Source organism: Panthera pardus, unplaced genomic scaffold (assembly GCF_024362965.1).
Source record: "Panthera pardus isolate Hobbes unplaced genomic scaffold, ASM2436296v1 HiC_scaffold_17, whole genome shotgun sequence".
In the NCBI taxonomy this organism is placed as follows: domain Eukaryota; kingdom Metazoa; phylum Chordata; class Mammalia; order Carnivora; family Felidae; genus Panthera; species Panthera pardus.
This window is the reverse complement of record NW_026526732.1, coordinates 97,983,401-98,257,566: the sequence shown is the minus strand read 5'-3', so window position 1 is coordinate 98,257,566 and position 274,166 is coordinate 97,983,401. Positions and strand designations below refer to the sequence as shown.

The 274,166-nt window shown below is 35.3% G+C and overlaps 1 protein-coding gene across 1 annotated transcript; it reads right to left on the bottom strand.

The window, feature by feature from the left end:
* Positions 1-115,568: 115,568 nt before the first annotated feature.
* On the bottom strand, positions 115,569-231,631 carry BMP5 (bone morphogenetic protein 5). Its single transcript, XM_019457461.2, has 7 exons — positions 230,405-231,631; positions 173,781-173,973; positions 154,234-154,382; positions 134,265-134,459; positions 122,974-123,050; positions 121,018-121,128; positions 115,569-117,566 (listed from the first exon to the last, which is right to left on the bottom strand). Exons 1-7 carry the CDS (start codon positions 230,892-230,894, stop codon positions 117,417-117,419), a joined length of 1,365 nt encoding a protein of 454 aa, XP_019313006.1. The 5' UTR covers positions 230,895-231,631; the 3' UTR covers positions 115,569-117,416.
* Positions 231,632-274,166: the final 42,535 nt, after the last annotated feature.

The following is a 274,166-nucleotide window of genomic DNA, read 5'->3' as shown; positions in this document are numbered from 1 at the left end:
AGACATATATATGAAGAGAAATTCATATAAATAAAACAAGTTGAAATGGTCTTCTGCACTGAAGATTTTCTTCAAATGACTGAACATACTCATACCAGAAGTATATTCTGATTTCAAAATTGCAAGCAAATCTTCAAGTGCCAGAACAAATCTATTACAATAATTTTTAAAAAGTGCGAACTCCATTTACTAACACAGAGATTATAAAAATATAAATGTCTCACTTTGTAAATCGTAACTTGTGGTTTATACAAACCACAGGTAAGAAATCACGTTGCAGAAAAAAAAAAAATTCCCTTAGTTTATGTAATACTTTTTGGGGAAAATGTCTTCTTATAAAATGAGATTTGAGAAACAATAGAAAAATTTGCAGAGATTCCCTTACTTATTAATGTATTATCAACATTCTTGTCAACAAGAATTTGGGGGGAACTTTTCTTTAGAATTAAAACAGATTTCAGAGCTTGACATAAATTGAGGATTCTCTTATCTGCATTTGTTAAAGAGAGATACCAGGTTTTGAATGTGAAGAAAATGAAAGAATGCTGAATGCCAAAAGAATCACAAAAATTCTTTAATCTTTCAGTTTGAACAGAACAAATGCTGAAGTAAAAGAATAATTGTATAATATTTACTTCAATAGAACAGACAACCAATGATGCTTGAGGAGCGTTATTAGAATATGGGCAAGACCGCCACACCTTCTACAAGACCACTCATGTTTTGTTTTGTTTTAATGCTTATTTATTTATTTATTTATTTATTTTGAGAGACGAAAGAGAGAGAGAGAGAAAGAATGAGCAGGGGAAGGGCAGAGAGAGAAGACGGAGAGAGAATGCTCAGCAGGGTCCTTGCTGTCAGCACCAGCCTGACACCAGGCTCTATCTCAGGACTGCTGGATCCTAACTTCGAGATTATAAACTGAGCAATCTTTCTATATAAAAACAAGTAAAAAAAAAATCAATTGACCAGGCAAATCCTTCTATGCAGTTTAGGAACTGATCCTGAAGAAGGTGAACTGTTGGCATCACCATGTGATGAAACCAGTTGGTAATGAGTCAGCTAATATCTAAAGTACATTTTATCTGAAAAACAAACAAGAAAATTGAGATATACAAGTAATTTATTAGAGTAACATTTCTTTAAAAAGGCATGTAATTTCCTCTAAAACAATGTTTCTCAATCTTTACCTTGAATTAGAAGCACCTGAAGGGCCTGTTAAACCCCTGTTTTTCATACTATTGGTAAGTCTGGGATGTGCTTAAGAATTTGGATTTTTAACAAATTTCCAGGTAATGTTGATACTGTTGGTCCAAAAGCCAAACTTTGAAAATTACTGATTTCAGAGGGACTGAAGAAACAGTTTAAAAATTAATCATTATTCTTGGGTCTCTAATCTACTGCTCTCTTCTCTAGGCATCTTAATAAAACTGGTTATCAACTGGTGCTAATCTAAAGGCAAATCCTGCGACTAAAAATTATATAACTGGACACCTGGGTGGCTCTATCAGTTAAGTGTCCAACTCTTGATTCCGGCTCAGGTCATGATCTTACAGTTCATGAATTCAGGCCCCACGTCAGGTTCCGTGCTGACAGTGTGGAGCCTACTTGGGATTCTCTCTCTCTCTCTCTCTCTCTCTCTCTCTCTCTCTCTCTCTCTCTGTCCCTCCCCTGCTCATACTCTGTCTCCCTCAAAATAAATAAACTTAAGAGAATTATATAACTAAGAAAAGTTTTAAATTTTCTCTCTATGGAGTGTTGAAATCATATCCTAACTCATTCCTACTTGACGGTTTCACACACTTAGACTGCCCTTTGAACTGCTTTAAAGTTTAGGTTGGTTATACTTTATTTTAGGTTTTATTTCTAATTTGCAAACTCTATTTCTTTTTTTAAAAGTTTATTTATTTTGAGAGAGAGAGAAAGAGGGTGGGAGGGTCAGAGAGAGAAGGAGAGAGAGAACCCAAGCAGACTCCACCGTGTCCGTGCAGAGTGCAATTCGGGGCTCAAGCACACAAACCACGAGATAATGACCTGAGTAGAAACCAAGAGTCAGACGCTTAACTGACTGACCCACCCAGACACCCCAACAAATCCTATTTCTAAATACAGTACAGAGAGATATTTGTGAGTTCTCTTGCTACCTGTGCATATCTATTCATCTCAGAGGTTTTCATTGCTCAATTTGGGACAAGTTTGACTATTTGCTATTTTAGCTGATATAATATCTTGTGATTATTCAACACAGAAATGTGCAGTTTCTAAATACTAAACTCTTCTCAGTGGTCTCAGTATTTGCCTCATTCACTTCATGATTTGGGGGACAGAAAGTGCCCGTGCCACCAGCTTAGTCTAATTTGTGTCACCATGAAAGTTCTTCTTGCATAAAAATTGGTGGTGTCCTTCCTAAGGCCCCTCATTAACTTTTGACTTTTATTACATCTCACTAGTCTGAAAGCTCTTAGGACACTGTGCTTGCTTAACTTCAAAAAATCAGAAGTTATATAGCATGTTATGTTTCTCTGAAATTTATTTTTTTAAATCAGTAATTTCTTTTGTAGTTTATGATTTCTCCAACAAGAATGTTCTTTTTTTTTTTTTTTCTTAATAGGAGCAAACTAAAGAGCTGAAGCATAAGAAACCCCTTGGTCCTATCATATATCAAAGTCAGATTGTTTTCTCAGTGAAAACACTCAATAAAAAAAAAGTAAGTTGCTTTTATTCCATAAGTGCATACAGAAGTTACATTGATTCAATATCTGTTTCCATAGAGAAGTAGTTTGTTGGGTGTCTAGAGAGTTTGATGAGGAGAAGGTCATTCATAAAAATGTCTCATCCGAAATTTTCCTTCTGCCTCCCCCCCCCCCCCCCTTTTTGTAAGGAGAACAAAAGTCAAGGGTAGCAAGGAGCTGACCCAGCTGTCAGGCTCCACCACCAGCAAATGTTTTATCTGCACAGCTCTTTGCCAAGTTTTCTACTGACAAAGAAGCCCTGAAATGTGAAACTTTAAGTCAGTTCATCAGAAAACAAATATTACATATAAATTAGTTTGAGGAAAAGAAAATCATACACATTCTTTAACTTCTGTAGTTGTTTTGAAACCAAACAAACCCCTCTTACCTCTGCCAAAGAATGTGGCAAACCCGTGTAACCAGTTACATTTTTATCCTTAGGATTGAGTTTATGTTTGTAGAGTAGTTTCACTTAACTTTTGTGTTGCTCAAGTTTTCTAGGCTTATATTTTGTAATTTTAAAATTATATTTTCAAAGATTGTACATTTGGTTTCCTAAAGCTTTTTATTAAGACAAAGGAAATTTTAAAAATGTTAGTGTAGAAATAGTGATACTTGTACCAGAGGGACACATTAAAAACATAATGAAAAACCAATGAAGTTTTCAAGGGCTACTGGCATATAAAGCTTGCAGCTTTAAGGTTTTCTTTTCAGCTTTTAAATTAATACTAAATGAAGTATTTTCCTTGAAAACATCCCACGTGGCAGAAATACAACCTGAATGTACAGAACAATTATTAGGATGATACAAGCTATGAAGATTTTACCCTCTCTGAATGCAGGGGTTACTTCTATTACTGTTTTATAATCATGAATATTCATGCAGTGGGCACCATAATACAGTGAGTATTCAAGCACTTTTACATGTATTAATTTTCAACAATCCTGTATTGATGTGACCATCTTAAAAAATGAAGAAACCGAAGTACATGGGGATCAACTGGCCAAAGATCATACACTATTGTTTATATTATTTAGTGTGTTGATATTTAAATTCATAACATGCTATGTATGTGGTAGTCAAGGAGATGTGCCATCCAAATTCTCCCAAATGAAGAGTTTATAGCCTCAGCTGCTAGAAATGCTGATGGCAGAAAGTCTTCAGCTGGCAGTGCTTGTAAAGACTGCCTCAGATGCAGAGAGCTGACATCCACTCTCATCCCCACCCCCTCCAATGGTCTCCAATGGCCAAATGGAGATGGCATTAAAAGACTTCGCCATTGTAACCAAGATGGATCATTTCTGGCTGGCCATGTTGGCTCCAGAGGCTATTGTCAGGCTTACTTTGTGCCTTGGCTACCCTTTCTCCCCAAACCTGCTTCTCTTCCTTTCCTTCCACAGACAGTGATCACAAGGACACTTACTAAAAAATACCTAGTGCACTAAACTTCATCTCAGGATCCACTTCTCAGAGAGCCTAACATGGAATACTTTATCTGCATAATAATAAAATACATTTGTGGGGTGCCTGGGTGCCTAAATAGGTTAAGCATCTGACTCTTGATTTCGGCTCCGGTTATGATCTCGCAGTTCTTGAGTTCAAGCTCCACATCAGGATCTGTGCTGGCAGTGCAGAGCCTGCTTGGGATTCTCTCTCTCCCTCTCTCTCAAAATAAATAAATGGGCTTTAAAAAATAATAATAACAAAACACATTTGTGTCTATGATACCTACATCTAAATATTCAACATACTATTTCATAAAGCATCCTTGTAAGCTTATTTGTATTGGCAAAAATTCATATTCAAATGGATATGATTTTTTTTATCTTATCACTAATTTTGCTTCAGTTTAGTATTCCATATTCTATCCTAAACAGTTATTATACTATCTTGATTTGGAAAAGTCATAATCACTCTCTAATTGTAAGTCTTCCCACCTACTCTAACGGTAAATCTTTTAAGATAGTGCCAGTTTCTGCAGTATGAGTGATCCTTGCCATCACTATGACAATCCTCTGAATCAGATTCCCAAACCCTTGATTTAAAACCATTCCAAACATTACACTATTGGGGTTTTTTTTCCCATAAATCATTCCTGTTATATAAACCTTGGAATTACGTTTTCATCTATGTCATAGGTACTTTGCCATTTTCCTCTAGCAAAATGACAATACAGCACCACTTTTACTGCTTACGTTTTTGAAATAGATGAAATTATATAGTCTTAATTTTATAATTTTCCCATTGGGTAGATTGAAAAGGTACATGTTATTGAAGGGCTAATCATCCAGTACAAAAGTCATCTCTTTATGTACTTTTATTGCTGGTTTTTGAATATTTCATTTCTGTCTAAAGCCTAGATTTCATGGTAAGTGAAGAGAGGGGTAAGGAAAATAAGAAACTAGAATTCAAGCTACTGAATGAAGTTTATCTCTCTGACTAAAACTTTGGTTGAAGGATATTACAATTAGAAAAATATGAGATATCCAGGTGATCTTTTCATACATATATCTCCCTAATTGTGACGAGTAACCCATTAACGTTATTTTTACATTTTATATCTCTAATGGACCATCTCACATTTAGAAAAAGAAACTAAGGGTCACGGCAGAGGCAAGATGTGACCCTAGGTATCTTGAATTTCTGGTCCAATATTCTTCCACTGCCCAATCAGTGTTTCATGGACTACCTAACCATAGTCCTTCATTTAATCTTCTGTACAGTACAAACTAATTGCTACACAATTTTGTCCACGATTTTTTTTCACAAGTGTCCTAAAAAAAAGGATGATCTATATTTCTATGTCAAAATACGAGTATAAAGGCCTCTCATCTCAGCCCATTTTGGGGCAATGTCAAAGGACATTCTAACACCAGAAAGCTTCCTGTGAGGTTAGCTGCGACTGTCACCATTGCTGATCTTTCCCTCTACTCACTCTTGCTTTCTCCCCCTTTCTTTCTCAGGTATTGATCCCAAGAACATTTCTTAAAAAATGCGTTGCATGCTCAACTCCACTTCGAAAATCTGCTTTTTTTCAGTACCTAACCTGCAGAGATAAGATTCTTTGAAATCTAGTTCTATCTCTGCCATTAAATATTTGGAAGATGAAGATGAAGTAAGTCTTCCTGCCCCTCTAACTCAGACTTCTACTTTCATATGAAAAATAATATTTAAAAAAATACTTTTTTGCTTTTCTTTCATTGCAGTTAATACCAGTCCCTCTTCCTGCTAGGCTAAGACAATTTTCTATCTTCCTAGTACACATTAATTTACTTTTATTTTAGTAAACATCTGAGGATATAAGTCTTGGCATTCTCCCTAGTTTTGTCAATTACTGTGCTGAGTTGGTTCCACTCTGCACCATTTCCTGGGTCCACTAGGATCTACTGCTACCACTTCTCATCTTCCTTCAAAAGACTTACAGCATATCTTGTAATATTTCTTTCATGGGACACCATTATATGTACAGTTACATATGTCATCCTTAAGGAAAGCCAACAGCCTGCACTTGTCTCTGTCAGAAGTAAATTCTAAATTTACTAATGAATAAGTCAGAGAAGTTTGTGGATGTTTAGTTTGTCCCTTGTCCTATTCCACACTGAAAGGAAACCCTACTGACTCACGTATTTCTGCTAGAGATTCAAACATTCTTTAGATAAAGGTACTGACAATGAAAAAAAAATTAAAGAGAACACCAAGCTATCTTAGATCCAAAGAAAGTTTATTTTAGGACAGCCAAGAAGACCAGTCAGAGTCATTGCACTGAAATAAAGAAGAAAAAGAAAAAGCCCAATTCATTATGGTAAGATAATGCCTCTTTTTCTATTTTTTTAAAATATTCAATGCATGTGTATAAATAAAGGAAAAATAACTGTCTTCTTTCCAGTCTCACCTAAAATAATTTCTAAAACTTACACTGTGGAAACCCTAGAAGTTAAAAATCTGCTTCTTAAACTTGTATTTAAGCATTTCAAAAAGTACTAATATTTCTGTTTTAGCAAGTAAAAAGATACTCTATTCTGACAAATAGCAAGTATTGATAAATACTGATATGACTTCAATAAGTCACCATTTTTCAAATATCCAAATATTCTCCATGCTATTTTTAAATTATATATGTGATGATATTGGTGCCCTTATAAGAAGAGACAAGATATCTTCTCCCCTCTCTGCCTCTCTCTCCCCCTCTTTATGATATTCATAGGGTCTAGTAAGAGGCAGCTGTGTGCAAACCAGGTAAATGGTCTTCACCAGATACCAGATCTGCTGGCACCTTGATCTTGGACTTACCAGCCTCCAGAACTATGAAAATAACTGCCTGTTGCTGAAGCCTAAGTTATTTTATTATAGCAGCCCAAGCTAAGATACCATAATTTTAAAATATTTTATTATATGAGCTAATTCTAATCATATGCAATCCAATAATCTTTCTAGTTTGTTAAAGTTCTTTCTTCTGATTAGTTTGAGATTTGGAGAGATCTATGGGTTTTTTATTTTTGTGTTGTTAAACCATCTTTGACTAAAGACAGTTTGGGTTTTCATTACTTTCAGGTTCTATAGAGTACTTAGTATATAACTTTCTAACATTTAATCTTAAAATTATAATTATGAAACTTCAAGAATTTTTATAATAAAAAACATATCCTTCAGTCTAAGCAGTAGCAAAAACTATCCCCACATATGGTCATTTTCTCTATTAAATGTTAGATGGAAAAATTTATTCCATATTCTAATGAATAAACTTACCAATAGAAATAATCATCATGAACTGTATTTTGTTGCCATTTGCCAAGACCCCATTTCATCTTTGATTGGCTTTTGGTGTGAACAGATGGTGATTTTCGAACATCAAGTTATATGTAAATGTTTGGTTTTATATACATGTTTGGTTATTGCATGATTATAAAACCAAAAAAGAAAAAGAGAACCATGTCTACCTTCTCCACTTCCTCCTAAAAGAGTACAGTACAGTTAATTAAAACCCTCAAAAACCAAACAGGAAAGGAGATGATAACAACAAAGCATTGAAATCTGGAAAGCATACAGGTGAAGGATAATGGCCTCACCACACCAGTGAAAAGCAAATCCAAAACTAGCAGTGGGAGCAGCCTTGCCAAAACTAGTAAGGGTCAATCAAGGATTGCAGGCATCTGGCTCCTCTAGAAAGTGTGCATACAGTTGGAGATGAGGGGAGGTTTAGGAAGAAATCTTTTTAAGATTCCCCAACTCAATTACCTGATCTAGTGTACTAATGATGGCAAGACTTTTGTGGAATGTCTTAGATTTATTAAGATGTATTAACTTCAAAATTTGGTAAATGAAATGTACAACATTTGAAATATGTCATTGGGGGAAGATTTATCCACAGACTATTTCCAGATAATACCACCAGGTAAGTCCTGCTTAAAAGCCACTTTGTGGGGCGCCTGGGTGGCGCAGTCGGTTAAGCGTCTGACTTCAGCCAGGTCATGATCTCGCGGTCCGTGAGTTCGAGCCCCGCGTCAGGCTCTGGGCTGATGGCTCGGAGCCTGGAGCCTGTTTCCGATTCTGTGTCTCCCTCTCTCTCTGCCCCTCCCCCGTTCATGCTCTGTCTCTCTCTGTCCCAAAAATAAAATAAAAAAAAAAAAAAAAGCCACTTTGTTGCTGACCATAACTACAGCATCATAGGTACATTTTTTTTCCCATTTAAATATTTGTCTACAGACTCTACCGCCAGACAACTCCTTCCCCAACACACAAACAAAGAGTGAAAGCTTACTTTCTTAGGAGGATTTCTTGATCCAGGGCCAATAGGCAAAAATGAGTGTGGGGTATTAAAGTGACAGGAAATTTAAGACAAAATTGGCATTGCGACTGTGAAGACACTTTTGGCACATCCCCCTACTTGAAACAGCAGCAGTTAGACTGTATTCCCTTGAAAATCTTTCTGGGTAAAATTTTAAGAGAAAAGATTTATAGAACTCGAGATTTGAAAATACCCAATAAAACAGCTGAGAAGCATTCCGTTGTAGATTATCAAAGTGTCCACTTATTATTTTTATTTTTGCATTGAGCATGCTCTCACGATGTACTGAGAATCCTGAGATCACCTGTCAACCCACTCATTCCAGCCTGTTGGAAGATGAGAGGAAGAGAGCAAACATTACCCAGCCAACAGTCCACCAACCATCACATGTGAGATCCTAGATCATTCAGGTGCCAGTCAACATAGCACTTAACCAAAAAGTGTGAGCTTGCCAAGAAAGGTCAATGAGCCAGTCCAGACTCCACCTGAACCACAGAATCACGAGCTAAATAAATGGTTATCAGTTTAAGTTGTCCATTTTGAGGTTGCTTTGTTTCACAGCAAAAACTAACTGGTACAACTAGCCAACCAAGCTATTATAATTCCTACTATAGAATAAGACCCATTTTTGAATGTGGAACTTCCTAGTAGCTTTACAAGACTAATTGTTAGCTAGGAAAAAGAAAGTCAAGTACAGTCCTAACCCACACATGGAGAAAACACTTCATCAGAAAACTGAGGCCAAAACAGAAACAATGTTAATTTTTAAGAACTATGAGAAAACATAACCAGTAAAAATAAAAGAATAAAGCATCACAAAAAACTTATTTAATGTCTTTGGAGAGATGAACAATGACATTTCACCATGTAATAAGAAGCTAAGTTTATAAAAGCAGCTCTTTGGGGCGCCTGGGTGGCGCAGTCGGTTAAGCGTCCGACTTCAGCCAGGTCACGATCTCGCGGTCCGTGAGTTCGAGCCCCGCGTCAGGCTCTGGGCTGATGGCTCGGAGCCTGGAGCCTGTTTCCGATTCTGTGTCTCCCTCTCTCTCTGCCCCTCCCCCGTTCATGCTCTGTCTCTCTCTGTCCCAAAAATAAATAAAAAACGTTGAAAAAAAAAATTAAAAAAAAAAAAATAAAAGCAGCTCTTTAAGAACAAAAAGGTGCTTTTGGAAATTTAAAATATGAGAGCAGAAATAGAGAACTGAATAGAAATGCTGGACAATAAATTGAGAAAATCTGCCAGAATAAAAGACAGTAAGATAAATAAAGAAAATAGGAGGAAAAGATAACAAAATGTGAATGTTTCAGAATTTTAATATGAATAATAGACACTTAAGAGAGAGTAGAAAAAATAGAGAATAAATTATAAAAGAAATAATTTAAGTTTTGTTTTTACAAGTTAAGAACATTAATATTCCAGATTACTGTATAATAAATTTTAAAAAGACAGACATAGGGCATATAATTTGAAACCTTACAACTCTAGAAATAAAGACTGTGCAGAAATACACATGAGAGAAAAGGAAAAGTTCATAAGCAAAGGATTTGAAGTAAGAATGTTACAGGATTGCTAAATCAGTAAGTTTTTAGTTGCCATTTTACCATTTTAGTAACTAAAGGAGCTTTTTAACTAGAGACTAAAAAACTAAAGATCACTGGAAGTTAAAATGCACTGAAGTCCAAACCCCTTAAAAATGCTGAAAGGGACTTAATTCTTAACTAGAATGATACACCCAACAAATTTATGTCCAGTGTGAGAAGAAGCTAATGACATTATCAGGCATGCAAGGTTTTAAAGTTTCTGCTGCCCATGCAACTTTGCTCAGGAAATTACCAGAGGAGGTGTTTCCTCCAAAGAGAAGATAAAGCAAAAAATGGGAAAATATGGATTCCAGGCTCGAATGCAAACTGGCAGAACTGTAGCAGGACGATGGAGAACGTGAAGAGGGATGTGACAAGAAGAGAGAACTGGCAGAACACTGGATGTATTTAGAAGGCGTGGAAGGTCATGATAAAGACCTTTCATGCCTGCTACTGCAGTCATGTTTTATGAGGTTGAATATACATAAGTGTTCATAATGAAAAATGTTTTCGTATAGAAGGATGATGCTCCAATGCATTAAATTCATACTTCCTGTAAAATGGTTATCTCTAAAAATATGACTTGGTGTCCAACATTAAATGCAAATTATATTTCTGACAAGTTCATTCAAGGTTACTGATGTTAATGGCTTTTCATATATTTCAAGTTCAAAACAGAATTAAAAGAGTGGGGGTTTCTGTAAGCTACCAGTGTTCAAATCTGGTAAATTACAGGCACTTGATTCCTCCCCAAATCATAGACTTAATAATTTATAGTGAATTATTCATACCAGTAAAACCATGAGCATTTTCCCCAGGAAAATATAATGCTATAAGGACATTAAGATCATACTTTTCTGCCCAAAGCGAAGATATTGGGGCAGACTTTCAGAAGCGGTGCTTTTCCAGGGACAGCCGGCACCCTGCTTGGGTGACCACCCCTTTCCAACTCCTCAGCGTAGTGCATTGCCCATGAAGTCCCTGATTTAAAGTAGAAGTTAAGGATACAGTTGTCAGAACAACTTTTAACATGTAACAATTTACTGATTTCCAGTTACTGGGCACCATCTCCCAATTTCCTCTGGGATTGATTCATGTGGTCTAAGTATAACATGATACACAAACATGATACACAAATACATTTAAAAATATATATAAATTACATTGGATATAACAATGTTTATTTGCCCCACACTTCTATGTCAGGTCTGATCCTGACTGTGTAATTTAGAAACTCTGAAAGAGTAGCAAAAGAAGAAGGCAGGACACTTTAAAGACAGATATTCTGCTGGCCTTACCTATTTTCTCATACTCCAGAAGGTACACTGAGATTAGCCTGTATGAACACTTCTGTTTCCAACGCTTTGAGGTTTTGTTTGTTTTTCAAACTTATAACCAAAGCCATGACTAAAATAGATCAATACCTCAAAGAGACCTTCAGATAAAGAAGCAGTGAAAGCCTAACAACATTTGAGCCAAAATGAAGATTAAAGCATGCATTTTAAATAAAACAGTATTTTTCTAAAAGCCTAGAGGACCATTTCTACTTGCCTCAAATTTCACCTTAGTAAAAACATACAATATATTGCAAATTCAAAACAGACTAAATAAAGTTCTAGTCAGTCATTTCTAAGAATTCCGATAATGAGAGAAAATGGAGAATAATATGACTAATCAAAATAATGATACAAAATAATCTAGGCATGGTCATGGCATCTTTATTAATTGAATGAACACATTTTAATAGGTGATTGTTATAATATAGTTGATTATTAATTAATGTTAATAAGTATATTTAAATTTCATATAAACTTATATGTAATTTATTATATATACTTTATAGTTGAAAATTTATCATTCTTGTACGTGAAAGTATGAAAAATGAGCAAGGCTAGCATTTTGACTCAACCTGAATTTCTTTTTCTTTAGATTTTTATAATAAAATTTCCATATTAGTTCAACTTTTTTGGAAATACATAGATTTTTAAGGAACCCCTTCATCACATCAGTTGAGAGGCAGTGAATTTTGCATATATTTATATTATAGCATATATCATATTATAATGAAGAATGAGCTCCTAAGAGGGAGTAAGAAATTCACAATAACAGATAGTACACCTGATTGACAATCAACATACAGTACTTTGATTCAGTAATGGCATAACGTTCTCTTCCTTGGACTGTGCTAGGAAATTTCTAGGATAGAGAATTTCAGTGCACAGTTCTCCTGTGAATTTTAATGACTGGCTGGAAAGACCACATAGCAATACATAAAGTACAGAGGCTCTTGACATCTCTGAGAGTCATCTAGAGTCCTGTGTGATGTTTCATATTGGCAAGGATTTGCATGTGTGGTGAGTGTTATTTTTCACACGAAATACAAATTGTACTACTTTACAAAAGACTGCAAGAGTAAAATGTAAAGTAGGGGACCACAGTGTTGGCCAGTGTACTTACTGTTATGTGACTCACTAGCCCAAGTCAGCCTCAAGGAATGTGGGATTCAAATTTATGCCTCACCAAATTACATGGAGTTTTGTGATCTTGCAAAGGTCAAAACCACAAATGTAAATATGAAAATGCCTATGGTCTAATATATGGTCAAGGGTGTCCTTTAGTTACAGGAATCATAAAAAGGAGTAAGCCAATATTGGTTGGTCTAGTCATTAATTGCTCATGGAAGAGATATATGTTGAATATCCTCAGAAAAAGAGTGTGTTTGAATAGGAAAAGAGAGTATTTCAAATAAACAAAGTAGCATAATTTGGGAATAAAGACTGAGGGGAGAATGCTGTATTCATGGAACGATGGAGAAATGGATTTAATGCAAGTAGGAAGTAGATGTATGAAAAAATGGAAAATAAGGTCAGAAAGTTTTAAAGGAACTATATTGTTCAAAAACAAAAACAGAAACCAATAAAGTTCATGCGAGAAATTCAACCTTGATACAGCAGGCATCAGGGAGCAACTGGTAGTTTTCCAGCAGGATAAAGTGATTTAAGCAAATATTTCCAAAACGAGTAAGTCAATGTTGGTGGGCAGCACAGACTAACCATTAAAAATGTACAGCAACAATAATCTTAAAAAGCTCAGAAGTGACTAATTAAACAGTGGAGAGTAACAAGCGAAGAGGAGTGCACAAATCTAAATGATACTGGAATTATATTAGTGCCAAAACTTGGTGACCGAATATGGAGAAGGATAGATCAAAGTGCCAAAAACAATGTTTTGTTTTTGAGCTAGTTTCCTCAGGTGTTAGAAATATCTTCTGAATAAGTTTGCACATATCAACACATCTCACTTTAAGAACTGCGTCACCCTTGTGTTTTAGCAACTCAATTATATATTCACATATCTTATTACTGTCAACCCTTTCACGCTTATTAAAAAAATTATATTTGAAATTTTTCGGTCCTACTTTCGCCATCTTTGTTTTTTTTTAGCTGAAAGGCGAAATCGTTGTTGAAAATAACACCAAAGCCCCATCTCAGGATAGAAAGCAAAGTAAACTTATCAGGAATAGGAGTGATACAACATGGCACCATTGATTTAACGTGACATCTAGCAGTTGAGATTAGGGAGACAGATTTTAACAAAATTGATAGATTTAGACCGTTACTGGAAATGTGTGTGTTTGTGTGCATGTGCATGTGTGTGTAATGTTTGCTAAAACATCTGCTCAGCTACCTCTAGCAAGGGTAACAGGAATAATGAAAAGGAAAGGGACATAGAAGAGAAACTGTGTGTCTGAAACCTCAGAACGTTTGAGTAAGCTTTTGCTACTTGACTTTAGCACTCTGCCTTTAAGATTACTACTGTGAACCCAGCAGGAATGTAAGACAAAGAGGAACTGGAGAAATGACTTGGAACATCTCAATTCGTGTAGCCAGAAGTAATAAATGACATTTCTAAAGTAACTAAAATGCTTCTTCCCAGCATTCCTGCAGTTGAATGCCCATGATGATGAATGTAAACATGTCACATCTCTTTTCCAGGTAGATCAATCTGTTGATACCTTTCCCAAATTCTAAAACCTTACTTGGTTGAAATAATGAGAACCCTCATGGCACATTGAGTAAATTACTCATCCATATGTGGTACATTATTCATATCCTGGAAAGGGAAGAGTCCTCAGAGGAGAATTTTAGTCCCTGGAATATGTTTTACTTCCCTTGCTCACCACCTAATTGGGCCTTTTGTGAATAAAATCAAACACTGCTTAATGTGAGGGTGGAAAAACGCATTCTGCATAGGCAAATTGAAGATGAGGATTTCTAAATATGCTAAAAACAATGGAGACAGTTTATTATCTGTTAAAGCACACACATCCTGAGTCTCCAAGTAAACAAACCTCTGAATATAAAAACTCAAAACTTCCCCAAGGGAGAGTTGGATGTGCCCACAAACTGGAAATAAAGTGGCCTAGACAAAACACTTAAACCTGTATTGTCTGGATAGACAAAATAATCTGATTCTAATAGATGTGTCTCCACGTCATACTCAAGACCTATGAGTCACTTACAGAAAAAAAAAGTCATATGCCTATGACAACAAAAATAGAAAAATTGAAATACCTATGGATTTTTTTCTTGTAAAGTTTATCTCTCTGTCCACGTCTAATAGTAAAGTAAATAGACAACAGAGACCTAGCTTTGAATCACACGTAATTATATAGCTAAGGAAAATGTTGACTAGGTAAAGCCAACCTGTAACTTAGCCTGAAACATCACAGAACGAGAGACTGTCAAGTTAGACAAGTTAGACAAAGACCTGACTGTTATGAGGCCCAGCCAAGAGTCCTGGATGAGAAAAAAAATCTCTTAATTTTAGTGAAATATACAGCTGAAAATAAAGAATTAAATTTTATATATTATATTATGTTTAATTTTCTGTGGTTGAATTGGTTACTGTGTCAAGTTACTAACACTATGTACCTTCTCCCCCCCCCCCCCCCCCCGCTAAAATGCATGCTAGTTGTCACTTAGATGTCATCCCTACAGAGGGTCAGTTTTCACTTCTGCTTAAGTTCATGGAGAAGGCACATCATTTCAAATTTTTTTGCCAGGCATCTACAGCAGGATTTCTTCTTTATGACATCAGTAGAGGAATGGAACAGTGAAGAGTAAAGGGAGCTCAAGAGCTAGGAAACAAACTCTGAAAAAAATTCTTTGCCCTAGCGTTATTGACCCTGCCCGTTGCTGAACACAAAGAATGGCGATGTTTAGTAAAAACCAGAGAAGTCAAGTTAAAGGTCTGGGGAATTGCTAACAGTCAAGAGAAGTGATCACAGGAGCTGCTGTAGGAACTCTGCTTGTTTGCTAGCACTGTCCACATCTAACCCAAACACTGGTCTGATAGGAAGCAATCAGAAGTCCCCCAACAGTGAATTGAACTCCCAGACAGAACACGACTCCATTCTGAGACACTGAAACTATAAATCTCATGGTCCTGTACAGCACTAGCCTTTAGGACACTTGTTTCTTTTTCACACCTGATCAGTTATGTGACTCAGGATATCACACAGAGCCTACTCACACACACATTGACAAAACCTAGATCATCTCAAAGGGGACTATAAGTGAAGAATGAGCGAAAACGTTTTAAATTAAAAACAATTTTAAGCATTTTAAAAGTGGATGAGTCAATAATTCTATAAATATTGTACATAGGATATACATAAGCATCCAGATAGAAACCATGATAGAATTTAGTGCAACTTTGAGGGATAATAATACAACTAATGAGTAAAATGCACAGTAACGTGTTCTCACTAAGAACAAAAGGTCTCAGTTTCCTGGCTGTGCCAGTGATAGCTCATTCATATTTCCACATGTCCTTATTACTGTAAATGCTTTCTTTCCAGTGTTACAGCTGTACTCACAACCTAAATCTTTTAAATTCAATTGCTGGTAAGCTAAATAGCTTATGGCTTTGTGCAAGGATTCATATTTCTTAACTTTAAGCAATGAGTTGTTGCCTGTGGGGATGTGTTAAACTAACATGTGAGTAATATATGTCTAGAGAGTCCAAACAAAGGAGGTGTCTTGCTTTCACACCAGGTCCCCCATATATTTTTGTCATTACAATTACAGACAGAACAGTCTCATTTTTAAATCTGGACAATAATAAGGAAAAGAAGTTTCGAGACCAAAGTAATGAGGTATTTAACAAATTTAATAAAAGGAAGCAAGCCCTGCAAAAGAAGTGGATTGGACCAGTGGTTCCTGGTATCATGATTTATTTCTGACAGATCCACGAGGGGTGAAGGACAATGGAAGGAGTTTCCTGCAGTGATACAAACTTAAAAACCCTGAGTCAATTGTTCCTCAAAAGTTGAAACAAGTGTGATAATAAAATGACTTCCACAGAAACACATTTGAAAATTGCCTTTAAAAAAGTCCATTGAGAAATTTAAAAAAGATAATTCTTTTTAAAATATGCATATTTAAGGAATTTCTTCTATTCTCTGAACATCCTTGGTAGTATTCATTTACATGTTTCAGCCAAAGAACTAGTATACATCCCTCTGAATAGAGACCACATATGAACATACAGCCCTCCTGTACTCTTCCTAGAATAAAGAGTGGATGGGATGAGTATCAAAAAGACACATATGTCCCCTTCTCTTTCTTCTACAATTTGATGTGCACGTATGTGTGTGTGCACTCACACATACATATGCATACAGCATGATCAACGTCATTGTCTAGTAGAGAACTGAGACTAAACCACTTGTCACAATAGTGGCTTTGTGAATCCAAGGCAAAGGGCAGACAAAAGGCACAAAGGGAAGAGTACACAGTGGTTTATGTCTGCAAGGCATGATTTGTTTTATGCATACTACTGCCAAATGTTGAAACTATAAAATTCCCCTTAAACACGCTCTAACTTTGACCCTAGAATTCAATGCTTAAAACTGACACAATTCTGTCACTACTGCTATCTTGATAACTTTACTACATTTTTGCTAGGACTGTGGACAAAAACATCAGAGTAGGGCAAAGTGATATTAGAAATTAGAAATAAAATGTAATTTAGAATTAGGGATTTTTCCACAGTGAAAAATAGTGCATCAATATTTTGTTTCCCAAACTCCCTTAAATGACAAAAAGCAGTTCAATACTAGAAGAGTGAACCCCAAAACAAAACAACAAAGTAAAAAAAATTGATCTTCATGGTTCATGGGTTCAAGCTCTGTATCAGACTCTGTGCTGACAGCTCAGAGCCTGGAGCCTGCTTCGGATTCTGTGTCTCCCTCTCTCTGCTCCTCCCCTGCTCACGTTCTGTCTGTCTCCCTCTGTCAAAAATAAATAAACATTAAAAAAATTTAAAAGAAAATTGATCTGAATAGAGTTCTGGATTTTTCGTTTCCACTCTTTATTATCTTGTAAAAGTCACATTAACTTCTTGAAATCTCAATTCCTTCATTTGTAAAATGTAGATGATAAGCCTGCCTAATCTGCAGGGTTCTTGTACAAATCCCAGGAAATAGTACAAGAGAAAAATTAATTTTGATGTGTTCCTGACTTTGTTCTGTTTTAGGTAGCTTGGTGGCTTTCAAAAATACATACAATAAAAGAGATAAAGCAAATAGCTTAGAGAATTAGGATAAATGGAAAGTAGGAACAGAGAAATAAAGCCAGGAGAATAATAAACACTAAATTTATACCATATGGTCCTAAATATTGTTAAGGTAAGTTGTGATGTTAAACCTATGTTTTCCAGCAGCCCAAGCAAAATGACAATATGTACGACACCTGAAAGACCCATTTTTTAAGTTTATATGTAAATATTTATATTTGTAAATTCTAATTTGAATTAGTGACCATTATTTGAGCTTTCTTTGCTTCAGTTTTCTTATGTGTGAAAAGATAATTACATCTATGGCAAAAATGGTCCAGTGATAGAATTAAATAATCCATGTGTGTGAATATAGTACAGTTTCGATAAGTGTTAGCTACGTTATTCCTAATAGCAACATCGCCATCATTAACACAAGCACTACCACCACCGCCACTTTTACTGATGATATGATTTTTAATGGTTTTTTTTTTTTTTTTTTTTGAGAGAGAGAGAGAGAGAGAGAGAGAGAGTCAGAGAGAGGGAGGCACAGAATCCGAAGCAGGCTCCAGGCTCCGAGCTGTCAGCACAGAGCACGACTCCGGGCTCGAACTCAACCAACCACCAATCACGTCCTGAGCCAGAGTCACACGCTTAACTGGCTGAGCCAGCCAGGTACCCCGATCATATTTTTACTGCTACTGCTGCCTCTACTGCTAATAGCAGCAGCGGGACAATGACTTACTAGCAAACATTTAATAGGCATTTACTTTGTGCCAGGCACCCTGTTTAGATCTTTCCAGTTGCTATAATGTTTAATTATTTAATTCATTCAGTAAATATTTATTAACTACTAGATGACAGCACTCTTCTAGATATGAAAAATATAGTGGTGAACCAACACACATATTCTGGGTTTTGTTTTGTTTTGTTTGTGTTTGCGTTTTTTGTGTGTTTTTTGTTTTGTTTTGTTTTGGTTTGGTTTGGTTTGGTTTGGGTTTTTTTGAGCTAAAATTCTACTGGAGCAGATAGGCATAATTCTATTTTCCTAATTTACTGATACAGAAATGGAGATCAATAACCCATGCAAGAACACACAGCAAGAACTGGCAGAGCCTAACTCAAGCTCACATCTATTGCTTTCCACACATAAGGCCATAGAATTCACAGTCTCTATTTTTTTAATTTTAGAGAGAAAGAGAGAGAGCATACAAGTAGGGGAGAGGGACAGAGGTAAAGAGAGCAACTCCCAAGCAGCCTCCATGCTCTGTGAGGAGCCTGAAGTAGGGTTCGATCCCACAGCCCTGGGATCTTAATCTGAAATCAAGAGTTGGTCACTCAACAGATTAAGCCATCCAGGTGCCCTCACACTCATTTTAAGAATGGTTTTAAATGTCTTAAGATTAAGACCTCAAAGGAATTGTGAAGTACAAATTCAGTGGAGCTAAGTATTATGACGAAATCTTTCCCTGCTCTATATTTTCTTCCAGTTTTCCTTGACCAGTTGTATAAGCCAGGTTAAAGGAAAATGATGACAACGTTCATGACTATGGAGAAGGAAGAGGAAGAGAAGGAGAGGAAGGAAGGAAGAGAAGTTGCACAATATCTCACAAAGCTAAAGATGCTCACACCATATATTCTGGCAATTTCACTCTTTGCTACATATATATAGTGAAGAATATAAATTTGCATCATTAGGAGAGTGAGTCAATTTATCACACTTTATTACTCAAAGGAACACTATGCCAAAAAAACACAAAAATTAATAAACTAAAGACTTGCCTATCAACATGAATTGTATAAATGCAATGCATAATAAAAAGGCAAGGTGTAGGGGTGCCTGGGTGGCTCAGTTGGTTAAGCACCTGAATTTGGCTCAGGTCATGATCTCCTGTTTCGTGAGTTCACGCCCCACGTAGGGCTCTGTGCTGATAGTTCAGAACCTGGAGCCTGCTTTGGATTCTGTGTCTCCCTCTCTCTCTGCCCCTACCCAGCTCATGCTCTGTTTCTCTAAAAGTAAATAAACATTAAAAAAAAGAAGGTATAGAATAGTACATAGAGCACTATTATATAAAGCTGTAAATCTTGTGTTATTTAAACATATACGTTAATTGATTAATTAAAATGAAAAACTTATATTCAAGATTATATCTATCACTGGAACCATAAGGAGGTGGAAGAAAGAAAGGCATAAACTGCAATCAAGAATAGGGAAGAGCTTTTTCCATTGGTGATTTGTATCACTACAGTAGACACATGACTACTCTTTATATCTTAATCACATCATATGTGTATATTATATATACATTATGTGTTATATATTTCATAATATGTTATATGCCATATCACATAATTTACATTTCCTATGTTGTACACACTGTAATAAAATATTTTTATATTTTACTTCCATGAAACAAACTTTGTTTACCTTTTAGCAGTATAATAGGAATTCTAATCCAAAGTTATGACTAAGCGAAAAAACATGTTTTTAAAAGCACAGTTAACTAATGTTAACAAAGTCCGTTATACTATAGTTTATAAAGCAGAACTTAAGAATAAATGAATTTTCACTAGTGGAGGAATGGTTGGAAGAATTAAAGAATATTTACATCATGAAATATCATAAAGCCATTAAAAATAAATTAGAGTCATACCAATTTATTTGGAGGGCTTTTCATGAGATATTATTGAGCAAGAAAATAAGATAGAAGGAAAACATGAGAGTCTTTGGTTAGCAAACAGTGCAGCATCTATACATTTATAGTGGTATATATTTTAAGTTACTGAGAAGGATAGGAAGGAAGAGAGGAGAAGCAAACAATAAAGCAAAAGACTGAACATGTTTTTAAAGCCAGCATGCATGGTATAACCCCTTAAGTATAATGATTTTGTATATTTATATGCATTAATAAATTAGAGCATCAAAACAATAAAGTTAGATCTATTTATACACCAGAAGGACCAATATACTGAGTGAAAAGCAAGTGGCAAAGTAATAGGTATATTAAAGGTAAATATATAACAAATAATAACAAATGCTGTAAATAATAACAAATGATGAAAATGCTTTGTATATGTGCATAATACACCATATATATGTGTGTATATATATGTATATATATATGTGTATATATATATGTATATATATGTGTGTATATATATGTATATATGTGTGTGTATGTATATATATATATATGTATATATATATATACATATATATATATACATATATATACATAATTTGCACACTCATAGTGCATATTCTTTTGGTCCAGGAGAATGTAACTTCTGTGGTTAATCTTGGTTACCTAAGAAAAACAGAAAAATGGGGTAGAGATTAGAGAGGAAGAGGGGAGATGGCTAAATGCATTTTTGTACATCTTTGAATAATTTAACCTATTATAATAAATATGCACAATTCTATAACTTCAAAGCAACCAAATGGAAAAAAAATATGATTTTTCTAAGAAAATTTGTTTCACTTGCTAATACATTTCTGTTATGATGACTAAAAGAATCCATTGTAATTGTAATAAAAATAAATTACTTTCAAATTCTACTATCATTTTCTTTTTTTTATTAAAAAATTTTTTCAATGTTTATTTATTTTTGAGTGAGACAGGGACAGAGTGTGAGTGGGGCGGAGTGAGACAGAGACAGAGTGTGAGTGGGGCGGGGGTGGGGGGCAGAGAGAAAGAGAGACAGAATCCAGAGCAGGCTCCAGGCTCTGAGCTGTCAGCACAGAGACCAACGCGAGACTCGAACTCACAAACCGCGAGGTCATGACCTGAGCTGACGTCGGGCGCTTAACTGATTGAGCCACCCAGGTGCCCGTCTAGTATCATTTTCTTGAGAAAAGGAAATGATATGATAACAAGGAAAAGAGGCAGCTTTCTTAATGAATTGGTTAACAATAGGTAATATAAAATTATGGATCAATGAATAAATTTTTGATCAGCCAGGTTTCTGTTGCTTCCAACAGAACATCTATTTTGTGTGACATTTGACTTTCTTCCACCTATCTATTTTAGAAAAGAAGCCCTCCATGTTCTTATACCAGTATTGGGACATCATTGTCAAAACTCAGTGGAGAACTAGTAGGCATTTGAAGGTAAGTAAAAACTGATTTTGAATTTATCATGCCTTGACACTGAAGATTCTGGATTTACACAAAATTTAGACACTTCAGTTAATTATGCAGAAAAAAATTTAAGAAAAGATAATTTAAGAGAATAAGCTGTTATAAGAATAAAGAATACAATGCTCTTCACCAGACAGAAAACAGATATAAGTGTTTATAATAAGGGATTCTTGAATGTTTCTGCAGGTGTTTCTGCAATTAGGTTTGTCAAGGATGACCACGGTCTGCAGTTTGTCACTTTTTTTGTCTTACAAAGCTTGAACTCACAGAGCTGATGGTCAGGGGAATTTTTTAGCCTTCAGAAATTGTATTCAAATCAGTCTTTTCTGCAAACCCTGTCTACTTGGGGAAACACAGAATGCCCCTTTCTTTCTAAACATTCTATAACTATCCTAAACACAAGGAAATACCTATGAGCAAATGATTACAGGGGCAAAAATGAAGAGTAGATCTTGGAGTGTGACATTATAGGACAGATTTTACACATATCTTCTTAAATAGCTTCTTTCATTTACCTGCATGAAAATTTGTTATTGCTGTCCATCTAATAAAACAACTAGCTCATTCCTTATTTTTTTTAACTTACTTGCTTTAAGTAATTATGGGCTTATTATGGAATTTCCATTTTCTCAACAAGTCTCTTGTGGAGGAAATCTCATGATTCTAGGGGAAAGAACTAAATTCATATCCAATTTGGTTTCTGAAGTTCATTCTATACCATCATTCTTCCATCCCTGTCTTAGAAGGAAAGGAAAGGAAAGGAAAGGAAAGGAAAGGAAAGGAAAGGAAAGGAAAGGAAAGGAAAGGAAAGGAAAGGAAAGGAAAGGAAAGGAAAGGAAAGGAAGAAAGCAAGAAAGGAGAGAAGGAGGGAGAAAGGGAAGGAAGGAAGGAGGGGAGAGGAGAGGAGAGTACAGGAAAGGAAGAGAAGAGAAGAGAAGAGAAGAGAAGAGAAGAGAAGAGAAGAGAAGAGAAGAGAAGAGGAAAAGAAAGGAAAGCAAAAAGAAAAATCTGTCTTTCTCAAGTTCACAGCATTTAGCTTTTTCATTTCTATTATGGAAAAATAAATTTCTTAGCTAATAAAGATTTTTCTCCCCTGAATTTTTCTTGTTAAATAGGAATATCTACCCCCGAGCTAAAGGTCTTCATTACTCTAGGGTAAGAACAAACAAAGGAATGCAAAGAATTTTAATAAACCAACTGAATTTTTAAATACACTTTATTACATCCAGAGAAGAAACAATCTTTTTGATATCCACAAGATTTGGACTTTTAAGAGCCAGATCTTGGAGAGGAAATGATTTTTTCTTATTACCAAAAAAATATATCTTAAAATAATGATGAAAAGCTCAGAGAGGTCTCTCTCTATAGGTGGGATTTAGATTATGAAAAAAGAACTGCAAAAACAAACATGTGACATTCAAGGTATAAACAGTAGGAATCAGGATAGGCTGAAGGAAACTCAGAGCATAGTGAACCTTCCCAGTGTGTATTCTGGGACGCCCATTAGGAAGACTTGACCTCTTAGAGGAGCTCCATTTCCCACATGGCACAAAAGTTTATGATTAGAAATTAAATACGACATATTTAGGCAAAGAGACATGTATCAACTGAGTCCCCTGGGGACTTATTATAAAGGAACATTTGAGATTTTTTTCATATCTCAAAATAAATATGTCAAGTTTGACAGAGATGGCCAGCAGGCATGGAGATTCTTCATAGGAAGAAGAAGGAGGTCAGTATCTTAATGGTGAGCATGGCAGGCCTAAGGCCAGTTATTTGAGTATAAACTAGAGAGGACAAATGCCAAGAACACAACAACTTAAAGCTACTCACTCAGGTTGTACATTTCAACAAAACCCTGCATGAAAAAGACCTAAAGACCAAGTACCAGAAATGTCTTTCCCAGATACCAAACAATACATAAACCTGTGATGGCGGAGAGGAAGGGAAGAGGCAGAACTTCGAATTTGACTTAGTTGAAAATAAATTTTTTTTGAATACTCACCAATTTAACTGTGTTTGTCTCATAATAATTCTAATATTGTATAAATATATATCATATTAATTATAATAAATTCTATGTTCAGTAGAGAATTTAAGTTAAAATTTGAAGTTATTTATAAATATGAATTATGTTTTATACAACAGAATAAGTTGTCTATGAGCATGTGTTCACTATAATGTCATCTACTGACTTGAAGACTTTAGCATATCTTTTTCTCCACTAAATGTTCTGCCATCGCTAGGTAATTTCAGTGCCAATGAGGATGATACACCCAACAACACAGCTTCCTACTTCTGACTCCCACATTGCCAGAAATCTTGACCATACCCTACTTCAATTTTACTGTCAAAATTGACATCTCAGAAATACCCAAGACAGCTCCATCTCTGAAATATTAAATTTCAATATCTAATTTGGTGCTCCTGGGTGGCTCAGTCAGTTAAGTGTCTGACTTCGGCTCATTCCTGATCTCACAGTTTGTGGGTTCGAGCTCCGATCGGGCTCTGTGCTGACAGCTCGGAGCCTGGTGCCTGCTTCAGATTGTCTCCTTCTCTCTCTGCCTCTCCCCCACTCATGCAGTCTCTCTCTGTCTCTCAAACATAAATGTTAAAAAAAATAAAAAATTAAGTATCTAATTTGATCATCACAACTTTCCATCTTCTGGTTTGCTCATATCACTTTGTTTTAAAATTCCTTGTGATCTCAAGTATTTGAACACCTCAAATTTCTTCCTCTCTGTCAACTCATCTCAGGATTCATTTCCTACAATATCAACTGCAGATTCTATGGTTAATCACATCAACTCCCCTTGTCCTCTTAACCCTTAAATCAGGCATTCTATGGCCTCATATTGGTCCAATGTGCAAACCCCAATCTTGAATCTAATGGTTCATCTTTTTTTATGCCTGCACACACAACTGCTGAGCACTGTTAGAGGAATTTTCAAAACTACATATATTGGGTATAATATAAATCTAAGTTTTCCAGCCTAAATAGAGTTATCTATTGTGCTAATTGATATTTCTATATTTTCCAAATAAGCTATGTTTTCAATTCTCTATGACATGTTTTCAATCTACTATAATTTTATTAGTGTATTTTTACTTTTATTTCATTGCATTAGTTGATATGCTTTTCTCCTACTTAGCAGAGAAAATATAATTTGTCAATCAGAGGTTTAAACAATTTACTCATAAAACCTATATGATTTACCTTAATAAGTACGCATCCTTTCTCCTTCCTCAGGTTATGATTAGAGAAAATTTCTCATTCTAAGGTAAATCCCTTCACCCAAACTCTGGATCTCATGTTCTCTCTTTCATAGTCTGTTTCTACTGGCTTCTTTCCACTAACATTTATATATGCTGCAGTGTTTTTTCACCAAAATAGATAGGTGATCCATATGGTGATAGACTAATAGATAATTTCCTCCCTAGACCTCAAGTTTCCCTTCAAATATCACCCCAGCATATTGAAAGAAATTTATCATAATGTTTTGTTCACATACCTCAATTTCTTCCTCAGTTCATTAAAATCTGCTATCTACTTTAAGAATCACCAATACTTATCCACAATAGGCTCTTAACAGTTATCAGCAGCCTATGTTGCTAATTGTATTGAATTACTCTCAGTTATTATTATAGGTGACCTCTCAACCACATTTGAAAATTTTAACTATTTCTTCTTTTCAGATCTATTCCTATATCACCCTCTCCTGGTTTAACTCCTGATTTAATCTTCTCCACATTATTCTTTGGCCACCCCTTAAAATTTGCTGTTACTTTAGTTCAGTTCTATACATTATTTCTCTTCTTTTTTAAGTAAATGTTTATTGACTTATTTGGAGAGAGAGAGAGAGAGAGCACTCACGAGTTGGGAAGAAGGACAGAGGGGGAGGGAAACAGAGAGATAGAATCTTAAGCAGATTCCACTCACAACCCTGGGATCAGGACCTGAGCCAAAATCAAGTGTTGGAAACTCAAGTCAAAGGTGGACTGAGCCACCCAGGCACCCCATAGGCATCATTTCTTCTTAATCTTCTTAATCTCATATATACTCTTCCTTTCAATTCCTATCCACATACTAATAAATTCCAAATAAATGAATATCCACACTGGGAAGAATGGGATTGCATCCTTATCTCACTTCATTTATAAAACCCAATTGAAAATGTGTGGGGAATATGTTTGGGACTTCCCTGAGCTTGCACCAATGGGTTAACAAGGCTTAGGACAAAAGCGGCACAAAGAGGACAAAAGTGCCCCCAGCATAGAACAAAAGTGTAAGAGCAGGAAGCCACTTCCATAGGACAGACGCATCCAGAATAGGTAACGAGGTAAACAGGGCAATAGACTGCTGCAGCCCGGTGAAATTGCCTGGGGCTAATTAGCAAAAGAAAGGTGCCTTGCTGACCCTGAGGTAGCATGTTCTGTCTGTCTTATCCCCTAGGGAAGTTTAGATAAACATAGATGGTGCCTGGTGTCTGCTGTAATCAACCATCTGTTTGGTGCCAGGATTTTGTTTTGTATTGACCCAAACCACTAACACCGCACCGCTTTGAAACCCCCTTTCTCTCACACACATGAGATAATGATCAGTGTTTCATTGTCTCTTTCTGCACATTCATCATGTGCAGAAAGAGATGTACATGAAAGGCATGTAAGCCTTCTGATGCTAATAAAAACAGTGCAGGGACTCATACTCAGGGCTCTTGACTCCTTCCGGACATTAGCCTCTCTCATATTTAGTTCTGCGTTCTCTCTCTTGCTGGACAAGAAAGACTCCAGTCTCAAAGTCTGCGACAAAAATGAATTAAAGACTTAAATGCAGGACTTGAAACTATAAAAATAATACAGGAAAATTTAGGGAAAAAGTTCCTTAACAGTGGTGTGGGCAATGATTTTTTGGAAATAACCCCTGAAGCACAGGCAACCAAAAGAAAAATAGACAAGTGGAATTGCAACAAACTAAAAGACTTCTGCACGGCAGAGGAATCAACAGAGTTCAGAGACAACCCATGGAACTGGAGAAAATATTTGCAGATCTCGTATCTGATAGAGGTTAATATCCAAAATATACAAAGAAGTTGAATGACTTAATAGCAATGAAACAAATAATCTGATTTAAAAATGGGCAAAGGACTTGAATAGACATTTCAAAAAAAAAAAAAAAAAAGACACACAGAGGGCCAACATGTATATGAAAAGTTATACAGTGTCACTAATGATCAGAGGAAGGCAAACCAAGACCACAATAAGACATCACCTCACATATGTTAGAATGACTATTACCCAAGAAGGAAATGGTAAGCATTGATAAGGATGTGGCAAAAGGGCAACGCTTTTACACCGTCGGTAGAAATGTAAATTGGTAAGCCAGTATGGAAAAAAAAAAGTATGGATTTTCCTAAAAACATTAACAGTAGAACTGCCAAATGATCCAGCAATCTCAGTTCTGGGTATATATACAAAGGAAATTGAGTCAGTATTTTGAAGAGATATTTGCATTCCTATATTCATTGCAGAATTATTCACAATAGCCAAGCTATGGAATATGGATATATGTGACAGAGTAAGCAGAAGTTAATGGCAGCATGATCTTGAGTGATGCCAAGAGAAATAAAGAGAAGTGGACAAATGCAAAAGATATTTAGAAGAAATCTATCACACGTGGGTGTACATAAGTTGTGTGAGAGATGTCAAGGGTTAATTTTAGATTTCTGGTTTATGTAATTGAGTAGATAGAGATGTCATTCCTTGAGAGAGAAAATACAGGGAAAAAAGTCAAAAAAGAACAAATGACTATTTGTTAAATGATTAATACAATAGGATTATACGACACAGCCCTAAATTAAACAGATACTGTCTTCATTGGGTATTGTTTCAAGTATAGTTTTCAATTGCCCTCAAGGTGGAAAATGGTAAGTTTATCTCCTCTTTCTCTCTTTCCCTTCCCTTCCCTTCCCTTCCCTTCCCTTCCCTTCCCTTCCCTTCCCTTCCCTTCCCTTCCCTTCCTTTCCCTCCCTTTTCTCTTCTCTTCTCTTCTCTTCTCTTCTCTTCTCTTCTCTTCTCTTCTCTTCTCTTCTCTTCCCTTGTCTCTTCCCTTCCCTTTCTTTCCCTCCTTCCCCTCTTCTCTTCTCTTCTCTTCTCTTCTCTTCTCTTCTCTTCTCATCTCTCTTCCCTTGAATTCCCTTCCCTTCCCTTCCCTTCCCTTCCCTTCCCTTCCCCTCTCCTCCTCTCCCCTTAATCCCCAGCTACTTGCCTGCCTGAGCACTCTCCCCCCACCCCTCTTAGCTATCCACTGTACAGAGATAGAATCAGAAACATATGTCTTAGATGTCAAAATGAATGCTGAAGAAAATAACTAGTGTAATTGCTTAATTGGTGGTTGTCAAGTAATTGAAGAGAGAAGGAAATACAATTAAGAACAGGTGATTTTTCCAGACCTCTCAAATATCTATCATATTCTTTCTTTTTTGTGTGCAAGAGGTGTACATGAAGTATAATGTTTCATTGACTGGTTTACTTGTATCTTTAAATTTTTCATATTTTCTGAGATTTTGATTCCTTTGTACAACAATGATTATCCTGAAGTTCTACAGGCATATATTTTTATTCTTCATTTTATGCTAGATAATTCCTTCCTCAATGCCTCTGGGAAGTAAATTTCCCTACAGTACCCTCCAAACATAAAGCTACCAAAGCATTTCTCCCTAGAGGTTGCAGTTTATAATGTAGCTGCAAGACCAAAGAGTTACTAATCTCCTTCACATTTTGGAAATACCACTCTCTGACCACATGTCAGAGGGTTGCAGAATTAGTAACCCATTTAATTCACACTTTCATAGGGTATTCTAGTGCCCAATGGCACAGAAGGGCAATTCTACTTAAAAAATAAATGCAAGTTTAGTTACATAGTTAACAAGCAGTTCAGGATTCTCTGCCATTTCAGAAAGTCAGGGACAAAGCCAAGGATAGTTAATGCACTCTCACTTAGCTTTTTCTTTTTTTCTATTTTTTTATGTGCTTTCAGCTGCCTTTCCTTACCCCTCACACTCCACTGAATATTTTCATCTTTATAATGGTTGTGGTTATTCCTTAAAATTAAACACTAACTACAGCACTTGCATGAAGCCTTTCCTAAGGCTTTACACAGTGATATTACCAAAGTAAACAATCCTCCTTCATTGCTTTGTCTCTTTTGGAAACACCTTGTATGTGGTACTTAACTTCCATTAACTAATTTTTCATGACTGATCTAGCTCCCTCAATATTCTAATTCTATATGCCCATAAAAATGTAAAAACAAATTACCAACTTGGGTAAAGAAATTTGAACATATATAATAGACAAAATGTTATTTTTCCTATCTGTGAAAATGCTTCTATAACTCATAAAGAAAAAGATCAGTGATCCAATAAAACTAAATGGGTAAAGAGTATGTATACACTATTTATAGGAAAGGAAATACAAATGGCTTTTAAATATCCAAAGAAATGGCCAACCTCACTTCTAATTAACTGAGACCTAAGGAATATCCAGGCCAAAATGAGCTATTTATTTGCTAGACTATGAGATTAACAAAGAAATCATAGTTTGAGGGGTGCCTGCGTGGCTTAGTCAGTTAGGCATCCGGCTTTGGCTCAAGTCATGATCTCACAGTTTGTGGGTTCAAGCTCCATTTTGGGCTCTGTGCTGACAGCTCAGAACCTGAAGCCTGCTACAGTTTCTTTGTCTTCCTTTCTCTCTACCCCTCCCCACTCATGCCCTGTCTCTCTCTCTCTGAAAAATGAATAAACATTAAAAAAAAATATTTAAAAAAATGAAATCAGGGGCGCCTGGGTGACTCAGTCGGTTGAGCGTCCAACTTCGGCTCAGGTCATGATCTCACAGCTCCTGAGTTCCAGCCCCGAGTTGGGCTCTGTGCTGACAGATCAGAGCCTGGAGCCTGCTTTGGGTTCTGTGTCTCCCTCTCTCTGCCCCTAACCCACTCGCATTCTGTCTCCGTCTCTCTCATAAAATAAATAAACTTAAAAAAAAAGAAATCAAAGTTTGAAAACCATGTTAATAAATGTATGGGAAAGTGAACACTGTCTTAAATTGTTTCTGGGAGTGTAAGTTGAAACAATGTTTATGGAGGAAAACTGGGCAAAAATTAATTAAAACTTCCAAATAAAAATTGGACATAGTATATCCATCAAAAGTTATCCTACAAGCATAGATACAAGACATTCATTTTAGCACAGTTTGTGGTGGCAAAATATTGTAAATCAAAACATTCAACAGTTGAGAATTTGATGGATAATTATTGTGTGTAGGTAGTAAAAACTACAAGGCACCCAATGACTTGATTCAAAAACATGTCAGTGTGTTAAAAAGCCACGTGTATAATGGTTATGTAGATGGCTACCAAGTGTTTTTTAGAGGTGTATAATCATACTTGTATATGTAGTGACTATCTATGGATAGATACATGAAGCAGTAACAGTGGTTACCTATGGGAAAGGGCACAGGACAATGGGAGCATGGATAAGAAAGAAACTTATTTTTCAAATATATACAGAGATAAATAAATTATATGTAATTATACACAATTATGTATATATGCATTAGTGAATATATGATTAAAAATGTATCTATAAAATAAAATGTTCTCTCTTCAAACAACCAACTTAAGTATTTTGATTTAGCCATACATTGCCATGTAACAAATTACCTCAAAAGTTAGGGCTTTAAAATAAGACCTATTTATTTAATAATTTCCGTGGGTCAGGAATCTAGATGAGGCTGAGCTAAGTTCGTCTGGCCCAAGGTGTTTTATGAGATGTATTCAAACTGTAGCCAGCCTGAAGTCATCCCACAATTCCATTAGGGTGAAAGGATCCACTTCCAAGCTCCCTCACATAGTTGTTGGCAGCCCTCAGCCCTTCGCTATATTGGCTTCTCCACACATGTGGCGACTCCTCACTGAGTAAGTGATCAGAGGTAGAGCAAACGTGAGAGAGAGAGGGAGAGACCAAGAAAAAGCCATGGTCTTTTTATATGACAAACTTGGGAGTGATATCTATCACTTCTACCATATACAATTCTCTAGAATGAGTTAATAGGTTTAAACCACACTCAAGGGTCTATGGAGGGCATGAGGGGGACGTCGGGGTGGTATATAAAAGTGTGAATACAAAGAAATGGAAATCATTGGGGGCCCCCTAGAAGCTGCCTGATACATATTTTTAAATGTTTACGTTAAGAGAATAGACATATATCTCAGTCAACAGGAAAATTTTAATTTTGCCATCATGGGCAATCTTTTCGATGTTTTCGGTTTGATTTTTGAAAGCAGGTAAGTATCTTTTTAAGTAGAATCTGAAGAATATGGTGTCTAATCAAGTTAGGTAATGCGATTTATGACAAATAAGGGTGTGACTGTGAAGTAAGAATACACTCCCCTTTTGAGTCATTTATGAGATTTCATTCATCAGAGCAGCCACAAGATAATATTTAAGTACTCACATTTTCTTAATTAGGTTGTCCCTTTATATTTTGGACAGAAAAACTTAGTCAGATTATGGTTGACTGGGGAATATAAGATTCAGGAGGAGATTCCAACATTAAAACAAGTGGTGCCCCCTCTCTTGTTAATTTCTCTAGCACATTATCTGCTTCCTTCCCCCACGCGACAACTTTGCAGCTGTAGAAGTTGCTTCCTCATCCAAGGGCAGCTCAAACGCTTTCCTTTTATTTTGGTTGGGAAATCCTCTTGGGCTTTTAACTGGAATTAAAACATTATTGAAAAGTCATCTGTCTCAAATCTCAGCTGCGGTGCAAAAGATCTGCATGTAACTAAACTAGTTACATGAGGAAATTATTTAAATCACCGTTAAAAAAATCCTCATTGCAGCCTGTTCTAAAATTTCTTAAGGCAAATAGATGCATCTCACTGAGATGTTTATTTTCTGGGCCGTAAGTTATATCTTATTATAAAGACAGAATAATAGAATATACCTATTACAAAGTTGGACAAATCAGTAAATTATTAGTTATACAATTGAAACCTACAGGAAGGGCCACATTTTGCTTCACAACAACCATTCGAGAAACTACTGCTCCCTTGACTAGAGCATAAGCTTCTGAGAATAAAGTAACATAAAGAGGCAGAGGGAAAATAATCCCTGTGCTCATAACTTTTCAGCTCACAAGCTTTTCCCCTAAAGGAATGCACTTTTATAAACCCTCTGTTTTGGTTCTGAATCAAGCGTAGACTGCGCAGTCCCAATTGTACGCTAAAAAAGTAATGGAACCAACATGACCTAGCCATGCAAATAACTTTTTACAAATAGGGCCTTAAAACAGCATTCACTGAAAATGTACAATATGCCAGAAATAGGATCCCCTTTCAAGAATTAACCCACAGGGTACTCGGTAATAAGTTAACCCTCTTCATGGAAAACCACATTTTTATCCACTCAAAGTATCAGAAATCAGTTATTGTACTTTGTGAAGTGCCTGAATTACTCAGGGCAGGCACTTTTTCTAAGACCATAAGCAAAAGCAATTCCATTCTCTTTTCTCACTCCTTGCCATGTGAAAGAAAGAAAGAAGAAGAAAAAAACCTACATGTTATTACACCTAATATTACATGTTAAAGCCTTGTAAGGAGTCAAGTTTTTATTTTTTATTGTGGGGGACCAAGCCACAAATTATCATAGATGCATAACAGGACTCATTCATTTTACTTTAATATTTTCTAACTAATGGAGCATGAAGAACTCACACAGATATTCTTTCCAAAGCAATAAAACGCAAATTATTTTCTCTGAGCTATCATCTTAAATGTTTGATTTATACCAAAAGGAAACAAATCCTACTGCATGGGTAGCAGCCAATTGCAAAAACTGCACCAGTTAAACATTTCAAAATTTTTGGAAACATCATCTGCCAAAACTACATGGAACACCCATCCCTACAACAGACATGGAGGGGAGTACCAGAAGACATTGCATTCTGGTGTCTTTTATAACATACACGGAAGCCAAGAAACATTCACAATTTTTTTTCAAAGTTTTGGACTTCTGTATATTATGTGTTTATATACACTAGGTTATAAAAATCAGGAGCTGGATTTGACCTTTGCCCTTTCTTCTTAACTTTGAAGAACACTGTGACTTGTGTTTGAAGATACACATTAAGTGGGCTTCCAGTAGAGATATTCTAATCTCTAGTTATCTGCTAAGACCGCCACATACAAGAAAGTGGGCATGTTCAACATTGGGAAGCCTTTAAATTTTGTTAACCGCTTATCAGAGTGCATCATAAATAAGAAAATATTCCCTAGCTGTAAGCAGGTAGTTTTCATATTACTCAACATTGAGGATATTTTTGAGTGTCTTCAAAGATAACATGAATACATGTTATTACTATAGTAACAAAAGAACATAAATAATACTAACCATAACTGAAATTTACTGAGCATTTACTATGTACCAAGCATTACATTTACTTTGTATTATTCTCTCAGTAAGTCTATGAGCTTGGAACCCATAGCATCAATCTCATGTTATGGATAGGAAGCCTGAGGGCAGAGAAGCCAAGTCACTTGTTCAAGGCTACATAGGTCGTAAGTGACAGAAAAGGGTACAGAGCAGGCTTTTTTACTTGGGAGTTTGTGCTCTTAACCACTACATGTTAAGACATAAAAACTTCAGAGGGGAAAAACCCAGTCTGCATTTTGTTCTTGTAGCTTGTTGGCATGTTTGTAACAGAATCCTAAAAAAGAAAATATCTATGGTATTACGAATTCTAAGAGCAAGTATAGACACCAGTGTATGTATGTTTTCCTTATCCACCTTTGTTCATGCCATAATAAAAACACTTAAAAATAGCAGTTGATTTCATTTTTTACTAACATAATTAGTATTTTTACTAGCATAATTAGTATTTTTACTAGCATAATTGATTATACATTATTAGTAAATAAAGCAAGGCCATTTATTTTGTCTCTCCCCAGTGTACTCTGGGTGCAATAAACATGGTCTTATTTCCAGGTTGTCCAGTACCTTTTGAGTATCCTGGATATGCTTGAGGGTTTTCCCTCAATGAGGTAAAACCAATACAACTCACTTCTATGGCCTTTCAATGTTAAAAATACAGGCAGGTGACTTGATTTGCATAAATTAGATCCACTTCTGAGAGACTCTGATTTAGAAGTAACTTGAGCAAGAAAGCTCAGTTGGTGCTAAGATGAATACCAGTGGGTTGGTTTGAGTGGGATTTGGAGATAGACTCCCTATTGACAGCAGTAGCAGTCATGGAAAATTTGAGTTTCTGGTAAGTGCTAACTCTTGTGGTTATGGCAGCTACTTCTGATCAAGAAGGTTCTATGACAGGATTTGTGGCATTGTTCCTCAAACATGGCTTCCAGCCTGATTCAACATTCTCAACAATTCTGTAACTTATCCAATAACTTTAAGAACAAAAATAAAAACTTTTTTCTTCTTTATCAGCCAGAGTCAGCCTCTATTGCTTATGTTTAAGAACTCCAATGTGGGGTTTTCTGGTTCTGGATAAAGTGGAAGTGAATACATACCACTCTGTCTTATACACTGCTCCAAACTATAAAATCTGGACAGATTGTATATACCACACTTTGAGGATACTGAAAAGTAGGTGGCAACAGGTGGGTAGAGGAAATGCACGAAAATTCAAAATATCACCAAGCCTGTGGCCAATTACAATTGTTTTCCTTCCCTTTTGAACCCACTGGAGCTCTCCTAGACTCCTGACCTACAGAACTATGAGGTAACAAATGGAGATTGATTTAAGCTACTAAGTCTGTGGTAATTTGTAGTACAGCAATAGAAAACTAATACAAACACATAAAAAAAAGAGAGCTTCAGCATAAAGCAAAAATTGACAGAACCAAAAGGAGAATTAGAGACTTTAATCTCTAGTTGAAAACCTCAACACTCTTCTCTCAGTAAAAGATAAAACTAGTAGACAGAAAACCAGCAAAGATATACAAGACCTTGACCTTGAGATTTTTCACTCATTTGTATTTAAATGGTGGAAGCTTTCAACTTGAGTCTTTGAGGAAGGACCATATGGAGTCAGGTACCCAGATCTCTGACACAGTGGACACAGAGCATGAGTGAAAATTAAACTTTTGTTACATAAGCAGCTGAGACCTCGGGTTGTCGTTGCTGTGATTACCACAGCAATATCTAGCTTCTTCTGGCCAACATGGTCCATCAACAGGGTATATGTAATTACAAAACATTCATGTAATAAAATTCAGTATTAACATTACATAAATAAGAAAGCTTTCAGTATACCAATAAGGATTGATCTCTAAGATAATCATTAGCTGAAAAAGATATGGTGCAGAAGAAAGTGCAATATTTGCTAGCGTGTAAAGGCATATGTTTGTGTGGATGTATGCTTGTGTGTGCATATGCTGTTGATTAGCCTGGGAGGGTACACAACCTTATAATACTGGTTACTTGAACTGACAGGGGATAGAGTTGAGGGGGAGATTATCACTGTATATATACCCTTTTGTACATTTTGGATTTCAAACGTTAACAATGTATTACCTTTCCATATACCAATAATTAATCTCAAATTTTAAAAAATCTACATGATCCCAGTCATGTTTAAAAATATGCTTATACAAAAAGTAAAGAGAAATAAATATACTACTTTCCAAATTTTCTGATTCTTTAAAATTTAGTCTCCATATTTTTTGTCTTCCATGTGTTTTAGAATAAACATAACTTAATTTTATCAATTTGTTTTATAAAATAAAATATATTTATTGTTCTCAAATTCTTAGCCTAAAGAATAAACTTTAATTCTTTGTTTTGGCATTCCAGATCGCCCATCACTTACACTTAATCTACCTTCCTAACCCATACTATTGTCCTCCTTAATATTCCTATCATAATCACATTGAACAACTTTCTTTCCTTGAACACATTTTGCATTCTATTGCCAAAGGGATCAAATACATTGTTCCTCATGAAGAATCCTGTTTCATTCAGAGTTCAAGGGTACGTAATAGAAAAAAAAAAAAAAAGAGCAACAAAGCCATGTTGTGAAGTAGATACCTTGCAGTTAACTTTTACTTAAATGTCTTGTTATTGAACATCAGCCTTGAATGTAAGAAATACTATTCAAACATGTGAATACCACACTGAAATTACTATTATGCTTAATTGTATAATACCACAACAATCTGTAAAACCTAATCTTAATAGGAGCCTATATCAGTTTTCCAGTTGGTGTTAATAATTAGTATTTTTGCATATTAAAAGTAAAATAATAATTGGCTTAGCTATAAGAGCTATCTGATCACAAGTGGACATTACACAATAGCCTGGAACACTTTTGGGCACACTACATTGGAATTCAAAAAAATTTCTGCAGGACTAACATTTCCAATTTTCCTAATTGAGACCATCGTTATTGACAATTGAGTTTATCTACTGGATGACTAACCAGCTCTTCTTCAAGAGATCTGGAGAAACGAAGGAGTAGCAGTGTGGGCTTTAAGGTCCTCCGCTGATATAAATGCTAATATGCAAACTACCTAGGGAGTAGGTGTCCAAATACAAAGTGATTCTCATGACAGCAAGACCTTAAAGTCAATTTAGAAGTCCAGAATTTTCCAACTTGGTTGGGTGAGGATCTGACTCCTCACAGTTCCTATATAAATATCAAAGAAGGCAGGAAACTGGGTACCTCTCTTAGTGGGGAATCTAGCCACCTGCAGGCCCGGTGTATTGTTTATTTTTATTTATTTATTTTTGAGGAAGTGCTGGCTGGGCAGGGGCAGAGGGGGTCCAAAACAGGCTTTGCGCTGACATCAGTGAGACAACTCACGAACCATGAGATCTTGACCTGAGCCAAAGCTGGATTCTCAACTGATTGAACCACCCAAATGACCCTCCTCCACCATATTGTTTAGTGAAGTAGACATATTGTGGAGAGCTGTGTGTATCCTGCCAGCCTCTGCCTGCGAGCTTCATTGAGCCTGTATTACATGTTTATATGGTGATTGTCTTCTACCAATGTTCCACAATTATAAAACCTAAAGAAAAAAAAAAGGAGGAAACAAAGCCAAAACAATCCACATAAAGATAAATATACAGTATAGCAAAAAAAAAAAAAATGTTCAAACAAGCCAGACGTAATGATTTAAACTAGTGCAAGTGCAAATAAATAGCTGTGAGACAATAGGAAACAACCATTAACATAATTAAACAAGCAAATAAGTGACAACAACAAATAGGATTGGAAAGCAGTAATTTTAAACATTCCTAAGGTTAATAGTATGCTACAAATTAGATAGGACTAAAATGTACCAAAAAACTCTATTTTGATGGTGATACCACTTAAGAGATGATGAAAATAATAAAAATCATAATGTAATTTCAGGGCTAGTAATATTTAATGTATGCTCATTGTGGGTCACACGCTTTACAAACTATTTCAAATGTATCATCCCGTTTAACTTTCACAGTCACCCTATGATGATGTGGTCAGTTTGGGGCATATTTTTTATTTGTTTGGTTGGTTTTTTTGGTTTCAAGTTTTTATTTGAATTCTATTTAGTTAACATATAGTATAATATTGGTTTCAGGAGTAAAGTTTAGTGATTCATCACTTACAAATAACACTCATTGCTCATCCCATCAAGTGCCTTCCTTAATGCCCATCACCCATTTAGCCCATCTTCACCCACCTCCCCTCTGGTAACCCTCATTTGTTCTCTATCGTTAAGAGTTTCTTATGGTTTGTTTGTACTCTCTTTTTCCCCCTTCCCAATGCTCATCTGTGTTGTTTCTTAAATTCCACATATGAGTGAAATCATATGATATTTGTCTTTCTCTGACTGACTTATTTCACTTAGCATAATACACTCTAGCTCCATCCACGTCATTGTAAATGGCAAGATTTCATTCTTTTTGATGGCTGAGTAATATTCCATTGTATATATTTAGACATGGTCACTTCCGTCTTTGCCATTACATAGATGAGAAACTGGAGTTTAAAAGTATTTAGAGCTTTCACATGTATCAGAGAGGGAATACATGCCAAAGGTAAAACTCAAAACCCATGCTCTTAATGACTGTACCATGTCCACCTATATAGCTAATCTATTTACATCTGTAAATACAAATAGAATAGGAGCGGGATCCTGAAGTTGGAGAGTAAGGAGGGATAAAGAGAGTGCTTTAGGAGTTACTAGCATTTCACAGTGTTTGTAGATGAAAATGCTCTAGCTCCATGTGATCACCATCAAATTATTCTCTAAATGCCATTTTTTATATATCCTGACTCCTACCATGAATTTCATGAATCAATAAAGTATGATGTTATGTTATAAAAAGGAAAAGCAAGATAGTTCCATGACTAACCCTGGCCTCAGAAGAGAGATACCTAATCTAAAATAGGATGAATGCTTTGAAAAATATTGAAGATAATTCAGGAAAGAATAACTAATTTTAAGAATATGCAATACAAAATTAATTATGAAAAAGAAAGGACCACATGGCACCTATAAATTTACTTGTACTCCGTGTTATTATCATAATTACCTGAAATGTTAGGCAGATGAGCTAGGCAACCATACCTTTGCAATAGAGTATGGTCTTTCTAAGATCGCTCTTCCCAAGCTAAGGCTCCACACATGTGGGGCAGTGCTGTGTGACTACAGGATTGCATCCAACAATTTTAGCAAGGATAATAGGACCTATGAGGAAAATTTCAGGGCTTGGGGTTTTAAAATGAACTGGAAAAAGAGAAGGTTAAGGAGGGACTTATTATTGTAGGGGGATGACGTCCAACATGTGTTCTCTTTTTCTAGTTGTTCAAGTGGAAGAGGAGACAGGCTTCAATTGTGGCAAGAGAAATTTAGATTTGACATCTGCTGAGTTGACAAAATGACCTCTTTTTTTTTGGAAATGGGAAAAAAAAAAGAAGAAATCCATGAGTTAATGTTTCAGAGTATTATGAAAACAATTTCATAAAAGCTGAAAATCCAGGCACACCAGTACATTCTGCAAGAAAGAAACGAAAATATTGCCTTCTGCCTAACAGGTATTTTTTCTTACATCATCTGATAGTACGCTAAATAAATATTTTTGATCAAAGTATTAAAAATCAAAAGTTCCGTGTAAACATAGGCATAAGGTCCAACTTAATCACTGGAGTTAGCACAAATGTACTTAATACTATTTAGAGGGAGTTTCAACAATAAGTTTTTGGCCAAAAAAAAAAAAAAACATTCTAGAGAAACTCATACATTTTTATCTCGCCTATCCTTATCTTTTCTGCGTATGCTAATGCTGCCTATAACAATAAAGTGTTTTCCATTCTTAGAATAAATTATGAATCTTTTCAGGCGTCAGTGACTAGGTACAAATTGACTAAAATATCCAAAGCCACTTATTTTCTAAGGGCTCTAATGATTAGCTATCTTATCTTGGAATCCTGGATTCCTAAGGCATTTGAAAGAGCAACTGTATGAAATAATGAGCACTAAATGAATTAAAGCAGGAAACATAATAGCAATGGTCACTGGCTCTTCTGTCATGCGTTACTTTGTTTGAAACTCTTAAGACCCTTTAACTGATATAACTATGTCATTCTTGTGTGTGTGTGTGTGTGTGTGTGTGTGTCCTGTTATTTTATCTGAATAAAAACTACAATGTTTTCATTTTATTGGTCAATTTTAGAACTGTTAGTAATACAATCATTCCCATTTACATATCAAAGTCTCCAACTCCTGAAATGCAATCCTTGGAATCAAGGACTGCATGCTTATGCCCCTTACAGCCAATTTGCCTAAAGGTTGGTCTTCTGTGTTTGATTACTTCTACATATTTAAGGCACATGCGTTTTGAGAAGGCACACTACATATTTTTAGAATTTCATCACTCAAGGCCACAGCTGGTTAATACCAAACACCACTCATTTCCAAACTTTTAATGACCATCAAAGTACAATTCTGCACATCACAGAAACAATATTCTTCTGCTCAGTTAATGTGCAACAGGCAAAGATAAACAGGCATAAGCAGGACTGAAACCAGGCAAAAATAAACAAAAACAAAACAAAACAAAACAAAACAAAACAAAACAAGGTGCTACATCTCAGCTACTGGAAAGTGCTAGCAATAGGGGTGCAGCAACTATTCCTTCAATTGTCTTCTTCCTACCCTTTTATAAGAAACAGCATAGCAAAACAGTGTGAATAGTCAAACATCTGCCTTCCAAAATTTCAACACTACTAAAAATCTGTGGAGGCTAAAATTCATTAAATAGCCTTGCACTGAGGAAGTGCTGATAGCAACAGTGTAGCCTAAATTCCACTCTTTTCCTCACCCCTTCTCCACGGCCCATTTCCCCCACTAGTACACATTTGCCCAAATGTAATAATGTCAGTGCAGGGACAGCATTGGAACTAATGTTGAGACTAATATTTACAGCCCTTGAAATAACCAAAGTAGTAACAAACCCCATATACTTTCTTTAAAAGGTTTGGAACAAACACCGTGCACTAAAACTCTCCAGTTTGCAAATGTCTTAGCTGTCCACGGTTTTCATACAAGAACCAAAAGCAAAGGCTTGGTTCTAAGAATAAAAATAGTTTCTTAACAAAGGAAGTATCGAAGCAATTCAAACTGCCTATCTAGGTCGAAGTTAAGTTCCTAAGAGATGGTTCCCATATGCAGGGGAAAATGCTTTGCCTGCTTTTGCATTTGCTTGGAACTTGGGGCCTATATATTACTTCATATACCTGGATGCAATGGCAGTTAGCACATAGTTATAATGGTGGAGAGAGGTGGTATTGTAATAGGTATAATCTGAGTGTTAGCAAATGTCATATAATCATTATTTTCTAGGATTTACCAAGCCAAGATAAGAAGAAAGTTAAAGGGTATGACTTTACAAAGTATGTCCTATATAATACTCTCTACAGCCTGAGATATATTGGGAGGAAAGGAAAATTCATTCCATTAAAATTCACACTTCTAACAGTCAAGACTGTTTTTCTTATAATACTAAAAGTTGCTTCATACACATGGGCTCCTATCTTAGAGTCAAAGGAATTTTGAAATTTCTCTGGTTGGAGATTCCGCTACACTAATTTTTCGATTAAAATATGCCTTCAATGTCACAAAATGCTATAATTCCTACTTTAGACTATATCTGTTATCAAATGATTACATGAAGATAAGATAACTTAGTCACATCTACTTACAGCTCAATCTCATAGTCCATTGAGAGTAAGTGTGAAGTAAAACACAACCTTCAAATGATATCACAGTGGCATAAGTTCTCTTTTGAAAGACCATTCACATCTATCTTATTTCATTTTCACATTTATTCAGTGAGGTAACTGTTTTTTATGGCATCATATTTTATGCATTTTGGCTGACTCATGCCATCTGTCATGTGTAAAAACTTAGAATCTGACAATGATGGCTATACCGACACTGATGATGGCTGACCCTTAAGCACTCATTAAGACTGTGTCCTTGTATGAACTAAATTCATGGACATACTCTAGCCTTCAGACTTTTCCCATAATACCATGCTGACTACACTTACAGGGTAGGTAAATAGCCAAAAAGCTACCACATGAGAATTATTATCCAGTCTAGGTCAGGGTAACAGTTCATGGATGACTGGTATTTCAAGAAACCAGAGCTATGGTGGAGGTAATATTAAATACGGATTTAAACACCTGACATCTCCAAGATGATAAAAGATTATTCCGAGTCTATCTTGCCTTTCTCTTCCAAATTATATACCATTCCTCATTATTTGAATTAAAAATGGAGATATAGCTGCAAGGACTGAATTTACTAGGGACAGCGAAAGGTCAATAGCATAACATTTAGAGTCTCAATGCATATTATTCTACATACAAAATAACCAAGAAATGGAATAAAAGGAAATAGAGGGAATAAATTAAAAAAAAAGTTACTAATAAGTCTGATTTATGCTCTTACAGGGACCAAAAATGGCTGGAAATGACATAATAGTAAAATGGCACCTAGGTTGTCAGGCACAGTGCCTATGAAATCTGATACATCTAATGATACTGAGCAAGTAGGAAGAGAAGCCATGAAGAGAAGGTGGCTGCTTTTATACTAGGCTATCTCATTAACTCAGTGATTTTGCTTAGAAAGGAAAAAAAAAAAAACCCTAGTTTTATATCATTTAGAAAAACAATAATCTTATTGACCTTCCAATCTGTTACTGTCATTGGATATAGCCTGAGAAAAGAAACAAAGCTTTAACAGAATTATCTTTATTAACCAGTTAAAAAAAACAAATAGGAGTGAGGAGAAAGGGGAAAAGGAACAGTGCAGACTGATCCCCAACACATTAGCATTATTCAATACTTACTGGTATTTTCCAACAATAAGCTGAATGTAATGTAAGCTGTTAATACCAATATGCTCAGTGCCTGTCCATAAATCTTACTCCTTGGACTCAGGTGCCCATGTGCTCTCAGGAGAGTGTCTATCAGACCATCACAAGCACATGATCGCAGGGTCATCATGTTTCCATGCAGGTTCTGATGCAGGAGGTCCGGGCTGTATGCCTATGCTGCTGATCAAGGGACTATACTGAGTAGTAGCACTTCAGGCAAACCTGTATTAACTTTACTGACTTAACTTCCTTTCTCATAATAGGTTTAAATGAAGAGATTAAATATTTTTCTTAAGCTTCTAATGAAGACTTACATTCTCAAAGAGGAAGATCTCCAATCTAAGCAGATAATATCAAAATGATTTATGCCACAATGAAACCATGCTATAAAAAACCCGTGTCTCTGCAGTATCTTCAGGATAGACAATAAGCAGAATGAAAGACTGTTTCACAATGGACTCTTCAAACAAAAGTAATGAAATCATGGAACTGAAGGCTTTCTCCCCGTGCACTGCAGGGCCACAGAAGTACAATTTTTTCAAGTAAGTTTTAGTGGTAACTAGTTTTCCAATGAAACCTCTTATCCCTCTCTATAGTCAATATCTAAATATATGAAACATTTAAGTGGGAAAGAGAACCACTTTTCTCAGACATGGTGCATTCATAATGATGGTAAGAACCCTCTAAGTACCTCTGGGGAAGCCCTCTGGTTCAAAAGCAACTTTTTCTGGAGAAATGTCCTGTTGCCTTAAACCAGATCTGAGACTAAGCCTAATACATAAAGCAAACCACAAAATGAGTCTTTGTTCATCAATACTGGTTTTCAGCTCAATTAACTCTGTCCCTTCCAGCCCATTGACTACATTGCCAACAGTGATTTTGCTTAAATATCGCATTTCTGATGTTACCCTCCTGCCCAATAAAACCTTAAGTGCTTTCTACTGCTTTAGAAAACAACATTTTTATTAATGCAACATTCAAGATTTGAAATTAAGCACACATTCTAATTTGCTCTCTGATACAAATCTCTTGACAATTCCATTTTATTTTCTCCAACTCCAAAATAAGGACATATAATTAAGTTGAAAGAACTTTAGAAGAAACCAGTTAAGCAAGACGAGGTTTTTGTCAAAATGATGATTTGGTAAGAAACGAACTGTAAGTCACTTTTTTTTCTCATAAACTAGTTACCTAGAACCATCACTGAGAAATTTTATAATCTCTGTCACCTTCTTAGTTTGGATATTTTGGTGGATTTTATGCTTGTTTGATTTCTCAATTTTATTTTTATTCAAATATTATTAATTTCCTTATACTAGTCATATTGTTAGTTTATAAGTCAATAATTTGCTATATGCAAGAGTTATAAAATTCATTAATAATAATAACATAAAAATGCATACATTTAAAAAATATTAATGCATTATTGGAGCATGTAGGTTGAAAAAAATTGTAGAAAATGGAGGGAAGTGTTGTGTAAGATGATCCTTCCAAATAACAGACCCTTTAATCTTATTTTTTATTACTTGGTTTATTGATTCAATTCCAATATTGTTATCATTGCAATTGAAAACTATAAAATAAATAAAATAAAATACCATGGTTATATTATAAGGAAATTGGCAAATATAATAAAAATATTAAAAGTTATAAAGCTCTTCATATAAACTCAACCATAATCTATACCTACTTATACACTCCCAAATTTGTTTCTATGCACACACTTGCGAATTTACAAAATGGAGTGTTGCTTTGTCCCAGGCACTGTGCTAAATACTTTACTTATAGAAACTCAGATAACCTTCACAGTAACTTCAAGGGGTAGGTATTATCTCCATTTTTCAGATGAAACAACTGAGGTTTAAAGAAGCTGCAAATTATCCCATTGCATTTTGTCATCATTTATATAGCTAATTCCCTATTTTTTGGAGATTCATATCTTAAAATAAATCTTCATTACTATAAACAGTTCAGAATAATAATTGTCCCCCAAATAATTTTAAATAAAATATTAGCAAAACACCCCAAAAAACTTATTATTACAGTTTTACCAGTTCTTGGATCAATGCTCACATTTCTACCTCTTTAGCCTCATTCTATCCAGCACAATATTGCCCCTTTAATATTATAGCTAAGCACCCTGTTTTCTTATTTAGTTGCCACAATTCTGTAAAGCAGCCATATTATCCCCATTTTACAGAGGATAAAAACCACGGGTCAGTGAGGTTGAGTAGTATGTCCAAGGTCATAGTGCCAGTATAAAGTGCACTCAGAATACAAACTCAGGTCTGCCTCACTGAACATGCTGTCAGCTAGCATGTCGAATTACTTCTCACTCTACTGAAATCTTTAAATAACAGAGACAGCAAATATCAGCAAAGTGACACTATGCCTCCTTCATTTTGAACTCCAATCCCTCTAAAGCCCCTACCAAGACAATGTCTGTGTCCTCTAAACCCTTAAGGAAACCTATCACCTATAACTATTAATTGAACTGGGTTATTAAGTTTGTTTTAATTTTTCTCTCATCCATAGGCTCAGTAATTATTCAAGTAGCTATGAAGATGAAGGAATTAATGAAATTCACTATTACCCTTAGATTATTTTGATCATAAAAATGCAGATTTCATGCCTTTAAGAATTTCATTTTCTTTTAAGTAAAAACACTGCTATAAGGCAATTTCGTTAATAAAATTTATTTTCTATTGAATTTTATGTTACTTAAGTAGCAACTTTTTCATGCTTTTTAAAAAAGTCTTTTTTCTCAAAAATTAATTTTTCCACAGCCCTTGCTTGGTATTTTTTCTTTCTTATAATTTACAAACAACCTGTAAAGTGCCTTTTGGAGGTGCCTCTGTACAAAGAACATAACAATAATTTTTTAAGAGCCAATATATTTATTGTTTATAGTTTTGAATTTTAAAAGTTCATTGTAGGGGCGCCTGGGTGGCGCAGTCGGTTAAGCGTCCGACTTCAGCCAGGTCACGATCTCGCGGTCTGTGAGTTCGAGCCCCGCGTCAGGCTCTGGGCTGATGGCTCGGAGCCTGGAGCCTGTTTCCGATTCTGTGTCTCCCTCTCTCTCTGCCCCTCCCCTGTTCATGCTCTGTCTCTCTCTGTCCCAAAAATAAATAAAAAAACGTTGAAAAAAAATTAAAAATAAATAAATAAATAAATAAAAGTTCATTGTAAAATTTTATAAAAGGAAATTTTTTATTCTTTTACATTTTTATTTTGGGAAATTTCAACCACATATAAAAATAGAGAATAATATAATTTAATTAATTTTCATTTATCTATCACTCAGTTTCAACTAGTATCAACAATGGGTTAAAGTTTCTCCATGTATACCCCAATCCATTTTTTTTGAGACATTATTATTTAATCTACAATTTTTGCAGTTGATAGATATGAGTGAACTATTTATGTCCATTTCTCTCTATTTTTTCCCTTTCCTACCTTTTATTGAATTTTCCAGTTCTTTATCATGTATATTTTGTATATTATATTTTACATTATCATTCTTTCAGTAATTGCTACAAAAATGTATCATTTTTTAAGAAATTAACAAAGCCTACAACTAACAATATTTCTATTTTGCCATTGAGTACAAGGACCTTTAAAAGCTTTAACTCCTGGGGCACCTGGGTGGCTCAGTCGGTTAAGTATCCAACTTCGGCTCAGGTCATAATCTCGCAGTTTGTGGGTTTGAGCCCCACATTGGGCTCTGTGCTGATAGCTCAGCCCTGGATCCTGCTTTGGATTTTGTGTCTCCCTGTCTCTCTGCCTCTTCTCTGCTCATACTCTGTCTTTCTCTCTCTCAAAAATAAATAAACATAAAAACAAATTTAAAAAAAAATGTTTAATTCCTGTATCCTAACCCAGATGCTATTGTTGTCTAGTATTGTATTTTCACTTTATTTCATACCACAGGTAATTATTATTTTTAATGTTCAGACTCAATGGCTATATTATATTGATAGCTTGTTGTTTCTTCCTTTTTTTCTATCCCTTCCTTCTTAGTACAATTACTACCTGAAAGTAGTGCTTTGTTCATGTTCTGAGTCATGATCTGGGAGTGATAACTTCTTGCATTTTTACTTTGAAAATCCTTCTATGTCACACTCACTCTTAAATGATAGCTTCACTGGGCATAGAGTTCTATGTTTCCAGTTTCGTTGCCTTTTTAAAATATGAAGGTAGGGACACCTGGGTGACTTAGTCAGCTTAAGTGTCTGACTCTTGGTTTCGGCTCAGGTCACAATCTCATGGCTTCATGGGTTGAGCCCCGCATTGGGCTCTGCACTGGCAGCATAGAGCCTGCTTGGGATTCTCTCTCCCTCCCTCCCTCCCTCCCTCCCTCTCTCTCTCTCTCTCTCTCTCTCTGTCTCTTTCAAAATAAATAAAATAGGGGCACTTGTACCCCAATGTTTATAGCAGCACTGTCAACAATAGCCAAATTATGGAAACAGCCTAAATGTCCATCAACTGATGAATGGATAAAGAAATTGTGGTTTAGGGGCGCCTGGGTGGCTCAGTCGGTTAAGCGGCCAACTTCGGCTCAGGTCATGATCTCGTGGTCCGTGAGTTCAAGTCCCGCGTCAGGCTCTGTGCTGACAGCTCAGAGCCTGGAGCCTGTTTCAGATTCTGTGTCTCCCTCTCTCAGACCCTCCCCCATTCATGCTCTGGATCTCTCTGTCTCAAAAATAAAAATAAACGTTAAAAAAAATTAAAAAAAAAAAGAAATTGTGGTTTATATACACAATGGAGTACTACGTGGCAATGAGAAAGAATGAAATATGGCCCTTTGTAGCAACGTGGATGGAACTGGAGAGTGTGATGCTAAGTGAAATAAGCCATACAGATAAAGACAGATACCATATGGTTTCACTCTTATGTGGATCCTGAGAAACTTAACAGAAACCCATGGGAGAGGGGAAGGAAAAAAAAAAAAAAAAAAAAAAGAGGTTAGAGTGGGAGAGAGCCAAAGCATTAGAGACTGTTAAAAGCTGAGAGCAAACTGAGGGTTGATGGGGGGAGGGAGGGAGGGCAGGGTGGGAGGGAGGGCAGGGTGGGTGATGGGTATTGAGGAGGGCACCTTTTGGGATGAGCACTGGGTGTTGTATGGAAACCAATTTGACAGTAAATTTCATATATTAAAAAATAAAAAAATAAAAAAATAAAAAAATAAAAGACTGCAGAGATTTGGATAGGTCTCGCTTTGAATCTGTATATCAATTTGGGAAAAACTGAAATTTTAACAATATTGAGTCTTTCAAGACAGGAACAAGGTATATCTTTCCATTGTAACTTTAAATTTCTCTCTACAATGTTTTGTAGTTTTCAGTTTACAGATATTGCTTTCTTATAACTATTTTTGTTCTATTTTGATATTAGGTTAATGTTGGCTTTATTAAATGAATTAGGGAAAAGTCTGTGTAGAATTGTTATTATTTTGTCCTTAAATGTTGACAGAATTCTCCTCTGAAGCCACCTTGGATTGAAATTATCCTGTGGAAATTAATTTCTTGAATAGATATAGTACTATTCAAATGATCTATTTTTTCTTGAGTCAACATTTGTAGTTTGTGTCATCCAAACAATTCATCTGAACAAACAATCATAATATTGTTCTTCAATATCTGTAAAATCTCTGGTGTTCAACCTCTCCATTCCAGATGTGAATACTTTGTGTTCTCTCTCTCTCTCTCTCTCTCTCTCTCTCTCTCAGTCTGGCTAGAAGTTTAACAATTTTAATGATATTCTCAAATATTTTATACTCTCAAAGAAGTTTTTGGTTGCACTGATTTACGCTATTGCTTTTGTTTTCTATTACATTAATATTGGCTGCATCATTTCCTCTCTCATCTTTTGTTTGTGTCTTCAGGTGGAAACCGAGGTGATTAATTTGAAACTTCAGTGCTATAAATTTCCCTTTTGTATTGCTTTCCATTTTGTAGTGGTATTCCATAAATGTGAGATCTTTCTTATGTTTTCATTTTCTTAGTTAAAAATAATTGCTAATCATCTTGGGTTTTCACTTTTTCGTTAAAAATAATTTCTAATTTTTCATTCCATTTCTTTGACACATCAGTTATTTAGAAGTGTGTTATTTAATTTCCTCCCATTTGGGGATTTGTCAGATGTATTTCCAACTTAACTCATTCTAATTTGTTTCTAATTTAATTCTACCATGGTCAGAGAATGTTCTTTGTATCACCCTAGTACTTTTGTATTTATTGAGAATTGTTTTATATAGTAGATATGGTCTATATTAGGAAGTATCCCATGTTCACAGAAAATGTGTATTCTGTTGTTATCAGATAAAGTGTTTTATAAATATCAATTATGTCAGGTTGGTAATGGTGTTATTCCAGTTCCCTATATACTTGCTGATTTTCTGATTATTTGTTCTATCAATTATTCAGGAGGAATATTAAAATATCCAACAATTATTATGGATCCTTTATTTGTTGCAGTTCCATTAGTTGTTGTTTCATGTATTTTGAAGCTCTATTTTAGGAACATAAACCCTAGGATTATGTTATGTCTTCTTCATGAGTTGACCACTTTATAAAATAGCTTCTTAACCCCAGCAATACTCTCTGCTCTAAAATTTATTTTATTTAATACTAACATGGACTCCAGCTTTATTTTTACTAGTGTTCATACTAATAAATTTCCCCCATCCTTTTACTTGCTTGTTTTTTTTTATGCTTGCAGCTTGTTTCTTGTAGCAGCATGTAGATGGGCCTTCTTTTTTGTCCAATCTGACAAAGTCTATCTTTTAATTGGGGTGTTTAGATCATTTTTGATATGGTTAATTTCACTCTATGATCTAGCTATTTCTTTTCTATTTGTTTCCTTCATTCTTTGCCTTCTTTTCTGCCTTATTTTTTTAATAGCTGGATTATTTTTATAATTTCAATTTATCTCCTTTATTGACTTATTGGCCATAACTATTATTTCTGCGGTTATTTTAGGATTTATAGAACTTACTGCAGTATATATTTTAGAAATTTCATACTCCTCATAAAGATAAAAACCTTAAAATTATATTCTATTTCTCTCCTCCCACAGTATGTTGTTTCATATATTTTATTTATATGCTATACCTTCATATTATACTGTTGTTATTTTTGTTTAAACAATTATCTTTAAAGAGACTTTTTTCAATCTTATATATTTAGTCATGTAGTTTCCATGTCTGATAATTTTCATTCCCTTGTATATATCTGTATCTTCATCTGGAGTAATTTTCTTTCTGTCTGGAGAATTTCTTTGAACATTTCTTATAGCGTGAACCTCCTGGTAATTAATTCTTTCAGGTTTGGATACCAAAAATAGTCTTCATTTCACCTTTGCTTTTGAAAGCTATTTTAGCTAGATATAAATTTCTAGGTTCCTAGTCCCTGAATAGTAACTTGGACATTCTTTCAAGGCAGTGTCCTTGGGCTATCATATGACTCACCTCATTTGTGTTCTATATCTCACTGATCACTCTCCTTTGACTGATGTCTACTGTCAAAAAAAGTTTCTTTTCTCGGGCACCTGGGTGGCTCAGTCAGTTAAGCGGCCAACTTCACCTCAGGTCATGATCTCACCATTGGACCCCCGCGTCAGGCTCTGCACTGACAGCTCAGAGCCTGGAGCCTGCTTCGGATTCTGTGTCTCCCTCTCTCTCTCTGCCCCTCCCCTGCTCATGCTCTGTCTCTCTCTGTCTCTCAAAAATAAATAAATATTAAAAATTTTAAAAATACATAAAATAAAAAGTAAAGTTTCTTTTCTTTCTTCCTTTTTTTTTTCATTTTTGGTGGTTTTACATTGGAGCATAAATCAAATCTTTATTATGCCATCTTGGCTGTGAGTGAAAATTTCAGCTATGTATTCTTCTATTTGTTAACTTTTTAAAAATATTTCATTTATTTTTGAGAGGGAGAGAGAGAAACAAAGTGTGAGCGAGACTGAAAGAGAGGGAGACAGAATCTGAAGCAGGCTCCAGGCTCTTGATGCAGGGGCTCAAACGCACAAACTATGAGATCATGACCTAAGCTGAAGCTAATCACTTAACCCACTAAGCCACCCAGGTGCCTCTCAGCCACGTGTTCTTATCAGCTTTACTTCATCCAGTATTTCTTGTGGGAAAGCTACCTGCCTCAGTTATTTCAGCAAGTTACCAGAATTCAGTTTGGTTTCCTATGTGACACTGTAAATCAAAAACAAACTCCCATAAAGAAATAAGTTCAAGACACAGAATTAGGGGCGCCTGGGTGGCGCAGTCGGTTAAGCGTCCGACTTCAGCCAGGTCAGGATCTCGCGGTCCGTGAGTTCGAGCCCCGCGTCGGGCTCTGGGCTGATGGCTCGGAGCCTGGAGCCTGTTTCCGATTCTATGTCTCCCTCTCTCTCTGCCCCTCCCCCGTTCATGCTCTGTCTCTCTCTGTCCCAAAAATAAATAAAAAACGTTGAAAAAAAAAATAAAAAAAAAAAAGACACAGAATTAAACTAGAGAAGAATTTTTTTTTTTCTCAGCCTTACTTGAAAATACCTCTTACAAGTTCAGAATTATTGTAAAAAAGGGAGAGGAAAGAAGAAGAAAACAAGTAAACCACTAGTGTTTCGAAGTTATTCAGACCGAAAACTTTAAAAACAATTTTTAATCAAAAGAAATGTAGAGTCTCTTGAAAAATAATGTGACTGTTAAAAATAACATAGCAGTCTATGTGATTAATAATAACACGGATTTTTAAATTACAAAATATTCTTTTGTTTTAAATTATGCCATTACTGGTAAAGTTCAAAATGGGTTGTCTTTGGAATAAAATGTCAGTGATTAGTTTTTAAACAATATTACAAAAACATGTTTTGAAGTATTACATTTATTATACCATTTTTCTATTCACACACTCATGTTTATTTAGGCCACAGATGACATTATTTAAAAGCAAGGTCTAAATAGGTTCAATCATTGCACGCAAATACCATCTTCTATTACCCATAGATATTCCATCTGTGACTATTGGTTTGTGTCTCGAGAACTTTTAGCATTTTATAAGCCCCCCGAATAGTGATATTGTTTCTTTATGAATTGCTTATAGTATCTTAAATAATGTGGGTTCCATTTAGAACAACTGTACCTCAAACTCATACAGATATATGCAGATGCTTCAGGTGTTTTATTAATCAAACATATTTTATTTCAGCATATATAAATAATATATTGATTTTCTATTTTAATATGAAGACTGAACTGTTTTCGAAAAAAAAAAAAAAAAACGAGGCACTTTATGCATGTCAATACTTCTGATAGTGTTTGGATAAGCTGTTGTTTCAATTTCTGACGGGCAATGCTCCAAGTCTACCTACATACATCCCCATTAGTTTTGCTTCTCTTAAAATAATTTAAAATCAAGTGTTTGGCAAGTTCCTTCAATAACACCCTTCCCTTTGTGCTCTTAACATGTTCTAGATTACAGTATTATGAGTCATTCCTTTCGTTTCTATTGCTACCTCCAATATCTCTTTTCAGAAACATAAAATTGCCCAGATTTTATTTTACTTTATTTTTTAAATTCCTTAGGTTTATATACTGATACCATCTCAGCCTCTGCAGTCTTCACACACTTGGGTGCCTGACTGTTGCAAAAAAGTTGAAGAAACAAAATGGAAACAGTCTGTAGATATTAATAATGTCAAGATTTATATACTTGGCCTAACTCATCCTATTTGCCAATTAAAATGAGGAGCATTATCTTCATGAAAGAACAAACGTTCTGTTAATGATTTTAGGCAAGAAGAAATTTATTTTATCTTAATCCAGAATTTCCTTTTCTTTTATGTGGCCTGCATTAAGTAAAAACATCATACTGCGAGGAGAGATATCAGGGAACGAGCCCCTTGCTATTGTGTGCTGATGTTAATATAGAAGAGGGACCTCATGACTGGAAGGCATCCATGATATTAAACAGGCCATGGGGCTGCGAAGTGCTGAGAGTGGTCATGCCGAGCAACAGGCCACAGGAATGCAAATCATCCACAAAGCCAAAAGTGGAGCTAGCAGGTGGCCTTGCCCATTCATCTGATGTCAACACACTGTTCAACTCAGGCCCCTTTCACATCTGGGAAGGCCCTCAATGGCTTTTAATTAAGTAGAACCCAGGCCACACAGTGTTCCTTCATACAAGAAAACCACAGTCAAAAAAAAGAGGCATCTTCTATACGCTAAGGGTCACACTCATTATATAAATAAATACGGGCATTTAATTTACATTGTGTGGTGGTTTCTGTTTCACATATTTTCCAGACATCATTTCAGCATTTTGCAGAATATATTCCTTTGGTTTTTTTTTTTATGCTTCACCAAAATTTTCATAGGGAAGAAATGTGTTCTTAGAGTTCTTTTATGATTAACATGTTATACTTTTGAAATATTTCTACTTAAAGGAGTTTTAAAATAACCATAACACATCTTTTCAAAATAAGTTTATAAAAGATTAACCTATAACACTGGAAAGTGTCAGGGTATGGAACTGAGTCATATTCCGAGGTCTGAATCTGAAGCCAAAACCATTTGTAACTATAATTCTGCCTGAAAGTATATACATACACATATACATATTCCCACCCACATACTGAATATATCAAGTTATGCAAAAACTGTCAAAAACTACTTCAACCACCACTGTTTAAGAGCCTACTAAGAGTGAAATTTCTTCAAGGCAGTCATTATGAATAGTAAACATTTAAATTAGAAAGGCCAACCAGTATAATGAGATGTCACTTCACACCTGTCAGAATGGCTAAAATCAACAACACAGGAAACAACAGGTGTTGGTGAAGATGTGGAGAAAGGGGAACCCTCTTAAACCATTGATGGGAATGCAAACTGGGTATAGTCACTCTGGAAAACAGTATGGAGGTCCCTCAAAAGTTAAAATTAGAACCACCCTACGATCCAGCAATTGCACAACTGGGTATTTAGCCAAAAGATTAAAAAATACTGAATCAAAGGGATGCATGAACTCCAATGTTTCTAGCAGCACTATCAATAAGAGGCAAATTAAGGAAAGAGCCCAAACATCCATGTCCATTGACTGATGACTGGATAAAGAAGAGGTAGGCCATATATATATGTGTGTGTGTGTGTGTGTGTATATATATATATATGTATATATATTGTATATATACATGTATTATATATATATATACACATACACACATATATATGGAATATTATATATATGGAATATTATATATATGGAATATTACTCAGCCATCAAAAAGAAATCTTGCCACTTACAATGACGTGGATGAAGCTAGAGTGTATTGTGCTAAGCGAATTAAGTCAATCAGAGGAAGACAAATACCATATTATTTCACTCATATGTGTAATTTAAGAAACAAAACAGGTGAACACGGGGAGAAAAGAGACAAGTAAACCACAAGAAAAACTCTTAAGTATAGAGAACAAACTGAGGTTTGCTGAAGGAGGGGTGGTTAGGGGATGGGTTAAATGGGTGATGTGTATAAAGAGGGGCACTTGTTGAAATGAGCCCTGGTGTTGTATGTAAGTGATGAATCACAAAATTCTATTACTGAAACTGTATGCTAACTAACAGGAATTTAAATGAAAATTTAAAAAAGAAAAATAAGAACAACAAAAAGACCAACAAAGTTAATAAGTGTTTCAGAAAATTCATTTAGATTTTCATTACGATGATATTCCAATTTAATTAGATTAGAACTTTCCTCCTTTTAGATATTTTGAAAGGCAGATTTTTGCCTTTAGAGGTAAAAGTGTTCAATATCTTTGCAGAAAAGTATTGTTTTCTTATTGAAAATGGCCTAAGCTTCCCTATAGAAGTAACTGGTTGATATAAATTCTAAATTGATACCCAATGGTAACATTTTTACCAAGAGTGTAATTAAGTATTAAGAGAACCATACTAAGTAAGCACTTCTTGAAATCAGGGAATATATCTATTACATCCATATCTATACATCTCTCTCTCTCACATAAACAATGTTCAATATGTGCTTATTAAATGAATGAACGAATGGAGGAAGGAAAGGAAGGTGTGGGACACTTTTGATAAATGCTAAATGTGAGAAACACATAATGCACAAAAATGGCGCATACCCACATAATAAAATATAATGTAGTATATAGAGAAAGATGGAACTCCCTCCATACAAAGTTCAAACTTCTCAGCAAGTGGTTGAATATCCTCCAAAACCCAGTTCTCTCTAGATTTTGGCTAAAGTCCCATTAGTCTTTCCTGCTACATCATCCCTCTATCCTTATGTTTCTCACCCCTTTGAGTGCATCAGACACACATGCAGAACTATTTCATACTCTGCTTAATGGAATCCCATCCCAGACCTATTGAATCAGATTATCTAAGGTCCCAGAGTATAGTATTTGTACCACATATGCAAATATTGTAGATGAGCCCCATGTCCCCAGAAATATTGGTAAGCAATGCTTTAGCCACACCAAAGTAAGTGTTTTCCTTGGAACACACATTTTCTTATTTCCATACACTTGCTTATTCTCTTCCTTCTTCCTCAAATGCTTTTCTTCTGCCCCTAATTCTAGTCAAAGTTAAAATATTTCTTCTAAGTTTCATAACCCTCCATCCTATACTAAAGTCCCTGGGAAAAAAATCAGTTGTTCTCTGACCTCTTCCATATCAATGAGTGTACAGTTAATTAGCTTGAGTTATTACAGGACACTTTGCAGCACATTAAATTTGGTTCCTAGCCCTCCACTGCCAGGATATCCCAATATAAACCATTACCAGAGAGCTTCTGAGGTTATTAAGGGCTTATAGGAACTAAAACTGGGCAGACAAGGTCATCTTGTCTTCACCGAGAATGTCCAGGCTCTCAGAACCACTCAAATAGCTCTCTCCCTCCACATTGAGAAGTCTTGAGCTCTCAACCACAGCAGAGTGTCCAGCCTCCTGAGGCACACAGTACACAGCTCTCCCTCCCATAGCCCTGAGATGGAAGAGTCGAAGTCTTGCCCTCTTGGATCAAGCATCTTCCACTTCATCAGTTCTTAGAATGAGTTTCTCAATAGCTTTAAACCTCCAAGATGCAGGCTGTGTAGGAATTATTATCAATAAGTTCCAAGAAACACAAAGGAACTCTTATTTCTCACCCCACTAAAAAGGAGCCTAGAACTCAGAACACAGGTCTTGTACACTCTAGAACTTTTTCATGAAGGCAAATGTACCTCTCATGCTTTTCTGTCCTATGGCAACAAAAATAAACTACAAGATAACCATTCCATGTATTATCCTACCACATAATTTTTAATCAGTTACATAGGTATGTTTCTCTCTCTAATATGTCAAATATCTTGTTATGAGATTTATAACTCATTCACTCAAAAATGCATTAAGAAGCTACTCTAAATGTTCCAATGATGTGCATGTAATGTACACTGGGCTAAACACTGGTGACAGGAGACAAAAAAGAACCTTTATAAAGTCCCACCCATATGATGCATATAATCTGATGGAAGATTCATGCAAGTAAACAGGCAATGTGGCCTCTTAAGGGCTGTCCTGAGAAGCGCAGGAGGCTGTGGTGTATATGGTTAGATTCTCTAACCAAGGTTTCACCTTTAGAACACCATGTTGGTAGACAACTGGTGCTTAATAAATATTTGTTTCCTAAACTAAATACTCTTTCAAAGGCTTAAAGGTTTACATTATAAATGTCCATCATAACCCATTTCTCAAGGTGAGTAGACTCCTACTGAGAGAGACATTTTAAAAATTATGAAGCATGGGGCGCTGGGGTGGCTCAGTCGGTTGAGCAGCCAACTTTGGTTCAGGTCATGATCTTGCGGTTCATGGGTTCGAGCCCCATGTCAGGCTCTGTGCTGACAGCTCAGAGCCTGGAGCCTACTTCGGATTCTGTGTCTCCCTCTCTTTCTGCCCCCCCCCCCCCATGCACTGTCTCTCAAAAATTAATAAATGTTAAAAAATTTTTAAATAAAAATTATGAAGCAGTTACAAAGATAATTCTCTTCTTCATTGTGGAATTTAACTCTACTGCTTTGAAAATTAATACTTATCTTTAGGAGAAGGGACTGTAGAGAGGGTCTACAGTTATTTTCAAGACTTTGGGGAGAATAAACACACAGGTATTAGACTTATGTCTAGGTCTCCTGGTGAGATTTAGAAGGACAAAGCCCTGCATGGCCAACACCATTTAGGAGGATTTGACTTTTTAATGACTAATCACATGGAGCTTTGAAATCATTAATATCTAGATTGATTAGGGTTTGGCTGGGAAGACAGTGAATTCTGAGGCAAATCATTCCTGGGAATAAAAGGTAGTATCCTAAAACATAGTAGATATTTGCATTTTAGAGTTTAGAAGAAAACAACATTAGGTCAGGTTGGGAAGGGGGTGATTGGTTGGCAATGGAGAAAACATAATTTAAAAAAAATCGGCACCCCTCAAAGCAGACTCACTGGTGTATGTAGAATACAACTTACCAGTAAAGTTAAATTCTATGTTTTCTTTCTTTCCTATGTATCTATTCCCTATAATTACCACCAAATTTTGAGAAAAGTCTGATTAAAGTATAGATTGATTGGTAGTGATGTGGAAGAAAAGGTGAGGTAGCAGATTAAAGACAGTGTACCCACAACAAATTCTCTACTGGTTCTGCTGGGGGAGAGTACTATCTGTTTAGGGAAGTAGGTCTAGAACTTCCAGGCAGTAGCCAGTAACAAAGTGAAAAGTTTCCCATCATGCATCTAAAAACAGTATGGTTGGGCCTATGAGACTGAGGAGTGGCTTCATACTACACAACTCAGCAGGGAAATGAAATAGCCAGATCCCATCCACTCCTAATACACCCTAGAAGAAAGAAGAGAGAGGCAGATGATTGGTTATTCTAATCTACCTTAATCAAAATTCACTTTCTGTCTCTCTGCTTCCTATTTATTGTTACAAATGACTCTGTGTCTGTTTAACTCCTACATTAGGCATGAGTGGTTACTCATACATACTTCTGAAAGATGATATTCATTAAGGGTATTAGAGAACATAAAGACTTGAGGGTATTAAAGATGATATTCATAAAAGGTATGACAGATTCTGTTCTGAATAAGTCTAGCAATAAATATCCTCAAATTTATTATTATAGAAAGAACGTTTCTACTTCATATTTAAAGCATTTCTTCTGAAATATTTTCTAGCTAATTAACTGAAAGTACGAGTGGAATTTCTTCACTTCCTTTCACTGAAAGTTGGAATCTATGTCATTTATTTACCAGTTTATATTAATACTGTTCAGACAAAATAAGAAGTTTGGCACTCGACTACATCTTTAACTAGAAATTTATCTTGTGTGCTAAAAATTTATTATATTATTCCAACACTAACAAAAACTTCACTAAGCAAAATAGAAAAAAGAAAATTTGACTCAAGCTTTATAAAAAAGGTATGATGTATCTTTTCATTTACATAGTTTTTAATGGATCACTCAGACTCTTGGGGGAAAAGCAATCTTTTCAAATACTGTCTTCCACCCTTGACTTCTCTCCAGTTTTTTGTCTGAGTCTATAAAAGAGCTGAGGGGCTTGTGTCATCTCAATATGGTAAAGAATCAAGCCTTGTGACCATGTAGTACCCTTTGAATCCACGATGGTTTCTGTCACAAATTTACAGGTCTGATCTGGTTCCTGGACGATGACCACACTTAGATACAATTAAAATACAGTACCAAAAGGGATGATTGGTTATTCTAACCAACCAGAAAGGGAACCATTTCTGAAATTAAGTAATGACCCGGGGAAGAGGGACTGAGATTGAGTGGATAACTGTAACATTTGATTTTCATAGAACAAAAACAGGACATCCATAGGAACAGAGGTTTGGCAAAGTGCCCCTTGCAATATACACAGATTGACAGGTTGTGACAGTGGGGAATGTGGACCCTCTGCAGGTTACTTCCATCTCTTTAGTGAGATAATGGTGAAGACCATTAGCTGATAGTTTGGAGAAGAGAAGGATGTTAACAGTTTAAGGAACTGTGATGTGACTGAAGCAAAAAGGGTCAGTTGTGGTTAGTGGTCATTGGTTTACTGGGAAACCAGATAACATGGCTGGTTTTTTCTTCCATTACAATGAATCATATGGTAAACAGTCTAGAGCTGAATCTGATCAGGATTGAATTTTTATTGAATGGGCAAAGGTAGAATAAGAGGGATAAGGGAGTTTATGATATTCCAGAGATTTATTATCTTGATGGGCTTTTTGTTGGGTCATAAGGGAAATCAAGACTTGAAGGAGACCAAATGGTAATGGGTTGATGAGTGCAGAGTCCTGAGGTGAGGAGAGTTACTGAACTTGGCATATTATAGGGAGGAAGCTAGAAAGTTGAGAAAGGAAAGTATGTTTGAAATTAGATTTATGCAGATACTGTAGTTATAATAATAGTGTTTAAATATGAGAATAGGTATTGGTGATTGGACTGAGTGAAGAGGAAAAAAAGTGAAATTTTGACTAAATATGAATCCAAAGTTATTATATATCAAAAACACAAAATTATAATGTAAGGGACACATTGACAAATGTGCTTGTGGCATATATGATAAAAAGTTAATAAATTGACCACATAAATATCTCCTTTAAATCAATAAGGGAGGGGCACCTGGGTGGCTCAATTGGTTGTGCCTGACTTTGGCTCAGGTCATGATCTCACGGTTTGTGAGTTCTGAGTCCTGCATCTGGCTCTCTGCTGTCAGAGCAGAGCCCACTTCCAGATCCTCTGTCTCCCTCTCTCTGTCCCACTTCTACCTCACACATGCTCTCTTTCTGTCTCTCTCAAAAATAAATGAACATTAAGAAATAAAAATAAATCAATAAGGTAAAGAAAAGCATCCCAATAAATGCTAATAAACACTTAAATGGTTCTCAAAATAAGATGGGCAAATAATAAATACATGAAGAATGATTCAAACAAATTAAAGCACCTGTCCAACTTACAAAGACATTTGTAAACTAGAATATCCATTAGCAGATTTATAGGAATAAAATGGAAATACACACACTGTTGAAATTTTATTTATTTATTTATTTATTTATTTATTTATTTATTTATTTTTAATGTTTGTTTTTGAGAGAGAGACCAAGTGTGCATAGGGGATGGGCAGGGAGGGAGGGAGAGAGAGAGAGAGAGAGAGAGAGAGAGAGAGAGAGAGAGACAGAATCTGAAGCAGGGTGCAGGCTCTGAGCTGTCAGCACAGAGCCTGATGCAGGGCTCAAACTCACTAAAGGTGAGATCATAACCTGATCCAAAGTCTGAGGCTCAACTGACTGAGCCACCCCACGCCACCTACTGTTGAAATTTTAAATCAGGACAATATTCTCAAAGTCACTTTGGCAATTATTTTTAAGATTCTCAGAAAGATACATATTCTTTGACTCACCAATTCTATAATTTATCCTAGGACAGAATAACAAATTTGTGTTTTTGATTCTTTTACTTGAGATTTCATTTAGCATTATATCAGTGGGAAACTGAAAGCATCTTAAATGTTGGAAACATCTTGCAGGAAATGGTTATATAAAGGTAGACATGAATGAAACAGTGGGCAATCTTTGAACATCATTTTCAAATAAAATTTAGTAACAAGGAAATCTTCATCAAAAAAGTGCTAAGTAAACAGCAAAAAACAAAAGTGCTAAGTAACTAAAGCAAGCTATAAAATTATATATATCTAGTTTGTTCCCCAAATAATTGTGTGTGTGTGTGTGTGTGTGTGTGTGTGTGTGTGTGTGTGTATTCGGGGATGTTATGCATGCATAACAATTACATGCATAAAGCATGGAAGAAAATCTGTTGGTAGGGCTTATCATTGTTGTTTTTGTTTTGGTTTGGTTTTAATGTTTATTTTTTGAGAGAGAGAGACACAGCACAAGCAGGGGAGGGGCAGAGAGAGAAGGAGACACGGAATCTGAAGCAGGTTCCAGGCTCTGAGCTGTCAGCACAGAGCCTGATGCGAGACCTGAACTCACAACTGTGAGATCATGACCTGAGCCGAAGTCAGACGCTTCACCAATTGAGCCACCCAGGCGCCCTGGTAGTGCTTATCTTTGGATGCTGGAGGACTTAAAAATACTCTTTAACACTATTCATGCTTACCCTATATGGGAATGCTCAGCTACCATTTGAGATAAGTCAACGTAGAAAAGCAAGGATGAGATATAAAGATAAAACAAGGGAGTCTTGACATAATTTGGGTTTCTGGATGCAGTCATGTGTAAATCCAGTTACTTGGTATCCTCACAATCTTGTTGAATATACAAATATATTACTTGTACTCTTTTTTTTATTGTTTTGTTTTCTTTGGCTTTTCCTTATGTAGGTTTAATTGGGTTTGATCATTTGAATCAGAATGGTAGAAAGAATTTAATATAATCATTTGTCAAAGTACATAGCAATGAACTCTCTGTACATAATCTTTGTCCTAATTTCTGTTTCTTCATAACAGATTCCTAGAAGGGACTGAATGTGTCAAAATCTTACTGGCTGTTATTACAGTTGCAAAGGACTTTGGCATAGTGATGTTATCCATGAAGACCAGCCAGTCATAGGGTAGCATTTCAAAAAGTGACCATATGTGGATGTGTTCACCACTTCTAGGTTCTGGCCCATTTTGGAAGTCAAGAAACTGGACTTTCATTAGTGCATATGAGGTTCAGAGAGAATGATATCAACTCTAGTAGGACTGCCAATTTACAGAATCAGAACTATTACCTTCACGTCAAATGAAATATTGATGACATTCATCAGTGAACTTTCTCTATAGGGGGTCCAACTTCTTCCCCTTCCCATTTGGCATTTGGCAACATGTCAAGACATCTCTGGTTGTCACAAGTAAGTGCTCCTCACATCTGGACAGTAGAGACCAGGGATGAGGCTAACCATGCTACACTGTACAAGACATAGTCCCCCATGACAATTATTCAGCCCCAAATGTCCACAAAGCCAAGAATGAAAAAGCCTACAATAGAGGCATATACTAGCCCAGAGATTCAGACAATTTATCCCAACTGATCATCTATCGTTTTTCATAGGGAGCAATAGAGTTACATTAATTTTTTAAGCTTTGTATGTCCTATGTCTAGCCTCCATCCTAACCATTTACCTTTCCTTAGTTCAGAAGCCCCCAAAGAGCCAACAACACAGTTAATTAGAGTTCAGTTTCTTGGTTCCAAACATGTTCCATTTCTGTCTCCCTAGGATTATAACAAAGTCAGTTTAATTGGAGATTTAAGGTGTGGCCACAGCGTTTCACTGGCACAGACAAACTGGATCATAGGATATGTGTATTTCAGCTTTACTAGAAATTGTCAAATTGGTTGTATCAATTTATACTCCCTCCAACAATGTTTTACTCCATATCTTAACCAACACTTGGCATTTCCAGTCTTTAATTATTTGTCGGTGTGGAGGTCAAGTGGCATTTAATTATTGATTTAATAAGCATTTTTCTGAGTTCTAAGGCAGTGAGGATCTATTCATACTTTATTAGCTGTTCTGGTTTCTTCTACTATTTGCCTATCATATTCAGTTTTCTGTTAGCTTTTTTTTTAGTGTTTCTTAGTGATTGCAACAATCTTTATATTTCTTAGAACCTGTTCTTTTTTCTGTCTCACATATTATAATATCATGCAATAACATTTATTTATGATAGTAATTCTTATGATTGATTGAGACATTTCAGATCATTTTTACTCTAAAAAAAAGTGTACTCAAGTGTTTGCTCCAAAAAATGCTTCCTCCTAACAGTTTACTAATTTCATAGAAGTAAATAGAATTATGGTGTCTTATGTTTCAAAATATTTTTCACTTTTAACAAATGTGAAATTATAATTATACCATTCCTATTTTTATAACACTGTTATTATAACTGTAAATGATAATACTATTATAATACCATTTCTATCTTTACACATACATTTCAAAGTAACTTAATCTATTATTTCACGTCTGAATTTCCTTCAAAATACAAACCCTTTGCAATAAGATTAATGATTATTACTTCTATTTTTGCCATTTAAGACAGTCATAAATGTTTCACCTAATGATCTTAAAATAGACTATGATGTAATTTTCTGGTGTTTATCTTTACTATATGAAAACTAAAACAGAGATTTATTTTATTTTATAAGGAGCTGAATGATATCTCTCTCATTTGCTTATTCAATATTTATTGCATTCCCACTGGGTGACAAGTGCTGTTTTAAGCACAGAGAATATACTAGTATACAAAATAAACTTAATTCCTGCCCTTATGGAGCTAACATTGTGGAGAGGACAAAGAACCTAAATAAATATGTAAAATATGTTACCTAGTGATAAGTGCCCAGGACAAAATTTAAGTCCAAAAAGTGAATATCTGTGTGCAAGGTAGGGGAGGGAGGCATGATATTCCATAGAATAGCCCCCCAAAATCCTCACTGATATGGCATTCAGGGAAGGATTGAAGTATGTGGATATATGAAAAAAGAGCATTTCAACTAAAAGGCAGAACAAGAACAAAGTCGCTGAAGCATGAGAGTTCAGGCATGAAGTCTGGAGAGCTGGAGATAAAGGAACTAGAGCCAAAGGAGTAGGGGATAAAGTCAGAAAGATAATGGAAGAGCCAGATAAGGAATTTGGCTTTTATTCTCAGTAAGATGGGAAAGTTTGTAGTAGAGAGTAACCACATCCGACTTCAGTTTTAAAGGGATCACACTAGCTTCCATCTTGAGGAAAGTCTGCCAGGAGACACAGGCATAAACAAAATCAGTTAAAGGACGGAATTGTTTACACTTGTCTCTCTTCCAATTTGTTTTGAAATCCACTGCATTCGAGTATTTTTGGCTTTTTCCTGTTATGAGTAATATGACTTTCACATAGGTAAAAATCCAGTGGTCAGTTCTAGGTCCTCATCTTAATTGACCTCTCAGGACCATTTGGTCTCCCGGATGCACTTTTTTCACTTGAATTCCAAGATAGAACAATCTCTTTGTGTGCCTCCTAATTTACAGGCTCTTCCTTCTCAGTTTCCTTTGCTGGTTTCACCTCATATCCCCAGACACTTAGTACAGAAACCCAGGGCTCATTCTTCCTTTTCTCTCCTCCATGTACACTGACGCCCTTGATGATCTCATCTAGTCGCCTGGCTATAAATATCATGCAAATGCTGACAGCTCCCCGTTGCTATTTCTACTGAGACTTTGCTATTGAATTCAACCTCATATATCTAATGATCTGTGATGTTCTTCCTAAGTATCACCCTATCGGCAGCCTTCTTCACTTCAATTATAGTAAATCCATTCTTCCAGTTGCTTAGGCCTAAAACACTGGAATCTGAAATTTAGGCTAGAAGGCTAGGCTAGAGATGTAAATGTTAGAGTTATCAGCATGTAGATGATTTTCAAGAATTTCCCTAGAAATTGTGTTTTTCTTTGTATTTAACAGGATAGTTACATATGGGATCCCTTTTGTTTGTAAAAGGTACTCTTCAGTACAAATGTATTTCTTACCTACATCATAACTACAACTTGCAATAATTACTTAATTAGGTAATGATAATTATAAACAATAATATTTAACAAATTAGTAATTAATGAGAGACTGAGCTAAACAATGAATACCAATTACCAGATTTTATGAAGTGTTAAACACAGATTTTCTGAAGTGGTTTGACTTGCTGTTAGGGTTTGAAAGTAACTAAACTAACCGTGTTTGTTTGCCTTTCTCCTGCTTTCTTCCAAGCCATGTAATCAATCTCTTGATAATCTCTTTTAAAGGGTAATTTTCCAAAAAGAAGAAAAATCCAAACTCTCCAGAAGACATATAATGAACATCTGTAATATATTTTTTTAACTCTGCATTAATGAGGCAAATGGGCAATGTTAAACTTATTCAGAGGAGAAGCCAAAGAACACATGCATTTATATATTAGGAATAGTTAAAATGATTTTGTGAATTGATGCATTACCTACAGGCACACAGCATCTACGGAAATAGAATCAGATATCCTAAAAGAGGATGCTGTGCTGTGAACAATGCATAATTTTTCATTGAAATTATCTAGTAATATTTGTTGCTTATTCTAAATTTCCTTATTAATGTGAGTATTTATATGTACTACCTGTCATGTAGGAGAAGAATTAAAAAACTGGAGAATAATAAATAACATGGAAAGGGGAAATTACTTTTTTCACTAATCCAACCAAACATATTTAGATTTCCATATTTTCTGTAAGGCAATGTTAAATACAATAAACATGTTCTAGTGACACCAATTCTGCAATTATTTTTGCTATATGACACAAAATTAGGTTTCTAGTTCTCAAAGTTGTATTCAAATTCCTATTTTATTATCATGATAATTCAATTATAATAATTCTAGAAGACTCACTAGAAAACATTATTCTGTTTTCGTAACAAATAAACACTTGAGAAAAAAATTGTCTTGAAGAGCATCAATCAAATAACTTTCAACTAAACTTACATATGTGTGTTATAATGAATTTGTCCTTGGTTCCTGTAATAGAATTTCAAAAACCCTGGAGTTTCCTGGGTAATAGTTTCTGGAGTAGGCTTGTTTTTGTTTTGTTAATTAGGTGACTCAGGGCGGATCCCTGGATATGTTCAGGATGGGGACTGGTCTCTGGAATGACCAACCATAGCATTAGAGCACTGGACTTTGGGTTAGCCAAATCTGGCAAGGGGAAGAGAGCTGGACTTTTGAGTTCTTTGCCTGATCAATGACTTAATCAACCATGCCTACATAATAAAACCTCCATAAAAACTCTGGACAATGCCCTCTGTGTTGGTAAACCCACTGATGTCCTGGGAGGGTGACATGCCTTGATTCCAAAAAAAGAGGGCTTAGAAACTCTGAATTTCCCACTTTCTACCCTAAACCATGCCTATGTATCTCTTCCACTTAGCTGTTACTGATCTGTACACTATGTAAAATCATAGGCATAAATATAGTGCTTTTCATAAGTTCTGTTAGTCATTCCAGCAAATTATCTAACTCAAATGAGGGTCCTAGAAACGTCTGACATTTTAGTTGGTCGGTCAGAAATCCTGGTGTCTCTGAGTCTTAAAAATAGTGTGTGCAGTGGGAGCAACCTTGGGGAGGATTTTGTCCTTAACCTGGGGGATCTACACTAACCATGGGTAGTCAGCATCAGAATTAAACTGAATTGCAGGACACCTAGTTGCCAGAGAACTGATGTCAGGGCAGAATATGTAAATATTGGTCAGTGTAAAATAATATGTGTCAGAAATAAAAGGGAAATATGCTTAAGTGAAACACCTAAGGGATGGCCAGATTTGTTACTGGTCTGCCCGTGTGATACTTAGCTGTCAGCTCAATTCAGTTTCAAATCATTTCCTAAAATAAATTTAAATTTTCTGTGAGTATTAGATTTTTCTATCTATGAGTACTGAGAAATCACAATAACTTTTACCAAAGTAAGTATTCCAGGGGATTTCCTTTCCCAACCACGTAAATATATAAAGAGGAAACTTCTGGGCCAGTTCTTCCTACTGCAAAGTAGGAATATGGCAGATATCCAATGTATGTGAACAGTGTAAGTGGTAAGCCTGGATGATGTAGAAACAAAACCTACTTTTTAAGTCATCATATTTCATTGCTTACACGTCTTTTTGGCATCAGTGCATCTTGATTTCATTTAACCAATTTTTTTCAGCCACTTACAAAATAAAAATGTAAGGCTTTTACCAAAAATACTGGGAAAAAATAAATCCAGATATAAACATTACTTCTACAGGATTGTTATAGCAGCTTCTATTACAATGAAAGCAATGTTTTTAAGTTTTCTTGCATTATGAACATAATGCTCCCAGTATTTCAGAAGCCAGGGGTTTATTTATAATGGTCTTGGCTTCACTATGCCAAATGCTTAGCATACAAACCGAAGCCAGAAAATCAAGGATCCAAATTACACCAAGTAGAATGCCAATGCAAGTTTTTTTTTTTCTATTTCCCAAAGAATAACAAGACTAAGAATTCAGAACGTCCAGCTAAAAATACGCTTACTCTTGAATCTTCCCATGTTTGAAGTAAAAAAGCATTTGACCTCTATTTCTTGATTCAAATCTACATAAGGCAGCATTAAAATTATTTGAAACTGATTTTACAGCCAGGAGAAAGCATTACAAAAAATTTAAACTGTACAAAGAAATTAAGTCAACATTAGACCTCACCTCTTTCAAGACACAATCAAAGAAAGCTTACTGGTTTCAGAAGAAGATGCCGCTATTATGTTGAAAAGATGTGGGGATAAAACTGCCAGAAAACAAAGTACTGTGATTATACCTGCTATCTGTAAATCTCAGGTAGTGAAGGAAATAGATGGGTTGATGATAATCACTGGAAAATTGTGCTTTGTTATTGAGTAAAATTAGTTCACTGAGAACCTTCATTTCCACAAAAATCATGAGAGTATTGGTTTTTATATCTACATGGTATTAAACCATTCTACAAACCCAAATACCCAAACTCTGGAGCTTGAGCTATTTTTATCCTGTTTTCCATTTCAACTACTGAGGTAGTACCAAACCATTGCAAATTATGTTTATTATTACCCAGGTTAAGAGCTATGAAGCTCCGAGTATTTCCATCATAAAAATATCTTTCTTGCTAACAGTACTAAAATTTTCCTTAACCTGGATATTTCCAAAGCATGTTCTAATCCAAAAATGAATTTTAAATTCTTGGATTCCATATTTTCAATTTGGAAATAATAAATTAATTAATATTCTCTTTAGCAGACATTGGCTTTTTTTTAAATTATAATTCAAGGGATACACCAATGTACCATCTTCTCCGACTCAGTAGGCATAGAAATTGTAAAATGTAACACCCAGGCAGGCTCACAACTAGTTCCTGATTTCCCATACGGGCAAGCAGTGGGGAACCTAGTCAAAACTTCAAGACAAATAAAAGGTCTCCTTGGAACTCCCATGGTGCGCTCAGACTTCACCACTTCGGAATCCCTTGTGTTGCTTCAGGAACCCCTCCTTACCAATGGCTTGTCAGGATTATTTATAACTTAAAGGGCAGTTTCTTCTTCTTCTTCTTCTTCTTCTTCTTCTTCTTCTTCTTCTTCTTCTTCTTCTTTTTAATATTTATTCATTTTTGAGAGAGAGACAGAGACAGGGACAGAGAAAGAGACAGAGTATGAACAGGGGAGGGGCAGAAAGAGAGGGAGACGCAGAATCCAAAGAAGGCCTCAGGCTCCGAGCTGTCAGCACAGAGCCCGGCGCAGGGCTTACACTCAGGAACCGTGAGATCATGACCTCAGCCTAAACGACTGATCCACCCAGGTACCCCAAGAGCAATTTCTAAAGAGGCTAATGCTTAAGAACAAGATGTAAACTATATTAGTGGTGTTTCAAGTATTTCACATTGCTTGTTCAGCTTTCACATTAGACTGTTCCTATTGTATGCAATGATGGGAGATTATAAATATCCTCAATAACAGTGAAATGAATTTGATTTAAAAATAGTTAGGATTGGGGCACCTGGGTGGCTCAGTCAGTTGGGTGTCCAACTCTTGGTTTCAGCTCAGATATAGTTCTTGGGTTCAAGTTCCACATCTGGCTTCGTGCTGATGGTGCAGAGCCTGCCTGGGATTCTCTCTCTCCGTCTCTCTCTACCCCTCCCCTGCTCCCTCTCTCCCTCTCTCTCTCTCTCTCAAAAACAAACTTTAAAAACATAATAATAAAAATAAAAAATAAAAATACTTAAGATTAATCATTGAGCTCAGAAATATTTATATGACATGGAAATGCTATCTCTCAGTGGATGGCATTCATTCTTTACAAAAGCCTTCTTTCTGAGCTAGAGCGTTTAAATTTTTTCCTTCTTCAAATTTTCTCTTATCTATTTTCCTTGCCCTTCATATAATCTTTTCTCTACAATTCCATCCTGATATTAATACTTAACCAAAATCCCTACTTTTCTTCAAGTTATTTTTTGTATTTTTATAAATCTAAAAACCTTCGTGAAGTTACATCACAATACAATATAGGCATTCTTATAAAATGAGAACTTCAAAAATTACTTATTTTAGAAGCCACAATAAACACTACACCAAATTCTTGATCTTTTCTTATTATAGCACTCAACTTGGCCTAGTCTCAGTAAATTCAGAAGTCTCAAAAGGATCTGATATATTCTATCCATTTGAATGTTATTTTACTGCTAACTACAAAAGAGTTTTTTAATCTATTAAATAATCTGTTATTTTTTAATTTAACATTCTTTAAGCATTTTTATAGCATACTTCCATGTAATTCATTTCCTAAGTAAATAAAATTTATTTTAACAAACAGCATTATTTTAATCATTTGAAATATTTACAATGTGTTTAAAAACAGGAATGCAGTCTAGATTTTAAAATATACTTTTTAAAAAACCTTATTTATTTATTTTGAGAGAGAGAACAAGAGCAAGTGAGCAGGGGAGGGGCAGAGAGAAAGGGAGAGAGAGAATCTCAAGCAGCTCCACACTGTCAGCGCAGAGCCCAGTGCAGGGTTGAACTCATGAACTGTGAGATCATGACCTGAACCGAGATTAAGAGTTGGACACTCAACTGACTGAGCCACCCAGGTGGCCCTGCAGCCTGGATTTTCAAAATAAAGAGAAAATAAAGGAAGTGCTTGCGTCATAGCCTTAAAATTTTGAAGTGGTTACCTCAGCAAGATGGTGGTAAAAAGCTCATGAAATAAGAGACAAGGTTTTTCCCTGTCATAAAAGTATAATAGAAAGAAACTGTCTTCACATCTTTTCCATTTCTAGAGGTATATTCATTGTGTTTTATGTAGAATTTATGAAGTCGTGCCATAAAATGAATTTAAAAAATTCACTACCATGTTCAGAGGAGTTGGAAAACATAACATGTGAAATTACCCATCTTCTCTTTTGAGGGAAGAAACATACATGGATTCTTTTGAAAAGTGCCACAGTTAAAGTGCCTGTGGCAAGGCCTTTCTGTAATCTAGATATAGGTCTACATTCATAAGTCCTTGCACTGGGCCCTAAGTTCCCAGTGCTGCTTCAACGTCAAACCGTTCTGTTCAACAGCAATGACACAGCCAAGTTCATGCTTATTTTGGAAGTGCTGTGTTATTAAGGAGTTTGATCAATGCCTTCTGCCCATTAAGTCAAGCAATAATTATTTTACTGAGATCAGTTAAAGAAATGAGGTAAAAATAAGAAGTGAGGGGAGTCAGAGTTGGGGGTAGGTGGGAGGTGTCCTGCAAATTGGAGAAAAAAGTGAGAAAGTACTCCCACAGCAACTCAGAGAAAAACACACAAGACTAGGCTCAGGTTACCTGAAAAAGGAAGTCAAAGAAGTAAAGATGGACATGTGTGCTTTTAGTTCCCAGAATGTCAGGCAGTTGTCAAGAGCACACACACACATGCACAAACGTGCGCGCGCGCACACACACACACACACACACACACACACACACAATCATCATATGATTTTAACTCACAAGCTGATTGGAAAGATTTCTTAAGGATGGTTTTAGTCGCCTTTGAAATGAGTTTATATTGATGCTGAATTATGCAACAATTTTTATGGCCCTTTCTTAGGATGCTTGTTTGAACTTTGCCTTTATGCTATACCCCAGGTATATATGCATTTCTCTAAGAAGCACTCAACTTAAACTTATGAGTGCACATAAGCCTCTTTTTAGTAGGTAGAGTTGTTTGTAACTGGGCCTTTTTTTAAACTACAGAATGAGATAGTATCTTTCAGATTCCCTGATACTTAGGGAACTGTGCCTATTTTTTCAGATATGGTAAACATTGGTCCAGGAGGAAGCTTAAATGCATTATATGGTATGAAGTTTGGGTATGATAGTGTACTATCCGTTTGAAAAATGCTTAGCACATTTCTGGAAGGAAATGATGACAATACTTAAGAGTATTCTTCAAATGTGCCTGGAACCATCACCAAACTTGGCCTGATGACTCTTGGATCCAGAAGCTTGTGGCAATAAAAGCTTTTGATTTTATCTACCTTTAGATACATATGTGATTAAAAAAACTAGACAGTGAAAAAATAAATCAAGTATCTTTTTGTCTAGTGCCTTAAACATACAGTGTGACCTATTTTTGCTTTATCTTGTTTTCTTTCAATTTTTCTAGAGGAGTGTGATGTGTAGGAGATTTTGGCGTTCCTGGTAAAGAAAGGAATGCTTGGGTAGAGATTAATTTTCACAACGTGTAGAATATGCAAAATGCCTAATATAGCTCCCTGCATATCACAGGCTTTCAAGAAATGATAATAGTTTAAAATACTTAGTTCCTATTACATGGCCACCTACACATTTTCTTCTATAATCCTTATACTATGAAGTAAATAGGGGTTTCATTATCCCCATTTTGCAGACAGGAAACTGAAGCACAGAGAAGTCGGGCAACTTGCCCAGGGACAAATAGCTGATAGAGTAGAAGGGGCTTTGAATCTAACAATCTGCTGGAATGATAAATACAGTGGATTGAAAGGCATGTACGCCAACTGCAGAAGGCATGGTTCCACATAGGACTAGAGAGATTGGAAGGGAGAAGATCACAGGGGTTTAGCCATCTAAAGGAGTTTTGTCTTTATCCTAAGGACAATGGCAAGTCGTGGAAAGGTTTTTATTTTTTTTATTTTTAATTTTTAATTTTTTTTATTTTTGTCAATATATGAAGTTTATTGTCAAATTGGTTTCCATACAACACCCAGTGCTCATCCCAAAATGAACAAATCAGAAGACTATAGATGCTGGAGAGGATGTGGAGAAACGGGGACCCTCTTGCACTGTTAGTGGGAATGCAAATTGGTGCAGCCACTCTGGAAAACAGTGTGGAGGTTCCTCAAAAAATTAAAAATAGACCTACCCTATGACCCAGCAATAGCACTGCGTGGAAAAGTTTTTAAGCAGGGAAGTACATGAACAGATCTGCCAGATTATTACTTAACTGCAGTGTGGAAAACAGATATCGGGAGGCAAAAGTAGATTTCAAACAACCAGCTAGAATGCTATCACAGTGTGTAGGCAGGAGAGATGTTATCTGGGTCTAGGAAGGTGGCATGGGGATGAAGACATTCTTTGGAGAGGCATTTTGTATCCTAAAAACATTTACTTTCCTCTAATTAAAATCTCCAATTCACTAAAGTTCTATCTGCTGAGGCTACTTAAAGCAACAGGACCCTGTAGTATAAACAACAAATTCAACCAGTTTCAAATTTCAGCATTGACACTACTTTCTCCAAGGAGTCTTCCTTCAATGACGATACTGGGTTAGATATTCTTGCTAAATACTCCAATTATCACCTCTGTTAGACATTTAAACCGAGTATCTTCTAATAGTTGCATCCTACTCTGTCTCCTCTGTGTGACCACAAGCTCTTTGAGAGCTATGCACCAGTCTCCGTGGAATCCCCAGGATTTGGCACAGAACCCCTCAGTACTTACTCAATAAATGTTCAGTGAATTTTGAATGGAAAAGGAGAGGGAAAATAGCTGCTTCCCACAAGAGCACATAATTAGCACAAGTAAATTTGTATCTGGGAAAATCTGTGGTATATATGCATTCAGAGAAGGAGATTTGTGGTGTGTGGATGTACATACCTGTGTGGTGGGAGGAGGGGAGATAAGATGCCTTCCTTCTTTAGGAAGCCACCTCATACCACTAACTTAGTAAGTCATTACACTTGGCAATGAGTTCAAGGGTAAGCATTGTGTTTTCTCATGTTGCCTCACTTCTACCTAAATCAATTGTCCCCTATTGCTACCAATCTTACAAACCCTTTTCTCAAACAATGTACTTCTATACTTGTACAAAGATTCCACATTTCACTGGACTTAATGAATCCAAAAAACCCACGTAGAAAGTCCTTGGAAGAACAACTTCAAATGATAAATTATAGAATGGAAAATAGAATCCTCCGTTCATATGCAATTATTCTTTGTAAACAATTAGAAATAGTTCATGAAAAAGTCAAAGTAGTTTCTATCTACTTAACCTATTTCGAAAGTCAACTGGAATTATTTTTTATATAAACATTTGTTGAATTTATTGAGTGCCTGCTATATGCTAATTTCTATAAGTGACACTAGGGAACCTATAAAAATAAAAATACATACTCAAATTAGAATTATGCCCCCAGGTGATGAAATTTGTGTACAAGCTTATATAAACCAACTCTCTAATCTAATGATTTAAAGAAAAATATAGCCACCCATGCAAGTTATGTCCCTCATGGAATGTTCCCAATCAGAAAGCAGTAATTCCATCAAAACAAACAAACAAACAAACAAACAAAACCTAAAGATTCACTGAAGAGAAGACTAGATTTTCTAATTCAGTATAACAATAAATTAAGTACTAAAATTATAATTTGACTTTGCTGGAGACTATATTGTACAGTTCATAAAGGAGTTACTTTGAATGCTAGAAGATATAGAATCTAATCTTTTTTACTTATCATTTAGAATCTCAATTTCCTTATCTATAAATAAGGACAATAATGCCCACCTTGAGTTGTAGGAATTGAAGGAAATATTGTACATTAAATGTCTAGTATAGTGCCTAACACACAATAACAATTAGCCATAATTAAAAGACCAATAGACAGATCAAAAGCTAAATCTATATTTGAGACCTTGGTTACAGATCCTTCAGAGTAAGGAAAGTAACACATTGGTTGCATGCAGGATTTCAGGGAAATATGTCAGAAATGATAGAGAAATAAGAGTGGGAATGGGAATAGGCTGCATTTTTATGAGTGTGGTTTCCTGCCTAAGATTTCTTTCCTGGATGGCAGGAGGAATGAAGGAGATGCTACCTCGGTGAAGCCCAAAAGATTAAGTGTACCTGTTAGACCTTTCAAATACATATAAAGGCTAAAAATGAGTAGACCGATTATTTCATAGGCTTATCGATACTGATTTGCTCTGTGATACATGGAACCAATTATAGGCATTTTGGGGAAAGGTTGGACCTATGCAGCCATGATTAGTGGCTGGTTTCCTCAGGTATATGGTGATCCACATAACACCCTGGAAAATATACCTGAGCCCTGTGAGCTGCATTACCCCTCTTTATGTGCCTTACTTCTCTCTTTTATCTGGAAAAGAGAATAGTCTCCTGCATTTATCGTCATGAGTGTCGACTTGATAACATTTATGATGTGTCTGAAATGCTAATAAATCTCTAGAAGTGGAAAATAAGCTGTGGTGAGAATATGGAGTAAGAAACCCAACGAATGAGGAACAGCTGTGGTCAAGACAGTTCCACTCTCAAATATAATCAACTGAAATCTTAGAATGAAACTGAAATATTTTGGGGGACTAATGTGATCATTAAGGATTTAAAAAAACAGGTTTATGAGCCAAATTCTGGATTGCAGAATATATGTTATATTTGATACTAAGTTTCTCTGTCTGAAGAGGACAGGTACATTTCAGATCCTCCATAGCAAATTACACCAAGGGGAAGGATGACGACAGACTGTCCACCTAGATATATTTGTGACTATCCATTCAGTGAAGACATTTCAGTGACTGCATGCTGAAATTTAAATAAATTCTATCCATTTAAACCACTGATTGTAAATCTGGGATCTTTAATAATTTTACTACCAATAAGAAAACTGAGAAGGAACTCACGGGACATGCCAAGCTTTCACAACAACTGAAAGTCCATAATATGAGTAAGTTTTAAATAATTTTCAGTATCTTCAGCTCAAAAACAAAAAACCTCTAGGAAAAATAAATGCTAAATATATCTAAGTGTTATTGATTCTTAAAAATAAATGCTTAACTGTCCATTTACCCAGTAACACTTTGACAAACAAGAGCCCCAAATACCAAAATGCCTGAAAGTAGATCGACATCCTTATAACACTATAAAGTTCAGCTTTGTTGGAGCCAATGTTATGGCTGAAATGGTGAACCCAGATAGAGAAGTAACTCTGTGGCCATCTTATTTTCTCTCACCTATTTCATTAACAAATGACTTTCCAGTTAAAATAATAAAGCTAGCAAGATTGATAAATTACCAATATTGATGAGAGAACTTTTACCTTGTTTTTATAATTCTGATAATATTAAGTAGATGAGAAATACCCAATCTAAAGGTTGTGACATTGAACATATTTCAGATATCAAGATGCTATGGCAGTGCTTTATGTCAAAGAGGAATAATAAGAGACAGAGCTTTTATGAGAAATAAATACTATTGGCATTATTTACAAGATGGTTAAATATAGATACTTTAAATACACATGTAAGAATATATTCACTATGGCGTAAAAGGAATTTTTAAATAATACACCATACAAATTTGGGGAAAATAGATTGCCTAATTAAAATACAAATGTATTTGGGCACCCAGGTGGCTCAGTCAGTTAAACACCACACTCTTGGGGCGCCTGGCAGGCTCAGTTGGTTAAGCATCCGACTCTGGCTCAGGTCATGATCTCACAGTCCATGAGTTCCAGCTCCGTGTCGGGCTCTGTGCTGACAGCTCAGAGCCTGGAGCCTGCTTCAGATTCTGTGTCTCCCTTTCTCTGACCCTCCCCCATTCATTCTCTGTCTTTCTCTGTCTCAAAAATAAACAAACATTTAAAAAAAAAACACCCCACTCTTAATTTTGGCCCAGGTCACCATATCACAGCTCATGAGTTCTAGCTATTGGGCTATCTGCTCTCACCATGGAGCCTGCTTCGGATCCTCTGTCTCCCTCTCTCTCTGCCCTTCTCCTGCTTTCTCTCTCTCTCTCTCTCTCTCTCTCTCTCTCTCAAATAAATAAACATTTATAAAAATACAAATGTATTGGAGCACCTGAGTGGCTCAGTTGGTTAGGCATCCAACTTTGGCTCAGGTCATGATCTCACAGTTCACAAGTTCAAGCCCCACAGAGCTCTGTGCTGAAGGCTCAGAGCCTGGAGCCTGCTTTGGATTCTGTCTCCCTTTCTCTGTACCCACCCCCAAACCCACTTGTGCGTGCTCTCTCTCTCTCTCTTTCTTCCCCTCCCTCTCAAAAATAAATTTTAAAAAACATTAAAAAAATTAACAAAAATGCAAATGTATTAGTGCAAGCTATTAAGGTAAAAAAAAATTCCTATTAAGTGTGGTGTATGCCTATATCTTTATGCCCTTTTCAAAGTTTACTTAGGTTCCTTATTTCCCATGAAGTTAAACAGGAGTTTGCTATACTCATATAAGGTATACATCTCAAAATTTAGATACTTTTGTTCTGAGCTATAAAATTATTTTCCTCTTGTATATAAAATGTTAATGTTAAAATCATTTTTAAAAGACATATGCATATCTTTAAAATATGCATGTTACAGTGTATTTGTATGTTTATAATTGTGTCCCAAATAGAGCAGACCCTTGATAAATATTTTATTATCTTTCATTTATGTTTTCCCTTTCATGGCAGTCTGGCTTGGCCTCAGAGAACACATAGAAAATATAGGGTCCATTTCCAAACTAACTGCAAAGAATAATAACCTCTTTGATGAAAAAAATAATATTGAAAACTTAACATTTATAAGATTTCTCACTAATTTACCAGTGGAACTGGACTGTCTTCACCTATGGGAGTTATTTAAAGGAAGAGTTTTCTATGTACAATTATTTTAATGAGGACAGGTTCAAAGACAGTTTGAAGAATAGCAAGGATTCATAGAGTTACATGTTTTCTTTTAAAAGTGTGACGTTGTAGCTCTAGATTTTCCTAACATTTGGGGTCAGAATACAAGGCCAGGAAAAAGGGCAAAGGTGATTCAAAACCAGTAGATTAATTTACTTTTAGCCAATTATAATTAATATCGCATCAAGGCTGTTTACATTTCTGCTGTCATCCATATGCATTAGCGGCAGGTTAATGTGCAAGCCATGAACCAAATGATAGCTTGCATAAATCTCCACTGTTGTTAGATAGGAAAGTCCATTGCCCTATCCTTACTTACTTCCTGGGAATAACCTTTGATCTTCAGATTAACAGGAAAAATAATTACTGACTTTGGCCAAACTGGGATTAGTCATTTCAGCTCAGAGTGGCTGCACAGCTGGAGACAGATGTGCGGGTCTCCTGCATAGATCCTAAAGAATCTTCCCCAAGCGTTTATATCCGGCTTGTCATTCGTTTATCAGAGCCCAAATGTTTCTCTTTTGTAAACGTGTGTAAAACATTCTCAGAATTTCAAACAATAACAAATCAGGGCTGGATGTGGCCAAAGGCAAAAAAAGAAATCTTCCATTTGCCCAAATCAGTTGTGTTATCAGAACATGAGCGCTAAAAACATTACGCAGACGCGTGCGCACACACACACACACACACACACATGCAATTATTGTAATATAGATGTTAATAATTTGCTCAGAGAGAATAATAGAGAAAATGTCAAAAGTTTAAATAAGATAAAATTGCTATAGAGAATATTTGTAATTGTGAAAGTATTTTTTAATGTGTTAACTCTTGAAGTTAATTTTTATTGTTAAATCTGTTTTTCTTCTTTCCCTTTTTATACTTTAATATCATAATTAATATTTTTAGGAAAAACAGTCTACATGAATATAATATCCCATGTGAAATTTTATATTTACTGTTGATATGTTTACATGTCATTTGTTCAGAGAAGATTAGTCATTCATTTATTCAATAATATTCTTTGGAGTCTATTAAGTGCTACTAGGTACAGTTGTAGGCATTGAGGATACAGACAGAATGTGTATCTACTCTATAGGCTTAGGTGGAATATAAATTCTACTGAGAAGAGACAAACAGTAAATAAATGAGTAAGTAAATTTCAAGTATGGAATTATAGTGGGATGAGAATTCAACAGAACATGACTGAGAGTGCTGGGACTGAGTGTGCAGCCTGCTGTAAATGAGGTACTTCATCAGGAGACCTCCCTGAAATCTGTGTCTCCCGGGGTAAGACTCGATGATGATAAAGAGTCAGTCATAGGCGAATCTAGGACTAAAAACTGTCTAGCCAGATGAGCAGCAAGGACAAGGATCCCAGGTGGGACTGAGCTTGACGTACTCAAGGAACACAAAGAAAGCCAGTGGAACCAGAGCACGGGAGCTTAAGCAACTTGGCAGTCACTAATTTTCACTTGGTCTTGGAGGCTATGATAAGGAGATCTGATTTTATTTTACGTGTTCTTTGGGTTTTTTCAAATATATTTTGAATCTTTTCCCCTAAGGAGAATTGATAACATGGAAAAGCTAGAACTTTCTCTTTATAAGTTAATGAATAAGAAAGAAAAATAGGTACAATGAGGCCTATTCTAACGTTAAAAAAAACCCAACAGACTCCTCTTGTTTTGTAAAATAAATACATAATTCAGCCAAATTATTATTATTTTTTTGACTATCTCTTTAGGCTATTGTCAAACACAAGGCAATAAGGGAAATTTCAAGTTAGATTTCACAACTGTCAAAAACCTCCTGGGGCTGATTTTTACATTTTATTGAGTTTGGCTCCTGGATTGTCTGCTTTGACAGAACCGACTTTATTCATGTATCACACAGACACAGACTAAATAAATAGTCAGTATTTAAGGAAATCTATTGTTTTTATTCCAGGTGTTCACTAGAGCTTAGCTCCCTCCCTGCTCACTTAAAATATGACAATCCAGAGGTCACACTACACTTGAAACCAGCTCAGGACTCGCATATTTTTTAAACCTAAGCAATATGTTCCCAAAGAAATCAATAGCATTTTACTAAAGAAGTCATTAAGTATTATTTTAATTTAGCTTCTCAAAGTCAATAACTTTACTCTGATAAAATCTACTACATGACTTGTAAAGACAACTAGAAAAATACAAAGAAAACCTCACAGGTAATTCCACAATTAAGAGATAGCCACACAAAATTGATAAACCACTAGCCAGTTTGATCAAGAAGAAAAAGGAAAGGACACAAATAAATAAAATCAAGAATGAAAGAGGAGAGACCACAACCAACACAACAGAAATAAAAACAATAATAAGAGAAAATTATGAGCAATTATATGCCAATAAAATGGGAAATCTGGAAGAAATGGACAAATTCCTAGAAACATATACACTACCAAAACTGAAACAGGAAGAAATAGAAAATTTGAACAGACCCATAACCAGTAAGGAAATTGCATTAGTAATCAAAAATCTCCCAGAAAACAAGAGTCCAGGGCCAGATGGCTTTCCAGGGGAATTCTACCAAACATTTAAGGAAGAGTTAACCCCTATTCTCTTGAAGCTGTTCCAAAAAATAGAAATGGAAGGAAGACTTCCAAACTCTTTCTATAAAGCCAGCATTACCTTGATTCCAAAACCAGACAGAGACCCCACTAAAAAGAAGAACTATAGGCCAATTTCCCTGATGAACATGGATGAAAAAATCCTCAACAAGATATTAGCCAACCGGATCCAACAATACATTAAAAAAATTATTCACGACCACAACCAAGTGAGATTTATACCTGAGATGCAGAGCTGGTTCAATATCCGCCAAACAATTAATGTGATTCATCACATCAATAAAAGAAAGGACAAGAACCATATGATCCTCTCAATAGATGCAGAGAAAGCATTTGACAAAATACAGCATCCTTTCTTGATAAAAACCCTAAAGAAAGTAGGGATAGAAGAGGCATACCTTGAGATCATAAAAGCCATATATGAATGACCCAACGCTAATATCATCCTTAATGGGGAAAAACTGACAGCTTTCCCCCTAAGGTCAGGAACAAGACAGAGATGTCCACTTTCGCCACTGTTATTCAACATAGTATTGGAAGTCTTAGCCTCTGTAATCAGACAACACAAAGAAATAAAAGGCATCCAAATAGGCCAGGAGGAGGTCAAACTTTCACTCCTCGCAGGTGACATGATACTCTATATGGAAAACCCAAAAGATTCCACCAAAAACCTGCTAGAACTGATTCATGAATTCAGAAAAGTTGCAGGATATAAAATCAAGGCACAGAAATTGGTTGCATTCCTATACACCAACAATGAAGCGACAGAAAGATAATTCAAGGAATCGATCCCATTTACAGTTGCACAAAAAGCCATAAAATACCTAGGAATAAGTCTAACCAAAGAGGTGAAAAATCTATACACTGAAAACTATAGAAAGCTTATGAAAGAAATTGAAGAAGACACAAAAAAATGAAAAAAGATTCCATGCTCCTGGATAAGAAGAAAAAATATTGTTAAAATGTTGATACTACCCAAGGCAATCTACATATTCAATGCAATCCCTATCAAAGTAACACCAGCATTCTTCACAGAGCTAGAACAAATAATCCTAAAATGTGTATGGAACCAGAAAAGACCCCGAATAGCCAAAGCAATCTTGAAAAAGAAAACCAAAGCAGGAGGCATCACAATTCCAGACTTCAAGCTATACTACAAAGCTGTAATCATCAAAACAGGTTGGTCCTGGCACAAGAACAGACACTCAGATCAATGGAACAGAATAGAGAACCCAGAAACAGACCCACAAACGTATGGCCAACTAATCTTTGACAAAGCAGGAAAGAATATCCAATGGAATAAAGAGTCTCTTCAGCAAGTGGTGCTGGGAAAACTGGACGGCAACATGCAGAAGAATGAACCTGGACCACTTTCTTACACCATACACAAAAATAAACTCAAAATGGATGAAAGACCTAAGTGTAAGACAGGAAGCCATCAAAATCGTTGAGAAAAAAGCAGGCAAAAACCTCTTTGATCTTGGCCACTGCAACTTCTTACTCAATACGTCTCTGGAGGCAAGGGAAACAAAAGCAAAAATGAACTACTGGGACCTCATCAAAATAAAAAGCTTCTGTACAGCGAAGGAAACAATCAGCAAAACTAAATGGCAACTGACAGAATAGGAGAAGATATTTGCAAATGACATATCAGATAAAGGGTTAGTATCCAAAATCTATAAAGAACTTACCAAACTCAACACCCAAAAAACAAATATTCCAGTGAAGAATTGGGCAGAAGACATGAATAGACACTTCTCCAAGGAAGACATCCAGATGGCCAACCGACACATGAAAAAATGCTCATCACTCATCATCAGGGAAATACAAATCAAAACCACAATGAGATACCACGTTACACCTGTCACAATGGCTAACATTAACAACTCAGGCAACAACAGATGTTGGTGAGGATGTGGAGAAAGAGGATCTCTTTTGCATTGTTGGTGGCGATGAAAGCTGGTGCAGCCACTCTGGAAAACAGCATGGAGTTTCCTCAAAAAACTAAAAATAGAACTACCCTACCCAGATATTGCACTACTAGGCATTTATCCAAGGGATACAGATGTGCTGGTGTGAAGGGACTCATGAACCCCCATGTTTATAGCAGCACTATCAACAATAGCCAAAGTATGGAAAGAGCCCAAATCTCCCTCGATGGATGAATGGATAAAGAAAATGTGGTATATATATACAATGGAGTATTACTCGGCAATCAAAAAGAATGAAATCTTGCCATTTGCAACTACGTGGATGGAACTGGAGGGTATTATGCTAAGTGAAATTAGTCAGTTAGAGAATGACAAAAATCATATGACTTCACTCATATGAGGACTTTAAGAGACAAAACAGATGAACATAAGGGAAGGGAAACAAAAATAATATAAAAACAGGGAGGGGGACAAAACAGAAGAGACTCATAAATATGGAGAACAAACTGAGGGTTGCTGGAGGGGTTGTGGGAGGGGGGATGGGCTAAATGGGTAAGGGCACTAAGGAATCTACTCCTGAAATCATTGTTTCACTATATGCTAACTAATTTGGATGTAAATTTTAAAAAATAAAAAATAAAATTTTAAAAAAAGCTGATTAAAAAAAAAAAGAGATAGCCATAGTTAATATTTTAGTTTTCACTTTCCAGTCATTAAGACTTTTTAACTCTACTTACTCTATTATTTTCTGTTTTCTTTTTTTTATTTCTTTAATTTAATTTATTGGAAGAAGAATTTCATATTCTTCTAAGACATAGAATTACTGATAATAATAGATAAACAACAACTATATAACCAAAATAGTCTACTATCAAACCTTAAAATGTTCCTAAATGTTCCATTTTATATAAAAAAGTTTTCTGAAATCATAAAACTCCTAGAAGAAAACATAGGTTGTAAGTTCTTTGACATTGGTCTTGGTGATAAGTTTTTTTGGGATTTGATACAAAAACCAAAGGCAACAAAAGCAAAATTAAGCATTGGGCACTATCTCAAACTAAAAAGCTTCTGCACAGCAAAGGAAACATCAATAAAATAAAAAGACAACCTATGGAATAGAATATTTTAAAATCATGTATCTGATAAGGTGTTAGTATCTAATATAAATCTGAAATTGTACAATTCAATAGAACCAAATCATTTAAAAAATGGACAAGGATTCTAATTTTTTTAACGTTAATTTTTGAGACAGAGAGACAGAGCTTGAGCAGGAAGAGGGGCAGAGAGACAGGAAGACACACAATCCGAAGCAGGCTCCAGGCTCTGAGCTGTCAACACAGAGCCCAACGTGGGGCTCAAACTCATCAACCACGAGATTATGACGTGAGCTGAAGTCAAGACGCTCAACTGTCTGAGCCATCCAAGCACCCCCAAAAATGGGCAGAGATTCTAAATTAACATTTTCCAAAGGCATAGAGATTGTCAACAGGCATTTGAAAAGACGCTCAACATCACTCATTATCAGGCAAAAGCAAATCAAAAACACAATGAGATATCACCTGACACCTGCAGAGTAGCTATTATCAAAGACAAGAAATAATAAGTGTTGGCAAGGATGTGGAGAAAGGGAAAACGTGTGCCACTGTGCATGGCAATATGAATTGGTGGAATTCATACTGCGCCACGATGGAAAACAGTATGAAATTCCTCAAAAAACTAAAAGTAGAAATACTAAACCACCAGTAATTCTGCTTCTGGGTATTTATCCAATAGCAATGAAAACACTAACTCAAAATGATATTTGCACACCCCACTCTATGTTCATATCAACATTATTTGCAGTAGCTAAGACATGGAAGTAACTTAAGTGTACATCAATGGATGAATGGATAAAGAAACTGCAATATATATAATGGAATACGTGGAATCCTATTCAGCCATAAAAAGAAGGAAATCCTGTCATTTTCAACAACATAGAAGGAACTGGGGGACATTATGCAAATGAAATAAATCAGACAAAGAAAAACAAATACCATATTATCTTACTGATTTGTGGAATCTAAAACAAAAACAAACAAATAAACAAAAACCCAGAGGTACTAAGGACAGATTGGTGAATGCCAGAAGTTGAGGGGTAGATGGTTGGAGAAATGAATGAGGTGATCAAAAGTTACAAGCTTCCAGTTATAAAGTAAGTCAGTCCTAGGAAGTAACGTAGAGCATGATGACTAGAGTTAAAAATACTGTATCATATATTTGAAAGTTGTTAAGAGAAAATATTTTTGCAAGGAAAAAATTTTAAAGGTGTGGTGATGGATGTTAACTAGGCATATTATGGTGATCATTTTATGATATATACAAATATCGAATCATTGAGTTGTACACCCGAGAGTAATATAATGTTATATATCAATTATATCTCAATAAAAAAAAAAGATTATCAGGTCCAAAATGTGGATAGCTTCAAGGTTGAGAAACCCTAGCTTAAGGTAAGAAATACATTATCTTTGGAATTGGAATGAGATCTGTGTTCTTTGTAAACTGGAGAGCAGGGGTAGCTGGTCAACAGAGAAAGAGAAGAAGAAAAAAAGAAAAACTTCTCAAGAGAAGTACACACAGGAAAAATAATAGCTTCTTTGTTCTGGGCCCTATACCTTGATGAAATTGCTACCTTCCTGCCTCTGGTTCCATGAGGTATTTCATAGTATCTTTAAATCAATTTTTACTTAAACTAGCTACAGTTGGTTTCTGCTACTTGGTCTTGCTTTGAACCTGTGCCTTAAGTGGTTCCAAGAAGATTCACTTTTTGTGAAGGAAACAAACAAAGGATTATAGATTAATGCACAAGCAAAAAAAAAAAAAAAGGCAAGCATAAAAACTTATCCCAAGAACAAAATAATCTATATTGTGAAGTGGGAGAAAAAATTAAATTATCAATAAATAGTAAATGGGGGAAAAAGTATTTACAATAGGTTTAAATTTGTAAGAGTGGAATAGGAATAAATTTAAATAAGATATGGAACACAATATTTATATCTCTTTATTTTAGACAAGTTATTACATTTCCTGAGCTCGATTTCCTCATATGCAAAACCAGACTATCAAAAACAATATGAGTTAGACCTTTTCACATGAATGAAAGAAAATCAATTCTATTTTATGAACAATTTGTGAAACAACCCTAGTGTGCTCTACATCAGTAGAGCCCTTAAGCCTTTAATACATCTAAAACCAGCCACTTTCTTATCAAAACTCTCTTTATCTTCTGTCTTCTCTCTTGCTCCAAATACCTGCTTCATCTATTTTTTTAAAATAAGCTTTTTTGAGATATAATTTATATGTCATAAAGTTTATTTTTTTAAGTGTATAACTCACATTTTTCAATATAGATCTCCTCAGACAAGAGAAACAAAAGCAAAAGTAAACTATTGGGACTACATCAAAATAAAAAGCTTTTCCACAGCTAAAGAATAACAAAACAAAAAGTCAATCTATTATATGGGAGAGAATATCTGCAAATAATAAGGGGTTAATATCCAAAATATATAGATAACTTCCACAACTCAACACCAAAAAGACCCCAAATAATATAATTAAAAATGGGCATGTGGCGCCTGGGTGGTTCAGTTGGTTGAGCGTCTGACTTCACCTCAGGTCATGATCTCGTGGTTCACGAGTTTGAGCCCCGCGTCGGGCTCTGTGCTGACAGCTGGGAGCCTGGAGCCTGCTTCAGATTCTGTGTTTCCATCTCTTTCTCTGCCCCTCCCCTGCTCACGCTCTCTCTCTTTTTCAAAAATAAATTTAAAAAAAATTGGCAAACTGACTAGTCATTTTTCCAAGGAAGACATAGAAATACCCAACACACATGTGAAAAGATACTTACCATTACTAATAACTGGGGGTCAAACAAATGAAAACCCCAAGGAGGTATCACCTTACACCTGTCAAAATGGCTAGTATTTTTTAAAAAGACAAGAAATAACAAGTGTTGGTGAGCATGTGAAGATAAAAGAATGCTTGTGTACTGTTGGTGGGAATGTAAACTGGTACAACCACTGTGGAAAACAGTATGAAGGTTTCCAAGAAAATTAAAAATAAAATACCATAGGGGCACCTGGGTGGCTCAGTCAGTTAAGCATCTGACTTTGGCTTAGGTCATGATATCACAGTTAGTGGGTTCAAGTCCTGCGTCGGGCTCTGTGCTGACAGAATGAATCCTGGAGCCTGCTTTGGAGTCTGTGTCTCCCTCTCTCTCTGCCCCCTCCCCACTCGTGCTCTGTCTGTCTGTCTCTCTCAAAAATAAATAAACAGTAAAAAATTTAAAAAAAATACCATATTATCCAGTAATTATTTACCCCCCAAAAATGAGAACACTGATTTAAAAAGATATATACACCCCTGTTTATTGCTGCATGATTTACAATAGTCAAGATAAGAAGCTACCTAAGTATTCATTGCTAGGTGAATGGGTAAAGAAGATATCACACACACACACACACACACACACACATACACACACACCATGGAATTATTCAGCCATAAAAAGAATGAAATCTTAATGTTGACTTTCCCAACCACATGGAGGGACCCAGAGGACATTATATTAAATGAAGCAAGTCACAGAAAGAGACAAATACTTATGATTTCATTTATATGTGGAATCTAAAAAACAAAACAAATGAATAAAGACACAAACAAATGAAAAGCAGAAATAGATCCATAAATACAGAGAACAAATTGATGGTTGATGGAGGGGGGTTGGCTAAAAATGAGTGAAGAAGAGTGGAGATACAGGCTTTCAGTTATGGAATGAATAAGTCAGAGGGATGAAGGGTAGAGTATAGGGAATACAGTCAATGGTACGGCAATAACACTCTATGCTGACAGATGGTAGCTACGCTTGTGGTGAGAATGGCATTAAGTATAGACTTGTTGAATCACTATGTTGTACTCCTGAAACTAATTTAACATTGTGTTTCAACTATACTTCAATAAAAAATTTAACTTGACACAGTGGAAAAATAAATAATTAAAAAGCGTAATTTGCAAGGTTGTGCAATCATCACCACCATCTAATGCCAGGACATTTTTATCACCCTCCCCCCAAAAAAACCATTAACTATTAGCAGTCACTGCCTATTCTCCCTTCCTCCAGCCCTAGTCATCCACTAGTCTACTTTCTGTCTCTATGTATTTGCCTATCCTGAATATTTTATATTAATGGAATCATATACATGTGACTTCTTGTGTCTGGCTTCTTTCACTTAGCATAATGTTTTCAAGGTTCATCTATGTTGTAGCTCGTATCACAACTTTGTTCCTTTTATAGTCATTGCTTCACTGTTCCACTTTTCTGATTCTGTGTGAACTAAAGGCCTCAGCTGGCATAATTCAGCAATTCAGGCCCTTACTTACTGTCAACTCCCTAAAAACAGAGGTGTTTCTAAACACCTCACACTACCATTGCAATTAAATATGGATTGACTTACACTATACATAGTTTATTTACCTGGTGGTTTTGTCTTCAATATTTTTTTGGCACTATCTATAAAAATGTATGAAAAATCTTGCATATTTTAAGTTGATATCTTTGTTTCTGATCACTCACTTAAATAGTTGCAAAAAAAGGTCAAATTTGGTGTTTGCAAATTCTGACATTTTAAAACTAAAATCTTAAATTATTTGTTTAAATATAATGAATTGAATGTAAATACCATTGCTGTTTAGTACCCATATCATGCATTTTTAAAACACATGAAAAGACAATCCAAAATTTTACATCATCCATTTTATCCTTGTAATCATATTGCTATTCTAATTCCCCCCAAGAATATGATTTAAATGAAATGATATTATCTAAAAATGATAAATATGGAACATCCTACTGTAACTACCTACAATTAAAGTTCATATGTAATTTAAAATCTAAATAGCATTTTCTATGACTATCACTCTCTAACTGCAAAAGTTTTCTTCCGGGTGAAGTTATTTAGATCATGATTAATGTGTTATTATCTACAAAATATACATCTTAATATATAATTATTAAACATAAAAATGAAATTTTATTGGAAGTGGCTTAATAAAATTGGTGTGATTCTAAAATTAGGTAATACATACATTGATGAATATTTTGTGTTCCTGGTATGAGACAGGATTCAGCATAAATTATATAACTACTTTTTATATTTGAGGTTGCGAATTGTATGTAACCACTTTAGTTAACCATAACTATATGGAGAGTAATAAAAGAAGCCTACCTATAGTAATATCACTTAATTTTTTTTACTCTTTCAAAGCTTACACTAAAGTTACAAAGCAATATGCATAAAATTGTTTTAGTAATGTATCAGTTTACAGCTTATTCAGGTTCTTTTTAAAATTTTGTTCTAGGAAAGTAAGCTGCCTGAATTGTAAAAGGTTTTGTTATCCAATCCTAAGAATAATTATATTTTTAGTTACTAACTCCTGTGTATAAGTGTCCCTTAATTTGATGTCTAAAGGGAGGTTCTAACCGTTAAAAGCAACGTGTCATAGTAAGATTCAGGATGGATGAGAGGGCTATCTTTCTTTTACAATGCGGGTTAGCTACCCCAATTCACATTGTGAATTGGGGTAGCTGGAAAGGAGTTACAGCAAGATGTGTTCTCTTTCACAATTATACAAATGGAATTTGAGGAGGTGCATATTGATTCCTTTAAAATTTCTGGGTCTGCATAAACTCAGGCTCAGAGGTCTGAGTGCCCCAGTGTTAAGGTAAGTGATCTTAAACAGTGGTCTCCAGAGTGAGGGACGTGAACCTGAAAAGATGCACAAGATCATCGCATAAACCAAGGTGCAGAAATAAAGTAGCGTTATATTTATATTTTGATCTAAAATAGAAAGCCAATACATTTTTTATTATATTCAATATATGCGTTGATACAACCCCCTAGTATCTACTATTAGAGTTAGTCGGAGGGACGAGAGCCACAAAGCTGGAGGGTTAAGAGTTAGGTACACACTGGTTTATTTTTGGCATATTTGCAACAAACTGATCACTGATGTTTGCTTATATTAATGTATGCCTTTTATCATCACAAATAACAGAATCTTTACAGCTCTGAAATAATATGGAGGGTGATCATAAAAAAAATCATCTATATTCTGCTTAGGTGCATCAGTTATTGTGTGACAAAATACTTAAAAGAGTGGTTGAACATAAATTTGACCCTCCCAAAAGAATTTAAAAAGTAAGACAAAAGCATGAAGAAAAGACCAATATGTTTTACTATGCTAAGAATTGATACTCGCCAATTCCATAAAAAGAGTGAAAAAAGCAAGCAACAATCTTGGAAAAGACATTTGCAACCCATAAAACTAAGGATTAGTATTCTGAATGTATATTTAGAATTTCTGGAAAGCAGCACGGAAAGCATAAAATACCCCCACCAACCATAGATAAATTAATAGGAATTTCACAGTACAGGATGTCCAAAAATGGCTCTACAGTTATAAGATGTCCAATCTCATTAGTAATCAGGAAAATGAAAATTAAAACCACAAGGAAATACCACTTCACACCCACCATCTGCCAATGCTAAGTGCCCATGAGAATGTAAAAATAAATAATCTGTGAGGGAAGCAATCTGTGAATTAAGCCTGATGGTTAACTGGCAGGGGTGAGGAATGGCATGGCATTACAAGAAGGCTAGTAAAGTGGTGGATAAGGATCTTCTAGTGGCTCTATGGATATAGATAATACTTTTTTATTGTTTTAAAATTATACATGTACATTTTCATTTACTTATATATATGATATATTTAATTGTTAAAAGATCATTCACCCCCAACAATTTTTTTTTTTTTTTTTTTTTTTTTTTTTTTACAAAACAGAGAATGTCCCAAATTTGCTGACCTTTTCTATCATGGTAACTGGCCAACATTTGTATTTTGTCAAAGACATATGTGGAGTGGGCACTGGGGAACATGTTTTATGTGATCTTCAAGAAAAATATAATGTTTGTAACAAGATCCAGAGAGAATTTAGAAATTCATTTTAGAAAATGTCTTTATCATTCCAATTTTGTGGTTAAACAATAATTACCTATATTATTGCCTACAAAAATTACATAAGTACATATAAAACATGAAAAAAGGTATTTATTAACTGTTTCTAAAAACATTCCACATGAAGACTATTGGTGCTTACTTAGCCAAATTGTTAAAATCGTTAAGACAGTACAACTCCAAAATACTTTGCAAGATATACCTATTGACACCAAGGAAGATGGAAATTTAATAGCCAAGTTACAGCAAGAATTCTAAATCTCTATTTCATTGTGAGTTATTTTTTCAAGCTGGCAACTTCAAAACCAAGTTTCAAAAAAAAAATGCTTGAAATCAAGAGACCTTCAAATTGCTGTGTCACACATTATTGAACAAAGATTCTAAGAATGACAAAACAATTTCAGTTACATTATACTCCCTCCCATAGTGTTATTGAATAAAATAGTTTCTACCATTACTAGACAAAATAAATTAAAAATTTATTATATTATTTACTTCAAATGTATTTATTTCGAATTTATCAATTGATTTCAAAGTTGTACCTATTTTAAATGTACCAATTATCTCATTTTTAAACGTGTATTTTGTGTACTAATAATGTTTATTATCTGCTATTTCAGTGGTTTATATGTATCATTTATACATAAACATATATTGTGTTCATGCTACAAAATTTTAATGACAAAAGTATATGATTTTTTAAAATTTGGAGACCAATAGTCTAAATATCTTTCTATCATCACATGAAATATTAAATTTGAGTTTCATGCCCTTAACCAGAAACTGATGGTGACAGAACCAGTATGGGCCATCAGGTTAGTTACATAAGACTTAAAGTTCCATGTCTTTTGTTATGCAAACCTGTCTTATTAAGTCAACTTTGTGAAGTAATTGTTTTGAATGTTCATATAGTTTGGTTCTTTCTTTATTTAAAAAAAAATTTTTTAATGTTCATTCATTTTTGAGAGAAAGAGCAAAAGCCGGGGAGGGGCAGAGAGGGAGGGAGACAAAGAATCTGAAACAGGCTCCAGGCTCTGAGCTGTGTGCACAGAGCCTAACAGGGGGCTGGAACTCAGGGTCCCGGAGATCATGACCTGAGGTGAAGTCAGGAGCTTAACCTACTGAGCCACCCAGGCGTCCCTGGTTCTTTCTTTAACCTGAGTTTCTAATCACTTATGCGGAGCGTGGAAATGTTTTCTGGTTTTTGGACATTCGACACACCAGTTATAAAGACTATACGAATAGTTGAATTTCTAAACAGAGGGAAATGAATTTAGAAGGTTGGATACTTTCTAATACATGAACTGTGTAACTAGGGTATTAGACTCTTAGTTCTGAACGTTGCAAAAATCCTTTTAATTTATCTACATGAAACATCTCTTTTTTTTCTGACAAATGCTTTGAGAGTCAGCAGAGGCACTGACTATTTGATGAAATTTCTCCTCTTCCTCAGCCAGACTCAGGTATTTTTTCTTCTAGTGTCTCTCTCCTTCTTGTGTAAGTTTCATTAGATTTTTAAGTATTTTTTTTTATCACAGTGAGTTTAAGTGTTTGTATTTATCTCAGTCAGTGAACTCTAAATGATTGAGGAAAGAAGCTGTGTCTTATCTAAACTCATAAGAGATTATTTAAGAATTATTTTTGAATGAATAAATTAGTCATATACTCCTTATCCCTTACATCAGTGTTTCACAAAAGTCCTTTTTAAAAACTGCTACCTTGAAAATCTTTGTGGTAAAAGAGTTCCATTGCCAAATATTTTTTCATAATTTATATACTATGTTTCCTTACTAGAAATCCAAAATGTACATCAGTCTATTAAAAGGTTCTGATAATTTCTATAGTAAATAAGCCTATTTAAATTTCCTTAACTCAGTATTTCCCAACTATATACATCAAATCTTTCCCCCCTCCCCCTCTGGAACACATATTAATGTCCTATGGAAGTGGTTTTCTGTACAATAATGCTCTGGAAATGCTATGTTACGACATCTCTGCTGTTAAATGTGCATGTGGAGAAAGAAATCAAGGGGAAGAGCTATAATTATACCTATGTAATTCGGAGGTCTGTTTGCATCTAAAGTAAAGGAAATGAATTCTAAATAGTTAAATTATTTACCCATGTAGGACTATGTCATTTGTTTATATTAAAAACATATGTTCTAAATTGAGAGGTAAATTCTATCCCATATACATTTTTAGAGGAGGAAAAAAGTTTTGTAGCTTGACTTGTCTAAAAATAACTATAATGTAAAAACTAAAAATGTTGCTTTAAATTAATTAAGGCAACAAAAGTCATAAGTCCAGAACAATACCTGGTTGTTGCCTTCTGTAGTATCAGCCTTGAGAATCTCTATTAAATATCTCCAGGGATAGTTCACTAATCACAAAAAAAAATTATTCTCATCTTTTAATTTTTTACCCGAAGGAACATTATGAAATGACAGCCATTTTTTTTTCAAGTTTGGATTTCAATTCTCTTAGTCTGTTATTCTAAAAAAAAATCTATTCTTGATGGGTGTTAAGTTTTTTACTGCTAAAGTTACTGAAAAGAACTTCATTGAGTTGATGAAAATAATTTTTAATTGACAATACACTTTCACATTTAAAAATCAGACTCATCCCTTAACACAGTGTCACGCTTCTATATGAATTTATCAATGAATATGTTAATTATTTGCAATATACCTAAGATCACATTTTATTAACTCAAAGAGGTTATTTTTTTAAAAATACTTTTCAGGTGAATAAAATGCTGACATAAATTGCAAATAATGAGTCATCTTTATTCCTTCAAAAGGTATCAGTTATCTATAAAACTAACCAGATTGAATATCAGTGAAAGATGAAATCTTAGAGTATATGTATGGATAACAAATCAGCTTAAAGTTTAGTTTTTTTTTTAGCACCAGAAAATATTTGATTGGTGTTTCTTCACATGGAAAAATGAGCTATTTCATTCAGCCCCAACCATGTGACTTACTGGAGGTGAGGGAGACAAATACACAAAAATCTTAAGAATTATACCATAATATTTTAGAATCTTCTGCTACTGATTGAGACTGAGTCCAAATGTGTTAACATAAATTCTACAAACTCTTAACTCTTTACTCGCATATAATATTATGAAGGAAGGAAATAATTTTTAATTGTTTGCATATCTTATTTTGTTCCTTGAGAGAAGAGGTCAAAGGAAGAAGTCTGCTTCCCTTCACAGAAGCATCAAAACCAAGGAAAATGTCTCTAATAGTGAGAAAACAATTACATTTTTCTTACCCTTCAAAATGATTAACTTATGTGAAATTAATACAGGTGCAACATATGAATGACTGTGAACTCACCAAGAGTAGGAGGAAGTACCAGGCATTCCTTTATCTTTGAGCGATCTCTAAGGAACTCTGTAATAGAAGGTGGAAGAGGGGAAAAAATAAGAGATGAGACAAGAAAGAGTAAAATAACTCTGCGCAGGTTTTGTTACCATACGCTTTTGCTTTTGAAAACTGCTTTCCACATAACCTTCTTTCCTGTGCATGTATTATTAATAATACATTTATATCATTAATATAATATACATAGGGACTAGAGTAGGATATTTAACAAAGGGAAGCTCATGAGACAAAGGGAAAGATAAAGTTATTTCTAAAAACTGGGAGATGCAGTGATCTTTTCAAACACAGTGGAGTCCCATGCATTTATTTTAATGTTCAGTTTGTTGACTTTTTAAATGATTTATTAATGGTATTTACTCTGGTTTTTAATGAAGTCCATAACTACTTCCTATTTCTATATACCCAGCATCATCATTGTGAAAATTTCAATAATTTATAGATTTTGGCTTAAGTCAAATAAATTAGTTTTACATTTTTAAATTTAGAAGACTGATGTCTTGAAATCACATTATGTGTTCATTGCTACACATTTATACACACAATCACAGTACTTACATGGAGACATGCCCACATGTCTGCGAAAATAAAATGCCCTGAAGCATATACTGCAGTGTCTGTGATCTATATAGAGTGACCTACTTTAAAAAAATGCTAGTTGCTCAGAGGAAAACATAACCTATCTGAGAAGTATTCTATTGGCCTAAAATCTCGTTCCATAATCTAATCTTTTCTGTTTTTAAGAATATTGGTCATGATTATAAAAGTGAATCTTTAATCAAACTTGGTGCATTGACCAAATATTCACACTTGGGCAGGGAGTGGGGTAGTTTATTGGATCCCAGAGGACAGGCAGAAAGAGCAACTGTTTGCCAAAAGTTGCGGGGTACTGAAAGAAGAAAAGTTTATGGAGTCAAGAATTGAGCTGGAAGCAGAGTTTCGTGTTCTTTAGAAGTATGTCAACATCAGGGAACTAGAGGACATCAGTATGCAGAAGTGTAGAAACCAGAGTGGGAAAAGTAGAAACAAAGCAGAAAGGGGTTGTGAATGGTCATCTAGTATAAATTGTGCAAGGCTGGCTTTAAGGAACTTGAAGTCTGTCATGTAAAGGATTGTTAGTTTCAAACATCTTATTTGACATTTTATTTTCAGATGTACAGGTGGTTTCTTTCCAGCAAACTAATTGAGTAAACAATTTGAGTGACAAGACTGTTCGAACTTTTGTCCATTTCATGGAAAACAAAATGAGGTGTCAGAACTTGGTTCCCGTTTTAGTTTTTGTATTCCCTTTCTATCATTACCATGACAAATTGCCACAAAGTTAACAGCTTGAAACAACACACATTTATTATCTTATTGTTTCTGTCAGTCAGAAATCTCAATTGACTCAACTGGTTTCTGAGTTTCCCGAGCTGTTCCTTGCAGGTGTAGGACTGATTTCATTGCTAGCTGTCAGTTGATGACTATTCTCAGCCTCTGGAGGCTGCCATTATTCTCCACCTCATGCCCTGCTTCCTTCATCTTCAAAGCCAGCAACATTTGATACAGCCTTCTCACACTTTACCTCCCCTCCTGCCTCATCTCTCCAGGTATCCCTTTCTGCTGCATCCCTCTGTCTGGCTATTCTGACTTCCATGTCTGCTTTTTAAGTGTTTATGTAATTAGATTGGGCCCACCAAGAAGGTCAGGATGATCTCTCTACTTTAAAGTGACTTTACTAGCAACCTTGATTCCTCATCTGCAAAGTCCCTTAACAGTAGTGCCTGGATTAGGATTTGATTACATAATCTGCAGAAAAGAAGTTTGAGTGGACACTTTTAGAACTCTGCCTAAAATAATTGTAGCTCCTGGACAAAGCAAGCATTTTCACTTAGATATAGGTTCCCATTATAAAAATTAAGAAATCACGCAAATAAATGTTAACTTTCTTTTCAGCTCTCTCTGCCAATACCTAAAATCTCCTGATCTTAGCACATGAGAAGCAGTTTGTGCCCAATAAATATTTCTTTATTTTTAATTTTTTAATGTTTATTTATTTTTGAGAGAGAGAGAGACAGAGACAGAGTGTGAGTGGGGCAGAGACAGAAAGAGAGGGAGACATAGAATCTGAAGCAGGCTCCAGGCTCTGAGCGGTCAGCACAGATCCCGATGTGGGGCTCGAACCCACGAACCGCGAGATCATGACCTGAGCTGAAGTCAAAGGATGAAACAACTGAGCCATACAGGTGCCCCCAGTGAATATTTCTTGTTATAGATTAAATAAATGGCCATAATTGGTGAATACTACCTTATCTCAATTTTCATTTCATTTTATAACTGTTAAATTAATAAAAGTTTACATAATTTGTATTCTCTTATATATCTAAATTAAAAATGCGTTTAACTTTAAAATTATATTTTTAATTAGTAAATAAATAATACTTTAGTACTGGCAGGTTTTTTTCAAACCTTATTTCTCATTCCCTACTCCCAGATGCTCCCCCCAGAACTGGCAAATCCTGCTGTTTACATCACCCTGCTGCAGTTATGATTCTAAATAATATACTCTTCTATTTTAATGTGAAATGTAACTATTTCTTAGCCACTAAGTGCTGAGGAATACCAAAACTGCACTCCATTACCCTCTTCTATTTACTTCCCAAGGGCATGGGGGATCATGGCAGATCGTGTTTTCTAGGGTAAGATCTCTGACCCCTCATCTTACAATGTGATGTTGACTCTCCTATCATGATGTGGGATCCTTGTTCTCTCCCCTTGAATCTCACATGCTTGTGAAAACAGCAGAATAAATGCTACTTGACTTCGAAGGGTAGGTCATAAAAGACAACACGGCTTATTCATTGTTCTTTTGGTGTGTTCATGCTTGGATACAGCCAACATGCTCAGAAAAAATCCAGATTGTAAGAAGAGGAGGTGTGTAGGTGTTCCAACCAACAGGGCCAGCTGAGGTCCTAGCTGGCAGACAGGATCAACTACCAGACATGTGAGGAAGCCTTAGAGATAAATTAGTCCCAGCCACCATCTGACTATAGTCATAGAGTAGTTGAGCCAAGTCAGTCTCCAAAATCATTGGAGATAATAACATGATTATTGCTGTCTTAAGCTGCTAGGTGTGAAGTCAGCAATAGGTAACTGAACAGTTATACCTATATTTTATCGCTTTGGCATTCTGGTCAACAACTCAATTATACTTTTGTTTGATTTGATAAATGGTTCATTTTAATACATAGAGAGTAAAAACAACTTTTATTGTGATGTGATGATACAAATGTAACTTAATGCAGAATTAAGAAATGAGATTAAGCCCCTAGAGAAGAATATACATTCCTACATTACTAAGTTCCTAAAACCCAAATGAGAATGGGTCAACCATCATACTTCAATATATTGTCTACTAAGGTTTTCAGCTTTTTGTTTTCATGGTCCTAATCAGCTCTCACTCTAATATAAAGATATCTGGTTTTCACAGTTCTCTTTTTCATTTTCTTGAGTGATTTTATCTTCACAAGGGATACATGAGCAGCAAATATTCTAAGCTGTTACCAATTTTTAAATTTATTTTACGCTTCTACTTTCTTTATAATGTGGCTCTATATAGAAGTCTAAGTTGAAAATATGTTTTGAAAGAAATGGAAGGTATTACTCTATTGTTTCCTAGTATCCGATGTTATTTTGGAGTCATTGAAATATCTTTAACTCATTTGCATGTAATCTATTTCTTGTTTTTAACCTATTCAAAATATTTTGGAATTTTTTTTTCCCTTTTCACTGGTATTTTGATCTTTTACCAGGAGGCAGTCATATGTAGGCCTTTCTTAGTTTATTCCTTTTGGCTGTTACAGTACCTTCCCGTTTAAAGAGCTGTCTTGATGCAGCTTGGGGAAATTTCCTTTTAATATTTATTTGATTAGTTTCTTCTATCTTTTCATTCTTTCCCTCTGCTTCTGAACATGCTTTTAAATATCTTCTAGATCTACCTTCCATGTCTGTCCTATTTTCTCTTGTGTTGTTTTCATATTTATCTTTAGCTCTGCATTATGAGTTCCTTGTTTTTATATTATAAACCACTAGTTGGTTTTTTTATCTTGAGCTATTTTATTGTTTTGCCCATTCAATTTTTTCCTTTCAATTTTGGGAAAAAGTATTTGTTTATTATAATTTGTTTTGCTTTCTAATTGTTCTTTCTGTAGTAACAATTTCTTCTTTACTTATATAATAGTCTCTCAACTCTGTCTAATTACACCTAGTGTCTCTCAAGGGAATTAGTTAGCCTTCCAATGGACATTTGGCAACATCTGGAGATATTGTTGCTTGTCACCGTTATGCCAATTGCTACCAGTTCCTAGTGGGGGTAGGCCAGGGATGTTGCTAAGTATCCTAAAATTCACAGCAAAGCCCCTGTGGAGAATTATCTGGTTCAAGATGTCAGTAGTACCAAACTTGAGAGACCTGAGAATATACTTGTTAGAAATTTTTAAATTTCCTTTTTTCCATATATCACTTTTGATTCCTCTGGAATTAATGGATAGGTTTTCTTCTTTCTATTTATGTTGTGTGTGTGTGTGTGTGTGTATGTGTGTGTACCAAATATGTGTTGATCTTATTTCCTAATTCAAATTTACACAAGAAATACAAGGTTGATTCATAGGTTTTCTCACTGGCTGTGTCTATTTTCTCAAGAGCTATGTCTTTGAATGAGAGAGCTAGCTATTGGTTTCCATGAGAGAGTGGTGTCATGTCAACAGATGAATACCATTGCAGGGGGCTTGGAAATAGAACAGGTGGGCAAGTTTCCCTTAATTATCAAATTAAAGAGACTTTCACTCTGGGGATAAAGTCATTTACTGTATTTCACTACCAGATGAGATTTTCTGTTTTCTTCTTCTCTCTCTTTTAAGATTTTCTCAGTGCCTGATGTAAAGGTCTGCAGTTATTTCAGATCCTTCTCTACTTCTCTCACAGGCCCAAACTTGTTCTAGAATACCTCCCCAGACAGGTGTTAGGCTCTAGCCTGGAAAGGATGGCTCTTGCTGTCAGTCATATCATCTGCATCTATGGCAGAGGAGGAGGGAGAGGGAGAGCTCTCCAGTCCCAGCCATTACTAAAGCATTTATTTAATTAATTAATTTCCCTGATGATTCCCCAAACCATCTCCTAGTCTTTGTATTGTCACTGATCTTAGAGTTTCTCCTGGGCTCCATTAGGATTGATTGCTCTCACTATTGGAATCTTGGCTTGGATTCTTTTGCTCTGTTTTCTCCATTAATTCCATCCCACCTGTTTTTTAGCTTCCAGGGTTTGTTTAAACTTTCTGGTCCACTGGTAGCTCTATTTCCTGTTTTCCAACCCAATTGTGTTTTGATTCTTTACTTAAAATGTTGGCCCCAACCATTTCAATGAAACCAGGGGTAGAAAAAAAAAAGGTAAACATGTAAACGAGAAGCATTCCTGAATCAATTACAGACCTCAGTTTCAATAGATATTTGTCATTTTTTTAATGATTAAATGCCCTATATCTGGTCATGTTTCCCAGAAATAGATCCTTAGACAAGGATTCCTGTGTAAGTGATTTATTAAGAAAATGCTGCTAGGGAAAACTATTATATCGGGGGGTGGGGCACGATGGAGGATGCTAAATGTGATAGGCAGAGTAATGCCCCCCTACACAACAAAAAGCATCCCCCAAACATGTCACATTATAATCTCTGGAACCTATGAATCTGTTATATTCATGGCAGAAGGAACCTTACTTCTGTGATTAGAGATCTTGAGATAGATTATCCTGAATTATCCAGGTAGCCCCAATATAATCACCCTTGAAAGTGAAAGAGGGAGGTAGGAATGTCAGAAACTGAGATTTGAAAATGCTACCTCACGCACATTGAAGATGATGGTAGGGCCTATAAGCTAAGAAATGAAGACAGTTTTTAGACTCTAGAAAAGACAAAGAAATAATTCTCCCTTAGAGCCTTCAAAAGGACTCAGCACTGTCAACACTTTATTAGCCCAAAGGAACCAGTTTTGGACTTCTGAATTTTCAGTGTGTGTACTTTTAAGCCACAGAGTTTGTGGTGATTTGTTTCAGCTGCAATAGGAAACTCATACATCAAGCTTGAGTGAAGTCTCAGGCAAAATCGAAGAGCCTCTTTGGTCTGATCCCACAGGAGCACCCTTGAGTGGGGAAAATGTCTCAAGCTGCCTCACCTGAGGCAAGGGGTCTGAGGCTTGGATGTCACCATACCTGCTCCTGTTGATTTTTATGGTTAAGTTCCCAGAAATGATTATCTGTACCTTTGATCCTAGGATTTTTTTTTAATCTAGAAAAGTCCTTTTTTGACTAAGATACAGTCCTTATATTTCTTATAAATTAAGGTTTGAACAACATAGAGAATGGGTTGTGGGAAAGAACCTTTCGAAAAATTTAACGAACTTGGTATTCGTTATCTGACTAAAATAGGGTAGAAGGCAGGGAAAGTCTCATTAATATTCCAAGATAGGAATCAAACGGCTTTTAGTGAAGTGATAGCGTATGAGAAAATGTATTATCTGAAGTCATCAATAATCAAATGCTTTGGAGACAAAGACCTAGGGTTCTGTGAGTCTGGTGCTAAGGAACATCATAAATGATATAAAGAAATCAAAGACTCAGAGATGAGTAGTTCTAGATTTATAGAAAAAAATCTAAATGCTACATAGTAAACTCAAGAAATAATTCCAATAACATATCTGCCCTTTCCCTAATAAGTGATAAAACCTAAATGGTATTGTTTAATTCTTTCTTTCATCTCCTCTTTTATATTTAAGCAGTCTACACTATATTGGCACTTGGATGACTGCTAGAAATAACAGCAATAAGACTACACACACCTAAAAAGAATTCTTGCCTTCAGGAAGCTTACAGCCTCATACCATAAGACAAAGACTCCTAAATATAAGCTACACATATAGTTAATAAATATAAGATATTTAATATATTAACTATGTTAATTAAATTCTTTGACTTCATTAGGCTAAACCTGACAAAAATACAGTTTTGACAATTAGATCGTTAAGGTTCAAGAACACTGTGTATGGTTAAATAATTACCTTGAAAATATGGCACAGTCAAAAAATATCCAATCCAGATAGGCAATTCCTTTCCACCAACACACTCTTCCTGATTCCACAAAGAAGTTCCATCAGGTTTTGTGGAAAAAGTATATTATATGTCTTCTTCACATGTGAAAAAGTAATTGCCTATTTCATCAGATTAGTGTGGTACTTAAACCTGTAAAGATTTAACCAGCTGCTTATAATTTCACTTATCCTTTATTTTACTCACATTAACTTAATATGGAACTTGGGTAATTGCATGATGGGAATTCAAAACTCTTATTACTACAGAGATCAGGCTTGAAATCGATTTTTCATATTGACACTTTATACAATCTTAGATTTATAATTATTGATTCTAAAATGAAGATCTCACTGACAAAATAAAACTATTTCTTTGCTCTATAGCTATACTCATATTCCAACTAAAAAACAACCTCCAGTTGTATCTATTTAGTGTCATTGAGTAACTCAAAGTTACATTTCTTTGCAATAATTTCCCTTGAATATATTCAAACTGAAACATTCAATCCAAAGCACTTATACTTAATTGTCTTGCAATTGAAATTTTATCCAAAGATTTTATGGTAAAATTGAGTTTTTATATGTCCCGACAAAATGTTTATAAATCAGCTCTAGAGCTTTCGTCTGTTAATTCAGTTAGATATGCTGAAATCCAGGTGAGGCAAATTGTGATTATATTAGAGTGATCCCTTTGGTGAGGCAGAGCTGCTCCAGTCAAAATTCTAAAATCTTAATGCATTACGTATTTGTAAAATACACTTATCTAATTGAACTACTGACAGAGATGATTGATAAAGTAGATATATGGACTAATTGTCAATATCTTACTCTTCTTCTTGGATTGCTTTTAATACTCTTTTCTTTAGAATATACAGTATTTTATTTTCCTGCTTATATAAAGGGTGCTAAGGCGTTTATTTTTATTGAATTCCCTTTTCATTAGTTTCACCTGTCATACGGAACTTTTAACCAAGTTTCAATAGTTTATCATTGCTGCTGCTATTTGGGGGGTTGTTTATTGTTATTGTTGCTGCTAATGTTGTTTCTGTCATAGAAAATGTTATTATAATGTCATTTCTTGAACTTCTGTGAGGGAGAATGTAGCCAAGGGTCTAAAGTCAATGTTACAGAAAATCCGTTCTTGAAAGTTGAGCTCTGGACAAAGAAAGTATAGTAAGTGGCACCAAATGACCCACTTATACAGAAGTATATTTCTCACTAAGTAGTTTATTTAATTCTTATTGTCCGAAGAATCCCTTTCACATTGTAACTATAGTTTTGTACCTTACAAATTTAATCTTTATTGGAACTGAAACACTTTACTTGAGCTAGGGTGAGAAATTAATCTAGTGATGCCACCCTTATCACTTCCCAGACATAAATACAATAAGAGTAGAACCAAAAACAACGAAAACAAACAAACAAACAAATAAACAAAAACGGTACCCAGTAGAACATGGCATTCAGTTGCTTAAGTAGAGCAGGGAAGAGACAAATGGAGTTTCTGGCATTATGGACCCATACAGACATGTCTAAACTGGACTCAAGGTATATGATCTTTCCAGATACCTGGGAGAGAAATAATCAGAATTGCCATGATATTCTAAGAAGGAAATATTCAGGAAGACGAATGAGGACAGGTGAAGAGCAATGTAGTCTTTCTACTCTATCATATTTTTCAAGATGGGCCCTTGAAGAACATAAATAACAAATCTTTTTCCAATGTAATTTAGTCACCATAGTATGCTCCTTTTGAAAAGTTTCCAGTTATGATTTTTATCATATCTTCCACCAGAAAATAAATAATTAACTATTTATGTCAAAAAATAACCTTATGTTAATTAGGACATATAAGGAACAATGGCCAACAGCTATACGTATATTCGTAAAACAAAATATATCAACTACAGTAGGTGACAATAAGTATCAGGATCCTTCTACCATGTAATTAAACTATAAACTATCCTTTATTTTTAAAGATGGTCACTACATAATTATTCTCTTGACACAAAATAAGGGGGAAATTTTTTTATTATTTTTGGGAAATAACTTGACCTTCAGCTTCCCAGAGTGACAATTTGGGAACTTTCAACAGAAATGCACCAGTTGTTCTTAATTGCCATGAGGACTAATCAGAAATAAAGTATGCAATATAGTATTATATATTTACTGTCTACAAAATTAAAGGAAAAGAAATTGTAAAATAATTCCAATTATAAGTGAGTGCTATTTGTTTAAAGAATATAATACTACCTTTGTGATTTGATAACCACAATGAAAATTATTTGGTATGTACAGAAAAAGTTAAATTTGATTTCTTTCTGTTTTTTCATAAGGTAAGATGGGATGTTGTCCAAAGAGTAGATCTTGATTTTAATTCCCATGGACAAATAATAAACAAATGAGAAATATTTTACATTAATATTTATTCTAGAAATAAGCTGTATAAAACAGATTTCTGCACTTGCCTAGAACTAACATTTTGAAAAACCAGAGCATAATAATACTGACACTCAGGGCTTTTGTTATATAAACCAAGTGTCTTTCACCACTGAAAATGAGAAGAGAGCCCTTGGAACAAAGTTCCACTTTATGTTTATAGGTATGTATCAGTAAGCTAAGTCCACAATAATGCTATGTAACAACCAACCACAAAAATCTCAACAGAATACAGAAATACGCTTTTTAAGTCTTCATGTTACCTCTGGAGCAGCTAATCTAATTGGGGTAAGGCTTGGGAGCCTGTTCATCCTGACTGGGTTCTTACATGTGTCCCTGGGCCCTTACCTCCCTCCAAGGCTTCCTCATCCTTCTCCTGAAACATCAGAGTAGCCTAAAAATATCCTTATGGTATTGGCAGAGATACAACAGTGAAAGCCCAATCATGCAAGTGCTTTCCAATGCTTTTTTCATTTCACACCCACCAATCTTTCATTAGACAAAGGAAGTTATGTGGCCAATTTCAAAGGCAAGGACTAGAAAAATACACTTCGCCTTTTTGGTGAAAAGAATTTTAAGTCCAACAACAAAGAATGTCTACACAAGAAAGTTTGGATAACTGAGTCTATTAATACATTCTACCATAACCCTGTCTGTAGCACACAAGATCCTGTTCCAGTTTCTCCTGTGGCTTCCTTCTCTAACCCCGCAGGCCCCAAGAGCTATCCCATTTGTTATTGGTAGTTTGCATTTGCTTTTAAATATGCATAATAAACCTCCCTTGATTTATAAAGATACCATTCAGAAAGCACCTCTTCCAAACTGCCTGTGGGGAAGTCATTTAGAGGAATGTGGTATCTGAGGTTCATTCTTAAGAGAAAGGTTGATGCCATAGGCCAGCACTTGGGCTCTTCTTTTAGTGAGGGGCTCCAGTAGACACCAATGCACAACAGCATCAATGTGATAAGCAAGCAGCAAAGATAACAAAAATGTGGGAAATGGACACTCTGCCCCCTGGGTTTCCTTCCTGCCTCCCATTCATTCTCTAAATTGCACCTAGGGTAATCTTTCTATTTTATCTAAACTGTTCTTGTTATTGCATCACCCTATTTGTTCTTAAATGCTTTGTTATGAGCCATATACATCTGATATGACAGAAGATATATAATGAAGATGAACAAATCTCAACAGTTTTAGCAATTACTTTTAGTTTGAACAATTTAGATATTTACCCACAATTGTCTAAATAATAAGCACTTCCTCCTGAAATTGTTTAGATTCCAATATCAGAGATTTAGAGTCACTTTATAATTTTCACAGGGATCCTAATAATAATCATGAGTAAAATTACCGTATCAGGCTTTTCCGATTTCCTACCATTTCATGTATCATTTTGTGCAATATTTGACAAAGCACAAGTTCTGGGACTTTAATCTTAATTTTTCAAGGATCAGGTAAATTCATTAGAAAGAAATAACGAACCATATTCACATTCATTTCACTGGCCTGCTTAATATGATTGTGGGCTCTTAGGGGAACAGGAAGAAAGTTCTAAGGACATGTTCAGGATGCAGAAGAAAGACTTAACAGTATCATTCTATCCTGATAAATGCATAAACTCAGAAAACTTGATCAGATTCTTGATTCAGAAATTGTCTTAAAGGTATTGTGCTATATAAAATAGGTTTTATTTTATTGTCCATGATTAAAATATCTCCCTATAAGGCCAGTTTGTATGCAGTGAACTCTGTGAGCTAACTAATCTGTTTGCCTAACTTCTTGCTTCTTCTAGCCAAACCCTATAGCAATCTTTGATGCATTTGCTCAGGACTCTTTTTCCGTAAGAATTATAGTGACCACTTACTAATTTCTCTCTTTGTGCCAAGAACTATACTATGTTATTTGAAAAAATATATATTACCAATATTCATAAGAACAACTAGATAGCTATTGTTATTATTTCCAGTTAAAAACGAGGAAACAGACTCAAGCATTTTGTATGCAGGTTAAAGATCTAGGATATTATTGTACAGGAGACAGGGAGTAAGTGAACAATTTTAAGCAAGGGAATGACATGATCAGAATTATGTTTTAGCTAAATTATTCTGGTGATGGAATTTACCTAACTCATAGCTGCTTTGCCACAGACAAGAGTATAGATGATGGAGGTAATTCTTACCACTGCTAGGAGGTAATCAATCATAGCAGGAGTCTTGAGAAATAAGGGCTAAAACTAAGACAGTGGCAATGTTAGTGAATTTCAGTCATTTCAGCCCCTTCTTTGGTTTTGTTTTGTTTTGTTTTTAAATCATGTGCAAACTCAGCCTAAGATCTTTCTCAACAAATAATCTTCCAGGCAGCCTTTACCAATATATGAGAAAGGACATGAATATAAAATCCTTTTTGCTATTATTTCTTGCCAATATTTTGTATTAACTTTCTAGACCACCATACTTTCTTTCACATTGCTGCCTGATAGCTTATATGCATTACAATAATGACTAATTTCCGTAACTGAGAGAACTAAAAATAAAAACAAAATCCCCCTCTCTCTCAAATCTGGTGGAAAAAATCCCACATTCCAACATTCCAGTTGAAGGGTAGGGAAGAAGACAGAGCCCAGATCAATCAATTTCCTTGATCCCAATGAGGAAAATGTTGGACACATCAGTTCCACTCCCATTTTTTTGGGTGAGAACTTTGTTATGAGGACAGAACTAGTTTCAAGTTGGGCTAGGAAATGTGGTTTCCAGTTGGACAGTTAGTTCTGTGTCTATGAGGAAGAGGAAAAGGGATTCAGGGGAGACCGCAAAATTCTTCCTTTTTTTTATGCCAGTCCCTCAATTATTTTTTTAATTATTTAATTACCCAACATATAAGTTTCACATCCTTTCTCCTATCATTCAAGTCCCTATGTTACCTGATGTCTTCCTACGGATGGGGTAATATTTCCAACTGCCGTCATTGAGACCTATTGTTTCAATACACCTTAAGCAATAAACAAATTCCCCTTCAGCCTTTCCCTTTTCTGCTTCAAGGTCGTTTATTCTGTTAGTCTGTAACACATTAACACTCCCCCAAACCCTAAGCCTGCATATTGATCAAGTCTCATATCAAATGCTTCCTCTGCTACAGAACCTGACTTGAGTGCTTCAACAACAATAACCCTTCCTCTATTAAGCATCCTGAACTCTTTACCTATATCTCTCTCTAGGTACTGGTCATTTTATTTCTTTATTTTTTTCATTTCAAGATTTTATGATGTAATATTGCATATATGTGAAGTAATATGAAATATAAAAATGAATGGGATAGATGGTTGCAGTAATAACCCCAATTTGTTCGTGCCTATTACTATTCATGCTCTTATGTATTTCCCTCCCACCTGGACTCTGAGCTTGGTCACCTGACTTTTTTCAGCTTATGAGACAATAAAAAAGGTGATAGAAGACCCTGAATGGGCTTGCACATCAGATTGTACTTTCTAGCTTCTAGGGATCCTGTAACCACTAGCATGGAAATAAGCCCAAGTCAGCCTACTGGAGACATGTGGCCTAGTCACCCCACCACTCCTAGCTGAAACAGCTACACCAACTGTCAGAAATGAATAATGCTAAGATCATCCAGCCATGGCAGATGCAAAACCTGACCACAGCTTCAGCAGGGAGTCCAGACAAGATCAGTAGAACAAGGAGACCTAGGTCTCATCTAAACTGCAGATCCACAGCATTGTGAGCTAATAAATCATTGTTGTAACTCACTAAGATGTAAAGGTATTCTCTCATGCTGCATAAGCTGAGACATAACGTATGTATACATTTAAAAAATTCTACTAAACTCCACCATTTTATACTAACATTCATACTAAGAACTAGCATTACAAACAGCTCCATCCTCAATTAAAATCACTTTCCCATCCCTTTGGGCTAACCATTACCTTGAATTTTTATTTTTTTGTTATTCCCTTGCTATTCTTTAATGCACACGCACATATATATGCCTACAGATGTATTGTTTAGTTTTGCTTTATTTTGAGATTTATAAAAATTACATCATACCATACCTATATAATCTTCTATGATGTACTTTATTTTTCCAACATTATGTTTATGAGATTCATCCACAGACTTGTGGTTTACTCATTTCACTGCTCTTATATTATGACCTATTTGCCCATTTTCTGTAGATGAACATCTGTGTCATGTCTGGATTTTTGGTTGTAACATACATATATTTGTTTTTTATTATTTCCTCAGCTGAACACTTTTGTCATAAACCTTCTTGTGTGATATTCTAGCTAAGATCTTCAGAAGTGTTTCCATGGTGAATATTTAGAAGAGAAAGTGGTAAAGGATGTAAATATTCTTTATAGGATTATGCTAAATTGTTTTCAAAATTATTTTACCAATTTATGCTCCCATTAGCAGCATAATGATCCATATTCTCTCCAACAGTCAGTATTAAAATATTTGTTAATAAAAGCTATTTGACAATCTGGTGTGAAATGCTATCTCACTGTGGTCTTTATTTGCCTGTTTATAAATGTTATTGAGGTTGAACATTGTTCATGTATTACTTGGCCATAATTATTTCCTTCTTTGGGAAATGCCTGCTCCAATTTTTACTCATTTTTCCACGGGATTGTTCCTATACTTTCCTCATTCATTGTCTTAATTTTTTCTGTCTTTTCATCTTCAAGTATGTCTCATGTGCCTAAGCTAGTGAGTAGGTACTCAAACTCTTCACCAAGAAAAGCTGCTTAGACGATAGAGAATTACATGTGTCAATTTACACAGCTTTTTCGTGACAAACATTTTTCTCATTTCGTTTTCTTTTTCACAGATAGCATTACAGTAAACTGGTTTAGTACACTTATTTCGAAACAGATTAAGCATCTGTCTTCCTGATTTGATTGTTTGGCACTCTCCACATCCTTGTAAGGAGATGCTTGAAAAGAAAAGTAAGAAAACAGACTTCTTCAAAACGCTCACCCCAGTTAAACATGCAGCAGACTTGGCCAAGCTCTTCTTAAACAACCCCCAAAACATCATTTAGCGTACAGCACTCCCTAAGAGAGCTGTTAGAAACCTTGAATAATAAAACAAATAAAATACAGAGCATACTTAAAAGACTTCAGGCTCTAGAGACAAAATGTGAGGCACCGATACTTAAAGCTAGTAAAATTAAAACGAGAGCAAGCAGCACAGATTAAAGAAAGGTATTGGCAAATATTGACCATATATTCTATTTTTGTAATTAGTATGAACAGATGGTACATGATTATGTCCAATGGTAAGTAAAACATCTTAACGCAATGGTAAGTAAAACACCTTAACCCCGTAATAATATTGTGCACCTATAAAGTAGTTACACTAACACCATACATCTAGAAAAATTTGGACTAATTTTCACATTGTTTCCTCCTGATATAAATTCTTTTGTGTCAGTATACACGGTTCTAGAAAACAAGGTTTCTTACTGGCTAAGTCCTAATGCAAAGAAAAGTCTCACTTTTACACACAGAAAACAGTTATAATTTTAGCCCAAAATAAAGCCATGTAAGTGAAAGAAATTTTAATAATATGCTAAGGAACTTGCAGTGAAAAGTTTCAAGGTGGAATTATACCTGGTCAATGCTGAGAGATGGGGATGATCAAAAATCAGCAGCACTTCTATGAAGGGATTTTCAGTTTTTTCTTGAAGAGCTATTTTAATGTCAGTAATATTTTACTTATATTGTTAATGTTTATTTATTTATTTTGAGAGAGAGAGAGCAGGGAGAGGGGCAGACAGACAATCCCAAGCAGACTCATGCAGGGCTGTATCTCATGGTTCAGTTCATGAGATGATGACCTCAGCTGAAATCAAGAGTCAGTCATTTAACCGATTGAGCCACCCAGGCACCTTGTTCGCAATATTTTAAAATTAAGAGAGATTTTCATTACGTCTCTCCTGAACCTTTTATGTTACCTTTAAAGTTCTTTTCCCACCTTATTACGTGGACACAATTGATGGAAAATGATGTATTATTTTTTAATTTGTTTTCATTAAGAACTTGTACACATATAACATTTATGTCAATGACATTTTATACGAAAGTTCCCAGATATTTAGCTTCATCTTTTTTTTTTCTCACTGCTACCTTCACTTTCCCAAAACTCCTTCAACTACTTTAAATGTACAGCAAGCATTGTCATGACAAAATTATATATGTTTATTTAGTAAACTAATACCTAAATTTTATTTTCTGCAATACCTATAGGGAGATCCAGTTGTGCTCTCTCAGTAAACAGAGATAAACTTCATAAAGCCCTGTGGCAGACAGGAGCAAAACTAAGTTGATTTTCTTCATGTCAATACCTGTGTCCCACCGGTAGTCCTTGGGCACAATTAAGCAGTGGATAATGAAAGCTGGAGTAGGGCGCTCTCTTATTGTTAGTATGGTAGCAGTGATCTCACTGATGGCTCGGCTTTAAGTATCACCTATATACTAATAACTTACAGATTTATATCTCTTCCCAGGACCTCTCCTGTAATCTCAGGACTCCTGTTTCTAACCACTTTTTGGACCTTTCACTCAGAAGTTAACACACCCCGAATTACACTCTCAACTCCTTGGGGCAATCCCTGCCCATCCTATGCTGGAACTCCGTAAATGATTCTTCCTTCCATTTATCAAGCCATATTCGTGGGAGTCACCTTTAACTCACTCTTCTCTCACATCCCATTAGCAAATCCTATCTACTCTACCTTTGAAATATGTCCAGCTTCTAACTACTTCTCAGCAGTTCTACAGTTACCACACTGGTCTGTGTCACCACTCTCTAAGACTGGATTGTTTCAATATCCCCTAAACTATCTTCCTGCATCTGGTTTTGCTATCCTACCCAGTGCTCTCCTCACAACTTCCAATGTTCCTTTTAAAACACAAGTCGTGACCTCTTCCTCTCAAAAAACTCTGAATGTCTTTTCATTTCTGAGTAAAAATTCAGAGTCCTTGTGATGGCCTTTCAGACTCTACACCATTTGACTCCCTATCTCCCTGAACGCATGTCTTTCCTCTGGCCCGAACGTTCTGTTCTACCATGCTCCTTTTAGCCTCCTTGCTGTCTCAGAAGTGCCGAGCACAAAGTTTCTGATACCTCAGCCTGAAATTTTTTTCCCACAGATGACTACATAAATAACTCTTTTTGTCTCTATGTTCAATTCTGTGTCACCACTACATGAATGAGGCGGCACTTTCTACCTTTCTGAAGGCCTGTTTTTCCCTCCTATAATTTAGAAGTACTAAATCATCCTGTGGGCTCCATATTGTGCTCCCTGTTTAATCCTAATTAGAATGTCCTGGAGGTTCCAGTTCAAAATGGCAGCATAGGAAGATCCTAAACAGTAACTCCTCCCACGGCACACAGAATCTACAGCTATATAAATGGAACAATTTCCTTTTCAAAACAAAACTAAAAACTGGGGGCGCTTGGGTGGCTCCCTAAGCATCTGACTTTAGCTCAGGTCATGATCTCCTGGTTTATGGATTGGAGCTCCACGTCAGGCTCTGTGCTGACAGCTCAGAGCCTGGAACCTGCTTTGGATTCTGTGTCTCCCTCTCTCTCTGCCCCTCCCCCACTCGCTCTCACACGTGCGCTCTCTCTTTCTCTCTCAAAAGTAAACATTAAAAAAAAACACTAAAAACTGCTAGAGCAACCCCTCCATGTTGGGCAAACAAGACAGAAACAACATCCAAGCAAGGAGGAAAGTCTGAGACATAATCTTGCCATAAACCCCACCCTCAGCATGGAGACCCACAAAGAAGAGGCAGCTCAAGACCCAGAACTTCTCCCTGAGGAGCAAAGGGCTAGTTTCTCTCATTAAGCGCCCCACCTTTTAAGACCAGCACCTGAGAAATGAGTCTACAAAACATCCGACTTTGAAGACCAGCTGTGCTTGCACCCATGAGAGGTGCAGGAGTGAGGTAAACTGAGAAACACCATTTAAAGTACTCACTTGCAGACCCACCTCTCCCAAGGTCTGGTGAAGAAGCAGCTCCTTGAAAAGCACCCAGATTTTATGTGAAAGAGACTCATTTGCTAATTTCAAAGCATTGGTCTGAGGGGCTGGAGACTGCAGGGATACTCTCCAGATGGGAGGCTCGTGGATGCCATCTTGTTAAAGCCTCTCCCTCTGCCTTGTTAAAGTGCCAGTAGGCACTCTTTCTCTCTCTCTCTCTCTCTCTCTCTCTCTCTCTCTCTCTCTTTTCCCTTTCTTTCTCTCTCTTTTTCTTTCCTTCTTTCTTTCTCTTTCTTTCTTTCTTTTTTCTTTCTTTCTTTCTTTTGTCTTTCTTTCATTTTTCTTAAGTGTGATATGATCTTTGCACCCCTCCCTGCCTTGCTTTACTTTGCGCTCTCCAGAGTGCCAGTATCTCTGGAGTGTGGCTTCTACATTTGCCTGGTGCCCTGATTTTTATGTCTGATGACCCAGTGTTTGAAGCTGCCACCCAGGGAACACTGCTTCATTTTCTGACTCTGGAGGTCAGGGAGACTTGTGTTTTTAGATCTCATAGGACTGTAACAGAGATTGTACTTGGCAAGCTACCATCCCCAGGGTGCTGTGCAGATAAGAGACTGAAACACACCCTCAGCCATTCTGTGAAAGAGGACTCCTTGCTAATCCTGGAGCTTTGGCCTTAGAAGTAGGCTTCAGATTTGGCACACATCTAGAGGCTACAGAAATGCTCTCTGGGAACATAGAGGGGGACGCCTTCTTGGCACTCTCGCTCTATCTTGCTCCAGGTCATGGGTATCCCCTAAAAAGGAGTTTTTACACTCATCTGGAGCCCTGGTTTTTGCTACTGCCTCTTGGAAAACACCTTCAGATTGCCTGATGATGGTGACCAACAGGATTTATGCTCGTGGTTCCAAAGGACTATATATATTTGCATACTTTAGGAGCTGCTGCCTGAGGGTGTGGCTTCCATTCACCTTGAATCTAGGGGCTGACTGAGGTCTTCCCCTGGTCAGTCAGTCTTGGCACACCCTTAACTAGTGGGAGCTGTTAAAAATAGCTAGGTTGCTTGGATAATCACAAAGATTTGAGAGACAACCAAGAGCTGGGCAAGGTTGAAGGATAAGGTTCATCAACAACACAGGGACACTCCTTCAATACTGGGAGAGGTGGCTGTTTCATCTAATGCATAAAAACCAACACCGGGCCAAGCAAAATGAAGAAGCAGAAGAATATGTTCCAAGAGAGCAAGATAAAACTTCAGGGGAAAAAACAAAAAACAAAAAAAACACCTTAATGAAATGCAGATTAGAATGCCCTAAAAGTGAAAGATACCTTGGGGGCATTTTGTTTTAAAATAAGGAGTTTAGTTCCTTCCCTGTTTCAGCTTTGACAGTGTTTCTTTTATGTATTCTGTTTATTTTCTATTAAAATAATAAATTAAGCCACCTTCTATTCATTTCCAAATTATTTATAGAATGCCAACTATGACAATATCTTTATGACAATGCTTAGGGAATTAGTAAATGAGTAAACATGGTAGGACTTCATCTTACAATGTAGAAGGAATATAAGATTTTTCTAAATAACTGTAGTAGCTGGCATAATGTGATGCATGTCCTGAAGCGAGAGTGCTGCAGTGGTTTATTAGAGGGATAAAACACATCTGGTTTGGTGTATTTGGTCTTTCTGAAGGAAATAGCAAATGAGAAGTCACTCCAGGAATCAATAGAATATCAGCAGGCAGAATTTAGGGAGGGCATTCCTGGTGAATGGAAAAAAGTTATGAAGGCCCAGAAGCTGTACTAGTGTATTGGGAATACAGAAATTACTTTACTTCCATTTAATAATAGCCCTGTGAGGTTAGTGTGAAAGAAGATTCATTGGACCCATTATGTTCAATAGCCAAGTTTTCAAATATTCTTCCTTCTTGTCGTGACATCTTTGGAAAAGTGCTTGTTCTCTCATATAGGCTTTATTTCATTTTCTATGTGGAATCACCTTAGAAAGTCTTTCTGACATCAACGTACATTGTTGAATACAATACTGTGAACTTTGTTTAAAAGACAAGGAATTTTCAAATCACCAGAGTCTTAATAACCTTGAGAAAGGAATGCTATTATATGCCAAGATAAAATTCTCTTGGTTTATTAATTTTAAAGAGTAATTAAAAAACAAAAAACTATTCCAGAAACAATTTTATGAGAAGATATGGCAAAGGTGAATAGGCAACAACAGTGTGTCTTCATACTCAAAACAGTAACGGATGGTTTGTATTTAAGTGTAAATATACTTTATTAATATGATTAACTCAGTTTTCTGTGGTGAGTATTGTCCAGGTGTATATTTTACCTTCATTTTACTTTCAACCTTCCTGTGTTTTAAAGTTTTAGGTGTGCCTCTTTTGAACAGAATGTTACTGGGGAACCTGGGTGGCTCAGTCAGTTAAGCCTCCAGCTTCGGCTCAGGTCATAATCTCACGGTTCCGTGAGTTTGAGGCTTGCGTTGGGCTCTGTGCTGACAGCTCAGACCCTGGAGCTTGCTTACAGCTCAGAGCCTGCAGCCTGCTTCAGATTCTGCGTCTCTCCCTCTCTCTGTCCTTCGCCTTCTCGTGCTACGTCTCTCTCTCTCTCTCTTAAAAATAATTAACATTAAAAAAAGTTTATGAACAGAATGTCACTAGCTGTTGAGATTATCTTAAATCCAATCTGGCAGTAGTGACCTTTTCAGTCTGCTTACATTTAATATTATATGACTGTCTATCGATTTATTGCCATCATTTCATTATATACAATATTTCCCCTTTGCTATGTTTTTAAAATTCCTCTTCTTTTTTATCGCGTTGAATTGATGGTATCTTACAGATTACAATTATCCCTTCTACTGGTTTAGAACAAGGGTCAGCAAAGTATAGTCTATGGGCCTAATCTTATCCCCACCTTTTTTCATAAGTAAAGTCTTAGTGGAATACAGCTACACGTATTAGTGTACCTATTTTTTTTTTAATTTTTATTTATTTTTGAGAGAGCACAAGCAGGGGAGGGATGGAGAGAGGAGGACAGAGGATTTGAAGCAGGCTCTGTGCCAACAGCAGTGAGGCCCACACATGACTCAAACTCACAAATTGTGAGATCATGACCTGAGCCAAAGTCAGCCGCTCAATCCACTGAGCCACCCAGGTGATCCTAGTGTATATATTTCCTATGACTGCTTTCACACTACCGCAGTAGAACTGAGTAGTTCCAACAGAAACTTAAAACCTAAATTATTTATTATCACATCTTTTAGAGAAAAATTGTATCAATCCTGATTTAAAATACACACTATTTCGTGTTCTGAGGTTAATGAGTTTAATCGTCATTAAATAAAATGCAAAACCATTTCCAACCATCCATCTTCCATTATATATTCCATAGTTGCACTGTATTTTACTCTACTTAACCCGAGTTAATGTTATTTAATTCTCTTCATTTTTAAAACCATGATTATTAGGCATTATTATTTATTTTAGCCTACCCCCATCTTCTTGCTCATCATTATTGTATATATTTTGGGGTTAACTGTTTTTCTCCCTAAGGTAAAATCTTTAGCAGTGGTTTTGCTATTGATGATAAATTGTCTCTCCATTTTACTTGCCTAAGAATTATTTTGCCCTAATGTTTGATATAGTTTTGCTGGGTATAGAATTCCGAATGATGGTTATTTTTCCTTAGCAATCTGAGGATAGTAATTACCTGTTGACCGACTTCCAAGTTGAGAAGGCGCTCTGATAAAGAGGTCGGCTGTTGACCCAAAAATTGTCTCCAATTTTCTGGAATACTGATTAAATAGATGTTAGAACTCCCTTTGATCTTCATATACTTTAAGTTCTTTTAAATTTCTTGTTGCATGTATTTTTCCTTCCCCGAAGTTCATTTAAAAATTTTGTACTCCCGTTTTTATTCTCTCTTCTTTAAGGCATGTAAAATTATTGGGGCTCCTGGGTGGCTCAGTTGGTTAAGCCTCCAACTCTTGGTTTCAGCTCAGGTCATGACCTCAGGGTTTGTAAGTTCAAGCCCCACTTTGGACTCTGTGCTGACAGCTGCAGAGACTGCCTAGGATTCTCTGTCTCCCTCTCTCTTTGCCCCTCCCTCCACTCATTATCTCTCTCTCTCTCTCAAAATAAATAAATAAACATTTAAAATAAATGAATAAAATATATAAAAATATGCCTATTCATATGTGTGCGTGTATGTGTGGGTATATGTGAATTATTGAAGAAAGTATAAAGATGCATAATCTAAGATACCTCATTGGCCTTGTGGCTCAAGGTAGAGAATTATTTTCCTAGTTTGGGCTTTTTCTAGAAGCATCCGTGGGAAAATAAACACAGTCCAGCTTTTTAAGTATGTCCTGTTATATTTCACCGTCTAGTAGTAGCCACAATGAACTGGGGAACAAATACTGCTCACCTCAATAAGCTATCAACTTAGGTTCTGGTTCCAAACTGGCTGGGTCTGGGGGCTCTTTACGCAGTCTTTTGTCTCTCATCCTTCTACATATAAGTTCTAGTTTGAAGCTGTAGTGCTTCTACCCATTCTCTCCATTGTGTACCTATATTGACATCTCAGGAATGATTGGAGGTTAGCTGCCTCTGCAAAGTTGAAACTGAGACGCAAAGGTTTTAAGGTGCATGCTTTAAAACTTCTGAAATGTCAGGGCACCTGGGTGGTTCAGTCGGTTAAGCGTCTGACTTCAGCTCAGGTCACGATCTTGCAGTACGTGAGTTCGAGCACCGCGTCGGGCTCTGGGCTGATGGCTCAGAGCCTGGAGCCTGCTTCTGATTCTGTGTCTCCCTCTCTCTCTGCCCCTCCCCTGTTCATGCTCTGTCTCTCTCTCAAAAATAAATGTTAAAAAAAAATAAAAAAAAAAAACTTCTGAAATGTATTTGTTATTTTTAAAGGCTACATCTGATCCAGGTTCTTCTTTGAAATCCCCATGTTTCAAACACGCTTTCACAAATGTTACGACAGATGTTGAGGCAGTTTTGCAGACCCTTTGCTCTTTTTAAATTGCTAACTTGGACAAAGTGTCACTTTTCTGCCTAAATAGGAATAAATACTGGCATTGATTGTTACTTTACCTACCTTCTTCTCAATTATGATCTTAACCAGTACACATAAAGTACAGATGCATGGATGTATACTTATCAACATATATGTTTTATCAGCAAAGGCATTTTCACTTCTAACTTTAAACAAAGTTCCAGGCAAATAAAATAAAATAATAAAATAAAATAAAATATGCAAAAGAGAACCCATAGAAAAGCAGGTAATCCGAAATGGAAATTGGATGATAGATTGAGCATTTGACTGAGTAGTTATGAGATGGTGACTTGTGTTTGGGAATGATGATTTCTTCTGCCTTGCATGGAACTGCATCATAAACATTATTCATTGTAAATTTCTTGGGAGATGATATTTGCCAAACTGTATAGTAGCCAGTAGACTCTGGCTTAGATTCGATGATGGTGATATAGGGATTATAAAATGACAGTTCTTGAGAAAAAAAATAATTTTGGATATTCTTTACTGCATTTTTCTTATTTCTTTAGTTCGATGTAGACGATTTATTTTTGTCTTAATTTTAAAGAACTGGAATGTTTGTGATTTATGCCCTTCTCCTTTCAAAAAGAATTAGGGCCACTTTACAAAGCAAAATGCATATAAAGCAGGAAATTTAAAAAACAAACACAAAAAGCCAATACCTAAAGAACTAAAAAGACTTGAATTATTTGGATTCTATTAAAATAGGCCAAATTATTCTGGTTTCTGACAGCAGCTTAAGTATTACCAAAGTAATACTACAAATTTACTATAATAGTTCTTTGAGAATAATGTAACTGAACATATGTGCATATATGTACATATATTCATATATCTAATTTGAAAAAGTGGGAAAATACTGATGCTAATGATCTACTTTCTTAAATGAAAAAGAACCAGTGGGGTATTTTTCCATCCCTATCATTTTTTGCTATTTTCAAAATCTCTTTGTTATTGGAGCCGATTAAGAAGATATTTAATTCATGGATTGTTGCTTTATCCATTTAACAGTGAATTATTTATTAAAAACACAAAAGTTAGTTTTGGCAATTAAAAACAGCATAAAGAGTCAAGTAACCCACGAACATTTTACATCTGATAGTCTTCTAGTCTCAATTCATAACACACTTACATTTTTGTATCCCTCTTAAATACAGCACAGCAGAAACTAGCGTCACACATTTAATAGATTTTAAAATATAGAAATATATTTAAACAGCACATTTAGAGAATAATATAATAGACTTCCGTTTCTTATTCTTACAATGGCACACTATTTATTTTAAAATATATTACTTAATGTACCCCCCCAATATAGTTATTATCAAATTTTCTTTAAGATAAACTGTATTTTAAAACAACATTGCAATATACCTGAATTACAAATGAACTTATAACATTTTGGAAGCTATTTCTGATATAAGTTTGATTTGAAAGGTCCAAAACATGATTAGAAAGTGGTGCTTTATGAATATTTTAGATGAACTGTAAATAAGCCTAACCATGGAGCCACCAGGAAGAGCAAGTAATCCATCTAAATGTCATCCTTCCCAAAGTAACTTTGTGTTAAAGAGAAGCCTTAGAAGGCAAAGAAAGAAAATAAATTAATTTCAGAGGGAAGAATACACATGCACATACACACAACAGAACCTTCCCGTTTGGAATTATTTGCTCTTGGAGGAAGGTTTACAAAATCCCCTTACAAAATAAGGTTTTCATTGAGCTCATTCTCAAAGATATGAAAAATGGATTTCAGCTGTTCTTTCGAAATGGCAATTCTGTCAAAGCCATTCTGGGGTTTTTGGTAATTTCCTTCAGTTTAGTTTCAGTGCTTTCACCTAAATAAAATCCCTTGCATCACATCAATCAGCAAACTCAGTTTGAAAGGAGAGCTAAAGAAAATGGCTCTGTCGGCATCTTTGCTCCGGTATGTTTTATGTATGCAGTGACTCTTGTCTGTGGGGAGGGAAGCGGAGCGCATGTAAACGTTTCTTTATTTTGGACTGTTTTTAAATCTGGGGAAAAAAAATCTGCAGAAGTGTTCTAGATAATAGGCAGACGTGATTTATTTGAGGTAAGAAGGTTGTACTACGATTTTTTAGTGTTAACTTGGAAAGTTACGGACATAGGCTCAAGCCTGTCTCCACAGAGTTCCTGAAACTTTGAGTGCTTTGCAAAATCTCCAGTCCACAAGCCAGGAAGGAACATACTCCTCCAGTTACACCAATTCGGTTAAAGAAAACAGTTACAACAATTGTGTGTCATCTTTCGTCTTCTCTGTTCTGCCTACTGCTTGTTTATTCAAATCCAGTTCAAGATTTCACTTTATCTAATGAAGCAGAAACTCTAAAAGAAAACTTGTGTTTATCCAAGCATTTTTGTTTGGGTTGTTCATCTTTTTTTTTGGTTTTAGTTTTATTTCTAAATAAATATCCTATCACAGTTTTCACTGGCACAACATAACTAAATGCGTTCAATTTCCCTCACTGATGACAAAGGAGTCCTGTCTGATTTCAGATAATCATATAAAGATTGTATTAGAAAAAGAGTGTTGAAATGGAATTGAATTGGACTTAGCATATCCCATTGAATGTCAAACTAGGCTATCTACATTTAATAGACCTATAAAATAGATTTTATTGATAAGGCATCCACAAAGGAGATATATACCATTAAATAAATAAAAGTGACTATATACATGATATCGTACATAGGAACAGAGATGAAAAGAGTCAGACTAATTTTATGAAATTCCCTTTTTGTCTGAAAGCATACTTTTTATTTTAGTCATAAACCTTAACACAGATCTTTTTCTTATTACCATTCTTATTTAATATTAATGACAGCCGCATGAGCGCACTACCATATTTCTGTATTTTTTCAAAATGACATTGGAGCTGTCATCAAAGTACAGCACAGAGATGGCATTTAATTTGGTTGGAGCACAACAAGGCTTTGGCACATGGTCAGGAAACATCAGATGAACCTGGGAAAGAAAAACATGTTTTGTTTTTTTTTAAGAAATAAGACATTTTGTCCACAGCTTTCAAATAATATTCCTATTTTGTCACTCACAGTCAGGTACACCCTTAACCTATCACTCTTCTCCTATTTATGCTCAATGGCTGGGGTGGGGGTTGGAAACTGGTAGTGAAGGATGTATTTTTAAGCATTAACACCTAGAACCAACTCACCAGTTCTAATTATGTGTTGGGGCCTTGAAAAATATTCTACCAAGTAAGGAAAACTCCTTCTATGGAATATTCAGTGGAAATTTTCCTGGGGGAAAGAACATGGCAACCTGCACTGAGTTGCTTTTGGTTAAAACGACAACTTCTATAGACTTCATGAGAAGTACAGAAGTTATAAATGCAAATCAGTGAAGTGACACCACGAGATTTGAATCTCAGAAAGATTTGAATCTAAGAATTATTTTTTAAAGGACAATTAAGCAATAAATCACTAAAGTTATGCCAACTCTTAATTTTCCACAGTTAAAGGAAGCATAAAAATCACAGCAAAATATATTCCAGGTACAATCCAAAACTTGTTTTAAAGCAATGATTTCAACTCTTCTCTATAGAATTTTTTCTTACTGGATTGGCTTTGACTTTCTTTCTCTCCTAGCCAAGCGCCAAAAAAGCAGGCCAAGCTAAATCAGAAGCAAAGAGCCTAGATATTTTACAAATTGAATATCCCTCTCCCCCAAAAGCCTAAAAGGTAGCTGTATACTGAAAGTGAAATGCTTAAGTAAAGGGTTTACTCTCATTTCCATCAGACTGGCAGTCTGCCGATGATTTGCAATAATTGAGCAAGGAGCCAGAACATGGTTTCCCCTTTCCCACCCACCTACCCTGGCCCTTTCCCCAAAGGGGTTTATGGGAAGTCCCACTGATGAGTCCTGAGGGATCCACAAAAAGCAAATACAGACTCTTAGAGTTTTGGCTGCACAGTGTCCTGGCTGAAATGATATAGGAGCCCTGCATGTGGATAGAAACAGCAGGAAAAATGAGGTGATCTGACATGAACTTGAAATTTCCTAAGACCTCACAAAACTAAAAGTTGGATAGTTTCTACAAATTTCAGATGCAGCTTTTGTCCCTCATCAGCTTTATCTTCCATAACCCACACATACATGATTGATAACCCCTTGTTTCAATGGCCTTGGCAGCTTCACGAAGCAATCATTCTCAAAAAATGGATTGTTCTTGAATAGTTTCTCAAACATATTAGTCACAAATATGCTTGCCTTTAACAACAAACATGCCTGTCTTCTTGTTTCATGTCCTACACAGAACAAACGTAGAGTGCACAATGCCAGGAAAAAAAAAATCAAACTTCCCATGTATGCTTCAAGTTTTGCAATGACTTATGTCCCATATCCCAGGACAGCGATACACAGCAGGGTCTTGTTCCAAGTCCATGTCAGATTTTTTTTAAATGTTTATTTTTTGACACTGCCTTCCAGACTACAGCCCTAAAAGCTGACAGTATGTGCTTGTATATTTATAAGAGAAAAAAATGAAAAGAAAAAATGAGAGAAAGGGAGAGTTTTTGACAGAGTTTTTCAATAATTAAGCAATTCTTAGCCTGAGGGAAACTTTGATATATTAGATGCATATCTCATGAAGCAGAAGTCTGCTGAGTCATTGAGATGACAGCATAAAGAAGCAAAGAATTTTCTGAAAAAGTGTCATTTCTCTATAAGCTAATAGTGACTGTTGCTCTGACCCTACAAAAAGCCAGTGATCATGGCTACTCTTCCAAGGCTTGAAACAGTAGCATTTCTCTCTAAGTAATTGGCTTTTGGGTTATGGTGAAGTCTCACAGGCAAGGATAGATGGCTAGAGTTCACATAGTCTTTTTACTGGAGGAGGTTTGAATACAACTTGAAGAACTGCCCATTCCCCAGAAATGATCTCCTGTATCAAGAAGTGCTTCTATTTATAAAAAGCAAAGATGAAAGCATAACAAATCTTAAAATTCTCACAGGAAAAAGCAAAGATGAAAGCATAACAAATCTTAAAATTCTCACAGGAATTTACTCTACACTTTGCATATGGCACAGAAGTAGACAATCTCATTAGTCAAGCATAAAAAGAATACTTTAAATGACAGCCTTTCAAAATATACATTTGTTTTATCTCTGGCTTTTTGTTTTGTTTTGTTTGTTTGTTTTTACTCTAAATTATTTCCAAAGTTTTTGACAATATCCATGCTCTAGTTGCCACAGATGTGTGTCTTTGGTGTCTAACTATTCTCTAGTACCTATGATGTCAGTGAAGAGAATAGAAAATACCAAGTCATTCAAGGATTAATCTGTCAATTTAGATATACCCTTTCTTATTCAGAAGAAAACTGGGATAGTCTTTCCATTAGCTTTAAATTTTAAATTAATTCTGAAACAATCTTCTGAAGAGTCAACTCACAAATTCTAACAGTTATGTTTCTTATTGGCCACAAACAAGACTCACCCACAAAGATTTTTTTTTCTTATAGCTACTGCTCACCTACCGCCATCCACCAAATAACCACTCTGTCACTAAATCTTAAATCTCAAATACTTTGTTTTCTTCCTTCTATACTGATGACATACAGTTTAAAGGTTCGTATTAACCTAAACATTAATTTGTAATTATATCAGTCTATTGCACCTTCTAGAAGCCTTTCACTTAGTCTTCCAGACTGCCCCACTGCCAAATCAGTAAGTCATACACCATAAGGCAGGTATGTCAGAGTCTCAAGAGGTTTCTCGAGCTCATTAGATATAGTAGAATCATTTAGACAGCATGAAACCAACACTTAACTATTGTTTTCACAAAAATAAGCCCAGGTTATTGGAGATTAAATCACTGCTAAATTCCTGAGTGAGGAAGGGAAGAAAAGAAGATTAAATCCACCTTAAAGATTATTTAAAACAAACAAACAAACAAACAAAAAAAAAAACCTAGTATCAAGAAATAGAAACGAGTCTTCTACTTACATTCTATTCGAAGAACTTTCATAATATGAAAATATGTTGTGGAACATTCTTAAATAATTAGAGTAAGAGAGCTCAGATGAAATTCAGTAAGGCTATTATTCAATGTTTTTGCAATGATTACTAATGAATTGCTAGGTTAGAAATGGCCCTTGGGAACCTGTGTGGTTAGTCATATTGCATAGTGAAGAAATCAGTGCAGAGTGACTACTTCATGTGGTTACTCCAATTTTCCTAGCTGAATCCTTCCCCATTCTGGAATCAGGATTATTCTTTAAACAAGCCCAAATGTCCTGACTATATCCACAATTGTTAGTTTGGCTCTAAAAAATACCAAAGGAGTTTTAAAAGAAAAAATCATACATTTATAGCTATAAATGGATGCTTCCCTTTAAAATAACTTTTATATGATGCTTGCATCATAAACCACTTTCAATTCTACAAAAACAAAGCATACCAGAGTCTGAACGATGGCATGGTTGGTGGCATTCATGTGGGCATTGAGTGGAAAAGAACATTCTCCATCACAATAAAATGCAGCATATCCTTCTGGTGCTATAATCCAGTCCTAAAATACACACACACACACACACACACACACACACACATAAACAGAAGACAAAACAAAACAAAACAAAGGAGGAGGAGGAGGAGGAGAAAAGAAATCACCAAAATAAAAATAAAGTAATTCTTGAAGAATACCCATATTTAGTTTAGATAGGTTTCTCTTCTTCATCCAACAATTATTCTAACATGACAGCCTCCCTCAAGCCATTAATTTATTTTTAGGTTCAAGTTTACAACACAAGTATAAATATTTTCACAAGAAATTGCCCTCTGTAATTTTTCCCAAGAGGTTGCTATGTAGGATATTCATAGTATGTATTAATTCATGTATTCATGAATAAAACCATAATCATTAAACAGCATTGTAAATATTGTTTAAACAGGAAATGATGAACTTTGGAAAGTTCAAGTGAACCAGAAAGGAAAAGAAGAATAAACTTAATTGAGATAATTCCCATTACTTCTTAATAACTCATTCCTGGTTTTAGAAGTCTGACAACCTCCTAAAGCTTTAATATTTGTTCCTTTTTCTGTTTTTCTTTCCATTCATGTGTTAACTTTATAGTCTCCTTAGAAGAAATAATTTGGAGCAAATTCTTGAGAAAGGCACATGAAATTTTTTAGGAAGCCAAAAAATTGGCATGTGGAATGGTTGTCCTGATTTTTTTTTCCCCAAGAAGTAAAACTTGGTCCAAATATAAACTTACTGAATGAATCATGTTGAAGGTTTATCATAAAATTTTTAAATGCTTACATTTTATTATTACTTTTCAATGAGATAACTCAAATTCTGCAAATCCATTATAATCGGATAATATAATCTAAAAACTTCAATTTAAACTATCAATACATAAAGCCATTAAAAACTATTTTGGTTGGGGCACCTCGGTGTCTCAGTCAGTTAAGCATCCAACTTTGGCTTAGGTCAAAGCCATGGTTTGTGGGTTTGAGCCCCGTTGGGCTCTGTGCTGACAGCTCAGAGCCAGAAGCCTGCTTTGCATTCTGTGTCTCCCTCTCTCTCTCTGCCCCTTCCCCACTAGTACTCTGTCTTTCTCTCAAAAATAAATTTAAAAAAAAAATTACAAAAATTAAAAAAAAAACTATTTTGGTTAAATTCTCTTCCTCACCCTCTTTGTGAAGCATTTGTAAAAGACAGCAATAAGATTTTTTAAGTTCAAGAAAAATGTTTTTTTTTCTGTAGATCTACTTATTAATAACATTATAGACAAGGATTCTGTTTCCTAGCTCTTGAGTTTGAGACCATAAGGGGGCAAATGCTGTTACTCAAGTAAATCTGAAAAATTGGTATAAAATTAAAACTTTGGGATATGTAAACAACAGCACCTGTTTTTCCACTTTCTTTTTTTTTAATTTTTTTTAACGTTTATTTATTTTTTTTTGAGACAGAGAGAGACAGAGCATGAACAGGGGAGGGGCAGAGAGAGAGGGAGACACAGAATCTGAAACAGGCTCCAGGCTCTGAGCTGTCAGCATAGAGCCTGATACGGGGCTCGAACTCACGGACCGTGAGATCATGACCTGAGCTGAAGTCGGACGCTTAACCGACCAAACCACCCAGGCGTCCCTGTTTTTCCACTTTCTAAGTATCATAGGATTATGTTTCTTCTTCAGCGTAGTTGTTTTTTTACTGTAAACCCTAATAATGATGTTTCAATGGCAAAAGGATAAGGGAGAAATAAAAATGATGTGGGTAACTTATATACTGAATAGTCATATCAAATATAATTGGTTAATATATTGGAAATATTACTAACAAAGATTATGAATAACTCTGGATTTATAATAAAATGGGAAAGAAGCACCCTAGTTAACTGACCATTCTTACCTGCCATCCCAGATCCCGGAAACTCACATAGAGTTCATGCTTCTTACAGGCTTGTTTTTGTTCACTTGTATTATAATCTGAAGGTAAAAATCAGATTTTAAAGACAAGGCAGCTTATCAGGTATCATAATGTTTCTTTTGTGAGATCACTGATAAAATTAAAAAGAAGCTGTATTTAAAGTTGTAAACTAGGAGTTTGAATCGTAAACTAGGAGTTTGAAGCCAGAGCCACCTAATTAATTATGTGAACTTTAGGCAAATCGCTTGTCATGAGTTTCTTCTTCTGTAAAATGTAGAAGATACCATTTACCTTCTGAGGTTCTAACAAGAATTTAGTTAGACTCCCTGCTTTATGGTGCACGGTCTGATGCCTGCTATTCATTGAGTACTAGCTGCTCAACGAATGCTCATTTATTATTTCACACTGTAGCGGTACTTCTTATATTTGTATACATTAAACACTCATACAATGTTTTTTTAACATCTTCCATGAGGTAGACACTGGGAAGGTACTAACTGGGATCTTACTGAGTTGATTTTAATTCACTAAATTCAGAATACTCAAAGTTGAGCTTTTGATGTTCTCCCAAAACCTGTCCAATCTGTAAACCCCTCCATTTTTGACTGATGGCAGCTTCCCCCCAAAAAAGAGAGAAAGTGTCAAAATATACTCTGCTTTTTCCTCTTGCTCTTACATCCGGCCTGCCAAGAAACCCTACACATGCTACCTTCGAAATGGTCCAAAATCCACCTACTCTTACCACCTCCATGACTAGTCCTGGTTCAAGCCACGTCAGCTTTCGCCTGAATTACTGCAATATTCCCATTCCTAATTCCCTTTGCTTCTGTTCTTGCTCTTCGACAACAAAGCAGTCAAGTAGACCTTCTAACAAGTAAATCAAATTCTATCACTCCCCAGCAAAAAGTCCCACTCTGGTCTCCCCATATCACTAAGTGAAATATCTTTACAGTGGTTTACAAGGTCCTGTATGATTTGACCCCATCATCTCTCTCACTCATTTCCTATTAAACTTCTTCTCCTTTACTCCATTCTGGCCATTATACCTCCTTGCTGTTTTCTACCCAGGTCAGCTTCCACCCATCTTAGGGGCCTTTATACTCACTCTTCCCTCTCTCTGAAATGCCTACCCCTTGGATTTGGATATATCCAAAAGTTATATATATCCAAAAGTTGAGGAAGCTATAGGCATTCCTCAACTTTTCACTTAAGCATCATCTTGTCCGTGAAGCCTTCACTAACTACCCTATTTAAGATCACAACTCCCACCATGATATTCCTGATATCCCTCACTTTGCTCTTATTTTTTTTTCCATTTCACTTACCATCTTTTAATATGCTATACCTTTTATTCATTTATTATGTACATTGTTTCTTGTCGGTTTCCTCCCACTAGAGTATAAGTTCCAGAGGGCCAAAATCTTGTTTGGTTCTGTTTGGTTCACTGATACATCCCACATTTCAGAAATAGTTTCTGACATATAGTAGGTACTCAATAAATATTTGAGGAATATATAAATGAATTCCTCAATGTGTTCCACAAATAACTTGAAGAAAAGGAAATATATTATTTCCTTTATATATTTTAGAATATAATTCGCAAAACTCACAATCTTTTATAATTACTTAAAAGAATTAAGAACTTTTTAAGAAAGAATTAAGGTTAAATAGAGAGCCTCCATATTGTATCCAGACTAAAGCAAAACGTCAAAGAAACACAGAACTTTATAGAAACTCTATGTTGCCTTCCTTAGAGCTTACTCACACTTTATACATATAACATTCAAAAAACCAACCCATTTTTTTATTATTTACAATATGACATATGAAAGAGGAAAAAATGTAGGGTAAGGGAGCCAGCAAAATAACTTATTTTCAAAGAAGACAGCTAATTCTTTCTTTTAGGAACAATTGCTACATTCACTCTGACAGTCATCTCTGTTAAATCAGTATAGTTGTTTACTACACAGAGTAGTCTGTCTTAAGATGTCACCCTCCAGTTTAATTATTCTCAACCTCTAATGAAAATGTAGACATTTCAAAGATCCATGGAGTCTATCTTAGCAGGTCTTGCCATCCACTTTTCACAGTTACTTCATGTAGTTATTTATTTAATTTCTGCCTAGAGGGGCGCCTGGGTGGCTCAGGCTGTTAAGCATCCTACTCTTGGTTTTGGCTCAGGTCATGATCTCACAGTTTGGTGAGTTTGAGCCCTGCATCTGGCTCTGCACTGGCAGCATGGTGGCTACTTGGGATTCTCTCTGTCTCTCTCTCTCTCTCTCTCTCTGTCTATCTCTCTCTCTCTCTTTCTTTGTCCCTCCCCTGTTCGCACTTGTCTCTGTCTCTCTCAAAATAAATAAATATACTTTAAAAAATTAAAAAAGAATTTTTAAAAATCTCTGCCTAGAAAACAAAATAATGATTAAATATTGAACTCAGGCTTTTGTACTTCTAGATCAGAGTTATCCCTGCTGTGCAATTAGCTTTATTAAAACAAATTAAATATGTAGACAATGACAGAAAATGGAGAAAAGAGAATGTATTTGAAATACAGCACTCTTATTCTTTTGGCAAAGAATATTCTTTGGGCCATAAAGAATACAGCACTCTTATTCTTTGGGCAAATTCTTCTTGGGGCAGAATAAGAATGCACAGGGAATCAATTTTGCCCAGGACAAAATTGGACAAGCATGCTGTAACAGTAAATACAAGAACATGAAATGGAATAGTTGCCTGTGTAATTTTTAGGGGAAAGAAATAATTGATTCTGGTGTTATTTTGATTCTATAAATTTTTGAAATTCAGAAGAAAATAAAAGTCAGCAATGCAGTAGACCAGGGGTCAGAAAACCTTTTCTTTAAAAAGATAGTAAATATTTTAGTCTATGGGGTCTACCATTACAATGAGTGAACCTTGCCACTACAGGATGAAAGCAGCCATATACTAATGTAAATGGATAGATATGGCTATATTCCAATAAAACTTTACTTTTGGAGGCTAAAATTTGAACTTCATATGATTTCTACAGGAAACAAAATTTTATCCTTCTTTTGAGTCTTTTTCAAACATTTAAAAATGTAAAACCTATTCTTAGAAATTGGGTCATACAAAAAGAGGCCATGAGTCCTTACTTCGCCAACCCCTGCATTAGACAATAACAGGAATATTATTCATTCATCCTTGTCTTAATTAAAACCATCAAATATGAATAAAGACATTGTAGCCAATAACACATACAAGTATATATGAAAAGCCATAAACTACATATATGGTTACATGAATTCCATGTTTATAAAAAGAGAAAGTAAAACTTAAAAGTCAAATAGATCTGTTCCATCTATGCAACTTTTCATGAAGGCTAAGTGATGTATATAATGTGACATCACATAAAGGTAACGAGCAATGAAATTTATAACAGAATCTGGTTCCAAGAGTCTGATTTCATAAAGCATTAGGACCATATGTTTATTCTGTCAGAAATAAAAATTAATGGATGAGTGAGGTGAATGTGGTACCAAAACCAGCAAAGCCTACAATTAGGTTTACTATAAATGGTTGGCAGAATAAACTAAAGGAGGAAGGGCAAGGAAATTAAATTTATATCTTTAAAAATTATTGATTGACAGCTCTTTGAAAATTATAATGAAAGGGACATAATGCCACTGTAGAGTAACCTGCTGAAAAATGAAGAATTCTGTCAGAAATTATTAAAATGTTCTGTTGCCACAACCACACTAGAAAAGTATGCTAACATTCCTCAACCACAATGGAGGTGTTACAAATGCATCATTTCTTTGTTTTGTCTCATAACGGTAATAATATTGAGAAACCAGTGCCAATATTGCAAATATTGCTAAATACTTTATGCAAATTTCTTTATGATCAGTTTCTGCAAACAGTGCAAGTTTAATCTTTTCTTTTAAGGAGTTATTTTGTCTTAGAAAAAAATTGTGAAAAAAAATATGGAGGTTAAAAGTAGCAAAAATCAATAATCCTGAACTCTACATAGGACTTCAATGGTCTGTCTACTAGTCTCTGAAAAACAAACATTCAAGTAAATAGACATGGGTTAGTTTAGCTATGAAGTAGGCCAGAAAAATTAAATCCAGACAACTCCATATACCAATATGGGTTTTCTTTCTTTCTTTCTTTCTTTCTTTCTTTGAAATCTAGTATGAGCTTCTTCAGTGGGTGAAATATAGACATATCTATAAAAGAAAAGAAAAAAAATACCCAAAACACAATTTAACACTCAAGCATGTCAAAAGCTTAAATAAGTCAAATACGATGAGAAACTATGCTTCAAGGTAAAAGAGGTGTTAGCATTCTCATGCTCAGGGCCCAACAGAAAAAAGAAAATCAGCACCTAAGCAGCAGGGTTTTCACTAATTTATAGAAAATGGAAATGACAAGTGAATGAAGGTCTAAGAGGTAAAGAAGCAGGAATAATACTAAAATAGACTGATAATGTAAATCTTGATATGGCACTGGGGGGTACAGAAATTCATGATAAACTCCAAACACATAACAATCCCTTTCAAAGATAAGGGATTTTCAAAATGCTACCGCCATTCTATCTTAAATCACCATCTTCTATAGCCAATGAATCTCTCTCTTGAATTTATGCACAATCCGCTAGGAACTACTGTTATTGATTTGTGTAGCAGTAACTGTGTTCTTCTACGTACAAATGTCTGACACAGAACAGATTACAACAAAATAATAACTATCTGCTGTGTTTGTTGAATTCTGGTTAGCAAGGCATCTATGTGGGTGATCCAACTAATATCTTCAACTTTGAACTTACTGATGTAAAAACTGTCCACAAACCTGAGTTTCCATCTCCCCACCAGGCATCTCTAAATAAAAGCTTCCTAAATGCCTCCTACTCACTATTTTTACTTCTGACCTTACATTCTTAAGATGCTACCCTTCAGATCACTCCTTTGGTTAACAAGATCACTGTCACCTAGTGGCCCAAGTGAGAACGTTTAGTAAGTTTCTTGATTTTCTTTCTTTCTTCTTCATGTCCTACACTACATTAGTCCACAAAGCCCATTGACTGACCCATTTCTAGTCTAGATAACCTTTTGGAAACCCCGTGCTCTCTTGGTTACCTCACACTTCCTCAACGTCCTCTTCCAGTAACTTTGACCTAGGATAACAGTTCATCCCTGCTTTCCTCCTCCATCTCTCACCATAGTCTTCTGTCTCTTTTACGGAATTGCTTTTTGTCCTTGCTTATATTTAAAGTACTGATGCTCCCACAGGAAGCTCTATTTTTTTTTCTTTTACTTTATTTTCTGTGTCACTGTCAAGTCCTAAGCTTCATCTAACAATCTGGGCTCATATCCATATCATTTTCCTATACCTTCCACTTATTCTTGACACTCTCATCTCCCAAACCCTGTCTCACCACCCGCTGCTGGCCCCATCCCACATGTTTTGGTTTCCACTTCCCCTTTCTCCAATCTATAATCTTTGCTACTTGGAGTGTTGGACTAGCCTCCTAGTCATTATCTGGGCTTTCGATTTCCTCCCTTGGCATCCCATCCTTCACTCTGATGCCAAGTTTAACTTTTTAAAATGCATATTTGATTATGGTACTCCTTTTTCCAATTTCCAGATGAAGACACCATAGTTCCTAACTATCACATACCCTACTCTTTATAATTTGGTTCCTGCATACTTTTCTAGTTTTTCTCACACCTCTCACACAAAGCAACTTGCATGCCCAGATATTTAACATGGATTCATGGCTCTGTAACTGCACATCCATCTGAAATGGCTTCACCTCCCTTTCCATTTCTGGAAAATGTCTATTATTTCTCATATAAATCCCTCATGAAGTCTTTTGAGCCATACTTGGTATTGCTTAGGTGCTCTCTCCTTCCTACTATTACACTACCTTATATCTACTCTAAAAGAATTGACCTCCTAATAATTACTAACTCTCATGTCTTTCCTATTGTCTGTGGGAGTGGTTTTTAAGAAGCAAATTCCTTAGTTATCCATCTTTTATCAGCATATAGTTAATACTGTGCTTATTGCAAAATGGGTGCTTATTTACTTAAAAAAATTTTAATGTTTATTTATTTTTGAGAGAGAGAGTGTGAGTAGAGGAGAGGCAGGGAGAGGGGGACAGAGGATCCAAGACAGGCTCTGTGCTGACAGCAGAGAACCCAAAGTGGGGCTCAAACTCACGAACTCACGGACCATGAGATCATGACCTGAGCCCAAGTCAGACTGAGCCACCCAGGTGCCCCAATGGGTGCTTATTTAATATTGAATACATTTACTTTACAATAAATCATGCCCAAATGTATTCTCTCTATGGATTCTTTCTAGACAGAGAATTGGCAACAGACACAATCCATTAATGTCTATTGATGAGTTTATTTTATATAATTAATTGCTCAGATAGACTGGCCAAATTAGTGAAGGCCTCTAAAATCCTTCTTGTGGGGCGCCTAGGTGGCTTGGTCGGTTAAGCGTCCGACTTCGGCTCAGGTCATGATCTCACGGTCTGTGAGTTCGAGCCCCGCGTCGGGCTCTGTGCTGACAGCTCAGAGCCTGGAGCCTGTTTCAGATTCTGTGTCTCCCTCTCTCTCTGCCCCTCCCCTGTTCACGCTCTGTCTCTCTCTGTCTCAAAAACAAATAAACATTAAATAAAAAACCATAAAATCCTTCTTGCTTCTGAAGTCTCAAAGGCCAAGAAACTCCAATAAGCAGGAATATTGGTACTTTTTAGGGAGAGAGCTTCTAGTTTTCTCTGATGTAAGAGTCTGAACTCTTTATGCACCAGTTCTGAAACACCAAACCATATGACTCATTAAGAATTAACAGTGATAATGGCTTATACCAAATAAGCCATGTACCAATGTTCTCAGTTTTTTATTAATATTAATTCATTTAATTCATTTAATTAATTAGTTCATTGAATTAATTTAATTCTCATCTGAGGGGGCAAATACTATTAACATTCTCACTTTACAGATGAAGAAACAGAGATAGGGAGAGGTGACATCTTGTCCAAGATTTTGCAAATAGTAAATGGTGGACTCAGGATTAAATGACAAAATCCTAAATGGATAACAGATAAATAAATGTACAGATAGATAATATATGCACAAAAAATAATTGTTTCTTTAGGAGGGATTTCCAAAATTTTGCATGATTCAGGGCACAAATAACAGTTTTTAGTGTTAATTATTAAATAAATCAAGTGAATTAGAAACATTCTCACAGGTGCAGCTTTGTAGGGTTTCCACTGCAACCGTGATCTTGAGAGCCCCAATTTGGAAACAACCAAAATGCTGTTTAAGAGTGGCATGACTAAATCAACCCTGATACACACACTGTTGACTATATTGCAACAGTTAAAAAGAATGAGGTCACTCTATTTGAAAGATGGCTGAGACATATTGTTTTTTTAAAAATCCATAAAACTAACTCTATGACATTCTGGAAAAGCCAAAACTTTGAGGACAATAAGGAGACCGGTGGTTTCTAAGGGGAGAGAGAGATGAATAGCCAAAGGAAAGGGGATTTTGAGGACAATGAAAGTACTCTGTATGATATCATAATGATGGATACATGTCATTATATATTTGTCCAAACCCACAGAAGGTACAACACCAGGAGTTAACCCTGATATAAAGTATGAACTTTGAAAAATTATAGATTCTTCCTTGTGATTCATCCTTGGTAAGAAAGGCACCATTCTAATGAGCAACGTTGATAATGGGGGAGGCTAAGCATGTCTGGAACAGCGGTATGTGGGAAATCTTTGTACCTTCCTCTCAATTTTGTTGTGAACCTAAAACTGCTCTAAAATAGTCCTGAAAACTACATAAGATATATCGTTTATGTAATTTATGTAAAAATATATTCTCCACAAGAGATGTATATAATGAGGAAAAGATTTGCAAATACATGTACAAAGAAGTACAAATACCATGTTGATATGTGTATCAGAGTAACCTATTTCAAAAGTACTTAGGGGATCGAGAGAGAATTTTAGTTTTGCTTATTATTTGCTTATTTTTATGTAATGAAAATATGTGTTAATTACATGATATAAAACCTTTTGGGGAAATAATTGTAATTAATTGTTCTTTCTGGTTTTGATTAACATCAGTCTGTCCAAGAGGCATGACTTTATATTGTATGTATTAGGCAAAAGATAGTGACTATCAGAGTTGAAAATACATACAAAATGTTTCCATTCCAATGACTCTTTGAACTAGTTGGCCTAAGAAATCACCAAGATCTTAGGCAGAGCCACTAATGACTAGATTCACCTTCAACTACACTGAGTATCCAGCACACAATAAGCAGACTTTTCAAGATCTGCAGTGAACCAGGACTTGCCATTTGTCTTACAGTTCTTCCAAATTCTTAATACTCTATTCTTTTCAGCACTGATATAGTCCTTAGAACAGCATCTTGTTCTCAGCAGATTCTTTACAATCTTATCAACCTAGTACATACAGCATTTTTAACCTAACTAATAAAATAGCTATTACTTCCAGTTCCTTCCTCCACATGTAAAATTCAAATAAACATCCATTGTGCTGCCTCACGGGGAGGCAATATCTCCCGCAATGTGTCTGCTCAAACTCCTTGCCAAAAATCTGAACAGAAACAAAGAGGGACAGGTTCTACAGAAAATCTGGGCACTGTGGCACTGTGTATACTCCCCTGAAAGAGGAATTTAGTTTTTCCATACAATGGACACATTAATTTACTTAACAATTCCTATTTCGTGCTAGACAATGTTCTAGGCTCTTCCATAGAGCGAGCCTACAGAACAAAGGGTTACTAAGAAGTTGGAAGGCAAGAATCTTTGAAATAGAAAAGAAATTGGGTAGAGAAAGTGAGAATGACCTGGGTTTTAATTCTCCTGCATTAACTGAGACTTTTGACATTTGGCAATATGCTTTGGAGAAGAACAAAATGCAATCAGGTAAACATCTAATACAACTCTCTTCCCCCATTGGCTTCTTTCTTAGCCATGTAGTCTTCAAACAGTAATTTATTGTAAAGGCTTAGTGCTATTACAGCATTTATTATTTATATTTGAATAATTTTAAAATTTCACTGGCATTTCAAGTCTCCTAAGTATCAAATTTTGTGTTTATATTAGCATTCCCTTTCCTTAAACCCCTGTCTGTTAGGCCAAATCCTATGAGACTTCTTCCCGTCTGCTTGATTACTACCTATTGAAAGGTTACGTCTCCTAGACACAAACCAGCTACTTTCTTTCTTATTATCAAAATATGAACATGCTCCAAAACATCTACCACATATTTCACAGAAATGGCTGCCAATGACAAACTTTTTAAAAAGAAAATATTGGTCTGTATTAGAATAATTTTGTACTCTAAACAGTGTTAGGAAACTGGTGAAAAGTTACATGATTTCTGCTCCATGTGTTTTATTCATCTCTAGTTATAGAAGTACATTTGTTACTTGTGGTCAGAAAGAGAAGATAAATAGAGTTCACCAACAGGGAAAAGAACTTTGATGATTTCAGTCTCTGGAACGCCTCTGCCACAGTCGTTACAAGCTCCAATAATAAGTATGCAACTTGCACTTTTCCCTTTGTGACTTCCTGAAAAATTATTCACTATTCTATCCATGGTTAACAAAACTTTTTCTTAATGCAGTCTGCTACATCAAATTAAAAACATTTCAACCAATTTCAGAACCATTCTACATGAAAAGAAAAATATACAACTTTGACAGGCTAGTATTTACAGGGAAGAAAAGGTCTTAGAAAGTTATTTTTCTCCATCTTTCATATGAAGCAATTATAATTTTTGCCAAACTAAATATCTTGTGAAGATCTTTATAAAATAGCTTTGTAACAAGGCACAAATATCATGTTTTACTTTCAAGTGAAAAATACGGCTAAACTTATTTGTTGGAAAATTATTTTAAAACATTGCTCTATATGTAGTATGTAGTTTAGTAAAATGTAATTTCATAAAGAAATCTATCCCCATTTCTGTTGCTGGATACATCAAATAGACTTCTTAGGAAGCTTCCAGTGAACTCCAGCTTAGTATGTTTGTGGAGCGTCCCAGGTGTAAGAAACTTAATAAAACGTATTATTTTGGTTTTATTTATAATCATTTCTTAACACACATATACATGTGAGTAACAAAAAAATGCAGTATGATTTGTCAGTTTCAAGTGATTGAGGGAAAAAAATGAAGATTTCAGGAATAATGGCAAATATTGTCTGAATGTCTTTTTGGAAGAGTAAAGCATCTAATTTGTTTGAATACCATATGCAGGGATCTTGTCTGTTTTGTTCACCAGCTCATCCATTGTGCCTGGCAAGTACACTCCATATGGTGGCCATTAACATAGAACACATACTTTTCAAATGAACAAACATATTGTACTCAGTTGGGATGTTCTAGGGTAAATTTTCCCCTTCAAACAGATTTATTTTTTATAGATAAAGAAAATTTCTTGGAATAAAATAGCCATCATTTCCATCTAAGAAAGGCTTACGAAAATCTGTATGCAGCCTGTACTAAACAAGGTACTTACTAGTGTAAATAATATGATTCAATAACTTCAGATTTTGGCAGTTAACCATTCATTCCAAGCTACTGTACTTTTATCTTCCTTTTCTATCAATTAATAGATTAACTTGCAAGTACATTGGGATAATTGTGCATCTGTAATATTTTGTTATTAAATGTTATACGTATGTGTGTACGTACATACACATACTTAAAGCAGATTATCTAGACAATAGCGTCCAAGTAATTAGTGGAAATGGAAATATTATCTTAATTTCCATTTAATCTGTCCTGCTTTTATTGTCAGAAAAAAAAATGTAAACTGCATGATTCACATGTATCGCTTCAAGCACTAAAGAAGTATTTTTCTGTTGAATCTACCTGGTTACCCATCCATATTTGAGAGGTTCTGGGAGATGTCAACTCAGCAAGTTGTGCAGTTCAGTTTTGGCTAGACTCTGTTGACGTAGCCATTTCATAATTTTATTACTGCCAGCTTGATTTTAATTTGAACTGAATCTTTCAACATACAAAGGCGAGTCGTACTTACTTTGAAATGCACAACTGAGTGATTCAGTGATGAAACATTCTGAGGATGTTCGAAACATTGCTGCATGATTTAATAGACCAAACAAAGGTATATCCAAAGGGTAAATTTATCGTGGCTACTTGATTTGCAACATATGACCCCATAACTCTCTGCACACAACTGCTGCTCTGGTTTTATCTTACCTCCAACACTGGACATTCTGGAGGAGTCCTGATGAGAGTTGGATTTATTGCGGTTTTGATTTTTCCGTTTGTTCGCCGCTCTCACAGATCGAAGAAGTACCTCACTTGCCTTGAAGAAGGCCACCATGAACGGTTGTTTTGACTGAGGCCCATGTCTTCCCACGAGACCAGCGGATTTTACATTGATACTTCGTCCTAGAATGGAACGCACAAGCACTTGGTTTATGAAAAGAGCTAAAGTTTACCTGCCGTGAATGAATTCTGAGGGTACTTTGAAAAAGTAACATTACTTTTTCAAACATGATCAGAATGTTTTCTTTGCAGGCCACAGATTTTTATAAACATTGAGCGTTTGCTGTTACAGACAATTATCCATGCTTGGTTTTCCATTTTGCTTCATTCTTCACCACAGAACACCCTCAGGCTGCCTTCACTAGCTGATCCTTCTCAGACCTGGAAGTCAGCAATATTTTATATGGAAAGGCTTGACTACCATCAGCCTGGAAATGTCCACATTAAGTAACAATTTCAAAAATATTAGCTACGGGCTCTTCTGCATTAAATGCCCTATAATTTTCCTCTAAGTGATAAAAGCCGAATGGCTGGCTGGGTGTTTCTACTTTCTCCAGCTTTTGCACGCCTTTCAAGTGTTAATTAGTGCTGATAGCCTTCCCCCTTCACCTCTGGCCTGTGCCCAGCAAACTTGACAAAGCTATAGCTCCACTAAAAGCTCTTCACAGGTCATTCTGCAAGTCCCTGCTGGGGATGGAGGTTTGCTTTAAATTCCAGCTCTTTCTCAACCTCAGAAGTATTTTGAAGTAATCATGGAAATGTCAGAGTCCTTCCCTTTCTGAGTTTTGACACACCTGGATGTTTCCTGAAAGGATTTCACAAGTTGTTAACGGAGCCTGGAGATTCTCAGAAAGGAGACAAGACTCCAGGTGAGTTTGGAGACTCACCTTTGTCTCTAAATCAGCCTGCATCCCAGACCCTTCTGAGGCTGTCAGTGTGGTTGTGTATCAGAGAATGATTGCAACCAGAGCCTGTACAGGAATGCATTAGAAGTCAAGGTGTCTTAGAGACTAGAAGTAGATGTTGATAAAGAACCTCTCCCATTGGGTAGTAATACTAATACTTACAGTACTGCCAAATGTATTTGGAACATTGACAATATATGTGCCAGGCATTTTTCTAAGTGTTTTCCATATGATAATTAATTTGATTCTACAGATACTCTAGGAGTTAGGTGTTAACTATTTTCCCCTTTTGACAATTCACTTTTGTTCTGCTCTTCTAATTTAAAAAAATCACTGAAATTATATATATTTATATAAATATATGTAATTTATATATGATTATAAAGAAATATATATATATAATTTTCAGATACATACATATGTGTGTGTGTATATATATGTGTATATATATGTATATGTATATATATATATATATATATATATATATATATAATCTTCCAGTTCTAGTCTGATATCTAGTTCTATGAAAATCACCCAAGGAGGAATAACTATTTAACCTTAGGTTGTAAATTTAGTTGAGAATTGCTAAAAACTCATGCAAAGTTTCTACTCTAGATACAGAAGTTACCAATCTTTTAAGAGTAATATATATAATGTGGCTTGAAATATGTGCATGATTGACTCTGCCTCGCCCCCTGAGAGATGAGCATGTTTTCTTAAAATATTTATTCAGTAAAGACTGTGGAGTAACCTCAGTCCATTATAAGACCTGACCCACCTTAGAAGAAAGGGAAGGAAAACAAGTCCTTGAAACGGCATCAATGGCATTTTAGCAAATAAACTCTTGCTCTTAACAAAATTTATTTTGGCAGCATAAACACTTTTGTGTATACTTGTATTGTGCAGAGACCTTCTACCGTCAGAAAATGAGACTGTGTCATGTGAGGCTGTGCAGCTGTTGAGAGGGACACAGAGGTCCTTTAAATGTGGAGGTATTGGTTAAAAGGAGGGAAAAAAGAAGAGTGCGTGCTAATCCAAGCTGCATCCGTATCCTCATCAATTGTTCTACAACGTCTCAGGAAAACTCAGTTCCCACAGTTATGAAAATGGCTATCTGCCTCACAAACGCCACTAGGCTCAGTCCTACCAAAGAATTTACAAATAATCAAAGCAGCAAACCTTAAACAAATAAGCATATAGGTTCCTCTTTTTAAATGCAAACTTACAGTGGCTCTATGCCAGAGTCTATATTTCTTAGAAAAACTCTATCACTGGCATAAATGAAAGAGGCAGTTTGATTTGTGGTCAGAGCAGTTTCCATTCGACTTCCACTGTAACAAATGTATTAATTCAGCTCAGACTTCCTCCTTCTGGCAGCCCTTTTGCTGTAAAAAGAGAAATTAGAAGTTCCAGCCAAATACCATACCTTGAACTGACCCACTTCAATACATAAACACTTTTACAACATGTTTATTCAGGTGTAGCACTTGAAATTGGTTTAAGATGTTTCCAGTGACAGAGAGCTCAGCAAAAGAAAAAAAAAAAAAAAAGAAAGAAAGAAAGAACTGAGAAACTTAGCTGTTATGGAATAGAATAACTGGCAATCTGTTCTTCAAAATTTTTTTCTATCTTGCAGTACAACATAAAATGTATTTGTTGAGCTTTTATTTTGATTTTTTTAATGAAGTGTTAATTTAACAGGAACCAAATTTTTACTTGTATACATTGGTGACTGCAGAAATCATTTTTAATATATGATCTCTCTAATACTAAAATAGGTTGCCACAAGATGTTCACAAATGGAATAGAGTAAAATCTGTTTTCCATTCATTACAACACACACTGCCCCTTTTATAGTTAAATAAGCACTTAACACAAAGTTCCAAGTTTCCTTTGGTTTGCTAGAGAGTATCTTTTATTATCATTCTAAAGATTTTCAAAGTTTTAATTTTTATCTGTGCAGAAATAATACTGCCCTGAAGATTTACGTTCTGAAAACTGTAAAGATGTGTGTTGGTTACAAATATGGGTTTCTTGGCTTGACAAAGGTGGATATTGTGTGTGAAGAAAAGTAGTCTTCAAACCAATGTGAACTCCCTTTAAAATAACTTTTGATATTATTAAGTTTCCTTTTGGTTTCCTTTTTACTTCAGCAACGAGGTGACTATTAAGATTCCATAAGTTAATGCTTGTTCAGTTGCTCTGGGTCTTGAGCTACACCAATAGAACATTAACTATGTGATCACCCCTTCAGACACAATATACCTGTATTGATCATGTTGACTAAACCTTCTGAATGGCCGAACAGTTGTTTTCGCTAAAAGTGCTAATGGGACCCAGACTATATTGCATGTATTAAAAATAGTGAATCTTTTATAAAATGTATTCGAAAATGTTGAATTTTCTTTTTAAAAGTACAGCTTGTCTTATTTTTTTAATATTTTTTAAGTTTTATTTATTTATTTTGAGAGACACCCAAGACAGTGTGAGTGGGGGAGGGGCAGAGAGAGAGGAAGAGAGAGAATCTCAAGCAGGCTCTGCACTGTCAGTGCAGAGCCCAACGCAGAGCCTGAACTCATGAAACCATGAGATCATGACCTGAGCTGAAATTGAGAGTCGGACACTTAACCGACTGAGCCACCCAGGCGCCCCAGCATGTTTTAGAGATTGCAAATATATAAAGAAGGAAGCCTCCCTGGGGCGCCTGGGTGGCTCAGTCGGTTGGGCGTCCGACTTCGGCTCAGGTCACGATCTTGCGCTCCGTGAGTTCAAGCCCCGCGTTCGGCTCTGGGCTGATGGCTCAGAGCCTGGAGCCTGCTTCCGAGTCTGTGTCTCCCTCTCTCTCTGCCCCTCCCCCGTTCATGCTCTGTCTCTCTCTGTCTCAAAAATAAGTAAATGTTAAAAAAAAAAAATTAAAAAAAAAAAAAAAAAAGAAGGAAGCCTCCCTAAAACATTTGATGTAGAAAAATTTTATGTAGGTGTGTATCATAGTGTTTTTATTTTTCAAAGGTGATCCTTATTTTTGATTTCTAGCTAAAATCAATAGATATATAAGGGTTAAGGATTGGATTGATATACAGTGAAAATGGAAATGGGCTTGGGTAGTGAAAAGAATATTAAATAAAAGAATGATAAGGACACCAGCTTGAGCCCAGCCTTCATCTCCTTGGGATTTAGGCATGCTTAGCCATAACAAGAACGTTGGTAGGTTTAATGCACTAGGCATGGAGCATAGAGCAGCCTCATGAGAAAGAATTCATCCTAAGAAAAAGGTGAACCCAGAAAGTATAAATTCAGGACAATGTCCCAGTGAGTATAGAGAAATGAAACAATTTGAGCAGCAAATACATGGGCATATTATTTCTCAGTTTCATCAACTACACAGTGAGTAAAGACGGGCTTCAGGTGATACCTTCTAAAGAAATGATTATTATTCTCACACAAAAATCTGAGAGGGAAATATGTGAGGCTGGAACTCTAACCTACTAAATTTTGCCATAACTGAAGCTGGAGATTTGAGACTTTCAGACCCGCTACTCTGACCCTTATGACTTTGTATAAGCACTGGGGTCAGGGGATTGTATTCACATGTGCCTAAGGGTACAACCATCCATTTCAAATTTACAGTCACTGAGAAGGTAGACTGGCAAACAAAAGATCTATCCCAAAGTTACTAGTGTTATATCTCAGGCCATTCTTTTCGGAAAATGTGACTTTCAAAATGTTTATTTCTTTAAAAAGAAGGTTATTAAAGGAGGCTCTGACATAAAACAGCTCTTCAGAGGCATGTTGATATTATAAGGATAAGTGGTTCCAAATTTGAGCATTTAGTTTCCCTCCAGAATACACAGTTTGAAAAACATTCATTTGAGGGTTTATCAGTCTAATGTTGATATCGCTCTAAGATGTTTGCATAAATTCCAGTTTGCTTTTTTTTTTTCTCCTATAAACCCACGGTAATTGACTGCTTAACCCAAAACACCTGTGATGGAACTAGTGCCCAAATTACCTTTCCTTCATTTTGAAAAAGACTCTTGCAACATCCTTTATGAACTATTTCATAGAAGACAAATCATTCTATGCCATTCTATGTGCATTGTTTCTCATCCACATATCCTCTTGATCTGCCTTTATTTTCAATCTGTGATTAAATTTGATTCTGGTGCTCTTAAATTATAGTTTTTGTGACTCTAAATTATACTGGATTCTACCCTTTTTTTAGAAACAGATGATTTAAAATGTGCAGAATTCGTTACCGAGTATACATACTAAATCCTTTTTATATCAGATTTTAAGGAATGTGGGGAAGAGAGAATTCTGTCTACTTAAATTCCATATACATTCTAACTCAAATTGACTTAAATTAAGCATATTGTATTCTAGCTATAAATTTCAACTCCATTATAATTTGATCAAATTTGCTTAGTTTCTAGTTGTATAGTAAACTCCCTATTGCCAGTTATAAGCACATGGATTTGAAGTATCACAAACATAATTTTACATTCGTGCTCAGAACTTTCTTGTGTTTAAGATGGTTTACATTGCCTTGTAATCTTAAACAAAAACAAGGAAAAGTTGGGACTTGAAACTATTTCATGTTGCTGGAAACTCACAGTTAAGTGGTATCTGGAAAAATTTTTGGAGCTTTAGAATACAAGGTAGTAGGATCTTTGATTTGTTCTTCAAAGTAATTCTGGGGTCCTATTCGACGAGCTGGGCACTTCATGTAATGCCTTTGCTAGACCTTTCCATTCCCTTCTTCATACTGACATTTAAAAGAGTAAATTAAAAATAATCACTTTATTTTATATGAAATATTATATATGTGCAATTATATATTCATTATTAAAAAGTGTTAAAAACAAAAGAAGGGACAAATTTGATAATATATGTGAATAGGATAGGATTCTGTGGCTGATAATAAAAGAGAAATGACACACTGGAGGTATGAAATCCATGGAGGGCAATTGGGAACCAGATCCTGACACAGTGACATGAACTAGGAGTTGAGAATTATCTGCAGACAAGAACTGAGTTTACCATTCCTGGTAACATAACCGTAGGAAAAAAATCTGTTTTCCTCTATCTAGTGTGTGAAGGGTAAAGAAGATTAAAGAAAGAAGATATTTTTTAAAGAGTTGAATTTTTTTTTTTTTTAATTTTTGCTGAAGGGACTGTAATGCCTCACAGTTTGAGAAAGTGGTGGGGATTAGAAAAAAAAGTGTTCAGAAACATTGGCATGATGAGTCAAGACGCATGTGAGGGGTAAGGGTGGGGGACACAAACATTCAGAACTGAAACTCATGCGACTGCAGGAAGGAGGGCCTGGGGGAAGAAAGGCCGAGAACTGTAAAGGAGCAGAGAGGTTTGTGCCTAGTTGTGGAAGCTGTCCAGAACACTCAAGTGTTTTATTGCACCAAGGGTGGGACTGAGGTGATGGAAAACGATCGGTCTCCTTCCATAGGACATCATTCTGAAATGAGGAGGCTTACTGTCTCAAGCCTGACAAGCCCAACAAATGTTTTTTACTCAGGCCTTATTTTCAGCTTGTGAAAATATGAATGTCAAACTAGGAACTGCAGTGTACCTTCACATAAGCACTTATTTTTTAAGAGCTCTTCTCTTTATATATAGCACCTTTCCCCTGAGACCCTACAAGCTTTACAGACATCATCTGTCACATGCTCCCCAAAGATTGGTTAGCAGTTGGTCTTACAATCCTCATTTATTTTAAGAAAGCAGAAACATTCTTTTCACAAAACCATGAGAAGAGTGGATTATTTTTAGCCCTGTTTCCAGTCTGATGTGACTTTTTAAAATAAAAAAGTCCACACTTCTTTCCTTTCAAATCATAGATTTAAATAAAACTATAACATAGCAGAGTTTCCACAGAAATCGACAAAAAGCCTTGAAACACTATTTCTGTGGGTTAAGAAATCAGTGAACAGAAATTTTAGAAATCAAACGTGTTTAGTTTGTTTGATAGCAGTGAAATTAAGTTAATTGCAGTGAAATTAAATTATTTTCACACTTCATCTTATCTCTAGTAGGTGAAAGTGGACTTTGAAATGAACATAATGCAGTTACTTGGGAAACTGATAAGTGTCTAAAGGAATCATTCATTTTTACCAGTTTATATGATATATTATTCAAAAGAATTGTTATCATACAGAAAAACATGGTTCATTAAATGTTTGATCTTTCCTTTCCGTTTGATAAGTAAAGCCATGAAACCATCACAAGCTACTTGCAGAATCTTTAGACAAGTCCATACCACCAAAATGAAAGAAATTTATTTTGACACCTAATAGAGAACGAAGAGAGTAAAAGGTATTTTCCAAAATATGCAATGAAGACCTGATACTGAGATACCTAAAATGTACACCATGGTAAGTATCTGGTTTTGGAAAAAAAAAAAAAAAAATTAAGACTTTTAGGAGTTAATTCTTTCCTTCACATATGAAGTTTGGATCACAAAACATTTTTTTTAGTGAAAAAAAGCAGAACTTTTCTTCACCCGTTTCTCATGTCTCTGGCTATGGAAAGAACGTGAACTGGCCTGCCTCACATAAGGGAGCAGTCGCACGATTAGATCTCGCACCACCATGAGGCCACGCGTGGTGTTCCCCAGAGCAAGTGCATCCTGCTGAGCTGTCTGCATGCAGAATAATAGCTGGGTTCCAAGAGCATTACCTTTTGGTTATCCTGGGTCAGCAGCATCTTCTGATTTCATAGCCTAAGTAGATCTTTCATATTTCCATTAGCTCCATTACTTTAGAGAGAAATTACGTGAATACTTCCTCATATAAATATGAGTACCCATAATAAATAATAAGCATGCTCTTCAAAAGGATCACGAAAAGTGGGAATTGAGAAGGATGGCTATGTCAGTACTTCTGATGATAAAACAGTTGCCATCTATTGAAGGGAGGTACCTCACTAGATGTATATGCACCATATTTACACCTTGCAATCACACACGGGTTACACTTGAAAACTGAATAAAATAATAATCAGAGAAGGATCGGATCTTTCACTCAGCCCTGTCAATCCTAAAGTAGCACGCTATTCCTTTAAGTGTTCCCCTTTGTTGAGGATTGGTTAGGCCTGATGCTTTGTCTTGGGTCTCTGCTTTCCACCTTGCAAAGACTCCAGGAAAACCATCCATCTCAGATCTGTCAGTGACACACACGTAGTGTCTGGAAGAAGTGTTACAGCTGCTTGTTTTGTTAAGTTCAAGGTTGGACTTTCCTTAGTAAGCAGGAAAATAAGGATTCAACACTTCCCACCAGCCATGAAAGGGCAACTGGTTTCCCCAGTGTCTATGCCACTCAAATTGCAATGTGTCACACTACAGAGAAATGAGCATTCATTTCTAAGCAGCTGAGATATGTCATCCCCTTATCAAAGTATTTTCCCTCAACTTTCAATTTCAAATTCTGATCACCTCTTGCAACACAGCTATTGGCTCTGTTTGTCAGACACTTTTGCTTCTCTTTTGGTTTTCTTCTCTCCCACTTGAGCTTACACCAGGTGTGCCAGAGGTGAATTCTCAGTTGCACAGAATACAGTGGCTGCTCATGCCTTATATTCACTAAAGCTTCTCTTTTCTTCCCACTGTGTTCTCTGCTCGCGATGCAAAACAAGCACTGCTGTTATTTTCATAATGTGTCTTTAAGAAATATGGATCTGCAATAGGTGAAGTTCACAAAGAGAAGAGTGGGAAACACGGAGTTAACTCTAGTGTATGATGAGAATAAGGAGAATCTCATATTGTTCATGGCTCTAAATCAATATTACCATGAAAATATTTACCCTCAGATCATTAGTTAAACCAGAATTAGAGTCTAGAATAGGGAATATAACGAACAACAATAACTGGCATATGTTCCTGACATTGGCATTTGTTTGGCAAGATTGGTGATCCATGGTTACTGTTCTGAATTAGGGAAAATCAAAAACAGAAATACAGATGTAGCCAAACACTTCCATATCCTTTTTCATTAAGGGAAGTCTAAAAAATGGTAAAATACATCTTTCACCAGATAATGAAGTAAGACTAACTCCTGTTTGTCTCTGCTTACTTTAAATCACTGATTTCAAAACTCTTTTTCACGTTATGTTTTTGAGTTGTGATGATAAAATCTGGATAAGAATATTATGTTTACCATGTGTCTCTCATTGAAATATCAACATACTATAAATTAAAACAAAGAAAATTGCCTTTAAAACCTAGTTTTAAAACATTGTATATATAATGGACATGGTAAAAGCAAATTCAAGTTCTTCCATTTATTACCGAATATATTCCATAATCAACATCTACTTATAAAGGAAAATTATTTCTCTCTACGAACCATTATACAAGATTAAATTAGGCTATGAGAGGCCCATTTCAGCCTACTGATCAGATACAAAATGCAGACATTTTAAAAGAAATAAGAATCATGATTCTTCCTTTCTAACAGAACTAAAGGATCTATAAATTACATTCTGATCATTTTGTTCAAAGCACCAGGTTTTTAGAAAAGCAGTCATGGTTCACCCAACTAAGCTCTGCTTATAGGGAAACAAAACGAAACAAAACAAAACACAATCACAAATTTTAAAAACCGTGTTTAATTGCCAGAGGATTTATTTTTCAATTTGGGGGGGAAAATCACCCTAATGTGTTGATTCCAAAACACAATTCAGCTAGTCCAAGATCCCTTCAGGGTTAAAACAATACCAACTCGCCGTCAGCTTTGATGCTGGAAGGTGGGAAGGTGAGATGGGGGAAAGGATTGACTTCACACTGACTTTCTGTACAATAATTTTAGAATTTGGAAACTGCATGCTTGACTAGCCTCAGGGCAAGTTTGCTGCACTCTGACTTAAACTACAAACTTGAGCACCAGTTGCCATTTAAAAAGGGCGGTGAGGGAGGTAGATATGAGGATTCCATGATGAGGAACATGGATTACGGGAGAGAGAATGACAGGAGAGCCTATCAAAATACATTAGTGAGATATATACTGTACCAAGGAAAGGCATGTTCATTATTAAATTCAAAATAAATAAATTAAATTTGGCTAAATTTAATTACATGTTGACGTGAATCACTACCTTTTCTACTTTTTGATTTATGAGTGTATCAAATTAACTATAATTGTGTAGGGGCTGAAAGAAATACTGAAGTAGTTAGATTTAGAAAACAAAAAAATATGGTTAAATTGCTGTTACTTTTTGTGGTAACAAGAGGTAGATCAAAATTCAATACCAGACAGAAAATATAAAAACTCAAAGGTAATTCCCAAAAGGTCCAACATAAAATTCAATTTTGTTCCATAACAATCATTATTAATAGCATTGTTTTATATGGAAATTATAAAATTACCTTTATTTTTTCAGTTTGGAATTTGTACGAAATTCATATAATTTGTGGGAATCATAGTATATAAGAGCTGGCTCTGAAAATAAATCATCATTAGATTCATGGGCAAAATTATTAAACTTTCTAAGACTGAGTTTCCTCATGTACGAAATAGGATAATAGTGAAGATAAAGTAGATATTCCATTTAAAGAGCTAGTAAAATGTCAGGCACTTAATAAGCTCTCAGTAAATGTTAGATTCCATTAGTTATTAATATTATTGCAACTGACCATCACAGCATATACACAGTTTGAATATTTATTTAAGATGAACTAAAGATGTACCTAGGAAGTAAAACTTAGGTTAATCATAAAGAACTAAAAAATATGAAATATTAGCCTGGAAGAATAATTGACGTTGGCAAAAAAATATTGCCAAAATCAGGGTATAAAAAAGCATATCTTTATGTAGACAGAAGATAAATTTTGATAAATAGAGTGAGCTTGAAAATACATGAAGTATAGTTTATGAAAACCATATATGACTAATAAGAGAATTAATAAAGTCTAGGGTTGAACAAAGTACAAATTTACCAGTGCTCCAATATTTATGTATAGTTACTCTAGCTATGAAAGACATATTGATGATTTTGCTCATTTTTATGCAGTGGGAAAATTGTAAAAATCTAAAGCACACAGAAAAGATTTATGTTCTCTGATGTGCTTTAAGACATTACACGAGTTCGAAAACCCATAGGTCACAGCCTACATGATTTTGGAAAATTAACAATACTTATTTTAAACCACAAGGGAAATCTATGTCATACTTATTTTCAATAGACATTTTTACCATAAAGATACGGGAATTCTCCTCAATGGAAACTTTTCTGAATCATTCACATAAAGTGACCAATATAGTTTGTTTCTTCTAGCCATCTTTTATTTATTTTCTTAATTTATTTTTTTAATCTTTATTTATTTTTGAGAGAGAGACAGACAGAGTGCAAGTAGGAAGGAATGAGAGAGGGAGACACAGAATCTGAAGTAGGCTCCAGGTTCCCAGCTGTCAGCAAAGAGCCCGACATGCGGCTTGAACTCATGAACTGCGAGATCATGACCTGAGCTGAAGTTGGATGCCTAAATGACTCAGCCACCCAGGCCACCCCTCTTCTAGCCATCTTCTAAATACCTCTCCATGGTTTGATTCATACAAAGAATGATTTTTTAGAAACTAATACATTTCCATAGATTAATTTATGCTTTAATGTTTTTGAAATTCTATAGAAATAGGATGGAAACTGAAGCCACTTTAAAGAAAATGTTCTGGAAAAATTTAGATTAAGTTTTATGTTTTGTTATGATACTGAAAAAGTTTGTGTGGCCCTTAAAGTAAAAGAAACTATAACCTGTCTAAATGCTGTAATAAGAACTCTCTAAAAACCTTAGTAATTATAGATTATCAACTGTGAACTTATATCTGATTCCTCCCATGATTACTTGAGAATGTGTTTATGACCAAATATTTTCCCTCTACACACACGTGTGTGTGCACGCATGCACACATTCACCTACATGCACCTATCCCAAAAGAAAGTTCATGAGATGTCTAACATTTCTTTCCTCTCTTTACCAGTTTCTCCATCTCTGGTTTTTATACAATATCTTTAGTTTTGGTTTGAATGTAACTATTTAATACCAGGTTCCTTTAAGAGGGTACATTTCCACTAACTGCACCCTCTGTGAATATAATATTTATATATGTATAATGCTTAAAGTATAAATTTAAGCTCATAAATTACAATTACCTGATAACTTATGCAATGTAACAATCCTTAGAAAAAAAGGTCAAATAAATGGTGAATTCTTCCAGTCACATGTAGCTCATTCTCTCACCATTAATGTCCACTTATTAGGCACTTCTTTTTTCTTATGCCTAAATCTGCTTCCCCCCTCCCCCCCCACCTCACATTAATTTAATTTCTGGACTGTGGGGTAAAAGTTCAATTTTATTTATTTATTTATTTATTTGAAGTCTGTTCTTCAACTATCTTCCTAATTTATTCTTAAATATTCATCTAAAAGTCAAGCAAGTATGCTCTAAATATCCTTAACATGAAATAGTACATAAAGAATGACTTCCTTTATATTAATCATAGGAGTATATGCTCCCTATTATTTTCAGAACATTTAGCAAGATATGTGATTCTTGCAGTTTCTTGGATATGCAGATTCTCTCATTTATTTATTTGAAACCAATTGTCATCATCATAAATTCAGCAAAAGGGAGCCATATGGTTTTATGAACAAAAATGACTTAATTACTTTATAAGATAAAGTTCAGATAAGGGAAGAGAATATTATCAATCTCAAATGTTTAAAAGATCCTCTGATAAGTAGACATAATTCAACTTTTTGAACTTAGATAAATAATGAGAAACTATAGTCAAAACAGCAGGACAAAAAGAAAAATATCACCCTTGATCTCTGAATTTCTTCTGCTACTTATTAGCACTATGTCAGCTGATATTCAGATTAACTGGCCACATAGATCATCTGACCCTTGACACAGATAAATAGTCATTTGACAACACAGGCGCTTAATTTGGAGATTTTTCCCCTGTGGTAAAAACGACTCTCTTAGGAATCCTTAGGATAACACAACAAACTTATTTAACCAAATACTTCCATTTAAAAATAGTAGATTCTAGGACATTAAATGGAAACAGATACACATTAAGAACTCTTCATCTATCTCACATCAACATGCTCACATTCAATAAAGTTTAAACGAATATCAACTTAGTAACTTACACGTCTATTTAACATATAATGACACGAGGACTGTAGACACCAGGATATATTTTTCTAATTAGGAATAAATATTCTGTAATTCAAAAGATGCCAGTGAATTTTTTAAAAATCTGACTTTTTAACATAGCATATTTAAAAGATATAGCACGATACTGCAATTTTGAGGAAAATTTTTATCAGTATGTTGAATTACTCTTCACTGAGTAGGGAAATTAGCAATTAACACAGACCTCATGGCTGTAGAAAAAAAAATGAGTAATTCCACTCCCTATCATTAATGTAGATGGAGTAGCTGCTAATTCCCAGGAGTGAACAGCAACAAAAACCCACGAGTAGGAACCCTGGGTAATAAAAGTTCAAAAATACTCACTTTCAAGATAATAGTACTGATAACTAAAGTTGACTTTTTTTTTTAATTGGCACAGTGTTGGTGAAAATAATAGAAGGTTAAATTGTGTCTTTAGAAAAGCTCTGATATGTGTGACTTCTAAAAATACAACAGAGAAAACCCTTGTGCACTAACAAGCAGAAAAAATGCTCCAATTTTACTCCTTTACTATGTCTGAAAAATAGACAGCTGCTGACCAGCATGGGTCAGATTATAAACTGAGGAGGAGGAACATTTACAATGGTTTGTTTCCTTCACTTTCAGGAAGGTCTTCTCTGATGTTCTTCCAATGAATTCATATGGTATCTTCCATTTTCTGATTATTTTATAGAAAATGGCATTTATAGAGTGGGAATTTTATGCAATGTGCTATAAATATCAGCATGACATGTTCAGAAAAACCCTTTAGCAAAGACCATCAATATTTCTTTAGCCACGTGTTCTTTGAACATTAAAATACTTCTTCTAATTCTACCTTCTTTGTAAGAAGACATCTTGATGCTAATAGGTTTATGAAGTCAAATACTAGTAATTTATACTGAGGCATCTTTGGTTTGGAAATTGTTTCTAATGGTAATATAGGTTAGCCTTTAATCAATTATCCCTATATGGGTAAGCCTATTAAGTGACAAAAACTTGTTTCCATTATATTCTTTTTTTAAATTTTTTTAACATTTATTTATTATTGAGAGACAGAGACAGATCGTGAGCATGGGAGGGGCAGAGAGAGGAGAGACACAGAATTTGAAGCAGGCTCCAGGCTCTGAGCTGTCAGCAAGGAGCCCGACGCGGGGCTCAACTCACAAACCAACAGATCATGACCTGAGCGGAAATCGGACGCTTTACCGACTGAGCCACCCAGGTGCCCCATTCATTATTTTCAATGAAGTAATTAGTTATCCCCAAAATATCTATGTTATGTTTTCTAAGAGTAAGATGATTGGGACTCAAGAATGCTACTATATCAGTACTAATAATTTTATAATCTCTGGTACCTATGAATAACCAATATAAGGAATCAATTAATCATGATGTATATCTCTGAGTGTTCATTTCTATTGACTTCATACTCCAGATTGGAATATATTTAAAAGTTTCCTATCAATAATCACTTTATCAACCCAAGTTATTAGACATGAGCATAATAATGTAGCTACTTATACATTTGGCTGCCAACTCAAAGTTTAAGAACATTTATCAATAATCTCACCTTTTTCCAGTGGACTATCATTTGTGAATTTATCTAAAACTTCCTTAAATCATCAGTACAACCTCTATATTTTAAAAAAAAATAATCCTAAGTTAAATGAGTGTCACCTGGAGTAAGTGAAAAGTCTGTGTGCATTCTCTAGTCCTATTCAGCATAAAGACCTTTCATTCCTGTCTTACCATATGCCAGGTCCTTTCAACTAATACAGCCTCACACAGTCATTGTAAGTAATTAGCACTAATACTCATTCTATTAATGCTACGACTAAAACATGAACTACTTTGTCAGAGCCAAGATTTAAAAAAATTTTTATGTTTATTTCTGAGAGAGAGAGAGTGAGGGAGAGAGAGAGGGAGATAGTGTAAGCAGGGGAGGGGCAGAGATAGAGGGAGACACAGAATCTAAAGCAGGCTCCAGGCTCTGAGCTGTCAGCACAGAGCCTGACACAGGGCTCAAACCCGCAAATCATGAGATCATGACCGGAGCTGAAGTCGGACGCTTAACCGACTGAGCCACCCAGGTGCCCCAAACAGAGCTAAGATATGAATCTAGTTTTCCTAATAATTTCTTCTTAGAATTTATATTTCTAGAATGGAGTTATTTATTCTATTTATTTATCCTTCTTATGTCAATTAAGTATGAAAAAATTAAGTATATAAACTTTAAATTCTATGTCATCTGTAGTAATAACTATGTTTCTCTATCTTATATTTAAGCATCAATCATAATGGAATTTTATTTCATAGTTAATACCTCTGAAATTTGTTTTCTTGAATTGGCTACAAAATTCAGTGACACGTTGAAATCTGTCTTTAAATCTGAATTTTTACCTTGATATGCTTGGAAATTATGCCACAACTTCATTTGAAGAAAAATGGATATTAGAGTCTTATTAAAAAAAGAACTTTATAATGTTTCTTGGACATTAAACAGTACTCTGACAAAACAACATTTTGATGACTTGAATACAAATGAATCAGAAACATACGGATTGAATTTTCTTTGACGTATAAGTGGGTTTGAATAGAAAGAAAAAAAAGTCATTGGCAAAATTCATTCTGAGTATTGCCAAACCTAAAATGTCTGAAAACATAGGATTTTTTAAAGACATTCTAATGAACCCAAAAATACTCTCTTTGTTTTTCCATCTCTATAAACCCAAGTTTGAGAAAAGGATTAATGTACTTGGAAGGTTTAAACTATATAAAGCATCAAACAGTGGGAAATTGTAGTGTTTTGGGGGAAACACTTAGTCTTTAAAGCTCGGTTAAGTTGCTATCTGTGTAATAAGCCCTGTATGTATATATGTGTAAAGAATAATGGTACCATAGGTTTATTAACAATTTTAATAAAGACCTAATAATTCAGATGATTAATGTGTTTTTATAACTTGGTGAGCTAAAAATCTTACAATAAATTATAAGACAGACCTAAGCCTACTCATTTGCTGTTAATAAAGAGAGACTATCTTATCACAGAAATCTATTAACCACCATGAGAGAATGCTTGAGAACTTTGAAAGTGATTTTACACAAGTGGATCCATGTCTGGAATCTCTAGATTAGACCATTAAGAAGCAGCAGTGTTTCTTTTTTTGTTTGCCTGCTCATATGTATGCTTAATTTTGATGAAACAAATGTGTGGAGTTCAGGGAATTATTCTGTATGAAAAAAAAAAATCAATGGAATATTCTTAAAGTCTCCTGCCAAATCGATGGCAGTTCATTTGTCAAATTTCTAAAAAGAATATTTCATAAACTGACATATTTTTCACAGTTCCTCTGAGGAATCATAATGCTAGTTTTGATTTCAGCAGTCTTTTGGCTTCCAAAATATATTTGGGCCTCTTTACCTTTTTTTCTCTTTTTGCAGGAGAAAGATAATCAAAATTTAATAATATACATCACTGGTTTTCTCCTCACTTTATGACTAAAACTGCTTTAACTACTGTACTGTGAGTTGGGTACAAAACTCTGCTCCTGTGTTACACCAGACTGACTTGGTTAATAATCACCCGAAAGTTATAGTTTGGAATGTCTTCTTAAGAGTAACATGTTCAGGGGCAGATGGTGTATAAAAGTCTTTTAAATTACAAACTCATTCAGTGATCATTCAAGATACATTTTTAATACCTACCCACAAGCCTCACTGTACCAAGCACAGAGGGTACAACTGTGAAGGTGAAATATACATCCTATGACCTCATGAAACCAACATTCATACGATGGTGTTGCTGTGATTGATTAAAGCAGCAAGTCTGGTTCTTTTATGACGTGTGATCAAGCAACAAGAATATACTATACATAAGTGAGATTTCATTTTCCTTCCATGATTTGTCTCCAAATCACTTTCCTAATAGCATTTGCAGTCATATTTCATACATGATTGTTGTTCTGGCCAACTCTGAGCTATTGACTTTTTCCAGACTATTCCATGCAATTTGCCATTCTATTCATTTACTCACCTTGTTTCCTCATCTAGGAATGAATTCTCCCTTCGACCATTCCACATACGCCCACAGTTCCCTCTCTTCTCATCTCCATTTCTTGAAATCTTATTGAACTGACCTGGCTTAAAAGTCACCTGAACCACTGTCCTTCTGGCTCTGACTTGTTTGGAATTAACTCTCTATCTTCCATTTTTCCTGTAGTGTCTTGATTGTGCTACTATTTTTAGCATTTAGAATGCTTTATCCTTTCTAAAATTAGCTACGTATATCTGTCTCCCAGATTATATTGCCCTTTAACATATTGTCTTTCATGTATAGATACTCAATAAGTTTATGCCAAACAAATGAATAAGTGGGTAATCAACAAATCATTTGAAATCATCTGAGTACCATCCAATCATGACGGCCAATTACTTTTGCTGAAAAGTAAATGTTTTCAGAACCCATTACTGTAAATTAAAGATGGTTTGCTCTGTTTGAAGCAATGTCACAATATCACATTGAGCACATCAGCAGTAGTAATGAATGAAGCAATAATAAGCTGAAGCATCTGGTTATTCATATTTATAGAGAAATGTCACAAGTATATTCTCCATAAGGTCACAGTTAATAAAACTAAGGGACCAGGAGGGCCATTTGCTTTCTGAAGGCCAAATATGCTGTAGCTCTGGTTAAAATCTGTTTTAAGTATTGCTTAAAGGCACAAAGCCAGTTTGCCTAGCACATTTAACCATTTTCATATTTTAATATTGGACAGTATTACAGAGATAAAGAAAAGCAACGAAAGCTGTATATAACCTAAGTCTTAAATAAAGGACTTGGAAACCTTTGAAAAAAAATGAAATATTAATTTATTTTAGGCTCAAAACAATCTTCCCATATTATTAAATAATACAACATTAATTTAAAGTAAAATTACCCTAACATATAGGAGAAATAAATCAAGGAGTGGGAGGAAACTACAAAATATAAAGTAGTTCTTGGCGAGAAAAACATAAGTTGAAAGAAAGACAGAAGCCAAATTACATAGATAGTAAAGCAGAGAGAACCAATACAGAAGAAAGAGTGAAAAAAAAAAGGGAAATTTCAGAATTTTCAAGTGGGGTGCGAATGGGTAGGGAATGAAAAAGAAAGAGGCTGATCATATTTCATAGATCTCTTGAATTGTTTAGTTAGACATTTCAAGCATCTCCCTAAGGAGAAGACTAGGAGAAGCACATACCACTAATTTAATTTTTCTTGTTTGGGCCACATACCAGGGAAGAAATGACTGCTCACCCCCACAGTGCTGATTTCCCAGTCACATTTCTGACCATAAATGTACAGTAGTTTGACAGTGTAAGAATTCTTGGAAGATTATTTAAATGCATACTTTCTCAGTCTACATTCATAATGCTTGAACTCTGCAAATCCTCAATGCTAATCGCAAAGCCATAATTGAAAAATAACCTATACTTCAAAATATTTGAATTGTTTTAAAAAATTTAATTCGGCGCTGTCATTAAAATCTATGAAAAGCCTAGATTTGGTGGGAAAATACCTGAAACACTTCAATAACACTAAGAACTTCAATAACTCTATTACTAGATCAAGATCTGAGGATGAACTCGGTAATATATTTGGTTTGTATCTGTCAGTCTCATTTCATATACACAATCCTTGGGGAACCAGCATTGGTTATAGTATTCTTCAGCTATGAATCTGGTTATATAGGTAACACAATGTCACTGTGAAGTCCTAATGCTTATAGCGACGAACCCCTTTAAAAGAGACCCAAATCAGACCCAACTTTTACTTAACTGTATGTTTTGAGCAAGGCTGTAGTGTAATACAGCAAAGAGGAATGAGTAGGGCAGCCTCTAGGGTGAATGTGTCTACTGACTGATCCTGCAGAAAACTAAAACAGTAAAACTTAAATAAGGTACACCCTCTAATTAATCATCCTTTTATAAATTACCCTCCCTGGGCCTGGCCCTAACATTCACAGGGTGTGAGGCACAATGTAGCCCACTTGGTATATTTCTAAATATACCATTTTACGTCTAGCATCTAGCCAAGCGCATGCCATACAGTTGGTCAATGAGTACTGGTGAGCATAAAAAAACTTCTGGAGCTTCTTCAAAATAAACCTTTCCTACCGATCCCCTCCCACCCCCAACTCCACAGATGACCCTGGAGGTGTTGTCTTTGACCAAATATTGGAATATGTTAAGACCAAACGATGTTATTTTCTGCAGTATTTCGTGCCTCTTTTCTCCCCTGTATTATCGGTAGCTCCTTTGCCTGTTTCCCTAGCACTATTATGTATATGTGTATGTCTTTGTTATTTTTAGTCAAGTTTTGAGATATTTTTTACATACAGTAGTGTTCATTTCAATGTACAGTTCTATAAATTCTTATAAACTATATAGTTGTATAACTACCGTCATAATCAAGACATAGATCCATAGCATTTTGTATATAGCTTTCTTTTGGTGTTGTTATGGTAGTGCTATTTGTTTGCATACAGTTCTTCAAGACTAGATTAAAAACTCTTTCAGAGCCAGGACCGATACATAATTCTTCTTTACCCCTTATCCCCATCACAGAGGCTGAAAATAAATGTGTGTTGAGTAAATATGTTTATAAATCAATTAACTAATTGATGTATTGCACTATCCTATGGCGGGTGCTACCTTGCACAACGTAGGTATAAAACATATCTTGGTTAAATTGTGTACAAAGTCGTAACTCTCAGTGTGTCAAAACTAGCCCCATGAAAAATATTGAAATTCATTGCTTACCATCTCCTGTTTCTGCACAGAGCTGTAAACCCAAATTATTCTGTGGATTAATTACCCAATGATTGCTGGTCACAGTGATATCAAAGACAAGCCAACCCACATCTAAAGCTTGGGTCTTTCTTGTGTCTAACAGGAACAGATCTGCATCCCTAGGGAGAAAAAGAACAACAACAACAAAAAGTTAAAAGTGTGAACGAAAATCATCATTTCCTATACTTAAGTGAAAACATTCCAAAAGCACTCTTTAAAATAACAAAACTTAAAAGAAATAACAAAAGATAATTAAAGCACAAGGGGAACAAGTGACTCAAGCGACGGGTAAATAAGACACAGAACCTTTTATTGTTGGGCCCCCAACCCAAATCTGGTGCAGATTAGTAATATCTGAAAGTAATTTCCATTTTCCTGCTCTTCACTTGCCTTTACAAACAGGCTTTGTGGTCTAGATTTGGTCTCTGATAATCAGTGTTCCCTGAAACCACTATCTGTACATAGCCATCATTGGCAAGTTCACACTAGCAAGGATTCAGTTGAAAGGAAATGGAGATGAAAGTAGCTAGTCTAATTTGGGTGATGAATGTGGCTTGTTAAAAGAATGGAGCACAGGCAGGTGATGCAAGCATCTGTTTTAGGGACGTTTTTCTTTTTTATTCATTTTTTAGTATATGTTTTCCCATTTTTATAATATATTTTTATTTTGTTTACTTCATTCCATTTTTATTATGTAATTATTTTATGGGTACCAAAGGCCAAGAGAGGGTCTCAGACCACACTATTTGATTAAAAGTGAATTCAATGGATTGAGCAGCAGGTGCACCCTGACTTGCTTTAACATCCTCTGCATGCATAAGACCCCTGCGGTGATAATTATGAACTTGTTGTTTTAGAATGATCTCCACAGTGATTGACATTTATCAAGATTAATTTTAGCATTCAATTTCCAAATGCATGAATATTTGTTGAATTATAGCGAATTGCTTTATTTATTATTTCCTTACTAATGGCAGCCTCGGAGCTAAATGTTACAAATTTCCAACATGTAATCTTGACAATAGCTCTTTCATATTGATGAAATTGAAGGTCAGGTAGGTGAAGGGTAAAGCATTAGAACTTCTTCAAAGCAGAATAGAAATAGACTATTATACACTTTTATGACCTTTTATACTGTGCTGATTCTGCTTAAGGACATTATTTGTATGAGGAAAGTCAAAACTATGTCATAATCAGCTATGTTAAATACTGTTCTACTGTATTTGCCATCTATCTGCATCACACAAGACACTTAGAAAATGGCTTAGAAAATGTAAAAAGCAAATTTTGAGTAAAACCAAATCATGTATATATTATTTCTTAAAAAATATTATAATTGAAAATTTATTTTTAACAGAAGTGAAGATTCTCAATGTTTTGGAAGTTACATCTTCATTTCTTTATTTCAACTTGATTTATTCCATCCTTTCATTAACCTAAAAAAGTTAAAATAAATGCATTATGATTATTTAAATCATCCATCCATACTACTCCGACTATACAACTCTCATCCTCCTTCACAATTTTATTTTTTTAATTTTTTAAAAATGTTTTATGTTTTTATTTTATTTTTGAGAGAGAAAGATACAGGGTGAATGGGGGAGGGGCAGAGAAAGAGGGAGACAGAATCTGAAGCAGGCTCCAGGCTCTGAGCTGTCGGGGTAGAGCCTGACATGGGGCTCAAACTCATGGACTGTGAGAACATGAGCTGAGCTGAAGTCAGATGCTCAATGGATTGAGCCACCCAGGCACCCCTCTCCTTCACAATTTTAATCATAATATTTACCAAAGGAGGGTTCCAGACACCTTTTCATTTCCAAAATCGGACTCAGTGAGATATCAAAGACATATGACAAGCATATACTACAATACAGTGAAAATATACAATTAGTTCCCACTTGAATTTTAAGGACCCATTATATTCTTAGTGGGAGGGGATCAATCAAATTGTCCCTCTTCTTCCTAACTTGGAAAACTCACCAAGTAAACAGAATCCAAGAAAATACAAATTATCGTTAAATTCTTGAGATATTTGATAAGTGTCTTTGAGACTGTAATATTAGAATTAATTTAATCACATTATTAGCTCTTAAACAGAAGGAGTCGCCCTGCAGCTTGGGAAATACTTAAGTGCCACCCTGCTGTCAAAACTGCTTTCATTTGAAATACAGTATACATGTTCTACTAAACTCCGCAAAGCTTGTAATGTCATCCCTTGGTATGATATAAACAGACACTTGAAAAACAAAAAAAAAAGAACAAAGAGGTAAAATTTGTTTTAGTGGCAATCACCACTAATTAACAAAGGTCTTTAGGTAGTTACTCAGGTAATATTTTCTTTTATTTTTAAATTATGCTATTTTTCCAGAAAAAAAAATTCCCAAATATCCATGCCCAAGTCCCCAAATTTTCAAGCATGACTGTGAGGAAAATGGTTTCAGTTTTAATGCACATATTTAGAAAACACACAAGCCAGAGGATTCAATCAAGCCTTAAATATACGAATTTCAGAGATGCAACTTGCAATTCATTAGAGGGTAAATTTAGGCAGATAGTATGGCTTGAAAAATCCATCCATTTCTAGTCACCTCCCCCCGAAGTTATGACATTTCCATTGCTTTCATAAGCTCCATGATTTCCTATTCATATTCAAAGCTATTTTATTTTTGACTGATAAATTGTATGTTTTAATTTCTCCTCAGTCCTTTTATAGAAACTCTTCTGCATTACCTATGGGCAACAGAATATGCTTTGGAAAAATCAAGTCTATTACTAATCAATGCAATGGTAACAACTCTGTAATTTTCACTGATGTAGTACCTTTCATAACAGTCTCTTAAAAATAAATTCCCACTCGTTCTATAGAAAATTAGATGTGATTTCTTTTGAAGTATAAAATTACTCCTCTAAAAAATGGAACTTACATCATTGGAAATACTAGAAATAATAACCATGTCCTATGAATAATATAAAATAAACTTGGAAAAGTTGCCTCATCTTGCTATTTTCACCTGATGTTTTTATAGAAATTCTCAAAATGTCTAATAAAAGATATTTGAAAATATTAATTCATTTAAAAGGAATATGGTAGAGATAAAATATATGTGTAAGAAAATATATTTATTTGTAGAAGAAATAAGTCCATAATAGAATTTTTGTATATCTTTTACAATTATAATAATGAAACCAAAAATAAAATCTTCATTCTAGCAAAGTCAATAAAGTCCATTTACATAGATGTATATAAGCAATTATTTCAGAATGCTAGTGTTAGTTCCTAAGGTTGCCATAACAAGTACCATAAGGGCACCTGGGTGACTCAGTTGGTTAGGTATCTGACTCTTGATTTCAGTTCAGGTCATGATCTCACAATTCATGAGTTTGAGCTCCATCATGGGATTCTCTCTCTCTCTGCCTCTTCCTCGTTCATGCTTTCTCTCTCTCTCTCTCTCTCTCGTAAATTAAAAAAAAAAAAAAAAAAAAAAACAAAACTTAAAAAGAAAGTACCATAGACTGGGTGGCTTAACAGAAATTTATAGTCTCACAGTTCTGGGGGCTGCAAGTCCAAATCAAGATGTCAGATGTCAGTGGGGTTCTTTTGAGGGCTGTGAGGGAAGGATCTGTTCCAGGCCTGACTCCTTGTGTTGTAGATGGCCATCTTTTTGTGTCTTCCTATCATCTTACCTCTGTGTATGTGGCTGTGTCCAAATTTCCTCTCTTTATAAGGCAACCCTAATTGGCTCATTTTAATTTATTTATCTCTTCAAAGACCCTATCTCTAAATAAGGTCACATTCTGAGGTGCTAGTAACTCAGACTTTGATGTACGAATTAGCGGAGAAAAGGGGGCACAATTGAGCCCATAACACTATTTTAAAGTATTTTGTAAGGCATAAATTATTCTGGATGTGAATCTTCTGTTTATTTATGCTATAGCAATTATCAACACTGAAATATTTTCAAAAACAAATATATGAAAGTAAATGTATATTGATGAAAATAATTGAAAATTGCTAAAATTTGTATTTTTTTCAGATAGAATTTGATTATTTGTCTAGACTATGATATAAATAAGCATAATAATTTCTTATACAGCTAAATGAAGTCATCATGCAATTGTTAAATACAGGTATATTTAACAGAAAAAGGATTTGCAACATGCATGCAGACCTCTTTAATAACTTTAATAAAGTTATTAAAAATAGTTACTCAAAGGTGAAAAATCATATGCACATATGTAGATACATTTATAGCTCCGTACAAACACATTGGAGCAGATTTTACTTTAATCATGACCAGAGGTTTAAACATGTCTAGTCACGGGAAATCGGTGAGCTGTAGATGTGGATTTACAAGGGTGCTTTTTATTTTACTGAGAAAGGAAAGAGTTTTGCAAATGTGCCTTGGGAGTCTCAAAATACCAGGAGGGTAGGTAGTTCACTATAGACTGAGCAGCAGGGGCCAAAATTCAGCAAACTTTGAATTGTCATCATTCTTACAACTCATCTGAAAATTTAGATGGATGGAATGAGAAAACTGAGGCTATGTATTTCATTATATGACAACAGATGAAACTAAAGCTTAATTTTATCATTATGATATAACTATTAGTGTAATGTAATGAAAAAAAGGATTTGGGGATCAGACAGAGCTTGAACAATTAAGGTGTTCCTCAGCCTCAATTTCCACAATGTTTAAAATATAGTATGGTGACCCCTGCCTTAAAAGATTCTATAAAGATGGAAATGTAATATGATCTGAATATCTAAATGAGAAGCAAACTATATGTGGGTTTTTACATGCAGTGTCATAACACAGATGGCTCTAAATTGCTTAATTTTGACCTGTGAAGTCTGGGAAAGTATTACTTGGGGAGGCACATTAGCATCAAGTAACCTGAATCAGTGTTATTTGTGGATGCTTAGAGATGTTAGGGATAGAATTGGTTACCACTAAAGCAGAAAGGAGGAAGAAGATAAAGGCAGGAGTAGAATGGGGTGGGGTGGGGATAGGGAGGAGATAAGGAGGCAGAGAAGGAGAAGACCTAAAGAAATTTAGTAATTCTTCCTGGGTGTGTTGTCTTGAAAATCCAATTATTGGCTGTCTTTGTTAAGTCACTCTCTTAAAAATCACATATATAGAAGCATAGAGTCAGAAGCTGCATTGTGGATATATCATTTATCTATGTAGAAAAGTCTACAAACAGGCTCCTGGGTGGCTCAGTCGGTTAAGTGGCGGACTTGGGCTCAGGTCATGATCTCGCGGTCCGTGAGTTCGAGCCCCGCTTCGGGCTCTGTGCTGACAGCTCAGAGCCTGGAGCCTGTTTCAGATTCTGTGTCGCCCTCTCTCTGACCCTCCCCCGTTCATACTCTGTCTCTCTCTGTCTCAAAAATAAATAAACGTTAAAAAAAAAATTTTAAAAAAGAAGTCTAAAAACGAACAATAACAAAAAACGCGTAATACCGGTGCTTTTGATAACATAGTATTTCCAATGACAGCATCAAACACAGATTCAAAACATGCTGTTTTTCAAACAACAGAGATGGACCTGCAGATGATGTGGTTTGTAATACTGTGATATATGACTCGAAATATGGCTACGGTGATAGATATGATGTCAAACATGCATGTAAAAAGTTTGAAAGTTTTCACACATATATTTTGAGAGTGAAACAAGGACTATTGCTATACTAAAGAATATTTTCTACAATATGACTAAAATATATGTGCATAATTATTTATGGTATTACTTAACTGCATTGATTATATATCTGTGTTTATAAACAAATACATTATATAAATATTCAGTTTCTCCCTCTAATATTTTGGATCTTTTACTTGGGTAAGGCAGTTATCATTTTTATAGGATCATATCATGATTATGTGTTCTCTTTATAATCAGGCATATAAGTACGCCCATATAAGTATCCAAACATGTGCATAGTAGCACACTATGCATGTAGTTTTAAATGTGTGAAATGTTAACTTAACTTCCTCTACTGTCTAAATAGTTGAATAATGAGAGTATTCTCATTATAAAACTAAAATAAAAATTATGACCAAGAATGCCTGATGTGAAATCAGCTAGTCTGGGATTCTACCTCTGAAGGTAACCAAAACATATCAAAGAGTACTGGAACTAAGTGAGATATAAATTACTTAGCTGAATTGTTATTTTATTGATGAGAAAGTTTAAAAAGCAATCAAATTAGTCCTATGATTACTCAGGCAGTTGGAGGACCAGATCCCAGGTTCATCCATACTTTATTTTCAGAACAATTTCTCATATATCATGGCAGTTCCCTTTAGTCCCAAACTATATTTTGACTGCTGTCCTACAGGAAGATCACTGGTTTTGAATTGGAATACTAAAAGGTTGAGCTGAGCCACCACCCTGAAACAAGATGGTAGAATTGGGGCCAAGGAGTGACCTGAGACATTTTGCAAATCTATTTACCCAGCCATTCATTTATTCATTCTTTCAATTTAACATTCATTGACTCCTAGTGTAGGTTTTATACAACATCAGTTTAACTCAACTGCAGCTATGCTATAAGGTTCTGGACCTGGGTTGGCCACAAAAGAAATTTGGTTAATATTTGGAAAGTAAAAGTGAGGCAGTAACCATATTTATGCTTGGAAGACTTTTGTATGATCAAGTGTTATTACAGCTTAGGCATACTGTTGAGATTTGCTGGTTCACCTTATTGGTGTGGGGCAGCTGCAGATCCCATTGAAATCTCCTCATTCAGTTCCTCTGAATCCAGCATCAGGCATCTGGACACATCTATGAGGAAAGATTTGGTAGCTAGGAAATAATCTGCATCATTAAAATTGAACCTTGAAGATAGGTTCCAATTTGGTTGTCCTCATGGTTACGAGACCAACCTCACAGGTTCTACTTTGCCCTTCTTTTTCCCAACTCACACCCATCTTTTCTTCTAGTCTTCCCTGAGGACCTCGGGCTCAGCACCAAATGCGGAGCAACAGCCTTACTTAGACTGTTTAACTATCTTCCACAATTGCATAAGGTCAAATCCCTACTCTAAATCCTTATAGTATCATTGTCCAGAGGGATTAGACAGCTACCTTGTGTTTGGTCAATTAGATTGAAGCACTTACATCACAGGACGGCAGTACTTGTCCTCACTGGAATAGGCATTCTGAATATAAATTTTCCTTCTCTGCCCATAAGGTTTCTGCCAAAATCACTACCCATGCACTTATAGAATGCCTTATTAACTGTCGTGGAATTTTAATGCTGCTTCTGATCAAAAAGTTGATTTAACAGCAAATGAAGAGCAGAGTGGCTCATGTCATGGAATTCTCTTGTCTCACCATGTGTCCCATCACCTTGCAGCAGATGGCCTGGCAAGATGATGGAATGGCCTGTTTGAAGACTCCACCAGTTGGTCGTCAGTATCTTGTGCAAATGGACTAATATCCTCAGGAAGCTTTGTATGCTCTAAACCAGCAATCGATGTAAGACTATTTCTCTCATAGCCCTCTCTCCTGGCTCTAGAAATCAAGGGGTAGAAACAGGAGTGGCTCTTCTCCTCACTCTTCCTGATTCAGCTAGTGAAAATTTTGCTGCTTGGCACCAAAATGTTGGGCTCTGTTGGTCCAGAGCTTTTAGTTCCCAAGAGTGGAATGGTACCACTGGTAGCCTTAGCAGTGGTCCATTAAATTAGACATCGAGACAGCCTGGGGTCACTTTGGACTCCTCATGCCAGTGAATCAACAAGTTGAGAAAGGGCTGCTTTAGTCTGTGGGTTGATTGATCCTAAATGTCAAGAGGAAACCACGTTGATGCTACCACAGTATGGAAAAGGAGAATGTCCGAAATATATGACATTACCTCTTAGTATTTCCATGTCCAGTGATAAAGGTCAATGGAAAACTACAGCTCAATGCAGGCATTACCGCTAATAGCCCAGACACTTCAAGAATGAATATTTCATTTACTTCACTAGGCAAGGAACAATGACCAGCAGTAGTGCTTAGGGAAAACAAAAGGGTAAAGATTACATAACAGAAGAAAGAAGTTATAAATACCTGCCTCAACCGTGTGACCAGTTGTAGAAGTGAAGGTTGTAATCGGTATGAGTATTACCTTCTTATTTTGATATTAATGTATTTGTACACATATTAACCAATTCTTTTTTTTTCCCTTCCCCCTCTGCCTACCATATAGTTTAGGTAGTTTTGATAGTAGCTAACCTTATATTTCATATTGAAGTGACAGGATATCAAAGGGGCAATATGACCCAGCTAGAAAAGGAATGAACAACATCCGAAGATAGATAAAAAAGCAAGAATGATTTTACTCTTATATTTTTTGGAAAGTGTGGATGGTTATAAAATGTATGTTTGTGCCAATTCAACAAAGATGGACCGCTACAGCTTCATACTTTGTCAAATCAGCTCAACTGAAACCCAGACTCGCAGAACTCTCTTCCCTGTTTGGTTCTGTGTTACAGTGAGCCATATAAGAAGTTTGTGCAGGAGTAGAAGCAAAGCAGCAGCCAAGTTTAGGCTTGGAAGTTTGGTAGAGTGCCAGACTCTCCTCCTGCTCATATGCATTGTCGCTGATCAGCTGGCTCACCTTGTTGTGGGGAACAGCTGGGCCTACAGCTCTTCAAGCTTCCCCTGGATCTCAGCAACATCAGTTTCTCCAAATCCTGACCCACAATTCCTCCTGCCAGATCACCCCCTTCATCTTCTGCACATCCTGAGCAAGAGATATGTGGAGCTCACGGTGAAGTTCACCAGCTACCCCTGCAGGTCACCCACATCACTGAAGTTGGCATTTCTGAGAATTAGAATGGTTCCCCAATGTCTTTGGAGTTTGAGCTTATCCTTCCAGGTTTCAAGTTCTCATTCTCTCCTACTCCACATCCATTTCCCTTACCAGTTGCCTATACTACAGACTTCAGACTCATCACCAGATGCAGAAGCAACGGCCTCACCTAAACTCTTCAGCCAGGTCCCACAATTGCAGAAAGACAAATCACTGTAATAAGTCCCTTATTCCTTATCATTCATGTAGTTCTATTTCTCTGATCTGAGACTAACTGACACACTCCCTGGTATGCATTGAATGCATACGGTATGTTGAAGTCCTAATCCCTGGTACCCATAAATGTGATCTTATTTGAAAATAGTGTCTTTACAGTGTAATCAAGTTGAGATGAGGTCCTTACGGTGGGGCTAGTCCAGTATGGCTGCTCTCCTTATAAAAAGAGAAGAGACATAGATAGACACACACAGAAGGAAGATGAAGATGAAAGCAGAGATGGGAATTATGCTGACAAAGCCAAGGAACTTTGGGGGCTACCAGAAGCTGGAAGAAGGAGGAAGGGATCCTCTCTTAGAGGTTTTAGAAGAAATATGGACCTACCAATACCTTGATTTTGGACTTCCAGCCTCCAGAACAGTTAGAGAACAAATTTCTGTTGCATTAAGCCATCCAAATTTTTTGGTTGTTTCATGTGTTAAATAGGAGGTTGTAGGCAGCATCAAAGAATGAAAATGTGTCCATAAGATTTGGTAACAAGGAGGCTGTTGGTAGATGATCAAGAGAGTGGAATTATGGGAATCAAATTGCAGGAGTTGAGGGGTGAATAAATATAAGAAAGTGAAGGAATTTAAAGGGAAGTTTTATATCAGTGAATTTGGATAAAATGAGGAAAAGAGAAATAGCATGGAATTTGGGACAAAAGGAGCAAACAGAGTCAAGTAGAGGAATTTTTAGTTAATGCAAGAGAAGTGAGGGTATTGATAGGACCCATTTAAATTCACATTTAGAAGACAAAACAACTCGTACTATTTTTAACACAAGAAGAAATATGCATATACAACACTGAAAATCTTCCAAAATAGGCATATGCTTGGTTACTTCTTTGTAACACTATCCTTGGTTTCACATGTAAAACTTGTTTATAAAAGAAATCACTTCTTAGCAAAGGGAATTGGGTAAACTAACACATATTGGATGAGTCCTTATATGGGACTCCCATTCATCTTTTGCTGAAATCTGTTTTATCAGGATACTGTATCACAGACTTATAGCAAATACTTTCTTATTACTTAAGCAGAAGGAGTAGGACTCATGGATACTCTGATGAACCTCATTATTATAAGCCTTCCTTTATAAAGCAAAGAATCATAGTTGTAGGTGGAGTTGTTATCTGCTTAATTTCAACAATGACTTGCTATACATAGCTTTGTTTAGTACTAGAAAAATAATTATTCCCTTCAAGTTACCTTTCTGAGCTTGTTTTTTCTTCTTTAAATAAAGATTAAAATATCTACCTCTATAAATATATTGTAGGTATGAAAGGATACACAAAAAAAAATGCTACGCAAATGACTACCATTGCTATTTTCTTAGCAAAACACATTTATTGCATGTATGTATGTATATAATAAGTTGTGTGCATTATGCTTGATAAAATAATTAGGATAAGAAGTGATTTATGCAATTTTTACTGTGAAAGTTCTTTAATAACCTATACTTACAAATTTGGGGTTTAGGTATTAATTCATTTAAATTTAGTAAAATTTTTGATGCATATAATCCATACTGAACCTTTATATCTGAATCAATTAGAAGAAAAAATATTCAGTGGAACATTTATCAAAAGAAGTAAAATTATTTGTATAATCCATAACAAGAAATATTGAGGCAGAAACATTCCCCAGATTGTTATAGTTTCAATATCTATTTCTACATGTGTATATATGTGTATATATATATATATATATATATATATATATATATATATATATAGTTACCCAAGAGTATAACCATTCTATAATCTAACCAAGAAGCACTCAACCTGGTCAAGGAAAGCTTTCAGAAATTGTCTGGAAGAAACACAGATACATTTGGAAGAAAAGTTTCAGTACTTTACTTCCATAAGTCATGAACCTTACAGTCCACAGGACATCTCCAGTTTTTCCAAAATTTCTACTATTATAAGTATTTCACCTCCTTCCATCACCCTTTGCCTTTGGATAGCTTACCAAGTCAAACAAAAATGTAATGATGGCCACCCAAGGAGAAAGCATCATACATCTTCCTCTGGGTGTTTGACATAGATACCATAACACCACTTAAGGAGCCCACTGTCCAGCTCTGGTATGGAATACATGAACAAGGGACAACAAATTAATAAATTATATTCTCTGGAGTTTATAATGTCAGAAGTTTCTCTCACAAGCAGCTGTAACTTAAGAGAGTTAGAATTTGTTAGCCGATTGATATTTTCAAGTGTTTTTTTCTACCAAAACAAATGTGAAATAATAAAATGCTATGAATCTCACAGGGCACCAATTTTCAGAATATCTGATGCAATGCTGTATTTACATTTCAAAAGTACAGACACAAACTGGTAAAATAGCAATATTAGATGAAATTGGATGACACACATGGCAAAAATGGGAAAAAAAAGTTGAATTCCCACCATGAAAGTTCAGTTTTCTCTCTGCAGAATTTTTTTTAATTGCCAAGATATTGTTAATGTTTAACAGGTTTCCTGGCATGACATCATCCCATATTTTTCCCCTGCAGAGAAATCCAAACATGTGCTACTGGATATATATATACAGAGGCCCCATCATTCAACAAGATATAAGGAAGTAAGACAATCAGAAAGATAGTCCCACCACATTTAATGCCCCCTCATCAATGAGCCATGTGTCCAAAGCACCATGCACCCCAAACTCTAAGACCTCTAAAAACTCTTCCTTGCTATGATTCTCAGGACCCAAAATAGGAAATTAGTCAAAGAAAATTGACTTGACAGCACTTTATTCCTGTGTTTAAATTTATAACTTAAATCTATAAAAAGAGCAGGATTTCCTGGGGTGCCTGGGTGGCTCAGTCAGTTAAACATCCGGCTTTGGCTCAGGTCGTAATCTTGCATTCATGGGTTCAAGAACTGCATCAGGCTCTGTGCTGACAGCTCAGTCTGGAGCCTGCTTCAGATTCTGTGTCTCCCTCTTTCTCTTACTCTTACCTGTTCACGCTCTGCTCTCACTCTCTCAAAAATAAAGAAACTTTAAAAATAAATACATAAATACATAAATACGTAAATAAATAAATAGAAGGACTTCTCAACCTCAGCATTATGGACATTTTGGATCAGATCATTCTTTATTGTGTGGAGGTGCTGTCCTGTCCATTGTAGAAGGTTTACCCTAGCATTTCCACCCACTAGATGCCAGGAGCACCCCATCTTCCCACCCTCACCAACTGTGACAGTCAAAAATGTCTCCAGAAATTGCTAAGTCTTTCCTGGGGGACCAAATCAACCAAGCTGAGAACCACTGAACTAGAACGCAAATCCCTGCACAGTGAAGAAATTTAAGCTATACTTGTGTACCTACGATCCTGTATACTTAGTAAAAGGTCATGAACCACCAAGTGTCCTCCTCTGCTATCCTGCTCTCAAGAGCCCATGAAATCTTCCCGAGTAGAAATTGTCAATGTACGTTCTGAAGTACCTCCACAGAAGAATCACAAATCTTAGAGTGGCAGGATCGGGAGATGATGTAAATATGAAGCTGACTGTGAACTGGAACGATGACAGCTTAACTAAATATATCCAAGTAGTGAAGGTGGCTAATGACATCGAGCAGGCTAGCTTCAGATGTTTTTGCAATGGAGTACAAAAATGTATATTCATAGCAGAACATTAGCAAAAGGTTGAATTATACATAATATATATATATATATATGTATATATATATATAAACACACACATATATAGGTATATAGATATTAATTTTTTCACATACATATAGGCATATGTGTGTGTGTGTGTATACATGCGAAAAAATTAATTCAAGTAAAGCATTTAGTACAGTGCCAGACACATGGTGAGTGCCCATTAAATGGGTAAGTGCTGGCTGCTATTCTTAGTAGCAGTAATACAGGCCATGATAGTTTTATTTGTATTATTTAATTTATACATTTAAACATTTTAATGTTTAGGAATATTTCTTCTAGGACATGTCCCCCTCCCTGTTTCCCTGTCTCTCTGTCCCTCTCTCTCTCTCTCTCTCTCTCTCTCTCTCTTTGTCTCTCTCTCTCCCTCCTTCCCTCTCAATTGCTCTCTCCTTATAGAAAATTCCTACTCATCTCCAAAGGCCCAGCTCAAGGGTGCACCCCTCTCAGTGGATTCCCCTAAGGTCCCTCACCTTCCCACATGAAGAATTAATTTCCCCTTCATTTGTGTTTCCACAACACTTAGTGCATACTTACATCATAGTGCTTAGCACATTGTATCATAGTTATTAAAGTCTGTGTGCGGCAGGCCCACCACAGCCCCTGGCCCTCGGGCTGTGGGCTTTTGGGATTTTATTTACTCGGCCTCCTGTCCCTTGTGCTAGCTACATGGTAGGAGCTCAGCAAAAGCATGCCGACCTCAGCTGAATTATCTGGAAAATTCAATCATGTGGAAACCTCATTTCCCAATAATGCCAGATATATGAGGTGTGACTGAAGAGCAATGCCTTCTATATAGAATTTGGGGCTGTCAGCCTTATATGAAAAGATTAAATCAGTGAAATGATGCAAAGTGTGTTAACTTTTTAACCAAGAAAAATAAAAATCTGGATAAATATCAGAACACTCTGTTAAATTGCACACATTTAAATACAAGTAGGAATAAATGGGGGAGGTGGGAGATGATAGAACTAGAATATATCATTTTAAGACTTTTAAGTCTTGCTAAGATAAATAGCTGTGAAAGAGATGACATAATGGGGCATTAAAAATTTTTTGATTCATTAATGCTGTCAAAAAATTCACAGACTAGATAGTTAATAGATCAGACAATGTCTTGAGTAGAAAACATATCTATAAAACATCAATCTGAATTACTTCAAGAATCCCACCACAACACTCCTTGATAATACGTTAGGGAAAGTAAGCCTTATATATTTAACACAGTGCATTCAACAATGCATATACATATATAAATATACATATACATTTAATATACATATACATATACACATATATGCATTGTTGAATGCACTGCATTAAATAACACAATCTGTACCAGCTTTTTAATTGTTTTTGAGTTTAATTCAAAACACTAAGTAGGAGTGCCTGGATGGCTCAGTTGAAAGAGCACACAACTCTTGATCTTGGGGTCGTAAGTTTGAGTCCAACGTTGGATATAGAGACTACGTAAAGAAATACACTTTTTTTAATTAATTAATTTATTTTGAGACAAAGAGAGAGCAGGGGAGGAGCAGAGAAAGAGAGAGAAGCAGCTCAGAGATGTCAGCACAGAGCCCAACAGACATGGGGCTTGATCTCACAAAAACATGATATCATGACCGGAGCCAAAATCAAGAGTCCCACGCTTAACCACCTGAGCCACCTAGGCACCTCCTAATAAATAAAACTCAAAAAAAAAATCTAGGTAAAACCTGTAAGTCTGAAGATAGAAGTTTTAAGAGGAGACCCCAGCTTTTAAATTGGCCAGAGGTACTGGTTTCTTTTCCTGTGCCCATTTTGGTTCTTGATCTAGGAAATATATAAAACCATAGATAATCAACACTAAACAAAATATAATAACATTTGAGTTTCAAAAGTACTTTTTAAAATTGAAATTCTTTCTGTTTTAACTGTGATCACATGATTTGTAAATTATTTTTAATCTATTCTTCCTCACCTTCACAGAGTTAAAGTCAAAGCTCTCTGTTGCAGAAAAACTTTCCTTAGTATAGAGGAAAAAATATATCTATTTCTTTATCTCTCTCCATATTCTGTATGGGAAAAATGCCTTCCATGGCTTAATTAAAAATAAGAGCTACTTATTGTTAAATGCTGGTGTTTTGTTTAGTTTCATTTTGATTTGGTTTTTGCCGGTCTCAACCTGGAGAAGTTTGGGAAGGCTATTTTGTAGAGAAATGCGTAGCATAAAGTTGTTTCATTATTTTCTCTCCCTCTCAACTAGAATCATGTTTGTTTCTAATTATAAAAATAATGTTTGTTATAAAAAATTTCAAAAGTACACAAAAAGGTAAGAATTAAAATTTCAAGCCCACAAGTCTGCAATAAACACTTGGTGCTTCCCTCTGATCTGTTTTCCACATGAGTTTATTTTAAATTAGTATAATCATATATCATACTTTTAGTCAACTAATGTTATAATCTGAGAACCTTCCAGTGTTATCCAATATTTTTAAAACCCAATTTCTACTTGCTATATAAAGTATAGTATCTCTGTTTTTCAGAAAACAAAGTGTAACTTCTTACCTCCTGTTTAACAATGAACTGAAATATTCTCAATTTATGCAATTGCCAACACTAATACTGTAATAAACACTTATATGTGAATCTGTGTCCAATTTGTCTACATCTCTGATATTCCTGTAAAATAAATTCATAAATAAGTAATCTCCCATCTCCACCACTCTTCAGCAGTATTTTAAATAAGAGCTTTATTTATTTACCATTTGCTTTCAGAGACAGCTTCACTGGTGTTGCTAGCAAGTTGGGTGGTATTCATTTCATTATTAAATTTAAAAGCATACTAATTCCTTTTATATGAATCAAAGATCAGGTGATTTTTTCATGAAGTAAAGGCACCTGGCATCATATGACTTACTTGATCTTTACGTAAAAATAGGTGTCAGTAAATGGTAGCTATTATTATCATAATAACCACGTACTTTTGGTTAACCTATGTATGCCATCCTCTAAACCTAGTAAACTAGGTGCTCCTACTGAACTATATGAGTATATATTGACCAATGTATTTATAAAATATCAGCTATGGTCTTTGTACTGTGATAAGCACTAGTTCTTCCCAAATCATCTCAAATACTTTCATTGTTCTGAAATACTTATTATTACTTTTATTCTTTTCATATTTGTAAATGGAGACCCTAAGATATACAGCAATTTCCCCATAGGGAAATTCCAAACTCCATGCTGTTATTGCTATACATGACTATTTTCTGTGCTGGCTGAAATCCTACACAGACACCTGAAATATTCGAAGAATTACATGTACTGTTTGTATATCATCCATCCCTTAAATCTATTTCTTTGGAAAAAAAGAAGAGTGTAAAACGTGACTCCTGGATGTATAGACAAGAACCTAGGACTGCATCTTCTTACACTGTAGATTAATGAACACCAAGTAATGGGTGAATGCCAATTTCAAAGAAAAAGAAAGCACTTTGCCAGAGATTCTCTCACCTGATCAATAGAATATAAAATTTAAATTTAGGGTACACGTGGGGGAATTTGTATATTTTGGATATTGAAAAAGATAATTGGCAAAAATAAAACCCACAGAAAATAATAAGTATAGCATAAACTTACAGGATGATTCAGCAACAATATGTGATAGTAGATTTCAAGTGTGTGAACTTGATAGAATGAATATGGAATTGAATTTACTGAATTAAATTTTAATAAATGCTATTCAGTAAGTTGGATGCCAATCTATTCAATCTATGCTATCCTAGAGTTCAGAATATCAAATACAAATATTTGAGAATATCAAATACAAATACAAATATTTGAGAATTGATCAATATATACATGTATTTTAGAAATCACTTTTCAAAGATGTAGGGAAAATATCAAGGACATTAGGAAATCCTGTGTCTTAGATTTAAATACATGTTAAAAGAAGTAAAGACTTAGCCAACTTATACCCAAGAGTACTGAAAAAGCATACAAATGTAGCTATAGAAACATTGATAGTAATATTTTTTAAATCATGTATAATTAGATAACAAACTTTCAAGATAAACAAATATCCCATATTTAAAGAAATAGAAATTCTCAAAATTGTGAAGTCTGATAAAGTAAGCATCAACACCCATAAATATTCCCAGATGTGTTATTCATAAAAATCAGCATGGGTTCATCAGAAATGAATCTATAAACTATTATCGATAGTCTTTTCTATTATTCCTTTATTTTCATCACGTGTATTATGTCTTAAATTATACAGTTCACATACTTAGAGGTGAAAGAAAGCTAAATGGATGGCTGGTTCAATGGATAACATTCAAAAATATCCTGAGCAGACAGAACAACAGACCTAATTAAAGGTTAGGACATCAAATTGTGATCATTGTAAAAGTCTGTATTTAGATTCACATAATCAATAAGTATATTCTAGAGGTAGAGATCTGGCATACCAGTGGTTCCTGTAAAAACCACTTGGGTGGTTATGAAATAACCAACTACAAATTCTGTGTGCATAACTATTGTGAATGACAAAAAATAGAGACAATTCAAGCATTTTGAGATATGTTAATGGAGTATTATCCCAATCATGGACAATAGTAATTTGAAAACTAATTCATATCAAGCAAATTAGTGCTGAGGATTAAAAAAAAAGAAACTACTTAAGACACTATCCTTTCTTGGGGCGCCTGGGTGGCTCAGTCGGTTAAGCGTCCGACTTCAGCTCAGGTCACGATCTTGCGGTCGGCGAGTTCGACCCCCGCGTCGGGCTCTGGGCTTGCTTCTGATTCTGTGTCTGGAGCTTGCTTCTGATTCTGTGTCTCCCTCTCTCTCTGCCCCTCCCCCGTTCATGCTGTGTCTCTCTCTGTCTCAAAAATAAATAAACGTTAAAAAAAAAATTAAAAAAAAAAAAGACACTATCCTTTCTTTAAGGAGCTCACAATCCAAATGTGGGAACAAACATAGAAAAACAGAATTATAAATAAAATATTTGTTAGTTACAGAAATATAATTAAATAATACATGGAGTATTATCTTAAATTCTAATCACTTAATTTTAAGGCGCCATCATTATTTAGTACTAAAAAAATAATGTAGTATGCCAGGCTCTGTCTCTAACAACAACAACAAAAAACTTAGTATACTCATTTTTTTTTTAATTTTTAAAAAATATTTTAATGTTTATTATTTATTTTTGAGAGAGAGAGACAGAGTGTAAGCAGGGGAGCGGCAGAGAGAGAGGAGACACAGAATCCGAAGCAGCTCCAGGCTCCAAGCTGTCAGCACAGAGCCCAACTCAGGGCTCAAACTCACGAACCACGAGATCATGACCTGAGCTGAAGTCAGACACTTAACCGACTGAGCCACCCAGGCGCCCCTTAGTATACTCATTTTATAAATGAAACCGCTGGATTGAGATTTAAATAAACAACCGAAAACTCACCCACAGACAAATAGCTAGTAAGTGTTAGAGTTAAGAAAGGAACACAAATCTTTCTGCCATGGAATTACTGCTCTCAAAATAAGATCAGCACTTAATCAAAGTATGTCCTGCTGAACCAGTGTTTCATGGGCATTAAGTATTATGCATTCAAAGGAAAAGATTCCATAATGAGATAATTTTGAAGAAGACTAGGTTTCCTTACTTATAAAGCCTTTCTAAGACTTTAATATATCATGTGCATTGTGAATCTACTAGAGAAAGGTCTAGCAGGTAGGATTTTCAAATGCATTTAACCTCAGAAGCTTTTTATTCTTTTTTCTCCGTTGAGTATTGTGAGGGACCAATGTCCCACTGAACATCCATTGGGAACTCTGGCACTCTCCAAAACCAAGAAAAATCTAAATGTCAGGGACTAGAAATTTTCAAGGAGAGGGAGGAGCCTTGGAGGGGACAAGATAGCTGTCTTTAAATATCTCATCAAAGAAAGACATACTATTTCACCAGAGGGATGATCTAGATCTAATAAATGGAAACAGATTTCACCTTAACATTTCACTGTTGCACTATATGCTAACTAACTTGGATGTAAATTTTAAGAAATAAAAAAATTAAATAAATAAATAAATAAATAATCAATGAGAATTGGAAAAACTACATATGAGAGCTGTCCAACAAAAGTGGCTAATCACCCATGAAGGTTTTACCCAAGAGATTTCTTCACTGGATGAAAGGTCAGACAACTCTGCTAAGCTTTCTTTTCAACTCTTCTATTTGATGGTTCATTTGCAGTAATTATCAACTGAAGTTTTCATATATTTTGTATTTCAGACTATCTGTCCATTTTTTGCAACATTTTGAATTAACCATTTTGTAGACAGAAGAAATACAGGTTAATGAGCAGAATGTTGCAAATATAGTGCCTTACATCAAAATACACATAACAACACACATATAATTTACATCCATGCCAGTGAGAAATAAAGGGTCTCTTCTCCAACTTAAAAAAAAACAGCAAGTGATTTAAATCATTTCAATTATAAATTTTGTGTGTGCTGACTAAAACGAAAGTTTTCTCATTTACAAAAGGAGACAAGGGGACTGGAAAGCAAATATGGGGGAAGCATGGGACCATCCAGTGCACAGATTGGTGTTAGGAGGAAGGAGAAGCTGGGGAATGTGGAAGGCACTCTTCAGATCCATTACTTTTACTTTCAATGTGTCTACACCTGGCTTTGAATGTCATTACACCCAAAGAAAACATAATATGATAGATCACATGATTATCAATGGATTTAACTACAATTCATTTGCTAGCATAGTAAGTTAGACATAGAGTTGTTACCTATTAGTGTATTCCTTGATGATCTGATATATGCTAATCTTAATTGTTTCATTTTCAAATCGACTATTACTCTGGTCCTTGTATATCCGGAATTCAGCTGCTGTCACTGCTTCCCCATGAGGAATTTGAGTCAGATCAAACCTGAATTCTTTGTAATGCCTTCGCTGGTGAGAAAAATCCTTGTCTCTTTCAACTGAAAAAGAAAAAAAAAAGGGAAGGAAAAAAGTTAATCCTTTATAAAATATGGAAATTAATGGTAAATTCCCCTGCTTTGAAGATGAAAACAAGCAAGTAGGATATTATAAAACTGGGAAAACACTGGAACCGCAGGCTCATACATGTTTCCAGTTGAAGGAAATTCCACAAACCAACAACCTTTATTTCAAAAGCAATATAACCTCTGTGGTTTCATACAAATTCTTGGATCCTAACTAGAAAGGGTACCCAAAAATGTTTTTAAAAGCGAAGGTTGTAAAATGATTACTACTATTTTATCAGGTACCAGAACACAGAGGGGTTCATACAGGAATTAGGGATATGTAATAGAAACCCCCAGGGTTCCAGGTGAAGTCAGTGATGAGATTTAGCACAGCTGAGGGAGGAAAATAGCAAGGAGGACTGAGAAATTGCAGGAGCATAAGAACTATGTTTATGACATTGCAAAGGTCAAGTAAATAAAGTAAATTCATGTTCACGAGAGGGATTATTTCTAAAATGCCTTCCCCAGAATTTTTTTTTTCTCCTTTCAGCAAATGAAATGTCCTTCTTTTGTTTAAAAAAAAAAAGCACTTTTATTACTTCTTATACATTGTTTGGTATAACCTCCTTATCCATGGGGCAGCATAAAGCCTTCCAAAGACTTCTGTCTGTTCTTACTCAAAATAGAGAGGAAAACATATTTCCCCCCTTCAGCAACCTTCCCACCAAGTGAAGTCAGAGAACTTTTCCTCTTGGGAACATTATGGACTGTTGAAGAATGCGGGTAGTAAGTGTGAGGCATATTATTATATAACTTGGCTTTGTAAAATAGTATATTATTTGATACTATATCCACTGAACACCAAAAACCTTCGTAAGAAATTATCTATGCAAAGGACTCATTTTTAGTAATGCACTATCATGTGGTGGAGTTATGTTTCTCAGTATTGGTAGCTTGCTCAAAATCTCTCTGTTATCTAAGATAATGTATAGGTCAGGATCACAAAAATTACACTGCAAAGCACTGGGCACAAGGTGCCTCACAATTACAGCCTATAATAATACTTCTACATATTTCCAGTGATGTGTTCTTTTGCTAAAATTTTGTTACAAGAAGATAAAAAATGGGTAAGTTGCATAAATGAACTCCTAAGTTTCAAAAATTGCAGGAAGATAGGAAAATATCTTTAGGTGCATCATTGAAATCATGTCAACGCTGCTGTAATTATGTGAAACTTGGGGGTCCTAAAGAAGAGGAAGGATTAAGATTAAGGAAAAGATAAGAGGGTCACGACCAACCAGGAATGAGGGTGGAGGCCATGGCTGCTAGAACTCTGAGTTCCAGGACCAGATGGGTTCCATGTCTAGAGGAAGCTCATGACAAAGGAATGCATGATTCCTGGCCTTCATCCTTCGAAACAATCTTCAGTTTATTTTCCCCAGGAGTAGGAGGCCGTTTAGGAGGGCAGAGAGCTCATCTCCACCTCCACCTCCCATACCTAAGCCATCAAAGAAAAATATAATCTACACCTGGCCCCGGGAAGCTTGACAAGAACAGTGTTCTGGCAGTCGGGCACATGCTGACACCATCTCAGCATGAAGTTTTGTTTTGTTTTGTTTTGTTTTTTTAGGTATCACTATCTTGGTCCTAAGAGAGGTCTGCTCCCAGGAAGATCAGTAATCAGCTTCTCACTAAATAAGGAAGACAATCCCATTTTTAGGTTGCTATTTTGGTCCATAATTTAAACTTCTCCGTCTAACCTTCTGCTGGCAATAGCTTAGACTGGTATGAACATATCTCCCTCTGTTCTGTTTGTCCATCCTCCTGACTCAGGTACGTGAGACGGAATGCGTAAGGGTAGAAAATGCCTACAAACTGGATGTCTAATAACTGAAAGTGCCTTAAAACTTGCCATATTAAAACTTGCCGATTGGGCACCTGGGTGGCTCAGCCCATTAACCAGCCAACTTTGGCTCAGGTCATGATCTCACGGTTCGTGAGTTTGAGCCCCACGTTGGGCTCTCTGCTGACAGCTCTGAGCCTGGAGCCTGCTTTGGATTCTGTGTGTCCTTCTCTCTCTGCTCCTACCCTGCTTGCTTTCTGTCTCTCTCGCTCTCTCTCAAAAGTAAACAATAAAATTAAAAAGAAAAAAAAAAAAAACTCGCCACAACTTTTGTTTACAAAGAACTAAATTTAATTCACTACAAACTTATTCTTTCCTGATCCTCATATTTGGGCACCGTTCTAAACATTTCATTCATATTAACATATTATACTTTGTAACAACCAATGAGGTATGTTCTATGATTATCTCTACTTTGAAGGTAAAAAAAAAAACTGAGGAGGCAGAGAGAATAAAGACCAAAGAATATGAATTCAAGTAGTTGAGGCCACCAAGCTATGTTCTTATGCAGCTTCTGCTTGTAGATTATTACCGTGTCCTAATTTATTAAGTATTTATGCTTTACTAGAGATCTGAAATCTCATATTCACAAGTCCAAAATCCAAAAAGCTCTGAAAACTGAATGTTTAACTTCAAGTTAGTTTGGCAGGAGAACTGGAAATTAGCTGATTTGAGGCAATTTAAAGTCTCTATTTATCCCACTTTCTATAAATATTTACTGCTTTGCTACAGAAATGTTCATGTGTTTGACTAGGTTGCACTGTTCCAGACTCTGCTTGAGGACTTCCATATTTTATGATGTATAAACCAACCAGCTATTCAAAAACGTATTTTTCTATTCTTAAAGTCAATATTTAAAATTCTAAATAACAATCATCATGCAATTTTTCATTAACAACCATTTTTGTATTTGAAATTTAGACCAAAGAAATTATAGTCCTAGAAACAAGGCCTGAGACACAGGTTAGCATCCAATCTAAAGCACACACCTGCATAATGCAGGTAAGTATTGAATTCATATTATGTAAAGTCATCTACTGTTTTGGAATCCCCTGTGAGATGTTAGTATAATAAAGTGGAAAGCTAGAATTTCAGCTGTTATTATAAAATTTCAGTTTTCTAATCCAGGCTATTTAACCTAACTCCTTAAGGAGGCAAATTTGCAAAGAGTTTAATAAAATTTTATATTAAATATACCACACAAAATAAAGTTGCAGTGCAGATTTGTCCAATGACTCAAATTCCTATATCCTATTGCTTTGAATTATAATTGCACTAGTAAATTCCATGGGACATGTTGGAGTGAATAATGGAATAAAACTTATATTTATATAGCTTTGCACTCCTAATGATGCTCACAAATATTCACAAGGTAAGCTCAGTTACCTCAAAGAGCAATCCTAGGGAGGTGTGAAATATTAATATCCCTAATTTAAGAATAAGAAATTGGGTGATGACAGCTAGGCGGTAACAGATGTCTGTCTTCTAAAGCTCATTATAAATCTTTGTTCAATGTCCATACCACCTACATAATGACATCCCACAGTTCTGTACTTAGAGACTAGTTCATAGCTAGTATATTTACACAATGTTTCTCAGCAATCAAGGATTTGATCAACAATAGTTAATTAGCATCTAACACAAAGAATGCTTGATCCAAAGAAATCTTTCAATAAATACTAAATGAAAGATTATATGAATGGATCAAAATCTGGCTCTGTTCACTAAGTATCATCCTGCTGCATTACCCGATGACAAAAGACATGATAATTTCTTTAACTCTCATTTGTTTGGCACATATTTGTCTAATCCTTACAACCTTACTTACGTTTGTAAGTTTCTATAACTTGCCCAAGAGCCCACAATATATAATTGGGAGAGAATAGATTTCATTCCACAGCCAAGATTTCAGTTCCTCATCCCTCAACAACACAACACTGTATTTATTTGTTTTTTTCTGGATGTGATTTTGTTTGTTTTATCTCATTATTACTCAGCAAAGTTGATCTTTCAATGCTCTCATTCTTCTCTGTGATGCTCCTACTTAAGAGGATGCCATACTTTCTGGAATCTGCTCATTCTTCTAGAACTCAGTGCCTCCAATATTTATCTGGGTAAATACTGTATTATATTCACTTATTTAATATTGATTCCATTTCTTATCTGAGGAGTTTTTACGACTAAACAAGTGATTGTATTCATAGCTTGAATTAATATTATATAACATCTATATTAATATGCAAGCTCATTCTTTTACTACAACCTTATTTTAAAATAATTGTAACTCACCAGCTGGATCCCTCCATACTCCAACTTTTTCTCCACCAGACCTACCAGCAGAATAACTTTCTCAAACAGGTTGAAAAAGAACATACAGTCACGTTTTATATCCCTTAAGTGTAAGCTTTTTGTAAGAGATGTCCTTGCCTTGTTCATATTTGATGATTTGAGTAAAAATTAAGCATTATTTCACCATATATTACAATGTGCTACAACCCACTGCAGTTATAAATGTCTTGGAAAGCTTAAAAGATAAGCAAGTAAACAAGAAAAAAATCACAAAAATATATACATCTTTTGTTTTTTATTCATATTGTGTTAAATATTTTGTCCTTTCAATATGCATTTTAATTTATATATTATATCAACTAAATACTATGAGTTTCCTTAATCACCTTTATTATCATTTCTAATAAAATCTGTATTACCAGATTAAAAGATGTAAGACTCCATAAAATCATAATTACATTCCTCTCTGGTAGTAGAAAAGACTCTCTTAATTACTAGACAAACAGAAAACAAATGGAAAAACAAAAAGGAAGACAAGAGGGTTAGCTCATCGAAAGAAGACCCAGATTTGTCAAAGGGGATAGAATGACACATGTTAAAACATACTGAGGTCAGGAGGTTGACCCTTTTCTCTAGTGAAGACCATTCCTTTTTCTCTTACCATAGATACCATTTCTCTCATGTGAAGTGAAAAAGAGAGTTTGGGAATAAACTTAAGTAGATTTAAAACACACCTCCTGTATCAATCAATTCACCTATGGGAATTGCATTTAAAAAGAGAACACAATGACCTGCCCAGACTGCTATGTTCATATCTGCTTATATATCTAACAAGGTTCATAGGCTGTATTTTCAGCCATATGTACATTACATTAATGCCACACTCTCTTTATGATACATGCTTGTTTTGAAGATTGTTAACTGTAAGCCGATGAATATCACCATAAAAGTGAAATAAGGCCATCAATATTGGACTGTTTATTTATTTATTTTTTTTTATTTAAGATGATGGTTGCCAACAGTTCTGTCTACAAAAATTAAAGAGTTGCTGTACTGCATATATATATGTTATAGCATAATATATATATTATTATATTATATGTTATATAATTATACATTATATATTATATATATTATATAACATGTTATGTATTATACATATATGTTATATATGTAATGCATATATATGTTATAACATATATAACATATATATATATGCAAACTCAGAGAAAATAAACCATCAATAAGTCAGCAAAATTTAGAAGGTTTATCACACAAAATACAATCATAATGATGGTGAATAATCGCTTTCCGGAAGCAGGTTTTTGAATATTGCAAACATTTCCATCTATGCGAACTACCAAGAGCAACTGAAAGCTCACCAACACTGAGAGAACCAAAGAATCAATCTATTATTACCATTTGGTTTTAAAAAGTGGCAACATCAAAGCACACAAAAGGTAGAATATGAATCCAAAGAGTCACATTCTATAATTAATGGGCTGACAGTAAAAAGAAACAGACTGCCTTATATAAGCACCAAACTACATTCTCAATGCTCTAAATTGCTAACGTTTTGCAGATTAAGCTTCTTGTGTTTAAAGACAGCCACTGAAACCTTTTATTGCTAAGATACAACTGAACAGAAGTTAATGACTGATTGCAGTCTTTCTTTTTTCCAAACAGACACCTCTCTGAATGTCTTTATCATTAATAGAAATTGTATAGAAATGTCCCAATTAAATATTTTTATGTCTACAACATCTGGAGAATATAATTAATTAACAGAGGATTGAAGTTTTATCTATTCTGTGATGTATCTGCAGTCTTAAGGAGATGCATTCATGGGCAACCAGCCTTAATCTCCCACACAAGGGCTATAACTTGGAAGACACAAATAGAATCAGTAGCTGCAAGACAAAGATAGCATTCTCCCAGGAGCCTAGCCAGCTGTTGAAAGAGTACAGATCATTGTTTGCTGCTGAGTGCAAAAAATCATTAAGAGATTACTCATAGAATTATTACTTATCTGTGCTGCATTTTAAAGTTAAAGGGGAAAAAAAAACAAAGATAACATGTGACTACCAAGATATATCACTTCACAAGACATCCTTCACTGACTAGTCCATTGAGAAACATAAACTTGTCCTATAAAGGCCTATTCATTGATCAGTGAGTGCACATGTACATGTTCCTTTAAATGGATAACCATTCCGGAGAGTATGGTAAACTCCAGATGCCAGAAACCCTAAGAGCCTCTTGACACCCCAGTCATGTTTGACCTGAAGGAGAGAAAACTGTCCCCCTGAATGTGCTGTTTCAAAGAACAGTTTCAATGGACTTTCAAGTGTTCTGTAGTTAAAATACTCTTACTTGTACTCATAAATGCTTCATAAATAGTTTTATAAAGAAGGAAAAGAAAGGTGAGATGGTTAAATATTTTAAATATCTTAATGAAATGCCTAAACAAATTGATTCCTGAATCAATTTCAAATACATGCGATTTTGAAATTTACAAAATTTAATTAATGGCCCAATATGTAAATATTATTTTGCTTTACAAAATATAAATGACTTAGGAACAGAAAGAATTCAGTCTTGTATGAAGACAGCTTTAGAACACAATGAAGATGGTACCATGCTCTACTTGGCTTCAGATTGGATGAGCCCAGCATTCAGCCCTCGGTGGTTATTAGAATGCTATAATGATAACCCTTTACATATCAAGCATTGGCATGAAAACGGATATATTTAATAAAAATAAATAAACAATAACAATTAAGTAATTTCTGATTTCATAAAAGCAATATATATCAAATTTTTGGTCCTTCTCCTTTATTGGATGCAGTCCATCTCCTGGCTGTCAGATGGCTGCTTTTCTTTCTCATCTTCCACACATACTCATTTTGATTATCCTAAAACTAGCTACCGTGCTACTGCTCCATTTATTCAATCCCAAAATATTTATTGAATAACTATTCTAGGTCAAGCCCTAAAAGATACGGAGATATAAGAATAAAAGAGATATGAGCCCATGATAAGGAAGACAGACACAGAAAAGTGCAATTGTGATACAGTTGTGTTGAGGCTTCCAGGGATAAGTGTAATATAAGGCAGAATAATGAAGGAAGGAACAACACATTGTATAGGAGACTTCAGGAGGAGATCATTTTGAGCTTGGTCTTAAAGAAGTTTTGCCAAATAAAGGGTTCATATAGATGGAAAGAGATTTGGGAGCTTATAGCCAAAGAATGAACGATAAATAGTTTGTTGTCATTGCACAATATGGAATCTGAGCATAAGCAGTGCAATACGAGGAGTGGTAAGAATTTACTGGGAACAGATCAGTTTTTCACTATTCCCATTCTCAACGATGCATTCTGTATTCTAGTAACCAAAGACAGGAAATTATTTTTTTGTAATCAATATCACAGGCAAGTGTATAGTCGACACTTTTGAAAGAAAGTTGGATGAATTAATGATTCCTCAATAATCCCCTTCCTTTCCTAACTTGATAGTTTTCCTCACTTTTTCCTCTAACTAAAATGCATTCCCTACTTTCAGAGCTCCAAATCCTACGTCTGCTTAAAATCTCCATTTCCAGTGCCACAAATACTACTTTGAAATGTTCTGTCCAAGTTAATTTTTCCTGCTGGAGACATTTTCAGTACCTGTGCACTTTTTCTGTACCTCCCTTTTGATAATGGGCACGACAGAATGCCATACTTAAGAGTGCTGGATTTGAAGTAAAAAAACAAACAAACTTGAATTCCATTTAATTTACTTAACTTACTAAAGTGTGTGGTATTAGGAAAGTTATTCAACATCGCTATGCCTTTATTTATCCATCTTTAAAATGGAGGTCGATAATAAAAGGCAGTGTGTTGTAAAGGTTAAATGATATTTGAGAGAGTCTTCGTGTAGGTGTCTGCAACACAGCAAATTCTCAGAAAGTGGTAGCTGTCATATTAGTAACTTTCCACTTGCATTGTAATTATTACATCACCATGTAAGTACCCCAGGGGTGAGATACTTTAGAGAAATATGCATATTTTCTTTTTGTTCTGTTTGTTATCTTCATATTCCTGCACAAACCCCCAAACATGACTTTTTTCTATAGCAAATGGTCAATAAAAGTTTAATGATAGAAAACTGCTACCTGTCCTAAAACACAACCATTTTGATCATCAGAATGTCAGTATGTTTCCCTGGAATATAGGTATATTCATAAATGGAATAAATATTATTGGTTTTTTAATTTGTTCAGTAGTGTTAACAAAAAACTTCAGGCTAGAGCTAGATTTTTATAAGGGTGGATGGATAGAAAATAATTGTGTTTACTTGATACCTTGTTTAGATGTTTCACATCTATGAGGTAGAGAACACAGCTGCACATAATTTGATGTTCACATATTGCCCATTAGTCTAATCAAATTTGCTGGTTCTGATGCATCTCCTCTTTAAGGGAGTCTGACAGTCACTTAGTTCTTTTTATCCCTGAGGATCAACAATGCATCCTAAACACAGAAAATATTTTGTTATGGTTTTTATTATAAGCTTTTTATACCAGAAATTATTAATGGGAACTTAAAACAAATGTTCATCTTTTGTGGGTTAGATATTATATTAAATTTCAAAAATTAGTTGATAGTTAAAACAGAAGATAATACCTGATTAATTCACTTATTGTAATGAAAAATGATTATTTAATAAGAAGTGAATATATTTAGTATATTAATAACAGATTTCAATCACACTGTGTACAAATATTTGAGAAAAGTTTGTGTTTGCCTGTAAGAAGTCAACATAAAAGCCCAGCCGTCTGATAATCACCTTTTGGTAAATATTTAGTTCACATGTTTTCTTTACTAGAAAAATCTGTGGGTTTTATAGATTGTCTGGCAGCTAGAGGTCAACCATTCTAATCTCACCAGATTTCACTGAATGGCCTTGCAAATTCTTCTGTTCCATCAGTAAAATAAAACAGTCCATTTTTAACCACCTGAAGGTGATAGAGGTTACAGTAAGTGCATATACAGCAAAGAACCTTCCTTTACGTCTTGAATACAATGAAATGATAGTTTATCTAGAGTGAATACTTGTGGTTATCTGACAAAAACAGGTCAAAGGTTTTGTGAGTTTTCTTCTGAAATTGTTCGGTGCCTTCTCTAATGACTGATAATTGAAAACAGAGATGGGAACTATACAATGTGGTGGGTGACAGATAAGCCGTAGATTAATGCCAATACTTGGTTAGGAGACACTAAAAGGTCAGGAGTCACAGGAATTAGCTATTGTGCTACTGTGACAAGACAGACATCAAAAGTCTATTACCCCTTCAACAGCCCTTCCCCAAGCCTGAAATCTATTCTCACTTCCTTTGATTGTAATTAAGAGATAATTTTTATGTCATTATATATACAATGCCAAACTGAAGCCACTCGCCCTAAGTGTACCAAATAGTTAGAGTTTCAATATGTTTATTTACATAATGGATATCTTTTTCATAGCATACTTTTAATGTATTCAGTGCTTATTTTGGAGAATTTTAGAAACATTTTATCCAGCAAAAAGTAATTATATTTAATGGGAAGAAAGAAAAGCTTGAATAAATTTGTTTGGAATTTCTCTGTGGAGGAAAAATGAAGGCTAAAACAGAGTTTGCATAGCGTGAATGATATGAGAATTTTTTGTAGCTGAACATATAAATGTCTTTCTCAAATTAAGTACTTTAAATTCTAAATTGGTATGATACCTTTAATAGGGTTCACTCAAGCTCAATCTGTGGTTTGGTATGTCATTTTGAAACAAAAGCAAACTATAAATTGTTTCCGCCAATAGGGTTTCATCAGTGAAATTTGGTGCATTCAAAGAGGTCACGGAGAAATGCGGTTGTATTTAATGACATATAAAGTTATTAGAGACATAATTACCTGGTTTTATACATTTTTAAGAAGGATAGAATGATATATAAAAATATATCACATATAGGCTCTATAATTAATATAATGGTAGCTGATCTATTAGGCGAGGACCACAAGTGGCCATTGGTGCCCACGTTTATTTCCTACGAAGTGTTTATTTGCTGTCTGTCTCCCTGACTAGATTTTAAGCTTGACAACAGCAACACTTTAGCTTGGCTCATTTTTGTATAGTCACCTCCTAACTCAATCTCTGGTACACAGTGGGTATTCAACATACATGTGGAATGAACGAATACAGGAATATGCATCAGGTTCTGGTTCCTTTTTTTTTTTTTTTTGGATGGTTGGTTGGTTGGTTGTTTCAGGAGGGAGAATATACAGGTCCTGTTAATCCAACTTAGCCAAAAGCAAAACCCCTCAGCCACTTATTCTTAAATGAGCCCTGCCCATATTACAAAACAGTATTGTTCCTAATGATATATTCCTTTTTTCCTTTCTTCTCTGAAAGGAATTCAAATAAATAATGATAACTTAGACAGAATCTTAATGTCATATATTTATTTTCAGTTTCCACTAGCTACTTTAAAACTTAAAAATATATGCTAGACTATTAGAATCTCTATGATCCTCAAATAGTATATTACTCTTGGAGAAGGAGAGGAAGATCATAGAAAAATTAAATAGCATTGCCCTTATTTTATGGTTATTAATAAAATTGTATTTAAAATAATTAGAAGAATGAATCATGTGTCATAGAAGGTAATATTTATGCAGTTTTTGATATAACGGTGAGTTATATGAATCTATACATTGTATTAAAAGATGTTTTCTATAATTGGAGACCTACTTCAGAACATGTGTTAGATCTAATAAAAGATGTAACAGGTGCCAAAATCAATAAAGAAATCATACGATCTTCCCACATTTATTGAATGAGACCACACTGTAATTAGAGTCAAGGGATCCTTAGCGGTCTCAGATCACAGAGCATTCATATGAAGAATCTCATATTTTGGTTGATCTGGTTTCACACTCCTGGGCTTTTCCTTTGTATTGGGATTTCAGGTCAACCACAAAACTCAGAGCAAAATTCATCACTGAGCAGTATGTGGTTTTGAGTTCAAACTATACAAATCCTGCAAGTTTCTTAAGATGCACACCTGGAATAAACAATAAGTCTTCTGAGATCCAAGTCAGACTATCTCATTTTAGATTCAAATTTAACAACTTCCTGAGTCTCCAATCCAATTGTATATTAATTATCAGATGGCCTATTTTCTAATATTTTTGTTGCTAAAACATTGACATGTTCTTCATATTACTTAATAATCCATCCAACTAACCCATATGCACTTTTACATAAAGGACCAAATTCAGCAACAGGAAAAGCTAAGGGTCAACCTTATTTAAACCACATATTAAATGTGGCTCAGTGTGCTAAGAGTCTGACTCTTTATTTAGGCTCAGGGCGTGATCTCACAATCCTGAGATCAAGCCCTGCATCAGGCTCTGCTTGGGGCATGGAGCCTGCTTAAGATTGCCTCTCTCCCTTTCCCTTTGCCTCTCTCTCTCTCTCTCTCTCTCTCTCTCTCTCTCTCTCTCTCTCAAAAAAGAAAAAAAAACACATATTACTAAAAATGTGTGAGGGTTAAAATAAGGATCCTTGAGTATTAGAAGTTTAAGGAGATGGATTCTTAGATTGTTCTCCACATCTGTGCTGTTCAGTGATTGCTTTTCCCCACTGAGCCACAGTTTGGAAGTTTTCGGAGAGGGGAAATGGTGGCATCAACAGACACAATGAGAGTGGGATAGGATACTAGAAACACAGGAACTAGACAAACTTATGCATAATGACAGCTGAGTTCCCAGGCCTCTTCTGCCATTTGATTCCCAGAATGTTTGACAGCCGGGCTTGTGCCCTTCAGAAAAGAGAATGAAAGAGTCCTCTCATTGAAATCTGACCATTCCAGAAGTAGGAATAAGTCTCCATAAAATGGCAAAGCAAGAGTATCTTGAAGAGAAAATTATACTAACAATTTCTACCCATATGCATAAAGCTTCTAATCAGCTTTTTTAAGAGTTTATTTTTTAGGGGCGCCTGGGTGGCTCAGTCAATTAAGCATCTGGCTTTGGCTCCAGTTTGTGAGTTCAAGCCCCACATCAGGCTCTGCTGACAGCTCAGAGCCTATAGCCTGCTTTGGATTCTGTGTCTCCCTCTCTCTGCCCCCCTCTGCTCATGCTCTGCCTCTCTCTGTCTCTCACAAATAAATAAATGTTTAAAAATATTTTAAGGGTTTGTTTTTTTAATTAAAAAAAATGTAGAGAGAAAGAGAGTGCAAGCAGAGGAGAGGGGCAAAAGGAGAGAGAGAGAGAGAGAGAGAGAGAGAGAGAGAGAGAGAGAGAGAATCTTAAGGAGGCTCCACACAGTGTGGAGGGTGATGTGGGGCTCAATCCCATGACCCTGGGATCATAACCTGAGCCAAAATCAAGAGTCTGATGCTCACAACCAGTTGAGCCACCTAGGCACTCCCCTAATCAACTTTTTAATCTTTCACTGTTACCTAAGAGCAGAGAAACAAAAAGATCACTAGATATCTGAGAAAATTCTCTACCTGCAAATATAGAGACAAAGTAGCTCTTTAAAATAGGAACTTGAAGGAACTTAAAAATAAAGCAAACCACTAAAATCCTACCATAATATCATTTGAGAACTAAGAGAAGGTATTACATTCATGAAACAAGAAGAAGATGCTATATAAAACAACAACAACAACACATTCATTGCTAAACATCTCTTGGAAATAAAGCTAAAATCCATCTGAGTTTGAAATATTAAGTTGAAAAATTCTTCATAAAGGAGAGAAATTAATCAAAGTCAAAGGAGTGGAAAACAGAAGAGAAGGACTGAACAAAAAAAAAAAAAAAAAAAAAAAAGGAAAGAACACAAAGGATTAATCCAGAATTGGTCCTAATAATCATGATTCCATAAGGAGAGATGTGGGCGGGGGAAGAAAATCATCAAAGAAATATTTCACTTCACTGATCGAAAGTATAACAGTGTCAAGGTTGAAAATATCTGCTTTGTGGACAAAGATTATCCAAGCTTCCAGAGACAAAATACAAATCACATACACAGGGATCAGGAATCAAAATGGACACAGACTGCTCAAAAACAACACTGCAATCTAGAAGACCAAGGGACAAATACTTTCAAAATCATGATGAAAAATTATTTCTACCCTAGAACTCCATACTCAACTAAATTATACATCAACTATGAAGGTAAAACAAGGATACTTTGAGACATGGGATATATAAAAAATCAGATTCCCAAAAGCATTTTTTAGGAATTTCTGACACAAGTTGCTCCACCAAAACGAGGAAAGAAGCCAGAAAGAAAATGAAAGCATGGGCTACAGGGAAAGGAAGTTTAACACAAAGGAAACAAAGATAATTCCCAGAATTATTTTGGAGGGAGGTCTCAGGATAACAGCTGTACTCCAGGCACAAGGCGAACAGTCCATCTTGGGTGTGACTGAACAGAAAGACATGCGATGGCTAGCATCACAAAGATGGCGTTCCCCATTCATACCACTCTTTGAACTTGACAAAGTCTAGGTGAGCTCAAACCAGACTTGTATCTCTCAGTAGCTTTCCTGACATATATTTATAGAGTTCCTGCTCTCTCCTCAAAGTCCCACTGCCTGGGTCCTCTGAGAATAGTCACTTTCTCCCACAGAATTTTTTTTTTTTTAATTTATTCCTCAGCGCTGTATGTTGACCATTGTAAGCCTAGAAACTGAGAATAAGGGAAAAGCTTGCACCTTCTCACTGTGTTTCAGTTGACCTAGCCTTGCCACATTCCCATCTCCCCAAATTCCCAGGGCAATACCTCCCCAGAAAGAGGACTTTAAAAACTGTCAAGCAGGGGCAGCTGGGTAGGTCAGTTCATTAAGCACCCAGCTCTTGATATAGGTTTAGGTCATAATCTTGTGGTTTGTGGAATAGAGCCCCACTTCAAACTCTGTTCTGAAAGGGCAGAGCCTGCTTGGGCTTCTCTCTCTTTCTGCCCCTCTCCCACTCACTACCTGTTTCTCTGTCTCTCAAAATAAATAAATAAACTTAAAAAAAACTGTCAAGTAAATTAAACCACAGTTATATCCAGAACCTATGTTTAGCTCATCTGGAAACATTCACCTAAACACTTAAATATCCAGCTTTGCGCTTCCTATTACTTTTAATAGTAATTGGCTTTATATTTACTTATATGTGAAATATATCTGATAACATGTAAAATATGCAATTGAGAGAACAACATATCCAGGTACATGTATATCATAATCCATGGAGCACAGTTTCAAATCAATATCTGCCCCCTTCGATGACTGTTAGGAAATATTCCAATAAGCTACTAAATTTTTTTTTTTTTTACCTTTTACTATTCTATGCCTCAGTGTTTACACTAATTCCAAAAATCTACTGTTTCTCACTTTTCCTGTGGACGTCTTTCCTTTACAAATAAACCACAGAGTGATTTGATATATTTAACACTAGGGAGCATTTTCAGTAATCCCATCGGCACTGATTACAGTACGGGATGTTTAGAGTCTGCAAAATGCAAGTGTTATTCACACCTAAGTACACCACAATCTGCTCTTGCATAGAAACGAAAAATACATTTAAAGTTCTGTTTTATTTTCTCACCCCTTGATGTGTGATCACAGGGGCAAACAAGGCATAACCCTGAAAGCTTACAAACGTCCCTGAGCAGTCTCCTCTACACTGCTCTTAACACAGAGTGACAATAAAAGCTATCTCATAGCTAAGATATGTTTCACGTATGTCCACTTATAACTAGCTTTCTTTTTCTCTTTTGAAAGAAACATACTAAAGCTGAAAATGGTGATGAGAATAGTGATTAAACAGGAGAGAGCTGACAGTGATAATGAACACATAGAACAGCAACTTTAAGCAAAGTCTGTGGCATTCATTGTATTAATGATGGTGTAGAAATTAGAAGCTATAGTGTCACATTTCTTCTTTTTTTATTAAATATTTTTAACGTTTATTCATTTTCTGAGAGACAGAGCATGAGTGGGGGAGAGGCAGAGAAAGAGGGAGACACAGAATCTGAAGCAGGCTCCAGGCTCTGAGCTGTCAGCACGGAGCCCAACACGGGGCTCAAACCCACGGACCACGAGATCCTGACCTGAGCCGAAGTTGAATGCTTAACCGACTAAGTCACCGAGGTGCCCCATGTCACTTTTCTTCTTACTCAACAGAGGATATTCTATATTCAGTCATAAAATCCTAATGAGTTTATGAAGCTTCAATAGATTTTTGTTTGTTTTTTAAGGTTTATTGAGTTATTTTGAGAAAGACTAAGGCAGTGCCAGCAGGGTAGGGACAGAGAGAGGGAGAGAGAGAAAATCCCAAGCAGGCTCCACTCTGTCAGCACAGAGCCTGGTGCGGGGGTCCAACACACAAACCACGAGCTCATGATCTGAGCTGAAACCAAGAGTCGGACACTTAACCAACTGAGCCACCCAGGTGCCCCAGCCTTGATAGACATTTAATAGTTTTATAATGTTTGGAGAATCAATAATAATAATGACTATATATATATATATATATATATATATATATATATACACCTTTTATGAGGCATTATGCTAAGTGCACATAGTCTTATTTAACACAATACATATTTTGTGAAAGAAGAGAAATTCAGCCAGCATTTACTGCATGTTTATTACCCAGCCACCACTTGAGGTAGAGAAGACCAGGGAACAGAAGGGAGGCTAGGGCGGTATGGAACAAAAAGTTATCTTCCTGCAGACAACTGGTTAATTGCTCCCTGAGGTGGTTTAATTCTAGAAAAAATAAAGATCATGGAAAGTAACATGAAATTACCGTTAATTAAATTAGAGCATTTTTTCTATCTATGATTAATGTCTTGCTTGTTGAAATAAGAAATTGTCTGTTCTCTTAAAGCCACTTTAGATTAGATTTCAAAAACAGGCACTTCGTTTCCTCTCTTCTTGAATCCTGCCCTCTATTCACTCCTAGTTATATTGTGAGAAAAAAATCAAAGTAAATATTATTAAGGGTACCTACATTAGCTTGATAAGTAAAATGACATACTCAGGTGTTTAACAGTATTCACCTCTTGTCTCTGACATAGAGGGCTGTCTTTATTTTTTTAAGATTCTAAATTTTCTCAAAGGAAAATTTGCACTCAACTGGCCCATGTACATTTTTTTCATATCTATACTCCATTCATAGGGATTATGGCTACAAAAATTCAATCAACTCTCATTTTGTTGAACCTTTGCATGCGGCTGATACTATACTATATGTTATGGGGAATACAACTCTCCAAAAAAAGTGCAATTCATAGTTTATATGCTCTCATTGATATATTTTAAAAAATAAATAAAAGAACACATTGAAGTTGACAGCACAGATGCGATTTCAGAAACAGACTCTATCTGTACTCAGAATATAACAAACAGACGGTACAAAACTCTAGATGCAGTTAGTTTGAAAAACCTTTTGTGAATAGAAGTCCTATTTAGTATTTTGACACAACTCCATTTCCAGCGGAACATTTACATTATACTTGATATACCACCTAAAAAATAACTGAATGAGAACAAAGACCCTGTCCCCAAATCCACACCCCTCCTCCAAATTCCCAGTAGTGAAAAGAGAAGACAATTCAAGATTTCTTCAAAACCTTACAAAATCAATTATCATGGATGGGACGAAACTCCCTAACCAAGCAGGGATCATCTTTTGTATTTAAAATGCACATGTATAGGAAAATATTGACTTGGTTAAGCAATGCTGTTTTACCCTTTGCACAACATTCTATATTGCAAATAAATTCAACTTGCAAATCAAATTCCCTTCATATTCAGTGGCACCTATTTGGCACAAGGTAGTCAGCTTGAAATTGTGAAGAGGGGAACAGAATATACATTATAGAAATGATTTTTGTGCTTAAGACTAAACTACATTGTTCAGGGCTCAGGATTATATAGTTCTGTTTTTCCATCTCTCTGTCTGAGGCTTGGATTCTGTCCAACTTCCAGTAACCCATTTTTCCTTTCTAGAATGCCAACTATAGTCTTCATTGTGTTCAAGAGGAAAGGCAACAGATAGAGCAGATTTGCAACACTTGAAAAACACTTCAGTGGCAAGGGACTAAGAAAGGAATTTTCTGTCAGAAACTATTTGGGGGAAAGTGTTACAAACAGTTTTCAATTTAAATTTAAAACCAAAGTGAGAGACGAATTTAAAGTTAAAGAGCACTTGTTTAGAACAAAAGAATAGTCATGTAATCTATACTACTGTTGGTATGTTTTCAATATGTGTTTCGATGTAACACAATTAAATACTTAATTTGTTCTTTCTTTCTTAAATATTGAGTAGAATCATAAGGCCATTTCATTATCTATTAAGTTGTAGGACACATGGCTCAAATTCAAAACAAAAAACAATACGTGTGTGAACTTGATCAGGATTCTAAAAACATTCATAAAATAGCAGAGGGGGAGCACCTGGGTGGTTCAGTCGGTTGGGAGTTCAACTTTGGCTGAGGTCATGACTTCATGGTTCTTGAGTTTGAGCCCCCGTCGGGCGCTGTACTGACAGCTCAGAGCCTGGAGCCTGCTTTGGGTTCTGTGTCTCCCTCTCTCTCTGCGCCTCCCCTGCTCGTGCTCTGTCTCTCCCAAAAATAAACGTTAAAAAAATATTTTAGGGGCGCCTGGGTGGCTCAGTCCGTTGAGCGTCCCACTTAGGCTCCGGTCATGATCTCCCGGTTTGTGAATTCGCATTCCCGGCCTCGTAGGGTTGGGCTCTGTGCTGACAGCTCAGAGCGTGGAGCCTGCTTCTGATTCTGCGTCTCCTTCACTCTCTGCCCCTCCCCCACTTGTGCTCTGTCTCCCTGTCTCTCAAAAGTAAATAAATGTAAAATAAATAAATAAATATTTTTAAACAATTTTTTTTAACATTTATTTATTTTTGAGACAGGGAGAGACAGCATGAACAGGGGAGGGTCAGAGAGAGAGGGAGACACAGAATTTGAAACAGGCTCCAGGCTCTGAGCTGTCAGCACAGAGTCCGACGCGGGGCTTAAACTCACGGACTGCGAGATCATGACCTGAGCCGAAGTGGGCCACTTAACCGACTGAGCCACCCAGGTGCCCCAATAAATAAATATTTTTAAAAATAGCAGAGGAAAAGCAATTACTAAATAAGTAAAGTTGGTGTTTATTGAGCTTTTAAAGTTTTCCATACAATGAATTAAGGCCTATAAATGAATTTTTAAATTCAATACTATATAAAGTCCATTACTAAAATTCAAAATCATCTTGAAAGTGATTGCTACTGAATTTTTGCAACACAATTATTAGCGTTAATGAGTAAACGTTAACCAAATCCTGGTGCATGTACACATATAGAATTATTTTGCAAAGAATCGAGAGCCTATTTCAAAAACAAAAGCAAAGGGGCGCCTGGGTGGCTCAGTCGATTAAGCCTCCGACTTCAGCTCAGGTCACGATCTCATGGTCCGTGAGTTCGAGCCCCGCGTCGGGCTCTGGGCTGATGGCTCAGAGCCTGGAGCCTGCTTCCGATTCTGTGTCTCCCTCTCTCTCTGACCCTCCCCCGTTCATGCTCTGTCTCTCTCTGTCTCAAAAATAAATAAACGTTAAAAAAAAAAATTAAAAAAAAAAAAAAAAAAAAAAAAAAGCAAAAACCTTCCCCCATTACTCTAAAGGGACTTAGATCAACACAAGAGTTTCATTGTCCAGCGTAAAATCTAACTTGCTAACTCTTGGTGAACCTAGTTATGTGATGAATCAGTAGTAAGAAGGAGATTTTTTGGCTACTGACTTTGCAGATCTGTTCCCAGTTGCTGAGCTCTAGGTTGTAGGGACCTTAAATCCCCTCCACACACATACATCTGAGTAGGTATCACCGGGAGACTTCACAGATTGTCTAGTTTTTCCTCTCATCCCCACATTGGTGCGCAACACAGTTCAGAGGGTGCTTACAATTCTGGACTCACCTGGCTGTACTTTTATAATTTCTTGGTCCAGTGTGAAACATCAGTGTTAGGAAGTTCATAGATCTATCTTTAATACCTACTCACACAACAGTTTAAAAACATTTCTTACATTGAACTTGGGGGATATAAAAATTCAAATCAGAAGAACTATTGTGGAAGACTAAATCTAATTAATTATGAACAAAGTTCTTCACATTTCTAAGGTGTAATTCTGTCCAATGTGCTTTTTTAGGCATTGAAAGTATGGGATGAACTCCTGAAAATTATATGTGTTAAAAGAATCCTTTGCTAACTTACAAAATATAACTAATTTAGATAGATGATGTATGGATAGATAGATATTTAATTTGAGCAAAATCATTCTAGTCTTTTTAAGTTGTCTCATTAAATGTTACTTTAAAAACTTCTGTGGATGTTCTCCAGATCTGGACTGTCTCCAAGTTATTTCTGTCTTAAAAAAATATATTTTCTGTCCTATTATTTTCCTGGTGGAACATCTACAAAGATCACATATTTGCTGTTACACCTCTGTCAAACTTTGTGAGTTATGAGTGCGCACATATTCCTCATCCCTTTTCCTTCTAATTGCATTTTGGAATTTCACACAACTCAAAATAAGCTTTAACAAATAGGTATATAGAAACCACAGAAAGGGCAACTATTAGAGTCCTATTATACTGAACTATTTTGAAAAACAAAATGCACCAGTAGATGAAGGGTTAGGAAATTGTTCTCTAAAAGTAGATCTTATTAATATCATGGTATTTATGGGAATGAAACTTGACTAAGTTTCCCAATATAATCTGTTCACTAGAGATACTTTAACAATTATTACTCTGTTTGATTTTTAACCTTATTTTCTAAGTCAGACTGTTTTAAATATTTTCTAAAATAATATGGAAAATATTAAACTGTTGAGAGAACTATATCTGTTTTCATACTTGATCACTGATACACATTCAATTTTCTGTCTACTCTAACTCCTAGATGACTTTTAGGACACACTGAGTATCACACACTGTGTAAGGGGTTCCTTCATTTTTTTTTAATTTCTTGTGGCAGTTTTCTAAGTATCTTTATAACACTTCATATTCATCTGAAATGTTGGCAGGGGCCAAGAAAAGGAGAAAAAACTAAGAATGATATTGAGTAAAGTGTGCTAGTATTTCAGCAAAGTCAAAATCCAGTAAAATGACAACCTACTAGAGGCTAGTATAGGCCATCCACACTCCAAAAATGCTCCCCCCCTTCCTTCTCCTCCCTCCCTCCCTCTCTTCCATTCTCTCTCTCCCACTCACTCTCTTTCTCTCTCTCTCTCTCACACACACACACACACAAATACCCACACAATGCATAAAGTATGCTCTGGCATACTTTGCCTATAATAAAGGATTTTGTAATTAGAAGGTTGTTTTCACATTGGTGTAAAAAAAACGTAGAGTTAATTGCCTAAATTCATATATTTAAGGGTTTTTTTAAATGGAAGTTTTTCTTAAATGAGATAAAGTTGATATACAGTGAGATGCACAGCTTAGGTCCACAGTTGTTCTATCTGATGAATTCGGATAAGTGAATACACTTATATAGCCAACATTCCAATCAAGGTAGAAGTTACTCACTTCAGACAGTTCCCCCATGTCCCTTTCCAGTCAATCTCAACCATCACAGATAACTATTTCTATTTTTATCATAAAATCTTAGTTTTGCTTATTCTTGAATTTCTGGCTTCTTTAATTAACAAATTGTTTTGGAGATCCATTTGTGCCTTGTACCTATTCATGTTTTGTATCTGTTCATTCTCTAAGTATGCTATTATTTAACTTTGTGAATATATCATAACATGCCTAAAATAGATAAGTCTATTTATTGACAGATATTGGGCCATTTCAAATTCAAAGATATTACGAATAAAATTCATATATATATATATATATATATATAGGCCTTACATGCATTTTTAATTTTCTGAAAAACTGCCAGAAAGTATTCCAAACTGGTGATACCATTTTTCACTCCCATTAGAAATTCATGAGCATTCTAGTTGCTCTACATCTTTACCCAACATCCGGTGCAATCTTTTAAAATTTTGCTGCTTTAGTCAATGATTTTTATGACTTACCTTTCCTTAATAGCAAATGATATTAAATACTCTTGCATATTTTTTGCCACTTATATACATTGTCACCAATGTTTCTTATATATTTATAAACATGTTCATGTTTTTTGCCATTCATTCTTTGTGAAGTGCCTTTTCTGTTTTCTTGTCAGTATAGTATTGTATTATTTAGTTTATTGTTAATTGTTTGTATGAATATAATATTCATTTTAGACGCAAGCCCTTGGCTGGATGTGTATATTGATAACGTTTTCTCTGGGGGTATGACTTTACTTTTCATCTTATTAATGGCGAATTATGAACAGAAGTTTTTCATTTTGATGAAGATCAATTTGTCTATTTATCTAGACACGAAGATAAAAGGAAGGAGAGAGCGTTAGAAGTTACTAAGTTCTTTCAGGGTCATGAAGATATTGTCCTATTTTTGTGTAAAAGCATTATAATTTTTTCATTTAATTATATGATCCATCTCATTGGTATGTGTATAGTGTGAGGTAGGGGTTGAGGTTAATGTTTTCAGTACATTTATCCAGTTGTTTCAGTAACATTTCTTGAGAAGACTTTCTTTTTCCATTGAATTTCCTTTCTTCCTTAGCACTTTTGTCAAAAATGCTTTGAATGTAATTCTGTGGATTTATTTCCACACTCTCTACACTGTTCCATTGCTCTATTTACCTGTTCTTACTCTAATGCCACATTGTCTTGATCATTGTAACATTATACTAAGTCCTGAAATTAGATAGTACAAGACTTCCATCTTTGCTCTTCTTTTTTCCAAGATTATTTTGATGATTTCGGGTATTTTTCATTTCTATACAATTTTAAAGTCAGTTTGTCAATTTAGATATTTTTTTAAGATTTTTGGTGTTTCAACCTTCATACCATTAAATGTATAAATCAAGTTTGGGAAAATTATCATCTTAACAGTTTTGAGCTGTCCAATTTGTAAATTCAATGCATCCCTACATTTGTTTAAATCTCTTTATTGCTGCTATGTTTTATCAAGGTCTTATATATGTTTTATAAAATTTATTTTTAATGGCATAATAAATAGTGTTTTAAAATTTTATTTCCCAAACCTTCGATGACAGGATATAAAATTACACTTATTATTTTATATTCACCTTGTATGCTGTGACTTCACAAAATCCACTAATTTTTCTTAGCGTTGTGCAGATTTTTTAAAGGATATTGTACATGCATGTGCTGTCTGCAAATAAAGAGTGTTTTAGTTCTCCTTTTTAAAGCTTTGTATCTCTTATTTCTCCTGACTTATTTTACTGGATAAGAACTACAATACAATGTTGAATAGACATAATAAACCTAGATATTCTTACCGTATTCTTTTTTTTTCGAGATTTTATTTTTTTTAATTTTTAAAAAAATTTTATCTTTATTTTTGAGACAGAAAGAAACAAAGCATGAGCAGGGGAGAGGCAGAGAGAGAGGGAGACACAGAATCTGAAGCAGGCTCCAGGCTCTGAGCAGTCAGAACAGAGCCCGACATGGGGCTCAAACTCATCAACTGCGAGATCATGACCTGAGCTGAAGTCGACTGAGCCACCCAGGCACCCCAAGATTTTATTTTTAAGTAACTGCTACACCCAATGTGGGGCTCAAACCCACAACTTAAAGATTAAGAGTCACACACTTTACCAACTGAGCCAACCAGTTATTCTTTATCTTAGAGTGAAACCACTCAAAATTTCAACTTCTGGTATAATAGTAACTGCAGATTTTACATCAATGTCCTTTGCAATACTGATAACATTTGCCTGACCTTGAAGATTTTCTTCTAGAATTTATGAGAATGCAGACTGCCTTGCTTTGAAATATCCCCACTTTCATTCATTTGAACACATCATTATTTTAGCCATGATTATGAATAATATATTTTATAGAGTTTTAAAAGACAATTACATTTCTCATGAATCCTTTTAATGTTGTCAGCCTTCATAATTATAAAATTCTGATGTTTTTAGAGTAGATCAGTTTTAGTTCATCTTTAGTTCTAGGGTATGAGCCCTATCCATGGTATCCTCACTCCTGAGGTCTGACTTCTCTGGGGTTCTAGCCGTAAGTCCAAGACAGCAATTTCTGTACATTCTGGGTGGGCTTATATTGTATGGGTTGGTCTCCTGCATGTCTCATGACTTGGCCACTGGCTTGACAGTCATCCCTGTAGCCACTGCTGTCTGTTAGAGAGCCTCAATCTGCACATGCAGAGCCCAACCCTTGACTAAGTTCATGAGGGCAGTCCAGTGCCTCCACATAGCTTCTTCATCTGTAGTACCTTTCCCTGAAAATGTCAACTGCCTCAGGAGCCCAGATTCTAAACAACTACCTCCTCAGCTCAATGGCTGCTGCTCTCCACTTAGGTTCTATTTTCTTGTATACGGCCCCTAAAAATGCCTCCACACAGAAAACTTGAGCAAATATGCATCTCACCTCTTCAGTACTCATTCCACTAAAGATTATAAGTCTCCACTGCCTGCTATTCAATGCCTAGAAAAATTGCCTCATATATTTTTCCCCAGATTTATAGGTTATTTTGCTTGGTTTTATTCTATTTTTTAACATTGCACATTCAAGTCTAAGACCATTAGTCTGTCATAGTCAGAAGAAAAAATATTATTTATGTATTTTTTGTTCAGCCACAAGAATATATATCATCTAATTTTTGCTAGGAGACTGAAGAGAAACTAACTGCTTGCTTGCACCAGAGAGAGTCTCCTAAGAATAGACATCTTTAAATCTGTTTTCTGACTATTGATACTGATCCTTATGAAACATTTAAAACCTAAAATAAAATAAAATAAAATAAAATAAAATAAAAATAAAGTAACACTTGTCCAAATTTTCTCTGTTCATAGGCTTATCAAATAAAAACATGTAATTTGCATGGCCACATTCTACCATGCAAACACACTTTATTTTCTAAGTATACTCACTTAGGATAGATTATTTTTAGCCTTACTGATAAATGATGAGCTTTTAAAGCAGACTGACTGTTTCATTAGATTGCTTGAGACAGGTATAAAATTTAAAAACAGTTTCCTTTAAGTATTTAAGTATTTTATATACTATATAAATCAGTACATTTCTGAAGTCAAGAAATATAACCAACGGGGCACCTGGGTGGCCAAGTCCATTAGGTGTCGGACTTCTGCTCAGGTCATGATCTCATGGTTCGTGAGTTCCAGCCCAGTGTTGGGCTATGTGCTGACAGCTCAGAGCCTAGAGCCTGCTTCAGATTCTCTCTCTCTCTCTCTCTCTGTCTCTCTCTCTCTCTCACTCTCTGCCACTCCCCCACCAGCACGTGCATGCTCTATCTCTCTTAAAAATAAATAAACATTGGGGTGCCTGGGTGGCTCAGTCGGTTAAGCATCCGACTTCAGCTCAGGTCGTGATCTCACCGTCTGTGAGTTCAAGCCCCACATCAGGCTCAGAGCCTGGAGCCTGTTTCAGATTCTGTGTCTCCCTCTCTCTGGCCCTTCCCTGCTCATGCCCTGTCTCTCTCAGTCTCTCAAAAATGAATAAACGTTAAAAAAATTAAATAAATAAATAAACAAACAAACAAACAAACATTTAAAAAACATTAGGGGGCATCTGGGTGGCTCAGCCGGTTAGGTGTCTGACTTTGCCTCAGGTCATGATCTCTGGAGTCGTGGGTTCCAGCCCCATGTCGGACTCTGTGCGGACAGCTCAGAGCCTGGAGCCTGCTTCAGATTCAGTCTCCCTCTCTCTGCCCCTCCCCCATTCATCTCTGTTTGCCTCTCTCTCAAAAATAAATAAACATTAAAATTTTTTTTAATTAGGAAAAAAGAAATATAGCCAACTAAAACTTAAGTGACATCTCTATTCTAATATTTGGAGCAAAAACTTCAAAAACTTGCATAACCATTTTGCATAAGCAAAAACTGTCTTAACCATTTGATAATGTTCAATGTAATGCTTTTTTTTTTTTCAAATTCCGTTACATTTTTTTGTGTGTCCGATACCCTAACAAAAAGGTCCTTGGATTTCACATTGAATATGCTGTCTTTATCTCTTTGGCTCTTCTGCAAGCACAATCATTTACAAATAGTGAAGGCTAAATAAACTGTGTGTATGTTAGATATAAGAATCTGTAATAAGTCAAGCTACTACCTAAAGGTAATATGAACATACTATTGTTTTTCAGGTTTTATTATTTCAACTTTAATAAGTGAAAAACTAAAATAAATATTAGACTAGTTTCTACTTCGGTGGAACTTTTTTCTTGTAATAACAACAAAAATTAGGTACTAGTTTTGAAGTGAAGCTTTATATAATGATTTCATTTAATAAAATGGATGAGCTATTACTCACACTGTATAGCAGTCTGATATTCAGGAAGAAAAAAAGTGACTAATCTGGAACAGCAGAAATGATTTATCTGGCATACTATCGCATCGAATGCAGTACCTGGCACTTGGTATTCACTTAATAAATGGATGTTGAATGAATTAACCAGGCTTTCCAGTACTGCCTGAGCCAAGATTCTAATGCAGGTTTGCTTGACTCCAGAATTGGTACTCTTAATATCCTGCCCTGAATAATACCCTTCACATCCTGCAAAGAAACTTGAATTCTCTAAATAATATTAAAGTTCAGATTATGGCACTTTTGTTTAACTACAAAGGAATCGTCCTTAAATTTTAAATAAGTATCAGTTCCCAGATTTCTCATGAAGTCAAACTTGACCATAAATAGCTCCCTTCACATCTCTACCAACATATACACAGAGAGAAAGGGACTGAGGGAGAAACCTACATATCAATCAGTTTTGATGCTACAGGATGAGTTGCTTTTATTTTAATGAAGTTTCCACCCACCCTTTGGATAAAGCATCATATTATTTATCTGAACACGGCAGGAGCCCAAGAGTTGATTGTTCTGTTCTCTCTGTTAAGCCATTTCCCCCAGAAAGATTTTGTAGTCAGAAGAGGAAAAGCAGGCAGAATTTGGAGATGATCCACTGATAATTTATCAATTCTTTTAACTATGCTGCTGTCATCATGCTTCATTAATCAAATTTTGATTTGGATAATTGAATAAAAACATTGTCAGGTTCTCTTTCCTGTAATATCAATCTGAGGACAGCAAGGCCTTTTTTCAATTAAAAATAAAATCTATCAGCAGGGGGAAGATGTAATATCGTGAAGTTATACCATTTTATAGCTATAACAGATTATGCATATTTGTGACCTCATTTTTAGTGTTGTGTATTTAAACCAGAAGTAATTTCCTTTTTATAATTGACTTTTTCCTTGAAAGTTATTTTATGAGATCTACACATTAACAGGTAACATTATTTTTCCCAAACTTCAGACTCCAAACTAGCTCATGGCAGATTGCTATAATTCAATGTGTATTCGATAAGTAGAATAGCAATGCTATTATTAACAATTTTACAAACTACATACTCTACTGAAACTTTGTCTTCATGCCCTTGAAATTCTAGTCAATGTACAGTTTAACTCTTGTTATAAGTAATTCTGAAATTCTACAGAAAAACACAATTTCATACCACATGAAATATACAAGACATAAAACTTAGTAAGATAAAAGTAATAATGCTGCTTAACACCTACCAAAATATTTTCTAAAATATTTAGATGTTTAGCTAAAAGTGTATACTTTGAAATGTTGATTTTGACATGTTAAATTCATTTTAAGTGCATTTCAAAAACAAAAAAATGACACCTTGTGTATATCATATAGCTTCAGTTTAATTCACCATGTACATGACTGTCAGTTGTATTTATTATTTCCTATCCACACGAAAAACCATAAACAAACACTATTCTTCAAGTTATTTAAAACATACTAAAGTTTGAAATCCCCTAGAGGACATTCACCAAATTTTATGGCTAATATCTTTACACTACACATGCACATAATAGGAAACAGAGCTGTCATATTTACTTCAATGTATATTTATAATGAGATTTATATTTTGCCAAGAAACTTGAGTTTCACAACAAATCAGATATGCAAAGACAATAAAAAATTAACATGGAAATTTATGAATTATTCCAAGTTATGATTTTACCATACAAATTACTTGACATCTGCAAGTAACTAAATCACTCTATAGAAAATTCACCTAACAGATAAAATGGGTCTGTAGAGCAACTCTTGAAACAAAACTAGGGTCTGGAAGCTTTGATATAATGATATAATCAGAAGGTGGCAAGATTTCCATGGAATGTGTGAATATGCAACACTTCATCTACTATAAATATGAGTGTCTCCTACTGGCTTTAAGATTTTTTTTTATTTACTAGGCAGATCTATTGGTAATAATAACAGTGTACTTTAAAATTCCTTAAATAGCCAATATATTTACCTGGATTAAAATATGAGGTTGAACTATCACAAACCACAGCAAGAATACTTTCAGAGAAACACAGGGAAGCAAGAACTGATTTTCTCTTATTCAGAGAAAGAAGCATGGTGCTTCTGTCCCTCCCTGACTTGGGAGATAAGTTATGAACCCTTTGTGCTCAGTTTATCAAATTTTCCCATGTCAGTCTTCTTGGAAAACATATATTGTACCACTAGGCCGCTATTTTAATTCCTCATGCCCATACTTTTATGGAACAAAGTATTTGGGAAGAAAGACACCTAATATAATTCTGTCTCTTCCCCAAGCCCACCCCTCACCCCCAGTGTTCTAGGGTACTGAAAATCTCAGAGCAAGCAATCCTGTCCCTAGACAGAGTTTGAGAAATTTACAGAGCTTAGACATTTCGCAGAAAGAGCAACCCCAGAGTTTCCCATAGGGAAGAATTTTCTCAGGCCCCACATTGCCTTTGAATGGCCACCAAACTAAACCTCCATAAATATAAACTGGTCATTCTTTAGAACATAATAATACTAAAAGTTTTTATAAGAATTTACATGAAAATACCAGTAATTCAACAAAAATTCAATGTAGAGAGGGAAGCTTATGTGGAATAAAGGTGCTGACCTGAAATTATCCAAGTATTTACCTGATACTCTATACTGTAGCCAATGTATGATTTAAATGTGATATATCCCTAGTATATAAAATGGGAAAGGCAATACCAGTAGTGACTGGATAAGTTTAATTTTGTTAATATTTGACAGAATTTGGCTAAAGACACATGGTAATTTTTTGCGATGGTCCTCATTATATTATTAGAGAAAAATTAGTAAAGATGGCAACCTGAAAGGCTCATTGTGATAGCATAATTATACTCCTACTTAATACTTATCTTAACACGAATCTACATGCTCATTTCCTCCTGAATGCTCTCTAATTTCAGTGTGTTCCTTAAAAACATTTCTTCTGACATTACTTAAATATCTTAAATTTCAGTATTTTCATTTCTAGTAGGTTTAGGCATTGATTTTATGGTCTACTGAAGTAAGACCCAAGTCGTTATATATTTAAATACACAATAGTTAAGAATAAATTCTTTCTCTTCTATCCCTCCTTTATATTACATGTAAGCATTAGCTGATATTATTATAATCATGCATAGGTAGATTATATATTTTGGTAATTGTCACTTCAGGAAAGTAAATATTTGAAGTTAAAAGATAGTTTGAAGACTAATTGCCTTCCCAAAGCAAGGAGAGGAAAAGTAACCACCAGGGGCTAACTATGGACTGGATCTGTCCCAAGCATTGCATACCTACAGTTCCAATTTCTCATACAGTGGGAATTGCAGTTCCTATTTTATAGATGTGGAATAGGAGGTCCCAAGAGATTTACCTGTCCAAGTTTGCACAACAAGAAAGTCCAGGAACCGGGATTCAGTCAATGCATCCTAAAATGCACCCAAGTCCCCATACTCATCTTGACCAGGCCCAGGATCAATGTTCCTGACTGCCCAGGCAAACCCAATACTTCATTTCATGCAAAATATTTTGTAATGCATTGTTTCCTGTCTTGAAATAAAACTCTTAGATGATATATCCTGCCTACCTTCAGAGCCTCCAAAACATCAACATGAAGTCAATATTATAAAGTAAGTTATCTGTACAGGAGAAAGAGTCAGGAGTTGATATCACCAGGAACACAATAGCCTCGAATAGAGGTCACTGCCATCAGCCACAGTATTTATCAAAATGGAAGATGGAGCTTCTTAAAATCCCAGGCAGAAATAACTAAGTACAACCATCCTTTGATATAAAAAAGGACAAACATTGAGGCTCCTGGGTGGTTCACTTGGTTGGGCATCTGACTCTTGATTCCAGCTCAGGTCATGATCTCACGTTTTGTGGGATGGAGCCCCATGTTGGGGGGAGATTCTCTCTTTCTCTCTCCCTCCCTCTCTCTCTCAAAATAAATAAACTTAAAAAAAGAAAAATATTAATGGAGAAAACAATCTATGTGTTTTCTATTTTTCTGTTGAGTGGGTTTAGAATCTAGATTTTGTTTTTTCGCCTGCAAGCCATGTCCAGTAGAGGATTAGAAATTTGTGTAAGAAGCAGAAAATTCTTCACTGCACCAAATGTTTATTGAGTGTCTCACACTCCACTTACAAAATATCAGCAATATGTCTTAATATCGTGAAAGTAAAGGCTGAGCTCCAAAATCTGAAAAGGACTCCTAGGGCAAATCACATCACTCCTACAGTTTTCATATTCCCAGTGAAGAGTGCTTTTAATTATACTCCAGTTAAGGTTTTTTAATAAGGATAAATGATTCTAACATATCCAGTTTGACTCTTAAGCCATTATTTCTAAGACAACTTTCTAAAGACTCCTATTTTCTTTCTTAGTCAAAACTGCTAGCATAGCCTAAGTTACACTGAGGCATCCCTGTGTAAGGCAAAAGTTTCTGCTTTCAACCAAAAGCTTCTTTGTGTATATTTCTATAACATTGCTTGTAAAACGTTCTGTTTGTTGTTCTGTTTCCCGGAAGACCACCCTAATGTATGAATAAATATCCTGCAAAAATTCAGCTGACTCCTGGTTTCTGGTTGACCAACTGCTGTCACTTTGGTATAATCATTCAAAGGCCAAAAGAATGTGAATTTGTAAACAGAGAAAGCCCTGCATCCCAGTCACCACATTTTATCCTCTGTCTTTGTCATTTAGAAATAACACACCAACTTTAGCTGATTGGCACACTACTCATACTTCAATATAGTCATACATGTATTTAATATATACACACATGCATTTACACACATATTCATAACCGTAGCTACCAGATGATGGATGGCATCACAATGAGAAGACAGTCCTTGTTTATCCCATTTCCTGCTATAACCCCAGGGTTGCAAACAGTGCCTGGTATGTAGCTGGAGCTTAATAAATATTTTGCTGATGACTGAGGAGCTGGGACCTTATGCTGTGGTCTGTGGGTGACCACAGAAAGCCTGTTGCAGGGGGATAATATCATTTTCTAGCTTTCAACTTCATTTTCTATAAGACCTCTAGTGTCTGTCAGCCCTAAAATGTTATGATTCTGAATATGAGCCACACATCGAGCGGGACAAAAGACGCTGCAGGGGTCATTTTTCTCTTCTCTTTGGTTAGGAAAGAAAGCAGAGATAAACCTGTTCTCAAAGTTCATCTAGTCTGCACACGATCCCCTCTAGATCTTCACTAAGAAATTAAGCAGATGCTACTTGAGTGCCTTTCATCACAGGGAAGAAACACTACCTTGAGAGTCTACTTAATCTCTGCAAAATTGGGACTGTTACAAAATACTCCCTCATCTTGAGCTCAAGTGTGATTACCAGTAATTCAGGGCTATTCCATATTATGTCTAGCCATACTTCTATGCAAGCTCAATTCAAATATATGATAATAATTATTAGCCACACTGCATTTTTCCCTTCTCTAGGCTAAATGGTCATCATTTGTTCCTTCAATAAATATTTACTGTGAGCCTACTACGTGCCAAAACTACAGTTTTGGGGAGTGGGTGTACAGCAATGAACAAACTTGACAAATTCCTGTCCTTAAGGAGTTCATAGTCTAGTGATGAAAACCATGATAACAATGACTAAGAAGTGATGGATGGATAAACGACATCAGATGGTATAAGTACCACATTATGGATGCATACATGCCTACATTCACATCAGCAGAAGAGGAAAGAATAATATGGATACTATCTTGGATAAGATGGTTGAGGAAGGACTCTCTGAGGAAGTGGAAATTTAGAAAAGTGAGAGTAAGTCACATACATACATACATACATACAGAGGAGAAGAACATTTAGGCAGTGTAGGTGACAGGTGCAAAGGCCCTGAGGCAGGATGTTGGCAGGTGTTGGCTTGTTTGATGACAAGCAAATGAGCCAACCAGAGTCAACTGAACTGCAGGAAGAGTTAGAAAAAACTGTAGGAGAGGTAGCCAGAAACTGAATTACTTGGAAACTTGTAGGGCAGAATAAGGAGTTCAGATATAATTCTGTGTGATGGAAAGCTTATAGATTTCCTTCCAAGTGTTCCTGAACTAATTAAATGGTTTAGAACACCCTCACAACCTATATTCACCTCACATGAACCTACTGAATTTTCTCGGCATGTCTTAAATCATAGGGGCTAGGAATAAAGAAAACAATCCCACATTTATCTGACCAATGATAAGAATAGGACTATTTCTACTTTACTTTTGATCATCTATTAATAAAGTCTAAATTTGCATTGCATTCCGGTGGGCCTATCAGATTGATTCCTCCTGAATTTAGGGTCAAAGAACATTTTGGAGCCTTTCACAGTATACATGGCAATTGTCAAAATCTGCTGGTGCTGTTTTTCTTGTTTTTTTTTTATCTAGAGCAAAACTTCAAGTTTGTCTCTAATATATCATCTATTTTGGATGACCTGGACTCTAATCCCAGCTGCCTTTAACTGGTGGTACAACTTTGACTAAACTTTTGTATATTTTATTTAATTAAACTGTAAAATGGGGACTATAATAGTATTTATCGTAAATATTTTTGTTGAAGATTACACAAGATAATAGATATAAATTGCTTAGAATGGGCCTGGTGAATAGCAAGCCATATATAAAAGTTAACTGTTTTTACTTTACATGAAAAAATATATATACATATATATTTATATATACACACACATATACACGTGTATATACATTCATACATACATATATCCACTTATAAATTATATATATGCATTATTGACTTTATATAAGCATATCCAACATTCTTCCTCATAACTCCCTAAGCAGGAGTGCTGGATCCCAATTATACATGCAAACTCCTATATCCTCACACTACTCAAGCCGTTACTCCATCCCACAGATATCTGCAGTCCCAAATTCTATCCAATGTCAACCTTATCCAATATGAGCCTTATTCTGTGCACATGTTTTCTACCACCCCTTCTCCGTCTGCTCTCAGTGATCATGCTCTTTTCCAACAAAAGCTCTCTTGCAAAAATGTTTATTTTTTGACAGCAGCACTGCTATAAAAACTATTTGTTATCATAAATTCATCCATTAAATATTTATTCAGCATCTACTAAATGTATATCTGGAGGCTGTCTGATATGGTGGTTAACAGAATAAGTTCCACCTTCATCTTCTTAACTTACTAGTTGTGTGACTTTGCCCATTTATTTAGCCTCTCCAAGCCCCAATTTCCTCATCTGCAAATGGGACATAATAAACAGGACTCACCTCACAGGGTGTAGAGTGGTTGAAACGATGAAATGAATGTACAGCATCCAGCATTTGGTGGATGCAAAGCAGGTATATAGTAATAGGTGGTCATTTCCAAAGTTATTGTTTTAATCTAACAGATTATAAACTCCTTAAGGAGGTTTTGTGTCCCATAGTTTTATATATATCATAGAGTGCATAGTGACATGCACTGTCAGTGTTGTGGTTTGCTGCATCTTTGACTATTTTAATAGAATAAGGACAAGGAAAGCTGTTTATAATTTTCTTCTCTTAATTTTCCTTTCCCCATTCCAAGCACAAGATACGTCTTTGTGCTATCTTTTCTTTCGGGGGCTGATTAAGTTCCATGATAGAAAGCAGAGGTGGCCTGTAGGCAACCTCCCTTCCTGGCTTTTTTTATGCCTATAACTTAATGTCATTGAGGGGATTATGCTGAGTATTTCAGAGATGGAGAGAGAGGCTAACCCTTTTGAGGGAAAAGAGGTGGGGGCAGCAAGGCAGAACAGAAAGATTTCCCAAGACCATGGAGGGGGTCCAAAGCCAGTTCTTTCTTGGAAGTAAGGGGTGGTAATACTTCTGGAAGGGGTATGGAAAGCAGTTTCCAACCCCAAGGAATATTATTGGAACATTTCTCAAGAGGGGTATGTGTAGCAGAGTCACCAAACTTTAAAGGAATCTGTGGGCTTTGAAAATAGAGAGTACTTCTTATTTTTCTTAACAAATCTTCATATCATGATTTAAAACACGTGCATGTATAATTTTGAGAAAAAGTAAAAAACAGCTTAAAAGGATCAACTATTACAAAAACTACTTATTAATTTTAAACACTAGTCATGGCTGTAGTGTTCTTTATCTGACAAATGTCATAAGAAGCATCTGATAAGAATTCTACCTGTTTCCTCTGGTAAATCTCAGGAAATAGGCCTTAAAAAGTATGAAAACTCTTTTTTTTTTTTAAGTTTGGGCTATATCAGATTTTAAGAAGTATATTTCATTGCAAAAATATCTTGAGTTCATGAACCAATAAGAGAGTTGATGATTCTATTAAATTTCCAGTAAAATCAGAAAAAAAAAGGCCTTCACCCAGATTTTCATACCTCCCATTGCCAAAAGAAAAAATTAAGGATAATTTCTTTTATTTTGCCATGCATTTCTTAATAAGAAAATTTGGAAAATTGTTCTGTTTGTATATCTATCTACCCTCACTATATTTAAATTGATCCAATTCAGGAAGCATGTTATATACAAATCTTGTTTTGTACATAATAGTTGCTCAATAAGAAAAATGGAAGGCAGGCAGAAAATTCTGGAATTTATATGAAATATAGAAAGTAAAGAAATTTTGATGTAGGTATTTTAATAACATATGTCTAATGATAAAAATACATATTAATTATATATGATTTTGAAAAATAGCAGCACATATAAAGAAAAAAATTAGTAAATCACTATAAATTTAACTCCCAGAGATTAAGCTCTCTTGGGAGGAGGTTGTTTCCTTTCTTCTCAGGAATTCTGTGATAGATTTTCAAAACATCCGCATAAGTAGTTGCATATTCCTTAACAGTGGTTTGATCCATATCTCTATTAAACTCCCTGCTTTTATTTATTAGAGTCCTGTGCTTATGCTAATTTATGTAAGCTCACTATACATTTAATTTGTAATATTTATATTTTGTGTTTGTCACAAATTTTTTATCCAACTGATATTGATCTTCAAATTCTATTCTCCTTTTCTTATGTGGGAAAAATGCTCATTTGTGATATAGTGAAAACCAGCTATCTTTTTTCCAAGATTTTTTCCATTTCCATTAATAGTAGAACTTTTTCCCCTAATGAATCCTTCAAAATAAATGTTCACCTGCACTGCATGATGACTACAGTTAACAATACTATATTGTATATTTAAAAGTTGCTATAATTATAGATCATAAAAATTCTCATCACACACGAAAAAATGTGTAACTACACGTGGTGACAGAGGTTAACTAAATGTATTACGGTAATCATTTCACAATGTATACATATATGAAAATCATGCTGTGCAACTATAACTAATACAATGTCATCTGTCAAAATATATCTTAAGTAACTAATAAACATTGACTCTTTTTACTTCTAAATAGGCATTTATTATATATTAAATTTTTATTCATGGTAGAGTTTCTTTTTTTTAATGTTTATTTATTTATTGTCATATGTAAGTGATGAAACACTGAGTTCTTCTCCTCAAACCAATACTACACTATATGTAAACTAACTGAATTTAAATAAATACATTTTAAAAATAAGTAAATAAAGGTTGTACATGTTCTTGCTAAGGGTTCCAATTAAACTTTTTATGTCTTTCAGTTAGTGCTTGATTTTACTTTTCTACTGTCACTGGGGTGTAATTTTTTCATCAGAGTTTTTAACTGGTTGTTTATGTTCAAGAAATCTGTGTTTTTTTAGTTTTAGGATTATGTATGCTCATTTAGCCAAACCGATCTATTTTAGTACCTTTCCAGTTGATTCCAAAATAAACGATAATGTTAACTATGTGTAGTTAGACTTGTTGCATTTCTCAGAACTTTCAGACCTGTTAATTATTTTTTTTTAATTTTAATGTTTATTTTATTTTTGAGAGAGATACAGTGCACAAGTGGGGAAGGGGCAGAGAAAGAGAGAGGAGACACAGAATTTGAAGTAGGCTCTGAGCTGTCAGCAAAGAGCCCAATGCGGGCTCCAACTCACAAACCATGAAATCATGACCTGAGCCAAAGTTTGCACTCAAACCGACTGGGCCACCCAGGCACCCCCTAGACCTGTTAAATATTAATGGTGATACTGTTGTTTTGTTGTTTAGTTTGTTTTGTTTTGTTTTTCATAGACAGGTTTTAATGTTAAAATATTTGCTATCAATTTGTGAAAGATTTCACCATGTGACTAAAATATCTCTACATACCTAGTTTTCTCTCTCCAACAGAATCAAGAATTGAATTTCATTGTACTCCATTAACTTTCTGTTAAGATCATTGGTGTCCCAAGAGTAGGCAGTTTGAGCAATCCACACCAAAGCCAGGAACAAAGGGATTCATTAAAGACAATAATGCAACCAACTATGTTACTCTGCTTTTTATTATCACCAGACCTCAGCAATTCTAAACAGTGCCAGTGATAAAATATTCCTCAAAGAAATAATTTTGTGTTGATCAAAGTTCAAAAAACTGCTATTGTTACTGTTGTATTTTCATAATACATATGTAAGCTTCAAATTAGCACTTTTTAGTATTTATCCTTTAATAAACACTGTATCATTTGCAAGTTAATATAGAGAACTGTTGGTTATATAGTCGACCTCGATGCACATGGGTAAGAACTTGTTTGCTTATATTTTTCCTCTATAATCACTGTGCTTTCATTATTTATACCTAATCTGTTTAAATGCAGAAATATGTAGTGTCACATGACTTGGCCACAAAAATAGCATCCAGAGCAAGCTCAAGCAATTCTGAACCATTATCAACTTCAGAAGTTTTTACCAAATACAACAGAATTTCACTATGAATTTTCTGGTGAAGATATTTCAGCAGGAAATTTTCAAACATGACAACTTTTGAAAGCCACTAGAAGTAATCCAAGGTAACACCGATAGACAGTATTGCAATTTCTAGAAAGGTGAAATGTTTTTTTTGTGGATCTCAAACAAATTTAACCATATGTTTAAGACTTTCCTTAACTATTTGCGTATCTGCTGCTGTAGGAAAAAGGAACTTGTCAAAGTTAAATTTATAAAAATTATTCATTGACCAAGTAGGAGTGAAAACAAATTAACAAAAATGGTGGTACTGTTGCTGAATCCAAATAAAGATAGTTTTTAACAAAATCATTGACAAATTTGCAGAAGACTTGAGAACAGAAACTCTAAGGTTATTTCTTACATCTTTGACCAATATGCTGACATTGGTATTTTTATTTCCATTTTTTTAAAAAATGCACTAATATAATTTACGAATGTTGATTTAGTACCTCTTTTCTTATATGTAATTTTAAATTATTTTATTGACATACATACATATGAACACGTGTATATATCTCATTCAATAAAATTTTACTGTATTTTTTGTGGTCTTATTTTACTGGATTCATTTCATGATTATTATAGAAAATAAAATCTGTCACATAGAGAATATTAAAATGATCTATTCTCAGTGTCTAGTATTATAGGTATGCCATCAATCAAGATAATATAATTTATTAAATTGACAGATTCCCTGATACCAAATCATCCTTTCATTTCCAGGATCAAATTCAAATGGTAAAGATAAATGACTATTTAAGCTTACACTTAATTTCATTTTGCAAGTATTTTAATTAAGACTTTGCTACAGGATTCTTAATTTTGATTTGCAAGCAATTTTAATTAAGATTTCTGCCATGTTATAAATGATCTCTTTTTCCTATTTTCTTAGCCAAGTTTACTAATTTGTTAAAAATTTCTACAGGGCCATGATCAAATTTTTAATAACTACCAATGTTGTTGACTTACTTATGCTTCTCATTCCTGAAGTACCTCACTGAGATTTTCAACTTATTAGCATAGAGTTAATGTAGTCTTCTATAAAGTGTTAAATTAATATTTATAATTATATATCATTTATCTTTTTATTATTTTTGTTCCCTTACTATTTTGATCATATTTGCCAGAAGTTTGCTGATTACTTGGTCCTTTGAATTAACATCTCTTAGCTATATTACTTCTACAGATTTTTTTCTCATTCAGTAGATTTTGTTTCTATTTCTATAGGTCATCTTCTAAGATCTATTATGTTGAATAGAATGCTTAATTTATTAATCTATATTTGTTATCTTTTTCTTTGAGTACACAAGCTCTAAAGGCATGAATTTATCACTGAGATTAGCTTTGGCAACCACTGTTAGGTTTTAGTAAATTTTCATGTATGGTATTTCCTAAATCTTATTCCTTAAACACTTAATTCCTCTCTTAATTTAGCCAAAAGATGTATTTTTTAAAGTTATATATTTTATGAATAATTGTAAATATGACATATGAAATGCCTACCTCTTTTTATTTTTTTTAAGTAAGCACTATACTCAACACAAGGCTTGCACTCAGGACCCTGAAATCAAGAGTCACATGCTATACACACTGAGCCAGCCAGGCATCCCTTGTAATTTACTTTTACACATGAAACAGGATATTAGGTCTTTTGGCAAATGCAGAGTTCTGTGGCCACCATGACAATTAGATACAGAATACTTCCATCACAGTCCTGCAGCTCCATAGTAGTCAATCCCTTGCCTATGTTTAATCCATGGCAAATATTCATCTGTTCTCCATCTCTTGAGTTTTGTTTTATCTAGAACTTCATAATAGGAAATCATACAATATGTAATCTTTTGGGTCTGATATTTCTCACTTAGCAAAATGTATTTTAGATTTATCTGTTTTAGCACATATCAACAGTTCTCTCCTTTTTATTGTTGAGAATTTCATTCAATGAAAGTACAGCTATTTGTTTAACCATTCAGCTATGGAAAGACATTTAATTCTTTCTACTTTTAGGTAATTATGAATAGAGCTTTTATAAACATATCTACAGGTTTTTGTGTGACATAAGATTTCATTGCTCTGGGGTAAATACCTAGAAGTGAGATTTCTGGATCACAATGGCAAGTATATGTGTAATATACATATATGAATATAAAATACAAATGCCATGATTTTTTTTAAACTGGCTGTATCATTTTGCATTCCTAACCAGCAATTTATGACAGCTCTACATCCTTGCCAGAATTGGTTGACTTTTTTTTTATTTTTTATTTTTATTTTTATTTTCCATTTTCCATCTTAGCCATTTCTGTGACATGTAACGGTATCTTATTGTGCTTTTAATCAGTATTTTCCTAATAACTGATAATGTTGAAAATGGTTTTGTTTCTTGGCTATCTATAACTTCTATAATTTTTTATTTGAGAGAAAGAGCATGCATTCATGAGCAGAGGAAGAGAGAGAGAATCTTAAGCAGCACAGAGCCTGACACATGGGATCATGACCTGAGGCAAAATCAAGAGCCTGATGCTCAACCGACAAAGCCATGCAGTTGTCTCTGTAATATTTTAAAATTTATATATTATCTGATTAGTGTTTTTTCTAAAACATACCATAGAATCAAAAAAAAAGATATGTATTTACACCATTTGACACGTGTCAATGTATTTCAAAGTGCAATTCTTGAGGTATGTCAATTAATTCAACTTCACTGATTACATTATTCAAGTACATTATTACTTTACATTTGTCTGTGTGCTTTACTATGCAGTTTTAAATGTGTGATAAGATTTCATACTACAATTTTGTTTCCACAGATTTTCACACATACTTTCAGAAATTGATGTTTTATACATTTTGATTTATTACTTTTATATAAAGAACAGTGCTAAAGCTTTCTTGAGTTTTAAATAGTTTATGATCATAGTCACTGGTTCTGTTCATGCCATTCATTTTTCCTTGAATTCTAGACTTGCTATTATAAAATTCTGACCCTTGCTTTCATCTACTTGTATAGCCCCGATACACTTCATGCCTTGCTTCAGAATTTATCTAATTATTTGAGTTGCTTTGGTTGAGTTCCTTCTGTAGTTGATACACAATCATATCTAAATTTTCACTTTTCTTTCTTAAATATATTTTTTAAAACTACACTATGTTACAGTATTAAACTCAAAAAGTTTATTATATGTATGATAGAAAGCTTCTCAAAGCTAAGAGAGGTTGATAAAATGATGAACATGTAGAATGAAGAAACATGATTTAGAGACCAGATTTAGCCAAGACGAAAATGCAGGTATACCCTGGCACTCTTCCATAACCTCAGATGTAGCTATCAACCTGGAAGGTGCGAAAGAGGTCAAGGTGATGAAAGTGGGTTGTGAATATTCTACATGACTGTGATCATTTAAATAACTGCTGATGACAAAAAGTGATGCTGAAATATCTTGGGATTCTGTAAAGAAGGCTTAGACTCAAAACTCAGACTAGGATACTAAACTAGAAACAGTGTAATTTATGGCTAAATGTTGGCAATTGCTGATAGGTCAAAAAATAATATGTGTATTTACTTAGTACTCCTTCCCTCTGATCCCAAAATGTAACCAATGAGATACTTATGACACTCCTGCATTCCAAATGTTCTTAGGTCATAGGTATCTGCATGTTCTATAATTAAATTACAGATCATTTAGGCATAAGTTTATTTTGAGCAAATCCATTTGCTCAGCTGATTTTAATTCTAAGACTGTGTTTCCTCGAAGACTATGAATTCCCCATTCTTCTTAATTTCTATTTCAGTAATCTGCCACAGCATGGCTGTGAGCAATTCTTTCCAAAATGGAATGTGGGAGATATGTTTTACAAACTCTTAATTATCTGAAAATGTTTTTATGTGACTGCTATATGTAAATTACAAGTGGGGGAAAAGTAAGAAATCAGGCATAAAAATGGGGAAAAGGTGAATAATTCTTAAATATCTAATCCTAGGAGTAATTCCTAAGCATGAGCAACGATGAAATAGGACAAAAAAAAAAAAAAAAAAGAGAGAGAGAGAACAAAAATATCATAGAACTTCCCAAAGAGAAAACATAAATGGCTAATGGACATGTTAAAAAAAAAACTCAGAAGAAATACAAATTTTAAAAAATATAAGTTTTCAATTATTAAGAATATAAATGTCATATTTAATTTAGGTTTCGTCTGATAAAATAGCACTAACATTTACTTGTAGGTGCACATATAAAAGACACAAATTTACTAAAAAAAATTAGTAATATATTCAGGAGATTTGAAAAATAATACCGTTTGTTCTAATAATTCACTTTGTAGGAACAGATCTTAAGGAAATGATCAGATATTGTTAGCAATGTTTACAAAACTTATAAAGATATACATTACAACAGAGTATATGATAGTAAAAAGTAGAAAAATTGCATGCTCTATAATTAAAGAATGTTTATATAAATGGTAAATTATTCAGGTGAAATAATATTTGTCATTAAAAATGTGCTCATAAAAAATCTGCTCATAAAGAGCAAATGAACAAATGAGAAAAGTCATATACTAAAAATCAAGAATAATCTAAGGGCTCAGAAATAAACCCATGCTTATGTGGTCAATTAATCTATGACAAAGGTGGTAAGAATATACAATGTGGAAAAGACAGTCTGTTCAATAAGTGGCTCTGGGAGAACTGGACAGCTACTTGCAAAAGAATAAAACTGGACCTCTTTCTTATACCATACACAAAATTAAACTCAGAATGAATTAAAGACCTAAAAAGTGAGACCTAGGGGTGCCTGGGTGGCTCAGTCCATTAAGCGCCGGACTCTTGGTTTCCGCTCAGGTCATGATCTTGCAGTTCCTGAGATTGAGCCCTGCCTCAGGCTCTGTGTTAAGAGGACAGCCGGAGCCTGGTTGGGATTTTCCCTCCCTCTCTCCCTCATTCTCTGCCCTTCACCCACTCGTTCTCCCTCTTTCTCTCAAAATAAATAAACTTAAAAAACAAAAAAAAGAATCGTCAATCACCATATTGTGCACCTGAAACTAATATAACACTTTATATCAATAATACTTAAAGAGTAAAATAAATAAATAAATAAATAAAAATACATAAAAATTGAAGAACAAACTAAGGGTACAACACATTACATAAATACGTTCAACCTGATGTAAAAGGTATATTTTTAAAGTATAGAAGGAAATATATAAAAATATAAACAATATTTGGTTCTAGACAGTGGAATTAAAATGTCTTTCCAATTTCTTTTTAATTTGGATATAAAATGACCACAGTGTCAACAAATCATATGGTCGTAATGCTCTGTTTGCCATATTTCCAAAACGGCTTTTATAAAATAGTATTTCCACATGGAAGAGTGTTTCTCAGAGTGAGTTCCCCGTAACAGTAGGCAAATCATGGGGCTGTTAGGAGAGTTCCAGGGTCTAAGGCTCTGGTGAAACCACAAAACTATGTCCTCCTTGCAGAGAATCACAAAGCTAATCAGCATAAGAAGATACTGAGAAGTCTCCTCTTGGAAAAAAATAAAACCTATTCAATTATGGTTTCTCAGCATGGCTCAAACTAATTTGACTATAAAATTTCAGATAACACCTCTTAAGATGTGGAAGTGCTTTCAATGAGATCCACGTTAGGAAATATTGACAAAGAATTCTGATCGTGATTGAAGTGCCCAAGAGATTTAAATAATTATGAGTTACCATGTGTTTTAGTTATTATGTGTCAAGGAAGTTAGTTGAATGAAAGTTAAATTTTTGACCTATTCATAAGCGATAATTTTATCATATGTCTTTCTAAGTACATCTCAGCCTAAGTAATTAGAAATCAAATACTGAGATCACTTACACTCATTACATTACAATCAGGTTGTACCTAGATTGGGTAGGTGTGGTTAGGTAAAGGCAATTTAGAGAAAGTGAGAAAGAAAACAGAATTGTTAGAGTAGCAGATGACATCCTCAATGTTCGTCTTTATTCTGCAGCTGCCTCTTGGCTTGCTTTGCAAAGCAGAGATGAGTCCTCATTAGTTCACCTGGAAGTTGATGTATTAACTATGAAACCTGCTTTTTACAGTTCCTCTTGAATTTCCTTGCCTGGTATTGAGAGCTGAGGGGAGCTGAAAATGAATTGTCCTCATAAGCTGTATCATTTTGTTCTGAGAAATGTTGTCAGCCCAAAAATATTTCCTCTTGGAAAAAAAAAATTATCCCAAGGCCTTAGTCTTTACTTCATAATATACTGGAGGAGCAGAAAGAATAGACTTAGCTTTTGTGTGGTGAGTGGGAAATGAGTGAGCTGTGAGAAGGAAGCTGACTCCACACGTGTAACAGATAGGGTCATAGCTGCTACAGATCAAGAGATGTGCATTAGATGTGGAGAGTTCGATGTTGTATAGAACACAGAGATTTCAGCCATAACTAGTAGGATGAAGCACAGTCTAAGTGCCAGAGTTTCTATCTATAGCAAGAAGAATTTTCTAATTTGTAGGGCGTCCTATAGCCCAAGTTCCACTTTCATAGTCTTCTCAGGAGACTCTCTGGCCAGTCCAGGCTTGGGTCTGAAACAGTGGACCAAGGACACTCATACTAGTCTGCAGGACAGGTTGCTTAGGTGGCTTCAATACTGGTTAGCAGGTTGGCAGCTTTCCAGCATCTAAATGAGCCCACTATCAGTTTGCTTCAAGCCCCAACCCCAGCTTTTGAGGTCTTTTACTGTTTGCAGTTTTGATATTCTGCCTCTCTTCTGTTTTGCTAATGTTGTTATTTTACCCCCGTTCATTCCAAGTCTATCTTTTGAAGTTGGGAATCAACACAGACCACCTTTCCTTCCCTCAGTTGGTTCCGTGGCACCAAGGTCAGTACCGTTGGTGCCTGCTAAGTGCTGCTTGCCCCTCTGCCTGTGAGTATTGTGAATATTTGCCTCCTTCAAGAGGCCACAGCACATTAGTTTAGAAGTTCTGTAGGAACCCAACTCCAGGGATAAGACTCTTGGTTAAACTCACTATTCAGTGCTTTTCTATAAAAATATAAAGCGTTACTGGGACACCTGGATGGCTCAGTTGGTTAAGCGTCCAACTTTGACTCAGGTCATGATCTCACGATTCATGGGTTTGAGCCGTGCATCAGGCTCTGTGCTGACAGCTCAGAGCCTGGATCCTGCTTCAGATTCTATCTCCCTCTCTCTCTGCCCCTCACCCACTCGCATTCTCTGTCTCTCTGTGTCTCTCTTTCTCTCTCTCAAGAATAAACATTAAAAAAATTTTAAATATAAAGCATTACTAATGAAGTGAAAATATTCCAAACCCAATGCACAAAATGTTGGGGAAATATAAAGAACTTTACAAAGAGTTGAAACAATGTCCCAATGGCAGCCTTCCCAATTACATTTACAAAGGTAACAAAGCAGAGCAGTGATAGCTTGGACTCTGAATTCAGTTCCTCCTCTTACAAGATGTAGGACTTTGGACTAGACTTAACATCGCTGGGTCTTACTTTCCTCATCTCTAAAGTAGGATCTTTTTGTGAGAATGAAATGAGTGAACACTTGAAATACTGTTAGTGCCCTGTCTTGTATTTCATTCACACCAGATACATGCTACCTGTGGAAGACAGTGAATTCCAAGCAGAGCAGAACTCATTGCACATCTTCAGTTCTATTATTATTTCACTTGGATAATCTGGCGGTTTGTTTGTATCAACTGATAGGTAAACACCAATAACTGTGTTGGAGTACCAGCAGACTTAGATCTGATTTTGCTGCAACATTTACTTCACAGTTACAGCAGACTGTTGGTAAAGAGTAACACAGTTATAAAACATTAGTCTGTTTTTTTTTCCTCCATAATCACTTCAAACTTGAAGTAATAATTGCCTAATGCCTAATATCCTGAGTAAATTGAAAGCAATGTATCAAAGAGGCCTTTATACCAATTCTTGGAACTCTCTACCAGTTTCTATATTAGAAAATGTGTCTCCCTTCACTCTTACTATAACTTGAATCCACATCATGTACAGTAACAGTTAAGTATACACAGAACACAACCTTGTTAGCACACCATTGAAGAAGTAAGGTAAGGTCAGGGATCAAGATTTAGACAAGATCAAACAACTTAATTTTGAAAAATTGTATGACATTTTACCCTTATATCCTCAGTACAACACAAATAAATAATGAGTATTTAAGCCAAACTCATGCTCCAGGATACGCAGGAAGCATCCAGAGCTTTTCGATTCACCTTTAAAATCACTGGTGCCTCCATATTCATAAAGCCCTATAGCTACAAACACAGATTTCTGAAAGAGCCCCTATGCTTTGCTGAAGCTTGGTTCTACCTTTGTTCTATGCCTTTTGGACTAAAAGTCTTCTTAGGTTCTGCTTGCTGGTAACAGGCTTTTATCTATTTATTTTAAATTCATTTAGGGGCGCCTGGGTGGCTCAGTCGGTTGAGCATCCGACTTCAGCTCAGGTCATGATCTCGCAGCTCGTGAGTTCAAGCCCCGCGTCGGGCTCTGTGCTGACAGCTCAGAGTCTGGAGCCTGTTTCAGATTCTGTGTCCCCCTCTCTCTCTGTCCCAACCCACTCACATTCTGTCTCTGTCTCTCTCAAAAATAAAAATAAACATTAAAAAAAATTTAAATTCATTTAAAGGGATTAAGATTTGGAAAATATTTTCTCTATACACAGAAGGTTATTTAAATATACACCTGGCTATTTAAATAACAAGACATATTCTTTCAGATAAGGTTTGCTAGTGCTTTTCATTTTACTTGGTACTGGAATTCTTGTGTGGATTTTTTTCAAAGTATGTGATATTGAGCAAAAAAATCCTGGCATAAGAATCGGGGATTCTGGGCCTAGACCTTGTTCCTCTTGCCTCGTGATCTTGGCAGTAAAACAGGCACAGTCTTTCGCACAGTGCCTGGCCCAATAGTAGGTAATCAGCTTATATTTGTCAAATGGCTGAATGAATGACCTTTCAGAATTCAGGTTTCCAGAGATGTTATATACTGTGGAATCACATCTACTTCCTCAAGTGCCATACGCTGCAGCGATCCAGATAAAACTACGTATTGTACACAAAAATGCTTTCAAGGAGGAGAAACCATTATTGTTACTGTTATTAAAAGTTGCACTGTTTTTCTAGTTTTCAGAAGTGGGTTTCCAAGGTAACAAGTAGTAGCCAGACACATCACAGTTCCAGTACTGATTCTACCATTTACCAGTTGGGTGACCTCTGATGAAGTCTCAACTTTCACATCAACAAAATAGGACTAGAAAAATACTTATGCATATGATTGAGATGCAAATTAATTAACATAATGCATGCCAATCACTCAGTCCAGTTTCTGGCATAGTAATTATCTATTTATTGCTGTTTTTGTTGCTTTAATTACTACTGCTACAACTATACTATAACTTAAAACTATATATATGTGACAATGTCATATACTTTAATTGTATCACATACATACACACCAGAATGATAGTGGTTTGCTTAATTCCAATAAATTCTTCCTCAAAGTGAAAGGTAATGGTAGAATGGTAAATGTTTTGACATGGCAGTAGGGAAGAGAAAAATCTTACATGTTGATTTGAATAGGTCAATATATATAGTTAGAACCTTTATTTTAAGAACTTTACTCATCATAATTAAAAAGTTAACAAAGACCATCTTTCAGCAAGCTATCAAATAACAAAAAAAAATTCATATTTTTCCACTCAATGTATTATATAAAATATCATAAGTCAATGTGATGACTTTATAATATGGATATTATAAACACGTATGCCTTTTGTTTGACTTTTCAGATCAAACTCATAAGTTTCCATCCTGCTTCAAAATATCACACAACGCAATTCAAGAAAAGTAATAAAAAGAAGTGACTGTCGTCTGAAAAAAAATAAACAGCCCAAACAAATAGTTTAGGAATGTCAAAATACTTAAAGCTAAATGGTATTAAATAGAAATAAAATGATAATAATAATGCAAATAGTAATGCGAACAGCTACGAATCAGAAAAACATACATTCAAACATGATTTGAGTTACATACAATACAAAAAGTTCCTGGATTAAGCAATTATTTGAACAGAGTGGCTTTTCTGTTTAGAGTTGAGGAGTTTATTCACCAAGATTTTCATCATAGATCAACTTTTTAAAACATTAAAACTAAAAAAAACAGGTTGACTTATGAAAATAAGCATTAAAACCCTTCAAGATTTTTCTCCCCTTCTTTCAAAGGGCCTTTTAGAGAGTGCCCATGTCTTCCCAACCAAATATTTTCTAATTGTTTATTATTACTTTGGCCTGCAATCAGCTTCCTCTTCCCCATAACAAACAAGGAAATAGAATAGGTAATATCTGGAACTAAAGTAAAACCATAGTTCATTCTAAGGATCTGGCCAAAGGTATCATGAAAAGCACTTTTCGGTAGCACATCACAGAAAATGTTGCCTCTGGGTCCTCAAAGGGAAACCCCACAGTTACCTTTTGGCTCTCTCAGGGACTCACCCTTTTTTTTTTTTTTTTTTTTTTTTTTTTCAAGAAAACCTGATGAGGGAAGAATACAGTCTGTCAACAGTCAACTGGGAGAGAGTCATCCCTGGGGCACCTGATGGCTCAGTCAGTTAAGGATCCAACTCCATGAGATCGAGTTCAGGTCTAATGATTCATGAGACCCAGCCCAAGTCAGGCTCCACATTGGCAGTGCAGAGCCTGCTTGGGATTCTCTCTCTCCCTCTCTCTCTACCCCTCCCCTGCTCATGCTTTGTCTCTCTTGGTCTCAAAAATAACTAAACATTAAACAATTTTTTTTTTAAAGAACACCATAGACTCTAGTAGAAGTAGTTGTAGTAGGAGTGGGGACTATTAATTGAGTACTTTTTTCATGTAGTCTTAAAGGTCTCCAACCTTCTTTATTATGTACAATTCTGTATTAGGATCTCCACTTGACAGATGAGGAAACAGTTTTAGTAAAATGAAATAGTTTGCTCAAGGACATGGAACTGTATGCAAAGATGGGTTTCAAACCGGTCTGACTCCAAAGACCCTACCTACATTTACACTATTCTGAGAGAGATCAAGAACTAAGTAATCCCTCTTCCCTCTGAGCAAAGAAAGCATCTACAAAACACTAACCATAAAGCCTATTTAATGGCTGACCTTCATTCTACCTGACTAAATAAGTCCTCAATGCCTGCATCAAGATTATTTGTAGAGGAGCTTATACAATTTCCAAGCTGAACCCTCTCTTCCTCTGTTTTTGATAATTACAGACATAAAATCAGGTTAAAATTACCATCCTTAGCAGCTTTGAAGGGGAACATAGGCTATACTGGAAAGGAGTTGTCTACTCTGTGCTGGTCTGTGATTAAAGGGCAGGGGTATGGCTCTGGGCCTCCAGGCTCAGCAGTTGGTTATTTATGAGAGTGAAATAGCAGAAATACCTGCTCCTCCAGTAAATTTTGCCTCCGTGAGTCACAAGAACACTGCCAGAAGAGAGTGAAGGTAGTAACTAAGAACAACAATCATCCCAATTTCCCTCATCCCAACATTATTGCTGCCTGAAACATTAACACGAAGGATATCGGGTGATTCCACTCAGAACTCACAATGCCTTCGCACACAGTCATGGGTCACTTCAGGAAGAACGACCAAGGATTGAGAACAAACAGATGGAAAGACTGAGAAAATATATCGCTCTTCATATTTGCTCGGCAATTGCTCTGCCTATTTGCATGTAGTCTAGTGCTCTCCGCACTAAGCTTTCTGATTGGCAGCTACAGTCCACTGTTCGTTTTGTGATCTAAAAGTGCTACTTCTCCTTGGACTTTTGATTTTTGTTTTTCATTCACTTTGCTCTGAAATCATCTTAATAGATCACATGAAATTACTGACCCATATACAATTTAAAAATTTTTTTCAGCATGCCATGCGCATTTTCCACCTCACCAACTTGTGGAGTTAATAACGTCCATGCTAAATCATGATTATCTCTTGCATTTTATAATAAATTAGTAGGATGAAGGTTAATGCATGTGTGTGTATATAGACACACACAGATATATATCTATATGTCTATACAGATATATAATTATCTTGCGTTGAAATTGATGTGATTCTGTAACTTATAGTAATGAAACACTTAATATTCATTTATCTATTTGTGCCAAATATCTTCAGTGTCTGCCTCGAGGTCCACTCTCCATAGCTCTCAACTCTGCTCTCTGCACCAGGAGGCTGACTTTCATGAGCTCCACCAGTAGGCTCCACGGCCCTGTGGCTTTCAGTGAGGATCGGCCAAAGAAAACATGGCCGAGAAGTGTGGTCTGGGTATTTATTCCTGGGTCTCGCTCCCTGCTGAGTCTTTAGGGGTTGGCTACATGGCATCTCTCACAAAGGCTACAGTTCCTGTCAGGATACCGTCCCCTTAAAGTTCTCCTCTGAGTTTTCTGGTAACTGTTTCTGCTCCCTGCCCAGAAGTAGTGAAGGAAGGCTCCCTCGCTGTTCCAGGTGCCGCATTTATCCCGTTTTGCCAGAAATCTCTGCCCACAACTCAATAAATATTACAACATTAGGTAAACTCTCCTAGATGATTCAGTTTGCTCATGCTGGCTCTTTTTTTTTTTTTTTTTTTCTGGGACCCTGATACACCCTAGGGATAAAAAGGGATGAATAGGACATGATTCCTGCTGTCACAACATGTAATCTTCTCTGGCATGTGACCTGTGCAGTTGCACAGACTCCCCACTCGGAAGGACCTCCTACTTGAGCTTATACTCTGCTTCCCCTATGTTGGAATTCTTGATCATTTTGGAACACTGAGGCCCCACACTTTTATTTTGCAGTGGGCTCCACAAGCTGTTTAGCCACTCCTGCAGATGTAGTGCAGACACTGGATACAAATGCAACTCTAGTAACAGTAAGAGCTATTTCCTGAGGTCTCACTATGTTCCAAATGCTATTCTTAACATTATATGCCTATTACCTCATTTAATCCTCTCCACACACAATGAGGAAGGTGGCATTATTATTGGTACTTTTTAGATAAGGAACTAGAGGCACAGAGAGAATTTAAGTAACTTGCCCAAGGTCACAGTGCTACAAAGTATGGAATATGGGATTCTAATCCAGGTATTCTGGCTTCTTCTATGCTATTCTGCTCCTGTGATGGAAACACAGAAAGGAATATAATCAGGTTTAGTCTGTAATTAAACCTTAAAGGCATGTGTCCAGTAATATGCCACGGACTTAAGACTCTAGCAATAACTATGTCTCCTACATAGGAAGGCTAATCACAAAGTTACCATAGGGACAGAAAAACTATGCCTCACAAATAAAATTGAATTTCTCATATCATACAACATAAGAATAGCTGAAGGGGCTTATAAATGTTAATAAATCTTTTGGTTTTGACAGGTCTCTTGGTTCTGAATAAAATCGAAATGAGATCTACACCTGGTTGTCTTGACTTTCTCAAACTATATTCTTTATTCCCTAACACCTCCGGGATAGCCGATAAACAACAAGAACAATAAAAATTGTTATTTACTTCCAGAAAGAAGTTAAATAAACACAATATCTAAGGGATAATTTAATTAGATTCCTTTATTTCTACAATACAGAGTTGTTTCTTCTAATGCAAGCACCAATACTCTACTGCTTATAAAAAATAAATCAAAAAAATAATAAAGGCCACATCCTTATGAAGACAGGGGTCTTCACTGTCTTAGAACTTATAAAATAGCACATATCCCAGTTTAGTTTCTATACCAATCCCATTACATAAAATCACACGTCTTGGTTTTTAAGTTTTATGTGATGTTTACATAACTCACTGCCTTCCTCTCTTTGGTTATGGAGCGTTGTTATTTTCCTTTCTCCCCCAAACCTCTAAAGATCCTTCTTGCTAATCAGAAATGTCTCTACCTTCATTTGAAGCATTGCACACTTTAATAGATTTTGTTTCTACTTTCTTGGGTGATAATTTTATGCCCTCGTTTAGACAAGACTCACGCAAATCAGGGGTTACTACTTGATTACGTGGATTCTCAGATTCTCGTAAATATCTCTGAGAAAGGCAGGTAAATACCCCGAGTATTATTTTTATCTTCTGTCATCACTTTAAGATCGGCAACTGGATCTTACACATCCCAATCGGACATCAAAATCACAACAGACTCCCTTCTCCCCCCAAATAAATGAGCCAGTTGTCAGGGCTGACTAGTGCATTTTAAAGGATATCTCAGCCAAGGGTATTATTTTAAGAGATGAGCAAATGGGGAAACCCCACAGCCCAGCCAATAAAATATGAAGTGAAGGTGCAAAGAAGCACTCATAAATACGACTTCGAACAAGGGATTCATTGTTTGGCTCCAACCCTTTCAGTGGCTCCTCTGATCTCAGCCCCTCTCTGTGCGTCAGGGAAGCCCCTTCCTTTAACCTGTGGTTTTTTCAAGCTGAGCCACTGCATTATTTATGACTGTAAATGTGAGTAGCCTGTCTGTACGCTCCTTGTACACACACACACACACACACAGCCCCCCTCCCTTTTCCCCACTTCGGTATTTTAGTGTGGAAAGATGAAAGGGTTTCCCCCTGGAGCCGATGTGGTTGGGGATGTTGAATTAGCTGCTGTGTCAGTATGAGGTAGACTGAGGATTTCCCAACACATCCTCCACCTGCACGACCCAAAGACCAGCCTCTAGTGACTCATTTCATTCATTCTCTTTCTTTTAAGGGCTTGTTAAAAAATTACTGTATTTCTTTCTCTGTTTCATCCTCATTATTCTCTCCTCTTGATCTTTTTGTCCTCCCTCATCCTCTTTCTCAATTAAAAAAAAAAAAGGAAATAATCTCTTCACAGATGGGACACGAGTGTTAAAAATAATGTAAGCTAAGGAGTTTTATAAACTAACAGAGAATTACATTTTCTATCAGTGTTATTTTTGTTCATTTTTTTTTACTTTCCCTTAAATGTCCCCTTTTAAATTTTAATTATGCTATAAAGTAGGGAAGGCAAAAACAATTAAATTCTGTCAATGGGATCCTCCAGGAGAGGTGAGGAGGCAAAGAAGAATAGGGTGGTGAAGAAACAATTACAGGGGATGGCCACAGCCAGAGAAGTCCTGATGCCCTGGGGAGCTTTTCTCCTGATGAGTTGAGGCCGCAGTTGGCACATCATAACCTTTTCCTTCTCAACACCAGAGAAACAGGAGACTGTCCCTAAATGATCAAGCTGTAACTAATTGATTTTCAGCTAATCTAAGCCTCCAGCTATGAAGAAACAAGGACCAAAGGCAGACCTCGGGAAGGGGTGGGGGCGTAGGGAGAGGGGTGCCAAGAAAGCCTGGAGGTAGAGAGACCAGAGAACTAAAGAGCAAACAGGAAAGGCCAAATAATGTGAGGGGAGGGGGTGAAGAGAGAGGGAGGCAATACTGAAAAAAATGGAAGAATAAAAGGGGGAGCTGGAGGTGGTGGGTGAGACCTTCCCAAGCCCTTTGGGTTCATGTATCATACCATCTCATTTCCAGCTGTTACTTCTTATTCACCTTTTAAATTGGGCTATTTGTGAAGGACCATTAAGATGAGAAAAAGCTGTTAATTAAACCATATGATTACACCTATCTCTTCGGCCAGGCCCATCATTTGAGAATGAACAAGAATCCCTTGGGTCACATTTATGGATGCCAAAGGTTGTTGAAGAATAGAGCAAGGAGATTTCCACCCTCAGCAACTTCTTTTCTCTTCAAAAGTTAAAGGTGTTCAAGAATTACTGTTTTACCCGTTGTTAGTATCTGTTATTCCAGGTATAACCCATGAATATGTACTATAATGGTTTTAGATCATCTTTCTTCCTTTCCCATCACCCCCCCCCAAAAAAAATCTTGTGTTTATGGGTATGTTTATGTTACACAAGTGTTAATAACCCTGTTGGAGAGACTACATAGATAGGCATCTTTAGGTAGATCTGTGCATAAATTCCTGTCCACTGGGCACTTGAGTCAGCCAAAAGCAACAATAAATATCAATGATGTCTTTCAAACCTGTCAACCGAGAACATAAGCATTTTTTCTTCCAGTAATAGATCCGTTTAATGATTTGGGGAAGTAAAGGGAGAAGGGTTTAATTTAAGGTTCTAAAAGTATTTTTTTTTTCTGCATCGTATCATAACATGCTAAATATGTTATAAAATTTAAAAAAAATCAAGTATCATATTTATGTGCTTTCATGCTTTTGAATTAATATATGTTCTTGAAATATACCTAAAGTTTTTGACTCCAATCCAACCAATGAGAAATCATTAAAAAACTCCAAATTCTTCTTTATCGGAGAAATACACGTAGACAGGGAATAATACAGAAGTAAATTTCCCTTGTTTATTGCTTTTTGTAATTTCCTTCAAAACATCTACAATAAGACATCATTTTAATTGTACCCTTGCCAAATTTCCAAATAAAATTGCATTCTAAATTTAAAGATCTTAGAAATACACTATATGTTTATCTTAATGTAAACAGAAGATATAATTAAAAATTATAAGCAAGTTACCTAACCTTCCCTTTTATTGGCATAGATATCTGATATATAAACTATCCTTAACATTTTTGAAAGAGAGATGGTTAAAAAAGAAAAGTTTTATCGAAAAGATATTTTTGTTCTTAACAAAATAACATGGTGTTGACTAAGTAAAGATCCCTGTGATAGTCACCAGTTTCAGGGACAAAGCAGAAGAGTAAACCTATAAAATCTGGACAGTAGGAGACTGACAAAAGTTGGCCTAAAAATAGTGAATCCAATACAGTGAGAAGTTTCTCTTCACACAGCAATTAATATTTATCTCTTCAAAGTGAGCAAATCACTAAAACAACATAAGGGTCAAAATAATGTGTTTGTGTTCCTATTTACATGTTTACATTGACCTTAAGGCAATTTTTTCACATTTTATTTTTATCTTTTAGGAAGTTGTAATCTAGTTTTCATTTAGGAACAAACAAATTTAATCTTATCTGAAATTTTAAAAAATGGTTCGTTGGTTAAATATGATACAGAGTTTAAATACATTTTAATTGTTCTTGAGCAAAACTAATGTTAGAAAAAATGTCTTCCTGAATGACAAGATAATTGTAGAAAATCCATTATTTGACTTGAAAATGACACACAAGCATTAATAAAGAGAATAGTGCTACATCCTTTTAATGTAATTCACCTTATTATGGGGACAGTCAACAGATTCTTTTCACATATTTAAACATCCAAGTGACTTCCTCAATACAAATCCCTTGCCTATTGCTAATTTAGTAATTTGCCTTTAGCCCCCACTATACACATATCTTTTAAGACAAATAAATAAATAAATAAATAAATAAATAAATAAATAAAATCCCCCTGAGTCTTCTAAGAACATGATAAAAGTGGCAGATACTATTTGTTAATGAATGTTACATTAAGAACCACTGAAATTCTTAATGCAGTTAATCATGATATTACACTTTTACCTCTTCTAAGTATGCTTTGAGCTATTTTAGTATGGAAGGAATACAGAAGTTAAAGCGTTTTACTAAGCAGTGATTGGTTATAAGCTTTGGATATGTTAGAAAGCATGGTCTAAGGATAAAATAAAATTATGGTTCGATTTTCCTCAGAGACTACAAAGAAATACTCAGTATCAGAATCAATTTGTCAGTAATTTCACGTGAGACATTTAGTTTGGAATTATTAAATAAAAAAACCAATATGGTTTATGATTGAAGATAAATCACTACTCAGCAGTTGAAGCATGATAAAAATAAATATTTCCTGAAGGTTTTATCTGATATTATTCCTCCAGAGTAAAATGAATAATTGTGTTTCACGATATAGTTAGCAAGCTGCTTTGCTGTTATATCCAAACAATACAACCAAAATTTCATTGATTTAAAAAGTGTAAGTATTCTTTAATGATAAAATGGTCCAAGAAGTCACGAATACAACTGTTTATTATTGTTTTGGTTTTCTTATTCTGTGTAAATGTATAAAAAGTAATGGCACATTCATTCCAAAATCATGCTTAATTCTTTTCTAAAATATATTTATTTTGTGAATGATCAAAATATTTGATTGCAATAAAATATATTTTAGAACAGATTCATGACTGAGCTATTGTTTTTTAAAGTACATAACACATTCCTCCCTGTCAGATTTTACGTGACCCGAACTAATTTTTTCAATGATTTTATTTTATGAATATGTAAATCATGCTGATTGAAATTTTTCTATTAAAATATTAAAACTCCTTTAAATTATTGACTAATGCTTTAGAAATTGCAACAAAGTAAAATATACCATGAGCCACAGTGCATTTACCACTTATACTAGGAAAAAGCAATCAAACTAATTTAGAATTAAGCCATATTTAATGGCTTGAAAGTTCCTAACGAAACCTGTTAATTATATGTAGAAGAAAAGGCCTCCAGAACACCTGATTAGGGCAACCAATGATGACTTACTAAAACTTCATAATGAGAGCTTTGTCTCTAGTAACATGAAACATGATTTATTAAGCACCTTATCCTTCATGGTAGAATTGCTAAGAGCAAATGAGCAGAGCATTTTAAGCAACATGTATTATAAAAACATTCATGTATTTAAATTTGTTGCTATCTGACTTTCAAAGACTATTTTCTTTGAGATATATGAGGAAGGTTTTAATTAAGTATAACAAAACATGTCAATTTTATGTCAAAGCAGACTGCAGTTTTCAAAGTTTTGAAAGTTTTTACATTAAAATGGTTCTAATTTTATCAAGTTGATTCAATTTGTTCATGAAATTGTATCTTTAAAAATAAATATATCCTATGATATTTCGAATGTCTGAAGATAGTAAATTTTCATCTTCAGACTCGAGTAAAACATTTTTTTTAATTAAAGCCCGTTTAAAATCACTTTGAATTGTTAACTCTTTAATATTTTTGAGACATAAAATATTGGACACTAATTTACCATTTGATATGGTCAATATTTAAAAACTACCATGAAAGTACCAGCATTGGGAAAAATATAATTTAAAAAAGTATTCTCTAGTAATGTTGCTAATTAAAGAATTTTTCAATTCATTTTTCATCTTAAAGGAAAATTTTGCATAGGTAAAGACCACATAGCATGTTTTATATTTCTCTTGCTTCTGGAAATAATCAAATGGGAAGGATATCGTTTCATCATTAAGAAGTTAAGAAATCTTAGTTTGAAGCTTCTTTTCCAAAATATTTTTCATAGCATTTCAGAATCTCTCCCTGAAAATCTTTGATAGTAATCTTTTACAATAGTATTTGATCTTAGTTAATTGCATGTTAATATTTTCACAGTAGTTATCTCCCCCAAATGAGAGTTTTTAGGTGGCATACCTATGTATATTTATATGTTTGCTAAATTGCTAACAAAAAAATGTTTTAGAGTGTCACTCTTACTTTTCAGTCTGTAAATGCTTGTTTCTTTTTTATTTGTATTAATACCTTTGTGCCCATAGCATAGCTATCCTCATAAATTTTCCTTTTTTGTAGACTACTGCCTGTTTATTCATACATTAAAGCAAGGTTGAAATTTTAACAAGAGCTAAAAAGACCCAAGTCTGCCCAACCATAAGTGTTTAATTTTAGTTTTTCATATTTAAAAAATCATGTAAATATAATATATACACGTACATACGTGTGTGTGTGTGTGTGTGTATGATTTTGTTGCCTAAAGCAAAATCTTACATTGCTTCAGTGAGAGAAAGGAAACAGAAGCTGGAGGAGAGTTATAGAAAATGACTCTATATAAACATGACCACCTACCAGGCAGCTACTTTACTATTAGTAAAACTTCCACTTTGTAATAGCAGAGTTTAACAAATAAAAGAACAACATACCTAAATTGACAAAGCTCATGACCATGTCAGCATCATTCAGAAAGTTGGTATCATGTAGGCTGGCTAGAGGAGGGCTCTGGGTGGTCAGAGGAGTCGTTCGAGATAACTGTATGCGACGAGGGTACCCATTGGGAGAAGCTGGGTATCCTTTTCTTGCCCCTCTGGCCTCTCCTGCCAAGGATGCCCTCACTGAGTATTCCGATTCTTCAGGATTTTCTTCATTGGCCATAGCATTGTATAGGTCCAGCATAAAGAGAGGTGCAGAGGAAGCTTGTTTTCCAGGTGAAAATGGTCTGGGTCTATGAGGCAAACCCAAGATAGAGAGAATTTCCCTCTGTATTTCCCGTCTTTCGTGGTTCCGTAGTCTTCTATAAATAAAACTGGAGTGGACATGATTGTCTCCCAAACCTCCTTTTGCATAACCCACTAGAACCCAGCAGCTCCAGAGGAAACCCACAATACTCCTAAGTAGAAATACAGTCAGATGCATTTTTGTCCAAAAGCAAAAGTTGATATTTTTAGTCCTTCTTGTCCTCTTAAAAAAAAATGTAAAAGTTCCTAGGAGGTACGCTTTCCCAGTAGCTGAAAAAACAAATTTACCTATTCTTCATGACAGTGACATTTCTGAACATAACATCCTCACGGATTTTCCTGTCCTATTTTAAATATTTTGGAATATGTCAAGAGTAGTTATCTCTAAGAAAGCTGAAACTTGGATTTCTAATTATCCACAGTTGTTAAGAGTTTTTGCTGCATTGATGTAGCAGAAGACGGCTATTATTATTTGATCAGATGACCTATGCATTCCTATATAAATTTATGATAATCAGGCCTTTGGTATTTGGATTAACGCAAGTTGATCTTCTGATAAACTGTAGTTCCCAAAGTTATCTTCACTTGCTCTTGAGTTCTTCTCAACCCTTGAGCTCTTTCCAAGACAAATCCTGATTTCTGAATCACAGATCTATGCTGATCTGCACCTTGGTGTTGGAATATAGATTTGTCCGGCAGCTTGGTGATAACTTTAACATCTTTTGTGTCGTCTTAGTGTAAAGTAACACTCAAGGTTGTACTATTCAAGTAAATGTGTTTCCCTGAATTTACTTGAAAACCTTCCTGTAAGTCCATTCAATCCCTTTCTCCTTCTAACTGTTAATTCCACCTCCAGCAGGCACAAATATACCAGCCCTCTTCAAGGGAGATCTAAAGAGTAATGTAAGCACAACCCTGCTGGGAAAGAAGAGGCTTCTCATTGTAATTTGAAACTGGTAAAGCAAAAAGAACTTAACCCTTTTGCTACCAGAAAAGCCTTCATTTTCACAATTTTATAGCCACGCATCTAACATAGCACAGTGATATGTGGGGCATTTAAGTTCTGGGGGTGGTGGGGGGGAGCAAGTTTTCAAGCAGCAGGCTAAAATTTTTTGCCACCAATTTTATATAGTACTCTCTTAGATCTCTCTTTTCATAGTACACGTTTAATACACTTCTATATTAAGTCTCAGGTTGTGGCTAAATTAGCATACATCTCAGTTATATATTTGAGGTTATTTCTAGCCTTAATGAGTTATTGAAGTTTATGTCTTAAAAAATAAAAGGAAGAGTTGTAAATTGAGGTTATTTTGTTGTTTCTTAATGACAGCCAGATCTTTTTAGAATAAAATACAGTAGAGAATTAATCACCAGTAAATATATTCTAGCTCCCAAAGCAGTAGTTATAGTAATTCAATAATGGTGGGGAGATAGCCCAGCTCTAATGATTTTAAATACAAAAATTTTAAACAGAAAAATATATTTATATTTCTCTTATTAAGTCAGTTACAGTTGACATACAAAGACCCTAGAATACAGTGTCATGATTCTTTTAAGTCATTTCAGTTGAAATGTAAACACACTTACAAATTAGGTTTTTCCCATAAGTTATACTCAGTACTTTGGTTTGTTTTAACCCATGCAAATAAACACAAGTCAAATATTCTTTATGACTACATGCAGATTGAAATTTGTGTTTTCAAAATTTGATGGGCATAATGGGGAAAGTGCACACCTTTCTAAAATACCATACTTAATCCAAGGAAATGAGCAAAGTATGTGTTTATCCTTAATGTTTAATGCCTTTAAAATTTGGAAGTCTACAATGTTTTTGTGCAGCTATAATTTTCCTTACAAGCTCTCACTTAACCTTAGGGCTCACAGTACTTTCATTGTCTGGGATATTATTCTGATACCAGTGTAGATTTATCGAGCAAATTCTAGAACTATTATGAAATTTTAATGTTTTTCTTTTACTCTACCTAGAGGCGCCTGGTTTCTTGTTTAATTTCTTTTTAAATATTTCCTCAGAGTGTCTAAAGCATAGTCATATTTTTCACAAGTCTTCAGTTTATTGGTGAAGGCAAGATACTGAAAGGACTTGCAGAATTTTATTGTATGCCTCATTTTTCTCACACAAACTCACTGCCCTGAACTTGATAATTCTGTTTAATATTTGCCCTACTGAACTTTCTTTATTGACAGTCATGTAGGATGTACACACAGTAGCAGACCCAAGTACTGACATATGAGGAACACCTCTATAAAAGACACATCATATAAACAGGTTACAAGTCAGTGAAAGAATACTGTTTCAATAAAAAATGGATTAAACCACTCAAATTCTTGAAATTGTTTATTTCATATCCAAACCAAAGGAAGAATGTTTTGGTCATTGCTGTGGATTCAAATCAAGCACTTTGAGACCAAAAAACAAAACAAAACAAAAACAAACAAACAAAAAAAAAAACAAAAAATCTTTTTCTCTTCATTTATAAAACCGATCCCAGATAAAGTCTACTATAGTTGTCTACATTTTAAAATAAATTATCAAGTTCTGGATATGCTTCATGTCTCTAGAGTACAGCATAAAGTTATAAGTAAAAATTGGCCACACTAGAGGAAGAACAACTTTTATTATCTTCCACACGTGCTGACTTTTTTTCCTTAAGATACAAGTGAAAAATAAAAATGAGTCTAGGTGTCACTAGTCTCAAAAACTCATTTTCTCAAAGCGTGATTTATAATATCAATCAGTGTCATTGTAATTTAACTGCTTAACCAGGCATGTAGCCTACCTGTACATTGGAAATCAGTTGCCAATATTTCTGGACAGAATTTTTAGTATCTACCCTCCCCCACCTTCCCTTCCAACTCAGACTAGATTTGGCAAACATTCATTTTTCAAAAGGATCAACATGTGCAATGAGAGGGAAAAAAATAAAGAAGCAAAAAACTTGCCAGGAATAAAGGGGAAATGCTAACCACCAAATGAAAAGTCAGATTCATTTTCAATTAAATGCATTTTACTACATCATTTGGATTCCCAGGTAGATTTCTATTTATTTACATGAGAGCAATTTGAAAGATAAAGTATCTGCAACTGCAAAGTATAAACATTTTAAATTTCAGAGCATGTATTTAAGAGTTGTATAAGTCTTTGAACATACTGAATAAATATATGCTGAGAAGCAGTTGGGACTGGAGAAAGACCAGGGCATCACAAGAGTTGTCCTAAAGATAATTACATTTCAAGAAGAGGAGCCTTCATAAAAACCTACCTCTCATAATATAATATTTGTCTGAGGTATATACTAATGGAAGTGACCTTCTGGTCGGGTACAGATACAGTTGAATCCAGATAAGAAGTATTTCTTCACTGCCATTCTTTCTGTTCATTTTCTCTTTCCTTCATGAAAATTTGATGCATTTCATCTGTGAATATGTAAACCAACTACATCCAGTAGACAGACTTTCAAAAGAAACTCGCTCAAAAGAAAGCTAAAGTATTTGTAAATCTGTTTTGTCTGGAAGGGTCTTTCACTTCTGTTTCACTTCTGTTTTTGTTGTTGTCTTCTCCTTGAAACAAAAATTCCTAAGTGAAAGGTATGACTGCAGTGAAAGACACCTTAATATACATGATATCTGCATTCTTAAATTATCTCTCAAGTTTGGAAAATATTCCAAAATAATTTTAATGTGATTCTAAAATTCTTTAGAAGCTATCAACTGGAGGGAGTCAGGGGAAAGGTTGGAAAGGAGATCACTGAGGAGATTGGAAAGGCTGGCAGCAATGGGAGAATTCGGGGAAAACATAGCCTTCTGGAATCTTCTTGGTGATTACATGCACAAGTACCGAACAGAGCAGCATCTGTAATATTAAATTGCCTTCAACTCACTCTTTTTGAGCCCAAAACATAGCACATATACAAGAATATGGCACACTTAGCAGTGGTCCAAAGGAAGGCTGAGTGGTGCTATCCCACCACCATCTGCCTTAGATTTGTCTGCAGTACCTGAAAGGGGTCGCAAACATGACAGCCTACACTTTTCCCTCTATCTAATTAATATTTGTTAAGGAAAACTTGGAAATTAATAATTAAATACGGTCACCAAAAATTTTTAATGTCTGTTATTATTTTTAATGAATGGTGACATTAGTGAATATTTTTAAGTTAAGACAGAATTTTTCAATATGCTTTGCATTATTACACATTCCTAAGATAGTTTTATATCATTTCATGAGAGAAGGTTTTCTAATAGTTACATAGGGAGAATAAGCCAACATTTAATCATTACGAATCAAACACTATTAATGAAATACCTAAGGACTATATCTGACAAATAGACTCCAATGAACTGCCTTGAGAACAATTGGTCAAATTATGAATTAACATTATATTTTAATAATATGTCATAATATTATGACATAATATTTTAAATAGGTGGGTATGCTATGCAGTTAACCATGTAAGAATATCTTCATTAGTAAAGCAATTTATAATGTCAAAACTCATTTGCAATAGCCCACCGTTTGGAATTATTTATTCTTTCAGCAAATACTTATTAAATGCCTACTAAGTGCTATATACTTTAGGTACAACAAAAACTTCAAACAAGTTTCTTGTCCCCACAGAGTTTATAATCATATACTATCATTTCAATTGATCTAAGGGCATCAAATTATTCAAATATGGTTATTAATTGAGATATTTCTACTTCTTGAGAAATGAGCTAGAATGTAAGCTGCATAATATTAGGAGCTTATTTTATTTTGTTCATCACTGTCAAACCGTACATATTAGCAGCTCAATTAATACTGGTCACACAATCTATTTTTTAACAATGATGAACAATATTCCAGAGGATTTGTTTGTTTGTTTGGTTTTGTTTATTTGTTTGTTTTTAAGGCAGTACTCTCTGGAAGCATAGGGCTAAGGATTCATTAGGCATACTAGTTGACCAATCACTTTATCTCTTAGTGATTAGGCTCTTCATTTCATGAAGTAGTTACTACTTTCATGAAGAAATTTGCTTATTATATGCCTCATCCCAGATGTAAATTGAAGTACAAACTTCTGTCAATACTAGATAATCATAATGACTTAGAAGGAAAAGCATCACGCAATGAATTACATTAGTAATTGCAAAATACCTTGGTCTATCATTACAGGGAGAGCTGGTTAGGTTACTGCCTATTCAATTAATGTGGTCCTTGACCCAAAAGAGCAACTTTTGTCCCTGTCAATTAATACCTCATTCTTTTGAGTTGCAATGGCTTACTTGTTTCGTCCTTTTAGGTGCTGTTTTATGGCCTATAGTACAATGCAAGAGACCTTGACAGAGACCACTCTCTGTTTAACAAACACTAGTAATTAACGCTACCCATGCCAAGGCTCATTTTGGTATATATAGAGTTGAGACACCCAGTAGACACTGGGATGAGTTGAGACCTGAAAATGCCTGGACCATGGGAAAAGGCACTTGATAGAACAAGTTAGAGAGTACCAAAATAAAGGTTTTTAAATTCATACTTTCTATAGTTTACACTTTACAGAGAGAAGACTTTACCAACATATGGACAAATTCAAAATCTATAGGACAGTGACAGTTCAAGAAAGGGCACAGCTGCCAATTTACCCCAATAATTACCATGAAGAGCAAATTAACCTCAGTGGAAAATAAATCTATAAATGGCACTAGTCATGTTATATTCAAATAAGACAATTTAAGGAAAGTTTTCAATTATCTAGTGCAAAATAAATAAATATATACACACATGATAAAATTTAAAATTACCTAATGCAAAACTATCTTGATAGCATGCTTCCTATTATCTATAGTATTTTAATTAAATGGCCCTACTTTCACATAACGTCTTTTTCCCCCCAGGAAACAGACAGTATTTCATAGATCCTCATCAAAAGGTTTAGGATAAATTTAGAGCCTAATAAATTAACCCCAACTATATCACAAAAATTGTCCATTAACAACAGAAAAAATGTGTATGCATATGTCACCCAAAACCCATTAATATTCTGAAATATGAGAGGATGTAAACTCTTTTTTCCTAAGACATAACATGCTGAAGAAATATAATAATGAGGATGATAGACAATAGTTACCAATATTCAAAATATAAACGTAAGATTCCTCTAACACAAAGTTTCTCAAATCAAGTTGAACATTTCAATCACAAATGGGGAGCAGGGAGGATTTTTAAGAAATGCTAATGGCTGGGCCACACCAAAAACTAATTAAATCATAATTTTTGAGGGACCCAGGCATCCGTATTTTTTTTAGTACTGATTAATATGTAGCCAAAGTTAAGAACCCGTAACAAATAGTCTTGGAAATATCAAAACCATTACATACATAATAAGGCTATGTTTCGGTGTCATAATAGAGTTTCCAAATTAGAACAAGACCTTTGATTTTTCCTTGATTGCTGCTAAGATTCCATGGTATATAATAAATTCCTTAAATAAATACACAATACTTGCATCCAGAAAAAACATTTTCACCCATTACACACTGAATACAGCTTATTCAGCACCTACTACAATAATAAAAACACCATCCCTGCTGTTCCCAAATTTAGAGGTCACTTGTTTCTAGAACAATCTCCTTAGATATTTTATATTTGAACATCAAGCTAAAAATTCAATTTCTAATACACAAAATGCTGTCGTATCACAGAATGAATAAGAATATGTTCCTCAAGGTGACATCTCACTTCTATGCAGCTCTTTCTTGGGTTATACTAGAATGTGAACAAGGTTTTCCCCCCTACATAAGTCTTTAAATTCAATTAAAACAGTCATCAGAACTCACATAACAGGTGTCCTTCATGCCTATGCTGGATATGTTCAGTTCTGAAATTTTCCTACTTTCTTGGGTTTTCAGAGTGGTGTGTGTGTGCGCGCACACACATGCACACACGTGCACATTTGTGGGTGCCTCCTATGTCCATGTGTATCTCTGAAGTTCCCTCTTGCACGGGATCTCCTTTCCATCTTTATTCCCCAGTTACTTTCTATTTTTAAAAGCTATTGATTTTCTCTTCTTAAACTTTGCATTCTCTTGACATCTTTGTTCCTCCATTTTACAATAAATTCTATCTGTGTCTCCAGTTTTAAAAGCCTATCCTCCTAGTTCTCTTATCTAGAACCCTCTTTCAAGTGTGTAACTGGTTTTTGTTTGTTTGTTTGTTTATCTCTCCCCTTTCACCACCTCTCTCTTTCTTCAGGGGAATCCTACCTCCCTACTCCTAATCTCCAGTTCTTTCTCCCTCCTTCTGGAACAGTTAAATCTTCTATCACTGCAGGTTTACCAGCAAGGCAATGATAGCATCAGACTGCAGTATAATAATACTTTTCCCATCTGATAAATGAATTGCTACTGTAGAAATGGAAGCAAATATTGTAGCTTATCAATCCAAATCTCAATCAGTGTTTTCAGATACACATATGAATCCTTTGGAACCATTCACGACTTTTTAATATTTGTAGCCAACAAGTAACAATATAATAACTAAATTTTAATGAGATATGTAGCCTTATATTGAAAGTTAGAGAAAATAACCTAGCCTACAACTGAAATTATATCCGGATTCCAGCTCATACCTAGCATAATGGATAATTACCTTGAGTCCAAAGATGAACATTTTATTCTCATTACTTTTATATTCTGAATATGAAATACAGTTCTCTAAATAGGAGGCTCTAATCCCCCAATATGCAATACCACTCAATACTGTCTTCTAAAATGTCTTTTAAGACTTCTGCTAGAAAATTCTCTAGAAAGTGGATATGATGCTTATCAATTGCATGTTATCTTCCAACCATTTTTAAGTAAATAAAGTTAAACCAAATAGTCTACAATTTCTAATGTAATCCAAGAATTCTTCATATGTAGATGTTGTACTCATTTACATATATTTTCAAACATGCTTCTTTTTTTTTTTTATTTTTATTTTTTTTTTTATTTTTTTAATATATGAAATTTACTGTCAAATTGGTTTCCATACAACACCCAGTGCTCATCCCAAAAGGTGCCCTCCTCAATACCCATCACCCACCCTGCCCTCCCTCCCACCCCCCATCAACCCTCAGTTTGTTCTCAGTTTTTAACAGTCTCTTATGCTTTGGCTCTCTCCCACTCTAACCTCTTTTTTTTTTTTTTTTTCCTTCCCCTCCCCCATGGGTTTCTGTTATGTTTCTCAGGATCCACATAAGAGTGAAACCATATGGTATCTGTCTTTCTCTGTATGGCTTATTTCACTTAGCATCACACTCTCCAGTTCCATCCATAGGGGCACCTGTACCCCAATGTTTATAGCGGCACTCTCAACAATAGCCAAATTATGGAAAGAGCCTAAATGTCCATCAACTGATGAATGGATAAAGAAATTGTGGTTTATATACACAATGGAATACTACGTGGCAATGAGAAAAAATGAAATATGGCCTTTTGTAGAAACATGCTTCTTAAATCAGTGAGAAAGACCCATTGGACAAAGACCAATCTGATAATGTCCCTTAAACAGAGTGGTACAAATGTCAACATTCACAACTGATCAGGTTTTCAAGCACTCTGTAGGTGGTAAAAGTTATTTCCATGGAATTCTGGAACAGTTCAGTTATTCTGAGATTTTACTGTTCTAAATCTACAGATGTTAATGGGTGCTTGGTTCTAAAACTATAAGACCAAAAATACACTGGTGTGATTCCTCAACCAAACAAAAGTATTGACTCTTCTATATATGCTGAATCAGAATTTTTTGCATAAAATAAATAAAGTCATGGCGCAGCAGCTTAGACTCATTGCCTTATAATATGTATACTATTTTCTTTGCAAGTGTCCTCATGTTATTTGGATGCTTAAATCTTCCAGTAAGTATTCACTACACTTTATCACTTAACTTGTACTCAGAGAATGTCAACCAGGTAACTAGATTTATATCTTGGTTTTGCCACTTACTGTCTGAATGACCTTGGAGAGGTCACTTTGGAATCATACAACTAGGGAGCAATAGTAAAGAGTCATGTTTCTGAATCTAAGTTCCTTCATCTGTTAAATGGGGGAAAAATACCTCACCATGGGGTTGTGGAATCCATTAAAATGAGACACTATATGAGAAACTGCTTCATAAAAAATCAGTGTGTTTCATAACTTATTATCATAAGCTCATGGCACAGTAGAACTTAGATTCCTGTAAGTTTCTCCATTGGTTGGTCCACACTGATAAACTGAGACTCAGTGTTTATATTCCTGTTTAATCCCTTGATGGAAAGAAAAACATGTAAAACTTATGAAAAGATTATTCCTCAAAAGATGGTTGTTATGTCTGCAGACAGTTAGACAAAACCAGGGATTCAATGCTGTTATCTTTATGCACAATCTCCTAACATCTTGAAGGACATAAAGCATCTCTCTCCCTAGAGATATCCCCTCCTTATTTTATCAGTCCGTCTCAAATCTGTTTTTATGGTATCCCATTGCAGTGGCAGAAAAATAAGCTTGATTAACTAACTGTTCCTCCATTGTACAAGGGAGAAGATTTTAAATGCACATCTACCCTGAGGTTTTCCTCTAGTGTTAAGAAGGTAGTCCACATCTGAACTTGGTGAGTGAAAAGAGAGGAAGAATTAGCTCAAATAAGCAACATATGACCAAAGGCTAGGAAAAAGGATGGTCCAAAGCATATAGTCCAAGCCTATCAAGATGTGGTCCACAATGAAGACATTCACTCTTGACAATTTAGAGCATCAGGTTTTGCATCAGCGTGGTTTCAAGTAGCAGGTCTGGTTCTGCCTACTTTGTTATGTGAGAAAGGACTCTCAACACTTCCACTCAGTCTCCTCATCTTAAAAAAGTGGTATATTATTAATATGTATTCTAGAATATTGTTATGATTCTTAAATGGCACAGTTCTTTCGTAAGTGCAAAGTAATCATTATGACAGCACTTGGAAGATTTATTATTCAGATTGCTGTCATTGAGAGCTGTACTGGACAATTTTTATACCTTTTCAGAGAGACCACCCAAAGGATTTAGCATGCAGGTACACATTTAGAATAAGTAAAGATATTTTAGTGGCAGTGGTGGTAGTATGCAGTATTTTCCATACAAATTTTCCCATGGAATCATTTATGTAAGTAGATAATTGCTGTTTTGCAAAACACATCCTAGGGCTGGTCTTCAACTTGCACATTTTGGGAAATAATTAATCTATATATTATAACTGGAAAGGCAAGATAAAACAGTGACAAAGAGCCTATACTCAGGAATCAGAATGAATGTAAATCCTGGCTTGACTATTTCATAGCTATGTAGCCATGTTCTACCTCAGTTTTCCGATCTTGAAAGTGGGGACAATAACAGTTCTAACACACAGGGTTTTATGAGATTAAATGAGTTAACAAATGTAAAAATATTTAGCACAGGGCCTGGCACATAATAAATGTCAGGTACCATTAGATTTCATTACTTAGTGACCAATTCCTAGAGGATTGGACTTTCTTTTTATATATCATTCTATCCCCATGCCTAATGTAATGTTTGGCAGATAGATGCCCAATAGAATGAATGCTCATTCATTTGTTTAAAACATATTTACTAATGGGGCGCCTGAGTGGCTCAGTTGGTTAAGCGTTCGACTTCGGCTCGGGTCATGATCTCAAGGTTCCTGCATTCGATCCCCTCATTGGCTCTGTGCTGACAGCTCAGAGCCTGAAGCCTGCTTCAGATTCTGTGTCTCCCTCTCTGTGTCCCTCGCCCACTCATACTCTGTTTCTCTTTCTCTCAAAAATAAATAAAAATTAAAAAAATTTAAACATATTTACTAAGTATTTACCTGTAGATAAGTAACACTCACTGTTAAGCAAAATTTAGTAAGTATTCACATTCCTTATTACTTTACCAATATAGTATTAAACTCTAAGAAATGTAGTCATGATTGTGACTGGTACATATAAACTGTTATCACATTGATAACACAACTCAACAAACTACATGCTGCGATTTAATATACAAAAGGTCAGAATGTTTATCTCCTAAATGACGTTTTCTTAGGCCAATGTGACCTATAACAACATGAGCCAAGTGCACCAGATGAACTATAACAAATATGAATCTAGAAATGTGTGCTTTGAACAGTAGTTTTCTTGAACTAGAAAGATATAGTTTCACTTTTTCAAGTTATATAGATGCCGTGAGATTATAATGGAGAAGTAAACAACCATCATAGGAGTCTAAGATCTAAAAATCAGTTCATCAATCTTTCTCTTCTTCTCACTGACCAACTGGAGACAGTTTTACTATCATTTGCCTTCTCTCAATTGGAAGGCACGGGAGTGGAAGAAAGATGAATTTAAAGAACAAGTCAAACTTGTTCTATCTCAGACATTCTTCTTAGGTTAGGTGGTAAAGGGGCTTTAAAGGGATGAATAAATCCCTTTAAAAAGACTTTGAACACTGTCACAAATATCTGGAAAATGAGTTTTTATTCATTTTGATAACATCAGTCATAAAAATGAATTTTGTTTCACCAACTAAAAATAGCTATCCTTCAAACACATAAAGGCTTCCTTTCTAAGTTGTTTTAAAACTTAAAGTGCCATGAATGGTTCACTAATTTGTATTTAGTATTATCTGCCAAATATAGCCAACTCTAACTTTTATATGTCATAGGTAGACAGAGATAAAATCCCACGTCCAAAAATGTAACCATAATAAATGGAAGAGTTTACTTTTTCCCACATTTATGAGAATAAAAAAGAAAGCCTTTTGGTGTTCAGGCCGAACTCAAAACAAAATCGTTCAAATTCTGTTTTATAATTTCGATGCCAATCTCTAACTAATGAAGTAACAATCCACAGCACTGTTGCAAAGCTAAAAAAAAAAAAAAAAAATGGGGCTTTATACAAACACTGACAGGCTCTGACCATCAGTGGCACTAGAAGGCGCCACCATAATTGCAGTCTCCTCAAAACATAACTTATTTCAGGCTAAGCAGGCGAGCCAATATTTTGTATTTTAATTAAGAAACCTGGACTTTGTTTATAATAATTGACTGTTAGGTCAGTTCTTGCCAGGATAGGCTTGTAAAAGAGAATTTTTGCCTCAAGTAAGCTTTCGTTTAAGATTTTGGAACAGATTTAAAATTTGGAATTGAAATCTTTTTCAGTCATTTATTTTAGCATTCATTGTAATATTAATAGTTTAAGAATACATTTGTGGAGGTTTCTAACATGCTCATCAATGGCCGTAAATACTGATTTGCTCCCTGAAGAAAATTTTTAGTCACACTGATGAAAATATGTTGTCTGCTATGAACACAAAAACCAAATTGTTTCCCTCATTAACAACTTAGACCTGGAAAAAAGAAATCAATGCTTGCATAGTGTTACAGGATGCATCAGTCAGTAGTCAAGACAGAATAGAACACCAAAGAGATAATCTAGTAACAGATAAATTATCTGAGATGTAAAGCACCCATATACTACTTTTGAAAATGTCTATTTGGGGGCTATTCAAATGAAAGCATTCTATACAATGAATCCTTTAAGGTTCCTATTGTCAAATTTTTTTTCTTTTCAATCATAATTAATTTTTGGCACATGTGGTAATAGCAATATTACTTAATATTGTTTTAAAAGCAAATTAGAGGCAGAATACATGTGTAAATTATACCTCTCACAAATGAGGTTCCAAAGGAAACCAAATGGAACACTGCCACCTTTTGGTTATATAATTTGTAAAGTTGCAAAAGTTTACTGTACAGTGTTTCAATGAAAATATTAGACATACTTGCAGCTTTTAGAAATAGCAATCCTATTTCTGTTAACATATGAAAGTTTCCATCTTTAAATTTTTGTTTCTCAGTTGTAGTCCTTTAAGTATTTCAGTTTTTATTTTGCAAGTTTATCCCCCAACTCTTGAACTTTAGTACCTGGAAACAATTCTTCCTGTTTATTTTGCAAAGAAGGGCAAGTAATGACCTCATAATGAAAAACACAAAGAGACTTTTATATCCTAGGGCTCTGTTGTGAACATTTCTATTACTTCTCTTTTTACCATACCACACCACCACCCTAAATAACAGGATTTTTCAATGATACACTCAAATTCCCCAAAGCACTAATTGCATTTCTTTAGCTAGAAGGATTTATGCCTTCTCACCCCATAAGTGTTTTATGTATATAGTTTTAAATTATAGGGTAAAAAAATGATACAGTAGGTGCCTAGACACATATAGGGAGTAATTGGTGGGTGAGAAGAAATGAAAGGCTATACATAGACATAGATTTCATTTAGGGCAAGATCTGAAGTTATGATGTCTAAGTATAAGGACAAAACAAAATAAGGAAAATTAAGAATGGGAGAATAGACAGCCTTATAAATAAGGTAAATAAAGGATAAATAATAATAAATAAGGTAAAAATAAAAATAAATATTTACCATATATATATATATATATATATATATATGAATGTAAAGAAAAGAAAGATAAAATCTTAGGTGCCAGCAACAAAGAAGAAATGTAAAAGCACGAATTTATAAAGTGACACAGTAGATGTTCAAGAAGTTATCAGGCTCAGGTAAAGCCTCATTTCTAGGAACTTCAGATTAAATGGCCATTTGGGATATGAACATGACCTTGGGACTTATGTGAGATTATATGTAGTACCTGAGATCCCTATTAAAAACAAGGAGAATGAAAGAATGATTCCTGAGTGGCAGAGGAATGGAATAGGATCACTACACCTGGGGAAGTCTGGATATCTCATTTAGCCTGAGAGTCTAAGTGGAAAAAAATAAAATTCTCCTTTAAAGATGAAAACTACAGACTTCATGGTAATATGCCCTCTTTCAGGATGGTAGCAAAATCCTCAAGTCAAGAAATTAAAAACTAGTCCTAAACCAATTGAACAAACATGACTACCTGTTGTCCCTTCAACAACCTATGGTCCACAGAATTCCAACAGGGAGTAAAATCCTTATTTAAGAGAAGTTCAAAATCAAAAATTACAAACCACATAAAGAAATGATCTAACAGAAGCAGGAGTCATCAAATAAATAGTGGGTGGTATAATACATTCAAAAACTGGAGGCAATAAAACCATCTGAAGTAGGACTATTTTAAAAACTATGCTTAAAATAGTTACAGACAATAGAAACCATAATTAAAGAAAAAAAAAAAAAACACCAGGACATTGAAACAAAAAGGAAGATATGAAAAACAAACAGAAATTTTAAAAATGTAATTATTGGCTTTTAAAAAATCAATGAATGATTTAAACAACCAACTGGGGGTGACTGGGTGGCTCAGTTGGTTAAGCAGCTGACTTCGGCTAAGGTCATGATCTCTCAAGTTATGGGTTTGAGCCCCGCATCAGGCTCTGTGTTGACAGTTCAGAACCTGGAGCCTGCTTCAGATTCTGTGTCTCACTCTCTCTCTGCCCCTCCCCCACTCCTGCTCTGTCTCTCTCTCTCTCTCTCTCTCTCAAAATTAAATAAACATTAAAAAAAATAAGCAACCAGCTGGACATAGCTGAAAGAAAAATTAATAAACTAGAAGATTTAGAAAGTTTATGCATATGCACTACGAAAAATAAAGAGGAAAATATTTGAAAATGAAGTATTAGATATCTCTGCAAAACATCGTGGCAGGTTTCTCTTCAACAAATTTAGGTTGTTTGCCTCAGTGTAATAGTTATAAACCAATTTCAAGACCAACTACACTAGTATCCCCCACCATTGGACTCTCAAAAATTGCTTGAAATAATCATAGAAAAACTTTTCTGCGAGAATTGCCAAATAGTAAGCATGGATTTCAAATTATTGAAGTTAAGAATTTTCACACATTTTACAATGCAGAAATTTGAATTGCTCATGAAAATTCTAGCTTTCGCTTTACATACTCTTGCCATGATAGGCAGCCTCAGAAATCACTTCCTGGTGTTCATGCCTTAGAATAATCACCACCCTAATTGTGGATTGAACTTACGGACTTGCTTCTAATGAGTAAAATACAGAAGTAATGGGACTTTCTTCCAATGTTAGGTTAAAAAAAGATTGTAGTCTCTACCTCAGATACTCTATCTTTCCCACTCTCTGGCTCTCTCTTTCAAATCATCAGCCATCCACTGTGAGGACATTCAAACAGCCTATGAGGTGAGAAATTGAGGCCTACTAGCCACCAGGTCAGTGAACTTAGAAGCAGATCTTCTGAGGCCTATCCACAGCCACATGAATGATCTTGGAAGCAAAATCTCTGGCCCCATCCATCCCCATCAAACCCATCAGATGATACCACAAATACCAACAGCTTAACTTCAGCTTCATGAAAGATCTTGAGCCATGGGCATCTACTTATTCTGGGGTCACATTCTTGACCCAGAAAGTATAAAGTATTATAAAATAAGAAATGTTTATTGGCTTAAGCTTCTTAGTTTGGAAGGTATGATGTAGTGATGGATTATTTCTTTTTAAGAATTTTTATTTGAATATAGTTAGGCATTGATTTTATGTAGTAGTTAATATATTAAATACTTCAGTTAATGCATTAATACATTAGTTACATACATACAATGTCATGTTAGTTTCAGGGTGTACAACATAGTGATTCAACTTCTTTCTATGTTATGTTATGCTTACCACAAGTGTAGCTACCATCCGTCTCCATTTAATACAATTACAATACCACTGATTATATTCACTATGCTGTACCTTTTATTTCTGTAACTTATTCATTCTGTAACTCAAATCCTGTCCCTCTCACTCTCCTTCACCCATTTTGCCCATACCCCTTCCATCTGGCAACCATCAGTTTGTTCTCTATTTATAGGTCTGATTCTGCCTGTTTATTCGTTTGATTTTTTTTTTAGATTCCACATACCAGTGAAATCATATATTTGTTTCTTAGTTTGACTTATTTCACTTAGCATAATAAGCCCTAGGTCCATCCATGTTGTCATAAGTGATACGATCTCAACCTTATTTATGGCTATGTAATACTCCAGTTTATATGTGTGTGCATGTGTGTGTGTGTGTGTGTGTGTGTGTGTGTGTGTATGTATACACACATATACATACATACCACATTTCCTTATCCATTCATCTATAAATGGCCATTTATGTTGCTTCCACATCTAGGCTATTGTAAATAATGCTACCATAACAGAGATCCACGTATCTTTTTGAATTCATGTTTTCATTTTCTTTGAGTAAATACACAGTAGTAGAATCTATTGGACCATATATTATTCCTATTTTTACTTTTTGAGCAAGCTCCATATTGTTTTCCACAGTGGCTATACCAATTTACATTCCCAGCAACAGTGTACGGGGTTCCATATTTTTCACTTCCTCACCAACACCTGTTATTTCTTGTGTTTTTCATTTTAGCCATCCCAATAGGTATAAGGTGACATCTCATTGTGGTTGATTTTCTTTGATGATGAGTGATGTTGAGCATCTGTTCATGTTTCTTTGGCCATCTCTAAGTCTTCTTTGGAAAAATACCTATTTAGATCCTCTGCCCATTTTTTAATCAGATTGTTTTTTTGATGTTGAGTTGTTTATTTGTATATTCCAAGTATTAACCTCTTAGTGGGTTCATCATTTGCAAATATCTTCTCCCATTCAGTAGATTGCCTTTTTGTTTTGATGATTGTTTCTCTTGCTGTGCAAAAGCTTTTTATTTTGATGTAGTCCAATAGTTTATTTTGCTTTTGTTTCCCTTGCTTTAGCAGACATATCCAGAAAAAATGTTGTGATGATCAATGTCAGAGAAATTACTGCCTGTGTCCTCTTCTAGGATTTTTATTTCAGGTCTCAGATTTAGATCTTTAATACATTTTGAGTTTATTTTTGTGTATGGTATAAGAAAGTGGTCCAGTTTCACTCTTTTTTCATAAAGCTATCTAGTTTTCCCAAAACCATTTATTGAAGAAACGATCTTTTCCCCATTCTATATTCTTGCCTCCTTTGTCATAAATTGACCACAAAAGCGTAATTTTATTTCTGGGCTTTCTGTTCTGTTCCATGATCTATGTGCCTGTTTTTGTGCAATATCATACTGTTTTGATTACTATGCCTTTGTAGTATATCTTGAAACCCGAAATTGTGGTACCTCCAGCTTTGTTTTTCTTTCTCAAGTTTTCTTTGGCCATTCAAGGCTTTTTGTGGTTCCATATTCATTTGAGTTGTATTTGTTCTAGTTCTCTGAAAAACGCTCTTGGTATTTTGATAGGATTGCATTTAATGTATAGTTTCTTACATGAGTAATATTCCCTTTAGTTTAGGAGAGTTATTAGCATCAATATCTCAACATTTACAATGTAAAGTTAAATAATATCACTTGATAGTCCAATTTCTAAAGAATATGGATCTGCCATCAATCAACTTTAGATATCAACATTTTTTTTTCCAGTTGAGGCAATTTATTTGCACATATGTATCATATCCCTAGAAAGAATCCCAGAATTTTCTTTCCTGTGTGTTTTGTCTTGCTTCTCCATGGTCCAGCTGAGATTGTTAGTACAATGAAACCAAACTGGCAGAATGAGGGCAGATTACTCTGCAATTTTTCTAGATCTTTCAGTTATACATCAAATCTGGGCTGATCACCATGGAATATACATCATCAAGAGTAAACTCTAGGGTAAACTATGGACTCTGAGTGATTAAGATGTGTCAATGTAGGTTCATCAATTTTAACAAATGTTCCACTCTAGTGGGGGATGTTAATAGCAGGGAAGTCTATGCATGTGTGGGGGTAGAAGGTATATGGGAAATCTCTGTACTTCCCTCTTATTTTTACTGTGGACCTAAACCTGCTCTAAAAAATAATAATAAAGTCTTTAAAGAAAAGAATCAATCACATAAAAGAATGCTGGTAGAAAAATAATTTCTCATGGTTTCTAAGTTTTGTTACCTGTGTGATATCAATTACTTCATCAAAGTTCATTCCTGGAAACTTCACTTCTTCTTCATCTACCTTCATAAATTCTGAATTCTAAGAAAACATTTTTGAAAAGATTTTGCTGTGTTTAATATCTTTTTAATTAATATATAATTTATCATATTTCTACCCATAACATAAGCTTGTCATTTCATGGCTCTATTTTTTAATTTTAATATCCTGTTTAGAATTGATTTCATTAAATAAATGAAATTCAAGTTTAAAAAAAAATCTGGGCTGATCATTCCACGCTTGTTTAACTTGCCCATGAGGTTCACAACAATTTTCCCAGCTCTGTGATCTTCAATGATTTCAAATTCGCCAATATAACCATGCTTCATCAACACGGTTAGAAACTGGACCATGACTTTGGAGCATGGCCTAATTAATAAGAACCTGGCATTTGACTCTCTTTTTGGCATTGTTCATGCTCTTGAGAGCATCTTCCAGGCCATTCATGCACACCATTATGGTGACACAGAAAGATGGTGGAAAGAGCTAGAGATATCAACAGTTTTTACTCATCAAAGAAATTAGTTATCAAAATCCATTTTCTAAGTTTTCAAAATTGCCAAAAAACAAAATTTAGAAAAGGTAATCTAATGGGGGCTCCTGGATGGCACATTTAGTTAAGCATCTGACTCGATTTCGGCTCAGGTCGTGATTTCACAGTCCTGAAATCAAGCCCCACAACAGGCTCCATGTTAGGCATAGAACCTGCTTAAGATTTTCTCTCTTACTCTCCCTCTGCCCCTCTCCTGTTCTCTTTCTCTCCCTCTCTCTCTCCTTCTCACTCTCAAAAAAAAAAAAAATCTAATGGACATGCCATCCATACATTCCTTGAGACAACTTGATCAAAGAATATAGTATAATGTAAGCTCAGAATGTTAACTTAAAATTGCTATAACGCTGATGTTGAAAACACTGTCTATCTCTAAGTATGTCCCTATTCAAAACATTGCGTGACATTTTTATTTTAAAATTTAGTACCAGGGAAACATGTTTCTTCTATAATTGCATTCATTCATGTATACAATAAAGAGTTTATTTAGTGTCTTACCATAAGTGAAGCCTTTAGGTTGGTACTGGGAATACATTGCTAGAAAAAAAAGTATCTGCTCTCACAGAAGTAGCTGTCTAAGAAACAAGCCAGCAATAAACACTGATCACAAGGAAAAAGATCTTGAAAGTGGAAATTTTAACCAACCCCTTAAAATGGCAAATATCAGACATCAACAAGAAGTGCTAAGCAAACATAAGAATTTTCAAAGGAGGTTTATAAAAACCAGCTAAACACCCAGTAAGTTCTTCACCTTAGGAGTAGAGGAGGATCAAAAGTAGAAAAAAAAAAACTGCTGGTACGTTGTGAATTCCTTCTCCTTTTCAGGGGAAAGAATTGGGGAGGGTGTCTGCCTCCAACATCAAACTTAATTACAAGGATTTCATTCAGACACCTCAGAGAACATGGTCATGTATGCCTTAGAGTTGGGATTTACAGTGGCTGGTGTTCTACTTTGACCTAAAAAATGTAAAGGCGAGAAACCAATGGCTAACTGCTCTGATGATGGGGCAAAGGGAGGTGGCTGAGTTGAGATAGGCCTGTATTCCCAGCATCTGATGAAGCCACAGATATTTTGGGGAGTTTTCATAGGCCAGATCTGGGCCACAAATGGAGGAGAGTCTGTAATGCTGAGCTGTGTTAGAGCCTAGCCCAGAAAGGCTACGTAAGGAGTGACCTGGTTACAGTCAATACAACTTAAAATCACCCCAGGCTTCTTAGAGCCTACAAAAGAAAGAAACCACAAATGAAAGCATCACCTACATCAGATAGTACGTAAGAGGCCCCTGGTGATGGGGCGTAGCAACAGGCCTAAATCATCCACATAAATACTTTATAAAAGAAAAGGGTCACTGTTGAACATCTGTAGGCCCAGAGAACAGGAAACAAGGACAGGAAAAGTTCCAATCTGCTGCTTTTATTTCCCTGCATTAGTTCCCCAAGGCTGCCATAACAGATTACCACAAACTGGCTGGTTTATAACAACACACACAACACAGCGCTGAATGCTCCAGGTCTGAAATCAAGATGTCAGCCAGGCCATTGCTCTCTCTAAAGTCTCGGAGGGGTGGGGAGGGGGGTGGGCAGGGATCCTTCTCTGTCGCTTCCAACTTTTCCTTATTGTCAGTAATCCTTGGTTTATCAATGTATCCCTCTAATATCTCCCTCCTTCACAGGGTTTTCTCCCTTGTGTGTGTCTCTCTCTTCTTATAAGGACATCAGTCATATTAGATTTGGGGACCACCCTAATCCAGTATGAACTCATTACAACCAACTATATCTATAAGGACCCTATTTTCAAATAAAGAGGCATTCTGAGGCTCTGAGTGGACATGAATTTTTGAGGACACTACTGAACCACATATGCTCCCCTATAAGTGATCAGAAAAGGTAGCTGGTGGTGCAGGAGGTGAGCAGTTAATGAGAAGAAAAAATTCTGATCATTTCACTTTCAACCTCTCCCCCAACTCCTTGCTCACTTTTCTTGCTTAATTCTACATTTTCATGTTATGCTACCCTCTGTCTTTCAGTCACGTTCATTCTCTCAGTTCCTCAAACTTGCCACATTCTCTCCTGCCACAGGGATGATCCTTCTACTGGGAATACTCTTCTTGAATATGCACTGAAATTATGTCCACTGTCCATACCTTCAGAATTCACATGAAACATCACGTTCTCAGGACCCAAACTTTAGTTATCAGTCTTGTACCAGTCCATGGCAAGGCTTTATGACAAAATGAACAAAAAATTAGCTACGGTAATGATGATACCACAATAAAGATAGATCAGTAAGTTGATGGAGAGACAGATGTGTATGCATGTATATGTAAATTTAAGCACAGGAATTAATATAATTGCAAAGTGTGCTTTCTTGAGAAAGACTATTTTTTTTATTCTGAGATTTTGCCTTTCTCGCTTTTTTTATATTAAAATATACCTTATGTTAAAACATTATAGTGTTAGCAGATGGCAAGACTTCTTTATTGTCCTGAATTGTCAAAAATACATAAAAAATTTCAAACTGACAACATCATGTAAGTAAAATTTGAAATTTTATTGGCTTATGAAACTAAAAGTCTAGGAATCACACGGAATCTAATGGTAAGACACCTATTCAGGCCACAAGGGGAGAAAAACATGGAAAAACCCTCATTATACTAAAAGTACTCTCCTTTCACTTCTATTGCCTGTTATCCCATGTGTTTTACTCTGTCACCCTCACAGCTACTAAACCTATTATTTCTATATTCACCTTTGATCCCTCTACCATATTTCTCAATCCATTCACTCAGTATTGCCTTACTCGGCATAGTCCAAATGATGACTCACTTCAGAACCATCCTTCATCAAGTCTCTGAATTCCTCATCTCCCTAAATTTCTAACATTCCCATCTCACAAATCTACTTCTTTGAAGCCTACCAAGTGAACATTTTCTCTGCTTCTGTTCACAGAGTCATGCTGTATCAGTCAGGCCTTCATCACCACACCACAAGTCATTTATTACTATTACCACATTGTAGATAGTAATATTTTTACAGTGGCTTCTCCAGGCTAGCCTAGTAAACTCAACTTCCCATCCCGATTCAACAACCTTCTTCAGCCCATGTGGTAATTTATTGAGAACGTTTAACAACTGTGAAATTAATTCCCTTTCTATCTTCAAATGATTCTGTAACACCAGATATTTTCTTTTCCTTCTCTGTGTCATGCAAAAAGTTGCCTGGAACCTTTCCAATCTCCTACACATGGAATAATTCCATACCAGCCTACTTTGCCTGAGGTTATCCTCGACCACCAACTTCATTTTTAATGTTTTCTACCATCCAACATTGGTCTCAGTATAATACAAACTTTTGTTTCCACCTTCCAGTCCCTCAAATTATCAATCTCTCTCTCAGATGAACTTCCACCATTTGATCATTATCATTTTGTAGACTACTAATATTAATATTTTGTTCCCACCACTTAGCTGAAACTGTTTTCTTACATGCCAACTCTGAAATCCTGTTTATACTATAAAATGTATTTTCTCCATTCTTGATTTTTCTGATATATTCTAATAGCATTTGACATTATATTGCAATATTTAACAATGTCAACCCATTATTTCACCCTGACACTATTTCATCTGTTGAGTCATATGCCACTGACTCTCCTCCTTCTCTTTGTATATTTAGAAAAGCTTCTGATGGGTCTTTTTCACTATCTCTTCATCTTCTACTGCCCCACTAAGTATATGTAGACATACATGTACATGCAGTTATTTATAATTTGTATAATATATGTACAAACTTTTGCAATTTGTCCACTTTTAGTTTCATTTTTCCCAAACAGATAATGTCTATTTCTTATGGCTTAACGAATACCATCCTGCAGATTATTACCAAACTAACATTCTTAGTTCTGACTTATTTCTTACTTCAAGACCCACATTTCTAGTTGCCCACTGAGTACTTAAAACTGAATAAGTCAATGGCCCCTTGGTTTCAGTATGTGCAAAATGAAATTTATTTGTTCTCCTTCAAACCCAGAGTCCTTTTTTATTCCATAAAGAGTCACTATCTGTTAAGTTTTCTGCACTCTGATGCCATAGAAGCCTTGAGGAATACCAAGATATAAAATACAGTTTTCTACCCTTAGCAATAACAATTCCTACCCTTAGGTCTAGTGGAGAAGATAGAAATATACGATTTATTGGATTTTGATAGAGCTAAGCCCAGATTGTTGTGGGTGTCTGTCGCAGACTTAAAGTGATCCCAGAAGAATTTCTAAGAGGATCGTCTCCAAGTTGCCATGTTCTGAACAAAATGCAAATTACTAAAAGAGCTCCTGTTCATTTTTTTTTTTTTTTGAGATTGTTTAGCAATAGTGTTCAAGCTTATATGTACAAAACTATAACCTCTAGAACTGTGGACCCCACAAAGTGCCTGGACCCCAACTGAAGATTCTGATTTAACAGAGTCAGAGTGGAGCTAAAAACAGTTTATTTTTCCAAACTTCTCCACTTTAAACCTTCATACTTATTTAGAATCTTATTCATTGCTCCCTTATTGGAAAGAACCAGGATCGACTACAGAAAGGAAGAGTTCTTCAAAACATGGGAAAGCAATTCCTGAACATTAAAAACTGAAAGAATACCATGGGCTACTCTCATACGCTCATTTCTTAGAAAAAGCCTTCCACGACTTCCAAGACCACCTGGTATCCTTGAAAGTAGAGATTTTTTGCTTTTTCACTGTGAGGACTTCAGAGCTAGATTATGCTACATACATTGTTAGCTATTCAGTAAATGTTTATGAATTAATTAATTAGCTAATGAGAACCAATGAACACTGGCTGAGAAATATTCTAGGAAGATGTAAGAGCAAATATAAATTCTTCGAGGTCAGAAAAAGCATGTATATTCAAGGATAGGATGCAAAGATGGTTGTAGACAGGGATAAGGCCCAAGAGGTAAGCATGATTCAGATTTGTAAAGGGTATTGGATCTCATGTTATACTTTTGAGACTTTATCCTAAAAGTTATGGGGATCCTCTGAAGAAAATGTTAACAAGTATTGTGTACTTGAACAAATTTAAGTCATAATGATAAGCCATAAACTCAGGTGGGAAAAAAATAATAATAATAAATTTAACATTTATTTTTGATAATTCACTGTAGTCTCAATTTTTAATCTCTATTATCATACTTTACTAAATATTATGGAAACACGGTTATTTCTTATTTAAATGCTTTCTATTCAAAACTTTCCTTCCTTCTACTCTCATTTCTGCAGGGGATATTTAATTCTATGTCATGAAAGGAAGGCATCTCATTTCTGGACTTTTGCTTCTATCCATACTACCATCTACAGAAATGCAGAGTCAGGTAGGTTCCCAGGGTTTTAAATGGGTTAACTGGATGGATGATATTATCATTCACCAAGAAAAAAAGTAGAGGAATATGAGCAGGTCTGTGGAAGGATCAGAGTGGAGAATGCTATCTTTGCAGAGCCTGGGAGACAATCAAGAGATTAACTCAAGCAGGCAGAAAGGCATCTGGGATTTGGAGCTCAGAAGAAAGGGCTGAGCTACAGATGGTGATGTGGATTTAGGATTTATCAACAGAATTCCTGGCAAATATAGGTGCTCAATAAATTCTTATCTAAAAAACATTAGAAATGATGAGTGAAACCGTAGGAATTCATGTGTGGACTAATAAGATATGATGGCTGAAAATATAAGGTTAGAAACATCAAGGTTTATGAAACAGGTTGAGGAAGCATAGCTCTTTAAAGAGCCACATATGTAGAAAAAGAAACAAAGAGATAGTGGTGTCACAGAACCCAAGATACCAGAGAGTTCAAAAGCATGGATTAATTACCATTCTCAAATAGCTCAGCGAGGTCAAGTAAGATAAGGAATAGAAATTGCCTGTTGTATTAAGCCAGAGATTGATCTTCAAAGACCTTTACCTAAAAAATTTTGGTGGGGTGGCCTTGATGGAAAACAGATTTCAAAGTGTATGGAAAATGAAATAGTAAGTGAGGACGACTATTTCACACACACAAAAAAATCTTAAGTGTAAAAGAAGGGAAGAGATAGGTTTGCTACTGAAGGAAAAGTTACTGTAAAAGAAAGCTGGAGAGTTGGTTGCATTTAGAATTGCAAAACATATTTTTTTTCTCTTGTCAGTCAACATGTTAGTCTCAGATCTCTGGTTTTAATCTCTTCCTTCTCTACATCACCTATAGCAATGTCATTTGCTACATTCTGTCAATTCCTTCTGGGAAACACTTCTCACATTGCTTATTTCATTCCCCCTACTAACACTCTTCTAAAATGTAATACCTTCTTAACCTTCCTTAAGTCACCTCACACAACAATTTTACATTATCTTACCAAAGTACTGCTTTCATCACATCATGCATCTTCACATTTTTTCCATACTTCCCTATTGCCTATCACATAAGACAGACACTACTTTTACTTATGGAGAAAAAACAAAAAAGCACTCAAAATTCCCACTCGGCTCATGGAATTAAACTTCATTTGTACCACACTCTACCATTTGTCATGCCATTCCCTCTGTCTAAAGATAATATCCTCCCCACTTTTCCAAATTCCACTCACCATCTAAGATTCAGTCCAGACATCATCTCAACAATGATATTTGCCTTTGATCTCCTCAAGTGGAAGAGATCCTTCTTTCCCAGACTGTCTGAGAGTCTTGAATTCCAACAGCTCCTATCACACTTTTCACACACCGTATGTACTAAAGCTATTGGTGTGTTTAACTCTTCCTGTGAGAGAGTAAGCAGCTTGAAGATAGAGAACATGCCTTGTGTATCTCTCAGCCCTCACTGAGCCTTCCTTATATAGTACATGTCCAATAATACAATAAGTACATGAATCTATTTGTCAGCAATAGGAGTACAAGAAGAGTCAAGAAAAAAAAAAGCAGTTGCAAAAAACTAATATAAAATTATTTTACTATCTATTCAGGAACTGAGACATTCAAATGCCTCTATCATCATCATTATCATCATCATCATTTTGGAATTTCACAGATCATATGTACAGAGCCCTCTTAATTAGGACTGTAAAAATCAGTTTTAAAAAAATGAATTCAATATACACAAATAAGAATGCTACTAACAGTAGAGTCTCCAGCATACATTAAGAGCACTGTGGATCTGCATACTGTAAAGAGATCCTATGTCTTCTGGGCAGTGTTAGGGACCTATAGAAAGCGTCCTTGCTTATGATCCTGAGAAATGTAGAAGCAAATGAGAAGATTAAGAACAATGGTCCCATGGAAAGTTTTAACCTAAGAAATAATTTCACTCTGATTCAGCAATTAAGTTTGGAGTGTATTTCATGTGCAAAATACTTGCATTTACATAGTGCGGAAAAGAATGATGGCAAGATACAAGACCTCTTCAAGAATTGTATAGCCTAATGAGAGAGACAGAAAGTTATTAACAGCAGGATATTATTTTGCTCAAGCCTCAAAGGCCCAGCACACACTTAAGATGGTCATGGCAATCACCAGGGATGACAGTCATGGCCCCAATGCAGCTCCCAACTGGCTGCAATCTGAGGCAGCCATAGTGGCACCGCCTCAGCCTCTACAGACAGGAACCAGAAATCCTGCACTGGACAACTCCGGCACCTTCAGCCCTGGCTTCTCATTGTAGAGCTGGGGCCTCCCAGGTGTAATGGCTGCTGCCCACTACAGAGGGAGAGCTCAGCTCTCCCGCCATCCTGCCAGCATTTCTCTTCCCTCCGCCCCTCCCACCTTGCAATTTGGAGTAATTCTACACCAGCATTGTCTAGTAGGAGTATAATGCCACTTGGTGACCCACACACGTAATTTTGAATTGTCTGGTAGCCACAATTTTAAATGGTACAAAGAAAGGAGTAAAATTAATTTTAATAATGTACTCATTTAACTCAATATATCCAACATGTTAGCATTTCATGTTATCAAAAAATTATTAGTAACTCATTTTGTACTTTTTACATTAAGTCTTTGAAATATAGTGTTGTACTTTACAATTACAGTGCATTTCAGTGTAGACTAGCCACATTTCAAGTGCTGAATAGCCATACGTACATGTTAGCTACCATACTGCACAGCATAGTGCTAGACATTGATATCCATAGGGAGACTGAAGTAGAAAAAAATACTCAACAAAACACAGTTGGGTTTCTCTGCCTTGTTCTTCCCAGACTGCTCCAATAACCAGCTCCTGGCAAAGACATGTGGTCCTCTAAATGGGAATCATCATGTATAATTATATTTATGACCTGGAGATTCCACCCAATATTGAATATAAAGTGACACTGGGTATTCCTCCTATTCCTGATTCAAAAACGAACATTTCTAACATTTTCCCATTAAGCACAATATTTGTTCTAGATGGTCAGTATATACAGTCTTTAGTTCCCAATTTGTTAAGGTCTTTCTTTTTTTTTTAATGTTTATTTATTTTTGAGAGAGAGAGAGTGTGTGTGTGTGTGTGTGTGTGTGTGTGTGTGACAGAGAGGCAGAGGGACAGAGAGGGGGACAGAGGATCTGAAAGAGGCTCTGTGCTGACAGCAGAGAACCAGATGCAAGGCTGGAACTCATGAACCAGGAGATGGTGACCTGAACCAAAGTTGGACAGTCAACTGACTGAACCACCCAGGTGCCCCAAGGTCTTTATTTTTTAATCATCAATGGATTTTGAATCTTATCAAGTCACTTATGTACTTCTATTGAGAAAAGCATCTATTTTTTTCCCTTCCTTAATCTGGTATTATGGCAAATTCATTAATAGATTTTCTAATATCAAGCCAAACTTGAATTTCTGGAATATAAGAATTTCCATATATACTTTTAGTATTCATCTGAATTCAGTTTGTCAATATTTTGCTTGGGATTTTTTTTTTTTTGCATATGTGTTCAAGAGTAGATTGGTCTATAATTAGCTTTTCTTGGTTGCCTATATCTAATCTTGATACCAAAGTTATTTATATGAATGGGGGAGTGTTCCTGGTTTTCCCTTATCTGAAAATTTTATATGACTGAAATGATTCATTTATTTAAAGGTTTCTACAACTCACTCATAAAATTGCCTTGATCTGATGTGTCCTTTGAGGAGATATTAACTAATGATTTAATTTCTTTCAATATCATCAACAACTCAGATTTTATATTTTAAAAAAATCACAACAAAAGACAGACTCAAGTAAAAGCCATACCAGCGATACTGTCAAAACTGCTATGGAAACATGAAGATCGACACTGCCAAGGAGAAATGGAAAAGTAGCAACTGTAACCCTGACTTAAGATGTGAAAGTTGAGTAGAATGTTGATGGAGGGCAGCTGGAGTTGGATAGGAGAGGAAGCGGCAATCCTAACCCAGTGTATCACATGAGCAAAGTTTCAAAAGCACCCACTTGTGTACTATGTTCCTGGAATAGTAAATGGTCCAGCCTGCATGCACTGCATGGGAAAATACAGAAAAATAGGAAAGCAGGCTGGAAAATTGAATTCCATGCTAAGGATTTGTACCTAATCTTACTAATTACATGCAGGATATCAAAAATAATAGAACTGATTCCTTATCTTTGTTCTTTGATAGGACTGCCTAATATTATAAGTCAGCATGTATTATATTCCTTTAGTCTGCTTTTCTCAAAAATTTCTAAACTTATAATGCCCTTCTTCTACTGTGTTCTGAAAATGTTCTGAGGGACTAGCCAAAGGCTATATTATATCTTGAATACCTTTGCTTTTTAAATTTTATCTGAAAGGAGAGAATCAAACCCATAATTAAACACTTATATCATCAGATAAAATAATGATTTTATCTGGAAAACAAAAAATAAAATGGAAAAGTATGAAAACTTAGAAGTTTCTTTAAGACCGATTGAATATATATCTGAATTATTTTTTCATTTCATTATAACTTTACATTTTTTCTATACTAGCCAGTTTAATGCTAAAATATTTTTATAAACTACCGTGCTATGTAAGTACTGAGATTCTGGCAGATTCCTGGCCCCAGGAATTTAGCCACTTGACAACTGCTGGGGTAGGGGGAGATAACTACAGTTTATTGACTACTGCTATGTGCTAAGCATTAAACTACGTGTTTTGCATATATAATTGTATTTACTTTCCACAATATCTCTTTAAGCTAGATATTAGCATTTGTTTAGATTAACGATGCAGCTTAGGTAATGAAATTTACACATTCAACAATTTTAAGTTAACTTAAAAATAAATAAAGGCATGTATACTTTCAAAAATATTTGTTGGATAAAACAATGTTTAACAGCTTGTACATGTACTACTTGGCAGGCTCAAATTTAACCCAGGTCTCTGATCCAAGGGCCTTGATCCTAAACGTGTTTTATTGATTGTCTGTAGCATATTCATGAAAACAATATTGTCTAAATGAAGAGATGATTATTATTAGATAAAGCTAGATTTCTTATAAAACTCTTCTTATATAAACTACTTAAGTCATCGCTAGGCACATAAAAAACAATCAGTTGATAGCAATCATTATTATTAATGTAATTAACAATATTTATCAATAAGATAAGCCCAGTCAAAATATTAAGCAGTAAAATTTCTATTTGAAAACTGAATTACTATGTTGGAATTCACCAGACAACTATAAATTCTTCACTTTACTTTGGAATAAAAGAGCTCTGGGGAGAAGGATCTGTGTGAAATGGATACGGAGGCTTTGTATCTGCTGCAGAGGCGAAGAAAGGGTAAGAGCCAAGACATTGTGAGGAAAAGTTCAGCCTATTTGTTTTTCTTTTCCCCAGGCTCAGATTTCCAGAGGGGCCCCAAACATAAGCAGAAAAAGAAGAAGGGGTTGGGGGTGGGGGGGAGTTGGGAGCTGAAAGGTAAGGTTTAGATAAACGTGACTCATGTGTTCAGAGAAAAGAGGTTGAATTCCAAAGAGATAATGGAAAAGATCACCCCTGAGGAGGAGGACAGTCAGAGACAGGGCTCAGGCTGGGTCAGTGTTTTGAAGAACCAAGGAAATAAGTTCCTATTAGATCAAAAAAGTCAAATAGAGATTTTATGGCAAAGAAAGCTTATAAACCAAGAAATCATTCAGAATTGGTCAGGAAGCCCATGACAGCATAGAATGATACAGCTGGCAGCCAGACAGCAGCCAAACTTGAATATTCAGTGTTCTGTCAAAAGATACCAAGTTAGGGGTACCTGGGTGGCTCAGTCAGTTAAGCATTCAACTTCAGCTCAGGTCATGATCTCATGAACAGGCTAACGAGTTCAAGCCCCGAGTCCAGCTCTGTGCTGGCAGCTCAGAGCCTGGAGTCTGCTTCAGAGTCTGTGTTTCCCTCTCTCTATGCTCCTCACCCACGTTCTCTCTCTCTCTCTCTGTCAAAAATAAAAATAATAAACATTTTTTAAAAAACATTAAAAATAAAGACACCAAAATGGAGGTTTTAAAAGTACTCAAACTGAAATAAACAGTATTTAAGAGAAAAATACTTGTAGTCTCATGAAGTGATTTTTTTTAAAGGAAAACCAAAGGACAAAAGCCTATCTATATCTTATTCTCTAAGTGTCTATCTACAGAAATGAGAGGCACCAAAAGACATAATTAATGAAGAAGGGATGATGTCAACACCTCTAAAGGTACTTTAATGCCTGATTCGAAAGGAATCATGATAAAAACAAAGAATGAAAACATTTTGCCCAGAAGAAAATCATTACTGTTAAAAGCATTTAGTTGTAAGAATCCATTATCTAATAAAGTATCTGGAGGGAATTAATTTTTAAAAGAAAATTATTAAGGGATCCAAGGAAGATCATCTCTTTTTTTTAATTCATCTTGCTCCAACTGAAATTTGAAACAGAACATTTCCCACAGATTTAGAAATAATCTATTTAAAAATTAAGCATCTTACAAATGCAAAACATCCATTCATTTTTTCCCCCATGTAGAAAACTCCCAGGCATTGACCCAAATTAGTCTCCATGGACTAATGAAGGGCAATGACCCTGAGTGTAATGCAAGACTCCAAGGTCATGGCCAATTTGAGGAAGTGGATACATTTAAACTTTTCTCTAGACACTCAGATTTTTCCATTCTGTTCTTTTTAATTATTATTATTATTATTATTATTATTACTATTATTATTTTGGAGAAGGGCATGGGGGTTGAATTTGGAGAGGAACACTTTCTCACTAGTATTTTATGCATGTGTTAACTTAATAAAGCCAATACCACACTAATGTTGGAACTCAAATGTATCATTAATAACTTTTCCTATTGTCAGAATGCCAGAGAAAAAATGGAGAGCTAAATGCTATTTCCTGTTTTCTTACTTAAAATCTTCATCTCTCCCTCCTCCAGGACCTCAAGTCTTTTTCTTTATTAATTATACTTTAATAATTATTTTATTCATTTGAATGTTCATGAAACGGCACAGAAAAATTCCTCCCCAGACCAAAGAACAAGGATGGAATTTGTGACCAGTACAATCAAATAATGGTACCTATTCATCATGGGTGTTGACATGATTGGGAGGAAAATACATGGGTAAGAGCAGAAATATGCATGGACCCAAAGGATAAAAGCGAACTTGTGACAATTTCAGTGATACTCGACCTGAGTTCTCCAGGAAGACTTTATTCTTTATTACAGAATGGTCTTCCTTTAACTGAAAAAGTCACTCATTTCAACCTTGTGCTTGAGCCAAAATTGGGAGGAGAATCAGGAAATCTACTTAGCCATTAGATACATAAATTTTCATTAGATAAATGAATTGCCACAATAGATTTTGCAGACTGGTTCTCCTGCCTATCAATAAGAATTTAAGAAGGTAAAGAGGGTATGGGGAAGAAATTTCCATCACTTGTAGATAAGCAAAAGGCAAGAGAATTCACTTCATACCCCCAGAAAATTTGAGTATCTAAATTGTAGGGCATGCTTTGAAGCACATAGGGAAATTAAGTCAAGAAAATGGGATGGAGTCAAAATGTAGACGATCTTGCTTTCCACGCAAGAAAATTCGGTCTTTCAGGAGTTGGTGGGGAGGGGCGAAGATTTTTTTAGGAGATTATTTACCTAACCAACTACCCATAGGAGTAATGTGAAAGAGAGTGAAATAAGGAGACATTGAGAGAAGTAAGACCAGATGAGGCAATAATTCAAGGGGAAAAAGTTAGTGCATGAACTAGGAAAATGGAGAAGAGTGGGTGCTTTTTAACTATATTGCAGAGACCATTTCTAATAGTTTTATTTTTTATTTTTTTAATGTTTTTATTTATTTTTGAGAGAGAGAATGCAAGCAGGGGAGGGGCGGAGAGAGAGGAGGACACAGGATCCACAGCAGGCTCCATACTGACAGCAGAGAGCCAGATCTGGGGTTTAAACTCGTGAACCATGACATCATGACTCGAGCCAAAGTCAGACATTTAACCAACTGAGCCACCTAGGCACCCCTAAATTCTAATAGTTTTAAAAAAACACATTTATTTTTTATCCCACTTTTGGTTGGTTTAGATTTGTGAACTATATCCTACCTGTGAAATTGAAATTCTTCAGTCCATAGGATTTACCAAATTCTTAGAGGATCCATAAATACACTAGGTGAATCTCCATAATATTATGATAAATGAAAGACTTTGTTCTTTAAAAAAAACAAACACTCCAAAGAAGACATCCAGATGGCCAACTGACACATGAAAAAATGCTCAACATCACTCATCATCAGGGAAATACAAATAAAAACCACAATGAGATACCACCTTACACCTGTCACAATGGCTAACAACTCAGGCAACAACAGATGTTGGTGAGGGTGTGGAGAAAGAGGATCTCTTTTGCATTGTTGGTGGCAATGCAAGCTGGTGCAGCCACTCTGGAAAACAGTATGGAGGTTCCTCAAAAAACTAAAAATAGAAGTACCCTATGACCCAACGATTATACTACTAGGCATTTATCCAAGGGATACGGGTGTGCTATTTCGAAGGGACACATGCACCCTGATGTTTATAGCAGCACTATCAACAGCAGCCAAAGTATGGAAAGAGCCCAAATGTCCATCGCTGGATGAATGGATAAAGAAGATGTGGTATGTATATACAATGGAGTATTACTCGTCAATCAAAAAGAATGAAATCTTGCCATTTGCAACTACGTGGATGGAACTGGAGGGTATTATGCTAAGTGAAATTAGTCAGTGAAAGATAAAAATCCTATGACTTCACTCATATGAGGACTTTAAGAGACAAAACAGATGAACATAAGGGAAGGAAAACAAAAATAATATAAAAACAGGGAGGGGGACAAAACAGAAGAGACTCATAAATATGGAGAACAAAGTGAGGGTTACTGGAGGGGTTGTGGGGGAGGGGGATGGGCTAAATGGGTAAGGGGCACTAAGGAATCTACTCCTGAAATCATTGTTGCACTATATGGTAACTAATTTGGATATAAATTTTAAAAAAATAAAAATAAAATTTTTAAAAATGTTGGGAGTTTTTTTTTAAATAAAGGCTAGACTTCAAATTGGCCAAATAATGATCGAAGAATTTGTTATTCAAAGTTTGCCTTGAAAAGTGATATGCTAGGAAGTGTCAGTGACAGGATTTTTACTGAACTGTGGAATTTAATTACAGCACCCTCTTAGGTCACTTGTTCATAGATAGGGACCAACAGAATTATTACTTTATTATACAATATATATTTTAAATGTATAGCCCACCTAATCTATATGGAATTACTAATGTATGATAAATATAATAATATGTAATAGTATGAGGGATGGGGGAAGAGTTACCTTTAATCCCATAAAAGAAAGAGGCTGATAAATACTGCCAAAAGAGAGACTTTTATCACTCTTAACTAAGCATTTAGAAGTTAGTATGGAAGTTCCTGGAAATATTTTTCTAATATTAGAAAAAAATTTGCAATCAGCCACTTAATCTTAAATTCTCTGTAGTCAGACTCTTTCCAACTGAGTTTCAAATACACCCAATTGTATTTTCAACCAAGCCTCATACAATATCTGAGTTCGTCACATCCCCCACTAAACCAGGAGCCCAAACTGGCTTCTTTGAAGTAAACATTAATGGCATCACCGCTCTTCTAAAATGTGGTAATCCCTGTCATTCTCAAAATATAAGGCAATAGAAAAAATATACTGATATATGCATTATTAAATTACATGTTTTTCATGTACGTCCTATAAGTGCATAATATTGTTTTAATGGTATAATATTTTACATACTATTCTCTGACCTACTTTATTAGACTGTGAATTTTTCCATATTCAAATATGTAGATTTATATCTTCATTTTTGGTGGTTCTAATGTATAGATATGTTCTAATTTGCTACCTCAGAAACAAAGCTACAGTAAAAACATTTGTTCATATATTTTTACATGTTTGTCTAAATAGTTCTTTAGTTATGACTATAGGTGGAATTTCTGGAAAAAGGTATACTGTTATACTTTTGTATTTATAGTTTCTGGTATATATTACCATATTCCCTACCTAGAAATTTGGCTGATTTATATTTCCATCAACAATGAACGAAAGTACCTCTTGAAAAGATGTGGGTCTTGACCCAATGGTATTTCTTATTATTTCCATTTCTCCTTATACCAATGTTAACTATAAATACATGCTGCTTCTGAGTCATTGTATCCTTTCTTACCACCACTATTATTGTACCTGTCTATTCTATCCCTCACCAATATGATTACAGCAACATCCTGATTCCCAACTTAAAACTATTTATGCAAATTCTTTTATACACTCTTTCTCTCCCTTTCCCTCTCTCTCTCTCTCTTCTTTTTAATATCAGAAATCTAATTGTGTTATTCACACATTTAAACTTCTCAGTGTCTCCGTTTGTTCAGCATATTAAATACAAACTCCAGTGTATCACATCAGTTATAAGAAATGAATTCACGTACTCTAAGATTGCTAACACACATAGGCACATAAGAGGAAAAACAATCAGTTCTCACTAGCAAAAGGCAACCAAGATTTCATTTCCTTTTACCTCTACCTCACCCCTCCCAAACACAAATAAATGAAGAAATCATGAGAGAAAATGTACAAAAGGAAAAAAAAATAAAAGTAGATTTGAATTCACATTTCAAATATTGAAGTTCTGTGTACAAAATATTAATAAATAAAAAGGACAAATTAAAAAGATGAAGACATTAAGTCTCCCAAAAATGGATCAAGTATATTTGGAAAGAACTGAACAGATTGTCTAGAAATATAAAAGCAGAATTACTAAAATTTCAATCTCAGTACAAGAGAGAAAATATTTGCAACTTATATTACTAATAAATATCTTTTATCTGAAATCTATGAATATCTCCTCAAATCAATAGGAGAAAGGCCAACAACTCAATAGAAAGATGATCAAGAGAGTTTAACAGACACTTTGCCAAAGGTGACATCCAAATGGTTAGTAAACACATAAAAGTCATAGAGGGAATGAAAATTATAACTTGAATGCTATTTCATTACCCAGCAATGAGAATGACTAGTGTTGGCTGTGGAAACTCTGATTCCACTTATTGTGGAAGTGAGGTTGATACAATACTTTGGAAAAGAGTTTGCAATTATCTACTAAAGTTCAAGAGGCTTAGAATCTAAGGATTCTACAACTGGGTATAAACTAAAAAGAAATACCTGCACACATACACTGAGAGACACAATGGAAATGCTGATAGTGGCATTATTTGTAATATTTTTAAACTAAAAATAACTCAAATTTACATCAGTGGAAGAATGTGGTTTATTCACATGATGTCACACTACACAGAAAATTAACACATCATAGTCATGTGCAACAATATAGGTGAATATCACCAAATAATGTCCAGTGGCAGACGCCAGAAACAAAAGAATATATACTGTATAATTCCATTTATATAAAGTCAAGAAAAATGCAGAATTATGGTGACCTTAAGGGAGGATATACCTTTGAAGAGGGTAGAGATTAGACAGAGGTAGAGCTACAATGAAGCCACAGAGGGACAAATTTTGGGCCCCCACTTGCCTAAGACCCTTTCAGGATCCCAAGGAAACCTGATCACTGTGTTCACATGATCGTATGTTTTTGTAAAATGTTCTCAAGAAATACATTTAACTGCAAACGTTTAAGACTGATGGCTGATTCTTGTCCAAATTCCCTTCTGTCACACTTTGCCGTTTATTGGCTGCCTTAAGAGAGGTGATAGGTATTCAAGGGATCTATCTAAAATGAAATTGAATTAGTTATTCATTTAGTTTGACTCTAGTGGGGTATATGTATTGGGTTAACAATCACTCTTGTGTATAGTTAAGTTATTGCTACCACTCCAGAGTAGGACTGGCTTCCAGGAATAATTCTACCACTCACTGTGCTAATTCCTTACCTTCATGACATAAAGGTATAGAGCCAGAGGCCACATGGCAATGTAAGTTTTTCTTCTAGTGGTAGGCACTAGAAATACTTGGATAATGGAGAAAAAACAAGGAAAAGTGAACAAAGCCAGAAATTGTCCATGGAAATTCTTCCAATCATCATGTATAAAATTATAGGTAGACAATTGATTCCGCAATGATACATAGTCAAAATGGAAGTTGTCTTATGACAGGACTACACTAGAAAATGCAACATAAACAATTATAAGTGCACCATAAATATGCTTTTCTTTTTCTGCTGGGAATTAAGAGAAATAGAATTTATCAAAAGTGTCAGAATTGGGAAGCTGAATAAGTCTCAAGCAAAATTGACAAGAGAAAAACTAAAAACAAAGAAAATCCACTATTAGAAATATGGAAAAAAATAAAGAGAAACTAAAAGCAGTTAGAAAGAAGTGAAAGATTACCTACAAAGGAACACTAACTAAACTCAGCTGAAATACTCAAGAGCAACACAGAAAGTAGGAATGAATGTCCTCAAATTTGAAGAGAAATGTCTCTCAGTATCTTAGTAACAGCAAAAAAAAAGTGTTTCCAACAAAACTATCTTTCAATAGTGAAAAAGACTAAGATTTTTGCATACCAGAAACAGAGCTTCATGAAAAAATTTATTTTTTTATAATTTTTTTTAATGTTTATATTTATTTTTTGAGACCATAGAGAGACATAGCATGAGCAGGGGAGAGGCAGAGAGAGAGGGAGACACAATCCAAAGCAGGCTCCAGGCTCTGAGCTATCAGCACAGAGCCTGATGCAGGGCTCAAACTCAACGGTGAGATCATGACCTGAGCTGAAGTCAGATGCTTAACCGACTGAGCCACCCAGGGGCTCCTCATGAAAAAAATTTGTAAGCCTCATTTAAAAGGCAAGGAAAAGATTCTAAAAGGAAGCCTTGAGATGCAGAGAGGAATGAGCAGTGAAAATGGTATGTGAATAAGTCTTGCCTGTGAGAATTAAAAAAAAAAAAAAAAAACAGTAAGATTGCATTAACACTAGATAAGAATGGCCTGGGAGCCAAAAATAGGCTCAAAGCAGTCAGAGCCATCTCAGAAGAGCAAAGATATTAATTCACTTCACAATACATTAAATTTATGTTGCATGCTATAATTTCTAGGATACTAATTAAAAGAATATTAACAGAATATTAAACAGAAAGGAAAAGTGTGAAATAAGGAGAAAAAAGAAAATTGAATCTTAAAAAAGCAGCAAAAAAAGATGGAAATAATACAAAACTGTAGAAATGAAATAAATTAAAGTACATCAATACATTAAAATACATCATAATACATCATACATCATACATTTAAATGGTTACTGTCACAAATGAAATCCGAGAAAATACTATGTTGATTCAATTTAAAACTCAAGCTATTTAAATAGAGACACTCTGAAATTTAATGAACCAGAGGATTGAGAGTCAAAGAACTGAATGAGATAAATTATGTAAATATTTGCCAAAAGAAAGCTGATGATATTCTACTAGTAACAAACTTTAGAGCTAAAAATGTGATTAGACATAAATAGATTTACTATATACTAAATGTTTTAATTACCAAGAAAGTTAAAATAGTTCTCAAATTCCATGCACTTAATAAAGTCACAAAATAGATAAGGCAAAGAAATTGAGGGCACCAGAAAGAGAAAAAAATAACCAATTTGGGGTTTTTAATATGTATCTCTTAGTAATTGATACATCAAACGGGGGGGAGGGGGTACATGGAACACTGAAGAGCACAATTAACAAGTTTGATCAATGAGATTTTAAACCTTAAAATAGTAATTAAGGAACACACATGCTACTAAATTGAACACAGTATATAGATCACTTAAGAAATCAATTACATGGTCAATTTTCAATAAATTTCAAAGAATTGGTTTAGTACAGAACACATCCTCTGATCAGAATGTAATTAAGTTAGAAATCACTATTGATAAAATAAAATGTTTCATAATTTTATTTAAGGGTTTTGAAACACATCTTAACCCATGAGCCAATAAAGAAATTATAATGAAAATAGCCATATACTAAACCTGATATATAATGCAATTACAACATGTAAAACTTGTTAAATACAATTAAAGCAAATTCAGAAGGAAGTGGACAGCCTAAATGTTTGCTTTATAAAAGAATAAAAGCTGGTAACTAATGCATTAATTATACAACTTAAGGAATTAGATAAAAGAATAGAGCAAAACTAAACAACACAAAAAGGAAATGAAAATAGGATCAGAAATAAATGAACAATATAAAACTAAGAGAATATAGATGACAAAGCCATTTTGTTACTTAAAATAGATACTCCCCTTGAAGCAGATAGAGAGGAAGAGAGAAGGAAGGGAATGAAGAAGAGGAGAAAAAGTTAAGTTGTTCAAGGACAGGGGAAGGGTATAAGTCACAGAGAAGGTTTCTGGATTTCAGAAATCCCTTCAGATTGAAAGTTAGAGACAAAACTATTTCAACTGGCAGATACCAAGTATTGGCTTCACAATGAGGCAAAAGCTACCTGTGAGGAGGTTGTCACATTTAAAATGGCAGGGGGGAGGGGGGAGGGGGGAGGGGAAGGCATTTATAAAAAATCTTTTTTTCTGTACCTTTCTCATGACTTTTATTGTCTTGTAAAAATATTTATAAGTAAATATTTTAGTCTTCTCTGCTACCAATTCACATTTTAGTCTCCTGACTACTGTAAGTGCTCTCTAGGACTGACCTCAAAGTCATCCTGGGGTCTCGGCTTTCAGAACACCCTTGGAAGATTCTAATAGTCACCCATTGATGATACTTGCAATCCAACAAAATGTCAAAGCATAAACTGAAGCTATCAACCACCTCCGTTTCCATTGATCCCAGTCTCTGCATTATGTGGGAATTGATATCAAAATAGAAAGATTATTTTGAAAATGGGGAGCCAATTTCTTGAAACAGTTTAAGGGAAAACATATCTTTATAAAGATCCAAATTAGAGAAGTAAATGAAGCTGAAAAGAGATATTTTCTTCTCTTTTCTCATTGGTATTAAAAGACAGAAAAAAAGATTAATATTTTTTATTTGTGATTTGGGGTCAGATTTCTGAGCTTTTGAGAGAATATACTGGCAAAGTACATCAGAGACAAATGATGGAATATCATAATATACTAAGGGTTTTATAAATCTGTATACAGAGACATATACCTCAAAGAAAAACATGTAAATTGATAGTGCCTGGGTAGCACAGTCGGTTGGGCGTCAGACTTCAGATCTCCAGGTTCCTGAGTTTGAGCCCCACCCACATGGACTCTGTGCTGACAGCTCGGTGCCTGGAGCCTGCTTCGGATTCTGTGTCTCCCTCTCTCTGTGCCCCTCCCCCACTCACACCCTGTCTCTCTCTCTCAAAATAAATAAATAAATAAATAAAGATTTTAAAAAAGAAAAAAAAAGAAAAACATGTAAATTTATATTAAGTAACTTAGAAACACAGATTGGCACTAAACATGAAAAATCCTATTTTAAATAGCAACTGAAGAAATGCAAACTAAAATAGAATATCATTCTCAAGGATCACATTTGCTAATAGAAACATCTGATATTATCCAAACACTATTTCTGATAGTTACAGTTTGTCATATAGAGTATTTCTCAAAGTTTATGTGGTTAAAATAAATAATACAATTGAATTATTTATTTAACACTTTCAGTTTATCAAATCACTTTGAAACTAGGCTCATATCCAACTGCTTACTCAATACCTGAAACTCAACATGTCTAAAACTAAATTCATCTTACCACCAAACCCCCTCTACTCACCAATTTTTCCATCTCGGGGATAAATACACTATCCTCCCAGTTACCCAGGTCAAAAACCTTGGCATCATTCTTTATTTCACTCCCATATTCAATATGAAAATAAACTCCACTAGCTCTACCTTCAACATCTAACTGGAGGCTAAGAATTTTTCATCATCTCCACTGCTGGTGGAGTGTTGTAAGCCACCAACATTTCTTGTTAGAGTTATGGCTTCAGCCTCTTACAGGATCTCTCTGTTTCTACTCTTGCACCTCAACAGGGTACTACCAACAAAGCAGCCAGAGAGAAAGTCTTCAAATGTAAGGTCAACTTACTCCTCTACTCAAAAGCCTTCCCTGGCTCCCCATTTCATTCACAGGAAAAGACAAAGTCCTTATAATTGCTTCTGCATTAGTCAGTGTAAGTAACAATAGTTTCCTGCTTAAAAACAAAGAGGCAAACAAAATCCTTGATAGCTCAACACAATGTTACAGTGTGATCCAGGTTGAGTGGCTTGTAAATATTTCCCCTCCCAAGGGTGACTCAAGAATCTAGACTCTTTCACCTTGTGGCTCTGCTGTTTCCTAAGGCCATCTTAGAGTGTTCTGCCTAATCTCCTCCATCCAAGGGACCAAAATAGGTGGGGGGGGGGGGGGGGGGGGAGGGTTGGGAGGGAGGGATGATAGAGAAAGAAGATAGAGAAAGAGGAGACCAACCAAGAGAAAAAGGAAGAGTGAGTCAGTCAAAAATTGGACTACAGGTTTTAAGGGCACCCTCTACAAAAGGCATAAATCCCTTCCGTCCACATTCAAGAATTCATTTTATGTCCCCTCTCAGTCTACAAAGAAGAATCATCTAGCTGTGTGTCCAGGAGGAAATGATGTGGCATTACCTCTTTCCCCTGACTCGATCACTCTTCCCTAAAATATCAATGATGAAATTTTTCATCTTCTTCAAGTGTTTGTCCCAATAACACTTTCTTACTGAGAGCTCTCAGACCAAACTATCCAGCTGATAGTTGCATTCCATAATCCCAGTCACCTTTCTCCTACTCTGCTTTTAATATTTCCCTGAGTGTGTTATCATTTCCTAATACAATGTACTTACTTATTATAGTTCTACATTATTATCTCTCTCCCTATTGCTAGATGTAGAGCATGGATATATCTTTTATTTCTAGAACAGTGCTTGACATAAAACACTCTGTAACTAGTTTACAATAAAAATTATAAAGTTGTGATCTTGTAACTATTATCTTTGACTTTAGTTCTAAGCTCCGTATGTCTGTTCTCAGAAGTATATTCTTTTCTACTTGATTAGTTAAGATTTTATATATTTTTATATGGCAAACCATTTCTTTTACCTATAACTTTCTCATTTTTGTGATTTCCGGTTACTCATTTCTGATTTTATGCTTATTAAAATTACCATCTTACTTTTTCATTTTAAAATTTTCTAAATTTTGACTTAATTATTTATTAGTCATGTATGTTCATGCTGGTATAATTCCTCCATACATTACTTCTTCTAAATCCTTGTTATGCTATAAATAATATCATCAGAGACCTTAGATCCAGTTAATTATTGTTGTTATTTTTCAGTGTACGTCACACTTTTTAGTATTCTCGTGACATTTGTATTCTGCATATATTTTAAGTATTTAAACTACATTTCACTTTTTTGTTTCAATTTTCACTAACATTTTTATAAAAAGACATATTCATGCAAATGAATACCAATTTAGCTGATAAATTTAGATCACAAATTCTCTCTCAAAAATACAAATGTTTTAGGGTGCCTAGATAGCTCAGTCAGTTAGGCATCTGACTTTAGCTTAAGTAAAGAACTCACGGTTGGTGAATTCAAGCCCTGCATGGAGCTCTGTGCTGACAGCTCAGAGTCTGAAGCCTGCTTTGGAGTCTGTCTCCATCGCTCTCTGTCCCTCCCCCACTCATGCTCTGTCTCTGTCTCTCAAAAATAAATAAATGTTAAAAAAAGTTTTTTTAATTAAAAATACAAATGATTTTTCATTATCTCCATGTATTTAATGTGTTAAGTTTGGGGGTTCTGCTGGTTTCACCTTCTTTAAAACTGACATTTTATCTACTGACCAAATGCTATAGGATAGTTTCTCTGATTTCCAAATTCAGATTTCACTAGATTCTGTCTAGATGTTAGTTTCTCTTCATTAACATTCCCCTTGTTCCAGGGGAGACCTATTGTGTAGATTAAAGTCTAACTGTGTCTGAGAGAGTGTTCTTCCTTTGACTATTGTCTACTGCCTTTTCTTACTTTTTTTTTAAGTAAGAGCAACGATCTGTTTTCAAGTTCTGCTCTTAGTTCTTCATTTTTTTAATCCCCAGCTACCAGGCCTTCCATAGAAATTTAAATTTCCTTCATTAGATTGACCTTAGACTATAATCTTTGAAGCTTATAATGTGGGTTTTAACTATGTTATTGAATGCTTAACTTTCTTAGCTCACACAGCTAATTCCCTTTGTATATCTACCTGTTTCTAGTGTGGTTCTCCTTTCTACTCCATTTATTTTATTAGTTTTTTGTCTTGCATTACTTTTCAAATTATCTTATTAGCATAAAGCTGTCAAATAAGGTTTGCATCTTACTTCTCGGTCTGTAGTTACCTGGGTCTCATGGGTTCTTGGATGCAGGTCCTTTTAAATGCCTTCAGTTTCAGATGTGAAAGTGAGTCCAAGTGGAACGTTTCTTCCTCTCCCAAGGGTGCCTCAGAATTTTCCAGAATTCTCAATGCTAACCTACCTTACCAAAAGGGAAAATTTCAAATTTGGCTTTTAGAGATCCCATCCAGCTACACCATATCGAGCATAAGTTCCTGAAATTTTATGGCAAATGTACTACATTTTTTTCCTAGTTGCCAGCACTAATTCTGGGTTTCTTTATTATTTTGTCATTACCGCCAGAATGGAAGAGGTGAAGCTAGAAGTTAGATTTCAGGAAATAATTTTATCTGAAAGGCCTTCAAACAGATTTCCAATTAAACGTTTTCAAAAGCAGGGAAGAGTAAAGTTAACTTTACAGGATTTCATGTCACTGGCATTGGTCTATTTTTCTTATAATTGTAACTCTAGCTTCAAAAAAGGCCAATGTCACCAAGGATTGGTTATTTTTAGAGGTATCCGCTCTCTCTTGCCAAAAGTTCTCACTCAGGAAATTTGGGAAATCAGCCCATCTACACAAGTGCAGTCTCTCCCGTTTGTCACGATGAAAACATAAATATTTGCTTGGCTCATCGGTAATAGTTGACAAGCAAGTCTCCCTGCTTTCACTGGCAATAAGGGAAGTAACCTCCTCAAAGTCTAGCACAGTCATTGCCTGTAGAACCTTCTCTCAGGCTCTCTTACTTCCTTGATACACAGCTTTTCAGAGGTAAGTCTCTTCTTACAGTGTCTGCCTGCTCACCAGGCTACACTGGGCGGGAAGACTCGCCTCAGGCTGCTAACACTGCTGTAAGGCAGGCTCCTACCCCACGACTGACATCCCTAGTTCTCTCCTGGAGACTTCAGATCATCTTAAAGTTTTGCTTGATTAATTAGCTTTTCTTCCTCCTATTCAAACATTTCCCAGCATAACCCAAAGAAGCTGCTGCTGCCTGAGGGAAGCTCAGATTTCAGGCAGGTCAACCATCTTCAGAGCCAAAGGATACAGAAGGGCAACTGTGA

Bases quoted from the DNA above. Each gene is read 5' to 3' on its own strand.
- BMP5 (XM_019457461.2), bottom strand. From the start codon at position 230,894: ATGCATCTGACTGTATTTCTACTTAGGAGTATTGTGGGTTTCCTCTGG. The intron at 134,460-154,233 runs GTAAGCAATGAA...GTTCCATTCTAG, and splicing joins CTGTGCAGAAACAGGAGATG to GACGAAGTATCAATGTAAAA. The intron at 121,129-122,973 runs GTAAGAATGGTC...TGTGTATTTTAG, and splicing joins TCCGGGATCTGGGATGGCAG to GACTGGATTATAGCACCAGA.